Genomic DNA, 222,584 nt, shown 5'->3' with positions numbered 1-222,584 from the left:
TTTGTCACTAACATATTACTCCAATATTTATTCTTATTTTAATGTCTGGTAGTCTCTGTAGGATCACATTTAAGATGTGATCCTCCTTTTCTGGGCCCTTCATCTGTATAATGCACTTCTACAAAAAGGGCTGAAATTAGGGACAGGTGTATTGGTGCACGACGGATGTTTTGACTGCTTGTTCAGTCATATTGCAAACATACATTGTTTTGTTATCTAACAAGAGCACCAGAGCACCCGGCACAAAAAGGGCACAGCCTCTTTTATCACCACCTATAGCTTATCATCTGTGGCAATCAGTTTTTGTTTTCCTGAAAAGGCCATTTGAAGAAGGCTTTTTTTTCACTTCTCACCAGGAAAGACTGTTGCAGCTTGAATACTCTTTCTTGTACATATTGACTCTTGTACAACATACATTATTTTAACTAGTCCTTCTTCTACAGGTCTCTACAAGTGTTTGTATTCACCCTGGTTCAAATACTTATTACATTCCCAACATTCCAGGGTTGTTGAGGATGTAGGATCCTTTTGATCCACATTCCTATGGATCCCCTGATGTTCCTCATAAAAAGAGCCAAGAGTTTCCATCCTAAAAACACTCTGAAAACATGATAATGTAACAGTCATGTTTAATGTTGTTAGTTTGATTGCTTTCAGGCTCCTAAACATGTTTGAATCTAGAAACCACAACATCAGACATTGAAGCTGAAACAGACCTTTCCAGCCGCTTCTGCAGTAAATTATAAGCCATTTCAAATCTAAAGAGATTATATAAATATGTGCTGTGAAGAGCATAAATTATGCTAATGATTACTAATAATCATTCTGTAAATCTGTTAGCTATACATAATCCTGAAAATAATTGGAATAATAGGTCGGACTGTTTTATTCTCACAATCAAAATAACATGAGATAATTTAGTATGTCTTGATATTGATGAGCTCAATATACAGCATGTACTGTAAGATGGGCCTAAATCCACCTGCAGCAACCCAAAAATGAACTCAAATTGATGTTTTGACACTGCACATCCTTATGATCACCTGACATCATTGAGTCATGCTGTTAAAATAAAAGTTAAAATTATCCTCATTGTCTGCTGCTTTCTGGGGCGTAATTATACTTTATTCCTACATCCATCAGTGTCAGAAAGCAGAGTCAGGAAGACAAGAAAAATGTCACGGCTAAGGAATGCTGGGAGGTCATATCTTTCTTTAGCAATTATAAAAATTAGTCTGTGTGATCATGATCACTTCTCTTCCTTGACCTCAGAGAGGGAAATTTATTTATTATAGTTTTTTAATTTAAAAAAACAAATTTTAGAAAAAAAAACAGCGAAAATCTGTTTAAATGTTTCCATAATAATAAAGAAAGAAACTTGCAGGGAATGAACATGAAGCATAGCAGATTACTGTATAGCTCTCCATACTCACCTGTGCCTGAACATGTTATACGGTGGGAACAGTTTTGCCCAACATAGATAATAGAAAGAAAGACTAAGTGATAGCAAAATTTAGAAAAAATAGCTCTCTCGAGTAAAGTGGACCTCAGTATTAGTGGTGTGATTCGGTTGCTAAGCTGCTACTAAATGGTTCATGTTTCCAGGCCTCTTGACATTATCAGATCTGGACTCTGTTTTTAAAATGTCACTCAGTCAATTAAGAGGCTTAATGTGACTCCAGTTTGCAACGTCCACACCCAGAGAGGCTATTCAAACCAATTCAAGCACATTTACAACAATATAATTTTCGCAGAGTCCACCTGCTATTCCTCATCTTACGTAACCTAAAATATAGCATGAGGGGAAACGTGCTGCACAAAGGTGAATTTGAGCCAATTTTACACAGCAGAGAAAAATAAAACAAATGAACATTTGTTTGATTGTACAGACACATGAAATGCTACTGCTATTGAGAAAGAGGAACCGAGAGCTGTGCCCATGACATGGAGAACAATGGAAAAATCCTGCTGTTCCTGCTACTTTGATAATGAATGAATCAGTATCTGAAAGTTTTCCTAATGATGTCATTGTGAGGGTGAACTTTGTTTCTGAGGTCTCTTTATTCTCTTTAGGGTCAGGCAACACTGAGTATGACTTTAAGGGAGTGTGGTAATTCTCAATCACTCTGAACACAGTTTATTGTGATAGTTACAGTGACTGGAACCATTTTATATTCACATATGACCTTTAATTTATCTCTGGTAATTTTGCAGATTTACATGTAATTTTATAATGTGTTTAGTATGTGTTTCTATGGTTCACTTCTTTTTTTCCTTTCAGCTGTTCCCTTTCAGGGGTCACCACAGCGAATCATGTGCCTCCATCTAACCCTGTCCTCTGCGTCCTCTTCTCTCACACCAACTAACTTCATGTCCCCTCTCACTACATTCATACATCTCCTCTTTAGTCTTCCTCTAGACCTCCTGCCTGGCAGCTCCAACCTCAGCATCCTTTTACCGATATATTCACAGTCTTTCCTCTGAACATGTCCAAACCACCTCAATCTGGCCTCTTTGACTTTATCTCCGAAACATCTAACATGAGCTGTCCCTCTGATGTATTCATTCTACATCCTGTCCATCCTCTTCACTCCCAAAGAGAACCTCAACATCTTAAGCTCTGGTACCTCCAGCTCTGCCTCCTAAGCTTCATTCTCTGTTTTCCAGAGCAGACCTCCACCTCTCTTGATTTTCCTCCACCTGCTCCCTGCTATCACTACAAATCACAATGTCATCCGCAAACATCATGCTCCATGGAGATTCCTGTCTAACCTCATCTGTCAGCCTGTCCATCACCAGAGCAAACAAGAAGGGGCTCAGAGATGATCCTTGATGCAGACCCACCTCCATTTTGAACTCCTCTGTAACACCTACAGCACACCTCACCACTGTCTTACAGCTCTCATACATGACTTGTATGCCTCTAACATACTTATCGGCTACTCCAGACGTACTCATACACTACAACAGCTCCTCTCTCGCCACCCTGTCATATGCTTTCTAAATCTACAAAGACACAATGCAACTCCCTATGACCTTCTATGTACTTCTCCATCAGCATCCTCAAAGCAAATACTGCATCAGTTGTACTCTCTCTAGGTATGAAACCATATTGCTGCTCACAAATTCTCACCTCTGCCCTTAGCTTAGCTTCCATTACTCTTTACCACAACTTCATTGTGTGGCTCATCAGCTTTATTCCTCTGTAGTTGCCACAGCTCTGCACATCTCCCTTGTTCTTAAAAATTGGTACCAGTACACTTCTCCTCCAGTCCTCTGGCATCCTCTCACTCTCCAAGATCTTGTTAAACAAACTAGCCAGAAACTCTACTGCCACCTCTCCTAGACACTTCCATACCTCCACAGGTATGTCATCGGGATCAACTGCCTTTCCACTCTTCATCCTTTTCAACGCCCTCCTCACTTCACTCTTACTAATCTGTGCTACTTCCTTTTACACACCAATCACCTCTTCTGCTCTTTGTTCTCTTTCATTTTCCTCATCCATCAACTTCTTCCACCTTCCCATCACACTCCTGGCACCTGTTACCTGTTTCCATCCGTATCTTTAATCACCTTAACCTGCTGCACATCCTTCCCATCTCTACCTCTTTGTCTGGCCAACCTGTACAAATCCACCTATCACTCTTTAGTGTCCAACCAAACATACAAGTCCTCATATGCGCTTTGTTTGGCCTTTGCCCCCTCCACCTTCACCACGCTGCATCTCTCTGTACTCCTGTCTACCCTCTGTGTCCCACTTCTTCTTAGCTAACCTCTTTCTCTGTACACACTCCTGAACTTCCTCGTTCCACCACCAAGTCTCCTTGTCCACTTTCCTCTTTCCAGATGACACACCGAGTACCATCCTACCCGTCTCCCGGATCACATTAGCTGTAGTTGTCCAGTCATCTGGGAGCACCACCCAGAGCCTGTCTCAGCTCCTCCCTGGAAACTACACGACATTCTTCCTTTTTCAACTTCCGTCCTCTTCTCTGCCTTTGTCCTCATAATCTTCCTCATCACCAGAGTAATTTTACACACCACCATCCCGTGTTGTCTGGCTACACTCTCCCCTACCAATACTTTACAGTCACTGGTCTCTTTCAGATTGCGTCTACACAAGATGTAGTCCACCTGGGTGCTTCTACCTCCGCTCTTATATGTCACCCTGTCTTCCTGCCTCTTCTGGAAGAAAGTGTTCACTCCAGCCATTTCCATCTTCTTTGCAAAGTCTACCACCATCTGACCTTCTGCATTCCTGTCCTGAAGACCAAACCTGCCCATCACATTCTCGTCACCTCTGTTCCCTTCACCTACATGTCCATTGAAATCTTCACAAATCACCACTCTCTCACCTCTGGGGATGCTCTGCATCACTTCATCTAACTCACTTCAGAATTTCTCCTTCTCTTCTAACTCACATCCTACCTGTGGGGCATAACCACTAACAACATTGAACATCACGCCTTCAATTTCCAGCTTCAGACTCATCAACCTGTCTGATACTCTTTTTACCTCTAGAACATTCCTTACAAACTCCTCTTTCAGGATAACTCCTACTCCATTTCTCTTCCTATCTGACCCATGGTAGAACAACTTAAACCCTGCTCCCTAGCCTTGCTACCTTTCCACCTGGTCTCCTGGACACACAGTATATCCACCTTCCTTCTCTGCATCATGTCGATCAACTCCCTAGCCTTCCCTGTCATAGTACCAACATTCAAAGTCCCTACTTTCAGTCCTACATTCTTAGCTTTCCTCTTCTCTCTCTGCCTACGAACACACCTTCCTCCTCTCCTTCTTCGACCAACAGTAGTCCAATTTCCACCGGTACCCTGTAGGTCAACAGGGAGGTTGTTGTTAACCCGGGCCCCGACTGATCCGGTATGGAAGTCATTGTCACGATTAGCATTTTGAATTTGGCATGTGTTTTGCGTCGGATGCCCTTCCTGACATAACCCCTCTGGATTTATCCAGACTTGGGACTGGCACAAGAAGACACTGCTTGTGCCCCCTTGCGGTTGCATTGTTTCTATGTATTACTTACTGCTACAAAAAGTTTTACAGAACATCAGATATGCAAATTATATAAATATAATTATATAAATACACCAACTAATATTGTTCAACATGTTATTTTACCTTATTTTATCTGGAGAATTTTGAGTAATGAAGAGAAGTATGCAATATATGAGAGAAAAATAATATTTGTCTTGATGATATCTTGTCATCTCATCATCCCTCAAATTTGTTGTGTGACTTGCAGGGTGCCAACCACTGTGTGAATTGAAAGAAGGGAGACACTTCGATATACAACATAATAAATTACATAAACAACCCCCCCCCCCCAAAAAAGAAATGACATAGGGTCAATCTGTAAAATCATCAGTGTACTGGATGAGTGAAAGTCTCCTGTATGTATGCCGTTGTGTGTGATGGAAAATCAAGTATTATTAAATGATCAGAATGATCAGAATGATGAGAAGAATGTTTAAAAGATTGTATGTTGTTCAAACTTTGTCTCATATATATGTTTTGTCTTGAAGTGTTTGCAGAACTGCTGCAAGGTCAGTTATTGTCTAACAGCAGACCATCCCACACTGACTCTGACCCAGAGTCACTCCATCCTCACAGGTGCTTCTCAAAGTGCTGGAAAGGGAAATGGTTTTCATAAAAGGAGAAATGGCTGGGGGCAGTGTCCTGAGGGTGGAGGGTGGTCTGCCCAGCAACAGAAGGTTATAAAACTATGTATGAATGTATGATGTTTAGAACTGCATAGGATAGAGAATTGAAACTCTGTCGATGTACTTCTCTCTTGCAAGATATTAAAACCCTAAAAGACATCTTGGGTCTTGAAGCTTCTTTACTGATTACATGTGAGGTATCTAGGACAAGATATTGTCATTTTTTTGCCATGACATGCGTAAGGACAATAAAACCATAGCATGTAAGCAGTCAGAGGGTGAAGCAGAAGGGGAGTTAGTGTAAAAGTGGAAGCCCAGAATAGCTGCTGGTTATGAGGCACAGTGGGCCTAGGTGTATCCCATACTGCTGATTACTCTCACACGTCTGCAGCATGAGGAGAGAATGCAGAAAGAGAAAGCAAAAAAAAAAACAACCAAACACAGAGGAACCATCACAGGAGGAACAGGAATCAGATAAAATGCTGTTTTTGGAACATACCGTTCTCTTTTGTAACTTCAAGCTTCAAGGACCTATATTATGACTTGATCGAAATGGGAGCAAAAGAAAGCAGAAGACAATTTGTTTTGACTTTCTCTAGACAATCTTTCCTTCTATTTTCCCTTGTTTACCAATTTCCACCTATACTGCATGATAGTGTATCTAAGACATTCTAGGAATACAAAAGAAGCCTGTCAGGGACATAGCATCAAGAAGGAACCTAGAGGAAGAGCAGATGAGACAAGAGGCGTAGAGATAGAGGTGAAATGAGAAGGTTAGAAAGATAAAATAACTTTCTAAAGATATCCCTCGCTGATGTGGCCATTCCTGATTGTGGCAACATACTGTACCTCTTTAACTGATGCTATCAGCAACTTAATGTAAAACATATTGATGTGTAACAGGCGCTGTCATCAGATAGCTTTGGTCATAGTGTTGATGTTCTTACAGTAGTAGTTTAGTTTAAAATACAAGGAGCTGTACAGTACAAGAATCAGAGGTCAGAGCCATTGTGTGTTGTGACTGATGCAGCTTAAAATAATAGTTTTAATTATTTGTCTATACAGTTAAAGACCCAGTTCACACCACATAATAAAACACAAATGCATATTATACTTTGTGGGTGCACTTCAGGAAAAAAAAACAACAACAACGTGCAGGGATATTATTTCTGCATCTCCAAACAGAAGGCACCATGAACAGAATGATCTGTGCAAATTACAAAGTATTTCAGATGGATACAATAGGTAGCAAACAAAATTCTTTGTTTCCTTTTATGTGAATATGCAATATTTCTCTAACCAAAACTTAAACTCAAATAAATGGATAATATTTCTGAAATATTCAAGTAATACAGGGGTAATATATAGGTAATAGCCCAGTAGCCTCAGGGGAGCTGTCATGTCCTCCATCTGTATTACTACAGATACTACTGAAATAAAGTAGAAACAAGAAGTTATGAATTTTACAGCTCTCTGTCATGGTTATCAATGAAAGTACCACGAGCAGTGCAGATAATTACTGCAGCTCTTGGTGTTTCTACATTATTACCCAGTTGTTTTTAAACTGCTTTTACCTAGATAACCACAAACTATTACCTGGTTGTTAGTTTGATATTAATTTCAAATTTTATATATGAACATAACCCTTTACATCATTATTACAGAAACACTATTACCCCTTTACATTGCCATTATTGCTACTACAATTATTACGTACAGATTAATCTTATCTTATCTAGTTATTTCTGAAATATTACTTATTATTAAATTTTTTTTTTCTGCTCTATGTTGCTGCTACTATTTAAAACATTCACAGTAAAGTGTATTTATTTACTTTAGTGACCTTCAGTCACCTTGTCCATATGCCAAGGGGTCAAAACACTGAACTGCAAATTGTTCCAGATGCTGAACACTTTAAACACGTGAATGATTTGGAAAATAATATCAGTCATTTTGGACAAACACTGTTTTAAGTAAATGCATTATGGCTTGTCCCTCAAGTGCAAGGAAGCAGAAATAGATGATAGAGTAATCGAGTTTGTTAACATAAGACTGCCAAAAATATGTGGCACAAGTGAATTTCACATTTAGTGTATTTCCTATTAACAACGTTTTCCATTTATATTCTTTTGGCTCTAAAGTAGTGACTCTGTTGCCATCTTGACATTTGGGAGACAACCCAAACCCTCTTTTATGGCACTTCTTCACACTCACTTCTGTTTGGACTGTTTATGTCCCTGTCTCCTTGGTAACCATCCCTACACAGATATCCGACATGGAAAATAATGCTGGCTGTTCTGGAGGCATCCACGAATGTAATCCAATGTCTTTGCCAGCTTGTTGTAGCCTCGAACTGAGACAGTCTTGCTGCTGTGACACTGACTGATATCAAAAACCTCGTACTGTCCCTGTCAACCCTGCATAAGCCCATGCAACCTTATATATTCATGTTTGCTTATTTTATGCTTGAGATATGCTCTATGTAGCCATTGAGATTTAATCATTGAGGCCAATCAGTGGATGGTAAACAAACTGCTGAACTTGAGAGGAGTGAGAGAAGGTAGAGGAGGGAGAAAAGGGAAATCAAATTACCAGAGAATAACACTGAAATAAGCCCTTTAAAAATTGTAATTTCATCAGCATAAACAAATAAACCAAGATGTTTTAAACACCAGGATGTTGCACCAGTCTTGAATCCCTTTGGATAAGTGGGCTGCTTGTGTAACGGATGATAAACGTAGAGGTGAATAGGGCTGATGGTGCTGGAGCCCCTCAGGCCTCACCACTGGCCCTCTGAGGCACTTCTGCTCCAAATAAAACATAACTCTTCCTAAGAACCAAATTTACCTCCACTTTATTTGTGGAAAGTACTCTTGAAGCAATCAAGCTGTATTCAGGTCATGCTGTCATGCACCTTAGAAAAATCTTTTCAAGCTTAATAAAAGTGTGTAAGTGACTAACAGGACAATGGCGACACAGATTAACTCTTGCATCCTTACTGTATATTAGTGCAAAAGTACAGCCAGACAGATGAGACCTTAGCCCAGGGTAATTGTTGAACCGCATGGCTGTCAAACTTACGTCTAAAGTTTTTCATTTTGTATTTTCTCAATAACAGTTACTGAATAAAGAAATAAAGTCAGCTTGTGTGTGTGTTAGCCAATAGAACAAAAACTACTTCTAATTACCATATTCATCAATCAGCCCCAACATTAATAGCAAATAGTGGTAGTTTTGATATGTGTTTTTTAATATAAAAATATCATGTTTTTATAAAACTGGTATGATCTAATACATGCACATAACGTGGATCAAAATCAGCTCCATCTTCATCAAACAGTGACGTTTGACCCACTATTGTTATATTAATTACTATACCTGAAATTATCATAATCATTTATTTTAAATAATAATTTAAATAATTTAAATAATAACTTTTTTTTACTTTTCAACTTTAAGTGAAATTTTGATAATCTGTTTAGTATTTTTACTTGAGTAAAAGATTTAAATCATCATTGAATACGTACTACACACAGGGTTTTGCATTTTGCTGTGTATGGGGCTGTGTAGCCACACACTGCTCCGAGTGACCATGCTGACCCTTGTCCTCCATAATATTATTAAGACCACCAGGGTTATTTTGTTACTGATTGGTGTCGTCCTACGTGAACAAAACCATGTACTGCACAGTGATATTTCTGTCAACCATGCCATAATTCTACCCACAAAAATCAGTGGTCTTGTAAAACTAATACACACTTCAGTAATAGTCCATCTTTCCATTATCTTTAAGCACTTATCATGTTCATGGTCACAGGGAGCTGGAGCCCATCCCAGCTGTCATTTAGTGAGAGGGTGAGGGTCACAGGTCACCAGTCCTTTTCGCAAGCATGGGGAGAACTTACAAACTCCACTCAAAAAGGCAGGAGACTTTTAGCTGTTTAATGCTTTATTAGGAGTGATGAGGACCCTCATTGAATGGATGGATGGATGAATAAATGGATGGATGACAGGTATTGAGTGAGGGTGTTAAGATCACCACAATTGTGTCAGTCTCCGTGGGAATGGAAAGCTGGGTGGATAAAGGGTCTGAGTGGCTTGAGAGTAGAGGCAGGGTTCCAAACACCACCTGAGGCCTCCTCTTGTTTTTGTGTTTTTAAAGGAAAGACATGACATCGTCATTAAGGGACAGGGGGTGTATAGAGAGAGAATCCAGGAGGTGTTTTTCTTTTATTCTCCCAGTGGACACATGCATCTCCAGTCTGTCTGCAGTGTTTCCTTTTCCAGTCCAGCTTTACACATTTTCTCCCTTTTACACAGATGAGTCTTTCACTTAAGTTTTGTTGTGATAACATAATACGCGTGGGGATTAAAACACAGATTTCAGAGAAACACCTCGCATGCCCAAGAGATGTGTAGCTGAGAAATGCAAAAGAAAACATCAACAAGCCTGTGCATATCAAGTAAAAATGTAGAAGGTTTTTACTTTATCAGACAACGCTCCTCCCGGCACTGACTTTTTTCATAATATGTCATCTTTGGCACTCAACATACAATGTAGTTTATCTAAATTAATATGTTTTTTTTTAAAGCTTAGCATAGATGCAGTGCAAGGGGGGTTTTGTAAAGTTTTTATTGTTATTGAATGACACAAAAGAATGTACTGCATGTACTGTCTTGTCAATGAAGTTCCAAATAAATCCTTCCATGATATAATTGCTTTACAACATCTAATGATGAATCTGCTGAAACATTACTTTTCAATTTTGCTAACATGAAAGAAAAAAACATTTTTGTGGTTCAATTTTCTTTATGACTGCATGATTCAGAATCTGTCACTTCTCCATCCATCCATCCATCCATTATCTTCTGCTTATCCCGAGTTGGATCATGTGGCAGATGATTCAGAACCTGTCACTTCTCAGTCAGCAATAATCAATATGCAAGTCAGTGGTTTCAGTCTGACTGGAACAGACAAGTCGGGGTGGCAGAATTTACATCCTGCAATTTACATCCTACAATGCAGTAGTATAATTTTTGATAATGTACAGATGCTGTTTATGTTTGTATTTCATGTACATGTATTTCACATTTTTAGGTATTGGCCATAAATCGTATTTTTAAAATAATTTTCACATCAATGCTGTCAGTTTTTCAAATACAGTTCCCTCCAAAGGTTATGCAAAGATACAGCTAATTGTCACTTTGGGTTTAAGTTTCAAAAGATGATTATCAGATGAAAGTTCACAGTTTCAGCTTGATTTGATGATATTTACACCTTAAACAACATTGCACATTTTGTATCCGATTACTCACATTTGTTTCTCTTCCAAGGGTACTGTATGACTGAGAAGTATTTCTTGTTACAGAGGGGAGCCCTGTGGAATTGATTTCCTCATAATAAACGAGTACTCTTGGATTTCAGCTTGCTTTTATCTGAAGAAAAACCCAAAACAACAGTTGTGACATCTACAACAACCTCCACAGAGTAAGGGTGATGGTAGACAACCCATCACATAAAGAAAACCTCATGAGTGTTACTCCAGTACTGCTCTTAGGGTGAAGTATTTTTTTGTAGCTAGTTACTTTTTAGAGTGTTAATATTTTATTTTGTAGTATATTATAATAGATACATTTTTTTATATTTGCCCCAAGATTACCAGCTGAAGAATTTTATTTCAATATAGGACTTCAAATAGAAGATATAAGTACCTCCTCCACAAACAAAACAAAAAATTGCATTAATAAAATGGTTTCTCTACCTGTCACTTGATGGCTGCTGTTTTTGTTCCACACCAAGTTGGTAAAGGTGACAAAGATCTTTTAACTTGATTTTATGAATAATTTCAATTAATAATTTCCTGATGTGTTGAATTCTTAGAAGCAAGGTTTTGAAGTTGTTCGTTCATCTAAAGTAAACTTTGATTAAACTTAACCAGATCTAAACACGAATTTAGTTTATTCATGATGATCAACATTATTGATGAAGTATGAAATGTGGACTGGACTTGCACATTCATATTATCAACAGCATTAAGTCTCATACTTTTTAAAATATTTAGTTTTTATGTCAGTAAATTAGTCTTATTAATTCTTTTCACACTAGGGTACTTGTACCTTTGCATCTAAAGTCAATTGTAAAACTTTATGTACCTACTTATTAAATTTGCACTATTACTTGCCTATTGAGTACTGAAGTTCTGTACTTCTGCTACCTCCACCTGCACTTATATAAAAACAGATCTTCCTGTTGCCATTCTCATCCCTGCTCCACTAAGAGACTGTGGCTCAGGTGTTTTGTCTTGTAGATACGCAGAACAAAAAACACGATCTGGAGGGGTTTTACTCAATGTGAGAAGGAACGTGAGCCTGAAACTGTCCTGAATGAGAGGACTATAAAGAGAAATGGGCGTATGTATCTCATATTCCACTCTGTGAAGCTGTTTGTGCGACCTGTATATTGTGAGACGAGCCACTAAGCAAAAGCACATTCACTGCTTTCCAAAACAAAGTTGCCGACGTCACAACTGTAGCTGCAGAACAAACAGTACAGTCATAAAACTCTCACAAGTCTGTGCTTCTCATCAACACCAACATAAGTGTTTTTTCAACACACCCACTAATGTTACTACATGCAAAAATGTAGAAGTTACTTTTATGCACTTTGTCCATGTGTGTCCTCAGCACGCTCCTTCCTGTTTACCATCAGCTGTACTAGTCCTGCATGTTCCTAGAACAGGAGGTCTCCAGAGACATTGGCGATGGATAAGTGTCCACTCCTCCATGGAAAAAGGGGAGCAGCCCTCCACACCATAACAGTGCAGCTGGGATCCCTGGTTCTGCTGCATACGATTATAGGAGGACTGTGATGCAATAAAAAAGAAAGAGAGGGATTGTTCCTCAGGATCTGCCCACGCCATTTGCCTGTCATGTCCAGCCTCAAAGCCAAGATCCTTTATCCCGATTTTTCCTCAGTGAACACATTTTGAGCCAGTGAAGGAAGTACCCACAGTGTACACACAGTGAGGGCATGTTAGTATGTGTATTGTGCATTTCCCTGACGTGCACACCCTGAGAGTTTATTGTGTATGTGTAGGCTGTATTGTTACCGTGTGTGTACTCAGCTTTGTCTTTTTTTGTCCTTTTGGCTTATCCCGTGAGTTCAGGGTCGCCACAGCGGGTCATTGTCCCCATGTTGATTTGGCACAGTTTCTATGTTGAATGCCCTTCCTGACACAACCCTCCCCAATTATTACCGGGCTTGGACCGGCACTGCACAGCTGGGGAGGGGAATGGGCTGTTAGGGGTTCAGTGTCTTGCCCAGAGACACTTTGACATGTTCCCGGGATTGAACCACTGACCTTGTGGTCTGTGGACGACTGCCTTTCCAACTGAGCTACAGTCTATTTTTGGTAAATTACCTCACACACAGAAACACTTTTAATTTGATACATTTCCCTTTTTTTCTGCTGCTGCCTTGAAAAAATAAAGGTCAAATTTGAAGATCTCTTAAAGCCTGAGTCAATGCAGTCTATGTCAGACCCTTGTCTGTACGTAGAAAATGTACAGCAGTGCACTGGGGTTACAACACACCGCCTACAGATCTTGTGAAACGTATTTCTAATGGCCATTCAACATGATTCACTCTCCTTTTCTCCACTGAGTAATTGAGAATGAATCACACACACTCCATCCTCTGTTGACTTCTGCTTCTGATTCAAGGGGCTTAAAGGTTGTCACTCACCGTCTTCAACAAATGGCCCACAATAAAGCTGTTTTGCATTTTCCATCCACAAAGCATCACCACTGTACTCTCATGCTACATGTGACTTATTTGCTGCCAGTGACTGGCAGTTCTTTATATTTTAGTATGACTGAAGTCTTCAGTGGAAGGTGAACAACATTTACAGTAAATGGTGTAATACCGACTGAGTAGGTGGTAACAATAACGTACTGTTAACATAGCCTGTTAACATAGCCTAGAGTAGTAGATATGAGGTTGTGTAACAGGTGTTGAACCTATAATTATTGTGCTATGCAAAAAAGGCTGAACTATTTCAACATTACTGACAGAAACTGTTAGTTTCATTTCTGTCACGTTAGTCAGAGACAATAGTTTGAACTTTTGTACATACGGTAACTTTCATATACATTCAACTGTAACTCATGTTTTTTTTTCTATGAAGTGAGTCACGTTGTAATTTTGTTATTTAATATTTTTTTATGCTCATGTTTACCCATCCCATATATTGCCCAAATGACAAATGTCTGTTCAGCTCACCTTAAAAAATGATGATAAGCAAAAAATAATGTATGTGCTTGAGCATTTAAACACATTTTAGATTTTTGGTCAAATATCTGAGTCATTCTGATACTTTCAAACAAAATTGCTAAGTGTATTATGATACTATATTTGCTAAAATCCGTGCAAGTCTGCAGTGTGTAGGTAGCAAGTAGGATTTGCTGATGTGTTAACACTGACTAAGTGTCTTCAAATATTATTTTTATGATTAATTAACCACTTTCCTACTTCCTCAAAGAAAACTACTCAAACGTTCTTGCTGTGACCATTAGTGCAAAACCCAAAAATAATCATAAAACACTAGAAAAAATTGTTATTGTTATGTTATTTTAAAATTGATGCATTTGGCAGGATTTCATTTAACAGTTCATCTCAGCAACACCTAACAGGGTCTCGTTTTCTTTATATGTTCTACAAATGCTATTTATACTCAACAAATGCATTACATTTGTGTTGTCAGTGCTCTCATTTGTTCAGACAGCATTTTTTCAAAAGGCCCTGCCCTGCTCCTTAATCTAACCTGTCTGACACTCTGCGGTATCACAGTTATTGATTCAGCCTTTAGTTTATTGATTAACTCAGCAAGGGTGCAATTTGGGCGTGGGGTAGAGGAGGCCATAGAACAGCTGCGACCTTTGGGACCACCATGTCTGTCTCCTAAATGCCTATTCAGCATTTTTGCTAGAAGTATACAGGACAACTGAAACAAATTGGGAGTTAAATAATCTGTAAAGACACAATATGGAATGATCTGCATGAATTTCACTGATTGTGTAATCAAATTTCAAAATATCACTTATGGATTCCTTGAATGTTTTTAATTTAAAAAAGAGATGCTATTAAAAAGAATAGCAAAATGTGACACTTGGTGGACATATGCAAAAATAAATAAATTGTATATTATGTATGTGTTATGTATTTGACCATCCTAAACTGCCTAATAAAACTCCACTCCAGAGGGTGTTTGTAGGTTTCTTGAAGCTGGAAGGCCTTCCAGAAATTTCCTGAATGAATTGAAGTTATGCAACCCTGTGACACTAGATGGCAGGCAGTGGTAGTAGTACTGTGTCTGCCACAAGTTGATTTGACCCTGCAGTAGGGAAACACCACTGATAGCACAGTGGAAACCAAACTGCTGGTGCTGTTGGTGAAAGTGACAGGAGAAGAGAAATCCAACTAGAAGCATGGAGTGAATAAAGAGGGACTTCGTGAAAACCTTTTCACTTGCTTCTTTCCTGATAAGAAGAGGAAAGGCATGAAGAGATAACCAGCCAGTGGGAGTCACAAAGAAGTGTATGAGCGAAAGAGGGAGGGAGAGAGAGTGAGCAGGGGACAGGGCAGAGAGTGAAGGGGGGTCAGGGGAGTGGTTAGTCCTCACTCACTGCCTTTATATAAGGACGACAAAGTCTGACAGAGCAGGTCTTATGAGAGAAAAAGGACTTTTCTTACCATTTTTTCTCTACCTGTGAAGTACTTAGTCAGAAACAAAGTTTCTATCGGATAAAAAAAACCTGGATTTTACTCTCAGCTTAAGGTAAACTATCATTTTGTATCTTCACTTTTCTTCATCAGTGGTGTTTTCTGTCAAACTCAAGGCAGGTGTAAGCTGAATGTCACAGCATGGTTTTCACTGCTCACATGTTACTTAACGTGTTATACTGAAATGGGGAAAACTTTTAGGATATTCAGCTTCAGGTGTTTGTCTCATTCATTCTCTTCCTCTCGGTTATTATTTATCTGTATTGAGTCAAAGGTGCAGAACTGAAGTTGGCCAAGTCTTAGTTGGTGCAACATATTTACCTTCTGGGCGTTGGATTGTAGGAAACAATATTCAAAATGTTATAAATAGGTCCAAGCATATGTGTGAGGGTTTTATTTTTATTTCAAAAGGTTGTGGAATCCATTGGGTGTGTGGCCGCTCTCCTTGTGTTATTCATAGTAAAACTGATAATACACCAGCAAATCCTATCACTCACCTGCGGTGGTGCAGGCTTTATTAGACACCCATACAGCAGTGTGAATGTTCTCCACTGCATAAAAGTAGACCTGGACTGATAATAGTCAATGGGTGTGTGATATCCGGTGGAATTGAGCTAAGAGGGCTTGTATACCAATATACTGAGCCAAGATCCTTAACTAATCTGCAGGGTGGTGTAGTAATATGTTAAAGTTCAAGTGTGGTTAAAAAAGTCAAGGATCAGAGAACAAGTGCAAGAGAGATATAAGCCAGGACACTGAAGGGTTTAGTATATTTAAATCTCTTATCCATACTGATTGTTATTTGGTCTAGTTTTTTAGATGTTTTAGATGAGGTCTAGTTTAGATCAGATGTCACTGATGTTTCTGCTTTCAGGGCACTGAAATCACAAACTGAATTACCACATTGAAAATGTAGATTTAAAAACCTTCAGTAAGATGATTCTTCAATAGAAAGTAGTTTCAAAGGTTCCATTCCAGTGTCTGAGACAGAGTACAAAACCTGGGCAAGTAAAAACAAAAACAATCTGATGGCTAGGTAACAGTGAAGGTGAGAGGCAAAACATAGTTTTAGTGAATTTACACTTTAGTAAAGAACAAACAACATTTATTGTGTTATTAGAGAGCATGGTTTAATAGCTGTCAAAAAGCTGTGTGTGTGTGTGTGTGTGTGTGTGTGTGTGTGTGTGTGTGTAGGTGTGTGTGTGTGTGTGTCTGTGTGTGAATGTGTATGAGTGAGAGAGAGATAGAGTGAGACAGAGACAGAGACAGAGAAGGAGAGAGACAGAGATGCTGTATTAAGGCTTCATTTGTCTGTGTGGGATCAGTATCTTGGTTACAGCTCTTTGCAGCACTAAAGGGCCATATGGCATCTTCAGTGACACCCTGTATGACACTTGTTTTTTATACAACTGAGACAACATAAGGGACATGAGTTTATATATATTGGAAGCTTTAGTCTTTTGCTCAGCATCAGATGTTGCTCCTCATTTACTTGGTATGTTTGATGTGTGAGGTATACAGTTTTTATTTTAAATTTATAGTTTGACTTAGAATATGGAGTTATTCTTAGATCATCTGTGCTCATCTCTTGTGTTTTTTTATACCAACACTTTTTCCTAAAGTTTTTTGAAGCTACTTGTGGGTGTTTTATTGCACCACTGTTCAGAGTCTTAACACAAAACCCTTGTGTTAAGGAAGAGACCTGCCTATTCCATGCTGCCATATGCTTTAATGTGTTTGTGTGTGTGTGTGTGTGTATGTGCATGCGAGTGCCTGCGTGCGTCCACGCGTGTGAGACAGCGGGAGTGTATGGGGTATTTGTATGAGTGCGTTTCAACTAAAGGCGCAGTCATGCAGAAAACAGCACAGCAAAGATCCTTTCCGGGGTCTCGCTTTCTGTTCAGAGTGCCTATTGTATTCTGAGATCTGATTGGATAATTAATGATGCTAACCCAGTCAGCAACCTGAAATAAATAGGAGTGATAGCTGTGAGTGCTACTTTGTACCATCTAACATCATGCACTGCACTGTTTCCCTCTGTCTGTCTTGTTTCCATGGCCCAACATGTTGCATAGATAAAATTTATTGTTTCTGAGGTCCAATAATGCTGTGTGAGGACAGTAAAGGTTCATCCAAACTGTTTCCTAGTGAGATTACATTGACTTGGATAATGAGACATTATTTCTGTGACTATGATAGGGACTTATCTCAGATGGTAAAGTCTCCTCCCTCAGATTAGTAGCTGCATTGGAAGGTCTCTCTGTTTAAAAACTTAAATATTTGATAGAGACATTTTATAGTTCAGGTTGGTTTATATGTCACTATAAGGCAGCAGAAAAAAAAAAGGCTAAACACAAGCATATGCAGTAAAAATGTTTCCACTGGAAATACGGGAACGGGGAACACAAAGGTTAACTGTAGAACTGGTCTTTCCATCATGCAACACATTTAAAGTGTGCTGGTTGTATACAGTTCTTGTTTTCCATCACTTTCTTGCTGAGTGTATTTTTATATCTAGTTATTGTTTGCCTTGGCAATTTAAAAGGAACACTAGAAAAAGTAATTAAGTGACCTCCACGGATCATGTGGATTTCCCTCTGGGCTATTTGCTGCCAGCTTTGTTATTCATAGTTGTGTATGTGAAATACACATCAGGATATCGATAGTGTATTGGCAGTGATTCTACCCTATTTATGCTGCGTGCAACTCTCTTCCTGTCAAGTGTGTATTCTTGGGAAAAATAGACAAACTTTTACAAACCCCTGACCATATAACTGTTATTGTAATTTAACAGCCATTGTTCATAGCATCGCTCAAACAGTATCTTATTCAATTTCCTAAACTACTTATTCAATTTCATGTCCCCTTTATTTCACAGACTTATCATGAAACTCATCCTGTTGACTGTGGCAGCGCTGCTCCTAGTGGTGGAAGACGGCACTGCGGACAGAATCCTGTCCAGAAGAACCAAGAGGGAGCTTGCCAGCCCGCTACATGTTGGTGGCATCAGGGACCCATTTGGCTCGTATTGCCAGAGGAGAGGAGGATGCTGCCCCGGCAGAGACGACCTGTGCACAGTGCCCTACCTGGACACCATCTGCTACTGCGACCTGTTCTGCAACCGCACTGTCTCTGACTGCTGCCCTGACTTCTGGAATCACTGTTTAGACATAGATCCACCTTTCATTGGTAAGTAACAGTGTCCAAGTCTTGGTGTGATTCAGTCAGTGCTCAAGCAAAAATATTTATTTGTGTATGTGTGTGTGTGTGTGTGTGTGTGTGTGTGTGTGCCTGTGTGTTTGTGTGTGTGCATGCACCTGTCAGAGAAGCTCAGTCATAAAATAATGGAAGTGGGGAGGGGACAGAGTCCCATTTTTACTTCTATGAAAACTCAAGAGCAATTTAAATACAGTTCTTAGGTAAGAGTTCAAATTTAGCTCTTTTTCTCTGTGTAATAATTAATCTCCCTACACAGTCATAGTACCAATCTCTGAGAGCCAGAGGCAGCAGAGGCCTACCTGAGAACAGAGAGGGAAACAGTAGGCTTCTTATTAACTCAGACAGAAGGAGGGAGGATGGGTGGATGGAGGTCAGGACAAAGAATGTGGGCTATGTAGAGGGAGGGACAAACACATAGGCACAGTACAGAAGGTTGAAGGGTCGACGCAGGTACCTGTTCCCTGGGCGACAAGGTAGAAAGTATCATGAGGAGCGACGCACACAGACTTACATATTCAAGAGCGTGCTTACAGTGATTTTGGACACAGTCACAGAGCCTGTCACACACTGTCAGGTCAACAGAGATTCTGCTATATCAAATCCCACTGTGTCAAAGTGTAACAGCAGTTCTGCAGTAACAAAGTCCTGATGGACTGCGTGAGACAGCTGTAAGGGAGAAGATGGCTATCTGAGGACCTCAGTCATAATTCACTCAGAGGACAGCTGGCCTACTCTCACACCATAAATTTTCATTCAGCCCAAGCCTTAAATTTTGTAACAAATTCACCCTGACAGCACCTTCCACTGTAACTCACCTTGTAGATAGACCTCAGTGTGGGCCTGTCACTAAGTCAATATAGTTTTCAGATCTCCCAGTGAGCATTGTTTAATCTTCAAGTGAAAATTAAAAGCAATGCTAGCAATTTGTCACTGCTAAATCATTTTAGCAAAGTGGCAGCTCATAAATACTACTATAAGTTTTTGGTGCCCAAAAATGGATGTAATGTAATGAGGCCTCTTCCTCAGTCTCACTAGAGTTAGCGAAGTTAAGCATAAGTTGGTGAAACCATGACAGGGCCTGGGAAGCCTGGGAAGGCAGGAAAGTAGCTAACACCACATTCCTACACTGGATTACTGCAGCTCAGAGCTCCTTAGACCTCAGAAATTCAGTGTGTTTGCTCACACACACCTGCACACACACACACACACACACAAATGGCCACTATACATAATGTCAAGTCTGAGTAGCAGAGACTGGGTTTCTGTGTCTCTATATGCTTGATCTTTATGTCCTGTGAGATTAGAGCATGAATCTTATTGTTTAGCCCCTTTACAGCTGTGTGGTATCAAGTTGTTCGTTTGTCTCTTTTCAGGCTCTTGTGAAAGGAATGGAAACAAGTTTTTTACAGGGCAGACATACAAAGACAACTGCAATTTATGGTATGTAAACCACTCTTTCTTCCTCAGTTTCTCTTTTTGCTTTTAAAATTTTGGTTCTCTTAAGTACCTTAGGGTTTGAAAAAAGAATGTTTCAACATTTGACAGGTTTGTACCTGTTGATCTACTTGCTCTAACACTTCACCTGAATCATTAAATGTTTATACTGAGTGAAATATTCAAGCCAAAGATGACACGTTTTTATGGTTGCACCATTACAGCAAATAAAAGCCTGTGGTGTTGCATCACATTTCTCCCAGTTTCATACTGACATGCAATGCTTGCTGTTCTTAAAACCTCGGGGATCTGTGCTGGAATTTAAATCAAGTGTGGGTTTACAAAATATTTGTTTACACAACATGTGCTTGTAATAAGAAAAAGTACTGGTGGCTTTATGGCGTAATATTCAGTTTCATATGTATGTTTTAAGGGGAAATCTCTCACTGATTACATAATTGGCCTTTATTTATACAATTGTAATGATATCGAAGAGAGTTTTTCCTTCTGCACTATGGAACAACCCATGCTGGAAACATGGCTAGGCCAAGACTAACTCTAATCATTAGGCCTAAATGTCTAATGCCTAAAGTAATGGCTGCTTTCTAACTTACTACTCCTAAACATCTATTGCTGATAAATAAAAACCATTAATTTACAATATTCATTTTTAAATCAAGTAACAAAAAGCTCTGACCCTGACCTAAGGTTAAGAGTTTCTTGAACATTTTAGATTATTCCTTAATGCCAGTAAAGTATCTTTTATCTCTGTGGCCTTTTATAGCCCCAGTGGAAGAGAGTTAATGTGGCTGTTTTTAATTTATGTGAATGATGGACAACAGTCAAGGAGAAGAAAAACAGTTCTCAAAAGACTTGAGGGAGGATTTTAAAGTTGTGAGAGTAAGAAGTAACTGAATTCTGCTCTTATCCTTCAGTGTGATTTCTCACACCTGCATGGTTTGATGTTCATCAGACTTCTTGTTTGTCTGTGTACATGTGTGAACATGACCTCTTGCACAAAATGTTGATTTTACATGCACTCGTATGTCTGTTGTATGTTTATTATCATGCAGTAACACACTGTTGATGTTTGTCTAAATCAAACCATGCTCAACCCACTGGTCTCTGATCTGAAATATGAGTCTAGGAGAGTGCTCAGTTAAGATTGACTTAAAGGTTCTGATTGCTGTGTGAAGAGGCGAAGATGTAAGTTGATAAATGGCAGGGCCAATGTTTCTTCTTGAGAGAAGACTAGTTGAGGTGGAGTAAACAGAAGCTACTTGGTAAAAGTAACAGGTCAACAAAAAACAACATTTATGTGCTAACTCTCCACCACCAAACAATAGAGCCCTGTGCACATATGCACGTGCCTGCTGGGGAGACACAAATGAACGCTTGAAAAATGCACAACAACTTAGGCACAGAGGGACACACACACTCCCTTTTTCTATACTCCCACACTCTGCACTTATTAATTTCCCAAATTTACGTCCTCCTAGGTCTTTTAGAATTAGGGCTGCAGGGTGGAGGGCTTCTGCTTTGACGTTCAGCTCTCTCTCTTTGCCCTCCAAAGTCTCTCATTAGCAGCGATTGATCCCACACATGGTCTTAGCTGTACCTCCTACACGTCTTCTGTGACTTGTTAGTGTCAGAAATATCATAACTTTACTAAATAAGTAGAAAAATTTTTACATCAGTGTCAAAATGAATATGAAAATTATCTATCTCCTCAGTATTTTATAGCTTAAAATTACTCCTGGGCAGGTTGTCAGCAGTCTACAGCAAAGAAACACAGCACACTGACTGAGCATGAAGCATGAAAGCAGTACTTCTTTTTGCAGTAGCGTGTGCATGTGTGAAGATGTGGCATAGAAATTGTGGATGTCTTGGTAGCTCAAGCGAGTCCTTTTCTAGCCTCAGCCGTTGCCATCCTGGTAACTCTTTATCTGCACCCAATGAACCGAAACGTGACGCATCCTGCTCTCACGCAACCTGAAGAAGCACGTCTCCTCAGCTTTGATTTGGCAGCACCTAAGACTGGTCTGCTTCCCTTTGCAGAATGGACAACAGCTAGTAGAGTTATAAGGGTTTTGCACATTTTCTCAGATGACGTGGATGAGTGAGCAAACATAAAAAGGGAAACATGCCTCTGTTCCAGTTGTTTGGGCTGAATCATGAAGAAACGTCATATCACATAGGTGTGAACATTGCCTTTTAGATAAAGGTGTCTGCCTCAAACAGAAAATAAGAGCAGGAATGTCACACGCTGCCCTCCTGTCCCTAGTATGTCTGTCCTTGTGTTGTCTAGTGCCATTACCATGTGAATTTATTTTTGTTTTTGACCGACCGGCACATTGCTAAAAGCCTGTGATCCTGCTGCACTCAGGTCATTGTTTCTTTCCTCTGATCACAAGCCATCAGAAACTGGGCAGACAATCACAGATCTAAACATTGGCAATGTGTGTGTGTGTGTATTTGTATAGATAGGTGTGTGCTTGGACACTGTGTCTGCATGTGTCTCAGAGACTTGGCACCAGGGAGTTCAGTTGGAAAAGTGATACACACTCTGCAGGCTTCAGTGTGACTAAAGCGGAATTTGTTTAATGGCTCTCAAAGGCAGGTACCCTTCTCTGTAAACATGATCATGTCTAATGTACAGTAGATTTTATGGTTGGCAGTCGTCTATACAGTACATTCCTCTATGGAAACATGCCTCGTTCTTTGTCTCTTGCTAAAGTGCAGATTTTATGATATTCAACAGCTGACGGCTATGTTATTACTATAGAAAGTGATGTGTAGTTTCTTTATAGCCACTTTGTTGTTTTAGTAATTTTGTTTAACCAAGTTTTGTTGCAGTTTAGTTTTATTTTTTAAGTATGATCAATCAAGAAACCTTTGATAAAGCCTTAAAATATCCAAGGTGGCTTGAGAGTTTTTTGCAACTCCGTCATTCATTTATAGTTTTTGTGGCATCATTAGTATTATGTTTTATGAAGTTTGTGTGTAGCAGGCTTTTGTTTTAAAATGATAATAGGATAGGGAATGTCTAAATGATCACAGTGTGAACTAACAAAGTAAGGTAAGGAGATTTTTTTTTCTGAAACTGTCAATTTTGTGCAAAATATTTGTAACAATTTGCTTTGAGGTATCAGATGAAGGTGAGCTGAAGGAAAGCACCGTGTTTCTTAATTCTGGAAGTGACTCATTTGTGTGAGTCAGCTTTCTGTCTGGTCAAGTTTTCTTTAGACGAATTAGTGTAGTACGTCTACTTTACTGAGGCATTTCCATTAAAGCATACAATACTACTGCTTCACCACATTTTACATTTGTATTTGCAGTAGTTGACAAAAATGCTTATCAAGTACCTCAACTTTCAATATTGTTTTATTATGTTTATGTTTTATTGTGTATATGTTTTGCTGATAATACTACTTGAGTTTTAAAAGTAAGTAGTTTTAAAAAAATAAAATGTTTATTTATAAAGCTCTATTTATAATATTGTTGTAATGGTACTTTTACCCAGTAGCCACTTGTCTGGTACTAACACTGTTGGCCATGCACAATGACACACTCCTTCAATGAGTCATCAGTCCAAATTTTCAATGTCTGAGCATGTAACATCTGCACATCATCATTAATATCCTGTTCTCTTATCTCCTGTCATCTTCCTGACTACTTCATTCCTCCTTCTTTTTTCTGACTAAAACTGGGTCTGTGTTCTGCAGCCATAAAAGGCTGAATGTACTCTTTAACCTCTCCCTCCTTTTCTCACTCCCTCCCTTTATTTTGAAGTCTTTTCCAGATACCAGTAATGAATTTCTTGTTTGGCAATTCCACTGAGACATATTTTTCTAAGATGACATTACTGACTTTAGCAAAAATATGGAAATTGACACACAGTTAAAGCTGCTTGTCCCTGTTAATAGTTGCGATACTCTTTGTCTGTCTGTACTGTAGTACATGTGGGACCTCAGGGCGATGGGAGTGTGAACAGAATGCCTGCCTGATAGAGCCTGACATGATTCATGCAGTCAACAGAGGAAACTATGGGTAAATCTTAAACACACCTACACATATATTTGATGGCACATAAGAGACAAACATGGATTCAAACATTTTTTTGTGTTTTCAGGTGGAAAGCATCTAATTACAGTCAGCTGTATGGCATGACTCTGGACGAGGGCATCCGGTACCGACTGGGTACCCAGCGACCGTCCCGAACTATAATGAGCATGAACGAAATCCAGGTACAAAACAAAAGTGTGTTTGGTAGTGAGGAATGCAGGGCAAATTTAAGTGACAGGTGAGAATGGTAAAAAAAAATTGTTGTGGCTTCTCACTTCCTCTGGATGTATGATTTATGATATGGTTGGAAATTTGCTACAAGTGAGTGCTGATCAAAACGTTTTAAACTTAATTATGGTGGCTTGATGGTATGTGATGTGTCTCCGTCTGGGACCTCGGCCTACTCTGATCCGCTCAGTCTTTGTTTACATTTTACCCAGACAGATTACATAAGACGGAACCAAAACAACGGGCAGAGAAGGTGGAGGGGGAGGGTGGGTCCCTCCTCCTCAGTCTGCACCTCCCCACCTTTACTATACATTCCTCCATTCCTTCATCCATCCTCACTCCCCCCACTATACCTCTCCACGCATTCCTTGACTTCTTCTGTCTGAAACCCCTCACAACTCCCCCTTTTCCTCTGCCATCAGCATGTCCCTACCTGTGCCAGAAACCAGATCAGAGCCTTGTAGCCCATTCATAAATCCCCCTCTCCCTCTTTTCCTTTCTGTCTGCAGACTCCTCTTCTGGAAAACTGAGAATTTGTCAAATAATTTATATTATATAATTCATATTATATAGTATATTATACCACATACTTCCTGCATTTCCTTTTTTTGATCCCACCTTTAGGTCAGGTGCTTCTGTTGTCTGAGGTTATGGACTTTGATCTCTAACCAGCAGCACATTCCTTCATTATGTATGAGGTGGCTGTCTGTGCCCAGAGCGCCTCACTGTTAACCAGGAATGCAGCACAGATAGCCAGACTTTCTGTGTGAGAGAGGGGAAGGCACTTGTCCAGAAGCATGTGCTTACACATAGCTGGCAGATTAGTAGGTCAACCAATCTCGGGTGAGAAAAATCGATCAAGCGTGTTTGGCATCTGAGAAGTACTTGAGAGTGGATGTGCACTTGCAAGAGAATGATTGCAGTCTACAAGTTACGACCCATCTTCATAGTAACATCATACTCCACAGTATTAGAGATGGATGCCTCCTTCAACTCAGCAGGTCCAAATGATGCATTTGGTTTTACACTGATCTAAACAAACAGCCTTGTGGTTTAATGGAGAGGAACAGGATCAATGATTCCTGTCTGCCTCACACCACATTCAAAAAGGGTTTATGGATTTCACTTCTGTATTTTCTTGGTAAATCAATGAGATATTGCCCTGTCAGTCATGACAATGACATAAATATAATAATGAAATATGTATGTATCATCAATGAGAGTCTAACATTGTTTCTGACATTGCCTTACTCCACTCTGCTGTCAGATGAACATGGATCCTCAGAGTGATCGTCTGCCACTCTACTTCAACTCAGCAGAGAAGTGGCCAGGAAAGATTCATGAACCACTGGATCAGGGCAATTGTGCTGCTTCATGGGCTTTCTCAACTGCAGGTAGTTATATGAAGGCCATTCTGCACATAGGAGAAATGCATTATAAGACGCACAGTAAAAAAGGAACGTTTGGAGCAAAAAATCATGCCAAATTATTTTTTCATAAAAAGCGGGTAGTATAAATAAAGAAAAGACTAAACAAAAACTAAACCTTTTGCCAGTGTTTACACGGACATGAGAACTTGTTTGTTTGAATAAATTGCCCCTATTTGTCCTTATGTGCAGATATTTGTACTTGCAACAGATCACTGACATTGGTGGTCACATAATTTATCTCCCTAAAGGAATTTAGGGGATAAAATTAAAAACTCTTCTGATTGCAATTTAGATTACAGCCCACAGTTTACAAGGAAATACACTGAACTTACTGTGTACTTATTAGTAACAACGATGTACCTCGACAGTACCTATGAATACATATTTGTTGTTACTTGATAACAATAAGCAAACTCTCGGGAATAACAGGGTAACAAAATGAGAATAAGAAAAAGTATTTTGTAGTTAAGGGGTACAAGAAGAGGGTAAGAGGCTCCACTTCAAATTACATCCCTCATTTATTGTACCTACTGTATAACTGTATAATTTTTGTCTAAATGAAAAGCAATTATGCTTAATTTTTATTGCCTCAAAGCCTGGAACACCAACTTACATAAGTTGAACTTATAAAAAACTTATTAATATATAATTAAATATTACATCATAGGTGCCATAAGTTTAGAGTTGAGCCTCTTAGCCTCTTATCCGTAGTCACACTGTAGTTACACTGTAAGAATTTGCTCGCATTATGTAATATTTAATAAGTACCCCATAACTAAAACAATACTTACACTGTAGGTATTTTTCTTATTCTCATCTTGTTAGCCCATTATTCCTCAAAGTTTGCTTACTGTTTTCAAGTAACAAAAAATATGTATCTATAGGTATTGTGGAGGTACACCATTGTTACTTATAAGTACACAGTAAGTTTCCTATACTTACTATGTAAGCCAAGCGCTCTAATTGAAAGCATTACATAACGTTTTTAGGGGGGAATATGTTAATATTTTCTATGGTTATATTGTCTGTCTACATTTTTCTCCAGCTGTGGCATCAGACAGAATCTCCATCCAATCGATGGGTCACATGACTCCTCAGCTGTCCCCCCAAAATCTTATTTCATGTGACACACGGAACCAGGGAGGCTGTGCTGGGGGACGCATAGATGGAGCCTGGTGGTATCTCCGGCGTAGGGGGTAAAGACTTCCTTTTTGAATGAACTACAAGGAAAAATACTGTAATTGCACTGAACGAAGCTATAAGCACAACCTGATTGCAACGTTCTTAACACTTGATCTATTTTATATATACCCCATTCCATTACAGAGTAGTGACAGAAAACTGTTACCCCTACCAACCCCAAGAGCAAACACCAGTGGAAGTGGGCCGTTGTATGATGCAGAGTCGCATGATTGGCCGGGGAAAAAGACAGGCCACACAGCGCTGCCCCAACACACACAACGACCACAATGACATCTACCAGTCTACGCCACCCTACAGGCTCTCATCCAATGTATGGACAAACAACACATGCAAAGACAGATGCACAGATAGCAAATACATACACACAGCTTTAAGAAACTCGTTGTATCACTTCCTCGTGGAACAGTAGACTTTAATCTCTCTTTAATGTTTTGTTTGCTTTTGGACACTTTCTCATCCATACTTCACTCATTTGTGAATGAACAGCAATGTACAGAGTTATATGCTCGAAAGCAATCATCACAAGGGCAATAGTTAACTTTCAGGAAGCTGGAGTAAGCTGATTGAAACATACGACATAATCAGTCTATTCTCGTTAGTGAGGTAGTTTAACCTGAAATATATTCGATAATGGTGGCAGTCAGAGAATTGTATCAATTTACAGGCTGCACTTAGGATACCATCGTCCATAATCTAATACAAGACTTAAACGTGTATGTAGGCTTAAATGTCTAAAATCAAATAGCTGAAATTTACTTATTTTAGTCAATAATCAAATGAGAAAATATTCATTCTACTAAGTTCACAATAAAGACACAGCCAAAAAAAAAATCCACTTCATGTGCAGAGCATATCTGCCCTTTCCTATCAACGTAAGGTATCAAGTAACGTTCATTATAAGCGCATCCAGAGGCCGTCTCTGTATGCAGCTACTCTCTCCGCCAATTCAAATTCAATCACTGAGCTGCAGCCAACTTGGGGTTTATCAGCCGACATCCATCAGTGCTAAATGACGGCTAATGCCTCTAAAAATCATTACAGCCTGTTGTTTCTGTCTCCCAATGATCTGTAAAGTCAATAAGCCAGTCATTAAGGCCAGGGGGCCCTGCTGGACTCGATCTTGTTATCTGACTTTTAACATTTAGGGAGGTTGTTTTCATCCTCTCACTGACATGTAAAGATCTTTGTAATCTCCCTCTTTCTCTCTCCTCTTTGCCTATAAATCATTCTTTCTATGTTCTCTTTTAGGAAAAGGAGATTATGAAAGAGATTATGGATAATGGCCCTGTACAAGGTAAAGCGATGTCTTTTTGTGCATGCGTTCTTGGTAAACATATTTGTCATAAATATTTGGTTGTCAGCACTTGCTCCCAAGGGGGTTTTAGTTTTTAAACTCCACACAACACTAAGCCCTGAGGAGACAAACAAATTCAAACATGTGCACCTTGAGGCCTCTTGTTTGGTCTTAAATGGTGCCATGTTTAACCTTAGGATTGTAATAGTTTTGTCCTGGGTTTCAACCTTGGCCCCAGTCACCTGGTCAGAAACTATGGGGCTTCATGTCGGTGTGATTGAACTGACCTTTCTTTACAAGCCCGCCTTATTGTCTGGTTCTCATCTGGAATATTGTCAAATACACTTGAATAGGAGTCACATGTCTGTGTGTGTTTTCTCTGGTGCTCTATGAGCCTGTGCCAGCTTCATGTTTTATTGTTTATCATTCCAGGAGCATTTATTGGCTGCATGACAAGATTTCTTTTTGCTTATAGGTTTGTGCAGTATGTACATTGCGTGTCATGGTGACATTTTCATTAGAGTAGCAGTTAACACATTTTTCATCCTGCATTTAGTGCAGGTAGACATTGTCTTAGCTGTGTATCTGGAAAGTTGTTCCCATTGTGCTGAAATAGGAAATTCGGCCCCCACCCTCACCCACCCATACACACACACGTACTTGCCTGATGTGTGGGTGGATGTGAGTCAGGGGAAAATTAGAATTTGTTTGGTGACATTAGATAATTACTTTTATATTAATCAGTGTCTGAATAAGATTGTTATCCCCTCTCTGCTATATTTCATCCAGCAGCCAAAAGTGTAGACATTTTGGGTGTGTGTGTGTGTGCGAATGGGTGTGTGTGTGTGTGTGTGTGTGTATATGTTAGCATTATACCAGCATACTAATTCCCAGCCTGTTTGTTCTTGCAGCTATTATGGAGGTCCATGAGGACTTCTTTGTCTATAAAAGTGGGATCTACAAACACACTGACGTCAGCTTCACCAAACCTTCCCAATACCGCAAACATGGCACACACTCAATCAGGATCACTGGGTAAGTACCTGGTACACAGTGACAGTTCAAAACAATTGTTAACCCCCTTTTTGCCTCGTTTTGTTAATAAATGGTGTATTAGTCATAAAAGATATAAAGGCTTTGCTCTAACTAGTTTGACTCTAGACAAACACTTTTAGAGACAAACACTTTTAATATTGTGTTTGTGCCTGTGGGCCTGTGTTTGATGATGAAAGCTCTAATCTAACTTTTGAACAGGAAAGCCAAATCACACTCTGGTCAAAAACATTTGGCTCTTGTCCAAATCTTCCTGTGTCTCATTTTACTGTTGCTATGCTCTCACCAGATGCCATTTTAGCAGAAAAGTTTTTATTTTGCATGAATCTAGTTTTAATTAAGTAGCTGCTGGTATTGGGTTTCTCTAAATGATTCACCTGTATGTGTGTTTGCATGCAGCCCAGACTGCAATACGTGTGAATACGCTTCCCACCCAGTCTAATGCTCTGGAGACACACCTTGGCTCCACTCCTCTGTCTGCCCTAGACAATATCCCCCTCCTCCATCCTTTTCTGTCTACTAACTACACCGACCACAAATATGCAGCCAGACGGCTCCTACACCTGGATTACCTGCCCCCACCCTCATATTTCCTCCATCTTCATTGCTTTCCTGCCACATCCCTTTTCCCTCTGTTTGTTGTTCCACATCACATCTCACTTGACTCCTTGTCTGAGTCAGTGACCATCCAACTTTTCGTTTTTGTCACCTTTCCCACTTCTTTTTAAATATTTAACAGGGATTTTCTGTGTGTGTCATCGATTTGACCATTCATCTAAAGTGTTTACGTTTGTCAACACGACAAGACGTTTCTACTCGCACCTCACTTTCCTAATTATAAAAACTGTAGTACTGTATCTCCTAATGGGTCAATAATTGAATGGGAATAAATGGGTACTTGTGAGCATTTGACTGTAGCTCACCAGCTGACTTTGTCTCACATTTGAAAAATATCCTTTGTGAGAAATAAAAACTCCAGAGACGGAAGTTATATAAAGCTCTCTCTGCTTTTATCTGATTGGCCCATGTTGAAGCCAAATTAGACGTTTACGAGGGTTTCTCACATTTGTTCCTTTTCATGTGCATTGCTTCCATGTGTATTTTACGACATTTCATCTATTGACTTCATGTTGCATGTATAGACAAGTCATGTGTATGATAAACATACAAACCCTCTCCCACAACCCTGTGTTTAGCTTGTTTAACACACATACTCGAGAAGCCCGTGCTTTCCCAAAATGTTTTCTGTGGATGCAAGTGTTTGTTCACTATGTTCATGTCAAGATCACACTCTGTGGACTGTAATTACATTTCTGCACACTTGGTTTTTCAATAAACTGTGTGATTATGCTGGATGAGGCTGAGGATTCCCATCTTTCATGAATGCTTTATTCTCTTTGACTCCTTATGTCAAAGCTGTAATTCCTCACACTCACTGGTGGTGAGGAATTACGGGTGGATGTGAATGTACCAGCGATGCAAGGTTTGGGACCGATAGAGTGGATAGAGGAGTCGATATTTTGGGCTCCAACCTGCCAGCCATAGACATCATTGTGTTTTTGTAGGCCAAATCCCATAGCAGTGTGTTCCTCTAAGCCCATGGCCTGGGAAAGTTTGTGGAAAGAGCATTGAGATCCACTGTGGTGGAAAGTGCATTGTGTAGGTTGCTGATCCTGACTGCACTGGACAGAGAGCGGGGGATCAATAACCCAGACAAGGGGTCAGGGCGGGCCGACGAGCTTTGGAGAAGGGCGGGGCACATGGGCACAGATGTATGCTCATCATTGTCCCAAGATGAGCAAGTGAGCTGATTGGAGGCCAGATAGGAGAAAAACAGTGGTCTGATTCTGTCTGGCTCTCTCCATACCATTAAGGAGGGCAGGCAGGCATGCCTGCAACCCATTTTATCTGCTCAGTTTTAAATTGTAGCTGCATCTGTGGATCACACAGCTGTTTCTAATGTATCTGCTCCTGGTCAAGCTGATGGGTTGGGAGAATGTTGGGCTAATAAAAGTCATTCCTTGATAGAAGATTTGCATCAATGTTCAGGCTCCTGAGTTGGCAGAGTCTAAAACCAGTCACTCTATTTCCCAGCATTCCTTTCCCTCATAAAAGACAACAAGCAATTGCGCACCGGGAGTCTCCTGGGAAATGAAAGGTCTGGAGTGCAAAAACAGGATGAGAATTGGCTTTGGGAGAATGTTTTGATCATGATGAGCAGAGACAGCAGGCATCTAAAAGTTGGCAGAAGGCAAGCTGAGAGTGCAAGGCATGATGGAAATTAAAGGCTTTTTCAAGTTGTCACGCTGGTAATGGAGAAGTGTAAAATTAAGTTCAGATTCACACATGTACACTATGGTTACACATTTTTTATTGTAATTGTTGTTTTTTGCTGTCTGAGATGATATTTATTTCCTCATAAATAACAATTTGCTGTTTATTATGAACAATATGGAAATGACATAAGTATATGGGAGTTCTATGTTGTTTTTAAAGGAATATAAGAGTGGTACCTAGGTGGTGTCTGGATGGTGTCCAGTACTCAATTTTCCGGGTGTTGTTTAAAACACGCTAATGCTAATGCTGCTTCCTTCTTTTCTATATCAGTAATGCCAAGTATGTCCAAATGAATATATTCCATGCATCCTTCTATATTTTTAAATTTGCTGTGCACCTCTGACACAGCTATGTTGAGGATGTTTGGCTTTTACTTTCATGTATGTTGAGTAACCATTCTCTCTGCCTTGTGAACCAGTTGGGGAGAGGAGAGAAACTTTGATGGCACTTCAAAGAAATACTGGGTGAGTCTTATTTTTTTTTCCTGTTGTGTAGCTGGCTCAAAATCCTATCTTGCATGTTCATTTTTATTTACACCAAAGTGTACAACAATATATATGCATTTCTTATTGACAACATGTCAAACCTGTAGTTGTTTTGACTTTATCCTTTAACCTGTGTATTACATTCCTTTTGCAGATTGCTGCCAACTCCTGGGGAAAGAACTGGGGGGAAGACGGCTACTTCCGTATTGCTCGCGGAGACAATGAGTGTGAGATTGAAACGTTTGTCATTGGAGTTTGGGGCAGGATCACAATGGAGGATATGCACAGCCATCATCATCATCACCATCGTCGCCGACATATTTAGAAATAAAGCAGATGTTAAAAGCCCATTGAGACAAAGCCAAGTGACTTCATCACTTTTGTGTCCACCAAGTTGGTTGGGACAGCAACAAAATTAAGCCCAGAGCCCCTGAACTGTCTCATTTACTACTTACTTTACTCTGGGGATCCCATCCTGAGTTATCTTCTCATGTATCATTATCCTGTTAAAAGAACAACCATTGATAATTTCTCCAGTAACTCAAGGTTTATGGCACCAAAAAACAACAACTAAGATAAAGTTGCTTTATGTTGCCGTGTGTTAAGGCACCTCAGGTACACATTGTTCCAAAGACCACACTTTCCATAATAGTCATTAAAACATCTGCTGAAACATGTCCACTTCAAGGTGGTGGATTACAGAAGAAGAAACTTAAGCTGATAGTATTTTTGTGCTCTTATGTGTCAAATCTTTAGTCTCTTCAAGCTTATTAATCAATAAGCCAGATGAAACAATTTTAGAGGGACATCTTGGAAAAGTGGAAATCTGACCGACACATATCAAGCCTAACTTTGTAGCTTGATAATATACCTTAGTCATACAGTATGTACTTGTCAGCTATACACACAAAGACTTTGGCTCATTTCCTTAGTGTTAGAGAGGATGTGTGTAAAGACTTAGTAGCCATTAGTAGTGACAGTAGAGTTCTCACACATTCCAGGAAAAAGCAGAATCCAACACTGGAAACAAAGAGATATGTTTAGAGTACAAGATTACAAAACCTGGTCATTTTTTTTTGGAAGATTTGCCATGCCAGTGAAGCCGAGCAACAAACATAAAGGTTAGAGTTTTCTGAATCAATATAATTTAATGATGAAACAGGCTTATCTAGGCTACAATATGTTATGATATTGCTTCACCAATTAAACATGTATCATTTGTTCTTGGCTGCAAGTGACGTAAATGACTTTAAATCATGGTAGGTGAAAATGATGAACAATGACAGGGATTATTTGAAAAGCCATGCTACCATTATGACCCCACCATCTCATTTAAAAAGTATATCATTGATGCATTAAGAAGTTGAAAAGATTGTAATGCCTTAAAGAAACATTCTTGTTTTTTGTGTATAAGAATCCAAATGTGCTGTGTTCTGTGTACACTGTTACAATTTGAGCTACATGTTATTTTGTGTTGCAGTTACAGTATAAATGTCTATATTGCTAGTTTTTTCAAATTGTACTGTATGTAGTAACTTTCATAACACATTCATCACTCCGTTGATTTTCTGCTTGTGCTTCTGCATAGTTGTGACAGTGTGAACACAGCAAGGAAGATAAAGGGAGACGTACGGCTACTAAAGTCCAGTCTGGGCTACAATATCTTCCTTGCAATAAATGTATAAAACCACTTCTAACTGAAGATAAAGCACCATTTCAAGTCACAAAAGTTGCAGATGAGCTGTATGGCTTGCTAATGTTTTCAGTTTTATTTTTCTATGTTTACTGTGTTCTGCTGGAAATTTAATGTTCCAGCTCATCATCTGTGTGCCTATCGTTGCTGTAGTGTCACAAAGCTATTTGACCTCTTTATTTCAATTGTAGGCTGATTGAGGGATATTCATATATTTTTTATGCACAGCCTCCCTTGAAAAGGAAAGAATAGTGCATTATTGCTACTTAGTGTTGTGCTACAAATTTAACATTTTTATTTTAATATCATCATGTCATGTGATCTTTAAGGTCCTTCTGTCTACCCCTTCAGGTGTGGATGGTCTGGTTGGACGGTTAATGTGCAATTTGGTGGAAGGGCTATGGATGGATTAGCAGTTATTGCATGTTGGTCATGCAATTAATCTTCACCTATATTTTTTAGTAATGAGTAAAAAAGGTAAGATTGAGGTGTATTAACATGAGATGCACAACATTTAATATACAGTGAGAACAATGTGAAACTGAGCTTTTTGGTCTGAAGACTATAATTATATAAGTCTTTATTTTTTCACCTTTCTTGAAAAAGCTACTAAAGCTCATTGACAAGAGAGAGCCAAAGAATAATGAGCAAAACTAGAAAGGTTTATGTTACTGTGTTACAGACATTAAGCAGAACTGTATTTGCTTCATTGCATTTTGGGCACAGAGTTGGAAAGTGTTTACAATAATACAAAATATTTCATGACCTCTATGCTCAAAAGCAGCATCCATGTGAAATGTCAGAGTTCTGTACTGTAGAGACATGATAGGCCAAATGTTCCCTAAATGCATCTAAAAGCTAAGATGACCCTTGACTGATTTTAAAATGTTGGGTAAAATCATTTTAGCACTAAAATGCTTCTGACAAAGGTAATATGGTTTGCACCAGGGCCAGAGCAAAACTGACAAGTGAAAAAATAATTTCATTTCCCCTGAGTACAGACATCTTATAGTCCATTTCTTTTCCTTATGCACATTGTTAGTTTTGAGTTAAACCCTACACACTGTAGACACTGGATATATAAATTAGTGTGTGATGTGAAAGTTAACTCACAGCCTTCTTATAGAAATGTTTATGAACAACATAGGGTATATCTCACGTTACATACTATCATTACATAAAGCTCTCTGCAAAACCTAGTTTTACACACGCTCTCCCCTCTAAAATCTCCAGGAGCTGCAGCAGACATCCACTCTGAAGTTGTGAATTTAATGTAAAATGAACCACTTCATATTCACTGACTTGTAGACTTTATTTATGAAAAGATGTGTAAATTATATACTTTTATTATTCTTTTTTCCTGTGCAATGTTTTGTTATCTCGTGTCTTTTGTATTGTGTGCATGAAATACAATTCCACGTTACTGTTCACTTGTGCAACGCAATAAAGTCTTTCCAAAACCACACTGTCTCATTGAAAGATTCTATCTTGGTGAGATAAATTAGAAGATGTGTGATTTTTAGGAACTTTTCAGGATCAGTGAGTTAGAATGAAAAGAACTGGTTGCATGGTGTTCAGAGAAAAGCTGCATGATGGACGAGACAGATTTTAGAAAGTCCTGCTGTGTCAGCGTACTCTTTCACCTCTGAAAGTTCATCTCAGTCACTCCAAGCAAATGTTTACTTTGTATATATATATATATATATATATATATATATATAATCCAATTAGTGTGCATATTGTTGTGCTATGTATTTGTCCTTTCGGCCTATCCCGTGGGGTCAGAGTTGCCATAGCGGATCATTGTCCGCATGTTGATTTGGCACAGTTTTTACGCCAGATGCCTTTCCTGATGCAACCCTCCCTAATTTCTACTGGGCTTGGACCGGCACTGCACAGCTGGAGATGGTTCACTATCTTGTCTTGTCCAGTGTCTTGCCTTGTCTGTCTTGCCCAGAAACACTTCGACATACAGCTGGGACTGGGAATGGAACCACTGAGCCTGTGGTCTGTGGACGACTGCCTTACCAACTGAGCTACAGCCACCCCCTACTTTTTTTTGTTAGTGATCTGCTTATGAACAGTGCTCAAACTGTTTTTGACTAAAACCTTTTAAGATTATGCATATACATAGACTTATACAGTCTGCAAGATGATATGATGAGTGAAAATAAAACATTTATTTGTTCATAGTGACCGTTACACATATGGCCTGTGGTATGCTGGTGTTTAAAGTGAAAGAAAATGTCTTTACCAGTCATACTGGTCAAATATATTGATGACTAGTAAATGCAGATTTGGACGTGTTTGATCCTCAGTTGTTCCAGTCCACATCAATTTGTGCAAGCCACTTAATTCTAAGTCCTCTCTTGATGTCTGTGTCCCTCACTTATAAATTACTTTGAATTAAAGCGTCTGCCAAATGACTTAATGCAAGATTAAACTATCAATTTAATAACAAAGTAGGGTTAATATTGCACAAATAGAGCACAGTGACAAAGAATGCTACTGCTTTAAAACCAACAATTAACCACCAATAATTTAATCAAATTTGTTTTCTGATGCGTAAGTTAGATTTTGTTGTGATTAAAATCATATTGACTTTGTTGTGGCAACAATTAACACCTGCCAAGATAGAAATCACTCTAAAAGTTGTGGTTATTGCTCACCTATCATAATTGCTTACTCGTGATGTGAAGGAGGAATTCATGTTTCATTACGATGTAGTGCTTGAATTGAACTTTTCCTTACACGTACTGGTACTTGTCAAACTTTTTATTGACTTTGAAACATTTTCCGACCTTAAAATCCACATTATCAATATTTGCTTCTGTCTCCATGCACACAGACAGTAAAAGGTGACATAAAGCAGTGCAAGGTCAGCTATTAATGTGACTGCACTGAGAGCCTTGGCAGAGTGGTCCCTGCTTGATACAGTCATATGATTGATTGAGATGATTTTTTTGTCAATAGTTGCTTTACACTACAAGGTTTCTCCAGCTGAAGGCTGCAGGGCACATGCACTTCTGCACAGTGGGACTTTGTGTGACCATCCACTGTGTTTACCTGGAATAAACCTGGTGCAAATAATAAGAAGATAACCACATACCTTTACACCCATGTTTTCTCCTTGTTATAGGAATTATGTGGCTTAATACGTTTGTGTGTCGTGACCTTATTTTCAGTTTACTTCATGATTCAAAAATGATTCATGTTTTATTCTTGAAAGCCTCGGTAAAAAAACTGTTGCAGTATGTTAGTCGTGGTGGATGTTAAAACATGAGTAGTGTAGAAATAAAACTGAAAAGGCATATGAAATACATTCAAAATATAATTTATGTCTATTACAAAGAAATAAATTATCATTACATGTCATTATGTTAGACTACTATAAAAATCCCATAGTAGTTGTACATCAAGTAGATAGGATTTCTAATTATAGACCTATTTCTAATCATTTAGTGAAATTTCAAATCTGATTGAATAATTGGCTATTAAGACCAGGCCAAGTTATGAACACAATGTTAGAGCGCTTATCTCTCCACAGCAGCCACAGCAGCCAAGTAAGGAAACTTGGATCAAGGGATCTGTCCACTGACTGTTTACATTTCTCTCATTGTTTCTGCGTCATCAAGAAGCTAAAACAGTCCTTACTTCAACAGCTACTTTTCTTTTCCTCCCAGCCAATGGTGAAAAATGGACAATTAGCATGAAAAAGGGTAAGCTGTTAATAAAGACACGCGCGCGGGCGCACACACACACACACACACACACACACACACGCACACACACACACACACACAGCCTCCCACAACTTTTCCATGTGTCATCCTTGAGTGTACTCAGGGAATGTCAACAAACATGTTGTGAAAGATAGAGGGAATGCCCTTTCCCACCATCAACAACCAATAATAACACGTGCAGCAATCCTTGTCACAAGTACTGAATCGCAGCTGAAACACACTGCCATGGCCACATCGCATAAAAAGTGCTGTGCTGCAGTACTTTGTTGCAGTGTTATAGCACTGCCATCTTCTGGTGGCCTGCGAGTACAGCTGCAAAAATCACACATTTTTAGAGTCATGTGTTTTATTTTTTGTTCCAAATTACACAGAGTTTTCTAATCTAATCTAATGAAGACATTTAATTTACAATAATATCGCCTTAGAATAACAAGGTACAGAAATTGTTTTATTAGTTTGTTTGTTTTGTCAATTTTATTATAATAATAATAACACCTAAAAAAATCCATATTGAAATAATAAAACTTGTAAAAAACATATTAGGCAGACTGTCAGAGGTCTCCGGGAGCAACATCAGACATCAGTTCATCAGGTTGTTGATCACTATTAAGGCAAAACTTTCCCAAATAATTTTTGGCTGTTAGTATGTTTGAAGTTCTGTTGTCCATTTTTATTTCAAACAAGCCATCTGTCCCTCTAACGTGGAGCAGTTCCTCTCCTGCATTCACACATTCTGTAGGCACATATGTAGAAAACACCTGCAACAGACAGAATTTGTGTTTGAATTTGTGCATATTACAAAAAAACTATGTGCATATTACAAAAATGTCTTTAGGACTTTATTTAAATCTATTTACAATACTTAAAGAGACTGAATATAAAGAGCCTTATTTTTAACACCAGATTTGTTTTAGAATCAGTTTTGTCATCGTTTTCATTTACTTTATGTCAACTTTGTCCTGCTGTATTAACCTGGCGACAGATTTTCTTAAAATATCCTAGATAATGACATTTTTGTTTGATAGTAACTTCTGTAATTTTTTCAGCCTACCTGCAAAGAAGGTCATGAGCATGGCCACCCAGCCCAGTATGTAGGACCAAGAGAACCGCCAATCACCAAAGCGCTTTCCTAGAAAGTTGATTGTCACCCCTGTATAAATGGCCATACCCAGCAGAACAAAGAAAGCTGAGAGGGGAAAAGGGACATACAAGTTAGTTATATGTAATAGTGTAATTAGTGTAGGTGTAATTATATCAAGTCTAGAGAAAGTACACCCACTGGAGACAAGAAACATGATTCCTGCAGCAAAGGAGCGGTTGAACCTTTCAAAGGAGGAGAACTGTGCAAAGGACATGATGCCAGCAATGATGCCTGCAAAGCATGACATCCCTGAGAGGATCATGAAGGCCCGGGCTGCGTTCCAATACGCTGTAAAGAAAACATGTAGAAATCATCAGGTTTAATCATCAACTCATTAAAATAATCTTTAAAGATGGGGTCTGGGGTGCTGGTCCAGTGATGGACGTAATAAAGTGATCTTTGCCACGGAAAACTTCAGTTTAAATCCATTAATTATTTTTTAAATTTTGTCCTATCGGCTTATCCTGTGAGTTCAGGGTCACCACAGCGGATCATTGTCCGCATGTTGATTTGGCACAGTTTTTATGCCGGATGCACTTCCTGACGCAAGCCTCCTATATTTCTATAGGGCTTGGACCGGCACTGCACAGCTGGGGAGGGGAATGGGCTGTTAGAGGTTCAGTGTCTTGCCCAGAGACACCTCAACATATAGCCAGGACCGGGGATCAAATCACTGACCCTGGGGTCTCTGGACGACTGCCGACTCCCCGTTATTTTTTATTATTATTATTGTTTATTATTATATCTCCATTTTATTCTCCATATTATTTTTATTTTAAGTTTTTATTGAGGAATAGTAATCAAAACCTTATTTTGCCATAAACCATCAAGTCAATGGTCTGTTCCTTTGAAAATTTTAAGAAGCTAAATGTTAATTCTAGATAAAACAAACTACAAAATGAGGCCACAGAACCAAAGAGAAGCTCTTATGATTTAAGAAGGGCTTGTCAGAAAAATACAGGGACTTACTGTACAGTTGAATGGCAGGCAGGGAATTAAAGTATCACAGCCATCTGACTGTCGAACATGACTCTCTGCAGCCATACAACAATATCATGATGTAAAGATAAAAATCAAGCTTGTCCACTGATAGAAATCCAACTCTATGTGTGTGTTTGACTTAACTCTGGTGATATCTTGGCTGTCCCATCTTGCGTGCCTTACCTATGCTGTCAGTCTGCATGTAGCACTTGTTGGACATGCAGTATCTCCACAGACCTTGGTGAGCATAGTTTCCAGAGAGACGGTACTGCATCCAGTAGTCAGTTGCAGTGGAGACCACCAGCAAGATATTACCCACGATAGCACAGAACAGGCCCCCTCCCATGAAGCTGTACATCTTGAGTTGAGATAGCGGGGACACTGAAGAGCAACTATAGTATAGCAAGGCAAAAATGTTACAAGGTACTACAAGTACTATCAATTAAAATATGTTCATGCTGTGCCACTATGCATCCACTGTTAAAAAATCTAAAAATCATAGAAAATACATTTTTCCCAAAACTTCACCAGAAAATTGAGAAAGGGCTTCGTGTAGTAAAATCCAATCAACAAATAAAATACTCGACTGTCCATTTAGAACTCTCATGAAAAGCTGCCAATCCTAAATAAGGTAAACATACATCAAACCTCCAAACATCCAAACTGAAATTATCACTAGTACAACATTTATAGCTGCTTTACTCCTTGAATGGTAAGTAACATACTTTTTCTACCAACTTCTTGTTAGGCAAATTTACCTCTTCTTTAGCGGAAACATCACTATTTGTCGAACAATAAATAAAGCAAAGCCACAGTAAAAGCTATTCCATATGATGATGCCCTTGGTTGTTGTTCCCCTTTCCAATGTGCTTTTCCAACAGGAATTGTGGTTTATCTTTAGCCTCAATGCGCAATCACAGTCAGGATAAATGTATTGCCCTCTGACGCATACACAAGCCACCCTGAAATTTTATCCCTTACCTTATTTCTGGAAAAGCCCACCTTGCAGAGGTAAAGCTAGAGATAGTTGGAGGGGAAGAGAGAGAGGTGTTACTCTCTTGGAGGGGAAGAGAGAAAGTCACAGACAATACTAAAACCAAAAAGTTGCCCTCTCATTTTTCTGTTGATGAAAGCAAAATCCTTTGCAGCCATCACTCTCTCTGTGTGAGATGTGCTTGAATGAGACACTACAGGGGCCACGGTGCATGTGACCCTGTACATTTGAGTGTGTGCATAGGAATGTGTTGTGTGTTTGGGGCCGAAGAGTTTGTTAGGTTTTTGTTTGTTTGTAAATGGTGCGCTCTAGAACTGGGGATATGCATAGGTATGCAGGACAGTCTGTGCCAATGCAACATGCTGAAACCAGCACTTTTTTTGCAATAGTGTCACACTGTGGCAGCATAGAGGGACACATATAGAGGGAAGACTCGATGTAAGCTGTATCTCGTGCTTTTTAAGACAGCACTAAAATCAAGTTTGCTTATATATCTTGAGCTCACCCTTAACGAATACTTTTTGTTACACATAAAAAGGCATAAACTACGTAAGCAAGCTTGCTCTCTCCTAAACATGGAGATATATTATTTCTACAAATATATTTTAAGTGATATTTTTTCATCATATCTATTCAGTAGAAAACATAGAAATAACATGTAAAACATAACCCGGTGTGTGCATTTCATGTTTAAAAAAATTCAGAGCAATGGCCATATGCATTTGATATACTTTTGTAAATGAAATTATCAGGTGTTGTTTTATTTTGTTTGCCTGCGTCTGTTTAGATGAAAGAATGACTATAATTAGGGGCATTTTTTCAACGACAAAACAAACGAATGAGAAAGGCCAAATACTGTAGGCACAGGACAACTATTTCTGCCAGTGAAGCTGCTTAATGGTGAAGATTAGAATGTGGTTGTAATGGAAAAGTGGGTAATAACAGCAAGGTCTTGGTGTATAATTAAAAGACAGCACAGTGTAAAAGACGTCTGTAAGGATGCCAGAGCTTCAGGCCCAAGCCAAAGGCAACCAAGGAGCACAGATTCTTTTGGATGGTTTCTGAATTTATTGGTCAGACTTGCTGCATTAACATTATTAGTTTAAGCTCTTACTGCGTAATGGTGCTTCACTTTAGGTCTGCAACTAATTGTATTTTTATTATTATCTATGTTTTCTTAAGTTAATGAATAATTTATTAAATGTATGTAAGTACTGAAAATATTTATGTTAAGTTCTCAAAGCCCAATGCAAAGTCCTGAAATGTCTTCTTTTGCAAAATAAACAGACTAAATTCTGATTATATTAAATGTACAACTATGTTAAAACAGGATAAGCAGCTAATTTACTTTGTAAAGAGCTTAATTTAAAATAATAATGTCTAAAATGAGTTTCAAACTTGTTGCTGAAAAATGTCTGAGACCACTGTAATGAGTCACTAAGTCAAAATATTAAGATACTATCTACCCTATTTTCTCATCTCAAGGCACTTTACAGAATGAAGTTAAGACTATAAAGATGTATAAAGAAAACCCAACAAATCCCCCTTGAGCAAGGTATAGGCAAGGTGGAGAAGAAAAACTCCCTTTAAGGGAAGAAACCTCCAGCAGAACCTGGCTCGGGGTGGGCGGCCATCTGCCTAGACCAGTTGGGGTGAGTGGAAAGTGTAGAGAGAAAAGAAAACAGCAACAAAAAGCAACAACAAAACGTTGGGCAGGTTGGTAGGACCATAAGCTGTGCACTGGAAAACACGCAGCTCCCAAGCTGGGGTCACCTACAGAAAGGGACAGAGAGAGGGAGACAGAGAGAGAAAAAGACAACTACGGGAGAAAAAGACACAAAGTTAATGTCATACAGTGGTGACAATTGTGGAGTGAGAGAGAGGAGAGAGGGACAAGAGGAGGAAAGGATGAGTTACTAAGTCAAAATAATAAGATAATATCTCAAAATAATTACTTACTAAGTCAAAAATAATGATATACTATCTCAAAATGATGACAAATGATGCAAAATAATATAAAAATAGAATAAAACATTTGCAAACTCAGTCCCAGTGACAGCATATGTTTTTTCCTTTTTTGTCAACAACATAAATGGAAATGGTGCTATGGGCAGTGAATACTTTGTACTAGTATTTGGTAACAATGGACCTTACAGAAGCAGAATGTGCGAACAAGACAACATACAACTATAATGAAGCACTAAAATCTTATCCAAAGTCTCTGATAGTTTTCATTTAAATTTGTACACATTTGGACTTCCTTGCGTCAAAGGCATCTATGGTATAATCAAATGATAGAAAGTAGAATATACAATGCATATGCAAAAGCATTTATAAACAATCACATAGATAAGAGAATTTACAGTATTCATGAGCAGAAATATTCAGCTGAACTGTTGAGATTTACAGTCCTACAGATGTGGGAATGAAAGACCTGTTACGCTCCTTCCTGCATGGAGGATGTATCAGTCTGCCACTGAAGGAGCTGCACAGGGTCTCCACTGTCTGATCCAGCGGATGACTGGTATTGTCCACCCATCCACAGGTATTGTCAGCTTGACAAACATCCTCCTCTCGCCCAGCTCCTTCACAGTCGCCACAGTCCAGCGGGCAGCCCGGGACAAAGCTGGCCCTCCTTACCAGCTTTTTTTGAGGGCTTGCAGTAGTGGCCCATCCAGCAGGTGGAGCCCTAGGCTGCTGCCTATACGGCCAATGGCAAGAGCAGGATCTGACCAATTCAAAATATTGAGAAAGTAATTAATTATTTTAACTTATTAACTAATAATATTGACAAAGTATCTCATTATTTTGACTTAGTAAGTCATTATTTTGAGAAAGTCTCAAAATCTCATTATTTTTAGATACAGTATCATGATTTTTAGATATTTATTTCAATAGGTAACATCTTCATGAAAAGAATAAAACATTTAGCAATACTACACATATCATATATTCTTAGTCTTTACTAAAGATTCTGGAAAGATGTTTGACCTCTTTTGACCCGGAAGCTGACGCTAGACCCGAGCTGTTCCATCGGCGGAGCAAAGATGGCTGACCAAGGCGCCGCAGATCCTGGTAATAACAACAATAATACACCTGAGGCTTCGGAGGGAACTATTATTAAGGTCACAGTAAAAACTCCTAAAGACAAAGAAGAAATCGCCATCGCAGAAGATGCCTCTGTCACTCAGGTTTGTTGATTTTGGATGGTGAGGTTCAGCGCCGTGCTGTAACGTCATGCCCCTGCCCACAACTTCAGCTAGGAAGCTAGTTAGCAAGCTTAGCGTTGACGTTAATTTTGCCGGCTAATAGAGCGTTCGTGTGATTAAAGAGGTTGTGTGTAGTGAACGAAATGGTACTTAAAGTAACAACTTTTTAGTGTTATTGACGTTACTGACACCCAAAGGAGAACATAATGATGCTTATGTTTGAAATGACTAACCGGCTAGCCAGCTAACGGTAACGGTTAGCTAGTTAGCGTTGTCCGCTTGCTAGTAGAGCTAACGTTGGCCAACTATGTAGCCAAACAAGTGTCAGCTGACGGTTTGCGCTTACTGTGCCGAAGTTACAATGGTCTGATAGAACCATGGAAGTGAGTTTTGGATGGGTGACTTGTCGAATCACTTTCATTCCCATATCAGATCAGCGGCTTTACAATGCTGACGTTAAATCTATCGCTCTAGAATATTCTCACTGCTACCACTGAGTCATTCAGCTTTCTGGGGAATACACACAGTAAGTAGTCTCAGCGGTGCTGTCGGCTTAGCGACATGTTAACGTTACTCCTAAGTGACACCATAATGCTGTCATGTAGCCAGAATGAAACCACAGTTTCATTTGCAGCTATATGTTCCTTTATTTCATAGACATAAAGAGAAACTCTTGGAACTATGGGAATTACAGCATTGTGTGATGCTCTTCAATTTGATCGTAGTTAGTTTCCCCGAAGTAGTTGCTAGTCTTCCTTTAAGGAAGATAGCAACCTTTAAGGAAAGTGTTTTGTGGAGACAAAACAATAATACATTTCTATTTATAATCACACAGTATTAAAGTGTTAAAATAAGTGTAACAGTTTGTATGTGTAAGGGAAAGATAAAACAGCGTAGTAAGTAGAGTTTAAAAATTGCCAGTGTCTCATATGAAACAAAAAAACAAGTCTAAATAAGATTAATCGCTATTAGTAATGTATATTTAAATTTTTATTTGATGAACTAAAGATATTATGTGCTATACAGATTGTCCCCTACAGAGAGCATTTCTAAGCACAACCAGATACTATTATACTATCATTTTCATGTAGTAAGTTATGCATATAATTTATATTGACCTGTCTCACATATTTAAGTGAAACTCACAGTCTTCATGATTATTAATTTGAAGGTTCCTGCATATCCATATTAGGACTACAGGTGGTTTATTTGAGCTCAGGGTTGTGCTGTATGTATTATTTTAAGAAATACAAACTTATCTACAGTACTGTTAAACAGTACAGGAATTAGACTACAGGATGAGACCATTTACTTTGTTAATAATGCCGTAAGATTGTCAAACAGTGACTTTGAAAAGAGTCCCAGTCCCACTTTTCTCAGGATAAGTGCACAAGACTTTATTGGGAGTTGGAGCTTTCAAATCTGAAGGTTGCAACTGAATAAAAACAGATTAGAGCAGCACTTCTTAGGTAACCATCTCATTATTTTTCTCTTTCCCAGTTCGTTTCCCTTTCTGTCTCCTTAACTTCTATCTCATTGCTAATTTTCATACATTCTTGCTGTCTTGCAGTTCAAAGAAGAGATCTCAAGGAGGTTCAAAGCCAAACAGGACCAGTTGGTTCTGATTTTTGCAGGAAAAATCTTGAAGGACGGTGACACCCTTAGCCAACATGGTATCAAAGATGGCCTGACAGTTCATCTAGTCATAAAGACAGCACACAAGTAAGGTGGCATTACTATACAAAGCATGATTAATCTGATTCAACAGAACTTTTCACCAATAAGAGTGATTAATTAGACATGCAATACAATCTTGGCGTAAAATTTGGTTAACTGAATTTGTGGACTGTTTAAGCAATCTTATCATCTTACATAAATAATGTATTTGTCATGTACCTACAAACAGGGCAGGAGATGGTGGAAGCACCTCAGCATCTAGCTCAACCTCCACTCAAGCAAGCAGTACAACCACCTCTAGTTCAGGCACAACCCCGTCCTCTACAGCAAGCGCTACTGGCTCTGCCCCACCACCCACACAGACACCAAATATACTGAGTGAGTCCACATTTGTTTAACAATTTAAATGCAGACATCCTATACAGCGCCCCAAACATTAAATGTTTAATCATCATCCAATGATCTCGCCTCCTTCAGCTGGCTTTGGTGACCTGGCTAGCCTGGCGGGACTGGGCATGGGCTCGGCTAACTTCATGGAACTGCAGCAGCAAATGCAGAGGCAGCTCATGTCCAACCCAGAGATGTTGTCTCAGATTATGGAGAACCCACTGGTGCAGAATATGATGTCCAACCCAGATCTGATGAGACAGATGATCATGGCCAACCCGCAGATGCAACAGCTGATGGAACGTAACCCTGAGATCTCCCACATGCTTAACAACCCTGAGCTCATGAGACAGGTAAAGGAATTGGGATTGATTGGCAGTTATACAGTTTGCACATGCATCACTACACTATATTCCCTGTAGATATAGATTTCTTTATTTGGGATTTACTAAGTTTGTTTTGAAATTAACTTTATTTGACTTGCCTTTATTATTCCTCTCAGACCATGGAGCTAGCTAGGAATCCAGCCATGATGCAGGAAATGATGCGGAACCAAGACCGGGCTTTAAGTAACTTGGAGAGCATCCCAGGAGGCTACAATGCCTTGCGGAGGATGTACACAGACATCCAGGAACCCATGTTCAGCGCTGCCAGGGAACAGGTACCTGGGACTCATGTTTACTGATCAAATCTGTGTTTGTTTGTACGGTGTTGATCTTTGATGGGAATTGTTGTTTGATTTTATTAACGTTGTTATGATTTTAAATGATAGTTGGCTATACTTTGACTATTTTTCAGTTTTATTTATGTGATCACATTCCCTGTAGTTTGGTAGCAACCCATTCTCAGCTCTAGGCGGCAGCTCTGAGTCTGGTGCCCAGCCATCACGGACGGAGAACCGGGAGCCACTTCCAAATCCATGGGGGCCACCAAATGCATCCAACACCACTGAGAGTGGAGGTGGAACCACAGGAAGCACTAGCACACCTGGGGGCACCAACCCCAGTGTGTCCAACCCTTTGGGCATCAATCCTGGTAGTCTGGGCAATGGTAAGCAATGGGGGAGTAACGGTAAAAAAAATCACAGTTCAGTATGCAACATGAAATAATCTAAGTCAATCATTATGGACACATGTAGATATGAACAGTTTATAAATGTTTAAACAATGTTAAAATAAACCTAAAATATATATACATAGAATTGATGTGATGTCAAGTCACTGTTAAGTAGCTCTCATTAGCTTTAGGTGTCTGCCCATCAGTCATGAATGCTTCCCCGCATTCTTTGAACCAGTGGTGAACAACAGAGGCTTTTACATGTGTGTGAATGAGAGGAACCCAAGTGGAACAGGGAGGTTACAGGGAGCAGAGGTGAAGAAGGTGCAGGACTTTAAGTACTTAGAGCTATGGAGAGTTATGAAAAGAGGTAAAGAGGGGAGTGCAAGCAAGTTGGAACGGGTGGAGAAAAGTGTCAGGTTTGTTGTGTGATAAAAGAGTATCGGCGAGAATGAAAGGAAGGGTGTTCAAGACGGTGGTGAGACCAGCAATGTTGTTTGGCTTAGAGACAGTGGCACTGAAAAAAAGACAGGAGGCAGAGCTGGAGGTAGCAGAGCTTAAGATGTTGAGGTTCTCTTTGGGAGTGACAAGGATTGACAGGATCAGGAATGAGGGACAGCTCATGTTAGATGTTTTGGAGATAAAGTCAGAGAGGCCAGATTGAGGTAGTTTGGACACGTTCAGAAGAGAGACTGTGAAAATATCGGTAGAAGGATGCTGAGGTCAGAGCTGCCAGACAGGAAGTCTAGAGGAAGACCAAAGAGGAGATTTATGGATGTAGTGAGAGAGGACATGAAGTTAGTTGGGGTGAGAGAAGAGGATGCAGAGAACAGGGTTAGATGGAGGGACATAATTTGCTGTGGCGACCCCTGAAAGGGAACAGCCGAAAGGAAAAGAAGAATTAGTACATTGCATTGTAAACCAGGGCTCACTCACCTTCAGCAGCCCTTTAAATCTTGTATTATTAACAGCTGAATATAGCTGGAGATTTGCTTCCATATCGATTATTTGATTGTATCTGGATTATTAGGGAAAGGCTGTTTAAATGACCAGAAACAGCTTCTTATTTGCATTTGCCATGACATTTGCTGGCCGGAGGGTTGGCTAAGTTTAGCTTGCTGCTCCAGGCTCTAATTTAAAATATTCATCATTTAATGCGTGTGAGTTGTAAAAAGAAATGTTCTGCACACAAAGCAAACCGGTTGTTAACTACTGTTAAAGACTGCATTGGATACATATCTCCACTGAACCAAAAGTCCTGTACTGAAACGGGTCAGTTCAAGTCAGTGTACCTTGACACCCTTAGTAAAATGTCACAATACAGTGGAGCCTTTTGTTGCGTAGTGAATTACTGTAGAATTTACCTGTTGGTATGTTAACTACTGATGCAAATGTGTTTTGCAGGCATGTTCAGCAGCCCAGGCATGCAGAGTCTACTGCAGCAGATCTCAGAAAACCCCCAGCTGATGCAGAACATGCTGTCTGCTCCCTACATGCGCAGTATGATGCAGTCACTCGCTCAAAATCCAGAGTTGGCTTCCCAGGTAATGAGTGGAAAGACGGATGCATACATGTTCCTAACACCAACATATATAAAACCTTCAACAGTCAAATTATATTACAGAACCTGAAATTCTATTCTCATATGTGCCACAAATTGCATAACACATATAAAATTACTTGTAAATAGTGGCATTTGGCTAGGCCTGCTTTGGTCCATAAATGTATTTATTTAATGTATGCTAACAGTAGAGGGGGAACTGTTAAAATCACTTGCTTTTGAAACAAATACTAAGAAAGAACAAACAGCACAGCTTTGAATTATTTTCCTTTAAATAAATAAAGTTAACTGTGTGTCAAACCCTGCGAGGTCTGTTAACAAATGACAAAATACTTTGATTGTCTTTCTCTTTCTCTTTCTTTACCAGGTTTTGATGAATAATCCTTTGTTTGCTGGAAACCCACAGCTCCAGGAACAGTTCAGAGCTCAGCTGCCTATCTTTCTGCAACAGGTACTGCACGTTTCAGTTTAGAGATGCAAGGATGGATAGTCCCAGTAAAATAACAAATAATTGTACTGATTGGCCCATAGAGGGCAGGATACTGTAAAAGCATTTTGGATGTTAACCGGCTTAGTTTTTCCATTCAGTTATTCAGTTGCTCTCAGGTTTTATTTTTTTTTTTTTCCTTTTTACTTCATTGCCATTCGTTCTGTTTGGGTGCAGATGCAGAACCCAGAAGCCCTGTCAGTGATGACCAACCCCAGGGCCATGCAGGCTCTAATGCAGATACAACAGGGCCTTCAGACTCTGCAGACAGAAGCACCAGGCCTCATGCCTAGGTATGTTCTTGCAGACAGGTATACTCATTGACGTTTATTTATAGATAACTTTTTTTCAAACCTATCGTTTTACCTTTGGATCTAGTTTGATGTCAGGTGGAATTCCTGGCATACCCACAGCAGGGAGTGTGCCCACAGAGAACCCAACATCCTCGCCCAGCAGTGCGGGTACAAACACCGCCCAGCAGCAGCTGATGCAACAGATGCTCCAGATGTTTGCTGGAGCAGGCGGAGGAGGAAGTTCAATGGTATACACACACACACACAAATTACATCTGTAACTTCTGCACTGGGTTTTATTAAAGTTCCATTAATGTTCCTCCCTGTAGTCCCAAACCCCAGAGGTTCGCTTCCAGTCCCAGCTGGACCAGCTGAATGCCATGGGCTTCATCAACCGCGAGGCCAACCTGCAGGCCCTGATCGCTACTGGAGGAGACATCAATGCCGCTATTGAGAGACTGCTGGGCTCACAGCCCTCGTAAAGGCATACAGTACAATACTGACACACAGACAAGTGCATACTGCATACCTAACTCATACACACACCATCTACAGAGACCACACACAGACCAAGAGAAATTTAAGTGTATTGTCCCAAACGTTGCAGAAAAAACTTGGGCAGGATCTGTAAGACCCTCATTCTCTATTTGCTCTCAGATCATTCCCTAGTCCCCATACATTTTCTTTTTGGCATCACTTACCCAGATCTCTGTTCCAGAGTTCCACTGTAGAGCTGAACTGAACCAGGGTGCTCTGGTGCACAGAAATGGAGCAAAAACTCTCCTGTAAAGGGATTTCCAACTGTTTCTTCATTTATTGTTTTCTTCTCATAAAACTGGAGTCCAGTGATGCAGACAGATATTTACAAAATATAGTTTATACCCATATGATGTGACTGACTGCTGGCTCTGTTTCGTAAATGGCCATTGTGAGGCAGTTTGTTGGCATTTAAGTAGCAAATCAATAAATGAAGACTTTTCCTGTATACAGACAGAACATGGTCAGGCAGATGTCTTGTCCATATATTCTTTCAGTTTTATTCTTCCCTTTTTCCCATTCTTGAGATTCAACATCAACATCAATAGCTACTTTCACTATTTATTGCAAGCGCTTTAGAAAATGATGCCCTACACTGATCTCTAAACTGGCACTAATTTGTCATTCCAGAAGAAAGTGCCCACTCATGGGTGCACAGTGTCTTTTCCCTCTAAGGCACCACAGCTGTGCCTTCTGTCCTATCCTGCCCTGTAAGAGCGTTGTCAGCTGATTACACCCTCACTCAGTGGGTTTATTACAAAACCCTGAATAACTTCCACACAGCATCAACCAGACCTGTAAACATAATCAAATATTACATCGCAGAGGATGCTGTTAGAATGAATATGAATGAAACAAACAAGCTTTTCTTTTAATCTGATTCTTTGTTTTATTTTCTTTTTCTTTCTTTCGGTGCAGTTAGTACCTAGACATGATTTTGACTTGTGTCACATAAAATAAACATGGAAATCAAATAAATAAATAAAAACAGGCTTTCCAACAATTCTGGTATGATGGTACCATACATTTCTGAAATCAATCTCGGTTGACTTCTTCTTTTTTTTTTTTTTTCTTTTAAAAATCTCAGCATTGTAGTTGTGGTAACCTTGGCAACTGCTTCTATAGCTTTGCTTTGTCTGTTGACCTCAGCTGAAAAAAAAATCCATTTCCCAATTGAACATGTTGGAACTAACTTTTAACAGTACTGTACTAAAAAATAAAACATGGTCAAAACTGTTTATTTCTGTGTCGGTTGATTATAGTCTTGTGATAGAACAATATGATGTCTGCGCTTTTCCTTTAATCAAACCTTATTAGCTTTTATCGTAAAATATGTATTTTCTGCTTTTGTTTGTAATTTAATATTAAAACACTGCACTTTGAAATGCAATAATTTATTATTTAAATAGACCTTGTTATTTTTAGGGAGTGTGGAGTAAGGAGCACCTCTCTGGAAATGAATATTGAAAATAGTTTTCAGTAATCCGCAGGTCATGCATTTTTCCCCAAGTTTTAAACTAGAAATAACAATGACAATTTCTGCTTTAGATCACGTGGTTCTTTTATGCAAATTCCTATTCAAACCAAGCAGCTAAACTCAACTATCTTGGAATATTATTTATGTCTTTTCTGGAGCTTTTGATCTACATTGTTCTGGCAATCGTTAAGCTGAAAATATATCCTTACCCAGTGATGGATAATATAACGCTGTATTATGTCTTAAATTGTCACAGACTTAAAGTGTAAGAATAAACACAATACAGTACTGTAAAATTCTGACCTGTGAATACACTGTTTATAACTTTTTACATACATATAAATCTGTATTTTGGAAAAGTACAACTGAAATCTTACAAAAGTAATACATCAGGTCAAATCACAGTCTACGTGCACATCCTTGTAGAGATGAGACAAGTGGCAAAATTACAACATGCTCTGGCACACAGTTCCACCTGTTAGGTGAGGTCTATTTCTATACAAATGAACAGCCGCTTGAATGGAAGGAGAGCATAGGAGAGGGTGGAGTCTGTTCCTTTGAGTGGTTGTACCTGTTTCACCTGCTCCCAACCCCACCAGCCCTCCCATGGGTGTCAGCTGACGAGGGATCGGCAGGCCACAGGACTCACGTCTTTTCTCAATCAGGAGCTAACTTTATCCCCACGTCAAGAAGGAAGCAGCTTGGTGGAACTCAATTTTTTTACTCCATTTTTCTTTTTATTCCTCTCCACACTGGGAGGGACAAAGAGGAGTGACTCTGTGTCTTTTATGTGTTTTGTCTAACTCTTTTTACTTTGGAAGCTAACATTTAAAGTGGCTTCAGGATATTTACTGAGTGAGACAAGAACCCCTTCACCACTGGATGCAGCATGGGAACTGATGAGTCATACAATTTTGTCTTTAAAGGTGAGCCAGGTTTATTTAAGCTGTGATTGTGGAGGAAGAGAAAAAAAACTTTGTGTATATTACTGTATTTTTGTAGAACTCTAAGCTGTCTGGTGTAGCTCTGTGTGTAACTGCCTGCTCCAGTTTTTGAGGAGGAGTGTCAGAGGGAAATGAGGAAGTAATGGCTCTCTCTTCATTTGGTTGTAAACTCTTTGACCTTTGACCTGTTAGAAAAAAATGGTCTTACATTTCCTGATTTCTTATTTCTCTTAATAACAAATACCAAAAGTGAATATTCATTCCATTCATTCCAAAGTGAAGTCAACTACAAGTGAGCTCTGCCACGTTAAAGTGATGTCATAATGTCTAGGTCTCGTGTATGTGACAGTCTACACTTGTTAAAATCAGATTAAACATATCTCATTTATTACAAAAACATATCCTGTTGAATTTATGCTTTTCTCACTGTTACTTTGACATACTTTGTCCTTGTGTAGTTGTTTTGATAGGAGAGTCTGGTGTGGGAAAAAGCAACCTTCTGTCTCGCTTCACCAAGAATGAGTTCAATCATGAAAGTCGTACAACCATTGGTGTCGAGTTCAGCACGCGGACTGTTCAGGTGGACAACTTCACCATAAAAGCTCAAATCTGGGACACAGCAGGGCTGGAACGCTACAGGGCTATCACCTCAGCGTAGGTTTACACACACACACACACACACACACACACACCCCTATATATAAATGAGTAATAGACACAATCAAAACGTAAGAATTATTTACTGAATTCAGTGTATGTTACAGAGATCCAACCTATGTACTGTATGTTTGGTCTCTTTCACCTGGTGAACTCAGATATTACAGGGGAGCAGTTGGAGCCCTGTTGGTTTACGACATTAGCAAGCACCTGACATATGAAAGTGCAGAGCGATGGCTGAAAGAGTTGTACGACCACGCAGACCCTCACATGGTGGTCATGCTGGTGGGAAACAAGAAAGACCTGAACAGAGTCAGGACGGTGCCCACAGAGGAGGCCAGGGACTTCGCAGGTAAGTTAGGACAGGACAACGGCACCCGTGTCCAAGTTCTTCCTATGGTCCTAGTTTGGGGACTGCATGTATATGAAAGGTAATAAACTAGCCTCTGCTGTCCCTATATCAAATGCAACTAGAAGGCTACTGATTACGTCATCTGGAGTTTTTATCTTTTTTCATCTTATCATGTCACAGAGACTGTAGACTTGACATGCTCCTCCAGATCCCCCGCTGATAACGTAATCTGAACTGAAAACCTTCAGATGAAGTGTTTTTCATGATTGAGCAACAAGTTGTAAGCGACTGAGCTTTGATGGTGGACTTTGTATGTATGTCTTTTCATGATGTCTGTGATCCATAGAAATATTCTCTTCTTTTCATGTTGCTCCCAAAATATGACCCGGTTTGTTGACTGTGGCTTATTTGCTCTTAACACCTACATCAATCCAGAGAAGAGAGGACTTCTGTATATGGAGACATCAGCGCTGGACTCCACCAATGTTGAAGCCGCTTTTAATGAAGTCCTCACAGGTAGGGCTTTAGTTCCTTTGTCAAAACACTGTTCTTCCATTTTCTTTGAAACATCTACTGACGTATCTCCGTCATTTCCAGCCATCCATAAGAAGGTATCCAGCAGAGAGGTGACCCGTGGCTCTATCAGCGCTGTGACCCTATCCAGCCCAATGGGACCAACAAGTGAGGCACAAGAGGAGCGTAGAAGCTGCTGCAAGAGCTCCTAACAGACTGCTCTCCCCATTAATACCTGCTCTGTCCGTGTTGAATCAACGTCACGCTTGATTTTTTTCAAGCTCAATCGTGACAACCTACCTAAGATGTACCTGCTTCACATTTGAGCAATCAAACCTCCTTAAATGGAGAAGTGCATCTAACTCTAAAACATCCATATTTTATACACTTTAGTTCTTGTGGTGGTTAAGGGGCATTTTTACTATAGATAGTAAATTGTTGTTTTATCTCGTGTTTGTATTTTTAAAGAGGAGTTGTAAAGTTGCCTTGCTTTTATAATGATATGCACTGGGATTAACGTGGAATAAATTATTTATGTTATGTTGTTATTTCTGTCTGCGTGTAATTACCACACAAAACACAAACATATTAACTACACAAGACAAATAATCTTAACAAGATAAAGACAAAATAGACAGGAGCAGGATGTGAAGTAGAGTCTGTTTCATAGCATCAGACAGTATATACAGTGATTCTCAACCTGCAGGGTTAAAATAATAAATCTTGGAGCTCTCAAGCAAATTACTAGAAATGGAAATTAGAAAAAGGGCTGTAGTACTTAAATCATTAGCTTCCAATAACAAAGCCTATTTTTGCTTATTTTTGGATGTTTGACTTCACTGTGCAAACTGATGTACACCTATGAAGAGTGTGCCGTGTTTGACACGAGCAGGCTGTTTTCATGTTCACTTACTGCAATGGTGAAAGTTGTTCACCTTAAATCGTATATGAGCATAAGATGTTTGTTTGCAAGTATGACTGTTTGACAAGTAGTTTGGAAGGAAACTGGTCCGAAATTCAGTGTGCAATAGTGTGATGTGTGTGACATATTTTTAATGCACATGCAGAAATTTGGTGCCCAGCTGTTAACATTGAAAATTAAAAATTATTTGCATTTTGTGCAATCTGGCTTTTTCATTTATGAGGAGAAATAGTAGATGTCATTTTAATGCTCAGAGGTTATAAAACCTTTTTGTGAAAATACAAAACAAAAACACATTAGTCAGAAACAAGAATTCAAAAACTATTCCCATATGTATATATACTGCCTGTATGGTGTCTGTAAGGGTGTCATGCTCAAACCATGTGGGGGACCACTAATAAACAGTCAGCTGTCTGCCTGTAGGTGGCAGTACTGATGTTCTAAGCTGAAATGAAGCTTCAGGACTCAGTAGTTCAATGCAATTGTTCCCACTTTCATTTCCCTAATAACTCCAGTACATATTATCCTACTACCATCTCACCCCTTACTGTTCAGTCCATTAATGATCATGACATTAAGCTCATGTGGTGTTGCAGTGTTGTTACCGTGGTAACAACATACGATGCCCTTTTGACAAGCTAATCAATGTAGGGAATTAATTTACGCTTTTCCCACAAATAGTAAATTCATTCACAGACTTTATGTTACTGTGTGTGCATGTGTGAGTGTGCGTGCGCGCGTGCGGATGATCCTCAGACTATGAACGTAAATGGATTGGCTCATGTTGCCTGACTGAGAGAATATAAATCTACAGCAGTGGTGGTTAATGACATCCTAGACAGATAGTACTCTATCTCTGGCTCACAGATGTGCATAAGGAGCTTTTACTGTGGTGTGAGTCTGTGTGGATGTGTGCACAATGTCCCCAAGCAAGATTTCTCTGCCACTGATCATTTTGCTACAGTGAAGTGACCACAAATGTTTTTATTAAATTTCTCCCATGAAAATGTGATAAAGAAGACTTTGCATCAGACATTACATTTTTAATTATTTCCTATGAATGAAAATATTTTCATGAGCTGAGTAAAAGCATCTGGTTTAATAATCCATGCAGGCTGCACAGGTTTGAAGCCTGGTCATTAAATCTGTACATCTCCGCTTTTCCTGAGCCTAGGAGTAAGGGTTATGTTTGCAAAAATCATGAAATTAAAAGAACTGACAAGCTCTTACAGAAGGACTGAATAACTAATAAAAACGTATCTTCTATTACTTTGCAGATTCTCACAAAATTTCACTTGGATCCGTGAACATTTTTGGACCTTTACTCTTTAACAGTAAGGTTTCTCAGAGGAGTTTGATTTAGCACATACATGTGGTGGCTATTAACCACATGCTACTACACATATGTAGTCTGTATAAAGCAGGTCTGAAGCAAAGACTCACATACTGTACAGTATGCTTAAGTCGTGAGTGGTATGGCACCTCTCACCCCAACACAGACCTGTTTACAATTCTCGTCCAGCATTTAGTCTCTCTGAGGAATCTTGTTCTCCAAGAATTTACAGATGCAGCATCACATTTAGTTATGAAATCCATCATCCCTTTTGTCTTTCTTTACTGCTGCCCTATTCCCACAAGTGAAGCAACTTCCCAACATCACATCTGAACTTTTTTCAATTGTGAGTTACACAGGGCTAACAAAACAGCCCACAAACAAAATATACTGTGGAACTTTTGCTCATCATTGTTGTCTTATGAAAACCACATATCTCCAAAACATCAACTCTTTATGAGCTAAGAAAATCAGCTGTGTTTACAGCTTTGTGGCAATGAATTCTTCAGCTGATCCAATGGTTATTAATTTAGCTTTAGGAGGCAGGGGGAAAGAAAACGTAACCCATTTATGAACACTTTATCCTCCTGCTTATTCAAAAAAAGGAAAATCCCCAAATTTGGAGTCGTCTTTTATTGGATTGGCTTTGGCTTAGGGAGTTACTAGGGAGCCCTACTGTCCACACATCCAAATGCCCTTGAGCAAGATATTCCACCCAGATTGGACAAAGACTGTCATCAGCATCTCTGGGTGTGTGTTACTGGTTAATTAGAGTCAAACTGTAAAGTTCTTTGAATAAAAGGAATTTGTTTGAGTGGACATTAGACATGAAAATGAACCTGTCACAAGGGTTGTTTGTTAGTCTTTCAAATTCGCTAAAATGTGAGTACCATATGAGAGCGCATGCTTGCATCTGGTCGTGTAAGACAGAAACAAAACCAAAGTCCAAATACAAAAGTGTGACAGCTTACATTCCTCCATCATCCTGCCTCAGATGTCACTGCATGTGTGTTGAGAACACAAATGAGAGATTTCCACGTGAGCTGACATCATCACATAAATAGAATCAAAATCAATGCTAGTTGATTACCATGGTGATGTTGTTATGGCGACCAATCAAAAGAAGAGGTGAGCTGATGGGTGGCTGTGTATTTAGACTCTCCACTCCCCCAAATATGAATTGAAGAAAAAACAAGCTGGGAGGTAGATGACTGCCTGGAGGTGACTGCAGAGAAAATTTTGAGTTTATCTAAAAATGTGAGCTGTTTAGTCTCAGTTCAGCTTATTATGAGATTAAAAGAAATGCTAAAAATCTGTTCCCATAAGCACGTGTTTGTACATGTGTGGTTGCATCACTTCCCTGTACATTTTACTCAATTAACTCCTTTAAAAGCCTCTAATTTCATTACAAATCTGTTGTGCTTGGCCGTCTGTATTCAAGGCCCAGCTGGGGTCACAAGATTCCTTTCCAGCATGTAATTAAACAGGTTGCCGGCAACAAACAGAGCTGAGAGAGCCTCAGCTTCAAATATTACATACCTCAGTTGCCATGACAGCCACAGTGTTTGAGCGTGTGATGCTAAACGGCTGCAGGTGTAAAGTGGCTGCACTGAGTGCTGCTTTCAGCTGAAACCTGAGACTCCTCGGAGTGAAAATAGGGTCTTCATTAACATATTAACTCCAGTGTGACAGGTGCTGCTGACCCTGCATTTGCACCTAAGTGATGACATCTGGTAAGTATGAGGCAGATCACATTTTAGTCAGTGAATGCAATGAAACTTTTTTAGTCACATTAGTGTAATATATATTTCTGTCCACAAACACGTTTGCCTAGTTTCATGAACCAGGCCTGACCAATAATCTACTGAACCGGAGGTGTTTAACCATTAGCCCAACATTTTAAGACAACAGAAGTTTCACACTAACACTTCAGTGTTGATTTCTTACCTTGGCACAATGTTTACACTTGAGAATGAAGACATCTGGCTAAAAAAATTAAACATCAACCTTCCAAATATTCAACTCTGGGAGAAACTTTTCAGCTGCTCCTTCCAATGAAGGGGTAAAAAAGGCAATAATACCACTCAGTGTTAAAGTGCTCTGCACTTTCTCAAATAAACACAAAATGTCTGGCAATACTCTAGGTGGCAAAAAAGGGCATAAATTGAGTTTATGAGTAGATCTTTCCATTTGTGTTTTTCTCCTCATCAGGTTTTGGTCCACTGAGCAAGTGGTTAAAGATACAGGCCAGATGCAATGATTCAGAAATGTCCCATGTGCAACAATACCTTATACATGATTTCAGATACTATTTTGTTTCACTAAAATCTTTGACCCTAAATGGGCCCTTTCTGCATTCTGTATTATTTGTCTGTACATTTTGTTGTAGTGAGATCTTCGCTCATTAATCAGAAAGATTTTCCGATTTCAATTCAAATGCCTGTTACTTCCAGAGTAAGAGCACACAGAAAATTTTTTTTTTGCATTTTAATTGACAGCCTGTGCTAAATCCCCTTAGAGTTTTGGATTGTGGGAAATCACATGTTGTTGTCCACATTCCTGATATGCGGGAAATATGATTGGGCTTGGAGACAAGTGAGTTGAACGAAGGTCACAAGAGATATAGTGCATCAAAACTCTCTGAGGATTTGTGTGTGTGGGGGGGGGAGAGAGAGATAGAGAGAGAGAATTGGACACAATATTTTTTTTAAGTATGACTGAGTGGATACAGTTGTTAAAGCATGCAAAAGTGTATGTATCTACATATATATGCATATGTGTGACAGTCTGCTCTGTTTGGACTGGACTGTTACCGTATGTTGCATGTGCACTTTCCTTTCTATGCAGCTAATGCTTCAGGATGCATCTAAAAATACCATGGGCCTGAGAGGAAAGGGAATCAGAATGGGAAAACATAAGATCAACAAGTGGTTCCTTGCAAACTGTAGCAACCCCTGGATGGAAGCCTGCAAACAAAAACTCACATGGGGGCCAGGACAAAAAGGATTTCCCTTCATTCTTTCGAACATACCGTTGCATTTTCAGTTGCTGTAAGCTAAGTTAATTACTTTGATATATATGAGACATATTTTGTTTCTGTGTTGTGTTCTTACACAATGTTGTATCAAACCCAAAATTTGCCTCTTGCTCTGTGTATGTTGGCACCAAGTGGTTGCCAACCAAGCTAGGGTGGTACACTCATTAGGGTAATTTCCGTCTATTTACTGAATTAAAAGCAGATTTCTGGGAGATGTAGATACAGGGGCAGACTTGTAGAAGGATCCTAAAAAGATGAGGAGGAGGAGGAGGAGGAGGAAGAGAAGAGGGCGGGTAGTTAGGAGGAGGAGGGAATCCAGATGGGAAGGAGCAGCAGCGGTGCTGCAGGAGAGAGATACCGAGAAGAGACAGACTGTGGAAAAGACGCGAAGCCTAATTTCTTCCTGGACATGAAAGAGACTTTTATCGAACAGTGAAAAGTCGGATTCCACTCGGTGCGGCCATGTATTTTGGTACGTAAACTATGCGTTATGCTTTTAATCTCCAAAGACTTTTTTGGGCAATAGTAATGCAGCGAAGTCACTTGTTGCTACGTTGCATATGATGAAAGCTTAGTGAAGTCGGTCACCTGTTAGACACAGGCAGCTTACTCAATGCATCTTTTAGAATTAAAAATCAAGTTCGTGCTCTTTACATCTGTTTTAGTTTATAGGTTAGTATTGTTGCGCATGACTCTCCAATAATCCTCCTGCTTTCTTCAGTCACAAGGGGAATTTCTACACAAATATATTAGCACAAAGCACACAAACGAGCAAAAATAAAGAAGAAAACACACTTATGAATTACGCTCACCCATTTTGCCTATATGTAGGATCTTTAACTACAGGGAAAACTCTAAATGGATAAACGAAAAAGAATACAAACTATCATTGCTTTTTATTACTATTTTTTATTTTTAAAAAGTGATCATTTGAGGTCGTGAATGCATACTCTGGCATCTCGTCCACGTGTTTCTTGACATTTCTTACAAATGTCAAAGCTCCAATACAGTCCTACGGTATTATGTACGCGGAAAGACGCAGAGACGTGACTTCAGCTAGTTAAAGGCAATCAGACCAGGGGCAGGGTGTGTTGTGATTTTGATTATAATAATCACACACGCGGGGCTGATCCTATAACAAACTATAATCAAGCTCAGAGAATATGTAAACGAGAAAACAAACTTCACTAATCAGGACTCAGCAGCACAAACCACACCATTATCACACATCACTTGTGTGGCCTCATTGAACCAGAACCATATGTGTGAACGTGCAAATGTGTGTGTGTGCGTGTGTGTGAGGCTGCAAGTGTGCGCGCGTTTTTGTGGACTTGTGTTAATATATTTGAGTGTTTGGGTCTAATTTTTTTTTCGTGTTGTGTTTGGTTGTTTGCCTGTGTGTTTGTCCGCGCGCGCGTGTATCTTCGCATGAGAGAGCACCTGAGTACACAATCTGAAGATCCTATATTTAAAGAAAGTTTAGTCTAATTGCATGTGATGTAACTTATGCACCTGTTTTCAGCTCCTGCTTGTGAGTGTTTTGCCTTCTGTTTTTCCTTTACCAAGGGGAATTCACGTTAAACTGGATTCGAGTCAGGTATTGCGGAAAACCCACTTATTTGGGTGAAAGAATGCAAGGGTGTGTTCAGGCACATCAAAAGGCCTGGACGACCACAGAAAACAAATGTGGTGAATGAAGAAGAATGTTTTGGATGCAAAAACCTTCCCCCACTGTTGATCATATGAAGAGCATCCTGCAAAAGGCAGATCAGTCAAAGTCAAGAGTAGACTTCTGTAAATACCAGGTTAAAAGTAGTCAGAAATGTGTTAAAAACAACAACAAACTTCTATTGACAAATGTGCCAAAGATCAGTTTGCACCAGAGGGATGTGAAGGAAAGGAGCTGTTCATAATCCCAAACATAACATCTCATCTGTGAAGCAGAGGTAGTGTCGGTGCGTGGGCATGTATGGCTGCCAACTGAGCTGCGTCTCTTATATTTATTGATGATGTGACTGCTGACAAAAGCAGCAGGATGAATTATTTAGGGCTATTTTACTGTATCTGGTCAGATTCAGCCAAATCCTTTAAAACTCAATGGAGGCACACAGTGATCTGAAGCATACTGTGAAAGCAACCTAAGACTTTTTTATGGTAAATAAGTGGAGTAGCCTACAATGGCCATGTCAGCCTGACCTGACTCCAGCAGAGCATGCATTTCATCTGCTAAAGGCGAAACAAGGAACTTCAGACAAGTTTGAACCTAAGACAGGTGCAGTTAAAGGCCTGGCAGAGCATTTCAGGGAAGAAACCTAGCATGGTGATTCAGACTTCTGGTGTTATTGACTGCAAAAGATTTATAAGCAAGTATCAAAACTATTTGATATATGACAGATTGTAAAAATATTTTTGACCCCAAACAATTACAGGTCTATAAATAAAAATGTCTTTAACAACACCTGCTTACAAAGATGTAAAGAAGATAGGGCTGGAATTGACCAAAGGAAAAGGATCTCAAAACTCTGTCCATCACAAACAAATAATACAAGCAGACATGCTTTTGGTGAATGCTAAAAAAAATAAAAAAAAAGTTTTTGTTCTCTCTGGTCTAATAGTGTTCATCATTATCATCATCATCATCTAAAAACAATCACACATTCTGTATTCAGTCACTGCTCCATATGTTTGTCTGTCTACCTGTCTCATCCCTGCTGTGCTGTCTCATAGGTAATGTGTGTCACAGCGTTCTGCAGCCGCTGGCCCGTCCCACGCTGGGCAGGTCCCAGCTCTCCCCTGATGCGAAGCCCGTCCTCCCCTTCCACCTGTTGCCTGGATTCGCTGATGTGAGTACTGTCAGTCATCGTAGTTGTCATGGCAACAACACTCTCACTTAACTGTACTCTGCAGCCCTTTTGAAAATATCAAAACCTCAATCCTTCTCATTATTGTGACAATTTCTTCTGCAAGTGGAGGTGTTTGTTTCATGGAATAGTGTGCCTGCGTGGAGGTATTTTTTTAATACACAGATGTATGAGTGCACTGCCTACACATTTCCAAATATATCACCTCTGAAGCAAAGAACTGTGACATTTCCACACAACATGGGGGGTGGAGCGGGTTCCTTGGTATTCCTCACACAGGGCTTTTCTTAGAGCTGTCTGCCACAGTGTTTGTGAAGGGTGAACGTGACGAGAACTAAAGATGGCCAAGTGGATGCCCCAAGGAGTGTTGATGTGTCAGGCAGGGCTGAGGGCTGATGTCTGGTTTACAGGGGAACCGTGCTGCATATCTTAATATACCCCTGGCTGTATTATATATGAGTAAACTCTATGGCCTCCATCAATGGTGTAAAAATAATATTATTTAATTACATTACTTTGGTAAATTCACTTACGATAACAAAAATTTTTTTGTGTGTATTTGGCTTAAAGACATGAAAGCTAAAAAAACATACCGTACCAAACAAACGTACCAAACCCAATTCGAAGCTAAACTTGAAATGAAGAGGCTGAAAGCCATTCACAAGCCCATCACTGAGTCTTATCGACGCTGAAACAAAAGTGACTATTTTCTTTTAGATCCTCTTCTCTTCTGTAAACCATCATGTGCTGTTAGATGTTTAGAAGTGAGATAGAGAGAGACAAACTGATGATTTAAAAAAAAAGAGAGAATTGCATGTTTGTGTGCTGAATTGTGGAATTTGCTGTTAGTAAATTTGTTCTGTGAGTGTTTCTATGTAGCCACTTTCTGTTCTGTCTGTTTCTATCAAAAAGCCATTCTGCCACCCGAGGAGAAATCAGACATCAGTCTGGGTCTCTGCTCCCTCCCCTTCCATCTCACCCTTCTTTCTTCTACTCTCCAGCCTTCATATCCATCCCTTCCACTTTAGTTCAGGTCAGCCCTCTCTTCGTGTGTATTTTCCACTTTGTCTACTCCATCGTCTTCCCCCATGCTTTATCCACTTTTCTTGCTTTTAGGGTTTTCAGCTCCTCATCACTTTGTCCACTGACCCACCATTCAACCTCCTCTTGATGTACTACAAATAATCCAAAATAGAATGAAAAAAGTTTTAAAAAATCAAAACATTACTTTTTTTCACATGTCCTAGATTAGCTGTGTCATTTATAGAGTAAGTTAGCAAATTATCTCACCTCCTCTTCCACCTGTTTATGACTGCTGTCTCTCTCATTTTCTTCATTTTATTTCTTCTGTAGTTAGAAAAATAATGAAGATTAGAAAGTAGTACAAAAATGTCCCTTTAATTTACCCAGAGCCAAATGTAACCCATTCAAATGTTTTCACGTTTTATATTACCAGTCCAAAAGCCAAAGATACTGATTTTATTATCATAAATGACAAGGAGAAGCAGTAAATCCCCCAAACTGCTGGAACCAGGCAATATTTGGAATTTTTGCTTAACAATGACTTAAATTCTCCTTTAGCAAAATAGTTTTTAATTTATTTGATTAAAGGGCAACTGTGTTCAGCTAATAGACGACACATTTGAGATCAATGTCACACATTCCTCTGTTGATTTATATGTATTTATAACATTAATTTTAACAGAAACCTAATATTAAAAAACAATATATAAATAAAAAAGAAAAACAGAAGGAAAGAAAAATCTGAATCAACTTGTTCCCTAACTATAACTTGTCTGCAAACTAACTAGCAAATGAAATCTTTGCCCTTCTCTGATTTGAAATGTAAACTTGTGGGCAGCTAAACTCAGCTAAACTCTTGCTGCCAGTGTTGTAGCCTGGAATGTGTGGGTTTTTTTTGCGTGTGTGTGTTTATAAGTCTGTATTCTCCTGTGAATGCAGATACAGTGTGTGTTTTGGCCTCTGTAAAATACTGCACAGGAGTTTGTTTGGTGCCCACATGTAGGTTGTCATGGTTACGCGGTTGAGCGCACGTGTGTGTGGATGTTTGTCGTGAGCCAGGGATTCAGTGCTGCAAAACGTGCCTTCGCCAGCCAGTGTGACTTGTAGTTTGACAGTGTTTTTCATAAAATGAGAATCAAAAAATTTGTTTTTGTTTCAGAGAAAATAATAATTTAAATGACAACTAAAAGCTGCAGCACATTCATCACAACCCAACCTTTTTTTTAGGAGCTTGACATTTTGCATTCACACATAGCTGTTGGACTGTTACACAGTGTAAATCCAGGAACATTCATCATTATAAATGTTGAGGCTCCTGCCTTGGCTCCAGGTAAAAGTCTGCTTTTCTTCACTTGGCCATATGTTTCAGCCATAACTTACTGCCTGCAGCTGAGCATGTCTGACACTCTGTGTGTGAGGAGGTTTCCAGAGAGAATGTGCTGATTATAAGTGGTATTGTGTGGTAGATGTCAAACCTTTATTTACTGTATCAGCCACTGAATTTGTTGCTTTTAATGTCACAATAAGCAGAGAGTGCATGGGCAGAATTTGGTTTGTTTCAGGAGGTGATTTAGTGTTTGTGTGTGTGCTTGTGTGTGTGTGTGAGAGAGAGAGAGAGAAATACAGAAGAGCCAATGAGTAAGAAGGTCAAACTGACTTTGCCACAGGTGCTAGTTCATCCGAGAGTTAGGAGCGGATGGGAAGGGTAAGAGAGAGCATCTATGGGGAGGCAGGAAGGTGACTTTGATCAGACAGAGACAAAGTGAGAGGCAGAGGGTTGTGAGAGGAACAGATGGAGGGGTGAGGTGAGGAATGTGTGATAGCAGGTCAGATGGTGATACAGAAGCCTTGGGGCTGAGAAGTGAGGATGGAGCCGAGACAAGTTTTTTTACTGATGTTAAGCCCCATTCAGAGAAACAAAAACCAGGGCTGCATTATGCTAAACATTTAAAGTTTTACCATATTGTGGCTGTGTGTATTGTTACACATCGTGCTGAAAAGAACTATGTTTGCGTTTACATTTGTTTGAGTTAAACAGCTGTAGGGAAACAGAGAGTGATAAGAGCCCGGTGACTACAGAGATGCATTCCAGGGTAGCTGCCAAGAGTGATGATCAAAGAAAATTAGCAAGAACACACACACACACACACACACACACACACACACACACACACACACACACACACACACACACACACACACACACACACACACAGATTCTGTTGTGAGTTTGACATCTTAAATCCAAAGAGTTCATTTTTGACACTAAAGAAACAAGACCAATTTCCAGTGAAGTGCTGTATGTTCCCAGAGCTTACATAACTTGTTGGCTGACCCATAATAACACATACATTTTTATGTCACCTCCAGCCACATTTCCATAAAGCCTCCCTCGTTGTAGCTGATTATATGGCTCTATACATTTCATCACAGGAAATAGTTCTGTTTTGCTCCACGAAAAAAGGCCAGTTGGGGTTTATTGTTGCTGAACATATACTTGCTCATTAAAACCTCCTGTAGGTAACTTCCAGCGGTGCACTGTGCTGTGTGGTCAGATACCAGGACACAGACATATGCAAAGATATCTAGGGTTACTGGATGCTACTTTTACTTGTAAAGAAATTGTCTTGATATGAAATGTCTGTAATTTTATTATTAAGTAATGGCTTATCAGCATGGAGAAAGTCAAACCCAACACGATGTGTGATTACAACAGATAACGGTAGTTACTCAGACCTTGCAAGGAATTTTTCAAAACCCCACCTTTGTTTTGGACTGGAAAGTCCATCTGCTGGGTCAGTGTCATGGAGTCTTCCTGGAAGACATTTGGGTGAGGAAACACAAACACCACCTGTAGGCTTTAAAGGTGTCTGTAAAAAGTTTGTAGTTTGTCCATTATGGTGGCTTCACGGTGGTCCAAATGGATGGAATGTTTTACACAGCAAAAAGTCACATGCTATGTTACTTTTTAGGATGTAATGCATCATCGGGAAATGCAACTGTAGAACTTAAATAAAAGCATACATTTATAACAAGGGCACAAATCAATGCTTTTGAACTTGACATAAATTGTGATAGAAGTTTTGCAAATATTTTGTTATTATTATGGTTTTATAGAATGTACATTGTGTGTGTGTGTGTGTGCGTGTGTGTGTGTGTGTGCGTGCATGTGTTTATGTGTATGCTCATGTGCTTATACACTACTCACAAAAAGTTAAGGATTTTCGACTTTCTGGTGAAATTTCAGAATGTACCTAAAATGCACTGTAACCTTTACAGGTGAACTTACTTTGACCTTCTCTAATTTTGCGAATGTCCAACTGTTCAATGTTTCATTGATAACATGCTTTTCTCTAACAAGGTGATTAACTGCAAAAATTATGTGATCCATAAATCGACCACTAATGTTCTCGCTCAGTGACACTTTGCACAGTCCTCTCTCATCATGCTGTTCACATTTTGACATCATAAGACCAAGACAACACCTAACAATTGACAAATTATTGAGACCTCCAGATTTTTTGTTGCGGTATAGCCACCACTGTTGTTAGCTTTTGTTTCAATAAAAATAGTCTTAGATGAAGAAATAATAATTGCATGCTTCTACTTAAATGCCCTACTTTCGTGATAATAATATCACTGTATCATGAACTTCATGAATTTCCATAAATTTAACCTGAAAGTTGAATATCCCTAATGTTTTGTGAGTAGTGTATGTAAGTGTCACACACACTTCATCTGTGTGTTTGCTATTGTGCTCCTGTATGACTTGGCATCACCCTACTACTCCTCTATTCAGCTGTTTCTTACAACACGTCTAAGCTAAGATAGTGTGCCTTTTTGAAAGAAAGGTATTTGCTTGCAGACAGCATGTCATCCCCACCTTAGATGATCATTTTCTCTGCCTACTCTTTTGTTGCACAATCCTAAACCAGTCATGACCTTAACTTTACGCTCCTCTTTTGTTGCAGATGGATCACATCCATAAAGCTCTGATCGGCCCAAGCTTCGGGCTAACCTCACCGCTGAAGAGAAAGCATAGTTCCTGTGGCGTCTGTCGAGTGAGGTTCAACTCTGAGGTGAGTGGTGTCATGTGAGAAACACACACTTTAAATTGTTTTTCTTTCAGGGTGCTTTTATTTCTCACACACACCCTTACATGACAGTTGAACAACTAAGGAGACCTGCCCTTATGTTTGGCTGTTTTACTGGTTCTGTGGTGTGCTGCCTGATGTATTATATTTTCAAAATGATCACACCTCTAATATTTCAGACAATACATTTGTGTACCTATTAAAATGATTAAGAAATAAGTACATGTACGTGCTAGTCAAGGATTGTAAGATGGAGTATGTAAACATCAAATTACTTTCTGTTCTACTCCAATGTCTAAAAATTGCCACTGATGCAAGCAAGCATGTAAATCAGAAAAAAAATTACAAACTTGTTACTTGTTGCCCAGTGTAAGTCTGTTTAATAAGCCATCTGTCAATTACTGTGAGAGTAGCAAGCTCTAAAACTTTGAGGTGATTCTACATTTTTCACATTCACGTCATGTGTTGTGGCTTAAAATAAAAACAATGGCAGGTCTGCATAACTAAATAATAATAAGCAGTTGGTTCATGCCTCCTTGTTTGCTGTTTGCACACAGGCACAGGCTTCTTCCCATTATAGTGGCACCAAACACGCAAAAAGGTTTAAATCTCTGGACACCCCAGATTCAAAGATCAGGACCTCTGAACCAGTCACCAAGGAAACCACATCGCCAAGCCTCATGTCACCCTGCTCACAGCCCTCCAGCTCTGACACAGCATCAGGAGGTGTGTGCCTCTGCAGGCATGCATGATTCTTCTGTGTGTGTCTGTGTGTGCATGTATGTGTGTGCAGACATCCAATGTCTGACAGCGTTAGATATATGAATGTTAAGCTTCAACCTTCTTTTCCCAGTCATGACTTTACTCTTTGAGGTCATGTACCTACTGCTGCTTTTGTGTTTCACAGTGAAGAGATTAAGTTGGAGCATTATTCTCTGCTCCTTCTTTAAGTCTACATTTACTGTCATTGTTCAGTGGCCTCCTCAGATCAAAAACACGCCGCAAATGCTTAGAATATGATATGTGTGTAGCTGCTTTGTGTGTGTCTGTGTGTGCACAAGCACTTAAATAATGTGTGTCGACTCTATTCCAACATGTGTGTGTGTGTGTGTGTGTGTAAATATGTGTTCCACTGCTGATGAGCTACATTTGCATGTGTGGGCATAGTAATGAAGATATTTCATTGCTTAGAGAATACATTGTCCTACAACATAAAAAGCAAAACGATGATAGTTTGTACTCGACACTACCAAGTTTTTTAATATGAGTGAATGAGTGTATATAAGTGAATGAATGCTCATTTCCAAAGTTAAGATGATACAGCAGAAGAGCTCTCTGCAGATTACTTGAGCAAACAGTTTTTTTGGTCTCTAAGAGTCGTAAATCAATAGTAAAAAACAGACACCCACTCGAGAATGCAGAGCCAATCACTGTTATTAGCAAAGAGTAAATCCGTAATACAGATCACACTCTTACAGGAAACATCGACAAGTCTGCCTCATAAAAGATAATGATCCAAATCTTCGCTATAAGTAACTGTTCATTTTGGTGCTGGGAGGCAAATCCTATGGGAAATCAGTGATTATTAGTGCAGTTAGGGAGGTTGACAGAGCTCACAGTCGCCTGTAGTCTGGTAAGAGTTTACTTATTTTAAGGTGTAACCTGTAAGAGTTCGGAAATTTCAGTGTAAGAATATTTAAGAATGTTTCCTGGTCTTTCTCACCATCACTTCTTCTGCTTACATTGTCTTCATGTCTTTCTGTTCTATCTTGGGTTCATTGCAGAGTGCCCAGTCCCAAACCCTACCTCAGACTTTGTACTGTCGAGCGATGTCACTACTGAAAGTGTGAAACCATCCTCTGACCCCTCTCTGTCATCCTGCGAACGGGCAACAGAGAAAGAAGTACACAGACACGGTGATGTGGAAGTGGCTCCAGAGGAAGAGACAGAAGAAGAGAAAGCTATACGTCTTCTCTACTGCTCCCTCTGCAAAGTGGCTGTGAATTCTGCCTCGCAGCTGCAGGCCCACAACAGTGGTAAGAAATTTGACTGAATTACTGAAGCCTAGCTGTACTGTACAATACTCTGCTCATGTGACATTATATCTGCCCAGGCACAAAACACAAGACAATGCTGGAGGCTAGAAGTGGCGATGGAGCCATCAAGTCCTTCCCAAGGACAGGGGCCAAGTCCAAGTTGGCTGCACCATCTGAGTTGTCAACTGGACTCCAGAACAAAACTTTCCACTGTGAGATTTGCAATGTGCATGTCAACTCTGAGACTCAGCTTAAACAGGTTAGCTGCCAACATGCTATGTGAAGAACAAAGCTTAGGTCTAATATTTTTGTGCTGATTCCCTCTAAGATGAATTTGACACAATATGGTTGTAATGCAGTACATTGTGGATATAGTAAGTTTACATGAGATCATGTAAACAACTAAGCGTTGGACTTAAATGAGAAAAAAAACTGGTTAAGTGGTTCCTGTGAAGTGAAAATCTTTTATTTTGGGTCATTCTTGCAAATTCATTTTTCTAAACACATGCACAAGGTTTCTCATGTAGATACAAACCCAAATTAAAAAACAAATGTACAAAGAAGTACATTCCTACTGAACAGGCAGGTTTATTAATCTCATTCAACAGAAAAAGCTTTTTGTCAAATAATCTAGTGTGACTGAAGACAAAGTGCGTTTTAGTTTGTATTGATCATTATGCAACGATTTAAGGGATGCACTTCTTAGAAAAGTGTCCTTCAATTCTATTGTTTTTGCATGTTAGAGACTTTCATTTGGTGTCAATTTTATTTGGGGATCTTGAGACAGAAGATAAAATTCTGTGTTTGTGAGTTATAATCTTGTCTGACTAGTGTTTTACCATGGCAACAGTATTTTTTTGTGTGTATCCTTTAGATTTGTGTGGGCCAGGAACTTGTATGTGCATGACACAATAAAAAACATTAAAAACTCACTAATTAACTATAGTGTCAACACTGCTCAAGACGAACAAACAATGGACGAGATGACACAAGAGTCCGGCTCGTCACACTTCTTGCTCGTTAGTTCTTCTTGCCTATGTAAAGTTATAAAAAGGTTAGTTGTCACAAACATTTGCCAATCACACCACTGAGCCAGCATAAATCATCTACAGAGGCATCATCACTTTATCTGTAGCACATTACAGCAAGGCAAGTCAGGCCCATGCTTTTTTTATTCCAAATCACAGTGTTAACATGCCACATCTGTCGCTGCTGGTGAGTTAAAAATCACAGATCCCTCAAGATAATGAGCTCCAAGCCGGTAAGCTTAGTCTGTTTTAGCGAGCATTTGAATATGATGTTAGCATCTCTGTCCGTGATATGAATGCATAGTGTTGGTCTTCATATCTCACTATTGTTTAAAAGTTAACTTTGGCCAGGTGCTCATGAATATTTAGCAGTTCACTGATGATTGTAGGCTGCGTGGGCCGAAGCCATCTGTTTGTGCTTGTCAATCAAATCATAAAAGATTTCTAAACCTGCCCCTCATGAATATTTTGAACCTTAAAGTCAGAGCCAACAAAATATCAACAGTCTGCCTGAATCGTCAAACAGGAACTTTGATTAGGCTTCCTTTAATTTCCTTTTCACTAATTATTCAAATTTCCAAGCAACGGCCACTGTCACATTCTTGCTTTCTCTGTTGCATCGTTATACTGCTGCCTGTGTCTGGGTTTATTTATCTGTGTGTTTAACTGTCTTTCTCTCCACTCCAGCACATCAGCAGTAGAAGACACAAGGATAGAGCAGCAGGTAAACCAGCCAAGCCTAAATTCAGTCCCTACACTCCCACCCAGCGTCATCAGAGTTTCCAGACAGTGAGTACTCTGCTGTTTTCTAATTTATTTTCACCACTCATCATTGTGTTTGTGTACATGAGATGATTCTCCAGAGCCTCTTCCAGGAAGCTCCACTCCCCACTGCCAACCAGAGAAATTGTCAGTCATATGGGTTGAAGAATCGCATGTCTAAAACTTCTATGATTTCTAGAAGAACAAAAGGGCAGATTATGTTAGAAAGAAGAGCAGATTCTTGATAAGAATGTTTGGCAGTAACAGAAAGAGCTTTTATCCCTACTGGCAACCTACTATGAGCTTATCTCTTTCTTTTCTGGTTTAAAACTTAAAGTGCTCAATTCCCTTTTTAGAGAGAAAAAAAGTCTTGATTGCAGTTTTTTTGTCTGTGTTTCCTCCTCAGATCCAGCTGGCTCTACAGAACAACCAAGATCTGACCAAACCTCTGGCCTCGTGTCTCCTACAACGTCAACTCTCTGTTGCTGCTGCTGCCACAATGGCAACACTGCCTGCCTTCCCTCTGCAGCCTGCCTCACATTCAAGCCCAGCAATGTTTCAGAGTCAGCCACTCCCCCAGGCACTTCTGCATCCAGCCCCTGGACCCATCTGTTCCACACACACACCGGTTCTGTTTTCCCCGTACTGACCCCGTCGACATCTCAATCAGCTCTGAACTACAGCCTAAAGAAGACTTGAACAAGATGTGGTATAAGACAGTGCTTGCTGTGCTCCACATACCAACAGATACTGTGAGCATCACGGATCATGCCAAACCCATAAGACGGGTTGAGATGGAAGAAGTACAAAGCAGCAAACAAGCAAAGACAGTATTATCTGATGTGAGTGCGTGTGTATAAATGTGTGTGAATGCATGCGCAGAAGTAGTCATCATAGAACGTGTTACAGCATTTCTGCTCTGTAGATGCTGATAATCCCTATCATTCAAGAGCATCCAGTTAAACTTAGTAATGATCTAAGAAAGATGCAGGATGGTGACCTTCTGTGATGACTACAACTGTGTGTGTTTGCGCGTGCTCATAAGCATATAAGCATGAAAGCCAATAAGACCATGCTCGACTAAAGATGTTTATTATTTTCGAATAAACAATAGCTGTGGATACCAATATGTGATTGCCCACAAACTCTTCATTACCTTTCAGAGTGTGAAAGCAGGTTCATGGATTCATTGCTGAAAATGAGGACGAACATTATTTTAATACTTCAAAACGTGTGCCATTGTGCCAATACAATATTCATCAGTTCTTCAGACGGATCTTTGTTCCCAAAGACTTATTAAATCAGATGCTAGCCAGGAACAAACATCTATCTTAGTCTTTTCACCTCCTTGCGTACGTGTTCACCCAGACGCGTCGAGGCGCAGTCAGACATCACCTCTTTCCAAACCCATAACTCTGACCTGAGCCTATTTCATCCTTCTTTGCGAGCAGTGCGCAAAACAAATATTCCTTGGTCTGGATTCAGCTATTTGCCTAAACACTAAATGAAAAAAACACATCTACAGTATAGCCTTTATTTGGCTTTAGGAGAGGTTAGGTCTTTTTCCAACTATTTATTACTTAAAGGTAGAGATAAACCTGTGTCTAACCCCCACCCCCAACTCAAAACCCTCCAGCTTCCTTCTCTGAGATAAATCAAAGCAGGAATGTTCTGTCAGACTTTATTGTCTTTTTGACGAGGCCTACTACAATGCAGCCCCAAGCAGCATGTAGCCCATTTTGGTAAATTTATGTTTTTTGAGCAATGTAATTTTAAAAGCCTAGAGATATAGAGAGAAAGTGTTCTGCTGCTTCAGTGCAAGCACTGATCCGAGGATCTGTGGAGCAAATTTATGGTTTAAATATATGACAAGCAGGCTTTTAGATTTGATCTGAGTTGTTTTTTCCATGCTGTCTCTCCATAAGGCTGACTCATGTGATAAAACCTTTAACTACTGATTACGTTTGCGCGATCTCTCATGAGACCCCATGCTGATGTTATGTGATTTATTGTCTTTTTATCTTTTCTCAGAGGCCAAACTCACCTCAACAGGTCAGAGGCTGTGTGGCTGCTGCCTTTTCAACTTTCTGCGACCTCTCAAACTATCTTCTCGTTTTGCTCCTAAGTCAGCCAACTGACATCAAACTAGATTAATTACTGAGATGTTTTCTGCCTCCCCGCAGCCACGCCAAAGTAAATAATTCTATCATCCAACTCACAGAATTGTCATCCCATCGACCACTGGCTCCCAATCCTCCCAATTGTCACAGAAGTCATTATTATTATGATTATTAATTGTCTGGGATTGTGAACATCTGTGTGTGGGATGCTCGGTTCTCCACAGGCTGTCGGAATTCAGCCTCCTCTGGCCCCTTAACTCCCTGGCTCATTCCCTTGCCAGCCTTCACTGCTTTTTCCCTTTCACTTTTTGTCATCTTTCTTTGGTTATCTTGCTACTTTGTTCACTCCACTGGTTTTCTGTGTCTCATCCCTATATTGAAGTTGTGGCATGCATGCGCACATGCACACGTAAACACATGTCAGCACAAGTCAGAAACGTCTTGGCATGTAGGGATTTCTTTAATTTACCGTTACGCTGTGTAGGCCATGTGAGTGCAGCTTTTCTAGTTGTTCACATAGAAAACTCTATAATAAGGTTCTGGCATAAGGATGCAACAGTTTTATTTCTACACATTGCACTTTAATTCAAATATTCAAACAAAGGTGGTCTTGGGTATTTACAATTAGACCACAACCTTTTTTATGAAACTCAAATGGAAACTAAACCTTTTGAAAACAATTGCAATCTGTACTTGCTTTCAAAATAGTGTATAATAAATGTAAGTTAACATATATTGAGATAAATACTGAATCTATTCCCCAGTAAAGTCAAAATATTACTGAAATACTACTGGTACTTCTAAGACTGGACACACAGTTTTTGCACAATATAATCTATTTTTTTGATGAGTTTTAGATGCAAAGATACCTCTTTTATTTTTGTATAGGGTCTTCTGCCAGCAGCTTGGTTTATCATAGAAACGGATAAAAAACTAGAGTGGGTCTTTGTAAAGGTAAAAAGAAAACTGGCTATCACCAGTGCCACAGTTTGAGCTGTGACAAGGATAATTAAATACCTTTTTTTTTTTAATCCTGTGAGTTCAGGGTCGCCATAGTTGAGAATGTTTTTATGCTGAATGCCCTTCCTGATGCAACCCTCCTCACTTTCTACCGGGCTTGGACCGGCACTGCACCTCTGGGGATGGAAATGGGCTGTTAGGGGTTCAGTGCCTTGCCCAGAGACACTCTACCAACTGAGCCATCACCGCCCCATAATTGAATATCTTCTGCTGTGGGTAGATTGGTGAGCACTAACGTTCTCCATTATTATCTTAATAGGGTATTTAAAAAAACAGTGCTTAAAATATGTATCTCCTTAGTATTATTATCGTAACTCACCAACTAGTGACCTTTCTGTCTGGAATCATGTGGGCAACAGCAATCCCTAAACCTGTTCAAACTAAGTCCAGTTCGACACTTATGTACCACAAGTTGTGTGCAACCTGCCTAGTGGGAGCTGTGTTTACCCAGCTCTAGTGGGCAAAAAAATTATGTGTGGGAGAGGGGGGAGTGGTGGCACAGGCACCATCTGTCTGGGTCAACAAGATTCCATAGCAGTCCTGGGAGCAAAAGTTTAAAGTTCCGACACAGTCGTGAAGACCAGTTCTCTCCTAAGAATAGCAATTGTTTCTTTTGCTGCAGCAGGCAGGATTTGTTTAGTGCCAGTGAGACCTTGGCTGCCAAGTAAATGGCTCAGCTGGGTGTAAGGCATACTGTCCAAACTGCAACTCATAGTGAGCCGACTGAGTGTCAGAGCCCGTGCTGCTGTCGTCTCTGTTCAAAGCGAAGTAAAGAAGATGGTAAAGAAGAGTTCCTTCAGCTTGATCCGTTAGCAGTGAAGTCAGACGTTGGCCTTTACAAGCATCTGTCATGGTAAAATCCTTAAATAACATTAAAATACTAAAGTTTTTCCAGTTATAGTAACCCCTGTATCTGTCATCTTCTATAAATGGTCCATTTCTTAATATTTATTGTGTTTTAGCAACAGTTACAGACTAAAAAAATACATACTGTACAATTTGTTGGCTTGCGAATAGTATACTAGAATTGCTATTTTTACGCCAAAAAAACATGGAAAAAGTGCGTTGCCTATGACATTTGTCACGTATTGTCAGATCAACTGAACTTTAAAATAATCATGATAAAGCTCTATATGCCTATCTGGTCATTTTCTACACATATTTAAAACAAGTTATAATTGGATTTCTGTCTCTTGAGTTTGCTTTCAGGATTGACTAAACAGCATGTGCTATGATTTCATTATATATTGTGAGCATGACAATATGCACACATTTTCCGTATTAAAAGGCAGGGCTGTGTATTTTTTAATTAGATTGGAGGTAAAACTTATCTTTTAGTAGAAAAGAAGATGATCTTTTCATTGGCCAGTCAGACTGTCTGGCCAAAGGTGAGTATGACTTAATGATTTAGTAATGATATCAATGCATCACATCAGTACATAAATAGATTCTTATATTGTTTGCATTAAAAAAAGGCCACGTCTTCATCTGTGTTGAGGTTCATAGTCGTCTGTTCTTTATATCTTTTGTTATATCTTAATTTCTCTGGTTGCCACAATGCTGCATTTTTATTTTAATTAGTCCCCAATGTTCTGTCATTTTCCTGTACCTGCGATAATACGTTTTCTCTCCAGGAATCTGACACATTCATAGTCAGAGGTAGCATGAAATAACTGTGTGATGGATCTGTCCATTAAAGCAAGCTGAGTTAAAATCTGTGGAGTCCCTCTGGCTGTCTTTTAGTGTGACTTTAGATGTTGCTTTCCCTACTTCTCTCTAGCTCTTTTCTTTTTAATACAGACACACACACAAGCACTCACACAAAACACACAACTCACCATCTCCCTGCTGTGAGGGAACTGATTTAACATTTACTTGCTTTTAGCAAGAATAATACACCTTTGAGGTAAACAGACGTGATCTTATTATTCAAACAGTGAGTCATTACAGATCTGTATGGCTCACTTAGTAACAGAGCACTTAACAGTGCATGCACTGTATGATGTTAGCAGTGTAGGTAGGATTGTTGGAAGCTCTAATGATTTTCTTCCTTTATTTTGTTTGTAATAACACTTAACTGCTACATATCATTAAAAATATGGAAACATTCCTATTAAAGCATACAAAGAACTAAATCAAGGATTATCTGTAAGCTTTACATGAGAGTCTCATCTGCACAGGCCTGTTTCCCAGCTGAAGCACACTGCTGAAGTCATTTGTTTTCAGTGAGCGACACTCACAACACCCAAGCTTCATTAAACCCTGTCTGTAGCCTCAAAATGCCATTTTGCTGACTGTCGTGGACACTTTTTGGATGATTTCTGGACAGAAGGTCCAAATGGATGTTATATTAGCTGCAGTGCCATGTAGAAAAGGTGAAAGTTTCTTCGCTTCACCCTGCCAAGTAAGACATGGCTGACTTGGAAAAGTAAATGAGATCCTGACTGGGTGCTCAATGTAATCCAATATTTACGGAAAAATGATTAAGCAAAACCCGAGAAGGATAGGAATGGCTTGAAGAATTCTTTGAGAAAGACAGCGGTGTGTATGCACAGGAGACATTTGTGTGTGTGTGCGCGTGTGCAGGCAAGACAAGAAAATAGGAGAATAGACACTGGGGCATAAAGTCATAAGACTTAGCAGCTCAAACTAAATTTTTCCTTTATCTAGTAATTACTTGCTTTCTGAGCTACTGTGTAATCTAAGTTTTAAAGAGCGCAGGGTTTCTGAGAAACCTCAAGGAGTATAACTCAAACACTGCCTGTCAGTGGGCTTTTAGATTTACACAATTATCAGCTCCATCCACATGCAGCCGAGTGCTTTACACAGCACTACTCAGGCTCTTATCGCGAGCAGTCAATTATAAATGCTCAATTAGACATTTTGGAAGGACTGAATTAGCCTGACCCTAGATGAATATTAAACTAATTTGCATTTTTAAAGAAATGTACTCCAATAACGTTTAACAGCGGTACATGTTCTCCACTTAGCTTTGTTTGTTTCCTATAAACAGGAGGCTGGTCAGAGAGCTGCTAATGAGATATTTGGTTCCGTGACGTAGCCTTTTGTTGAATATCAAAGAAAGAGAATTTGCAGACTGACTACTAATGCAAATCAGTGTAATATGCTTACAAATTTTATGATGTACATTAGCGCCGTCTAGCGACCCGGAATCTCAAGCACAGGAAGTGGCGTATCTCAAACTCCTACCAATCAGCGGGCGCGTCTCCAAAATTCGAAAGTCAAGTGTGTCAGAGTCGGATATGCTGTAAGAAAAATCATTATTTTGTTACCCAATTTGAGTTACTTTGGCATTTTGTTTAGTGATTATTTAAATAATAAATAGCTATTTGATAAACGCATACTGCTAAGTTATATTGCTAACGTTATTGAAGCTTAACGATAGCTGCTTGGATTGACTGCGTTAACGCTAACTTAGCTAGCACGTTAGCATCGTCGTTTGTTTTGAAAAGGTTTATCATCATGCTGCGCTGTTGATCAGTTGAGTAAGATACAAACGTTGAACTGATCAAAGATCGTGAGCCATGGTGAAAGAACGGGCCCAGAAGAAATCTTTCCAGCAGAGTCTGGAGGATATCAAGGAAAGGATGAAGGAAAAGAGGAACAAACGCCTGGCTAGTGCCTCAGCTCCCAGCAGAGCACGGTCCAGAATGAAAAACAACAGCAGTGGTAAGCAGAGAAGAGTTTTATCTACAGTAAGAAACTCTTGTTTGATTTACATACATGGTTTTGTTTCTACGCTCATAGTCTGTTTAACCAGGATATATCGGTAATGTAGGTTCAAGAGATGGAACTTATTCTTCCCAAGAGGGTGCTGACCTGTGACATGTTTTGCTGCTTTAAACAAACTTGTGGAACCTTCTGTTGTTTTATACCAGGGGCTAACTCCACACACACTATCTTGAAGGGAGTCCAGCTGAACAATAAGACATTGGCTGTAGCCCTGCAAACTGAGAAGGAGAAAGTGAGACAAGCCAATGCAGTTATCTTGCAGCTGAAAAGAGAGCAACAGGCCCTATTCCTTCATCTGCTTCTGCTTAAGAGGAAGCTCAAAGAGCAGGAAGCTCTAGCTGCAAGAGCTACAGAGGTACAGGAGACCTGTGTTCTGCGCATTTGCATATCCAGTCCATGTTTCAGGGCTATCCAGATAACTCAGTAAACCATGTAAATGATTTTAAAGTACCATATGTCACCATAAAAGGAAAAAAAAAATCACTTCTTTATGTGCTGATTTAGACTATGCCTGCAGAAGTCCTCATTGAACGTCAAGATCTTGTGGAATCATCCAGGTGATTTTTATTTGTTGCATCAAGTTCCTCCCCAAAATGTTCATCAAATGCTTTATCTCGAGTTGCATGTTTTGTAACTTCTCATTACAGGACCTGCCAAGACATTGATGGAGCCACTGTGTGCAAAGCCTCAATGATTTGTGCAGGTACACACACACACTTAATATTCAGTATTAAGGATTATCAATATTTTTTTGTATTTGTTTGTAGTTCTAGGAATGTTAATAAAACCAGTTAAACACCTAATAAAAATACAGTTCTCGTAATCATATAATCAATGTATTATACTGCCTTGTCTTTTACTTTGCAGACTCTCAGCACTCCAAAATGAATGCACAAGCTGAATGTGAGAAACAAGTTACCTTGCCATCTACAGTTGGTGTGCGTCGTCGTCAGGCCGAGAGAAGAAGTAAGAGGAGGTCTGAACACGTGTGGGAACAGAGGTCATTAAGTGAGGGAGATCAGGTTGCAGGCTTGGAGGCTTTAGTAGCAAGTCCTATTCACAGTGACAGTAGAAATCAGAATCAGCCACAGAAAGAGCCAAAGCCAGTTTTGGCAGAGCCTATTCAGACTGAGGATTTTCAGCACTCTACTCCAGAATCCATTCTACCTAAAAGGGCCACCCAGCAGCAGCCAAACAGGAAACAAGCCCAGCAGTCACGCACAAAAGCAGAACCTGCTGAACGTAAACCTGAGAGAGGCCGCAAAGCGGAGCGTGCCCCTTTAAAGAAACCTTGGGAGAATCCAAAACCTAGAGCCCGCTCTAAGAGTCGGGACCATTCAGCCACGCGTGCCAAAACAGCACCTCCGCCACAGGGCAATAAGCTTAACAACTCACTGGGATTTAATGATACGTTTGACTTTGACTGTGAAGAAGCAGTTCACATCACGCCGTTTAAGGCCAAGGCAGAGGACAACGAGCCAGCCCAAACCAAAGCTTCCCCTGTCGTCACCAAACAGAATGACTCTAGCTCATCATCACCATCCTCTGAATCAGAAGACAGTCTTTATGTTCCTCAGAAGACCAAGAGGAGACAGGCTTCATTAGACGCAAACATTGCAATCACTACTCGTAGAGGACGCCTCTCAAGACGGAAAGAAAACATCCCTCCAAGACAGGAGATCTCTGGTAAGTCCAGCTGCTAATATTTTAACTTCATGTTCCATTTTAAAGCTATATAAGAGAGGTTTGAGTTATAGTAATTAAATATTAGTTTTAGTCTTCAAAGATGATGTGCCAAGTCCAAAAGCTGCAGAGCCGGAAAAGGAAGAACATCTCCATCACTCCCCTGTCTCTAGTTTCTCTAACAGTCCTGATGCTACAAAGTTGCAACAAGAAAACCCCCCTCGTGAGTAACTGTTCAGATACATGTCTCTTCTGTTTCTGTTACTTAAAGTACTGTTTACTTCTCACATTCTAATGATACAAGTAAGACTGAAAAAGAAACGTGCTATTAGTTGCATTGGATCAGAATTTATACAGTAGTAATAAGCAAGTTCTTAACATCAACACATTTTCTTTATTTCCTATCGTCCTTCCCTTAAACTTCACTTCTATATTTTTGAGCTAGGCCTGCCCTTCTAGCCAAACTGAGAATATCAAATATTTTCTTTTTGGCATATTTACCTTTTATTAAACAGGTAGAAGTGAGGAACAGGCAAGAAACATGAGGGGTGTTTTGTAGTATCATAATTAATGTATTTTATTCTCATTTGCTCTGGAAGTAAAGCAGTTGTCCAATAATCTCAAGGTCAGTGGTTTGATTCCTAGCCCCACCCCAAGTTACTTTCTCCCAGTGGTTCAGGCCAGCAGTATGTGTGATTTAAGAGTAAATGGGTGAATGAGAAGCAGTGCACGGTGCTTTGGGTACCAATAAGGTAGACAAGTGCACAAGAAAAATTTCTGGGTTAATTGTTATAATTGTTTTATATATATAAAATATTTATATGGCCAACCTTTTGGAATTATGTATGTTGTTTTTCTTTTTTTCTTTTTCTTCTTTAGATCCGCTCAGGCAAGAAATGGGGGAGTGTTTGCTCCCTGTGAGCCCACTGGTTGAAGCTGAGATGAAGAGAATAGACAGTGTCCTGTCAAATTTTGGTGATTCCTCCTGTGACGGTCCACCTCCTTTACCCCACCAAACACCTTGGAGAGTCAAGACATGCATCAAACGTAAGTGTGTTTTTTCTCCTCTGAACCTTCTTGACAAAATGAAATCTCTGTGTGACAACTTGAAGACAAGAGCTTTGCCACAACACTTATGAGCACTTGGTCAGTTCACATTTTCACTGTATTGTCACATTTCTATGCGTTTGCTTCATTGCATGCTGTTGAAGCTTTTCATTGGTCTGTGCACCTGAAAACAGGCAACTTGTGTTTCTTTTTCCTTCTTTGTGGATCACATCTTGCTTCACATTTCTACAGGTGGGCTTGGTTTAAGGACAGCTGGGCGGGGCTTGAGTCTATGTGATGTGACCAATCTGTCCCCTGCAGCCTATTGCAAGTTCCCCTCTGATGCCCGATGCTCTACTCCCGTTCCTGCTCGCAAGCGACGCTGCACCATGGTAGTGGACTACAAGGAGCCCTCACTGAATGCGTAAGTTCACATATTAAAGAATCATTTTGGCCATTTTCTAAATAAAATGTATTGTCTGCAGCCACAATACAGACACTAAAATAACCATAGAACCTTCTCTTCTAATGTTTGGTCACTTGCCAGTCTAGAATCTAAATAACCACAAACTAATAAAAACACATCCGGCAGAAGCATCACTCCACTCGATGGCATATTTCTTCATTTCAAAACATTTGGTGATATATTTATTATAAATGTTGCTCCAAATTGACAGTTCCTTGTATTGCTGCCGGTTAGCAGTGAATGTATAAAATCTCAGTCAGAGTTATGGCAAATCACGTGAGTTGGGACAATATGTATGTGTCTGGCTAATATGTTTTTAATTATTTTTGGACAACACTGGAGGTCTGTGGAACAGTTGAACAAGCTAATTCAGGCTGTGGCTTGAACCCTGACTGAACCTGAGTAGAGAAGATTTAATGGTGGCTTTATTGTCTTTATGTAAACTGGACAACTGGATTAATTTAAACAACTTATAAAAAGTATTTGCAAAGTTTCTGTTACTGTTAGGTTTTGCTATATTGCACTATACAAATGCTCAACAATCATATTTTCATCATGACAGGAAACTTCGGCGTGGAGATAAGTTCACAGACTTGCAGTTCCTCCGCTCTCCCATTTTCAAACAGAAGTCTGACAGGAGGTCTGTGCAGAAATCAAGGAATTCTGTGAGTGAGAAATACAATGAGTCATTTGTTGGATGTCGCTGAGGGCAGCTACCTTGTTTGTCCTTGCTGAACTTTGACTGTAGGCGGGCATTGCCAAAAGTATTGTTTTTTTTTGTTTGTTTTTTTTTTTGTAGTAGATGTGACAAGTGGTTGAGTTTTACACTCTTAAACTTGTATTCCTTTGTGAGGAAGAGTGCCTGACCTCCGGATCTGTTTGTGATATATATTTTTTCCCCAGGGCATTTTGCAAATTCCTCTCTACATTCTCTGTCGTTGTAGTAATAGCTATTTTTGGAGCATTTTTCATTGATCTCAGCTTACTTAGATTATATACCTTTTTACTGTAGGATCCTTAATATAAGCACAAATTGTTATCCTGTCAGTGTAAACTGGTGTTTTGGTAAATTTTATCTTCTAAAGTATCACGTAACAATAAACTTATTTCTTCTTTTCTCTGCTGCTTCAGAAAAGCTTGTTTGTTAGAATGACAAAACAATGAATGATAATGATCTATGTTGGAGGAACTTTATTCTTGGTTTTAGTCTAACATGTGAACACATACAAAATGGGGAACCAACTCAATTTGTGTCATGTTATTAAAAACATTCCTAAATAGCTGATTAATAAAAAATATTTTTTGTAACTTTGACTAATGCAGATCAACTTCCATGATCGTGCCATGATTTAAATTATTGTAGTTGCGAAACAATTTCCATCATTGTACATGATTCACCTTGAAGAGGCACAAGGGCAGTGTCCTGACGTCTTTGTAAGTGAAAACTCATGGCTGAAGCGTTGGAAAACCTTTTAATGACCTACAGCTGAATAATTACAGACACCAAATTAGCCTCACTTGTGTTTTATTCAGTCTATAAAATAGGCTAATGGTATGTCATTAAAACCAATTGTACAAAGAGAAGGAAATATTTTTCCAGACATTTTACAAAATGTATCTTTCCTATAATTTGAAAACTACAAGCCCCCCCCCCCCTTTTTTTTTAAATTTAATTTAATTTTTTTTTTTTTTTTTACAAAACAGCAAAACTACATAGTATTGCACAATCTTTTCATTTATCTCCAAAGTATAAAGTTTTCAATCTCCATCTGCGGGACAAAAATAAGAGAATAAATTAAGCCTTGTCTTAAGCATAATTTTTAAATTACAGCACATAAATAAGAATAAACTCTGGATAATTAAATTAGTCCTTAATCAACAGTGATAATTTATATGCAGAACAAATTCTGGAGAAAAGAAGACACTCTTATTTATGTTTACTAATTCTTGGAAAAATAAAAGTGCATTTTGATAGTCAAACTGCCCTAGGTTGCTTTATGAAAAAACAATTTAGTTCTGAAACAGAAAATATATGTTATATAAACATTTACAATATACAGTTGGTATAAGTGCTTTGAAATAATTACAATCTGTACAAATTAAAGTATGTATTCCTCGTTTGGCAGAATGAACTTATCACAGACAAACTTTGACCTCATTATTAGTGCGCACGCTCACAGGAATAGAGTTGTATACTAGATGGGGAAATCTGATCTCTCAGTCACATTCCTTACAGGTCACTTAAAGGACTCAATGCACAGAAGATGTGGCTCTTGACATCTGTACCTGAGTCGACTGAGAGTAGCCATTGTTAGAGGAGAGATGGAGAAAGACAAAGTAAGGTGTGGTGAATCAGGTGCCATCTTGTGTTGCCTTTCAATGTCTAACACAAAAATAATAACAGAATCCTCTTGTCCTCTTTAATATGTAATAAACCTTTCACTCTCCTTTTTCTTATGGGCTACATGATGAAATTTGAAGACTATTAATTACTTTTATATCAGAAACAGTCTCACAGGTCTTTAATGAGACCTGCTTCTTTGATCTTGGTGTAGAAAAATTTCTCCAACAAGTTAGCACACTTGTAGTACTCGCTCTCTGGAGGGTTGTATTCACGACAGTTGGTGAAGATGCGCTGCATGTCGGCCATGAATAACTTGCGTGTTGTGTAGTACCTGCTCTTCAGACGCTCACTCATCGTCTTGAGGTCTGTGAGGAAAAAAAATCTTAACTTGTGAATGTGAAGTGTAAAGTCTCTAACATTCAATGCTTCAATAAATACAGTACTAAACAATGAGCTCTCGTCCCATTATGTGCAAAAGTGCTATTAAAACATTTTTGTTTAGGACAGTATATAACTGAAATGCACTGGTATATGTGCTGAATGTAGGGTTTTGGAGAGAGGTTTTTATTTATCATTTAAATAGTCCATGTTGGTACTGCTAGAAAACACAAGTGTAATTGAATGGACTGTGAAATACAGAACATGTGCGACATAGATTGCAACACATCATTTTACAGTGCCCAGGTTTTACCCAGAAGTGACCGTATCCATCTCATGTGCCTTTGAAGCTCATGTACAATGTCTTACTACATACTTTTAATTGTCCATGTCTGTTTTATAATTTTTCATTTGGGCTGAATTCTGGCAGTGTGCTTCACTTTGTCTGCTCCCTGTCCCTGGAACAGTGTTAATGTAAATACATACCCATCGGGAAGCGAATGACCTGGTAGTATCCAGGTGCCTCTGTTTTCTTGACTGGCTCCATGAAGGGCCAGGCGTTCGGGTGACTCTACCACATAAAGACCAGTCTTGTTAGAAAAAGGTGTGTGAGTTTGGAAAAGGTATTCCTCACATACTGTGTGTGTGTGTGTGTGTGTCCCTCACCTTCACATGTTGCAGGATGGTCTTCAGAGTGCTGTGCAGTTGATCGGGGTCTCTCATCTCCTTTCTAGAGCAAAAGCAAATACGAGAACAGAAAAACATTAGTTGTAGTACTGACAAACACTGAATTTATAGTAGAGATAACTTGACTAAAATAGCTGAAGAACTTTTATCTACAGTAAACTGTCATCTGGGATGTTAACATGAGCTATTTTCCTTTCCTGAAAATCGTTCTCATGCTTTGGTCATGACAAAGAAAAAGAACGAACAATTTCGGGGTCAAAGTCGGTATCTTTGCTGACTTAAGAGATCAAATTTAATAGTTTCTGTCTTCAAAAATGATATTGGTGAAGCAATACAGGGCTAGCTAAGTTCAAATCAAATGTTACAGCAGGGTAACACTTACCCTTTACCTACAGGTTTCCAGCCAGTTTCACCTGTTAATGTAATGAAGCCAACATTAGTTATTGTTATATATATATATACCCATATATGTACTGTGTATGTTTATGAATTGTGAAAACAAGTTAAATCTAAATGTGAGATACAGTGGGATGCAGCCATGCGACTTATTGTAAAATAAGTAGTGGAAGTAACATACGTATGCCAGGAATGCTTTCAATGGGAATCTGCCGGACTCCTTCCTTAAAACAAGAAAGTCCTGGATAGACTTTTCTGATCTGAGCCTGCTTCCTCTCAATCAGCTTCTTGATGATCTGAGAAAGAGGGAATGTGTTAAAATATACCAAGTGCAGATTTAAATTTAAATTCAAACATACACACCTCTTTCTGCTTCTTGATGATAACGGAGAACTCTGTGTAGGGGATGCTGGGGTTGAGCTCACAGCCCATTAGTGTGGCTCCCTCGTAGTCCTTGATGTAGCCCACATACTTTGCCTTGGGAACTTTGATGTCCTTTGAGAAACCCTGAGATGCAGGAGGAGATGTTTTCTTGCAGGAGTATACACAGCATTGCAATCACTGCAAAATTAAACCCACTTACAAAACACACCGATCTCATTTCTTAGTTATTTTCGTTCTGAAACATTTAAAATTGAAAAGACCCGTGTAAATTCTTGTAATTAGCAGTAAACCATGTTTGAAGAACAATATAGCAATGAGTCTCAGTATTGTAAAAGTTATTTGAGTTCTTATAAATGAATGATTTTGTTTTGGAATGTGAAGGACATGATACCTGTTTTTTGAAGTAGCCAATAGCGTACTCATCAGCATATGTGAGAAAGTTGAGGATTTCATGCTTGATGTGGTATTCCTTTAGGTGGTTCATCAAATGGGTCCCGTAGCCCTACAATCATGCAACCCACAAAATAAATGAGTAAATAAAATACCTCATTAAATTAAGTATTTAATGATACAACAAACTGATGCGCAGGGAGTGCTCTCACCTTGACCTGCTCGTTGGAGGTGACAGCACAGAAGACGATTTCTGTAAAGCCCTGTGAGGGAAACATTCGGAAGCAGATGCCTCCTATTACACGACCGTCTTTGATCAGTGACAGTGTCTTGTGCTTCCTGACCAAACAAACAAATAAAAACAAAAAGGAGTTATTAGTCGCCTCCTCTACATCTCTGCATATAATAAGTGATGATAAGGTACAGTTATACTCACGGATCAAAGACCAGCCGTGTGATGTACTCTTTGGGCATGCGGGGAAGCTGGTGGGAAAAGACATTCTGAAGACCAACAAGCCACATCAGTATTCTCTTGTTGGGTTTCTGGTTTAGGGAGTTACCAATGACGTGGAATTCAATCACCCCCCTGCGCTCCTCTAGACGAGCAGCTTCATCACGTGCAGAATGTGCTGATAGCAGACTGGTCTACAGAGGAATTCATAACACAAAAGTAAGTGGAAAATGGAGAGAGACAAGACAAGAGCAACAAACTGGAACTGCAAACTGGAAAACACACAGCTCCAAAGTCGAGGACACCTGCAGAAAGGGACAGAGAGAGGGAGACAGACAACTACGGGAGAAAGAAGACACAAAGTTAATGTCATACAGTGGTGACAAAGACATGTGGGGTGAAAGTGAAGAAAGGAGGAAAGGGAGGAGGATCTGCTGAATTCTTGCTCACTACAACTGTATTAATAAAGAAAGTCATGAAGTCATTGCTGCTCTGAGTTAAGGGAATATTAGGCTCAACAGATATATGGCTCTTAGTCAGCTTAGCTACAGAGCTGAAAATATTGTCCTATTAGTGATGAATAATATGCTGTTCTGGCATTACAGAGGACTTTTGTGTATATTTTTAAACAGTTTTTCCAGTCTGAAAGGGATTCTTCCAATATTGTAAATTCAAATGTTATTAGAAAAGGGTCAGACAAAGCAGAATCATGAGGAAATACTTTTAAATTATCACTTTCAATGCCGCATGTGAGGACAAGGTCTAGGGTGTGACTAAAACAGTGAATGGGTTTATTTACATCATGGAAAAAAACAATTGAATAATAACAATGAATTAAATGCAGTTTTGAGGCAGGTACTGTCAACATCTACATGAATGTTAAAGTCACCCACTATGATGACTTTATCTGTACTAAATCAGATAGAACATCTGAAGGTTCAGTCAAAAGCTCTGAATAAGGGACACAATAACAAATAGAAGTGGTTTTTGAGTTTTCCAGTTTGGTTGTGAAGGGCTAAGAGTAAGGCTTTCAAATGACTTATAACTATGTTTAGGTCTAAGGGTTTATTGGAAGGCTTATTTTTCAAATGCAGCAGTCTCAGTGTAGATTTCATTCAAACTACTCTATTTCATTATTCCTTTAATAACTTCCATTTATTTGCTAAATAAAAAAAATATTTTCTTTATTAGCTCAAAATGTAGGAAAAAGTCTGTCAAGTCTGAAACTATCACAAATGTGTTCAAAAATATATAACCATAGGTATTTCTATTACTAGTTACCTCAGGAATGGCAGCAGGGTCAGTGATGGTTGCCATGACTTCATTGATGAGGTCCATAGGGATGTCACCCACCACCCTGGGTCTTTTGTTTTCCTCATAAGGAAGGGGCTCTGAGGGCTTACGCTTCTCTCCAACTATGAGATTACATAGACAGAGAGGAGAAGAAGATTTTCTTCATCATCACGTCTCTTGTCAACCTCCCCATCCACTGAATAGTGTATCTAACTGCAAACACACACATTTAAGGCCATCTTCCTATGGGTTTGTCTCCATTCGCTGCCAAGTCATGATTTGCAAAACTGAACTACTTTCAGTACATTAGGAGCACTCCCATTCCATATTTCACTTCTGTTTTCTGATGCGGCTCTAAGGGCCACATTCTTAAGGAAATGTGTTAGTTGCCCTTCTTGAAATTCAAAACAAGATTTCATTATGGTAAAGAAATCAAAGTTATGTTAACCCTAACGCTCACTTAATTTATTTTTTTATAAGTGTGAGTTGTTATGTAGTCACATGGGATTAATAACAGGTTTGACTGTAATACCTGGGTTTGGTTCCAGTACAGAAGCTGTTTTCCTGGCAGGACTGGCACTGCCACCTGTGGATAGGTCCATCGACACAGGACTGGTGCTGTAGTACAATGGTCTGGCCACGGGGGGTGCATTGACAACTACGAAGCAAGAGAAGGGGGACATAAAACCATCTGTGGTTTTTTTCATGTTTTTATTCCATCATTATTTTTAGTAACATTTTCACAAGGTCTAAAAAGAGCAACCAAAAATCTAGTAGTCAGCTTTAAGTCAGCATGTGTGTTACCTGTGTGGATAGGAATCTGACCTCCCGATGCTCCTAACAAGAAGTCTTGGCTCCAGATTGGAGAATTGTGGCTATACACCTCCTCTTCCAGCATAGATAAGAACCTAAGCCAAAGACAACACAAGAATCACAACTTTACTAAATCACAAAAAGTTATTCAATATCATATGTGACTGCTTGATACTGACAATGTGCATGCACATGCACATTTGTTTGCATATGCATTTATGTTTGTTGCACATTTCTTCTGGATAAATGTAGGTTTTTTTTCTTACTTAGGAAAGTGTGTGAGAATGAGTGTGCGCTTTTCAGGTGGCAGTTTGTCCTTTTCTTGTCTGGCCTGTTCAAGTAGTTGTTTCCTCATCACAGTGAACACCGAACGCAACAGTGTCCGGCCAAAGATCTGAGCGGTCTCATACCGGGGTAGGCTGTCGCAGAACTGAGGCACATTGCAGTAGCATAGCCATCTACAATGAGCACATCAAAGAAATAACTTACACAGAAATGACTCTACATAGGTGTTCTGCATGTTACCAGGATGACTGATAGGGCTCCTACCTCGTGTAGTTGGCTTTGTATCCAGCCACATCATCATTGGGCACCCCCTGGCGTCTCTGAGAGGGTGTCTCCAGCTGCCAGTAGTTGATCTGGTTGAGAAACATTTTAGCAAGCTCCATGATTGTTTGACGTTCCTTGGAAGGTAGGTGGCTGAATTTGTACTGAACAAAATTGTTCACTCCCTATTTAAGAAACACAGGGAAAGGCAGAAATAAGGACACATAAAAACACATTTATGTGGATGTGTTGTTTCAGATACACATGTAGACATGTAATTACCTGCTCGATGCTGGGTTTTTCAAATGGGGGGCTGTCCTGTGCTTCTAACATTGGTTTACCCATCTGTAGGATGGATTTCCTCAGCAGCTATAAGAAAAGCAGAATCGGAGTATGCATGTTTACTTGTTCACAATCCACATGTTAAAAGCACGTAGTTTATTTCAAATAGCAGAGGCTTACTTTGAAAAGGGAAAAGTAGACCTGTTTAGTATCAGCATCTTCCTCTTTGTGCACACATGTGTAGAGATACTCCACATCCAGGACAATACCTAAAAGTCTGTTCATTTCATCTTCAGAAACATTTTCTAGATGGGTAACATGATCACCTGTCAGAGAGAGCGAGAAATGTGTAGCACAGAATGAAATCTCACAACACTGTAATACAAGAGTTCTTCAGTCACCAGCAGTTTTCTTCTGTACATAACATACAGACATACCCAAAGTGTGAGAGCAGCTGCGACAGGGTTCCTGCAAGTTGACTGCGTTAGACTGCTGGTCAGTTCGAGGGGGTGTTGGAGGGGGGTTCTGACTTTTCCAGCCATTACACTTACAAGCTCCCTCAGCCTAGGGAAAGCACTTTAAATTAGTACAACTCAAGCACATACCCACTATTACCCACTATTACCCACTATCCTCCTTTTTAATTTGCACAACATAGACTCATACCCATCTATCATAGAATTCATGCATAACACACACACACACATATAATTAAGTTAATATAATTAGACCATATCAGCAGGCACACTTTTATAAAGTTGACAAGAGTGCTCAGGTTAATAGAGATTTGTTATGATTAACTTGATACAGCATCAGGAGGTGGGCTAAGCAGGCCAGTCACCATCAGCTGGCGGTGCTGCACTGAGCATGCGCATTGAAACAACAACATACTCCGCCCCCCTCCCCAGCAGCTGTCACCCTGTCAAAACAAAGACCCCGTCCCTCTCTGTGGATCATACTCCGCATACACCCAAAAAAATCCTCTATTTGCCTTCGTGAGTTTAAAGGCGGCACCCAGACACCATGCAGTCTCCTGTTAAAGGAATAGACTGCGCACCAAAACACACTCCGGGATGCAGCGTCTACACACAGCCAGCTACTCCCCAATGCCAGCGCCAAGCCAATGTTTACGTTCACCAACCCCCCCACCACCACCTTGACAGAAGGAGGGTAACATCATAAAAACAGCTGGAAAAGCCCAAACCCGAAAGCCCAGCAGTAAAAACAACGAGGTGTGTGTTTTAATATGTTTTTTTTAACTGGTGCAGGCATGTAAAATGAAAAAAAAAAATGAAGTGCAGCAATGGCTTCCTTTGCTGCGCTTGCATTTTGTAAACTATTAGAAGCAAGCCCAGGAAATACATTTAATTAACCTTAAGCCCACAAATCAGCGTCTTCTTAAAGTCAGCTGTCTACACACATTGCATACTTTGCAGGACGAATAGACTCCGAGTTTTTCCAGTTTCTTCGGCCGAGGTGAGGAGCGGAGTTGCGCCTTCTTCACTGCGATACGTGCGGATCCTCCAGCGGCGCCAGAGCCCTCTGTCCCCCCGGCTCCAGGAGCGGCCGGAACCAGGCCCGCTGCACCGATGGCCGGCGAACCTTGCTGAATTCCAGCAGTGTCGGTCATGATTCGCACCGAACCACGACCGGACCCCCGGCCCGGGAAATAATTGCTTTGTTGTCCGCTCTATTCCACAAGCGGAGGATCAGACATGGCGCTCATCCTTATTTTCAGTTTCTCACTGTAGGCCCATTTTCCTCCGCTAGGGGACACGAACGGGATAGGCCAATTCAACCACAATTCAGAGGAGAGGTCACAAAATGCAACCATTTGAAGAAAAATGTTCAAGGTCAAACATAATTAAAAACAAAAGTGGCTGATAATGATGGGATGGATGGGAACAGATAATCTGGTGCTTCATGTCTATCTCCTGCAACAAATGATAATTTATAGACTTTATACTAATATTTGTCTGTATCAAAATAAGGAAAAATCAAGTCAGATGATAACAGAACGTCTAATATGAAAATAAACAGGTCTGTGTCATCAAGGTCATGGGTGAGCGAAGTCAAAATCAATCAAAGAAAAGCCAAATAATAATAAACCTCAAAAAAAAACAAAAAAAACAATGGAAAGTCCTTGAGAACATGTACACACACATATAACCATTTCAATACAATAATAAATGATCAAATTTATTTCATTATTTATTTGGTCATTACATAACTGTAAAATGCTTGCATGTAATTGTTTTGGACTGCAATTAAGTGTTCAAGGCAAAAACATACAATTTACATCCCTATGTGTTAAGTCATTTATTCATGGATCCATAGTGGCAGCTGATAGTAGTCACACTATTCCTACAATATTGTCACAGTTAAACTGACATGTTATGAAGGGCCAGACAGTTGGTTAATCAAACTGTTTTGTTTTTGTAGGACTAGTCCTGAGCATTTACAACCAGTGTCTGTGGAAGTTCATTTCTACTCATGTGAGGAGCACAGGACAAGGCATGGTAGCCTGATACAACTAAAAAAATAAAAGAATTAGTGAAATGCAGGAAAGAGAATGTTAAAAAAATAGAAACCAGAATGTTTGGATATTATTTCTTTTTTGAGAAAAAGGTACAAGACAGACGACTAAATAATTGCAATTTCATTTTTTGTTAATAACAATACATACATTTATAAAGACCACCACTTTGTGTGAAAAGGGAACAGCAAAACAACTCCAAATCAGAGTTGTAGCCGTTTGTTATGTTAACTGTACAGTCTTTATGATTATCTCAACAACTCCCGAGCAAGCATTAGTCCCGTCACTAATAAATGGAAAAAAGGTAGACTACACTGCAACACGCTATTTACAGTATATTATTTATATATTTATATATATATTTATATATTTATATCACACTTGTTGTAAATATGACAAGATATATTCATAAGCATTATTAGTGCAAGGCATGAGTAAAAGACAGACCTGTAGAGAAAGTTATGGACCAGATGTACTGTATGAATATGTGCATGTGTGTCAAAATGTACAGTGTAGGGTGTGGAGAAGAGGGGAAAAAAAAGTGTGTGCTCAACGCAGGTGACAGAGGGATGTGACAGATCATGTGCTTGTGTAAAATAATGCTTAGGGTTGACAGCGTTTAGAGAGAAGAAGTCACCGTCGTGTGTGTTCATGTGCAAATGTGTGTTCAAACATATACACAAGATAAATGATCGTGAGTCACTGAGTTTATGGTTGAAATCTATCAGCAGCCAGTCAGCCCAGTCCAGTCCCAGTTTGTACACACTGAAACACAACTGTGTCTAAAGCAATTCCTAATCAAGAGATGAAAAATAATTATGATTCAAAGGTGATTATGAAGCAAAGTTGCATATTGCTACTTCTCACTATCAACATCTTCGATTAACCCTTCAGCAGTCCAGCAATGTTAATACAATGGAAGGTGAATCTCCATGAACAAAATCCATTAAAGATAGAAACCAAAGAGACCCCAGTATAACCACAAAAAGATGGTCTACGCCAGACTGGACACTGGATACGGAGATGGCAAGGTGGTGATACCGATGGCTACCTCAAAGACCCTTGCACATTGATGTGGAAAAGGTTGGGTGGAGCAGAGAGGAGGGGGATTGCTGTGCTGCACTGGTCCTTGCAGACAATTAAGTCACAGAGTAAATATTGTGAAACATTGCACAATGCCACTTGGGACAGCAAGAAGCAGGCATGGCCCCTGAATGAAGCATTGGGGTGGTAGAAAAGAATTTACACTAGTGCTACTTTGGGTTAAGGAGAGGGAATATGAGAAAGGAAGTCTAAAAGGACTACAATCCACAAAGGTTTTTAAACTTTTAAATGAAAAGGCCCCTGTGAAGAGAGAGACATTAAGCTAATGGTTCCCCTCTCTCTCCCTTTACCCTCCGCCTTTCCTCGGTCTCAGATTCATAGTAATACACTACTCTTCTCTCATAGACTATTTTCTGTGCCACTAAAACAGCTTGTTTGTTTTTCTTTTTTAGGCCATATAAGTACAAGTGTGCATCCATTAGTTTGAAAAACGTTTTGCAAACAAAAACACATTTATCAGAGGAAATATACAAAAACTGGGGACTATTATTCAAAATGCAGCAGTAAAGTCTTAAGTTATGCCAGAAAAGGGAAGCGACTACTTCCTTAAAATAAAACCTAGTCTATATGATGGAAGAAAGATGATGGAAGGCAGGGTGCGCTAATGTCTTAATGTCTCCATCATTAATCTATAGACGCAAAATGCTGGATGGCAAAAAGCCTAAAAAAAAAAAAAAAAATGACCAGCAGCACATAGCAGTAGAACCATGATGGTGGAAAAAAGGCAGAATCACATGGACAGATCAGCATAATGGCATTGACTTTGCTACTGCAAAAAAGGGGAAGCAAAGGGTGTATTTTCTTGTTTTGCAGATTGGAGAATTGGACATATGGGTACAACACATTGCATTACTAACTGCAGTGGCATTCGGGGCATTGGCCACATTAGTTCCCACTGTACAGGTTGGTTGGAGGGAAGGCTTCCTTCACGTTAGGTACTGCAGCATGGAGCCTTGGCTGGCTGGGCGGCTTCTGTCAGGTCTACTCCCCGGTTCCTTCCACTGTTGGCTCCTGTAGCCTGAGGCTCGCTCTTCGGCAATCTCTTTGCTGAGGGTTACAATTCAAATCAAACAAAGGATACTAAAACAAACTAAAATTTTTCCATTTGAGCAGAAAGTTACAAATAAAAAAAACAAACAAAAAACAAAACTAATTAAAAATCATAGCTCAAACCTTACCTCAATGATCCACTTAATCAAAACATATTTTCAAATAACGTAAGTAAGAATATCTACCTATGCACATTCAGTATTATAGAATAAAGTGTCAATTGTTACCCACCAATAGCCATAAATATCTCATTCACATTCATAGATGTCTTGGCCGATGTCTCCATGAAAAGTAAGCTGTTGTCATCTGCGTAAGATTGAGCATCCTGTCAACACATAAACACTATGAAATTTCATCCTCAAACTCACATGCATTCAGACACAGGAGAATGACAGTTGGAAATGAATTTAAAAATTAAAGCCTTAGCAGTACAAATTAATGTTATAGCCTTGATATGTTAGAAATGAGAGATGCATATATTTTGATCTCACCTGGAAGTCGACAGCTCGCTTGTTGGCTAGGTCAGCTTTGTTGCCTGAGAGAGCAATGACTATATTTGGACTAGCTTGTCTTTGCAACTCCTTCACCCAGTTCTTGGCCCGTGCAAAGGATTCCTACAAATAGAATTTGTACCATCTGTCAAAACTTTTATGCCATAGGTTCTGCCATTTATGCAACACTGTCTGTAATATTAGTTACTGCACTGTTAACTAAATTCCTGTACAAGTCCTCTGGCTGCATTTATTGTATAACTAGTCTGAAGTGAGGGCTGGTATCATCACTACAACTTAAATTGAAAACAAGGTTAGAAAAACTGCATTGAGGGTGGATTAACGTGCCTCGTTCGTGATGTCGTAGACCACAATGGCAGCCTGTGCTCCTCTGTAATACATGGGTGCCAAACTGTGGTAACGCTCTTGACCTGCAGTGTCCCAGATTTCAAACTTCACTGTTGTGTCATCTAAACACACTGTCTGGGTGAGGAAGGCCGCTGAAAGGAGATAAGGTGAGGAGTGAGTCAGCACTAGATTACCAAATACATTTTACAGTGCAGCGTAAATAAAACTGATTATTATATTGTTGTCCACACAAAAGGTTCTTATTTTAACATGCTGTTCCGAAAACAGCAAGGCATCATGCTATAGTCAAATACACCTTTTCTGAAGCTCAAATAATTAGCCACCTTATGAATAAAGAAAATCACTAACAATCCAGAAACACTCCACCCCTTTTATCATTTTGTAAAAAGTGTTGATATAAAGCTCACCTCCTATTGTGCTCTCTTGGAATTCATGGAACTGGCCCTTGACAAAGCGGAGGACTAAGCTGGACTTCCCCACAGCTGACTCCCCCAACAGCACCAACTTAAACTGACAAATCTTGTTCCCTGCATTGGGTCCATTGGGTCTTGTAGCACCTCCCCGATTGGCCATGACCTAGTCAGATCCTCCGCTGTCCTGTGTGCCAAACCTCACTATCAGGACTTCTGCTGCAAGACAGAAGATGTAAATAATGCATACAAATGTTTGCAGAGTCAAAAAATATATATAAATAAATAAAAAATTAAATGTATTAAACAACTCAGAAAACATATTTAAAAATTCCATTAGTTTTAAATGTAATTTGAAAATACAAAAAGCTTCAGAAACCTTTTTACTTACTTACTTTTTACTCTCATTAGTTACACAATAGGTTGAGTAATGAGATACGGATTTACAGAACTTCTAAAAAACACTGTCAGAACTGGATGCAAACGTTAGCACAAGTGCACCAAGACAAACAAGTATTAAAAGTTACAAGAAAACTGCCATGCACAGAGAAAACATATTCATAACCCATTTAGACAAAAAGCATGCAAAACATGCAAGTCATAAAAACTAGGACTAGATTGTTTAAATCTGCTTGTGTTGGCTAAAACACATTTTAAAACTTGGGGGATCTTTCTTTTCAGTCACTGGCTCCCAGACTGTGGAATGCCCTGCCCCTGTCTCTGTGTTTGGATGATTCTGCTAATTCTTTTAAAAAGCAACTGAAGAAACTCTTCTTCAGACGAGCTTTTAGCTGTCTGGGCTCTTATAGTTGCATATGGTTGTGTTCGTGTATTACTTTAGATTTGAAGTTTTATTCTCTGTATTATTTTCTCTTTTTTACATTTTGTAAAGCACTTTGTGATTTTATCTGTGATGGGTGCTATAGCAATAAATTGTAATTATTAACTTACTAATAAGCTCATAATAATTAAAGTATGCTAATGAAATACAGGGGCTGTATTCTATGCACCATTTTATACATTATTTACTGCATTGTTGAATTACCATAAGCCATTGCTGTCACTGTACAGACACATACTATATTCTACTTAATGGTCTTTTCTGGTCCCAGCTGACCTGATTAAACAACTACATCAGCAAATGCAAAAGTGGACCCAAAAATGATAAATTGCACATCAGTACATTCACATATCAAGCTTAAGCTTAAAGCCAGTAGCATTACACCATTTTGCAGACAAAATAAACAGGTGTAACTTCACTGATAATGCTGGCATTGTTGTAACATCCTTATAGTTACTTTCTGATACTAAATAGTTAGGAAATTAATCTATGAAAGAAATAAATCAATGTTTGAGTTTTAATACACCGTACTTTCAATAAAGCTTTCACTTTTTATTCACTTTAATTAGTTTTTAAGACAATAAAGCATAAATTATTTTATTCGTATTAAAATACAGCTGGTTTGTGCAAAGTTAAATAGGCCTCAAACATGCACTTACTTCATTTGAATAAATAACATTATTTTATCACTGGCAATTTTTGACCATTAACAAACACAAGTAAGCAGATCCCTACAACAGTGTTTTTGTGAATTATATTATCAAAGAGACGTAGTGCCTACCACAATCACAAACAGTAACAACATGCCACTTCACTCTGCGATTTACAACTTAAAGAACCTCTACATACATACCATGGATTGCTTACTAACTTGTTCAGGAATGAATTGCTGACTAACTTGTATACAACAAATGGCTGTTGTATTCGTCTATTTACCTCTGATTTTGCAGGGAGAATTTGTCCCGAGCATGATGGATGGAATCTTTTCCCTCACCATAAACACTTAACTAAATAACTTTAACTGTGCACCCTCCAACAAAATGTCTTCATTAAGGAGTCAGATATTATACCTACTCACTAATGCAAAAAGTACAATGGCTGTTCAAAAACATAATAAAAATAAAAATCACATTTGGCTACATGCCTAGATGCAGGCATGTTTATATTTGAATTAAGAAGGCAAAGACAGACCTAATAACCTGTATTTAGTCTGTCAGGTGATGGCCTGCTAAAGTCATGTCAGTTATTAATAAATCATAACATCCACTTATATTCTTTATCACATACTAAGAGAATGATCTGTGTACAGCTTTAGTATAGAAAGCCATCAAGTGGGACAAATTAAACCAATGTCTTCCGCACTGCAAAACCATGTGTATCTAGATCTTATCTCTGTAAATGGTCCTGTTTATTTTTAACAAGCTTACACGAGAATTCATACCCCTGTCAAATAATTTAAAGCGTTCAAAAGTGAAACTGAGTAGTGTACTGGTTATATCAGGCATTATGCTATATGTCAATCCATCGATTATCTTAAACCGCTTGTGCAGCCCCCCGTAGGTGTTTTCGGGGGGCTGGAGCCCATCCCAGCAGTCCCTGGGCGAGAGGCAGGGTACACCTTATTAAACCTGAAATATTGAATATTGGCATGTAGGGGATCCTACGTTAGAGAACAAGTACGAAGGAAACACGCATAAGCAACTGGAACCAGAAAACTGTAACTGCGTTTAACATGTCAGGGACTGTCAAAAAACGCTGCAGACTGCGTGACTGAAAACCCACAAATATTTGGATTTGACTGTAGTCAGTCGAGAGTAAACACACTTGCTCACGTTAAATGTTACCATAGACCTATTCTGATTTTAGAGGGGGGCGCCATTTTCCAAATTGTTTTTGTTGTCTAACTAGTTAGCCTACCTGCTATTAGCCAGTCTTAGCCTGGGCAGTAACGTTAGCCTCCCAACCACTTTTTGAAAAGCACATAAAACAACAGGCTCGACTAAAGAAAGCAAAAGAAATGAGATTGCTTAACAAAGCAGGCGTTATATGGCTAGATTTGTTAACAAACTCAAGTATTATACAGGGTAGCAAACGTTATTTAATAAGGAATTGCCAGCCCCTTAATTATGTAGTTAGCACTAAGGTTAGCTTGTTAGCATTCCACCCACAGAACTGATTCCACCCATCTAGTAGCTGATAGCAGTCGCAAAGTCTGATATGCTGCTTGCAATAACGTTACCATACGTTACAAGCCACCTGCTAATGAAAAAACAACGACACAGAAGAGGAACCACTCGATTCGACAAGACGTGACAAAGGCCTATATTTCGGCATTCTCATGGCTATCAAACATCATCGACATTAGCTGGAGTCAGCTAACCACAGCGTTAGCTACCGCTAGTCCCTGATGACAACTGAGCAAATGTTAGCTTTAGCAAGTCATACAGCTGGAAACCACAAGTTGTCGATTCATGTCAAATACGCTACCTGAGAGCCAGACGATGTTTTGAACTTTAAATACTGCCGCCGCAATATCTACTCACAACAGCCGAGACACTGTGGTAAGGTGGTGAAGGAAAACCCAAAAAATAATTTCAACAATCCTGTCACGTCGCCTCCTTTCTTTCTTCTCGCAACTTCCCCTTAGAACCAAAACACAAACAAGCTCTTCCGCCCCCCCGTGCCACGTCACACGTCGCCTGCCGTCCAAAATAAGTGTCCCACCTGCCGTGTCCTTACCTCTTTACACCCAATACTTAATTAACTCGCAGCAAACTCTAAATAGATTTTAATGGCACTTGTTTATGTAAGAGAATCATCTTATATTTTTTCACACCTTTTACACAGTTTATGCGTCTGCTTTGTCTGCAATCATACATTTGTGTCTATATTTAGACAACATTGCAGCTATCATTCTGTGTAACGTGTCTACAACGGAGATCAATATTAATTATATTATCTTATTTTTCTTCTTATTATTTTCTTTATCTGATTATTATTATTATTAGATTTGATGATGTAGAATATCTAGTAGACATCTGATAGACCCCACCCTGTTGCTTCTCTCTTCTAAAAGGTACTCAGTGTTGAAATATAGTTTTAAGTTGCTATATACTCTGTATTATGGCAATTTTTTTTATCATAAAGGTCTCTTGAAACGAATTGCTTTCCTTTTATGTCTTTCAAATAACTGAAAAATTAAGAATATATAGAGACTGCAAGCAACAATTATTTTCAACCTGAGTTATTTTATTCAGTAATTGAGTTAGTCATTGTGCAGTACAATATGTTGGAAAATAGTAGAAACATGGGCACCAAGCTCTCGAGCCACAGTATAAAGTCAATCGACAAATCTATTCTCTGTGTGCCTCAAAAACAATGAAACTGACATGTAAAGTGAGGTCTATACAAATAAGGGTTTAGAAAAAACATTACCGTTAATGTTGTAGCTGATCGACGTCACTGTAACAAGACAGAACTGCAGTACAGTAAGAAGCCGATGGGCGGCGAAAAAGCGTAATCAGTCTCGGAGTTTAGCCAGAAGAAGAAGAGAAGAAGAAGAAGAAGAAGAAGAGCGCCCGGCCCTGCGCTCGTCTCTTCCGGAAAAGGCCATATCAGCCCATGATATCAGCACGTTTTGTTTGTGGCGAAGTGTATGTTTTTATCTCGTGATGATAATGCGCCATATTTTTTAAGTTTATGACAAAATATTTTTCCAGTTTCATGTATATGGCAAAGACTCACATTAAAAAAACTAGTGAGCTGTAGCATCCTGTCATGGAGGAGGGGGCAGTGGAGACACCCGAGGAGCTGTTGGCAAAACAGCACCGCAAGGAAAAGAAGGATCTGCAAGGTATTTAGCGTCATCTGGTTTCTTCAATATAACTTTTTATTCAAACCATTGTTGGCAATTCTCGTGCGATTTAAACTATTGGAATTTATCACACTGTACCAAAAAGCAATAATAGTAGCAACAGGAGTAATAGAGCAAGTTATAGAACCCAGTACTATTATAATAGTGTAGGTACCAGGTATTTACTAGTCCATTTGTCTTTTGTGTGTTTTAAAGTTAACACAAAGAATCAGAGAAGGCAGAACACTGCTACCACACAGATCTCTGTGAATAGTAATTTTAATACTTAGCTGATGTAGACATATTCAACATCAACCAGTAGTAAATGTCATATGTGACAACACAGACTAGGGTTACACTTTGTTATTATGCTATCAGACGGTTAGCACTTGTGCTTTATTTTCAGCTAAAATACAGAGCATGAAAAATGCTGTCCCAAAAAATGATAAGAAAAGAAGGAAACAGTTGACCGAGGAGATTACCAAACTGGAGGCTGACCTCAACCAGAAACATGAGGAGGAATCCAGAAAACTCACAACTAACACGGAGGTAAAAGCCTGCAGCTAGGTGATTGAAGGATCATAGCCTTGAACCGGTTCCTGACAGAATGCCGTTGTCCAACTTTGGTGTCAATATATGTTGTACACAGAGTGTGATTATTAGATAAAGTTGAATTAGCAACATATGCAAAGCCTTTGTCACTGTATTTTCCAAGGTGGAAGAGGTGATAAAAGGAGTTGAGACCTTACAGGTGGAGGGTGGAGAACTAGAAGAAGTCAAACAGCGAGTAACCAAGGCCCAGAAGAGACGAGTGAGATACAGTTCCTTCTTAAATATAATGCAGTTTCCCTGCACACTATGACTACACACGTGACCATGTCAATACATGACAATCACACTTCATACTCATAAACTTATATACCTACTTACTCGAACTCTCATCATATCCGTAACTCATTTATAATTTGTTGCTCCATCCATCAACTGTGTTTGCTTTGCTTGTGCTTTTTATGTCTTATTTACTGTAGAAATAAATGACATTTAAATGATCTTTCTCCAGGACAAGAAAGCTGCCCAGGAGAGGGAGAGGGAGAGCAGGATAGCTGAGGCAGAGGTGCAGAATCTACAGGGCATGAGGCACCAGGAGGGTTTGAAGCTAGCTCAGAAACTTTCCCAGCAACAGCTTCAGATCAAGGAGATCTCTTCTGATGGCCACTGTATGTACCGTGCCATAGAAGATCAGCTGGCACAACGCTCAAAGGTACCAATTATTCAATGTATTTGAATACTTAACTAGATATGTGATAAGCAAATGTATTGTATCTACACTCCATGCTACTGCACTATGTAGAATTGCTGTAGTTGTGCTGCGACAAACTTGCAACATGGTTTGTATACGAAGAGTACATGTATCGTTCTGCTTTATTCTAGCCCGGAATAACCATGAGTGTAAAAGAACTAAGGTTTAGCACTGCTGACCATATGCGAAATCACACTGATGATTTCCTGCCTTTCCTCACCAATCCCCAAACTGGGGACATGTACACAACAGGTAACACTGTTTTGTTTGTTTTTAGTTTTCAGAAACAATTCGTGAACAATTTGTTTCTGGTATATATTGGATACCAGAAATGGTAATTTTGTCAATGCACAGTTTTCATAGAAGTTTTTGTGTGTGTATTGGTTTCCAGATGAGTTTGAGAAATACTGCAGTGATGTGGAGCACACAGCAGCTTGGGGTGGGCAACTGGAGGTGAGTTGTTTACGTTTTGTCACAGCTACATTATGTAGTTGCTTCTTGTATATTACAGTAAATACTTTTGTCTTTTAACAGCTCAGAGCCCTTACCAAAGTTCTCCATTTGCCAATAGAAGTGATCCAGGCCGACTCTCCAACTATAAAAATTGGGGACGAATTTGATGGTGACCCTATCACCCTAGTGTATGTTGTGTATATTTTCTTGGATATAGGTATACAGCAAATTAGTAAAACATGTGTATTAATAAAATTGGGTAGATTAACAATAGTTGATACAAACATATATTGTACTTTGTCATGAGGGACATATTGTAAGCGGTTTAGGGCTATTACATAGCAAACCATAGTTTTATACCATTGCCCTTGACTATGATTTTATTTTCTAATTGTTTACAGCTATATGCATCATGCCTATGGACTAGGAGAACACTACAATTCTGTGGAGCGGCTGAAAGACCCTTGCAATGTAGAGGACAGCTGAGAAATATCTCACTGTTGGTGTGACTTTAACTAGTTTGTTTATGCGGAGAGTGAACCACTCACACCAATGGCCCCTTAATCCACATGTATTTGTAGGATGGTTAATGCTAACGAAGAAATAGACTAATAAGGGAATTAATGTGTTAATGATTTTATATTGGACACTCTTGGTCTAACCCGGTGACTCCCAGTGGTACTTCTACAGCCCATGTTGAGGAGCAGTGGTGTAACGCGTAATTTTCCCACATAGTTTTAAAGCAGGTCTACCTGGCCTGGAGTGGATGTAAGAGCTGTTCATCATAGATGTCATTGAACCAAATGTCAACAGAGTACTGAGTGTGTGGAATGGACTCATTTGCTGAAACTGTAAATCACATTAATGTTACACGCTCAATACTGATGAGTTATGTCAGTGCTCAATTTGAGTATTAATTGTATTCGTTTTATTCCAGTGATGTGTTTTGCTCTATGTGATGATCATTAGAAGGTGCACACATCCATACATTCTCAAATTAAAATTGGTTTACAAATATCCATATACCGAAAGAAAGTTGGGAAAAAAAACTAGTGCTGCTGTCTCCTTTCATTTCTCAGGTTCAAATGAAGATGCCATACTGTTGTACAGTTTATTCATCTGTGTCATGTCTGTCTTTGTTAAAGTGTACACATGTACTGAGAAGCTGATCACACATTTATTACCTTGCATTTTTAGTCATATTTTTAATTTTGATGGAAATGTTTCAGTAGTCAACATTTCCATCAAACTGAATGTAAATAGAACCGTCTTGCATTACTTAGCTGTTACCACAAGGAGTCACCAATGCCTAAAAGGAAATTTTCATTCACAGAAAGCATCTCATCCCCATGGAAACTTGAAGGCAACTAGGTTTAGCAAATGGCAGAGTCCGTGGTTAGAGCTTTATATGGTGGGTCAACTTCTTTAAATTTAAGCTCAAAGAAAGTAAGAGATATTCCTAAGTGTGTTTCCAGATTAACAAACCTCTCGGTTCTCCTGTTAAACAACAATTCCATCACCTCTCTGCCGGTCGAGCTGCTTTCTCTACAGCACGTGAGTTTTCCAGCTTGTGCTAATTAGAAAAAAAACTAAGCGTTTTGCTCACATTAAATCCTTTTTCTTTTGCTATGGCTGGAAGCTGGCAGAGCTGAATTTGGGAAATAATGCCCTAAAGGAGGTTCCTGCTGTTTTGGGCCATCTGGAGTCATTGAAAAAACTATATCTGTTCAGCAACCAAATTACAGTAATGCCACCTGAGGTGATAGGTAGGTTCTCACTCTTCTGCCTATAATTAACACCTAATTTGTTAAAAATCAAAAAGGTAAATGTACTATATTGCTTACAGGTGGCTTACAAAATCTTGTTTTGCTCAATTTGAACCACAACCAGATTCAAATACTTCCACCAGAGATTAGAAGGTACATTTATCCCAGATGCCTCTTCATGCCTGTAATAATTGGTACTCAAGAAACATGTTTGTACTTGTAAGGCTAATAAGCATCTCTTTTACCTGACAAAATGATGAAGGAATTAATAATGAATTTCTGCAATAAAAACATTTCAGCTTGAAGAAACTTGTATACCTCAGTGTGCTGGACAATAAACTGGAGAAAGTCCCTGCAGAGTTGGGTCATCTCACAAAATTGTCTGAGATAAACATGACGTCCAACAGGCTGTCTTTTCTGCCCAAGCAGATGTACCAGTGTAAGGACTTAACCAAGCTCCATGTAGCCAGAAACAAGCTGACCAGCCTACCAGAGGTGGGTAAGGCTTGGCTTCTCAAGAAATGCACCTGTTCTCAGGTGATCTTGAAAAACAAAGCTGTTGTCTTTGGTGTTGCTGTGGATTTCTCAGTTCACTGCAGAATTTGAATAATATTTGAATTGGAAAACATCGAAGAAAGTCATCAAGTTTCATATATCAAGTCATGACACTTATCTGAAACAAACAGAAATAGCATTCATAATTAATTGAGATATTGTAGTAAACAATGTTTGGATATGTTATTATAGCCAGCTTGATCTGGACCCTTTCATTATATGATACAGTAGCATGACTTCATAACTAACACTTGCTCTACATTTCATCAAGGGAATTAGGGCACTGGCAAAACTCCAGGTTGTGGATGTGGCTGGGAACGAGTTGTCAATGTTCCCTGTGGAGGTACAGTATGATCTGATTTGAGCCTGCCATGGTGCAGAGAATCCTAACAACTGTGGAAATAAACCTCACTTTCTGCTTTGTCTGATGCTCTAGTTTCATCTGCTGCCCCTGAAGGAGCTCTACTGTGAAGGCAACAGATTTGTGCGCTGTGAGCCGATACAACCGGTGCAGAATGTGGAGGTGCTCTCATTAAAGGTAACAGTATTTGAAGTGGAGGAGACTGAACCACACTTATCATGATAATTATCCACTATGTACGATACTTCACTTCAAGTGTTTGGGTTTGTTTAGTACCATTGTTTTTGTGTGTTTCCTAGGAACTGGTTGCCAGATTTGTGTTGTGGGAGGACAGGAACAGTTCCTCTCTAGTCCACAAAATGCTTTCACACTACCCGTACCTTTCTGCCCTGTTGGCCAGTGGGAGCTGTTGTGCACTGTGCTCGAGCCCCTTCCTCACCACCTGGCTGGAGTGTGTGCATTTTGTCAGTCTCAGGAAGGTTGTGTAAATGTTTTTGTCTTTCTCTCATTGCATTATGGTACTGTGTTAAGTGATTGTCTTGCATGTTGAGGCATATGATTGCATAAGTAAAAGTTCACTACACCTGAATGAATATATGTTTATATAATCACAAGTCCTTTATCATGTTTATATTTGTTACAGGACATGAAAATGAGGAGTTCAGGAAGAATCCCAGTGCGTGCCCTTCTTTGTTCACACAAGTGCTTCAGTACGCACGGACATTCTTACTATGGTGTGGCTACAAGATAAATATGAGTCCATTAAAAAGGTACATCCACACTTTCAATCAATACAGTATTTTGTTCTTTTAAAATCTCAGAGATGATAGCTGACACTAGGTGGCAGCAAATGAACACTGTATTTTGTCCATTCAGCGTGGCCTTTTCATTGTGACACTGATACATGCACAAACATTATTTACAGGAAATATTGTGTGTGCAAACCCACATTTTTCACATCTGCTTTTTTATTTAAACAGGATTTTTCAATGCAAGTATATAACCAATAAAGCCTAAATCAATCCTCAACATTATATTAATACAGCACAGACTATTTACTAAAGCATTTCATCTTCACATTTTTTGGCTGGGTAAATCTAGTGGGATCCTGCTCCCTTGTCAGTGCTGATGAAGCTGCACTAGACTCCATCGCTTCCCAATCTCTATCTCCATCTCCACTCAGTGGCATCTGTTCCAACCTGCCAGACAAGAGATTAGATACAGAGAGAGAGAGAGGTGGGGAGAAAGAGAGAACTTCATTTCTAGCAAATTAATTTCCCATCCACACCTCCAGAGCTTGCTAGCTCATTCGCTAGCTGCTGCGGCCGCTGCTGCGTGTGTCTACTGAGTCGGAGCCTCATGCATAATGCATCAGGTTTAATTGCAAACCCAGAAACTAATGACTTTGGACTGGTTAACAGCAGGGGAGCCATACATCTCGAGCAAACTGAATGAAAAATCAGCTCAGAGGAGAGAAAAAAAGGAGCCTAGCCCCTAATTGATGAATAATTGAAGCGGCGAGCTACAGGGCATAATTGTGACATTTTGTTTCAATCAATTTCCAAGTGGTGTGGGCGAAAGTGCACTTAAAGGGAAAAAGCAATGACAACGAATGAGAAAGAAAGAGAGAGATAGAGAGAGCAGTCAGTGATGGAAATGGACATTGGGTCTTCAGTCATTGCACTGACATTTGCTGAAGCTCCTTGTTCAAACAAAAAAATGACTTTTCTGTCTTTCTCCATTCACTTTTCTAGGTTTTCTGTCAAACCCCCGTTTTGCCTTTGTTGGGTCACTTTTTCACGCCTGGCTAATGGATCCATATTCTTTAAAAAATGTTTTTTGTTTATGTTCACGTATTCTTTAAAAGTTAAATAATTATTTACAGCACAAAAAAGTGAATAGGCGGTATTTGTATTTCTGATTTACTTTTGCTTAGGTAGTATTAGGGCATTTGGCCACATCAGCTAATATGTGGGAGTGTAACACCACACCAGTCTCTCTTTGGATATAGGATCACTTGACTTTTATGCATTTGTCCTCTATAATATAGGTTATGTTGGACTGAATTCAATTAATGTTGATTAAAGAAAAAACTGAAATCACATAATGTGTCCAGCTTCTGTAACATATCTGAACATTTAGTCTATCAACACCTCCACCAGATTCTGGGTCCTGAAGCAGCAGCGCCACCAGCATAGTGACCTCGGGACCTGTCTGTTAGTCAGTCTGGTGTCTGTTGTCTGTTGTCGAGCTTTCTACATGTATTCACACACATGCTTTTTTAACACACTGCGGAAATAGCAAACACCCTCCCTCCACTCACCCTGCATTGAAAGCACATCATCAGGATAATTTTGCCCCCACCGCTTTGTTTTCATCATGTCATTTCACAAAACACATAGTCACACCCCCACATGTGTGCAGACACACTTTTTCCATATCACTGAGTTGTCCCTTATGATTGCTATATTCAGTGAGCGCTGTGTTTTTGAGTGTTTCTAAAAAACCCCGCACAGCTTGATTGACGTCTATGGAAATGAGGAAGTTGCATCCTCAAAGGAGACACCTTACGGATGGGAGCAGCATAGTGACGAGAGGCATTTACAAAAGGCGCTTGTAAATTCCTGACATGCCTAGCATATGTTAATGAGCCATTCTCTCGCTCTGATATAATTATTGCAGGGGGATATTGCCTTTGGTGTAAAATTTCTGTCTCACATGGCATGGCTACCTCATGGGGAGGGATAAAGATAAAGAATGATAAAGTAGTGGGCGCATAAATTCTCATTTACTATGCTTCAAGGTAAAGAAAGACATGTTGGCAAATTCACTCAGGTTGATATATTGGGAGAAGGCACATGGGGTTCATTACATACCTCCTTTATTTAAACGCTTTTTGGAGTCTTGTGTCGTTTGTTAGGGTGTTTTTAGCCAGTCTCATCATTTAGAGCACTTTTACTGGGGATGTCTTTGGAGAAGCCCATGGCTCCTGTAGTTCATATTGTTTCTTAGGGCTAAAAAAGCCAAGTGATATGTTGTCTAACAAGAGAGTGTAGGTTGCAGGTTGCAAGTTTTTATTGTAATGGATATGACAAAATATGAGCATTTGCAACTTAAGATCAAATACATCATTGGCTCTGTACTTTTTGATATCTTTTAATCTGTCTAGGTGTCTGTATTTTACTTTATGTGCATCATCTGGGGTTGTAATTGAACCCACAGTTTTAAGGTTTACTGTATAATATGCTTAAACAGGTATTTGCAAGTGGTTTCCGTAACAAACACTTCCAGCATGATATCGCTACTGCAACACTGTACCGTGATTAGATCTATCAAAGCCATGATTGCAGTCTTCACCTCAAAACAATGATTTGACACTGCTTCACCCAGATTTCTCCTCGTCTCTCCTCGGGCCAACGACAGAGGTGCTATTAAAATGAGTAGCATTGATTGCTGAATTAGGGGCCTTGTGACTGGAGAGAGAAAAAAACAGCCATTCAATAATGAGCGGTAGGCCAATGTCATAGCCAGGAGTGTGCACCACTCCAATCAGTGGAATCTATTGTCGTGCATCGCTGCCCATGACAGATCTTGGTATCGAGCCACTGGCAGAGTATCAGGGTATTGTCTGCTTGATGGCCGCACAATCAATTCTGTTGTGTTAATAAAGATTGTCGGCAGTAGGGGGCAGTATGATTCTCCGCTGGCTCTTGAACAGATGTGGAAAGAGATGCACTGATGTACAGCACACTAGGATATGCTTGATGAACCTAAGAGATAGAGCAGCTAGTAAAAGCAAGCACAATGAGCTATTATTGAAATTTAAAGCCTAGTTGAAATCTAAGCATCAGATTAGAGCATTGTGTGACTATTAAATGTAATAAGTCCAGCCAGGTATTGGAAAAGATGAATATTTTCTTGAACTCATTTATGCATTTCAATTGAAAAGGGATCGGAAAGACACCTGATGTACAGGACAATAGCAGCGCTGTCTCTTTATCAAATTCAGCACAAATTCAACAAAAGAGCTTCCTTGATATAGATTAGAAGCCGAGAAGAAATAATAAAGACAAGCTTGACTTGTAGTGCAGTAGACGATAAAAAGATGCTACAAAACAAAGCCACCCAGATGTACCAGTGTAATAACCCAGCTTCCTCCTAATCTTTCCTGTTTTTTTACATCACAATATATAAATAACACTCTGGATACAGGCAAGTAAACTGTGTGTCCTTTGAGAATACAAGGAAGAGATGCCATTACTGAGACATTCCTCATTAGGGGTTCTGAGACAAGAGCCTAGCCATCAGGCCAGCAACCCTCTCTCTGGCAGTTCTAGGTCAGCACCAACCACAATGCAAAAACACCATTATCACGCTGCATTTGTTGAAGAAATAAGGCGAAACACCGCTGGAACTTCAAAAGAAAAAAATAAATCTTTAATCTTGAGTGTCTTAGAATCTCTTCGAAAGTTTCCTCCATTTTAGTAATAACAGCGGCGAGGAGAGAGACATAAAAATGTGTGTTTCTGTTTGTTTGGAGGAGAGTGACTATTTATTTGGGGAACAAAACTGGAGGGAAAATGATTCTGAAAGAGATGTAGCGTCTGCATTAGATCTTTTGATGTTACTTCAGATACTTGACTCAGTAGGATGCCATGTGGTATTTTAATGTGTTTTGCTGCTGGTGTTTTCCAAAAATAGTTGTGTAATGTATAATATTCCTTTCTTGTTTCATTGTTTTGATATATTATATTTGATTCATTATTCAGAATAATCTGACATATGAATTCAGTCTGTCAGACACACAGTGGCGAACTGCTGAGTTGACCCTACGAAATCTTTCAGTGCCAGCTCCACTCTACTCTATCATCAATATGATTGACGGCACACAATCTGAAAACCCAGTTTGAGGTCATGTGATGGCCATTGGAGCATGCCCAGTATACTGGTGCAGCAGGCGGGTGGGACACCAGGTAGCAGCATCTGGTCCGCGCATTTTTCTAGAACACACAGTGCCTGTGGCACTGCAGGCTTGGCTGGCTGAACATCTGTCTGTGATGTGCAGGCCGGCTGGATGAGCAGACCCACAACCCAAGCAACCAGTCAAAGGAACGTCCTGCACACACAAATGTCCTTCAGGAATATGTGGGTTAATGTCTTTGTTACTTCAGTCTGACTATTCAGTCCTTTATGTAATATTTTCCAATGCTGCTTTTGTTCTGTAGTCTTTATTCTCCAGCAGTTTTTCTAAATAGAAACACATTCCCTGAAGTCCCATGTTTATTAATGCTTCATTTTATGCAAAGCACATATTTTCTTCAAACACCCAACAATTTAGCAGTGACATAACTGAAAATAGAATGATAATTTATTTTATATTTACCTTTGTTGTAGATGCAGTGCACAGAATACGCTTTAGTTATGAGATTCTGTCATTTCTGCTGGAAAAAATGGTACATTTGTTGCCTCCAGTAAATTTGAACCACCAAGCTAATGCCATTTCAAGCACACCTGGTTTTGCAAAGAGACATGACGAATTAATTTCCTCAACACAACAATGTGGACACAGCTGCTCTGCATGCATACCTACATATTTAAGAGTGTATATGTATAAATATGCATGTCTATACTTTTCTTTGGATGTACATTTGAACATCTACAGCTAAATGGTTATATCAGCTAAAGAAAATCTTCACAATGACAATAAACTGATTTTTAGAAGATAATACTGCCATGTTCATTGATAACAAAGTTTGATCACATTCAGTGTTGTTGTTGTTTGGTCTACCATGGTTGAGCTACTAAAAATGAAACTGAGGGTAGCAAGGTCATTTTTACTGGTTCTAACGCCCTTCTATGTGCAATCTCAGCAGGTTTTAAATACATAGGTTACAGCAAGTAGGAGAAGAGAGTTTAGTATTTCTGTGTTCTGCATGACAAGGACCTGCTGGGAATCAAGAGTCAGCAGTCGTAACCTTGCCAGGATAATTGAAGAAACTTTGCAACCACTGTCATGTCAATCAAACGCTGTTTTGCTGTGATGGCTGGAAAACATTTCAAGATAATTAGGAGAGTTCAATTTGAGAAAAAGCACGTGTTTGCATGTAGTTTTGGATTTGTTGAATTTCTTACCCTCAAGAAAACCTACAATTGCTTTTAACATCATAGTTGTAGTAATAACTTCTCAATTGAGATTGTAGGTTACCAAATTCAAAAGTTTCTCCCGTTGCTGTATTATTTTCAGCCTATAGCACTGAAAACAACAAAAACAGCACCATAACACTTCACACAGCTCCAACCAACAGAAAAGAGCAGCATGATGCACCGCGCCCGCTTGCCCCCTTCCAATCCAACCTTGCCGACAACAGATGGCCGTCTCTCCCACAATGCTGTGCGGTCACAGATGCCAACAGACGAGGTGACAAACACTCTGCAGGTGCCTGTCCCTCTGCGACCACAGTTTGTGCACCCATTTGTGTTTGTGTGTGAGGCAGGGGACAAAGAGCATCTTTCTTGCCGGGAGAGGAGAGTGTAATTGATAGCAGAGGACAACTACAACCTGCAGGAAGGAAGTGCCATCGCATGCTAAATGAATGAGTTGGCACAGACTGGCACAAACTGTTGGGACAGATGCAGTAGAAGGCAACCTTATTCATTGTGGAATCTTTTGTGAGTAATTTGAGAATCTCTTTATGAAGTATTGTGGTTACTAGTATCTGAAAATTAACACCTTCTATGGTGAAGTACTAAAATAAAATCACATCCACCTTTTGTATATTATATCTTATCTATTTTGTAATTCTATACATTAAACAGTAGATCTATCCTGTATCACATGATTGTGTCATGCTTCAGTGACTTTTTTTTTGAGAGCTCTGTGCAAGCTGTTCCCCTTCCCTGTCTGCTAGCCAGCCCAGGTGTGGTGGTTGGCAGGGGCTAAAAGAGCCAGGTGAGCAAGCTGCTGGCCAGGTGCCCTCCAGAGGCTCACTATACTGACCAGATACCAGATGGCTGTGGAGCACCAGCAGACAGGCTAGTACATCAACACATACAAGAACACACAGTTACTCATGCAAGTGGACTTTCTCACACATACGTCATGTGCACTCGCACGCACACAGAGCGACTCATGCAGTAAAAAGTAGAGGATTAGGAAACATTGCAGCCATACAGTGAGTTCTGAAGTTAAATGCTAAAAGCGTTTTTACTGTACTTGCCTCCCAGCCGCCGAGGTATAACTCATGCACACATTAGTTTAGCTCAGAGCTGGCAGAAATGTTACCTATAAAGCTGGACGCCAGATACTTTCCATACATCCGTCCATCAATTATCTGTAACCCATATCCTGTTTAGGGGGACTGGGTCCTATCCCAGCTGTCATGGGGGGGGTGAGAGGTGGGATACACACTGGATATGTCACCAGTCTACATCACACCTATGGGCAATTTAGAGTTACCAGTTAGCCTAACATGTACGTCTTTAGAATGTGAGAGGAAATTGGAGTGCCCGATTTAAAATGCTGGTCTATTACCATTAATGGTCTAACCATCATATGCTGTATAAAGCATGAATTCGAAATTCCTTTTGGCTTTAATTAGGTCATGTTTAATATTATTGTCTAACTCCCCCCCAATATTGGTGCACTACTCGTTTGTTTCTTTGATGCTTCATTTAATAGAATTGTATTTTGAATGTAACCCCATTTTTAATCTGACCTGATGTAATTTACAGGCAACTCTTGCCTGTAATAAGCCTATTGAGCAACAGTCCAGAATATACAGTTAAAAAAACGACTCTTATTTCACTAACAAACTCACATCATTTTAAAAAAATAGTCACAATAGTAATAGATTAAAAGGGTTAAAAAAAGAATTTAAACCAGGTCTTATTTTAAAGCGGAGTTTAAAAACTTTAATATATTCCAATTACAATTTTCCCCGTAGCAGAATCCCAATATCTGAAAAGACCTAATGGCTTTTGAAGTTAACTCCACTGCAGTAACTTTACTGGTCAATACAACCTCAAGAACCAATTTAAATTAGAACAAATTCCATCAAGAGTCAAAGTCAGAAGTTACCTATAGCTACAGTGTCTAAGACCTCTCAGACTCATTATAATGCATGGATGTATAATATCCCGACCCTATACAGTAACAATGACAGCCATTATTTTCTGCTTCCACTGATGCTTTATAAATCACATTTGTGGCCCTGGCTGAAAGAAGAGTGATCAGCCATCTGTAAATATTTATTCAGCATCTCTATAATTAAACAGAGTCAATGCATCATGTGAGGCATACATGTCTGACGATGGCACACACACACCACTGAATAATACAGTGTGGAACAGCTTGGTCAAACATTAATTGTAGATCTGAGAGAGAGAGACAGAAAGGCATCAATGAAGCGGTCCAAGATGTTAGAATAGTAAAGGACGGATTGATAAATGGAATGGATGTCATTTGAATGAGGGTGATGCCAGAAAAGAAATAAATCAAAGTAAACATGAAATGATAAATACAAGATGTTACAGGGGAGGATGATGAAACTGAAGCACAGAATTGGAAGATCTGATGGAGGAAATAGTTTTATGATGGTCTGACATTAGCTACTGTACTGTATGAGGGCTCAGCACAGATGGAGCCCTACCTTGCTGTAAAAAATTGACGTCAGAATTTAATGGGATCTTTTTGATTTTCTAGTTTTTACCACTTGAAGTAGAGATACAGATGTACACTGATTATTAGATTATGATATAATTGAGAGAGAAAGAAAGTTATTTGAAATGGCAGGGAATTTTAAGTCCCATTAAAAGGAGGTTGAAATGCAGTCTAACAACTTTTAGCAATTTATAGCTGCATGAGCAGAGATAGAGAGTAGCAGAAGAAATCTGACAAATCCGACTTTTATGACCCCCTCATCTAATTTTAACAGAATATTATATATGGCATGCCTTTGTCTTTGGTTGCTAATAATAAAGACGTTCTTTAACTCTAATTTGTTTCCTTGCAATTGAAGTTAGATTCAACGCTTTAAATATTTGTTTTGTATAAACTGGGAAAACTCCATCAGCTTCTGTCATTTGTCCAGAGAAGCTGCCTCATGCAACACAACAAAACCTAAAACAAAACATTATGGACTTATTAGCTCTACAGTAAAAAGTCATCGTGAGCTTTCAAATTTCTAAAGCAATTCACATTTATCTTTGATGTGCTGTAACTAAATACAGTTAGACTTAGATTTTCTTGGAAATGCTAACAACACTTCATGTAGCTTAGTGAGAAGTTGTGCTGAACATATTTACTAGACTTAAAATTTAATTGATCCATGGATTTATTAGTCACCAAAGAGAATGTGTCCTGCATCTTCACAGAGCTTTTAGCCTCTTCCCTACTATAAGACAAATATCCTACTCTATTGCTTGCAGTGGATTATAGTCATTATATTATTACATTACATTACATTATATTTTCACATAAGTTTATGGAAATAATGGGAGGTGCTAAAGTGGTATAAAATTTTATTTATTCATATAATTTAATTTAAAAATACTGGAATTATTAATTTATTCATAACTAGAATGTAGTTATACTTTAACAGTACATATTAATAATCAAATATAGGATTTAATATTGTTAATGCATACACATTGCAAGCTATTTCAGTCTGTATATATATTTTTTCAGTTGGCTTGTAAAATTGGTCAAATGGGCACATGACACTGACTTACTTACTTCATTCTACATGTGCCTATATGTTTGTGTCTGCAGTTTGTTGATTAGCATGTTGTTTGTGTCTGGATTTGAATCCATATGGGATTCGCCATTTTCTGATCATTTCTGATTTCACGCAGATATAGAACAGTGTTGCTACCTCTCATGGTCCCCTGACAACGGATTCTGCACAATCTTCATCCATCTTCTGTCCCTCTCACGCCAATCAAATTAGAATGCCATGGGACAGCAAATTAAGTCCCATGTATATTTTAACAAAACATCTCGGGACAATCTGCATTGCAAAACCCAGAGAAATGTGCCATTTAGAATGTAAAATTTATTTCACAAATAATCAGTTCCCCAATAAATAGCTTTTAATCAAGATGATGGCTTGGCAGCCATCATCAGCCATGTTTCTGTCGTTGCATCCACCATTGCATATATTCATACTGTCCACAGGGACGACCTCACAAAGTGGTCCACCATAAATATTACATTGGATCTCTCATCCTTTCTTCAATTTTCTTCAACAGATTAATATGACAAGTTGTTTTTAATGAAAATTGGGGCAAACATAGAAAGCAACATAGTAGGCTGGAGAAATTTTTATAACAAAGTAACGTGCTTGAAGATAAAGCAGAAATCCACCAATCCCACGGTTGGTAGTTTAGCTTGAGTGTATTTAGTATAAAGTGTAATTTCTGGTCTATACAGGCAATTACGTGCATGGAAGCAGCACCAACCTAAAGCACCTGCAACCCCCAGTCCCCCCCCAACACAAACATATCATACACACACAAACAGAGATGGAAGGCATGCATTCACATCCTTTTTCCTAGGCCAACAGCCAGGTGCACAACAGCTGGGGAAACCATGGGGAGGGTGCTGGGTAAGGAGTGATGGGGGAGATAGAGGACCAGAAGTGGTAGGATGGAAGTCGGACCAGAGGGTGTGAAAGATGCTCTGGGATGAACCATAAATTTCCTCTGGGGCACTCTGAGTCCTTGTGTTTCTAAATAGCAGTGTAAATCTATGGTGATGCTGTTGTGGTCAGTTAAGTTTCATCAAGCACTTTGTCACTGTTAATTAAAAAAAATATTCTCTGCACTTATTTGTAGTTGGTGAGTAGTAGATTTAACTGAGTTTGAAAGGATGGTATTTCTTAACAGAAAAAAATAATATAAAAGACCCAGGTAGAAAAAAAGGTTTTTGCTTATTGAAGACTTTTTGTGAAAGATAAATTGCAGGCATTTAGCAGTCATTTACTTTAATATATGAAATAATAATAATAATATATAAAATATGTAATTAATATTTTTTTTTGTGCCCTTAGGGGAAATTGCATTATAAAAAATGGATTGATCCATACTTTGTCAGGGAAACACACTATCCTTTATGTATCACATTAAAATACACATTAAGAGAGGTCACAAACTGAAAAATAAAACATATGCTGGTTATTAATTATTTTCTAGATGCTACTGACAATAGTTTATTTATATTTTAAAGGTGGCAGCATTAGAACAAATTTCCTCCAGTTTGTGTTATCCCTTGACAAAATAATCTCATAATGTTAAACATGTGTAGAAGATATACACAGGGGTGACTGTGGCTCAGGAGGCAAAGCAGTCCTTCACTAATCCCAGGGTTGTTGATTCCAAGCTTCTCCTGTCACATGTCAAAGTGTCCTTGAGCAAGACACTGAACCCCAACTTAGCTACTCCGGGTGAGTGTAGGCCAGCTGCATAGCAGCTCCCCCCTCAGTATGTGGTACCAAGTGTGTGTGACTGTGAGTGCAAATTAGCGAATGAGAAGCGGTGTCAAGCACTTTGGGTTCCAGTAAGGTAAAAAAGTAATACATAAGTGCAAGACCATTACCATAAATACATTATTCATGAGCACACTACATTTTTAATTATTTATATGTTCCAGGTTTTAATCCTTTTCGTGTAGAGTTTGCATGTTCTGTCCATGCTTGTGTGGGTTTTCTCCCACAATCCAATGACATGGATGTTAGGTTGATTGGTGTTTCTTAATTACTGTACCTGTAGGTGTGAATGGTTGTCTTTCTGTGTTTGTCTCCCTGTGTTGGCCGCTGAGATAGACTGGCGAGCTGTCCAGGGTGTACCCCACCTCTCCCTGAATGGCAGCTGGGATAGTCTCGAGCCCCCTACAACTCTGAATGAGCCTTATGGTGCCACGTTTATAGGAGGCTTCATGTGGTGTCCATAGGAGAAGTCTATGTGGTATTATAAATGATATGGGAGGGCTGCACTGAGTAGGAAACAGTTGGGTTCAGGATGACTGATTGAGTGTAATGCCCCACTGTGTGTCATGGTAAACTGTTTTTGGATGTGATTTGGCTCACTGGGATTTGAGTGAAACAGGATGGCTTGTGAGAGAAAAGACAACACGAGAGTGCTCCAAAGTTACCATGCAAGTGGTTGGACAGTCACAGTTAAATGTACAACCAGGTAAATATTAGAGACACACTGATTCACATACAACCCCAATTGCAAAAAAGTGTGGAAGATGTGAAAACGTAAATAAAAACAAAATGCAATGATTGCAATGCAATGAACAACTCTCGAATGTAAAGATATGCAGAGGGTCACCAATCTGTAACAAACTGCTCCAAAAATTGTGGAACAATTTCAGAAAAATATTCCTCAATATAAAATTGTGAAGACTTCAAAGATCCCACCATTTATAATACTATCAAAAGATTCAGAGAATCAGGAGGAAACTCTGTGTTCAAGTGACAAGGCCAAAGGTCAAAACTGGATGCATGTGATCTTTGGACCCTCAGGCAGCACTGGATTAAAAACAGGCATGATTTTCTACTTGACATCACCGTATGGGCTCAGGAACACAGAAATCACTGTCTGTGAACACAGTTCACCGTGAAATCCACAAATGTAAGTTAAAGCTGTATCATGCAAAGAAGAAGCCACATGCGAACGCGATCCAGAAATGCCACCGTGTTCTCTGGCACAAATCTCATTTAAAATAGTCTGAGGCAAAATGGGAAAACTGTTCTGTGGTCAGCTGAATAAAAATTTGAATTTCTTTTTGGAAACCATGGACGCTGTGTCCTGTGGACTAAAGAAGAGAAGGACCATCCAGCTTGTTATCAGCAGATAGTTCAATGACAGACATCTCTGATATTACTGGGGTGCATTAGTGCCAATAGTGTGGGCGGCTTACACATCTGGAAAGACACTGTCAATGCTGAAAAATACATAGAGGTTTTAGAGCAACCTATGCAGCCTTGCCTTCAGGGAAGGCCTTGCTTATTTCCACAAGACAATTTTAAAACACATACTGCATCCATCGCAACTCTTCTCCTGGCTTCCCAAGAGAAGTCCAGTTGCTGATCTGGCCCGCCCGCAGTCTGGCGCATCATAAAACAAAAATTCCAACCACAAAGGCCCAAGATGGTTGAGCAGTTAGAATCTTGCATTAGACAAGAATAGGACAACAATACTCTGCTAAAACTCCAGCAACTGGTCTCCTCACTTCCCAGACGTTTACAGACAGTTGTTAAAAGAAGAGGAGATGCTACACAATGATAAACATCAACCTCTTCCAACTTTTTTGAGATGTGTTGCTGCCATCAAATTCAAAATGAGCTATTTTCCATGAAATGGTAAAATTTCTCAGTTTCAACAACTGATATATTGCTTTTGTTCTTTTTTTCTTTTTCTTTTTTTGTCCTTTCGGCTTATCCCGTGAGATCAGGGTCATCACAGTGGATTATTGTCCGAATGTTGATTTGACAGTTTTTACGCTTGATGCCCTTCCTGACTCAACCCTCCCAAATTTCTATTGAGCTTGGACCGGCACTGCTTTATTGTGAATAAAATATGTGTTGCTGACATTTGCAAATCATTGCATTTTGTTTTTATTTACATTTTACACATCTTCCCAACCTTTTTGGAATTGGGGTTTTATAAAAAATGACAGTAATACCAAAACTCTTAATAAACTTTTCCATATCAATATACATGTCTTTTGTCTTGTATAGACACCACACAATATTGTGTATTGCACAGTATTGTGTGTGTGACTACCTGTGTGTGAGTACTGTTTCTGAGGGTGTCATCCATCATGTGGTAAATCCACAGTACGCAGTGTGTACAGTGTGTTTGGCCCCGACTCCTCATTCAGCCCTCATTAGCCATCAATCACCCACTCTCTACTGGCTGCCTGCATACAGAAAGACCTCCTGAGTTCCTATAGCAAGATGTTCATTTTGGCACATAAACACACACACACACACACACACACACACACACACACACACACACTCACACACACACACACACACACACACACACACACACACACACACACACACACACACACACATACACAAATACACTCAGGAGTGAAAACTTCATGAGGTCAATGTCAGAGTAATATTTACTTACCGAGAGGTTAGTCACTGTGAAAATGCAGTGCTGGTTATTTATGATTTGATGGTCTGTCAGTCCTTGAAGGCAAATAGCTTGTTTATCCTGTACAGTTAGAAAAGGCTTTGAAATGTCAATAGTCCTTGGTTACTTCTGTATAGTATGTACAGACTGATCATTTTAGGCAAGAATGGAAGTGTAAGGTTTATGTTTGCAGTGTCTGCAAATGTTTCTTTTGTTATTTGCAGTTTCACTGTCACAGAGAATGATTTTCATTGACATCAGTAAAAAGTAGTATGTTCTAAATCCTGTGTGAGAAAGGGCAAACAACAGTAACTTGCTTGCATGTGTAACATCCAAATATGAATATATATATATGAATTCACTGCTATATTCAAAGTCTTGTTTATCAACACTGAAAAACCATGCATGTATGAGATCGTTTATTGAATGAGCATTTCTGTTTGTGTAAAACAACTGTGATTGTTTTAGCCAGAGCTACTGCTTGGTGCATTACAGGCTGCTTCCATGGCGTTGGGTGAGATCGGATGAATGGGAGGGAGAAAGAGAGGGATGAAGGAAGTGGACAGTAAAGAAAAAGAGAGAGTTTTCTTTTGCTTTCTTTTGCTTCTAGGTGAGTTTACATTATCCCCCAGGGGCATAAATTGGTGTTGTGTATTTTTTTTAACACTCACCTGCTGGGCAGTGTATGGAGGCCATTACTTGACACTGATGGGCTTTTGTCCTTGGCCTGTATATGCTACAGCCGAATACACAAGTGACATGGAGGTTTGAAGTTAGGGTGTCCTCTAACCTCAAACCTCACAAATCACAGTTGCATTTGTTGTGTAATTGCAAGTTTGTTTCTGCGAGCTGCTTCTGGTTTTTATCAATTACTGCATGATATTGTTGGGCCAACTAACTAACTACACATAATTCAACATGACCTTCCTTAGATCAAAGTGGTTCAGTGGGTCATAATTCTCTACATACCAGTGTTTTGTCATTTGCTTTCACTGAGTCATAAATCATTTTGAACTTTGATATTTGCAGGGCATTTTAACAAATGCCACTTTTAAAAAGAGAACATTTCAGACTCATATCCTTTACCCCTGTCTTCCTAACTCTTCTTCTCCTACTCTGTCCCTGTCTCTTTTGCTATTTTCCTTTTCCTCTCTTCACTCCGTGTGTGTGTGTGTGTGTGTGAGAGAGAGAGAGAGAGAGAGAGAGAGAGAGAGAGAGACAGACAGAAGCCTGACACATGGGCCCAGTTCCTTAATAATGTCATTCGGTGTGAACGCTATTAGCAGATTACCCTTGGCTCAGGGCAGCCTTGCCATGTGCAGGAACTAGATAACCTTGTGTTTGGTAATTTAATATCAACACTTCCCCTCTTTTCTTACTATGCTTTACAACACACAAATACCCTTCTTGTCCCCTCTGGTACTATTTCTTGAAGAGAGAGTGAGAGAGAGAGAGAGAGAGAGAGAGAGAGAGAGAGAGAGAGAGAGAGAGAGGATTACAAGATAGCGACTTCTTGAAGATGCCTTTCCTCCACTGAGTAGTGTGGCAAATTGCCCCTTGTCCATGGATGTGAGAAAATACATAAACAGGCTTATAGTGAAAATTCCATCAGATTTAATGCAGTGAATTTAGCTCAGTGCAACATCAAAGGAGACGCCCATCTTTTAAAAAGCCCTGGATGGGGTAATGTCATTTCCCCCCTCCTCCTAGTTTTTCTCCTCACGGGCTATCATAGGCCCAACATTTACCACATATCAGGGCAATATGAAAAGAGGAGGAAATTTCTTGTCACACAGTTTGATTTTTTAAGAGAGTGTGAGAAGAGAGGGAACGACTGAAAAGGAGAGAGAGAGAGAGAGAGAGAGAGAGAGAGAGAGAGAGAGAGAGAGAGAGAGAGAGAGAGAGAGAGAGAGAGAGAGAGAGAGAAAGAGAGAGATACTACTTAAAGGAACAAGCCGTCATGGAATCAAATCCCACGCTCTATCCCCCACAAGCTGAATCACAATCCTGCATTAGCTGCTATATCACACTTCGTCCTGCTGCTGCTCTATTTTCCTGCTGCCTGTGAGCCAAGCAGGAGCAGGAGGGCCAGACGCCACGACCCTATCGCTCACCAGCACTCTCTCACACCGGCATTACCACGCCTTTATCTCATCTCCTGCAGCCCCGCACGGCCGGTTGCCACTCCGTCCTCCAGGCTACTTTACTAATAACCTATTCCTTATCAGCCACTGTGCACCTCTGCCTATGATCAAAGAGCCAATTAATGGAGTGGGGAAAGGTGAAGCATTCAAATAATGGAGACAGCTGTTTTTCTCTGTTTGAGAAAATCCATTTTGTATTGTTATCGGCTCCAAGCAGCTCCCCCCCGACCAGCGCTTAATTCAAGTCGCTGTCTGCTTCTGTCTGGTTGATAAGAGAGAGTGAGAAAAGACAGGGGAAGAGAGAGAGGGAATTGAGGGGAGAAGAAAAGAGCCATGGTCACAATGAACTTTATGTAGAAGAATGTGGCAGGAATATCACCGCTTTCCAACTCATCCCTGAGCTTTATCAACTCCACAGGGGTTCAGCTAAGAGATAAAGATGGAAGAGGATAGGGTCACAAAAAGGCAGAGCTTCCAGAGCTGCCGAGCTGCTTCATGGCTTCACTGTCATTTGTTGTAAAAGGGAGAAGATGATCCCAGCTCTTTGAGGTCCAACACAATCTCGTCAGGCAAAAACCCGAGGTTGGTTGAGAGGTTAATGCTTCTGGTGTCAGAGAAGCATATAAATAACACCATCAAAGGCACTTATCTTACCAGCTCCATTGTAATATATAAAACTTTTATTTTAACAGTTCGTTAAGTCCTGTCACCATTCTAAGTAACATTTTAAGGCATAAGGTTTATGCATTTTTAACTATTTATGGCGTAGGTAATGATTAGGATGGTTCATTAGTAATTATTAAGTTACTAATGACATAATCATACACATCCAGGTAACATATTTATGGAAGGATAATTGATTTTAGCTCGTTCCTATTTTCATGCTGTCCTTTTTAAAACATGACTGAAAGCCCCAACGCTTGTCCTGAGATTGTCATGCACACTCAAATTCAGTCAATCAATAGTTTTCCTAGCTGCCTACTCATTGGAGTCCACTTGCAGATGGTGATGATATTTTAAGATCAATTCATGCTGTATAAATCAAAGTAGTTTACATGCACTCAGAAAGCGTTATGAAATTTGAAGACATCCTAACACATATAAGTTTACTGGCTCCTTTCTGACCACTTAATAATACAGAAATGCCTAAAAACTAAACAAATATGAATTCCTATGTAAGCCAAGGTGCATTGCTCAAGGTAAATACACCTAGATTAACTGGATATAAACTCATTCAACTTTACAACAATTTAAATTGTCTATCTCACATGATGTCAACACAGCACTGTCCCAACTTAATGTACCTACAAGTAGGAAATAAATACTGTGCAACAATAACTGCAAGTGATTCCCTTTATCATTTAGTTTTAAATATTTTTGCCATGTTAGCATGTTTCAAAAAACAGCAAATCTTTCAAATAAAGTGTAAAAGTTGTTTGTATAATGTTTTTTGTGTGGGCTTCAGTTCAAGCTGTACACTGCCAATAAAAAGTATAAAGCAACTCTGCAATAAGGTTTCTGAAAAGCATAAATCAGCGGATAGACAAAATTCAATGAATTGCCTTTTGGAGAACAGTTAAATCCATTATTAAATAAGAATAGGCCTACAGCCCAGAACAGGCTCTCCACAAAAACTGAGTCACTGTGCAAAAAGAGGACTAGTGAGCGAGGCCACCAAGACATCTTTGACTCCCCTGAATTAGATACAAGCTTAACAGCTGAGGTACAAGAGATGTATGTACAACAAATGCTGCCAGGTTCTTCGCTAGAGTGACAAATCAAAAAGAGTTCATATTAAAATGTTGCTTTTGGCCATCTGACTAGACACATCACAAGTACAGCATTTACACTGTGAAGCATGGTGATGGCAGCATCATGCTGTGGGGATGCTTCTCTGCTGCAGAGCATCGAAGGCTTGTGAAGATAGAGTTAAAATGAATCCAGCAAACTGTAGAGAAATCCTTATGGAAAACCAGATGCATTCTGCTAGAGAACTGTGACTTGGAAGACAATGACCTCAAGCAAGCAACAAAGTGTTGATGTTTTGGAGCGCCCGAGTCAGATCACAGACCTCTATCCAATTTAGCATTTGTGGCTGGACTTGAAAAGGGCTGGTAACTTACAATCTCCACGCAATCAGAAAGAGTTGGAGCAGTCTTACAAAGAAGAATGGTGAAAATTGTAGGTGAAAACTTCAAAGGGGTATGAGTACTTTTTATAGACCCTGCATATGTTGCAGCAGATGCTGTGGGCAATGCATTGGAGAGAAGATGAGAGAAACAGGTAGTCAGTGGCAGAAAATTAAAGGAGATATAAAACAGAGGTAAGGAGTAATTTTCAAGTCCACAATTATTTTCACAATATCACTGATTACTGCAAAGGCTTAGCCTGATTTATAGCCAAAGGCTTAGCCTGAATAACTTAAGAATAACCTGTGTATAAAGCGTGGAATTATGTTTCTGAGGCATACTTTTTTTATGTCAGTAGACACAATTCTCATATTTCCCATCTATATATTCCACATCTTTGATTGCCATTTAACATTTGTGTTGAAGGGTGAACAAGCCATTACAATATTCTAAAAACACTACAATATAAGATGAACGTCCTGTAACAGTGAAGGCTAAAGAATGAAAACAGGAAGCATATCGGAGAAGTAATACCTCAGGTTCAAGTGATTTTTCACTTCTAATTGTATTCAACACACACACATCAGGAAGTGTAGTGAAGAACTATAATAACAATATTTTGTATTCAGTCTATTTTTTTTTTAAAGAAACAACATTATTCTTTATTTACCACACTTCATCCTACCTTTGAAGACACTGGGTCCAAAACTTGTAGTTTCTGTAGTGGATAATGCCTCTAGGCCATAAGGACATACATGAGCTTTAGTTAAACTCCACAAATTGACTTTGTACTGCAAATCTTTCAGTCCAAGTACTTTTTTGCTGGTGTTTATCTGAATAGTGTTGCTACTGGTGCTGTGATGGAAGAACATGAGTGTCAAGTCTCTGAAGCAGGTATTAACATATTTATTACACCGTAAAGAGAACAACAATACCAGAATTATACTGCAAAGTTTCACAGACTGACAGACCATAGTTTACAGCCCAAAAAGAATAAAGAAAGAAACAAAAAAGAAATAAAATCAACAAGAAACCACAGTTCTGACATAGTAGACTGGAAAGCTCTCTAGAGGACACTGACCCTAAGCGATAGAAGGACCGCTCAGTGTCAGCCTACCACTAACCTGTGGTTTTCATGTCTCAGTTAAGTATTGCACAACAACTTGAAATCATTTGAGCTTTTTTTTCACAATAAATGTTTATCAAGTGAACGCCCACCCACCCCCCACCCCCCACCCCTGAAGTTCAACTTACTCCCTTGGACTGATGCTACAGCCTTTGCTGTTAACTGTTGGCCCCAACATTTTCCCAATCTTTCTTGATAAATAGGAAATTTAAATAACATTTCCCTCTATTGTGAAAAACAGGCATGCCTAAATTCATAGCCTTAATCTTTTTTGTTTGATTTTTACAAGCTTTACCTCTTGCATATCCCCTCTTTTTGAATTTAGCCCAGCTGACAAGTCGACAAGCACTTTAGCATGTCTTCACAAAAGAGAAGAGAAAAAGGTGAATGGGGAAACAGGAGAAAAAAGAGCGAGAGAGAAACGTTTATTATCTGTGACCTTAGCTTGTATTGTTGAAATAGGAATCGACAACACTTTTCTTTAAAATTAGCACATTTTTTAAAATCTGTTCAAACAATTCAAACTCTTGATGCACTCTAAAAATGCCACAGGCATAAAGGAACATAACAAAAGTTTTTTCATTTTTTTTTCTCATTTGTATTCATTTATGTGTCATTTATTTATGAGGTCTGCATTGTTACCAAGTAGTGATATGGTTTTGCAGCTGTATGAGCTTCGACTTTGGGTTTTTTTATTTTCCTGTTCTCTTGTGCCCATTTGGTTTCGACTAGACCAGTATCAGCGCCGCGACTGATGCTCTTATCGTGCTGTAAGAGGTAGAGTGAGACTTGTTTGCCACGGAGGAATTTGTAGCAAAACGCACATAGGAGAGGGAAGAAGGAAAAAAATAGAGCTTCTCAAAGAACCCTTGAGCAATTACGTTTGCTTCCTTATTTTTTCAAACATTTTTACACCCAGGTTTTGCCCTGATTATAATGAACACACAAGTCATTTGATGTATACTTTCAAATACACTAGTGTTAAAACAGCTTGGCTGTTCCTTCACAGCTTCTGAGGAGTTGCGAGTAGGGTGTCAGACACCTTTTTGGATTGGTTAACCCTTTAGAGGTGTACTTTAGACGACAAGGGATAGATGAGGAAGTACAGAGGGAGCAAACCGGGCCTCCACTTGTTCCTTGAGGTCAGAATTTGTAACGCGCTTCTGTGTAGCACCAGGTTGTTTGGGCTGAAGAGTTTCTGTGTGCGTTAGGGTAAGTGCTCTTTTACTGTGAATGAGAGGTTTGTTTCATTAATGCTGAAGGTTTACAACAACACTGCTACTGATTATCTATCCCAAAAATGACATACTCTGGTACAAATAAATAAAACAACTATAAATGGCATCGGTGTGAAAGCGCAGTCTCACATTCACCTCTTTAGGAATAAAGAACTTAACTTTTTAAAGCTGAAATGAGCACTTAATCTGACATTTGTGTAATGAGAAAATGTCCAAACTAGACCAGAAAACATCTCATAAATTACTCCCAAAGTAGTCACAGAAATTATGAGTCACATTAGTGATTATTGCTCCAGTTAAAATGTAACACTGCCGCAAAATGTTCATTATGTTTAGGTCACACCTTCTCATTTCACAATGAAAGATGAGTGCCATTGGTTTCCACGAGGAATTAAAATAAATGACTTTCATGACACTGAAGTTGGTTTTGTCACATGAATGTGTGAACAAAACCTGCAAAAATAGCTAACTAAATGTTTGTGAGAAGAAACCTTTTTTGAAATTTTTTTAAATCAGAATTTTGGTCCTTGGTGTCAGTCTTTGGCTGTTTTTGTTGTGTATTTCTAGTGTTAATACTGTGTGTTACCTGGCGCCTTGCAGTGTTAAAGCTGTCAATCGGAGTCTACACCTCTGCATTTGGAAAGTTAGTTCGTTAGAATATTTTATTTTTTGTTTTTTCTTTTGTAATTTTTTTGGTTGTTTTTCAATTTTCTAAAAAATAACTAATATTTAACAAACGTTCAATAATGTGCATGCACTGTCTGTAACTATCCAAAAAACATTATGGCCGCATTTGTTGGCTTGTTATAAGCCAAGTAAAACATAAGTGGGTTTGGTGATTTTACATTTTTCCAACTCCCCCCATTCCCATAAATGCAAAAACAGATAATGCTATCACTACATACAAAATGGTTGATGAGTTATGGCTCTAACGACAACACAAGTATGCTGAAAAGAAGCATGCCAAAATAACCTCTGTGACAGTGCAAATACGTTTAAGTATGTCCCTTGTATAAAACATTTACGTTAGCATTCCACGCAACATGCTAGTTCTCAGAAAAGATCTGGTTCGGACTCAAGTAGCAGCTCTGAGATATAGCTCTTGTCTTTTCTTGAAGACAAAGGGAAGTAAAACTTATAGAACTACCAGGGATCTACGACTTACACAAAATAGAAAAGCAGCTTGGGAAAAAAGATAACACTTTTTTTTTTATCTCTTTTTGCACCAGCAAGAGAGAGAAAGAGAGAATTATAAAAGGTTTAGATTTGTGATTGGTTGAAGTACTATGCATTGTCACAATTGTCCAACACATATACAATAAATAACCATTGATGACACCACAGGACAGAAGTCTTAAACACCATGACATCTACAGAAAATGAATAAGAACATGAAGAAAGATGAAACTGCTTTTCAGAGTTAAGACAGGAGGGGAGCATCTGGGGTGAGTCTACACTGTAGGTTGTCAGCTCTGAGTGGCCCAGCGGCTGCTGTCCAGGTGATTTGACAGTCTCACCTGTGGGAATGATGACTTCACTTCCTGTTTGAGAGCTTCTGTGATCCACTGAGCATGCACATGTAAATTGTACTCAGTACATCCTCCACATGTGCAGTGGGCAAAGTAGTTTTGTATCTTGTCCAAGAATTCTTCCTTTTACATCCTTCAGGGAGACGGATTTGTATTTCCCAGCCCACTGACCTGGATATTATTACAAGTGAGAGGGAAATAACATTGGTTGAACAGCTGGCTCTGCTTGCAATCTGCTGCACATCTGCCCATTTCATAGAGGTCTGTGGACCAGAGATTCAGCCCCTCCCTTTCCAGCAGCAAACTTGTCTATCTATCCATCCTTCTGTGCATCTTTTAGGGTTTTTAAACCTAGTTTCTTTCTTTACAAAGAATGTTAGTAACTTCTGTCATTCTGCTTTCTAGTTTGTTTGTCTCTTGGTATGCTGTCAGGTAAAATGTCTTGAGGTTTTCTAGTCTCATGTCCCAGGTACAGGAAGGAAATCTGTTTTTATTCAAGGATGGAAAATAAAAACATTTAATAAAGGGGAGGTCAAATAAACTGCTCAGTCTCTTTATATTTACAGGAGGAAATAATAAGCTACAATGAAAGCAACATTAACAACAACAAGCACAATGACAAACGAACAACAAGAATAGCAAGTGTAATGATAAGAGGATGTCAATATTTAAATTCATTCATTCAAAACAAAGAATATCCTTGTGTTTCTTTAAAGTCATGGCAAGTCAATATGACCTGATTATGGACCTCCTCCTCCTCCTATGACTACGCTCTAAGATAGACAGAAGCATTGCCATCTCTTTCTGTTAGCCATGTTAGCTTAGCATCTTTGCAAGGCAATGTAGACAGTCATGCTGTTTGTGGGGCTGAGGGCTGGCTGTTAGGACCTGGAGGTCTTCGCCTACACTGTCTGTTTGTATGTCTCTTAGCGCTGTGTGCCATCCAGGGCAGATGAGGACGGGGTGCTGGGGGTGGATGAACGAGGGGTAGCAGCAGGCGGAGTAGCAGCCGGGCTCCCAGTGCCGCTGCTTGGGGTGCAGGCGGAGGAGCTGATGGGAGCAGGGGTCTCTGACCCCGTAACGCCTCCCTGCTGCTGGATGGTCTGCTGCTGTTGGGCCTGAAGGGTCTGACCACAGACATGGTGGTGCTTCTCCCAGTCCTTATGCTGGCAGAAGGAGCCACAATAGCGTGCTGTGTTGCACCCACTGCATGTCTCACTGGCTTTGCGACCACAGTTCCAGCAGCTCTGACAAACAGACAGAAACTCAGTTAACCAACACAAAAAATATATAGCAGCAGGATTCACAATCAGAAAGTCAAAAATATAATCAAGCCCCCCTTTATTTTATGACTCTATTGACACAAAATGATACTAATATTGTATGTTTAATGAATGACAGCAAACAGTCACATCAAACTGAGAACTAGTGAACAGGATACAAAGATTAGCAACAGATATCAGTGAAGCAGTCTGCATATCATTAGTCTCTGCTTTCTTTAAGCCACAGACAGAAAAAAACATCTCTTATTACACTTAGTGCCTCATATATATCCTGCTCCTGTGGGGAGAGCATGTCAGGTTGGTTGCATATACACAGGAAACATGAGAACAGGGTTACAACTCTCTCTGAAAGCTCCTCTGGGATGTTTCTCTCTCATCGCCATCACTTCTGCAGTTGTCAGATATGAGCCATATTACCCACGCACTTAATTGATTAAACTTCAATGGTGTTTAGTAAATGAAAGCTAATTCCTTTTTACAGCTCGGTCAGAAACTAAACAAGAGGATCATCTAAAGACAGGGTAAGTGTTGCTTGATTTCTACCTCACTGGAGTCCTCCTGTTGGTTGATAATGGAGAGCGCGTCCTCAGCAGCCTGGCGCTTTGCTTCGGCCACTGTGTGCTCCATCTTGGCCCGCTCGCTGCTGATCATCTCGTGAGCCTTGCGCTCAGCCTCTGACACAGCCTTCTGCAGCTCTGACATGGCCTGCCGCTTCACTTCATTCACTGCCTCTTCTGGAAAGAGTGTGGAGATAGTAGTCAAGCCTCCAGTACCTGAAATGTAGTTCGCATTACATCATCCTGTCGCCTTCATTTTCAATGAGTAGACTGCAAAATGTTAAAGGTCACTAGTGTCTAACTTTGTTTGGGACATCACTCTCTTTGAATATCAACAGTTCTCACAATGGCAAATTTTAATTTCAACGTAGAGCGGTGTTTTTTGTTTGCAATTACACGAAAATACACATTTTAGATAAAGTAAAATTATTTAAAACTCATTTAAAACTATTGTTTCATTTAAAATTTTTTACATAGTTGCATAATAACACATATCTGCCAAAAGATTAATAAAATTATTAGAAGTTTTCCATCTGATGAATCTATAAGACATCTGGAAGATAGAGCTGCAAGATAGTAACCATAAAACTGACAATGTCACTTAGTTTTCGATTAGGAAATAATCCGAGACATACTCTGTAGCTGTGGGCTCTGGAGATGATCACAAACAAAACTACATTAAGTATAGTTTGTAGGTTTTTAAATCCCATAAGAGATCATCTTTAGGAATCGAGTACTTCTGACTGTAATACAGAGAATTTAAGCAATATAAACACAATATAGCCATAAGACTCATGAGTTTCTTTTGTTAAATAAATCAGACACTTATATTTGTGTGGATTTATATATGCACACCCGCCCCTAATTAGTATATTATTATGAGAGCAACCGTTAAATGAGTAGAACCTTTAACAGACCAGTGTGTGAATTTTTTATTGGAAAAGTTGTCTTCCTAACTATCTATCTAGCCATCTATACACATTTGAAAACCATCCCTAATACAAGAGCCTAAACCAATTAGTCCTTGGTAATCAGTCAGAAAATTTGCTTCTGAGCTGTGTGTTATTTTATACTTGTTTTGTGTGAATAACCTCGCCATGCGGGTGTTAAGCGGTGGAATTCAAACTGAACGTCAAAGCAAAAGGAGGGCTTTTTGTTTGCTCCCATCAAGCCTGTAACTTGACTAATTGTGTATGCAAATCAGGCAATTTATATTTAAATTATGCATTTCCATTGTGATCCCAGAGGCCCATGTGGTGCGGGAAGTGGGAAACTGGTAGGACACCGTGCAAGGTGCTTGAATATTTATCACCAACTGTAAACATTTTGCCCATTTCAAACAGATATATTCACCACCACTCTCCATTGTGTTAAAAATCCTGTTTTGCAATCCTCCCTGGGTCACATTTAAATTAGTCTCTCCTCAGTCAGAATATATGCAACTGAAAGGGTTAGCAGAAATACTGAGAGGAATGCAGGGAGAATGAAAAATAGCAGGCACTATTTTAGCCTACAGACAAAAGATAAATACAGCTTTATGTCTGACAAGTATGCTCCACTTTACTTAATTTCTTTAGTACAAATTACACTTGTACTACAAATGTTAAATCTGTTGTCAATACCAGACAGAATGTGCACTTTTCTGAAGACAGGAACATTTTTTCTCCATTGTGATTGAGCTCCATTTTTAAACTAGGGTGGTTTTGTCTTTAACCTACTGTGCTGCCTGAAGTCATGGAAATTGCCCTGGTGTTGTGTGATATACGCCTTGTGCATGGAATTGTGATTACACACCAAATGCCTTAGATGGAAGATCAATCAAAGCTGGTGAGAAGAGGAGAGTAGTGGAGAGCAGGCAGAACCCCGATGGTGAACTCAATTCAATTTAAATGCATATTACTTGTTCTGAGTATCTCACACATCATGCTTGGTCAAGCAAGGGGACAATTTCTTTTCTCCAAGGGGTTTAAAAAGCAGATATACTGTATCACCGAAGGATGAATATAAAGTGAATTCCTCAAGCACGGAGCCCAGAAAATTCTCGTAGTTTTTCGGGACAGTCATAATGGGCATTGCAGCTGCATCAGCAGGTTTATAGATGCTTTTTGTGTAAGCTACCTTAATAGCAATTAATGAAAGATGTTATAAAACAGATTAGCTTCAATAGTTGATAATAGTTGGCTCTGCACATTTTACATCACTTTTTGTTAAATAGAAGACCTGCAGTGTCTATCGATAATGTGATTATTATAAAACACAGATACTATCTGCTACTGTACTTTCAACACCGAAACCACTTGACCAGCTGTAAAAGCTACTAATGTTTTTTATTTGACTGGTCCAATAAAATAATTTTATGACTTGACATCATATTTGGAGCAACAGTGAAACTCTCACAATATAAAATCCTACTGTATCAAAAATAGATGATTTTCTAAGAGCAGGCTGACACATTAATTCCAGTCTACAAAGAGAAGAGGTTGCAGACTGCACACTACACTGGGATGAGATGGGAGAATGAGGTTTGAAGAAGCGCCTCTCATCCACTCCCAGCCGTGAGTCATATGGGTAAAAAAAGATAGCCTTGATTTCTACAAAGTAAAATTCCTCCAAACTACAGAGGTGAAAAAGAAAGTGCTGCTTACCAGCTTTCTTCCAAATTTCTTCAGGGACGTAGCCAGACACAGGCCGGTGCAGCAGCTCTCTGTGAATTTCTGGGGAAACACAAGCACACAGGCATAATAGTTGTAGATCAACCCATGTTTTGCATCACATAATACAAAATACAGTCAAGAAATTCGACATGATTTAGAACAGATGTTACAGTGGTGTTTGTACCAAAAGGTTTAGGGATTAAGATAAAACATCCAATTTTTTTTCAGTGAAGCGGTGTATGTATATAGTGAAGCGAAATAGTTGAGGTTACTAAGGAACAGAACTTAACCCATAAAAAACCTATAAAGAATGGTAAGAATTGTTCAAATAGACAAAAAGTCTTCAACAGACTAATCCAGTAAGTATGTGAAACTCAGTTTTATATTAGATTCACCATAAGTCGACGAGTAAAAGCTCCTGGACCGTGGCTAAAAGCAGCATCATAAACATATAGATACTTATTTATTTGCCATTATGTCCTTTAATCCCCCTAATGCTGTACTTGTTCAGTATGGGTAATTGCCTACCTGCTGTTGCGTTTTCTTGTGCTGCGGGGTTCTGCTGCCTTGACTGGCCACTTGCAGCACCCTTCTTCAGTTCTTCAGTGTCGCTGTATCGTCGAATCCAGTAGTTCAGCTCTTCGCGGTCAGCCTCCTGACATCGCCGCAGCACTGTCAGTGAGCGCCGTGTTTTCTCCACCATGTCCATGATACAGTTCAGCAGCTGGGGGTAAAAGGAAACGGACATAGCGCTGAGTTTACACATAGACAATGCTATATTGATTGTAACTCAGTAATGGTGATGGGTGGCACAGTTAATTATGCCCCTCTAAATCTGTCATGTTATTTTATCATTATTAAATTAAACTGTAATTTAATAATAATAATATGGATAATCCAGCCATTATTACATGACAGCCGCTTACAGGCTGACATACTTACATGCACAGGTGCACATACATGACTGCACTTTGTAAAACATCATGACTGTTAGACTTCCACAAAACATATAAAAGTATTTTTATTTTATATAAAACAATTTTTATATATTTTCACACACAACATGCATTTTCTTTTCACATTAGATAAAAAAGTGCACCAGAAACACACAGTACACTGTCAGAAGCATGTTTCAACTTCAGTGTAAAACTGAAATGAGACCTCATATAACCTGTGTTTCTTACAGAGACAAAACGTTAAAGTATAGTAATAAAAATTTTATTACTTTTCTTACATGGTCAAGGTGCTTCCACTCCTCAGCCCACTCTCTGTCTGTCAGTCTGTGGTCAATCACTTCCTCCTGCCTAGTGCCTGCATGAATACCTGGAAGACAGAAAGACACATAAACAACGTTCAAATGTATGGTACAGAGGAGCAACGTAACATTAGTCCACCCTTCAGTTTCATCTACCCTTTATTCGTCCTTGGTTGGCACTTTCTCTCCATCTATTTCTTTATATTTCCTTCCCTTCTCTGTTCGTTGCTGTCTCAATATCTTTCTTCTACCCCGAAGGCAGAACTCAAACGACTGAGCTTCTAGTCCAATAAACATCCATCACAAGGCGAGACATGGTAAATGTCTCTCCTATTTTTAGAGACATAGTCATCATTACAGCTTCATCAAGGCTCAGTCTATGCAGAAAAATGTCTCTAATACAACAGTACTGTGTCTATATGTACTTCTACAACTTTCTCTGCACTAATAAGTGAAACTATTAAAAGTATATTTTCCTATCCTTCCTATCACGCACTTGAATCCCATGAAACCAAAGCTTTTAATCTCGTCACACCACAATGTAAATCTTTTCGCTGACTTATATTTTTGTTTTTGTTTTACACCCCACTTTGAATAAAATCATCTGCCAAATGTCCAGTTTTACACTCCTACATCTCACTTGAGATTACTTCAGTCAGCCATCAGGTTGCCACTGAGTTGATTCGTGCTCTGTGAGGCCTTGTGGCCAGAGAGACCGTCTGTCAAACTTGCTGTACTAACAAGCAAGCTGAGGTGCAGCCAAACCAATTATCAATATTAGTAAAATTACTCATTACTGACTATGAAAATGACTGTTATGTTGTGGGATTGCTTATTGTTTAAAAAACTAAAGGTACAGAAATAGAAACATGCTCACAAACACTTTTAAACCCTTTCCATATTCCCTCATGTCCTTACCAATGGGCCTGGCTCGTTCCCGGATCTCCCGATGATTGGAGGCAGGGTGTCTGTAAGTGTCTCTGTAGTGGTGGGCAATCGCCATGTCGTCCAGTCTGTAGTGCTGTGGAGGGAGGGGGCCTGGGTGAGGGAGGCCGTTGGGTTGGTAAGAGAGCCCATTGGATGGGCTGAAGCGCTGGGCAGGGCTCATGGTGCAGGGTCGCTTACTGGGATGAACATCTGGATGCAGGGCACCCTCTCGCTCAAAGCCATTCTCTTTGGTTCTGGGTGGAGAGAGTTTTAAATTTGTATTTTATTGTCACTGCTTCTATCACTATATGTTGAGGCTTTTTTTTAAAAATGAAGGGAGATCATTTTTTTTATAAAAATCCTAAAACAAATGCACAGTATTAAGTATGTGCAGAATAATTTCACCCTACTGTTGCTGTTTACTTGTTCCAAATAAGATTTCAAGACTGAATATGAGAGCACATATGGCTGCATCGTTGCCAGATCTGAACACATTTTTGTTACAATGACAACCTGGTCCTGGCAAATAACAAAACACCCCTTGCTGCAAAATAGATCATAAGAAAAGTAAAAGGAAGGGAGTGGAGAGGACAGAGGCATAAATAGCTTTCGTTGGTCTGTTACAGTTATTATATAGAAGAGCCAAATGTGAAGCATATCATCAGAACAACTGTTTAGCCCCTTTGTGCTGCAATAAAGGTGTGTCAACAGAAACTCACACACACACACATTCACACACGACAAAAGCTCGAACATGTGTGCTCACACAAGTAGCTTCAAGGGGATCAGGTGGATTTTTGTTAGCCTGCTTCTCAAGATTAATGTGGCCAGGTGTGTTTGTGTGTGTGTGCATGCTTGCACATGTGTGTCGGTGTGAGTTCTCAGTTTTGTCAGTTCACAGTTAAATCTTGCCAACCCCCCCCCCCACTATCTGCAATCCTCCAGTTTCCTTTCTCTCCCTCTTCTCTTCCTCCCCATCTCTCTCTCCAATGAACAGATTGAACTTCTTAATGAGCTGTTTTTATGGGCTCCTAATGCTCATCCACAGCTCTCCATATGCTCTTTCACTCCATCCGTCCGTCTATCCCTGCCTCCCTCGACTCATCCATCCATTCTTCCCTTCCTCTAAACACACTCTTGTCTCTACCACCTTCCTGCTACAACAATATTTTCATCTACAGGCACTGGAGTACACACATGTTCACAATTCAAGATTCAAGATTCAAAAAAACTTTATTGATCCCATAGGGAAATTGTGTTGCCTTGTTACAGCTGCTCTCATTGTGAAAAGTAGAAAAGTAAGAACACTATTGATCAATAAGCCAGCCAGAGGAGTAATCATAAATTAAACAAAAATAATAAATGAAATTAAAAAACACTACTACTGGTCCATTATGACCATTAAGTCCCCTCTTTCATACAGAAAGGGTATGAGTTGAACAGTTTAATGGCCACTGGGAGAAAGGATCTCCTGTGGCGTTCTATGGAGCACTTGACGGGATCAGTCTCTGGCTGAAAGTGCTCCTCTGTGGAGCCAGCACACAGTGGAGTGGGAGGGAGCTATTGTCCAGGATTGAGATGAGTTCGGACAACATTCTCCTCTCAGCCACAACATGCACAGGGTCCAGCTTCTTCCCCAGAGCAGAACCAGTCCTCCTTATTAGTTTGTCCAGCCTGTTACTGTCTACCACCTTTATATTTCTGCCCCAGCAAACCACAGCATAGAAGATGGAGCTGCTACTATGGACTCATAAAACATGGTGCTGCAGATGTTGAAGGACCTTAGCCTCCTTAGAAAATACATTCTGCTCTGTGTTTTCCTGTATGTTGATGCTGCAAAAGTGTCGGAAGGGCGACGTTCATAGGTTGCCTAACATTCACATTCAGTGTATTTTAAATTGATAAATATCTATCTGGTAACATCATTAGACGTGGCCTTTACCTGTAAAATCCCTACTTCAAATAAATAAATTTCATCATATGTTAGTACAATGCCTCCTGGTTTCTCATGTTCTGCAATATATGTAGTTATAGAAACAGAACGTTCCTCTTATGTCATATAAACATTCTGTGTGAAAGGTAAATTAATATGATAATAATTTATAAATCAGTGAATGAAAACAGCTTCATTGTAAAAAAAAAAATAGATTGGTGTGATTAAATATGCTGTGTACCACTGAGGAAATGAATGCAGTGACATTATGCCAAATTATAATAAATTTATGTTGCAAACCCCAGCACAGGTACTGTAGTTGTCATGTTGCACCTTCGCCTACACTTTTTTATCGTACATGAATATTGCATTGCATTTTTCCTGGTCTATTTTCTGCGGACACTAGTTTTAATCAGGATGCACTGATAGCGTATTGTTTTCCGTAATTAAGGATTCCCATTCAAATTCCAATATTTCGACACTGTAAGCGGGAATGCAGCGCAATGGTAAGCAGAAAAGCAGAGGTGCTTAGCTAGCTGTATTGGTGCTGGAGACTCATCTGTATGTGTTATCAAACCATCTCCCTGGGCACACACACACACTCAAACACAAAAGTGCACATACCGTACATGAGGCATTCTTAAACTTTCACACTGGATAAAGACTCATGCACATACACATCCACAATAACAAAGACTACTTTTCTCACTGAATGCATTTGCCTACTTACCTTTTTCATATATATTGTCTATGTGTCTCGCATTTACACACACACACAAACACAGACAAACACACACACACACACACACACACACACACACACACACACACACACACACACACACACACACACACACACACACACACACCTTTTCCCCTAAGCTCACTCCCCAATGCACCAGACGGCCTGCAAATATGCACGTATTACAGAAAAAAGTCTGCCTATCTGACTGTTGGGGGAAAAGAGAGGTGAGAATTATTAATATCATGTTTGACATTTTTGTCCCTCAGCAAATCTAAAAAGTACATTCTCATCTCCCATACCCATATTAAAAATTTTGGGCTCCCAGGATTTACACTTTATTTCAAGACCACGCACACATTGTACTCGCAGCAAAGGCACAAGCTCACAACTTCCTTCCAAAAGTTATAAACGCGTAACTAATTTCATTTAATAAAAGCTTTTTGTCAGTTACTATTGTGCTTATTAAAATCCCTTTGTAAAGCGATTTTTGAAGAGAATGCAAATGGAGATATACACATTCAGATGTTATGTTTTAGTTGTATTGCTGCTCTCCCTCATTCAATTTGCTTTGTGGGGCTGGGATTTGGATCCAGTTTTAACTGCTGTATGTCGTGCTTATTACTCTGTTTGCTGCTTTGGGAAGGACTGTTGGAAAGCGGACTATGGCACGTCTCACTGCTTGTCCATTAGAGCAGAGAACACTAAGTCGTTACTAAAGTCCGTGACAACAAATGGATGTAATGATTTGATTTAGGGTGGGGTGTTGAACCAAACCAGGGAGATCCACTTTCTCTGTACTTACACACCCAATCGAGCATGGAAGCAAATTATAACTTAGGTATCAAAAACACACAGAGCGGAAGTATTCATACACATCCACATTTTTCATTACAGTGCAGCTGTCTTCGCTGTTTTCCTTCTTTTTTCCTTCTCTGAGATGTGTGTGTATGTGCTTTTGTGTTTGTGTCTAGATTCATTCAGGTCTGTTTTTCTCATCTGTTCTTCTCCTCAGTTCTGGCCCATTAAGAGCAGGAGCCAGGAGCTGAGATGTCCAATAGAGCAAGTCATGAGGCCCTGTGGCGCACTGACAGACACTTCCCATACATACATTAACACATCACACTGTTGCCTTGTGTTGCCTCAGCTTGTATCTGTGGAGTAATATATGGGCGCATGGGGGTGTTGGCAGACTCAAAGGGATTTATACATGAAATCAAATAATAGAGGAGTAAAAAGCTTCAGCTGCCTTTATGTTTGGAGCTGATAAATGTATGAACTCTACATCCTGTTCCTTCTCGCTATGCAACTTTTCTAAACCAAATTAAAGCCTGCTAAATGCTAAAATCACACAATATTCTGAACTTTTAATTCAGAATATTATATATGCTATATATATATATGCTTAAATTATACTTCAATACTCACCTATCAGGCGTCCTTCTCTTGCCATTCTCATTGACGTCCAGCAGGAGTTCGGAAGAGTCCACTGGGGAGGTGGTGCTGGTGTCCAGGAGCAGCTGTTCATGCTGGGCCAGATACTGAGCAGGGTTCTGCTTGGCCAGCCTGGCACAGTGCAGCAGCTCTCTCTGGAGAAGTGGCAGGTTGGCCTACAGATGGGAACAACCCCAAACTATTAGAGGGAATTTACACTGCTACACTACAGTGTGATGGGAATGAAAGCAACAATATATGGGTTCCCTTTTTGCATTTCAAAAAAAAGGAACAAAGTAAATTACAGGTTTAGTCACTCACTCCTCTTTCTAAGACATTTTTTCAACTTTGACTAATTTGCAAAACAGCAACAGTTATGTGTTGAGATCCTCAGCTGAGGTGTCTAAAATATCTTAAACAAGCACACCTTGTAGAAATAATAATGCAATGTAAGAAATTTTTAAAATCAAATACGATTTCTTATACGATTGTTTCTGCATTGACACATTAGTAACTGAAACGTCCTTAAAAGTGCAAATACGCTATAGGAGAATCTCATGTAGTGATGTTTTTAAGGTAGGGAAAAAGTAATATTTTGAGAAATACATCCCATAAGACAGAATACTTCCTTTACTTTTCCTTAATATTCAAAAACAACACAAAGCCCTAACTCACACATAAGAATTTTGAAATCAATATAAGCTTTTTTTCACATTCTTTTCATTTCAAAAACATCAATTTGAGGTAACAAGACATCCATTTCTTCTATGTCATCTAACCCGTGTTTGCTCATTACCACTGAACCACCACCACTTCCAGTGACCCAGAGTCCATTACCACTTTCTCTATGGTATATATAAATATACGTTTTTCCGAGAAACAACACCTATTTCAATCTCTTCGACATAACAAGGGGGCCTGCTTTCTTGTGCAGAGTAACAAGATCATGCAGGTATGTGAGCTTAGACTTCAAAGACATCTGATGGGGTACATTTTGAAGCAAGAAGATGAAAGTGTTGCGTCAGGCAGGTTCAGAATGAAAGTGGGGGCTATTTTGGTGAGGTACATCACAAAAACCTTTGGAGAGGCCGAGATTTTGGTCTGTTAATCTTTGTTTTGTTCTCAGTAACATAATTCTTCTGAGCCTTGTTTTTCTTTTTCCTTATGTTTCCCATTTTTTCACTTCCATTTCTTTGACTAGTCAACCATGTCGTTGCCACCTGTGTACAGAAATAATACACACAAACACAACCATGATTTGTGTAGTGGTATTTATGTTTCATAATCATACAGGCTGTGGTAAAAGTAATGCCAAGCACTGGCCTCTGCTTTACCTGCCCAAGTTAATGGCCCATTAATAGTTTATGATCATAATTACCCTCTGAAGAAAGATTGCTTTGACCCAGGTGAACTCATCTTTCATTAATTAGAGGTCATCCTAATTGCCAGAGAGGTGGGAAGCATTAACAAAAAGACTGAGTCAAGAAATGCAAACCACTGAAGAGAGTGGCTCATTTTTCATTAGATAAATGATGAGGGTTTGCTTCTATGTACTGTACTTACAGTAACCAACATCTGCACTTGCATAAAAGCTAAAATTTCAAGTAGTGCTCAGCAGCCGTGGCTAAAATCTGCTCGGGATGATTTATTGTGAAAATACTGGATCTGTCATTTTGTCAAACGGTGCCAACAAACTAGTCAGAATCTGCCACGTTCAGGATATGATGCACTTCATCAACTTTGTGTTTCTGTGTAATTGGCTGTTGAAGAAGATGGTAGGTGACTGCAGCTTTGCACGTCTGTACAGTCCTATGTCAATTATTTCCTATCCCAACACTCACTCTTCAACATGTTTATTCCTCTCTTGCATAGGAGTCCTCACACTTCAGCATGACACAAGAAAAACAAAGCACTTGACAGCTGAAACAAGAGCAAACTTCATCTTAAAAACAAAGAAACATTGTTACTTTGTAACCCTGTTGTCTTGTGTGGCGGGCGTCCCGCCAACACATAACGTCAGTGGTGCTGTGTGGTTTATGATTGCATCCTTCCTGTAAAGAGTCCTAACCAATTTGTGGTTTAGTATTAAGAGAAGGGAGTGGGGGATGGAGGGGTCGACTTGGTCTAACATTAGTGTAATGAAAAACACTGAGCCCTGATGCGCATTGTTGCAGCTGTGCTTCAACGCACCTATAAAGCTCCCACACACCTCCAACTGCTTTCTGCTACCATATGGTAGCTGGCATTAAAGGCCCCGCAGTGGGAAGACACTAAAATTAGACTGGGGAGAGAGAGAGGCAGAAAAGGAGCAATGGAGGGAAAAAAAGAGTTGCATCTTTGATTCCGCAGCCATCCCAGTGATACACTAACCATCTGGCAAGATTAGGAGAAGGGAAGCAGGGACACGAGAATAGATGATAGAGAACAGTAGATAAACAGAGACAGGAAAGAAATAAAAAGGTGAATTAAAAAAAAAGAAAAAACTTAAGGATAGTGAGTTATGTGCGGAAGGAGAAAGTGAGAGCACAAAGCCCCCATTTGTATCATTAGCAGCCAGTAACGATGGTTCTAATGGGACCATTTCTATGCAGGACCTCAGTGAGTAATATAAGCTTGTGAATGTCAGCTCACATGTGCACATAGTTGCAAATACCCACTTGCATGCACACATATGCAAAAAGTGAGAAGATATTGTGCTCATTGAGAACCAAGTGTCGTGTTTTTTATAAGAGAGCAGAGCAGGGCGAGATAGATAGGGCAGAAAACAGATAAAAAGGAGGAGGTAGAATAGTCAAGAGAAAATTTGAGCAGAAACAGAAATAAATAATAGAAGGTAGGTGAGAAAGTCAAAGAGGACCTTCCTAGAGTAATGTAATACAAACAAGTGAGCTCTGTGTAAAACATCACTCAGTGCAGTGCTGATATTGATCTCCGCTTCATTTAAACCCAATAACATGATCTGAACCACAGTCCCATTTGTCATCTTTGACTTCCAAAACAAATAATGCCACTACAGCAATCTCACTCTTCACATCTTTAGCTTCTCAAATCCTACAGACATCCAGAATATGCACCTATTTGATGCAAACTGTCAACAAATGGCCAGTACCTCCACTGTTGACACAGAAAGGACAGCATCCCTGACTCAAATATGGAGATTTGAGAATCTGTGTCAAAAACTAAAAACAAGGCACAGCATGAAAAATGGGCTGAAGACTGGGCATGTCCACATACTAAAGGGAATGCCCCTTCCACTGGTAATAAACCACGCTAATGGCTTAAAATGGGAAATACTTTCTGAAATTGTGGTTTAGCAGGATGAAGAACTGATGGCAGAACAAGCTCGAGAGAAAGCGGAGAAGAAGACTGGAAACAAACACATGAAAGAGGATATCGTCCTTGTGCCAAAACCACATTCATCATACTCTGTTCCAGCTTGTTAAGTAAGTTTCTTAAAAAAACATTTTTCATTTTGAATATTGTACAGCAAAACTAGTAAAGCACAAAGAGAAAGAAAATATCTGGCCACAGGATGGACAAAAAGAGTTACAAGGAAATGACAGACACAAACATGGGGAAAAATAAAGATAGATGTCATGAACATAAGAATGAGCATCTGGATTTAGGCTTGCTAAATGTTTTCTAGATTTGGTTAATCAGCAAAGCAAACCTGTAGTAACTGTATATTTAAACATCTACCTTCAGAAATGGTATGACAAAGGGTCGCAGAGGGAAGTTGGTGGCTTCTTGGAGCTTGGAGTGAAATTCTTCGATGGTTAGTGTGGAATTCTGGAGGAGAGACAGAAACAAAAAACACATGAATCCATTTGGAAAGCATTAAGTGATAATATTACTTATTGGAAGCTACGCTATATCCTGGCCTAGAGCGAGTGTTTCAGATTTTTGTAATAGGAAGCATATGGGTAAGCCACAGCGATGAGAGCCACAGAAAACAAAGAAACACATCTCCTTTAATTAACAAAACAAATACACATGCAAGAGTCACATCATCAAAAAATATGATGTCAAAACACATGCATTTTCCCCCCAGTAAGCTCATTTTGAACATGGACTAGAAAATGGCTGTTTCTGGGCTTTTGAGTTTCTTCTGTACGTTTCCTAATGTCTGTCCAATTTTGCAAAAGATGTTGGTACATTGAGTTTCTTGGTTCTTAGCTTAGTAACATTACAAGTGACAGGATTTGTTTCTTGTTCTTTTCTTTTCTACTTGGACATTCATTCTTATGTTTTTAAGTTTTTTGTTGCGTCCATATTATGACAGTATGCCAAAAGGTGGCCAAAATACAGTATACACTACAGCAGATTGACTGAGAATTTGTACTTTCTGTATGGCTGCAAACTGGAAACATGTATGCGTGTGTGCATTTGGGATTGTCAACCTCAACACCCATGCAATGTCTAGTTTCTGTCTCTTCTTTGGGTGACAGCAGTGATGCTATTTCTAATTTTCAACATGAAGTATTCCCAGGGTATAGAGAAAGAGTATAAAGAGTAAGAAAGTGGAGAGCATGCACATGGGAGACAAATCTGCTATATAACAGACAAAAATACAAACAAAGAAAAAAAAATCAAGCGCGACAGACAACATAAAAAAACCTGCAGTTATTATTTTTGTTCCCCACACCCAGCGTTATTTCCCAGACCTGAATTTTGTTTCATTCAGCCTTACATCTGTTCGCCCAGATTGCGTAGGGGCTGTTTTTGACAGCTAGTGAAACCTCCTGAGTCTCCCTCTCTCCTTCTCCCCAGCACACAACTAGCTAATTAACGGTGTCACTCTTTTCAATAAGGCAGGGGGAGGGACAGAGAGAGACACTGAGCGAGAGAGGAAGCGAGAAAGAGAGCGATGTGGAGAGGGAGGTAGGCAAGCCAAAAGGACACAGGAGAGGCATGTGCATATGCAGACGGTGAGAAAAATAAACATAGGGAAGCCAAAAGGAGGCTATGCTCTGTGTGGCTAATTAAAAAAAATCCTCCCTCCATCTTCTCTGCCTCCTCCTTTCTGCACAACATTGAATCACTATTTTTGTATTCCCTGCTTGTTATGCTCACATTTTCTCAGATCACACAGACATGTGGTAAATCTTTATACTTGCAAATGTGTTTTATATGAAATGCTCCCGGTGATATAGCCTTGATATAACCGTGTCAGCTAAGCTGCAGAAATACATCTGTCTCATCAAATGTTTTAGGAGACATCTATTTAAATTTTTGCAGGCTTGATTTGTATTTGCTCTTTTGCTAATGACTTATCTCCGGTGAAGAAACACTTGTTGTATGCTGTAATTTAACATATTCAAAGCTTCAGCTCTGTTATTACTTGCATACATGTTGTTTTTATACTGACTAATTGGTGAATTTAGAGTGTGATCAAGTGTAATTATCAATAATGCTGATACCAGTATTAGTTAAATAAATAAACAAATAAAATAGACTTTAATACTCATGAGTCATGAAAATGACCCCTGCACAGCCTTAATCATTTTGATAACATTAGTTTAACGTTTAAATAAAATGTGTGAATAGTCTCGTCAGTGTCTTGTGGCAGTTAAAGCCAAACTGTATCAGATGCATAAAAATGGTAGTTTGATGCTTTAAATTCATTTGTTAAAGGAAACACCACACTAGTTGTTTGGCCAGGTATTGTTTTAAAAAGAAGAAAAGGATATCAATCCAGAAGTCAAACATTTTCATTTATTTCACATTTCCTATATCTGATGGACCAGGCGGTTGCAGTTTCTAACATAAGAAAAAAGATAATCCCTAAAATACGGCTATGTACAGTGTTGCCCATAGAGTTGGAATAAACAATTTTTTACCTCTTCTCATGAAAATATTATGACAATGTTATTTACTTTTGATAGATAAGGGCTATGTTTTCTCAAAGCTTTATCGATCAATCTCTTCCAAACATATCAGGGTGAAAATTAAGTCTCACTTAATGGGCAAGAGTGTACATTATTATTGTATCCCTGACTGAGACAGCAAACTGACACCAGTTGAATCTTTTGGACCCTGTAAACACCTTCCATCTGAAGGTGCTGCACAAATGCTAAGGATTATTGTCAAATAGCTTACTTACTGATTCACTTGTTCTTGGTGTCAATTTTCACTCTAAAGCCCTCTGAAATAAAGCTTACATACACAGTAACAACTCACCACTAAACCCAGCACTAGTGTGCGGACCCGCTCGCCAATTTCAGGCGAGATGTCGTTTCCAAACTGCTGCAGAGTTGTGAGGAAGCGCTTGAGCTTGCTGAGCTGCCGGGCACCACAGGCCGGCGGCAGCTGCTGGTTGGCCAGCGAAGATGAGGAAGAGGAGCTGGGACCGTTGCTGTAGCCGTTTGGAGGAGATGGAGCGCCATTCAGGGCTGTAGGAGAGTGGCTACTTCCATTGGTTACTGTGTACGACAAGAACAAGAATAGTGTTAGGAGACTACAGAACAAGAGAAACACACTGTTGTGCAAAAGAAACGCTGTTCTTTCTTGATTTGATCACTTAAAATAATCTAAGACCCTGAGTGCCCCTTTTAAAAAACACCAACAATGGAAACAACATAGGTCAATTTCATGGGGACCTGACCACTGATTTGAAATTATATACGTTAGCCTGAAAACATTCACAGACCTTAAAATTTGTTTACAATCATGGCTTGTTTGATCCTTAGTGGCATCCTGTCTTCAAAAAAACATATTTCTGCATTTGAAGACATGTCGCTTCGCTCTCCCTTTCTCCTGCAATCTAAACAAGCAGGGGCAGTGTGACCCCCTGTTGTGCCAGAGCACAGGAGCAGTGTGTGTGTGTGTCTCTATGGGGGAGTTGGTGCACAAAGAAATACAAGGAGGCATAAAGCTTTTTCTCTAATGAGATTAGGTTTTGACTAGCGATTTGCTCACTCCCCCTCTGGCCAGCGTCCAAAGCTGCCACTGTAAAGAGAAGAGAGAGACGAGATACTCAAACTGCATCTGGTAACAATTACGTTGGGTGGAAATCAAAGCATACTCCTTTGTTAAAACCGTCGGCATGCGTAATGAGAGAGCTGGGCCTTTCCTCCCTCATGGCATGGAAGCCCCGATGTTAATTGCAGACTGTGAGCATTTGCAACAGAGACAGAAAGAGACAGAAAGAGAAAGTACATACCAGAAACTAAGAAAGGGAAAGTGGTTGAAAGAGAACAAAATATTGCCTCTGTTGCAGAGAAACAGCACTAGTAAAGCGGACTTGAGTGCTGTGAGCATTTTGATATGATTCTTTGATTCTAGTGCTCTTCATGCAAGTGGTTGAGTGTGCACTTCTAAGTGAATACTGGGGTGTAATTTGCTCGTCACAGGCTATGTGAAACGTCATGGCATACCTCCAACTGGTTGTAAGCATGGGTGTTAATGAATTTGTCTTAAGAGTTGTTGGGAATGACTTGGATTTGGAAAAGCTCAATGCAAATTGTTAAGACAGTTTTGGGGATATTGCAAGTGCATGCATGTGTGAGCATGTGTGTAACAACTGTTTTGTTGCTGCCTATATTTTTCTTGTGTGGAATTCCACTGCACTGTCTGATGTGCAGCAGATTCGCTGTCACCTTAAAACTGATTTACAGTTGGAAGTATTTGACTGATCTGGTGTATAAAGTAAATGCACCTCCACTGTGGTAAATGACCAGCTCGTTAAGTACTTGTTGTCTCAAACTTTCATATTCATTTGTTCAGTTTGTGATATAGAGCACTGATCGTAATGTTCGTCTCCTTTTCTACTCAATAATAGACTACTGTCAGCAACTATTAAATCAGCAATCATTTAAAGAGGATGTACTCATGTTAACATACTTTTTTAATGGTATACACCACAAAGACCTATAACTATCATTGTACTCACAAGTTGTGGGGGTGTAGGAGCTGTTGCGTGGTGCACCTTGTGTGCTAGGTGGGGGAGGCATGGTGGGTGGGGTCAACCTGGACTGTGTCTTGACGTCTGCAGGTGAGTCGGGCATGGTGGAGCGCTTCCCAGTGCGATCTGAAGGAAGAAAAAGAAGACAAGGTAGAAATTATAATAACATACCAAGCCTCAAAGCCTGTAGCCTAACACAGGAAATAAACAGTGGTTTAGCCAACACATTCCACATCTGTGTGCCTAGGAAGGGCTATATAATCATTTGCACTTACAGAGCAGCAGGATTTAATTAGATAACAAAGGTTGTCTGTGAGGTTGTACCAGACAGACTAGTTCTGAAAATAGATGGCTCATAACGTCATATGTGTGCGTGTCTTGCAACAATGAGACTGATGCATATGCGCAGACTGTCAAATGAGAAAAATAGGGGGGGCGGGAGAAAGAGCAGACTCACAGACAGACACCCAAGAGAGGAATGTAAATCTGCAGAGTACAGGTCTCATTCCATTACCATCTGTGCCATCCTGCATGCCCACTATATAGAACAACAACCCCCAACTTCACCCCTCCCCTGCAAACAACTGCAGTTCACGTTACACACACACACACATGGCGACTGTGGCGCAGGAGGTACAGCGAACTTCCCCCAATCCCACAGTTGTTGGTTCGATCCCTGAGTCCTCTTGTCACTCTTGTCCCTGAGCAAGACACTGAACCCCAACTTAGTTGCTCCCCCATTGGAAAGTGTGTGTGATTGTTAATGGGTGAATGAGAAGTAGTGTAACGTGCATTCAGTACCAATAGGTAGAAAAGCAATGTAAATGTAAGTACACATGCAATGCTTGCATCTCTGGGAACAATTTACGTATATATCACTTATAAAACAATTCCAAAACAAACAAAAAGTTCTCTATAGAGACATGCTTATTTCACTTAATTCAGCTGCTTTGTGACATATCAAATGTACGAGAACAACAAGAAGACATTATCACAGTCTTGGATTGATAAGAGGACTGAGCCTGTTTCGGGCAGAGTACGATACTCAACTTCTTTCAGCAATATAGTAACAAGGCTTCAAGCCTATCGCAAAGTCAACAGACTGTTATCAACTGTCTTTGTGGCACATTGTGAAGGGAGATTAAAAAAAAGGAAAAGAGAGAAGAAGGGTGAAAAGAAAGAGAGGGACAGGAGGGAAAGGAGGAGCTGCAAGACAAACAAAGTATTGTCTGTGACACTGGGAACATAGCTGTAATCACAGAAAGAATGCATGTGCCACACACACACACACATACACACATGCAGACACTCTGTAATCAGTGCATGTTTCAGAAAAAAACATTATATTAGTCCCACGATCTTCTTCTGCCAGTAATAGCAAAGACTCTATGTGTGTGATTCTGCAAGATAACTATGCATGCTCTTACTTAATGGTAATACTTTACATGTAACTTTGTTTATTTGCATAACTTCAATGCGTTTTTATGTTTGCAAATGTCTAGAGTATAGAGTGCCCAGACTACATGAATGTTGGTGCGTCTCCCTGCTGACTGTTTAGAATCATAGTGTAAACTTCAGATAAACAGTCTTAAGTTTAAACAGAACGAGAAATACTGATGGGAGAGAAGCAGGATGGCCTAAGCGTGTTAGCTAAGCTGAGCCGTGTTGGCGCTGAGGTGCACTGTGACTATTAGTAATTTAGTCACACTAGCTCGGCTTTAGCAGCGTGGCGATTGAGAGATGGAGATGTCACTGAAATTCTAAATAGAGAGACTCCGTTGCTGCATTTCTGCATTGAACATTTGAATCAGTGTTTAATCTACATGCTGAGCAAAGGGAGTGTAATGTAAATCGATGAAACATAAATACAATGCCGTTATTTCACAAAGCATCAGGACCTGTTTAGGAACACTGATTAGCTTTTTTAATCGTTACAGATTTACTGAGTAGGATTGTAAAATTAGAGAAGTAGTAGTAGTAGATGGAATTCTTGACATTTTCCTAGAAACAAAAGCCTAAATACAGAGGAGCTGCTCCTATAGAAGCTTCTTATGACCACACACACCGAAATGGTTTGAACTAACTGAGCCGACTGTCAACGTCATTCTGCTTTGCACTGCTCCTTGCTGATACACACTGTTATTAAGATATTCCTTTGTTGTTAGTTGAGGACAAATTGACTCTCCAGGATCTTCTAAAGATTACAAAAGTCACACAATCCACACAGCCAGTGGAAAGATCACAGCCCTCGTCCCAGACAGAGGTCACGCTCCTCCCTCTGAAAATGCTCACCCTCTGGTGCCACGCTAGGAGGTGTCGGCTGATAAAATCACTGGGAAGGTTGGCTGTTTGTTGCTCCCACCACACTGGTACAGAGACAGGGTGACGGTTAGATTTAACTGGGAAATGTAGATGAAGAAGCATGAGAAACAGTTGGGTAATTGGGTTTAATCTCAAATTATTTGAGTTGGTTTTGAATTAAAAAGTTATTCAATCTCAGTGTTAAAATGAGTTTATTCATTATTGGTGACTCACCCAATATATGATATTTAGCTCAAAAATAAAGGATTGGAATAAAGTATGAAGGCAAAGGAGATTAACTGCAGGAGAGCGGCATGAATGGATACAGAGTAAAGATTAGTGGGAAAAAGGGAAAAACTGCGTGATTAGGAAAGCAGAGCAGAAAAGAATGGAGGTGAAAGAGAAGTCGACATGAAGAGAAGATAGCAGGAACAGAGCCTCTCCGAACTGTCTGCTGCACATTCGGTAACTTGTCTCTTTTTCTCTCTCTCTACAGTATCTCTTTCCACACACTCTTTCATTCTCCATCCACCCAAACTGGCCAGACAGAGAAAGGTTTACCACACTAATCTCCCCACAGTAAAAAAGTCTGAATCTGATTATTTTATAAACTTAGTGTACCGAATAATAGTCAATGGAAACATATAATCTTACCCCTGGCTCCCAGCTATCACATCCTGTATGTCTGCCTAAAATATTATCTATAAAAATACAAGGTCATTAAAGACGATGGGTGGGTGATGGGACCCAAGGTAATTCATCACTTTCCAGTCAAGCATAAAATATATTTAAAATATAAAATATAAAATACATACACATATTTAACAAGCCAAATTCAAACACAGAGAAGTCACCATATGGTTGCATTTATCCCAATTCAATAGATGTTTCAGCTCAAGGTTTCCACACTTTTATTTGTTGTCTTTTCTAATTATTTGGCCCGGTTCACGTGATGTTTTGTTAGATAGTAGGACATTAAATTAGGATATAAATGATGTCATAATTACCTTAATCTTTGAGACAAGCTAGAGAAAGGGATAGAGTAAATGACTCGCATCCCCATGATGCAATTTGCAATCAGATACTGACCTCTAGTAGTCCCCAAGATGCAAATAATACAATTTCATTCTTTTTTGGTGTTTTGACAGATGGGTGGAGCATTATCACTTTAATTATTGATGCTGCTTTTAAATTGAATACATCTGGCAAAAAATCTATTTGTTAATTTTCACAATCAAATCTTTGAGGCAGCATGTGAAACACATTCATGTGGGAAAAAAAACCCTCCACTAAAGTCTAAACTCAAGATCCACCTGAGCACCTGCATGGCACCATGGACCCTGCGGCGGTATGAAAAGATGAGTTTGGTTACAGGCTTGTAATTGGGGATTAACACCTGGGTCAGTGTTATGATTGGATGGCAGTTGTCGGGGAGAGATGAGAGAAACATAAACCCTGAAAGCATTTGAAATGTATCCACTGTCCCTCAAGATGACAGATAAGGAATGAATTAGTGTGAAATCCGTGCACACAGCAAACACATACACATACATCCAGGCAATAACAAATCCTGCCTCTCTCTTGGATACACACACAAAGACACACACACCTTGTGATTTCTAAACGACATCTTCTCTGTTTCTGATTTGATTGAGAGCACTGCAAAGTGTATAAGTAGAATAAAATCAATGGCTTCACACTAACCGACAAGGACTGCACCCACCCATTCACACTTGCTATGGAATCAATAGCAAAACTATCTCCACAAGGTAATTTACCCAGTGTTGAGGAAAATCCAAATACATCTTATGAGCAACACATATTACTGTAAACAGTATGTGTTTGAATGTGTGTTATATATTTTTAGGAGTAAATATGACATGTAGAATATTTTAAATTAAAATCTACTACATATAACAGTCAGGCTGATCTTGATTTTATTGCAGCATGGTACCTCATGCATATTTCAATTCAAAAAGAACAAGCAATATTAAACAACCTTGAAAACAAAGTCAGACATCTGATCCAGTCTAATACATCTGTTAAATGTTAATGGCTGAACTTAATGCACATCTATGTCCATTTATTAGCCAAATTACTGCCCCATCAGTTGCATGTTGTAGGTAAAGCAGGAGATCTGTGGCCAGCCGATGGATGGTATTCCAGCACTGGACAGGTATCGATGTGTGGAGCTTTAATGGAAAGGCGTGAGTGCTTTGACTTTGCCTTACTCACTTTACGACTTCTCAGAAGTGCTGTTGTCCAGGAATTAATGGATTGAGGAGGATGAGGACGATTGTTGGAGAGGCAGCAATTAGCTATAAAGGCACAAAAGAGCCTCTCAAATGTGTGTTGATTCACTTGTGCACTCAATGCAGGCTGAGGTGCCAAACCTATTGATGATCATGCCAACAGATGACAGTGATTAATGTCTCACAACCGCCACTCAGTGCATGGTTGTATTCCAAGCATCATAAAGGAGCTCTTAGTGCAAATATTTATAATACAATTGGCCAAAATGAGACTCAAACTGAGGGCTGTAGTGCTACTTCATTAAATGCATTTTGTATATAATTAGTGAGCATCATACCATAGCATGTGCCAAAGGTAATTACACAGACATCTGACTAAAATATGCACTCTCGAGTGCTAATGGGGTTATATTGCTAAGTCTACATAATGTAAGGATTAACTAACTCAGCACAAGTAATGTTAGTATCACATGCAATGAAAAAGATCTGGGTATAGATCAATCCTGATCACAACCCCTTATCACGGGTTGCATGTCTTCAAGCTGTGAGGAGTGATGTCCCCCTGTTTTATTGGATTAAAGAGTTAAAAGTGTTCTAAAAAAGTTTTTTCTTCTTTACTTTTTTATTAATCTCCTTGGCCCTTCTGACTCTGAACTAACTGGCTCTTCCCAACTTCCGCTGGGATAACCCAGCACACTTTAGGCTTTGGGCTTATCATACTCTTTGTTGTGATTGGAAAATAAATCACAAGAATTACAGATGCTATCCTCCCTCACATCTCTCTAAATACACTTTCAAAGGCATCCTATAAAAAAAAAATAAGAAAAAGTTGCTCTTGTTTGTAACTTCTTTAATATCGTTACAATTTATCCTTCTGACTCACAGAGTGATCCTAGAAATAAGGCAGAACCCTGGACAACTACCTGCCACTCACAAGGATGTCTTCATATTTACATCACCCATTTGCATCGTCCATGGTTACGTGATCCTCAATGTTTGCGATATCTTTTTTTCTTTCCTTATTCGCTTTTTTCTCCCTCTCGCTCATACCGTCTTTCAGTTGAGCTCAAAGAAAGGAGATTTTTATCCCCCCGTTGACTTGTGATACACGCCTTTTCTAAGGTTACATGCAAGTTACATCACTCGCCTAAAACAAGGTTGTTGCAATGAATGATATCTCGAAGGAACGCAGTCCCTGAGAAGTTCAATATATTACAGAAAGGACTGTGCTAACCCACAACTCAAGGCAAAAACACAACATTATATCAAAACCTTTTTGCATTTCATCATGCCTTACAAAGCTAGGTCATTTCATATTCAAATCACCTTTTGAAATGGGGGCAGCATTGCCTAACCTCGGTGTTTTAGATTATTCATAGAGGTTACAATGACTTCAAAGTCTGTCATCAAGAGATGGAGTCAAACAATCTCCATTACACACTTCATAAGCTAAAATTGCCTCTGTGTGTATGTGGGTTTGTGTGAGTGTATGTGTGCACTGTAATCGTGCAGTTGGAGACCCAGAAAATGATGTGATAACAGTGGCAGTAATATGCCACTCGAGAGTACTTCACACAGGCAAATCCCATTCTTCAAAGCAACAATGGATTTCAATCACGCTGGGTGAATTTTTGAGTGTTGGTGACTGTGACATAAACAACAAGATTGCATTAGTCAGACATAAGATATCATCATTATGTAGTTAAATGGAAAAATGCATATAAATTGACCCACTTATGCCTTGCACTCACAGGGAAACATATGATCCAGACGTGCATAATACCTTGAGAACACACATTGATAAGTAGGTGTCAAAGTGAAAACTGTGAGGCACTGAAGCCTCGGGAGGCCTGTGGTTTGAGTACTAATGTCCACAACATGCTAATGTCAGTGCAAAATGGTGCCTCCAGGTGCGTTATAACCCCTACACAGACACACATGCACACACACTACACAATCATGTGTGAAGAGAGGGAGCGGGGCAGATAGGTAATGGAATAGATGAAGCGATACAGCGATGGCGTGATTGTTGCTTTTGGTGATCGCTCTGTGTGCTAGGTACAGATGTGGAGCGAGGGAACTGGGTAAGAGAGAGAAAGAGAGAGAGATAAGAATAGAGAGAATGGTTGTGTTAAAGAACACAGATGAGGGACAGGTGGGACGATTGAGATTCAGACAGAGTACACAGAGAAACAGAGGAATGGTATGCAAGTGCAGTAACCCCTCTTCTCTTTCCATCATTCCTCGTCTTTTAGAGCACGCATGCACACACACACAAACAGACACACACACACACACACACACACACACAAACACACACACACACACACAGATTCATCCGCAGCCAGATGGAGCAGTATGCAGAGCATGTCCCATCAAACCACACCCGCTTGTCAAGAAGATGTATGGATGCAACGCCCTATGGCAAACCCATAAAGACACAAATACATAGACAAACACACAGCTGCAAAGATACATACACACACACACACTGAAAGCAAAAGAACACAACTCTCACTTCTTTCGCCCTCTCTCTAGCACAAACACATAGATCTGATTTCCATCATCTTATTTATTTCCCTCTGCAGCAGATGCAGAGGAGAGCAGTACCACCATCAGTGTGTCCCACTGGACTTTTTTTTCTCTCTTCCCATTTGCTTTCTAAAAGGCTTTGTTTGATGATGTGCCATTCATGAGAATGTTGAGGTGATGAAGTTAAGAAATCAGCATATAGTGTTGGCATTCACTTGTGACGCCTTTAATACTAATCCCATTACTTTACATGATTTTCCATGGGGTCTGTTCATCTATCTAACGGTACATCTTTTCCTTTTCTTTTAATTTTGCATTTTCATGTGGCTTGAAATCCACAGCCAAGAAACAAATATTATTTTATCATTTTTTTCGAGAACTAATCAGACATGGAGCTGAGACTCATGCAAGGATTCAATAATTTAAATTTGTCGATTGATGCTGAAGTAATTTGTGACAGGAAAAGCATAATTTCTATGACCATTACCCCCTAAGGTTTTTCTGGTGAAACAGTTTAATGGATAGTTACTTAATTTTAATTAAGTTTTTCGTTTCCATCTACCAATCATATTGTAGAAAAATGCTAGCTATGGATTTTCAGTAGCTATGTGTGAGTTTCTCGTTCAGATCCACAAATGCTGGAGAAATGTTTAAGTTAATTTAAAGGTGATTCTTTATCACAAGAAAATGACATTTAACAATGCTTTATAATATTCAATACTATAAAACGCCCCAAAATTAAACACATGAAATTTAATTGGAAATAAATTATGACCCTTCCTGATCCCAATGTAATGAATACACAGACAGTTTTTATAGTATTTATAATAATTATAATAGTAAAAGAGTGATGGTACAATGCAGCAGTAGACCATTAAGAAGAGATCTGCTCCTGATCAGTGTTGTCAGTCCTTTGCATCTCCAGCCATATCTGTATTTTTCTCTCAGTGTAACATTATGTGTTCACACTTGTCAACCCAGAAAAGATATAAAGAGATTTCTCAATTGCACACAAAGGTCTGAACACCATCTGTTCGATCACATAAACATTAACATGCACTCGCCTATGCATACACACACAAACACAAAAATACATAAACTAAAGACACAAATCCAGCACAGCACCTCAAACTACACACATGTACGTATGCATGCACTGGACAATAAAACATGCCCGTATAACATCAGATGCCTCCTTTTTTCAAAAGACATATTCATAGTAATGCATCTTTTACCCATCTGTTTGAATAAAGTCTGTCTTGCAGCGAAAGAGGAAGTAAGTGTTAAGGAACAATAAAAATGATTCACAGTGCCCGTTACGCATCCTCTCAAATCGTACTGATTCCTGCCACATCTTGTTTCCAGGCAAGATTGAACTACAGGGGCTAGTAAAAAATGCTATAGGAATAAGTGGTGAGTGAATGGTGGAAAAAATATAGAGAGAGGGTGGAGAGGGGAAATAAGAGGATCAGTGAGAGGTAAAGGTAAAGTAAATATGAGCAAGACGGCAGAAGGGAGAATATAGCTGCATTAGAAAAACATTTCCGTCAGACATTTTTCCACAGTAAGGCCAAACAGACGAAAACTCTATCAAAAGCATTGTTTTTCTTATAGCTAGCCTGTCACTGCCAACATGATGTAAACGTTGCATTTTGGGGACAATAGATGGATACAGTATAAATCAGATGTAAGCCTCGGTGAGCTCTTTTAGGCCATTTGATGGAAGCCAGCCTATGGAAATGGGCTTTCTGCATACAGTTTGGCTCATTTCTGGTGCCATGTTGTCAAACAGCCAAGTGAACTTGAATGGATCTGGGTGTTTTCCCAGGCAAGACTCTACGCCAACAGGGAAGGGGTCACACAAAACACAGAAGAAGGCGACACATTGCGTAGTACACAGTGAGTAAGTTACCTTTTTCTTTTGTGATATAGTAAATAAATGTGTTGTTTGGCTGAGGAATCATATTGTTGCTGCTTACAGTCTATAAGATAGCACACTGTATAGTTCATAAAGCCTTACTATGGGGATCCCATTGTGCTGTCTATAAACACAAATCCACTCCATCTATAAACACAAACACATTGATAAATACTGATATGCACACACTCAAGTGGCAATTTGTATCTTTTCACCCACCATGTCCACTTACGCTAGATGGAAACCGTTCTCTGCAGCCTGGGTGTGATCATGCTGAAAGGAATCACATCCCTCTTCAGGAGTAAAATCAATTTTTAACAGACAATAAAGGGCCTCGCGTTTTACATGACAGTTATCTTATGGAGACAGAGGTGCAGAGGGGGAAGAAGGATGGAGAGTGTGTGGATGGAGTGATATACAATGTTGGCTAAGCGAAAGAGCAGGGATTTTGTGTAATGGGTAGAAGAGCAGAGAGGGCTGAAAGATGCAAAAAACTGAGTTGTAGAAAGAAGGAAGAAATAGGAAAAGGGAGAAGAAGACCCTGAATAAAGAGAGTGAAAATGAGCGATAACATTAAGCTCCTATGAGAGACAGATGGGGAAATCAAACGTGAGAGGCAGAGGACAAGCACAGAAAAAACGAGGGCAGAGGCTAGCAGTAAGACAGGAGGGTTCCTGGGGGGGTGGGGGGATGGTGGCTAAGAACCCGTCGGCCCGGTGTTTTCAAAATATCACATGACGGCTGCCATGTGTTGGAAATTACTGCCGGTTAACTATCTTCCCCAAAGCCGCTACGATAAAATATGTCTGCAATTTATGAAATGTGTTCCAGGGCTCTGCTAAGTAGAACCAGATTTGCAAAACCGAAAAAACCTCTGAAAACTGCTACCTTTTTTCTTTTAATGCTCGCTCTCCTCCAGACCTCCCTCTTCTCTCAGGCAGTAGAAGACATTTAAAAATGGGTTCTTAGTCTCATCTGGTAACCAGGGAGCCAGAGAGTGGTGGTTGGTTTGACCTCGCATCAGGGCATTTCCAGGCTTCTACACTGCGTGTACCTGTGTTTGTGTGCGATACGGTGACCATGGTTTGCTAATGGCTATGAGTGGCTGAGAGTAGAGTACAGCTGAAGGCAAACACAGCAGAGGGATGGCCTCTGGTCTCTCTCTTTGTCTGTGATGGACAAACACACACACATGCAGACGCAATACCACTGTGACCATTCCGGGTCAGCGATGTGTCTTTGTCTTCTTTCATCTCACCATTACACACCTTCTCTTCAGCTCTTTTCCCTAATCGTTTCACTTTTGACTGTTTCAACACCCTGTCACCCAACAGCAATCTGAGTCCACTAACAAACAAGAAGAGAGCATCTCAACATGGGCAGGAATACCAGTTCACAGGATGGCTGACCTTTAAAAGACCAGGGACAGAGACAAACTGCTTTCTAGAGTCAGAAGTTCAATGTATGTGGTACTAATTATTAACTTGGTTTGGCTTTTTATATATTATGACACATGCTGTGTATTCAATACATAAGCATAAATGGAAATAATCATCAAATTCAACTCAATTTGATTTCACCTGAAATGTATTAAAAATTTTGTTTAGTTAAGTTTATTCAGTCTTTAGATGAAACGTACGGATATCACTTGTTACGTAACCAGAATCATCAATATCAGAACAGTCAAAACTTTGCTCAAACTTGATGAAAGTTAAATCTGCACTGTGAGACACATGTTGCAGACTTTGTTCTGCAGGAGGCGCTTCAGATCACTGTCCCTCCCACATCCACCTCCCACTGTCCATCAAACAACAACATCTTTTTAACCAACTCTGAACTCTGTGCCCACACCCACCACTGATACTACTAATAGCATCATCACAGCAAACCCATTGTTTTTTCTGCAGCATAATCACAATCACAAACACACACACAGACTCAGGGACACAGCCTAACCGCTTTCCAGTGCTACAGATGGATGCCACCACTCTCTCTGGAGCGTTGCCAGCACAAGCTAGTGAACAGCTTGCCTGGCACAGTGCTAGGTCTGTGTGTGCGTGACTGTGTGTGTGTGTGTGTGTGTGTGTGTGTGCCTACAGAAACAGTAGCAAAATAGCCTAGTGCAGATGGGTGGCCAAAATATCCCCCCAGTTACATGTACACACTCACACACATGCTTTAGAATACAGAAACACATGCACACACAAACACACACGCAGTGTCTTGGTTCTGCTTAAGTGTTCCCGACCTGACACATGGCGCCGCTTACACAGCTGCTTCCTCAGAGGCGCACACACTTACAGATGCACTCTCACACACAACGCATACACAGCAGAAGACTGCCGTTAAACACAGGAATGCGTGTGCTTAATGTAGTTTACACTTCCTGTTAAAAGCATGGGAAGAATAATGTCCACACACACACACGCACACACTCACACCCACATACACACACACACTGCCTACACGGAGGCAGACATTCCTGTGCATTTGCCATCAGCACATACACACACAAACACTTAAATTAATACAGCCCTTTATCCTCAGTAGCTATTCATCCTTATATGAACGGCTTGTTTTCTTGACACACAGAGAGAAAACATCAAGGCGTTCAGCTGGAAAGCCTCCAGTGCTGGCAACCTTCCAGCAAAGGCCTATAGATCAGGGCAATCGTATGTTAAGAGACATCACTGTTTAATGGCGATGATTTGTCAACAAAATTAAGACATGAAACCTTTGCTGGAATTACAAAATCAACAATATAATCACAATGCAGCTCTTACGATCTAAACTATTGAATTCTTGTGATGTTGCTTCAAGCTACAGTAACAGATTCACGAAATGACTGCATCTGGACAGTAAAATCTTAAAAATAAAACAGACTTTTATTTTAGATTTGAAGGACTCTCTCTGAAGGATCAAGACAGACAGAGAAACTTTAGCAACTGCAGTGACTTGGTAGACAGCTTGCCAGTCAGTCAATGAGCTTAGGTGGCTGGCAGCAGGTACCCTCACCCCAGTACATAGGGGAGAGCATGGTGGCTGGCAGTGCCAACTGTGTGCTGGGTAGCCGTGCCAACTCTGCCAGCCTTTGCAGTGTCTGTCTGCCAGTGCCATCTGGGAGGAACAGTTCTGCGCACATGCAGTACCTCTCCTCAGCTCAGAGGGCACAGACACACACACATGCATGGATGCACACGTAAAGCAAGGGCAGACATGCACTCCACATACATGCACCGTCCACAAATATGCATAATATGAACACTGTGCACACACATAAAGATGAGCACATGTGCATATGCACAGCCGGCCGCTGTCAGCTCACCATCTGTGCACTGCTTCTGACTTCTCCCTCTGCTTCACTCTCTGCCCTTGTTTTTGCTTTCATAAACTCTCAGTCGTTCTCCGTCTTTCCTCGAGTTCTCTCATCACGTCTCAGCTTATCCGATAAATTTCCAAGCCACAAATCCCTTAGTTATCCAATGACTACCTGTGTGTTGACACTTGACATGCATTTTTCAACTCAACATTTGAGTGATTACATGGAATCAAATGAGACATACAGTCCACAGAGGCTCTTTTCTAAATGTATTTTCCTGTTTTTCCTCATCCTCTCCCCAGTAGACCTACAGATGAGATGAGGGAGCACAAGAGGTGTCCCAAAGTGATATTACTGAAAGAAATGTGTATGCAGTAAATATATTTTAGACTTAAGCATATAATAGGTTGCTTAGTGGTAGAGGATTGGGCTGGGATGCAGAAGGCTGCAGGTTTCGAAGCCCACCACGTTAGGTGTGGCTCCGCCCAGGACCCGGATAAAATGGTAGGGTTGGGGCAGGGAAGGGCATCCAGCGTAAAAACTCATGCAAAATCAACACGTGGAATACGCTCCGCTGTGGTGATCCCTGAAGGGACAAGACGAAAGCCTGGATCTGGATCTAGACTTGAGCGTATAAATACGAGCGTGAAAAACCAGATAGATTAAAAATTATGGAACAGAAGGAGTAAATGAAAGGTAAGTCATATAACACAATGTTTCTCTATTGAAAGAGTCAAAATGAAACAAAATAGCAAAAAACAATGTAGAGAATGAAATACAGTGACAACAGCAGTTTAATTAGATGTTTTCAGAGAATAAAGAGAGAAAATAACAAGAAAGATGAACGGGGAAGTGGAAGGTAATATGAGTTTGCAGCCATGGAATTCACATCAAAGTAAAGCTACTGTAAAAAAGGTCACAGTGTCTACCAGAGTTTTGCCCTTGGTGAAACACTCTTTCATATGTTTCTTATTTAACCTCTGAACCACTGTTTGAAAAAGAAGGCCAAGGACAGGCGCCAGTACTCCACACATCGACCTTTATATTGCTCTGCTGGAATATGTTCCCATGTGATTTGGGTAATTAGCTCATTATCTGACTAGTGTTGACAGAACTCAATATACATGTCCAGATGGTGTTACATTTATCCTAATACACAGTTTAATACCATAAATCTTTGAATACCACCAAGCTAATACTTTTTTTACTTTACAACAAATCTCCTCCCTCTACTTATTCGTTGGTCCATTTATTTCCTTCCCCTTCACTGGCCACCACTACCTGAAATGACTGATTGTTTCTCCCACCATCTATTCTTTCCTCTTCCCTTCCTGCCCAATTCTCGCTCATTCCCCAACCCCCCTGTCCTCTGGCAACTGCACCATCAGAAAGATCTACGACTGAACACTACTCCACTTCTATTCTTCCTACACTTCACAGCCTCTTTCTCATTCAGTCGCCTATAGTTTGTCCCAGGGCTCCCTTCTTCCTGTTCTAGCTTTGCCACTTCCACCCATTTTCACCACTCATCCTCCTCTATTTCTGTTTGCCTCTCTCTGTCCTCCCCATCCAACCCCCCAAAAACACCACATGGTCTGGCAGCGGCAGAAGAAGTAGCCTCATTACAAACAAGGAAAATCCATTTGGAGCAGCCGTCTGCTGCTTCTCTGGCCCCCTGTGAACTCTCTTGAGTAGAAATCCCCCACAACTCTCCTGTTTCCAGCTCTCCTCTTCTCTTGGATTTCTAAGTATTCCTCTCCATTTCTCATTTTCTCTGATAAGCCACTCACCTCCCCACCTTTGTAGTGCCTTCATGTTTGCTGTTTTCACGTTTGTGTATGAATACAGAGAGCAAAATATCTGTCAAGTACCAAATTCATTATTTTGAAAATATATGCAAAATAACCTAATGTCATCCTGTAAAATAATCAACTAAGTAATACTTTTACTAACACTATTAATAATAATTTCAGAAATAATTAAACTAAACAAAGGTTAACTTAGGTTTTTGAATAAATCTTAACTATTTATTCTCTAACCTTCAAATAATTGATCTTAACAGAATGTAACACAATTTAGTCCCATCATTGTCATATCACCACAAAACAATTAAGGCATAACAATGTCGGCTAATATTAAAAAAACCTGCACTCAGTATAGTGAATGTATATCCAGCACCAAGAGAAAAAATGTAGTGTAGGTCCATTCAGTTAAACTAATGGATTGAATCGATTCTCAGCTGTGGTTTTTGCAGATAGAAAATGAACTACTGCACCACTTCTGGTCATTTTCTGCTCATTTCTTCTCCTTACATCCCTGTCCCCTTCTTTCTATATATCTCTATTCTTCTCTCACTCTCTCCTTTAAAAGCTCGGCATTTCTTTTTACTTCTCATTTCTCCCTCCAGCTCTCTCTCTCTGTCTCCCTCTCTTCCTATCTCGCTCTCTCCTTCTGTGCTGCCATCATCACAGCATCTGATTAACATATGTCTGGGCTTTCACTCCCTGTCAGCTTGCAGGCATCCGCACACATGCGCACCCACACAAGCACACACATTCACACAATCTCAAGCACCATGTCTCAGGTTCAGAAGGGTTGAAGTAGATTTAAAAAAAAATAACACCAAACGTCCCTTGTTCACCCTTTCAGCTGCATTTACCTCCCTCTCAATGTGAATGTGTGTCTGGCCACAATAGTAGAGATGAGAGATGACACATTTTAACATTATTGCAAACCAACAAGCCTCATGTTCCCAAGTGAGCTGCTTAAAATGCTATTAATGGAGGAAAGAGGGAAAGGGCTAAAAGAATATAATAACACAGCAAGAGAGGAGATAGAGACAGATGAGAGACACAGTATTTGTGTGTGTGCTGAAAAACAATAGCAATAGCTCCACCAGCTCCCCTGAGATGTGTGGCCCATAAAATTACTCACATTCAAATACTCGTAGCCTCTCTCTTTAAGTTCAAATTTCCTTTCATTAGCAGACATTTATAAAATAGATTTAGTTCATTCAGTAAACAAAAGTTATGAGCTTTACTTACAATCCCACTTTCCAGTTATTGTAGTCAGATATCTTTTATTAACCAGTGCTAACCTATGCCAGTAAAACTACGTGAACAGCCATTACAATAGAAGCTTTTTCTTATCTGGTATAGAGAGTTACTGGCTCACAGCACCAATGGAATTGTCTCATATTTTTGCAAGTTCAGTACTGCAGGATGCTGGATTCTCCTTTTAAGTAATTTGTTCTCACTCCTCTGTCCCAGATTGCCTGGACGCAGTCCCACTTTCACCATCTCATCCACAACAAAAACATGTAATAACAGCAACACACGTAGGCAAGCAAACAAACACTTTGGTGAGAGGCTTACCAAAACACATAATCCAACTGACAGCAACAAAGGCTTTGCGAAACCCCATGGCCAAATAGTGATGATTGTTTGCATTGGTCTAGATTTTGTAATACCTATAATTTCACCTGTTTGTTATAATGGCATTGCCTGCCATTTGAACACTTTTGTTAAAAAGGGACAAATACATTTGAGGCGCTCGCATTGCAAATACCACATTTACAATTGCATGGGATATGAGTCGTGCTGTGTTAAATTACTCTCTCTCTGTGTGAGTGTCTCCATGAATAAGCATCAAAGCCTTTACTTTATGCAGGTATTAAACAAGTCAACTTGTCAAGAAGCTTTAAGTAAGCTAGCTACATCCCAAACGTAGATCTTCTACTTCTCGTCTCCTCTCCTGCCACCCAACACCTTCCCCCCTTTAGCACCTATTCAGGCTATTAAAGAGTCAATCTCAGTGTATGGGTTAATATATGTGCTTAAATTCACAACAGGCAAATAAAAGGCTTCCTTCATACAGCCACATTAACAAACTGAATAGTCACACAATACTGATGATGAGAAAACGTTTTGCTAAGGAGAATTAAATGGTGCGTCAAGCCTGTTTTGTGTGGGATGGAGCCAACTAATGAATATGTGTGTGTGTGTGTTGGGAGAATGGGAGTAACTTTTTTGTGCAAGACTTGATAAACTCAATAGAGCTTTGGAGGGCTCACTCAATGATGAGTCAATGAGGTAGATTTGAATAGCAGGGGTGATGGAGTGAGACACACACCCACAAAATGCTCTCTTTCTCTCTCTCTGTCTCTCTCTCTCTGTCAGTCACCCACCCAAACACACACACACACACACACACACACACACACACACACACACACACACACACACACACACACACACACACACACACACACACACACAGAAACACACACTGAAGTCGCCACTGGCACTTTGAAATTTGTAGGTTTAATGGCACAGAGCAATGAATGAGAAACAAGGGAAGCAAGGAGAGAAGGAGATACATGCAAAAAGACCAAAGAAGTGATATGGCTTGAAACTACAGGGTTGTGCTTTGACTGACATGACAGTACACAACATCACCACCACCCAAACATGTCTGCCTCTTTCCTTCTATTCCCTTTCTTCTGCTTTGCCCACTAACCCCTGCCTGTGCACTAAAACTTGTGTGTGTGTGTGTGTGTGTGTGTGTGTGTGTGTGTGTGTGTGCGTGTGTGTGTGCGTCCAGTGTACAGAATACATGGAACCTCACACAGTTTACACCCCAGTAGAGACCATTAGTGATTCTCTACCAGGCACACAGAGAAGACACTCTGAGAGGGAGATACAGGAAAAAAGAGAAAAGTGTAGAGGAGAGGGGAGGGATGGATGGGGAGACAAAATAAGAGAAGAAGGATGGGAGAATGAAAGAGTTAGTGACAGACAAGGAGAGTGATGTACAGACACACACAGATGGGAAGATAAATAAACAGATATTCTGGCAGAGCTACACATTGTTGAGAGAAAAGGAAAGGGAACATCAGGGCAAGCATCAGTAGTCTTCCTTTCTGTGACTTTCTCTCCCTCTCTTCTCTTTCTCTGTCAAAGGATCAACCAAAGATGGCCTCAGCTTTAGTGCAATCTGATGTAACTCACCAGAAACAGAGTCTCAATACCGCATATCAAACACAGTCATAGCATAGACAGCACACTGAAGAAGGAGGCTAAGTGAAATCTGTCTAAAGTGTGTAGACCTCAAGGTGGACAGTGGTGTAGCTCTAATCAGTCAATGTAAACCTTTAATTAAGGAAAGAGGAGAGAAGAAAGGAGTAGATGGGAAAAGTGGAGGTGATTAAAATAAATATGAAGGGTTTGGTAAGAAAATAATGGAAACAATTTGTGTGTATTATATCATACATCCATACTACAGACATCTGTGTGTATGTGTATGTGTCCGTGCATTTGAAATGTATGATGGCTGCAAGGGAACAGCAATTCTGGAGGAAGGGCCTGGCTGTGTGTGTGTGTGTGTGTCTGATGGAAGTGAGAAAAGAGAGAGCTGCAGAAAGGGAGCAAGTGAAAGTGAGTGTAGTAGTAGAAGAGGTGCAATCAACAGAGAAAAAAAAAGGGAGTGAGAGACTCCCTGTGTGCGCGGCAGGTCCCCAGCCATCTGGACACTCTCCTCCGTCCCCCTGCTCTTCTCCCCCCTCCCTTCCTTCTCCTGTCCTCTGCTGACTGGTGTGCTATTCATGGAGGACCCATTTCACCTTTCAGTGTGTTACGCCCGCTCGCCACAATACATGCTAATGAGGTAGAACAAATCACTTTTTTGCTATGGGTGCATGCATGTGTGCGGGCCAGTGTGTGTGTGTGTGTAAGTGGGTGGATGGTGTGCTGGATTCTTTCAATCTCAGCTGCTTGCCATCAAACTACTTGCTTAACCACCGTAAGGTTTGTTAATGGTTATGCAGAAACAATTTTTGTTTTCTTACCTGAAGGCACAAACTGCAGCAGATTACTGACACAATGTCTCTGCACACAGATGCTTGATTTCTACAGTAAACTTTCCAATATATCCACACTCTTCTTACAGAGTGTAAGGAACTGTAATTTAAATGCACTTCCCACTGTGCCTCAAGGATCTAGAGCAAATAAACCATCTGATCACAATAGGGCACTGCCCCATTTCTTTCCATCTTGGGCAACCTCAACCAGTCCTATAAATCCTCACTCATGGCCACTTTCCATTTATCCAACACTCAGTGACTTGGCCCACTTCCAGTCTAATCTGCTTGCCAATGATAAAGTGGAGAGGTGGCTGTCAGTGGAGACAGGAGGAGAGAGCGCACATTTCCAGTTCTCTGAAACACAGATGACACGAGATGAATGGGGTGCCTGATTTGTCGCAACAGAGCAGGAGACAGCACAACTGACATTGGCAATAGAAGTGGCAACAGGCAGAAAAAAAAAACAAACAAGCGAGCAAGAAAGGGGAGGGCCAGGGTGTTGAAAGATTGAGGTGCGAAACAGAAGCCAGAGAGAAGGGAGCAAAGCCAATGGAGACAGTTGAGCAGAATAGATGAAAGAAAAAAACAAGAGGAAAGAAAAATGTGCAGCAATACAGAGAATTGACAGAGTTTATCAGAATCAACTCTTTTTCAAGTCTGTCTGGACTAGGAACTGCTATTAGCTTCTAACTGCATCACTAGGTGGCGCTAATGATACATCTGTATACCTGCCAACTCTCTTATTCCATAGTGAATCACTGTGAAAGCCTGGCTTGACAGTCATAATTAACCAGTGCACAAGCTAGTGTAGCGCAACATGCAGCACAAGGCAGTGAGCCAGGAGCCTCAATGAGGAAAACCTCATCGAGGGCACACGACAAAATGAAGTCAAAGTCAGGCTGCTACAAGTTGGCTACTGATTATGTCATTGTTGGGTTATGGGTTAGCAAATGATGCCAAACATACTGTTGTTCAATGTTAGTGTTAATTTTAAATGGATCAATAAAAATAAAAAATAAAATATAAAGGAATGAGCCTGGTGTTCAAAGTTCAAAAGCATAATTTCAACATTATTTTTAATAGTGACATTCTGTATCATTATTTTGTTGACAAAATGCTAAACGTGTATGTTAATTGTCTCCCTATTCCTCTCCCCACCACAAAGACAACCATAGAGTTTTGGACTGTGTTGCATTTTACATGTAAAACACTGATTTTTCAACAGCTGTGGAACAAATTGTGTTGTTAAACTATTTTAACACCCAAGGCATCCAATTAAACTATCCAATTCTCTATATCAAAGCCAAAATTCTCCCAAAAGGAGAGAAGGGACTTAGATGGTTGTAACTGTTTTAACAGAAAGAGCCTTAAAAATCAGTTTTACAGCAGTTACAATGGTCTATTGGAAATGGTGCCACAGTTCCTTTTACTAGTAAAGAAACAGGAACCAGGCCATTCCTGGCTCCCCTCCCGGCCCCCGGGGCCCAGGGCCCAGCCCAACTCACCACACAATGGCCTAGCAGAATAAGAGGAACCGCTGGCCATCCAGAGATAGCCTTTCTGGTCAGGAACCAGAAAGGGAACCAGAAGGAACCTGGGAGGGGTGAGAGGATGGAAGCCCAAAGGATGGGAACCCGGGGAGCAAGGGAGGGGATGGCAGGCTGGTCGGGGTCAGGATGTGTGTGAAGAGGACAGTTTTTGCCTGTGTGTGTGTGTGTGTGTAAGAAAATATGCAGTGTTCAGATAAATGTCTTGTTCCCATGTAAAAAACTAACTTGCCCACATAAGAGCTTGCACATACATTATAAACTTAGTTACTCAGTTCTCTCTCTCTAGCGCCACGATGTTTTCACGTAATTAAAGCGGGAGCAGCTACTGTGGGACAGAAAGCAGATAATGGATAGTTGATGGAGGAGGGAAGGAGGTTTGGAGGGGCGTGCTGGAACTGGTGGCCCCGGAACTGACCCCACTGTCATGCTTACACTAATCGGAGTATCCTATGTGGTTTAAACAGTGAGTCAAGCCAGAGTAGCCGTGGTCTCTGAACTCAGATATTATCCGTGAAGAAAAACACTAAAAACTATGTTAACTAGGCAAAAGCAAGATGTGCAAGAAGTGAAAAAGATGTCTAAATGTGCTCCTCCTGACAAGACCTGATCCTGCTCTGTAGTGGGGGTCTCCATTGAAACAGAAATAAATATACACAGGGGCCGCTGTTTCCATGACGACAAGTGCTGCAGATAAGCTCTTACAATTGTCAAAGGATACACATATGCACATGCAAATATGAACATCTGGTGCAAAGACTACTGCTGAACTGGCTTTATTGTCTAATGACAGTGACCAAAACCTCTACATACCTTTATTACAAGAGCACTGACAATGACATAAAAAAGTATGGCATCTTTTTGGTTCTTCACCTGTCACTCCAACGGCTGGACTCACAGTGTATATGGCTGGTAAAATAAAACACTGACTCGTTGCCTTTTCCTCTGCAAAAGTGCACCATTACTGCAGCTCTCAGACACTAGAGAGCCCAACAGAGACGGACCCTATGATCTTTTCTAAATCAAAACCATTCAGTAGTATCAAAATTGATGGTTCCCTGGGATGGAGGGATGTCACATGTGTATGTGTATGTGTGCCTGTTCTGGGGCCATTACTTGTTTATTATGTGGAGACGTCATTTCTGCTGCTATTATTTCTGAACAATTACGATGTTCAGTTCTGCATTAAAGCATATACTGGAAATTATTCTTCCTGTAAATTAACTAGTATTGGATCTGTAAATTCATAAATTTCATTTTCTGACACTGGCACATTTATATTGCAATTCAGATTTAATTTGCAGGGTGTGAATGACAAGTCAAGGCAAAACAAAATTTCTACCTTTGCAGCACACATGTAGAAGGTGTTTTGTCTTTTCTCTCTTATTCAAAAGAAGAAAAAACAACAACTGTATGCCATTCAATCCATCTTCATGAAATAAGGCAGCCTAACACTGGCAATCACTTGAAAAGCAGGAAGTTCCTTTAGCTTTAGGCTATGCCACATTTTACAAGGTTTCTTGCACATACCTTGAATACAGCATTTTCCCCAACCTCTTAATCTCCAGTTGCACTATAATTTTCTATTACAGTACAGTAGCTATATATAGGGCATATTGTGGCTCACATGTAGCAGTGGTTAAGACTTACTGTGTGAACTCCCTGACATGAACTAGTTAAATATAGGTTGACTGATTTCACATCTTATTTTTCCCCAAATGCTGAAATGCTGAAACGCTTCCAGCACAGACACAGTTTAGCATCATTGGCTGTCTCAAAAACATACTGGAGGTCCAAAAGCTTGTATCCAAGCTCAGAAACTCATAAATGTTATTTAAAATCTTCTATGGAGTATTTTGTCCTCTCTTTCTGTTGTACTACCTCCGTCTCTGGTCCATCCCCTTTGTGGCCTCTGGCATTGCTCTCCAGTGGTTTAAAGTCACTCAAAAATGTGTCCCACTTGTTTTTTTTACTGTTTCCCACTTTCGAGATTTTTAGAGTCTTGTTCTCCAACTGGCACAGAGAAACAGGCTTACATCAGAGCCACAGACACTCAACCTCACTCAGCCTGCTTGCACACAACCTGGCTTTAATTCTGAAACACAAGAATCCCATTTTGGATAGTAGAGCAGTAAGGACTGTGTTTAGTCCACAAAAATAATGTCAAATTAAAAGCACATGCAAATTGTAGAAACTAAACTAACCTCCTGACCATAACTTGAAATTCTTTGCTCAAAAATGTTCTTTTTTATTTAAAAACAAAATTAGATGAGTGTATTGTGTCACTTGATATATATCTTATTTTGCAACAAATCTTCATTTCTTTCTTATCTTGTCTCCTCGTTTAACCTTCCTACATCTCTGTCCTTGTGGCAGTTCACCTTTCTCTTTCTCCAGTCTCTGGTCTTGTCCCCTTGCCTGCTTTTGTAATCACAATCTAATCCTTTGCAATCAATTCCCCATGACAATACCACCAACCCCCAACACACACGTTTAAACACACATTCAATACAATGAGCAAACAGTGGTCTAATAAACACAAACCAACACCAGGCCCTGAAATTAATGGTCTATCCAAACACTACAGGTTTAATATAAAGTTGTATAAAAAAGGGCAGCGTAACAGGTAAATGTGTCCTTTTTAGGAACTGCTGAATTATTCAAACAAACTGAATTGCACAGCTACAAGTGTAATGCTTTTCATATGGTTATAGTAAACAAATATGGGCTAAGGATAAACACACAAATATGCTTGGTCATCTGGTGTCTTATTATTGTTCTACTAGGCAAAAGTCGAGAACAGTGCACGACTAATGCATTGGTGTACTTGGCAGTTAGGGACATCTGCCATGTATGAGTGCATGGTTTAGTTTGATTATGTCTTGTAGCCTCGGGCAAAGAGGCAAAAGTACAGACTGCGTGTGTAGTATACCTAAGCAGTTGTTTGCTACTTAAACATAAGCCTTTTATCAATCTGTGTTCTTCTCTCTACTTGTGTTCTTGCTACTTGTGAAAACTCATTAGTCAAAGCCCAATGACTGTGACAATTTAGCAAAGTAGTGGCTCAGTTGGTAGAGTGGTCATGTCCTGGAGGTTCACGGCCCGCTCTTCCCGACCACATGCCTACGTGTCCCTGGGCAAGACACTGAATCCCCAACAGATCCTCCCCATCCCTGGCCGTACAGTGCCGGTCCTAAGCCCAGTAGAAATTAGGGAGGGTTGCGTCACAAACCCAAAAGGACTTGCGGTAACCAGATATCCCACTGCACTGTGTGAAAACCAGAGGTCTTGGTGATGAGTTTGAGGTACACTTTTTATACCTCTTTATTAAGTTTTTGAGACTTTTTAATGCCAGAAATCACCGTTTAGATTCAAAATATCCAGATTAAGTATTTTTTTAATTGGATATTTGGGGCATTGTAAGAACTGTTTTGCCAGACAAGATTGTGGTCATGTCTACAGCCCAGCTTCTGAGAGGATCTGACCAGATAAAGTCCACCATCATCCTGGGAGAGATGACGCCTGTGTGGTAGTTTTACCACTACCTCTGTCGTCTGTAGCATTTTTATGTATGTATTTAATCACTTTGGAAGACACGCTGTCATAGAATTGAAATATGTTGCTGCCAGTTTCTCTGAAAGGAAAATGTAAATTTTTTCGTGGATATTAGAAATACCCATAGACTCACACATACCAATTTACATTAATACATGAATGCATATATAGACTATACAAAAATTAACAGAACTAATGCTGTGTAAAATTGATTTTGTTGTCTTTTTAAATATAGGCCTACATCAATAGAGCCTTCAAGTTTTATTTACCATACCTCATTTACCATAACCTCAGTCAGTTTGTTTTGTGTTTCCTTAAAAAGTCTTTGTTTGTTTAAAAGTTGTCATTTTTCGTCACTGTACTACAACTAATGTACTGTTATGTTTAAGTGTAATCATTAGTGCTGAGCTAAGCTGCTGCTGTCATCAAGAACCACAATGCTGTAATTGCCAATAGTCCTCCAAACCTCTGAGTTTCCAAGTTTAGATTTTCCAAGTCCAAACTGCCTGGTATGGGTGTCCAATCTTGGCATAGTCTGCATTGAGAAAAACTTTCAAATGAGTTGTTTGGTCTGGATTTTGTTACATCTAACTGACCTTAACCAAAGCGTTTAAAGTTCATGTTTAGAGAAACCCTTCACTCTGATGAACTGGTAAAAATGGTACATGCTGTGGCCTTAAAATGTATTTGACACTGCATTTTAGTTTTCATTTTCATGTCAGAAAATTCTGCGAGACTGTGTTGTGTTACGGGAACAACACTGATTTAATAGAACATAATTGGCAGTAACAATGAGCTCAGCATGCTTTTGTTAAGCAGCTAAATGACAAAAAAATAGGACAAGGGCATGTGGTGGAATAAGAGTGAGTGTGTTTTGTGTTCATGCAAGAAGGAAACAGAAGCAGAAATTAACAATTTTTGTGATTATGTGTCTGTTACTGTAATATGATGTTATATAATGCTGAAATGCTGTTTAGCCTATCAAACACAAAACAGGAACATTGTACACCACCTTACATGACACACTCAAAGCCCACACACAGATTGACAATCATGCCATATGGTGCTGAGCTGTGTGTTTTTTGTTTGCATATTCAACTTCTTACGAAGTGGAGTATGTGAGAGAGCGATGTGGTGAGCGCACACACCTTTGTGTCTGTTTGTAGACGTGGGTGTGAATATAATGTTTAGTTCAGTCTTTTGTTAAATTTGCAAACATAAAGATGCATCTGCACCACAATGCTTGATCCCTGCACAGCTGTGAACTATGTGTACAGTTTAATATAGCCAAAATGAAAATAGCAAATTAAGATCTTGTTGCTATACCCGTAAAGTGGAAAGAAAACATGTTTGCATGCATTAATTTCCAAATAAACATATTTTCCTTCTGACAAATGAATTAAGATGATGCACCCTCGATATATATCACCCTGAGTAGCAGCTTTATGCTCTTCAATCCTAAATGGGTAGCTAGAGACCCAAGGGTCCTACTCAAATGCTTAAGGGGAAGGGGCTTTCCTCTCACTAAAGCATCCTCAAAATAATATCTAGGCAGTTAGTTGTCTACTCACAGGGGAGGCATAAAAACCAGAACCCCAAATTCTTTCCAGTTATGGAAAAAGTGAAGAAAGAACAAAGCAGCCAAAATACTTTATCTCCCCCTCTAACGTAAGTTATTACATTTTCTGAATGGTATGACTTTCTAATGGTTAACATATGTGAATATGTGCGCACAGAGAGAGAGTGGCGGTTGAAGCTAAGTTAATAGCGCAAGCAGAGGGGGAACTGGTAACCCTTGGCTTATAAAGGATACTTGTTTCCCTGTTGCACCGAAACCAGATGTTGATAAAGAGACATAGGGGGAGGAGAGAAGACAGATGGGTAAAAAATTACTGTCACTTGGGCCAAGCATCTTGAAAGATCTGCAAAAAAATTTCGGCCCTTACAAGGGCAGATGGATTTATGCTCTCTCTTGGATTTTTATTGCTCCATGAGAGCCTGTCTCCCTCCTCTGCTCTGCGCCTACACTCAGTGTAACCAGGGCTGAACAGTTTTGCTGCAATCTGGACCTGTTTAAATCCTGGATAAAAGTACAGATTCTTCTAGAAATGGCTTTATCGTGTAGAGAAAACAGACACATCCATACACTGTAGAAGCTATAAAACTTCAGAGAGTGCTAGAGGTATCAAGTCCACACAAGTCCACCATCACACTGACTAACAGTGTATGAAACAATATAAATGTCAAGGAACATGGTGTGTTGCAAGATGTCTGCATACACTATACACAAGTCTGTGTAGATATCCTGCACATGTAGAACAAAAAACATAATTCATAACATATTTCTAAAAGAGGAGTTTGGTTACCATGGAGACACATCATCTACGCTACTATGAAACGCGCAGCTGAGGATGACATGTCCATATGGTGAGAGTATGACAGAGGGAAAGAACAGATGTTTTGATGAAAGGGCTGTCAATCGCAAATCCATAGGAGCAGCTGGTGTCATGTATGTATATCAGGTGACACTACACTAATATATATATATATATATATATCTATATTACTTCTTACAAAAGTCTGTCTCACTCAGTTCTAAGGTTTTCCAACTCCAACTCACACATACACGTCTAAGGAGAAGCAGCTCTTGAGATCTCTATCTATTCATCGATACACAGCTGCAGCCTCACTCCTAATCCTCTTGTCCAGCTGAATTGCAACAGCTTTCTTTACTTAACCACCATCTTCAGACAGAAAACTAGAACTTTTTTATCCCTTTTGAGAAAAACCCAGTAAGTGTGATTATTGTGAGCATAATCCTGCCTTTTTTTTGATGTGGAAATGCCATCAAATGTAATTTTTGTTGAGATAAAATGGAGTGTAATTTTGTTCCTGGTGAAGACTATATTGACTGTGAGCATACAAACACTTAGCGGGGTGGCTACCAACAATTCAGTCTATTGAAGGTTGGATGGGATTGACGGGGACATGTAGGGAGGGAAATACTGGGGACAGAATGCACTACAAGTTAAACAAAATTGGGCTTTTACTTGGTCTCATTTTAGGAAAATGGACCAGCTCCTTCCATTTCTTCATGTAACCCTCACTCTCTCCTCTGTCACTCTCTGTCTGTTTGAACCAATTTTTAAAATGGTCCTTCCTCAAAATAATTGACACTTTGCGTTTATCATTTAAGGCACCTGCTGTCGGTTTGACAACAAAACAATCAGATGAAGCGAGCGGCCATTGTCCCATTGTCCCATCTCCCTGTCTGTCTGTGACACTAACTGACAACAGCTGGAAGCCCTCTTACCCTACAATACCCATCATGCAAGTCAAATATCAACCACAAAAGAGGCTTCATTATTTGGCGTTTAACTGCGCGTTTCAGTGGTGTGATTTTAACCACCAAAAAAGGAAACAATGATTCCATTGTGTCTGTTGATGGTAGATGAACAATTGGAGCAACTGGAAGTCTTAAAATAGCAGTGGACATGTCTGCTCTGCAGGTGTCGACTGCATTTTATTATGACATTTTACTATTATACCACATCTTCAACACAGATGTTTTCACCTTCTCACACATACACATATGGATGACATTCACAATATGTGAACACATGCATGCAGACACAAACACATACTTATTTGAACACACGCTCTCCTACATCCCCATCTCTTCTCCTCTCTCCAGCTGTAATTGACTGAACACATCAATACTCTGAGGTAAAAAACAGAGGGGCTGCTGTCTGCATCTATTGATCCGTGCTCCCCCTTTCTCTCTCCCTGTCTGCTGATCTTAATTACACTTCTTTTTACCAGTCGAGCAAGGGCTCCACTCCAGCGGCTGCCCTTTTCATAAAGTGTACCATCTAAATCCATACATCAAAATTAATGAGAGAGAACTGAGCTGTAAATCAAATATTGGGGTATCCAAAGTGATAAGCCCGATGGGAATAAGAATTTTTTTAAAAAGACACAAGGATATAGAGAGAATTCATTTCTCTTGCTTGTGTAGGTCAACATTAACAACATAGAATTTTTACGGGAGAAGCAACGTCGGTTTTGGTGATTAAAGCTGCTAAAGCGTGACAGGGCTGAGGTGAGGGTTCTCCCCACCGTCACCCTCCATCTTTCTCATCTACTTCCTCTTTTCTTTGTGTCTCTCTTTGTCAATTTGTCTGATTTTCTGCCTGCCTGTTTGTTTGTTTTAAGAGCTGTCTTTTTGTGCTCTGCCCAGACAGATAGCTCTCTCACAGGCACGCACACAAACACACAAGAACAAAGATGACTTTTATGGTCAGATTTTATAGACTGGTAGCAAAGCAAGCTGGTCCATTCTTTAACAATTGTCCTCTCATGAACGAAGCAGGAAAAAGGCTCCTAATCGCACGGTTTCACTGCTCACACTTCATCAATCAAAGCTGCCCGTGTCCCTGGCATTTGTGTGCGCGTGTGTGAGTGTGTGTCCACACCCCAGACACTTCCAACATAGCAGTAATGGTTTTCTACAAATACCCACACTTGTACATACTTTTCTATTTTCATATAAACCTACAGAAAGACATGTAAACATACACATAATTATATACAACCACACACACGTTGACTAACACAGCTGAATTACTTACCCTTCCACTTTCTAATCTCTAAATGTAAATTGGGTGACAGGTGAATATTGAGGAGGTGAGCGATAACAGGTAACATCTTCACTCAGCCACATTATCGCTGCTTCACATCACTAAGAAGGGCCTATTCAATATTGTTACCTTCGGCAGAGTGCAGGGAAAAACACACTTTGTGCGTGTCCTTTTGTATTCATTACATGTATTGTATAGACACCTGCATGTGCACGTATACTCGTACACACAGCCACAGAATCACATCCAGTGGCTTATCTTTTGGAAAAAGAAAGGGGAGCTTGTCAGGATGGCACATTGTATGTATGTGTATTTGTGTGTGTGTGTGTGTGTGTGTGTGTGTGTGTGTGTGTGTGTGTGTGTGTGTGTGTGAGGCAATGTGCATTAGGGCGATTACAATATCGGCCGTCTCCAGATGGAGGCAGGAAAATAAACAGTGGGAAAGCGAGAGAGAGCAAGTAAGGGGACAGACATCATGAGCAGGAGCCTAAGAAAGAGATTCTGCATGTGTCTTTGTGTGTGTATTTGTGTCTGTGTATGTTTGCGTGCGTGGCAGTCTGTCTGTGTGTGATACACTTTGAAATTGAAGTTAATTAGCAACTCAATCCCAGTCTCTATACAAAGCACTGAGAGAGAAATATGTGTGTGTGTGTTTGTGCACATGTTCATGTTGTCCTGGACATACCACTCAGGATGTTTCAGCCTAAGAACCCTGAGCTGTGGTAGATAGAGTCTGGTTCTACCTAAGCAATTGAAGAACTATATTTCCCAGCATAATCACACCGCTTGTATAGTTGATATTGTTTCCAACATAAGGGAAGATCCATCTGGATTTGTTCATACTCAGCAACTGAACTATGATCAGTGTTATTTCCTGCTTGCTTCCAAAATGTGTTGAAGTGTAAAAAGATGTGAAGAATTTACTGTGTCCATGAAACGTGACAAACTGTCAGACTCTGCCTCATTGCCTTCTTCTTCCCTTGCCCTATAAGTGTCGTTATCTGGAGTAAAAACACGAACAAGGCCAATAAAATCAGCCATAGTGCTCACTGTTGACTTTGACATTAAATACACTCCTGTAAAGGCTGACTCACAAGTACAATAAAACTTGCTTTTGTGAACATGGGAGGGCTCACAACACACAAATCCATAGACAGAAACACACACATACCTGCAAGTCCTTTTACACCACTGCTCTTTCATGGGTGATGAAATTCAATAAGCAGTGAAGAGAACTGCCCTCTCGCTGATAACCATCAATGGGCCTATCGATCTACTATCGCATTTGTGTGCTATGTGTGCCCACGTGCACGCACACACACACACACAGATTCCATCTATAATTCACTCTGGGACTTTGTAGCAGATGGCTCAGAATAATCAGTACAGATCTATACAACTTGAAGGAGTGCATGGAACAGTGGTTTTTCTACCCAATTTTACAGCTGAAATTTGTCATCTGATTGTGCAGCTTCAAATGCAACCTGTTCCTACTTTAACACCCAACCATCTCTTTATATAGTCAGGAACAAACCTTATATGGTAAGTTGTGACATTTCCATATGAAGACTAACACCAAGAAAGCTCACTTCTATATCTAAGTGCTAAAATATACAAGTAGCACTGCACAACAGTAACGAGCATACAGCACTTACACAATGTCACCAGTTTGGCTAAGCTACAATTCTTTTTATTGTCAATTATTCTGCTGATGAATTCCCCAACTATACAAGTAGTGTACAGAATAATAAGAATTGAAACAAGCAAATCGAAAGAAATCTTTCGATTTGCTTGTTTGTCTGATTTACCATTCACAAATGAAATAGCTTCAAGATTCTGCATTTAAAAGGTTTAAAGTAGAAGACCCTATTTTCAGGCGAAAGGTATTTCTAGCTGATCATTTCAGGTCCTCTTTAACTGCCTCAAATAAAACAAAACGAGCAAGCTGAAATACTACAAAGGATGTACTTTTTCAGGGTAATATGTTGCATCCTCCAATAGAAAGCCATATGAATAAACAAGCTTCTGATGGAGGAACAGTTCCTATTTACTTGAAGGTAAGAAAAAAGTATTACCTTGCAGCCAGTACTGATATACACAAGGGAGCCACATGTTTTAGCGGGCGCATTAACTCTGTTGAGTCATCATCACTTATTCAGTGTATAGAAAACCTGGACTGCATCCAAACGACTGTGTGTCATACTTAAAAGAAGTGCTTTGTAATTACATCACAGTATTAAGCCCACAGCGTGACTCTGTGCTAAAGGAAAACTCAATATTTTTTTCCTCCTAAATTAACAGACATTCATTTTTTGAGGCTGTGATAAAAAAAAAACAAAAACAACCTTTGTTTGGATGTTGTATAAACTGCTAGAAAGCTATAAGCTGTGGTTTACATCACAAGCTCTAAGAAAAGAAATGCAAACAATAAAACCACAGTGGCTCTGAGAATGAGAGCGAGCAGCACGCTGCACAGTGTCAAAATGGGAAATGTAAGAAGTGTTTGTGTGTTCCTGTGTGTGTATAAAGGCAAAAATAAAATGGCTGCCATCATTTTTGCAAGGCCACGTCTCTGTCTGAGCAGCGATCTGATGCATTTGACCCTATAGCCTCAGAGCTTGAAGGAGGGAGGGGGGAAAACAGGTGTGAGGCCGGCTGGTGGCTGGGCAGATGGCCCCTGGAAGTGCTGGCTGATGCTGCAAAGCCTGGACCACTGAAAGTTAGCAGCTAACGTTTATACAAGCGTGTTTAAACAGTGTGCACAAGCGTGCATGTGAGGGCACCAACGCACACAAACAGTGATAGGCTAACCTGTAAACAGCACTTATCATGGACTCTCCCCTCATCATCAGTTTTGTTTACCTTTCATTTACTCCTTCTCTTTCTCTCTCTTTATCTCTGTAAACACACACACACTCCAGGTAATGGTGTTTTCAGTCAAGTCAGTACTTTAATGGAAGTCCCTGTGGTTTAAGAATAGAAAAACAACAAATGACACAGTGAACGATGGCCAGGGTATCAGATCTGAAAATGTCCATTGCAGTAATGATAAATGACACCACCAATTTAAAAAAAAAAGCATGCTAATCACGAGTCCTTATTTGGACCACCTAACCACTGATTCATGCATCCCCACAGACAGATAAGACTTTCTCGGTTTAAATGTTGATATACTTTCTTTTCTTGTCTCCCAAACTCGTGAATAATTCAATTTCTTTTAACCCGTGTTTAACCCAGCAAATACTAATGTAAGGTACGCGGCTCTGAGTTTTGTTAACGTTCACCTCCTCCGTTGCCTCCAAAGCTTTGCAGGGGGCTGTTTGACACGCGTTAAATTTGTCAAACGTGAGTTTCAAGGAGATATTTCCTCCCTGTCTAATCTGAGCCGTGGGAACAGTCGGGCATCGACAGCAGCCTCCCTGCTGACCCCGCATGTCTGTTCTTTTCCCAGTCGGGGGGGAAAAAACTCCCACTGGAGTAAAATATAGCCCGAGCCCTTTAATTTCAACCCTGCGCCACGACATTAAGAAAAGAATCCGTTTTCTGCTTTTTTCCGCTCTTTCGTTTATATGGTGACAACAAAGTCGCAGCGGGTAGAGATGGAAACTTCACACGGATTTGAGGAGATGCGTTTGACAGTCGCGACAGAGCCCAGGAGGACGTTTTTAAATGCAAACTCATAAAAATGTCTCTAAATTCTCTGCAGGACGCCCGAGCGCAAAGGAGAGACGAGAGGAGATGCTGAGGCGGCGCGCACAAATATATCCACACATTTCTATATGTTAATACATTTTACCAGAAGCAAAATCCACAAATGTTTATTCGTTGCAGAACATGGCGAACATTTATTATGGGCTACACATTAACGTTGATTTAAGGTTTCATTTAAAGCGCTGGCCTCTCCAGCACTCAGCAGCACATCCCGTGCTGAGGAGCGCCGACGCACATCTCGCTATAAAACTGTTTAAAGAAGTCCAAGGCTTTCTAGAGATTTCTGGAGTGACACTACTTGACTTTTAGAAGAGACAGTTGACAGACTGACAAGGTGTCACCAAACTTTAAACAGCGTAATGTTGATGGCTGTGATAATCATAAGATGTCATAATGAAAATATATCTACCAATAGAAAGAAATGTGTTAGTGAAGCCGCATTGTTCGTGCTCCTGTAATGAATTTGTCGAACAGTAAAATAATAGAAGAATATTTCTATAAATATCTGAAGAAAGCACATATTGAGACCAACCTTTGGGCACCAGACGTTACATTAGAACCGAAACAAAACATAAAGCAAAAATGTCAAATCCTAAAGAGGATCAGCAGCTATTCATGTTTTCTTTTTATTTTACTTATGTCTCCAGATGAGGAGACGGGGACAATGCAATCAGTATAAGAGGAGAAACGCCACTTACACTGAAAAGAGGTAGAAATTCCCACCATGCGGTTTGTTGGTATAAGAGGGCAAAATTATTTCCAGTCTTGTGGACTCCGCGCAAGGTCCCCCTCGATGGTTCGCTTGTATCGGTAAGACGAAAGCTACAGAGTCCGGCCAGCTCTCAGAGGTCTGGCAGTATACTTCCAGTAGTTCAGAAATGGGGTTCAAACTCCGACAAAACAGGAAAGGGAGCTCACGGCTTGCAGAAAGTGATCAGTCACTGGAGATATTCTGGATGGGAGAGCCGGGAGTCCTGTAAAAGCATAGAAGATAAGAATGAGGAGAGACGAGGAGGAGATAGAGGATGCAGCAGTGCGCGGGCGCCCGTCTGATTTTTATTTTAACCGTCTCCTCACGTCCTCCAAGATCCTTTAAACGTCGAGTTGGACTAGATAGTGGATGTTGTTTTTTCTTTTTAATATGAGGGCAGAGAGTCATGCGTACACCCTCGTTCTCGTAGGTCTTGAGTTTCTCCGTTAGCGTGGTGGTGAAGAGGAGTAGCAGCAGTCTGCCTCCAGTCGGCGGTGCGCAGCGGAGCCAGGTGGCGGTGGGCGGGACTGAGGCGCTGCTGAGGAGCAGGGGGAGGCGACTGGGCAGCAGCCAGCATCTGTGTGTGTCCTAAAACAGGTTGGAAAAAGGCAGGGTCAGGTCAGAAAGTGTTTTCTACTGTACCCAGTGGCTGCTGAAGCTTTTTCACGTCAATGTCCCAGGGTGACTGCCCAGTAGTATAGTCAAGAATGACACGATACGTTCACATTTTTTTTTGTCCCATGTATAAAAGTGAAACACATAATTAGTTGCTTCCTCCAAAGGCAGTATTGGAGGACAATACATTTACAGTCAGCTTTGTGTCAAACATGGAGGACTAACTGTCTGGATTAGACAAACTAAGTGAGTATTCTCCAAATTTACAATGTTGTTGTTGGTATCTAATTCACTGTAATTCGCATCTGCTGAAGACATGTAAATATCAGCTCTGTGCGAACAAATGAGGAGAGTGTAACCTTCCACACACAAAGACATAAATTATAAATACAATTTAACCTTATATAAGCTTTGACACAATTTCCACTTTAAGTTTGACTTGCACTGTTTTAACTGTATCATCATCCTTTTTTTGCAGTGGTTTAATGTCATCTACTGGAGAATTTGTGTCACCAACTGTTTTTCTTTATGCACCCAACTGCAGACATAAACATAACAGTTGTGGATCAAAGCATTTATTAATTTGAATTTGTTTCGCAATGGCATATCTGTCTATGCTTAAAATTGCTGTTTGCCTCATGTTAGGAGTAATTAACCTTTTTTGTTTCTTGGGACCCCAGTGAGCGTCCCCAAAGACCCTTTTAGTGGTCCTTGGACCTTACCTTGAGAACCACTTTCAGTTGAGTGTCTTGGACGATAACCAGCCAGCTGTGTGGTTGGAGAGCTGGTTGGCTGTTTTGAGGGTGGGTTTGCACATAGACTGCACACACACACACACACACACACACACACACACACACACACACACACACACACAGACACTGTATCTCTATCTTTCTCTCAACTGACAAAGGCACTGGCAGACTGGCCTGGACTAACCTAAGGCAAACACTTTCTCCAGACCATCTGGAAGTCATCCTGCCTGCAGAGCCTGTGAAAGTGCAAAGCAGAAGATACATTTACAACTCGGTGATAACAACTGGTCCACTTGAGCTGGGTGGTTGAACATGTCATGCACCATAGCTCATTCATAACATCTCATAAAACATTCAATTCTGTTCTTTTCTACTGTGTTCAACGTTAGGTTTAACAATATGGCTTATTTAGCAACAGTTCTTTAACTTCACTTCACTGCACGACATGTCCTGTGTTTCATTTGAAGACACATCTTTGTGAAAGTAACATCTACTTTTCATTGAGAATAATTACAAAAGTAATTCTTTCTAAATCTTTCTCTGTCCTGTTTACAAAGACCCCTGCTCTGCTTGTTTTCCAACTATCCCTTCCTTACCGACTGCTGCTCACCTCCATAAGGTGTGTTCAGTCAATCTAAAGCTGAAAGATACCATGGATGAAGGTGTAGAGGCGAAGACAAAGATAATTGGTATCTTCCAGCTTCTGATTTACTGAACATACCTGATCAAGGTAATTAGCAGAACAGGGATGGTTGGAAAGCAAGCAGAGTAAGGATCCTTAAGGACCAGAACTAAGTAACGCAGTTTTTTTCGCTAGTGTGGCATCAACAGCTCATTGTTCCTTCAGTGCAATCTCTGCTGAGAAAAGATGATGCCATTAATGGCAATTGCCTGCAGAGTACTATTGTGCAATCCTCACTTTTACTTCACCTTTCTCCCTCACATCTATCCCTTGTCGTCTGAAGTGCTTCAGCACAGTTTTGCATTGTGTTCTTGAAGGCAATATGGGCAGATACCTATTCTGACACTCTCACAAGCACAGAGCAAGGACTTTGAGCTTTAGTTCAATCTTTCCCTTTTGTCAATCTCCGACCAAGGCACAAAATGTGTGAATAGATAGAGATAGAAATGGTGAGGGGTGGAAAGGGAGGGAAAAATATCAAATAATAAAAAGAGAGGAAAAGAAAACAACACATGACTCATGATGAAACTAAAGAAAAAGGGAAGTCTGTGGTAAACCAAAAGGTCTGACAAAAAGGGGCCACTGAATCAGACGTGAGAAAGGCCAGGACATGTATTAATGTCCCCACTCAAATTGAACAACCAAATGTGGTCAGAAAAATTAGGATACCGTCACTCCTCGCCTATTTGCGTCCTCTGGTTTGTTCCCGGAGAGCAAGTTTCTCTCATGACAATCACAGAGAAACATCTTGACGGCCGGAGGCACAAGGATAGGCATTGAGGAAACCTGCAAGGGAAAAGAGAATAGGGCAATGATCTGTGTGTGTGTGTGTTCGTGTGTGTCCTGTGATAACGGTGCATGAGAGCAGGAAACACACAGTGCCTGTTTTTGCTGCAGGGGTTCCTGGAAGTTAGCCACCCAGTGTGATCGGCGATATACAAACACACACACATGCGAGGACGCACACACGTGCACACACACACACAGGATACCTCGCCTCTGAAAGGGAAAAACATGCTGCGTCTGATACATGTGCACACAGACAAGCAGACTTCCTGCATTTTCCCACCTACTGGGCGGCCACCTGTAACACAGTCACACACACACACACACCCACAAGCACACTCATATTATATTCATGGAGACAAAGACACGATGAGGCAAACATAAGTTGAAAGCTGACAGTAAACAAGTGCCATTCAAGCCCCTGTAATTATCTGCCATTGGACCAACATTGCCTGAGGCCAAGCAGCCTATGGTCAACATTATCAACAGCACTGGTGGCAAAGGCAACAGAATAATGAAAGAGACAACCAAGTAAAGTAACCCTTTTAGAACTTATTTTCTGTTTGTGATGGAGAAACACTGAAGATATGAGGGTTGTGTTTCTCTCAAAGGCACTTGCATATACAATTCTATGAATCAAATAAATTATTTAATTCTACTAAGTTTAGAAATAATAAAAGAGGTGCTCACAGTGAATTCAAACAGAAATGAGAATTATGCCAATAAAAATATGTGAACATATTTAAGCAAATTCAAACATACGACATACATACAGGGTGTTGGGGTAGTGTAACCAGCAAAGTAACAGGAATAAGTGCTGTGGTGTGCAGCTTAATGAGTGTGTTTACATGAACTGAAGTAACCAGGTTACAGTCAGCTTTCTCAGGACAGCTGATTTCTTAACTGTCATGTAAATGGAAAAAACGAGAAAGCTTGTTTTTCGAAATCGGGGCAGGGAAAGCTGGTTTACGCAGGTAGATTTCTGTCGGAGAACGCTGATTTCTCTAACATAAATACGCATAACCAAGTTCCTACAACTGTGCTTGTCAGTAACAAAAGGCTACAGACAGAAATATGCAGATGGGTGAAAGAATGAATGAAAGTCAAAGTCTAAAGTCAAAGTCTAAAATACAACAGGAAATATAACTAACACTAAGTCTAAATAAGTCATTTTCCCCCAGGGATTTTTAAAATTCAGGCGGTTGTGGATCAGCTGCGTGTATCTTTTCGTTCTGTCACCTTGCGCTGTCACAGATGTCATTAAAAAAGCAATGATGATTCTTTACTTCACTTCATAGTAAACCTTTGAAGTTGCTGTGCAGCATGTGTGTTGGGTAATCAGTGTTTACGTAGATATACTGCAATACAAAAAGTCTATGTTTGAATATTTCTACATGAAAATAGTTTTTGTATTATAACAAAGGAGGTAAATTGCAAGGCCGGACCTAGGACCAAACATGTGCCTCAACTTTTCTGTTACATAATTTTTTTATATGGTTCAATGTGCCTGTGTGATGACTTTTTATTAACAATGGCCATGACTTTTCCATAAATGCAATTAAGTGTTTTTGTCAGCCAACCCCAGCTATACCAAAGTCATATGCCAAAACGTATGTGGCCCCCATAAGACTGGATGAAGTATTTTCTCAGCAATTAGCTGGCATTGAGTGAATTTCATATTTAGAGGACATTCCTTTCAGTTCAATTCTGAATGCCAAAATTCCTCTGCACATTAAATTAAGGTGGATACCTCATTAACAAAACACGGGGAGCACCAATTCTTTTTGTACCGAATAATGTCCAAGGTAACTAACGTTTGGAGCTGTCCTCAGGTGATTTGGCACAGATTGAATACCTGATGAATCTGTGATAGGAAAACAGAAGAAAAGTAGCACTGATGGAGGTATAGAGTTTCAGTGTGTCATGGGAAAACATGGCTTTTATTAAATGCCTTTGCAAGGTTAATTGGCTGAAATGTTCACATTGAAAGAGTCAGGGATGCTGTTAACTGCATCAAATCTAGTATCTGCTCCTTGATTCCATCATCAACATGCCATTTGGTTTTGTCATTATCACGTATTTAAATACAACATACCACACACATTATTCTGCAAGTGATTGAGTCTGAAAGGGGAATAAACGGAATTTAACAAATCAAACTCAATCTCTAACCCTCCTGTGATAGAGGTAAAAAGTAATTGTTGGCGAGAGGAGAAGAGACAGAGCTGCTTGATGGGATAGCAGCTGCAGTGCAGCATCTTATGCAGCAGGTATAGGGTCTAGTGAGAGATCTCTCTTGCTCACTGGGGTATTATGGAATTCAACTCACCGTCTGGCTTGTGGCAAAGGGGAAGAACTAAATGGGCAAAACTGACATTCTCGTCTTCCTCTGTGTGAATATAAATCAGTTTCTCCAACTTCTAGACAAGACTGGCTAAATATCCTGACAGCATAAAAACATGTATGAAACAACAACTTTCACCTCACACTGCAGATAGAAATGTCTTATGAGGTAATTGTGCATAGCAGGACATATTCTGTTTCTAATAAGTCATCAGTCATCATCAGTCATCATCAGTCATCAGTCCTTTGTCCTTTGTGTACATACATAACCCACTGCTGGGGCCGGAAGCAAACCCTTTGAGGTGTTTAGTTTCCATGTGCATTTGATCTGAACATGTGAAAAACACATCTCCCCACTTGCTTGCCAGTGACAGCAACTCTCTCTTCCTATCCCTCTCCTACTCTTGTCATCACATCAGTGTTCCCTGTAGTTGTAGCAAGAAAAAATAAAAGAAGATGCAAGACATTTTCTGTTGCTTTCCTCATCACTTGGTCTGACAGAAAGTCTGCTTTTCAAAGTGAGCAAGATCTGAAAATTGAGTCCTGATTTTACACTGGAGATGATGGAGTGAATTATTTTGCCAAGACAGGAACGTGTTCAACTGGAAATGTACTCAGTCAATGAGATCTTTGCAACACATTTTGGGAGAGTTTTCCATTTGCACATGCAAATTAAGCAGCTAGCCATGATTTATATATCCTTGCACACTACAGCTTACAAAGACATAAAATATTAACAAATTAACTAATTAATTAGTAAACATATAATAATAATGATAATACATTGTACAGAAGCTTCCACTATACACACTTATCATCCAGGAGAGAGTAACTCTTTCATACTAATGCAATATATGTATTTCCTGTTTTGTGAACATTTGGCACTATGTAATTCCAACCCTAATATTCAGCTTCGCTAATCCCTTTGTGGTAATGTCAGTCACTTGATGAACCGTTTTTTTGGCCTTTTGGTTTTACCAAAGCAAATGTACAGTGAAATTCAATTGATGAAACTACTCATCAGCTCAGAAAGTAATTAACCACCCAACATTACTCCTTTGTCTAGGGAAACAGAAGTGTGTTTGTTGACTCACTGCTAACTTAAGAAGACACATTCAGTGTTTATTCATGTTCACGAGGACATATTAAATGTCTTTGGATGTATGAGGACTATAATGGGAAACAGTGCATTTTATAGGACTGTAATAACATTAGTAACAAAATGGTGCTTTCTTACCCCAGGTTGTTTTGATACATAATATAAATATTATTTTGCATTGATCTCTTTTACTTAAACACCGTACACCAATTGACAAACCAGTTGATTTGAGTGTTATCATGCCCTTGATGTCAGTCACTCAGGGTTTGGTTCCTTACCCATATAGGTTATGAGCGAGACATGGGAAGCTGGTATCATCTAGCAGTTATACTAAATATGATGAGGTGCCAGAGTTACTTTTAGTGATGTTATTCATGGCTGACAAAGTCTCTGTAGAGAGGAGGTCAGGGCGACACAGTGGTGGACAAAAACAAAACAGGACTTTGAGATGAGAGACACCAGATGGTGTCGCGGTGCTGTTTCTTTACTTTAAGTAGTGACGAAGGTCAACAAGATATGTAAGAAGACACCACAAAAAAATAAGACAACTTATGATTATCATAGGTTTATCACTTATGTTGCCATCTCCACACTGTCAAACCAAATATGACTTCTTCTGAGGGAGGCCGTCACAGTGCATTCATTTAGGTTCTGGATTTGCCACATTGGTGCTGCCTGTTAGTTTGAGAATTTAGATTTAGATTAAATTTTTTTGTAAAGGAAAATGTGACAGCAAAGATAAAGGTAAATATAGGACAGAAAGAGTAATAATTATTATGAGGATCAAACAAAAACAGTTGACTAAGTCAGAAAAGGGTGAAGTTTGCGATTGTTTTACAAACAGCTATTGTCTAACCCTGCTTACATATTATTATTATAAGATTATTAAACATTTCTCAATGCATGTATGTAGTGTATAATAGCTGCCAAAGTTGCTGTGATTGGTGATGATATTCCTAATCCCATCCATCATCATCACCCACCTTGCCGTACCTTGCTTGCACACCCTACTTCTCAACTTCCCCCAAATCATCGGCCAGATGGCCTTCTCCAATGCTTGCCCGCTTTACACACCTGATATGAAGCTATCCGTCATCTGATAACGACCGAGCTTTGGCGGTCCCCCAGCTGGGGCCTCTGCTGCAGCACTGGGCACTGGCGGGTATCGGAGATGGGTGGTGGAGGGACGGTGCACAGCCTGACTGCCCCTCTGATGGATTAGTGCCAGGTAGTGTGCCTGGGGTGGGGGTGCTGGGGTGCTGAGGGGTGTCCCCTAATAGGATTCACAGTCAACCAGTGGAGCATGGAACAGGTGGAAGCAGAGAGAGGACAATAGCGAGAAAGGGATGTGTGTGCAGAGGAATGGAGCACAAAGACATGGAGGGTAAATTAGAGAGATGGCAGACATGTAAGGAAAAAGGCAAGGGAGGAACAATTACTGAAATGCACCAAAAGCTGAGAAAGGAGCAGAGTAAACAAGACAAGAGCAGAGGAGTCCATCCAAAGAAAGATTACAGCATATGTCGTTTTGACATTTAGCAGTTTGGATGAAAAGGGGTTTACATTCAAGTAACACAGCCCAGGGGAGAGATGATTGAGCATCTGGATCATAGGAGGAAATAGTCTAACATTGTTATACAGACACAAAGTCTGCAAAGGGAGGAGGAAGTAAGTGGTTTGAATGTGGTCACAAAACAACAGTCAACAGACAAAGTCATTGCACTGATAGGGTATCAGTGCAGAATCATTCTTTCATAAGGGAAACGGCTGCTTTGCCCCACTTCCTACTAAGCCAGTCAGTGCTGGTTAATCTTTCACTGTCCAGAATTTTTACAAATTGACGGTGTGTACATATTAAAAAGTACAAGGCTAAAATATGTACTTGGGTTGACTTTAACCAGTAGCATGTGAGTTGGTGGTTTCGACCCAGTGCTTGTGCTTTTTACACTACATTTTACTTTTGAGTTGCTGGATGAAAACAAGGCATGGTTAAATTTTAATCCATTGATTTTAAGTGTTTTTTGGTTTAGGAGTGCACTTACAAACAGTTATCTGGTAGGAGCATCAGCTCACAAAATGCTTTTGGGGTATGTTAATGTCTGGAGGGAAATTACAATTTAGGTATAATATCCGTGAATGTTGGGGGGAAAAAATGTACATTATATATAGTATGTTTGTGCCACCGAAAGAAAGTGAATATGAATGCAGACAATGTAAGGACAGACAAGAATGGTGGTTAGGGAGAGACTAGTATGACAGATGTTTTAGTAGGTTTTTAATGACAACCATGTTAAAGTTGATGCAGTAAAATATTTTTTCCAAGAGTGTAAATGAGAGAAAAATGTCATTTACACATTACATTGGACTGAATGTGTTCGACTGCAAATAATGACTTTTTAAGCAGTTATATACAATACTTTACTTGTTAACAGTATCTCGGTGTTAGTGTGATTGACAAGAGAAAAATGCCTTAATGGCTTATGTTGAGCCTAATGTAGCAGTATTTCCGACTTTACACATGCCAGTTCACAGCGAGGGAAGCTGGCAGCACAAAAACAGTGTACACAAAAGTACACATGTACACTCTTGTCCATTCACAGACATACATTTATACTGGTGCTTTCACACACGCAGATGCACACACACTCACAGATCGGCAGTTCTCATTAGTGAAGTCCGTGTGCTCTAGGCAGGCAAGGCCCCTGCAGCAGTCTTCAGGACTCAGAGGAGCCATTTGTCAGTGGAAAACAATTAGCAGGGAATGATCCGTTCCATTGGTTTTAATGAGTACAGCCAGGTCACTCTACTCACAGCAGCAACGCAAAGGTCATCAAAGGCTGAGAGCAATGCATAACCAAATCACACTCATACATAGTCACAGAAAGACACAAATGGCCCACATGACCCTCTGCTCATTTTAAAACACGTTGCTACTTCTACTGCACAAAATCACACACTTATACACAAATGTGTCCACACACTGATGTAATCAAGCAGTGACAAATGGACATACTATGTCAGACATTCCATCTCCCTCCATCATTACAGGAAGTTAAAGGGCACTATAGTAAGTGAGGACTTGCATTATATTAGTACATCGTAGTATTAGTAGGGAGTGTGTGTGTGTGTGTGTGTGTATATATATATATATATATATATATATATATATATATATATATATATATATATATATATATATATATATATATATATATATATATATATATATGAATATATGGATATATACAAGATCTGTACTAAATAACTTTACTAAATCTATAGATAGATAGATAGATAGATAGGTAGATAGAGAGAGAGAGCGAGAGACAGAGACAGAGACAGAGACAGAGAGAGTATGTGACTTAGGACCGTACAGCATTATATGTAATGCATAAAGAGTGTCAGTGTGGATGTTTAGCTGTGATATGGTTGCTATAGTAACACATGGAAGAGCCAAATACCTTTGCTGTTTATTTAAAAAGCATAACATCATATGGGAATGCATACCTGTCGAATGTCAAACTGCTGACAACATAGGATGTACTGTGATCTATATGTAAAGGTTATTTTGTATATATCCACTTCACAGGATTTGTTTCCCCAAGGTATCTTGTCCTTTTTATGTGGCACAGGTGTCATAGACTAAATACAGTAGAGCAATGGACAATCGAGACTTTATTTAAAATGACTTTGAACTATTAAATGGGCTAAAGCAGACCAGAGATTCTAATTTACTTAATTAATTAGTTAATCTGTCTATCTTCAGGTCAAGCACGACTGACCAAAAAAGTAGGACGGACTCCATATTTAGGTTAATTATACTTGACCCGAGGCACATTCATCAAAACAGATGATCTATTTCCCTGAACGTATTATGAATAAATATACAGGCAGTCCTGATAGTCCTGATACTGAACAGCCCTACATAACCTGGATAAATGTGTAACAGTATAGTTCCAATATTATACTTTTAGCCCAAATGTTTCATGAAACTATAAAATTACCATGATGCTAAACTGTTTTGCCTGCCAAGTAGCCCGGAAATTTATGAGGCAGATGCAATCTGAAAAAATATTTCTAATTTGTTTATGCAACAAAGTAAGAATTTTCTAAAACATTTTTTTAAATGCAGGGCTCATAACACAGACTAACATTTTGTCAGCATCTGTATTCTGTCTGCATAGTTGTTACAGTAGATGCACAGAAGAGTCAGAAGACTCACAGAAGTACATACACGTTTTGCTTAATGCAGCCACGTATTAATTTTACATGAGTTGCATTATTTAGCTTTTAGCTTACATATTGAATTGAGACTCTAACTTCTCTGAGGCACTCACCTTCAAATCATACAATTACATTATTTCTATCCACTCACTGTGCCTCTTTTGAGTTTGTGCTCAATACAAAACTCTCAAACTCCTTTCTATTATTTTTTTGTAGGTACATGAACATATATCACATACTCTCCACTGAAATTTTAAAAACTTTTACAAAGACTTTGGTTTCATACAATAGACTACTTTAAATGTCTCTTCTGCCCTCCACAATGTAAATCAAACTCTGTTTGCACTGTAATGGCACTCCAGACACACTTGGGAAATGCAATGCAGTGAAAGGTATGTACCACATAACAGGACCCCCCCTGTCAGTGTGTAATAGCTTTGGTTTGAAGAGAGAGAGTGACTGACAGAGAGCAGTAGTGTAAGAGAAATGGAGAACACCAATGGAAACACACCAGGGTTCACACAGGAAACGGTTGTCCAACAATATCACCACTTCACTGCTTTTAATGGGCACATTAAGTGAGCAACAGCCATTTAGCAACCCCCATCGCACACTGAAACCAGCAGAAAAGACCTCATAATGGCTTGTGAACACTGTGACAAGCAAAAGTGGGGTGCTGGTGGGAGTTAAGATGTCTAAAGGGTTGAGAGCTGTTTTTGGTCAAAATGGTATCAGTTCAAATGTCCAAACTAAACAATAATATATTAGCTCCACTTACAGTAGCCCAAAACTAACGTGGTCTAATACAACAGTCCTCATAAAGGTCATAATGTTTAGTTTTTATTGAGATAATTAAGTGTTCACTCAAGGCAATGGTATTTTTTGAGGCTGCAGGCTGCATGTTATTGAATTATATTGTGTTTTACTGACAGGTGTTTCTATTTTTGTGTTCATCCCATTTTACAATGTTAATGGTATCAAATATCATCCAGTTCAACATCATTAAAAAAATAAAACCATCACTTGGTTTTATGGGTTCTGCTATGACTGCTGTTTGGGCACATGTAGGGGAAAAAGGGTTACAGGCAACATTTTCCAGTGGTCCCACAGAGGCTCCGTCCTACTTCTCCTGTTGAATTCTAATGTAGTGTAGTGAAAAACGAACCAAAATGCCAAATAACCATGTCCGTATATGATGAGATGCATTTCTACCTTCCTTTCTGTAGTTTAAAATGAGTAATTTATCTTCAATGTGCATCATGCATTCTACTTCAATCATGCTAGTATTAAAAATATATATATTTACACATATATATTTACATATATATATTCACAGCTGTCAGAGCTTCAAGCACAAATATAGACATGATTTGGAGAATTTCTTTAATGAAGACATGTTGCTTGCATGACATTGAGGGGGTTTAATGGTGCTGTATCTCCTGCTTTCTCTCTTAGGTCTTTCTCTCTTTCTTTGGCGCTCACACACACATATGCCTGTAAAGTGCATCAGCGAATTAAAAAAAAGACGTGTCCCAGAAATAGGAACAATGTAATTAGAAGTGTGAGAGAGGTGGAAAGTGCTTTATGGTGATAACGTGGCACAGTAATTAAGGGGAAATATCATGACCCTAGTGCCCACAGCATTTTTAAAATGAGTCATTTAAGCCGAAGATTACACAGTGATTGTCAAATCAGTGGAAAAGAAGGAAGGAAAGGAATGTGGAAAAAAGATGAACCTTTCCTGATGGAGGTGCATTTGTGATGAGAGTGACAGGTTGAGTATGCATGGACATGTTTGCATGTGTGTGGATTTATTTTCCAACAATGGTAGAGCATCAGATTTTACGTCATGTCTGCTGAAATTTTGTTTTAGCAAAAAAAGGATACGCTGGATGGTTTAAAATGTCCTGCAGCACATACAACTTATTTTTAAACACAAATTTGGTATAGTGTAAGTGTTGTGTTATGGCACTCGCTAATATTTTGACTGTCAAGCTGCAGTTGCAGAACAACCGCAACTAAAGGAGTCAGACAAAGGGAACAAGAGAAAATAGAAGGGGAGAAATCTTGGTAATGACAAGTACTTCACAGTCAGATCCGACCTCCCTCCACCCACACACCCCGATGAGATAATTCCTTCTCTAAATTGCAATCAAAGCTCAGAAAAACACTTGAGGAGCAGGAGCCCTTACAGCCATTAACTCACCAGGTCCTGGGGTGCTGCTTTTTAAATATTACATTTCTTTCAATGTGTTTTCTGCATGTTGTTTTTTCTGTTTAGTTATTATTCCTACTTCTCTTTGTCTTCAGCTCTCCATTAGCCCCATTTACTTATTATTAATATTCAAGCTGTGTCACACTGAGAAAGGAATATTAAAAAGTTTATGCACATAATTACCATTTTTTCCCTTTGCATATCCTTGCATGACCTTGTTGAGTGTATTAGGCAAAAAGCGACAATCAAGACACGGCTGCTAGTTTGGTCGTTTTCTTCTAGTTACTGTCTCACACTGAGAAAAATACCTACAATAACAACAAATGGTGTGTGCTTATTAGAGTTTAAAGAATACAAGTTCAAACAGCACAAAGAGTCAGCGTTATTAAGGACACTCATTAAATGTATCATCATTGTTATATGCAACAACAGGAAATCATATTGCATGCAATCAAAGAAAAAGCTTCTGATCCATCATCCATATTATTTCAAAATTCTTTGTTTCAATTTAGAAGCTTAGCAAGACTCAACATCATATGACCAATATCCATAAACCAGTGTGGTCACCTATCTCTCTAGATCATGTGGATGTGCTGATGAGGAACATCATGAAATATAACAAGCGCAATCTGTCCAGAGGATGAAGAATGGAATTAGGGTGTTTCACTGAAAAGTGCTGTGCATGGGTGGAAGAAATTATTTTGATATTGTCATGAATGGTTAGGTAAAAGGTGAACAAAAGGTCAGTGGTTGTACTTATTCATAGAAATAAACAATATTCGATCAAAATAATGTGAAGACTCATTTTAAAGTACCTCTGACCTGCCTGTAGATCCCCATGCAGGACTCAAAAGACCCTGAATGGCAAAGAAAAGAAAGTCCTCTGCTGTAGATTTGGTGTCAAGTGGCTCTATTTGTCATAATTATGTGGTTGTAAAGGGAAAGTCTAGAAAAGGTCTAATCAATCTGATTTAATTAAGTGCAGTCAGTCATTTGAAATGAGCAGAATAGAATTAATAAGCACATTGTAAATTTGCATTTAAACCCATGTAATTATGCCAATTCAGTGGCCTCACAAGCACACTAATTTTTTTTCTCAAAAGAGCAGAAGGAGACAGAAACAATTTTTCTTTTTTCTTTATTTGATTCCAAATCAATGTGCAGTGTGAAGAGGTGGGTTAAATCATACAGCTCCCATGTGAAGTCTATTGTATAAAAAACATGAACATGTCTGCTGTTACACTAATGCTGATGGGCAGTGAACATTTTAAACCATTAAGCTCTCCTTTAAATATGGATGCGTTGATGCTTCAGTAGTACAAATTATTCATCAAAACACTGACATTACTATGAATATGCCAATGTCAGTTGTAGATTAATAATGCCCCGAAAGACTCAACCTGGTAAATTAAGAGTATGAGCGTCCTTGTCCAGGTTAACTGATCTCAAATCAAACTCAATCAGCCTTTACAATACTCAACACATCGTAAATTATTTTCCTAATCTTTTAACGTTTACAATTTTATATTGTAGTATATCATAAAACATACCCAAGATAATAATATGTACCCATAGAGATAATATTTAAATTTTTGGAGAATTGCAACACATAATTTTCTATGTAATAACTGAAAAGTAAGGGGGAAAAAACATGAAAACCTCATATACAATGAAGCGCACCATGTGTGGAGAATTAAGCCTGGGGAGAGGTCCTGACTCCACCAAGCATTAGCAAGTGAAAGAGACACAGGATCATGCACATCTATGAAACTCAGTAGTTGTTGGGGATTCTAGACAGCAGAGAGTGGATGGATGAAAAGCAAAGAGAGTGATTAGACACTGGACAAGAGGTTTACTGAAGGACCGGCTGACCGATTGACAAGGTGACTGAAAAGATAACTGTTTATGTATTGGTCCTGCATGGATGATGCCCTGAGATGCAGTGAAGACACCAAATGAAAATGTTCTCTTTCTCCTGTTTTCATTGAAATGTGCTTTGCAGAAACTATCTAGAAGAACATTAGTTATGAAGCTTTACAAAATTTTCAGTGCTGATGATTTTCAAATAACTCCCCCTGTTTAAACAGTTGCATTGAAATGTATTAGTGATAATATAATTTTCTCACAGTACAACTTTGCCTTGATTGCTGATTTTTTAAAACCCTTTTTTCATGCATATTTTGTAACTGAGCAAAGCGTGTCAAACACAATTTTACATGCTGTGCAGACAAATAATGGCACACAAATAAACATCACAGCCATTGCAAAGTGAGCTTACCTGCCACTAAAACAGCTAAAAATGAACCACCTCCCACAATTCTTTGTTCTATTTATGCTTGAAATTCTGCTTGATGAACCTCACCTCTCCCAAGGGAAACAAAGATACATATAGGCATGATGCCCTAAATAGATATTTTACTTTTCATCATAAGCAGCACTTACATCTGTCCTTTAACCAGGAACAGCTGAAGGTGGTCTAGTTTTGAACAGAAAGCGAGTGTTTGTGTATCCACGTGTAATGTAAACATGAGAGATAAAGAGAATTATTACTGAAAGAGAGTATGTTTAGCTGAAAAGATGCCTATTAGGATTTACTGTATCTTACACATCTATGTTTTTTTTCTTTCTCTTTGATATCAGAATGACGCCTTACACAAGATTTCCCAAGTGGCATCAAATTGTTTCCAAGCGGCTTCCTCCACCTTGCTGCTAATCAACAAAGTTAATTTCTTTCCCCGTTTATTTTTATGAATCCTCAAGCTACCACACTTGGGTTTCCACCCTTCCAAAATATATTTCTCCAGCTAACTGGCAAAAGCTCTCTTCATTTATCAGATCCACACAGCCGGTTTATTACAAGAGTCCTCTTATCTGTCATATTTCCTTGCAGTAGCGCTGCAGTGGTTACAAATGGGACTTAGTCTATCTGGCTTGGAGCTGATGAGGGGGGAAATGAAATTATTTCGATTAGATCTGACCCATATGCTGCACTGCTTAGTGTGTGTGTGTGTGTGTGTGTGTGTGTGTGTGTGTGTGTGTATGCGTGTGTGTGTTTGTGTGAGTGTGTGATGTTGGCAGAGATAGTGCTACTTTACTGTGTTTGTGTGTCTCACACTGTGGTGGGTAGCAGTGGCTAGAAGCTTGATTAAGGTATTAGGCAGCGCTTGCACCACTGAAGTTGGGTGATAATAAGAAGTGGATCTTTCTCAATTGGTAATATTACTTGATATTCAGCATTTTAACTTCTTTCATCGTGCTTTTATTCTCTTTCTGTGGCTCTTTTATCTATTTCACTCTTTCTCCCCCTCACTCACACAAACAAACACACACTCCCCCTTTCTTTTTTCTCTCTGTTTTGCTCCTTCTGTGAATAATTGAACAGCTAGCCTGGGCCAAGGTTTAGCGCTATCATCTAGCGTGCCGTCTGACTGCCAATCAGTTGACTCATCTCCTCTTGTGGAGAAAACAAACAGGAGGGCACTGGTGCAAGCCAACAGGCGGCACTCCAAATCCTGAACTAACAGAATGAATAGCAGGCTGTTATCTGTAGCAATCCAACCACAATGAGAGAAATAAAGGAATTCAATAGATGTAATAAATAGATTCAGCTTTTTCATAGACATAAACAATTCGATGGAAATCTGGCTTATAACAATTCAAGCAGTTAGGATTAAGTTAAAAAAAAAATTCCCTATATGGGTAAAAATAAATAGAATTGCAGGATGAATTATGATTCAGGTTACTAAGAGTAGTGTTAAAGGGCAACTTCTCCAATTTCCAACTTGATCCCCATGGCTTTAGTTTAAGCTATAAATATAAAATAATGCTTTTAACTTCTCTCTGGCTTCAAAAATTGCCTCCAGATGACATAATCCAGAGGAGTTTTACATCATTAGGAGTTCAGATAATATTGTCTGCGGGAGCTCTGGAAAAAAGCTCTGGCAGGTTGACCACGATCACAACCTCCTTAGTGTGAGCAACGACATGAAATAATCGGAACTGAAGGTTCATTCAAGTGATGTCACCTGGAGGCATCAGCCAGGAGAAGAGACATATTTTAAGGAAGTCAGAGAGAAGTTTAAAAGCATTATTGTATATTTACACCTTAAACTAAACTCATGGGGAGCAAGTTGAAAATAGATGAAGTTGCCCTTTAAACATGGTGCTTTTACACTGAACATCTGGTTTCACTTTCCACCATATATCAAACCATCTTACTTTTTATGATACACTGTAATGTCATAAAACCTTGTTGAAACTATTTCACAGTTTGCAGTATTGTTATGAACGATGTACAGTAACATTTAGAATGAACGCTTTACCCAACAAGCACAGCCCCATGCTGATTTGCAAACTGTTCAGTCAGTCATTATCCAACACTATTGGTCAATGAACAAGCAACAAACTGATTCCAGTCATACGACAATTGAAATAATTTATTACAGTATAATATATATTTATGGTTGACCGACTTTCTGATTCGGCAGGTTTCATTTTATCTGAAACACTTTTTGTAAAGCTCATTCAAACAACAAAGAATACATTAATGAAGACTTGATTCAGTTCTGGCAGAGCACTGATGTCATTGTTCACCATCAGCTGATCAGCCAGTGACAGGCCACTAATCCCACTTGATGAAAATAGGCAGACGCTATAACATTACAAGTGCTCCTTCATTATGCTGTTGCCTCTGGTTGTACTTTGTTCATCCCCACTGCTGCTACCACTGTATTAGCCATGTCAGTTGATTTCTCCCTGCATGACCTTGACTCTTTCTTTTCTAGTTTCTCATTATTATACTTAGCAATGGACCATCTTGCAATGTGCATTGTGTCTGTTCTATATAGAGGGAGCACTGTCAGGGTTCTCTTTGACCAAAGAAAGTTACCTGTGTCGTCTGATGTGTCTGACAAACAAAACGTCACAAATGCACACACATGCAAAGCAGTAAAACTGTCTAACAGCTTAAGATCTCTGATCATACCCTCCCCATGGACTGATTGTTCTTTGCAACTCAAAGTAAAAACATCTTCCCCCCGTTCACTCCCTTCAGAAAATATAAAGGCCCAGCGGCACCAGTCAAGCTGTCACCATGAGGTACCCTTTCCATACTTAACACCATGTGATCAATAATCATTGACGAGGAGGACACAGGAATGAATAATGAGCAGCAGGACAGAGAACACACTCACGTGCACAAGTGGTTTTTCTTTCTCTCTGATGTCAGTGTGTTGTTCGTAAATGTTCCAAAGTTATTATACACTGTGCCTCCATCATTCACCCCTACATGCACATACAACAATCAGGCACAACATTGGACCAATACAGTTCCTCTGCCATGAATTCGACTTTTAAAAGGTTATAATTTACAAGCTTTCTGAAACTGGTTTTATCTGATTTTTATTAATTATTATTATTAATCCGATTATTTATTAATCAGAAAAACAAGAGACAGATTAACCAATAACAGAAATTGTAAAATTTAATTCTCCCTTTCTAAAAGAATATAACATACCAGTAGGAGTTTAAATATTGCATGGTTTTAAAATGTGGATGTGGTGCCTTAAGATAAAGCCTGTTTTAACTCTAGCATTTATTGCTGTCCATACCAAAACTGTCATCTTCATAAGGACAAATCAATTGCTTGTTATAGTGACAATAGTTCAAAGAACATAAGTGGGAATTGGATTCCCGTGTCAGGTTGTTCCCATGATTTATTCCTCTGTAATGGCCGCAATGTAAGTGGTTCAATCTTGCCATTCCCCACTCATTTCATTAGCATGAAGTCCTTGGACAAGAGAAGCCAAGGTCTCTTGAGCACAGCTTGTTTTTACAATAGTGTGCTACGAGGCATAAAGTAGCGAAAAGAGGAAACATTAATATTTGAAATTTTTTGAAAAACCATTAAGCTTGTTTTGTGTGTGTGCATGTGTGTGCGTGTCCGGATTTGTGTGTGTTATCCTGGCCACTAAGTAGTAAAAGGTTAGTGACTGTTAAGTAAATAAAATGCAGCAGGGAGGTTTTGTACCAAAATGCCTTAAAGCAGAGGGAAGGCAGTATCATTAAGTCTTTCTTTAGGTCTTTTAGTTTGCTTGTATTTCTGGAGTTTTAAGTTGGTGTGATAGATTTATTTTGTTCTTCGTGTATATGTTTTTCTTTCAATGAATATGAGTTTAAGTCAATGCGTGTGCTCACTTTTATACCTATAAGTGTGTGCGTGCGTGTATGTGTGTGTGTGTGTGTGTGTGTGTGTATGTGTGAATTCACATGGCAAAGCAGATTAGCATTTCTTGGGCTATAAGTGATCACATCTGGAGAAGAGGCTGAACATCTGGATCTCACATTCTCCCACCACCACATCTCCCAGTGAAAATGAGTGAAAATAAGACAGAAATCGAGACACGGAGGACTGCTACTTAAGCTGAGGAATAACAAAAATATCTTTTATAATCCCTTTTTACACCTAAAACCATTTTTTTTCTGTCCTTTCATACACACTTTGTTGATAATAATCAGATTTTTATTCACGTATGTAAGTTACTATTAATATACATGTCCTCTGATATAACCTAAGGATGTGCATGACACAACTGTAGTAAGCGACTTTCCAAATCAGATTTTGGCACCAATGCACCAATGTACCTTAACATACATGTTTGTATTGGTATTTTCTTGTTTCTCCAAACAATGAAAATGGCCCAAGTTCCTCAAAAATAACTGGTGAATGTAAAAACTATTTTATATATATCTATACCTACAGTAAACCCTTATGGTAAAGCAACCCTACCTGAACCGTTAACCTAAATCTAAACCTAAACTTCTTTGGTAAAGGACAAAATGTTTCCTTCAAATAGGAGCTAAATAATTCACTAATGATCATTTGAACAGACTTTTGTCCCCACAAATACCTAGAATCCAAACAAACACACACACACACGCAGCGTTCAGCTTAGATGGCAGCTTTTCAGCTGGGCTGATTTAGCGGTCACAGAGTCAAGCTCTCTGCGCTCTGGGACAGATAGAACCCATCCAAGACCCATTTAGCCCTCTCACCCAAAACAGATGTCACAACAGGCCATAGACATGTACACACAAACACACACACACACACACACACACACATGCACACACCCGCACACACACCTCACATGGACATGAGAAAGCTACATTCTTGAATGATGTTTGATGTACAGAAAAAAGTGCTGACAATAACATAACAATAACGCATATGCAGTACAGAGATATCAGTCTGCGTATTTAAAAAACACTTCAAATTTCAAAGTTTAGTTTAGTGTTAAGGTATAAAGTTCAACTTAACTTTCACTTAAGTCTGAAGGGCATAAGATTTCTCTTTTTTTCCCCCCTCCCCTCTTTCTCTATTCACATTTCTTTGATCGTGATACAAGTATATTCACTTCAAAGACCCTTTGGGCATTCTCAGCTTTTCCCCTCTCCATCTATTTGGCTCCCTCCACCATCCCTCTCTATTTCTCTCTTGCCACCATCTATTAGATGACAAGGGACCAGTTCAGAGTCCATATCAAAGCCCATATGGGTCTTTCTCTGCCTTCCAGTCATCCTCTGGAGACGGTGCACAGTCATCCATGACTGCTCCGGCGCATGCTGCTCCCAGTCCCCCTGACTTAGAAGGGTTTCTGGGACTGCCAAGGCCTCAAGGTGGGTGATTAGATAGAGCATGCTCTGAGTCCATGCTGGTGAGCTTCATTATAAAGTTGCTAATGGCAAAAAATAGGTAGTGATGTGGAAAAGAAAACTGCTTATGATGCTTGAACTGATGGTCATATAATGGCAAATAATACATGTGCTATCTAAGACCAAACCACTAAGATGCGTAATGGCATTTTACAGAGCATTTCACTTATCCAAGTGACTCTGATCATAGGTGTGTGCTTACATGCACAAGTACAATGTTAACCTTATTCATATGACCTTTTTTGAGTGTGGCTCAACATTAAAATTAATTAGATTGTGTATTGGTTTTAACAAATCTCCTCAAATGGGGGAGGAATGGCTGATCTATCTATCTATCTATCTATCTATCTATCTATCTATCTATCTATCTATCTATCTATCTATCTATCTATCTATCTATCTATCTATCTATCTATCTATCTATCTATCTATCTATCTATCTATCTATCTATATGTACATATACATATATATATATGTGTGTGTGTCTATATATATCTATATATATGTATGTATATGTATGTATGAAAAGTGTGGTTGGATGGTAACAAGGAGAGGAAAGGTAGTCAGAACTGAGGGAATTGTACTACCAGAGGGCAAGATAGTAGATGTTGAGGATAGCTACAAGTAGCTTGGGATCCCATAGGCAAATGGTAACCATGAAGAGGCCACAAGGAAAGCAGCCACTGGGCTGGTACCTGCAAAGGGTAAGGCAAGTCCTGAGAAGACAGCTAAATGGGAAGAGTGAAGTCCAGGCGATTAACACCTACACCCTCCCGGTCATCAGGTACCCCACTGGCATAATCAGCTGAACAAAAGAGGAGATAGAGGTCACTGATATCAAGACAAGGAAGCTCCTTACAATGCATGGAATGTCAAAATGTCAAAATTGTTTTCACACACCATAGTCTGATAGCTTGAAGTTGTCATGAAGGGAGCAGAGAGATGAGTACCACCGTGCTGTCTGGTTTTTGCCTCTTCAACAAACAAAACTTCTGTCATATATTCTTAGTTACACTAAAAACCCTTTGTTTGAGTTTGACATTTTTTCTTTGCTTTCCCTCAGCAACCCATACAATATATGAATTTTGGGATGAAGTCCTAGTCTGTTCTGTTCCATGCACACACATTTTTCATAACTGCCAACTACATTTTACTGTTTGATGTACTGTTTGACACCATCAATACCCCTTGTCTTTCTCCCCTAAGCTCACACAGAAACATCACACACATAAAATATTAACTAGATGCATCTTTCAGTCTGACCAGACCTGTTAAAATATGGCTGATGGATTTACAGTTTCCACAACTCCTCCAGTGAAAGGACCTGCCACGCCCCCGCCTGTCTTCGGTCCTTTTTCTTTCTCAGTAGCCCCACTATGAACCTCCTCCAGCTGTTTAAAGTACAGCTTCATAAGGAGTGGGGGAGGGAGGCATGGAAACACACTCTTTCACCCGTTTCAATTCCCCTGCCACAGACATTCACTTAACCCCACTCCCATGTGCCAGATGTCTTTACCAGCAGCTAATATGCTAATAGCTGATGAGCAGTTGACGCTTGATCACAAATGTAGTGAAGGTAGTGGATAGGTTAGGCTTTTTTTATATATAGAGCATGGTCTTTGTGAGGTACAATAAACTGCTTTCTGTGGTCAATGTGCCTCACAATTTAATGATTTCTCCTATGTTGTTATTTCTATGTGCTCTTTGCTTTTTGTGTCACAGTCACACCATTCGAATGAGTTTGACTTTTCACTCATTCTTATAGAACATGAACTCATGGCCTCTGTCAGTCAACATGGGGAGACATGTCATTTAAAGACAGATGTCCTTTTTGCTTATAATGACACAGAACAGCTACTTTCTCCTCATACCTATTCCCTTTTAAGGCTATGAGTAGCTCAGCTACAATAAAATTCTGTTGGCTCCACCTCAGCTCTTGGTCCTGAGGTTCCTGGCAACGTCCTTATTGATGACAAGACCATTCCTACTTGGCTTGCAACTGGTGGATGGAGTGAGAGTAATTGATCTTCGGCATTTGGAGCAAGAACACATGCCAGACAAGCTGTAAAAGAAGCAAAAAACTGCGAGTGGAGACTTACCTACACATAAATCCTCACTGTCATTCTTCTACAAACCCCAACTCTAGATGTAAGTAAGCAGTTTCACCACTGAATCAATGCGCTCTTTAAAAAAGACTGTTTTAGTCAGTCTTAATATGATGGATAGTTTTAGCAACCTTAACATGAACTCCTGGTAGAAATTGCTGCACAGTAAAGGCATACAGTAAAGTGAGAATAAGTCCAGCTACTTCAAGTAGAGAATTCACAGAGGAACCATGCACAAACATAACCACACATTACCTCATTCAAACACTGTAAGAGATCATAGATAAGCATGCAGCCAACATAATGTCTTGACATCATTACTAAATCAAAACACTGAGACCTTTGAGTTGCCTGAGTGATCAAAGTGGCTCTGAGATGTGGGAGTTACTTGTCAAATCAGACGGGTAGATAGGACGCTGACAGGCAGCAAGGTAAAGACACAGGAGACTGTAGACCAGCAATTAGTGCAGATTGATTTAGGTTGAGGAGCCACCCACGTCTGTCTTGGCAGGAGCAAAGTCGGGGCCAGCAGCTGTGAGAAGCACCAGGTTAATTAGTGGTGTGTAGATCTGTTCAAGTTTGTGCACTGTGTGCTAATAAAACTCCCCTTTCTCTTGTGGGGTAGATATCGCCAGATGTGTACTAAACCACAGACATTACTAATGCCATCCCCCTGTAGACCCAACCCCCTATGGGTTAATATAAATGAAAACATGCACAGATATACAGAGTGGGTACCATCATTGGCAAACAGCTGGCTCTTTAATGCTCCACTACTGGTAGACTAGAATGACTCCACCGTGGTGTCAGAAATGGCCTGTATGTGCAGAGCCAGAGATAAGACACAAACTCCGTAATAGCATGTGTGCAAAAGTGTGTGATTGTTCACCCTTGTGACTTACTTTCTCTCTGAAATGCCTGACTTGTCATCCTTGGAAATTAAAAGGTACCAATTGTGCTTGTCATTAATCAGCATGTCTGCATGGCAGTTTCCAATTCATATCTGTCAAATGCACTGGGCAGAAAGTAATAGGTCACCAATTATACACACGGAGCCTTGTAAGGCTTTGGAAGACGGTGCCTTTAAACAGAGCACACACTGAGTCTCATGGAGACACATGCGCATACATGACTACATAGACAAGAATATACACACACACATGCACAGAGATGCATGTACAAATGTAGAAAGAAAAAACACACCTCACTGAGGAGCCACACACCTTCTATTTCTCCCCTGGTGAGAGGTCTGACAGGACCTAAGGTGAAGAGAAGGGGAGAGAGGGGAGGAGGCAGGAGGAGGGTGCGTGAACAGGGAGAAGATGAGAGAGAGAGAGTGTGTTCCAAGTCCTTTAACAACAGAGTGGCTAAAATGAAACAAGATGTTTTCCCTCGATGGCCAAGCTCTGTTTTAGGGAAGGTGGGAGGCAGCTGTTGAACCGGAGTCCCATACAAAAAGAAGTCACAATAGAAACCTAATCCTCATTCAGGTTAGTGTTTATAGCTAATGGAAAAATCATTGACCCATATGAGAACAGATATTGACATAATCAGTCAAACCAATATCATAGGTTAAAGTCTACCAGGAACAGAAATACAGTGTGTTAAACCTGATCTTTCAGATTTGAAATCTCTTGTAAACACATAGCTAACTGTGGCATCTTTGGACTGGTGAACTGAACTGATTTTGTTTTCAGATCATAAATAAAAATATGTATTAGGGCATGTTAAACACAAAAGCTCACACACTTACAGTACAACACTCTGATCTGATGCAACTCCTACATATGTGTTGAATTCAGCATGTGGGACAGAGCTGAATGATATAATTGCCGCCAGATGTAATGGCCTGTCGAGGAGCAAGTTCTGGTTTCTAAATAAACAGGCTTCTTTGAGTCATAGCCTCATAGTGGTGATGGAGCTCCAGTTTCCTCTTCTGAAACACAAATAAATAATCAAACACACACCCCCAATGTTCCACCGTTACCATTTTGTTCTTGGCTAGCTGTTGAGCCGGAGCGCATGGTTCATATTAGTCTGAATGGAAAAAATGAAATGCAGTATAAACTTTTTTTATAAAAAGATCCATGTTAAGAGGAAAGTATTTTTTAGATCTGTATATTGTTTTCTTTTTTGGCATAATCTTGCAGACATGCAAACACATTGAACGCACACACCACGCACTCCTGCACACTTCAGTGAGCTGCACATCAAACTTAACAATTTAAGGCTTCTTCAGTTTTCTAATTTGTCCACAAACATTTTCTATAACTTGTACCTTCTGTTTGCCATTCCTCTGTAAAAAGTGTTGAATTTGAAATCGGATTTTGGAAAGGAATGCACACGTTTTTTACAGTAATAAGCACTGACTCAGTCACTTGTATAAACATACACTTACAGTATAAAATATACAGAAAGTCACAGAAAACTAAAGGAATTGCACTGTAAAACTTGTTTGGGAAAAATCTTTAAGGGGCATGTTTTCCAAACCGTCTCTCTCTGTAAGTCATCGTTAAGAAATATTTGTATGACATCCAAATTACCTAAGGGCTTCTTACCTAATCACAATTTCATGAAGGACCAGTTGAGTCTTTATTAGACTAGATCCCTATTTGTTGACCGCTAAGAAAGGAAAGTTGACAGCTTTTTAAAGTTGAACATATGGATGTGTCTGCTGTTAGTAAGTAATAGCTGCTTATTATCTTTCTTTTCTATTTCATTTTAGGTGACTTTTCTTGTCCTTGGATGGATCACCTTGGACTGAGAAAATCAGCTCTGCTAGTGACGGAGCCTGGTTTTGTTTCTTATATTGTAAATCAAAAGCCATAAAGACTCTGTTACTGTAGTATTATACTGATAGTGGAAAACATAAAATTGCTGTCTTCTGCCTATTACAGTTACACAACTGCTTGCCAATTTATTAGCTTACCGTTGTAACATTCATACTGTTAAGCAAACGCTGGCCCTTCCTTTTCACCAACCCCTCTCATCGCATATACAATTATCCACTCAGTGTGCTGGGCCCAGTGTCAAACCTGCCATACCCAGGACGTCATTTCATTTATGGTCCAGAATAAATGCTGGGGACCTTTTCTCTCTCCACGTGCCAGCAGGTAGAATTTTAATAATTGACAGCCAAATTATAGAGATTCTGCTGAAAGCAGACAGGTTAATAGCCTGCGTAGAAGACAGGAGGAGTGTGTGCGAGTGTGTGTATTGGAAAAGTAAATGTGCATACAAAAGCATGTCTGTGAAAAAGTGAAGAAATGTACAATGGATCTACTATAAATGCAAAAAAACAAACTGCATTTGAAACTATATAACATTCTTCATTTTTTTATGCAATGAACTCTGCTCATTCTCTCCATTTAAAGAGGGCTGTGTTGATGTAGGTAATTGTGAGCGGTTAGCCATGCATTACATTGATGAGCTGTTACCATTAGTGCCTCTATGCATCTTAATGAGGAGATAAATTCTAATATAGCAATGACACAAATACAGAAAAATGAAAAGTGAAGTTGTATTTTCTATAGAGAGAGAACTTAGTACCAATGGGAATTGAATTTTCTGGTCTGTATGTGCACTTATGTGTGCATGAGTGATCATGTGTATACTGCATATGATCAATTTTGCAGAGGTTTGTATACTAAAAAATGTGATCAATCATCAATCATTTTGCCCCTTTTCACTCTGCACAAACAACACAACACCAACTTTCATCCTACTTCTTTTAAAATCCTCCAGTTGACCACTCAGCATTTCCATAGGCAAATATCCATCTACCTGCTTTGCTTGAGAGGTGTGTTAAAAATATCCAATTTTCTTTCTTGCATTAGAGTAAGTTAAAAGCAAATATGTCCTCCATTTTGGCAGTTTTATTTTTCTCTATATATTAGTGAATACACAAAATTATAGAAAAAACTAATATCGGTATGCTACAGATTTGAAAGAAATTCAAACAAAATGATTTTGACATTTTTCTCAAAAAGACACATACGCATCGTAGTACACACACACTCACACACACACACACACACACACGTACATGCAAATGCCTTTTCTCTGGCTGCGAAAAACTGCCATCATTATCGGTATTGACACATTCCAAAACATGTCCACAAATAATAATAGTCATATCTACTTTCTATGCATTGGGTGCATTGAGGCAGCATTTTCTATGCATGGGTAACAGCCAGGAAGCAATCTTTACTGGTGCTGTACTCACAGAAAAGAAAAATGTTCAGAGCGAGTTGAGATTGAAAAACAAGGTTGTCCATTGAAAATAAGTTCAAGAAACTTTAGGAGTTGGAAACAATACTTTAAGTAGAGCAACAGACATTGGCTTACTGATTACTTAATTTTCGTGATTTCTTTAATGCCTACTCACAAAATTGTAATGCAAATAAAAACATAGAAATACTCGGTGAAACTCTCAGAATAGTGAGTATATTTTATTTCCCTTTGTGCTTATTGGGAAGATGTGTCCTTGCAATAGCTACACTGTCCCTGTTTTTTTTTTTTCAAGTCTACTCAGCTTGTAAATTGCTTCATTTTAGCCTTTTGACAGTAAAATGAAACATCTCCAATGAATTGCCTCTTCATGAAAAAAGCTTGGTTTTGATTCTGACACACGCAATCACATTAAGAGTGCACTACTTTCCACCTGTTCAGTGCCTATTCAAGCCTGTCAATTTGGCAAATTTCAGAAGCCTGTTAATTTCAGCATAGGCAACATTTTCACCCCAAAACTGCCACTTATGTATCAAGCAGATGTAGAAAGTGGTAAAAATAAAGATTCACATTCACATGGAGAAACCACAAATCATTCTTTATATAGAAGAACAAGCCACGACAGTAGGAACTAAATCAACAAGGACGTGATATAAAATGACAGCCAGAAATGGAACTTTTTGTATAAACAAAATATTTCTCAAACCTATCAAAGCCAATTATTTGTTAAATATCATTTTTAATCTTAAAGTTAAGCCAGTTTTTTTCACTTTCACTTATCCTGTATGCCTTGTGAACAAAAAAATATTTTCAGAGTTTTTGTGAAGGATGAAAGAATGTGAATGACTATTGGCTTAAATGGTGCAGTTGTGAAGGACAAATTGCTCTGAAAATAAATAGACAAACAGTGCATTTCAAAAATGGCAAATAACAAAACTGAAGAAAAGAAAGTTTGTTTTATAAACATTAATTTGTTTGTCACTACACAAAAACAGACTGAAAATTGAGAATTTGCTGGAACTGTTCCGCAGTACATTGCCATTAACTCATGCAAATTCATGCATAACATCAATTCACTAAAGCTCCTCTTAACTCTGCAATATTGTGCTTTATTGAAATCATGTTTTTCTTTTGTTACGCTCTTGGTGATATTTTGAATGTCAGCATTAATTTTAACCAACTTCCTGTCTGTGTGGAGTCAGCAATGCGATGGACTGGTGACCCGCACAGGACCTATTACGAAAGGCATGCTGGGATTGGCTCTGGCTTTAAACCCCAGGACAAGATAAGTGAGTTTACATAGTAAACGTATTATTAAAGTTTTGGCTAGATATTTTAGAGAATATTAGAAAATATAATTGCAAAGAAGCTTTTGTACAAGTGAGATCAAGCTTGGGATTCATAATGTAAATAAATGTATGATGAAGCAAGATGTGTTTAAAGTTCAAGGTAACTTGCTACTTCCCCACCTTCTCTAGTTTTTTACCTTCCCATCTTCCCTGCCCCCCCTACTGTCCTCTTTCTGAAACACAAAAAGTACAACAGCTGGAAGTAGATGGCTGCATTCAGGCTTGGCTAGCAACCAACTTTCATCCTCTGCTATTTTAGGCTCATACCTCCTTTTCTCTCTGTTTCCCTCTCAATTTAGCAGAAAGCACAACAGACACTGACAGATGTTGAATCCCCTCTTTACTCCTTACCTCTCTCTCTCTATTTGACTCTCTCCTTTCCTGTTGCTCTCTGTTTTATTGGTGGAGATTTGCGCAACAGCCATTAACACAGATGTTGAATGTTTGCAGGACCCAATTCTCTCTCCTCCTTTCACTCTCTCTCTCAGTCTGCACCTGTGCATAGTCGGTGCCAAGCTCCTGTTGAGTCTAAATGGGAGGTCCAAACATTCCTGGATCAGAGCTCATGAAAGCAAATCTCCCATTATTATACACAGCATTATGTGCTGTCGCTGGGGCAGTCCTGTTTGGAGAGTCACCAGCAACTAAATGGCACGAGAGGTCATGTGAATGCAAAAGCATGTAAATATCCAAACATGCATGTGTTCCTATACACAGATGCACATGGCAGACTGTATAGCTCTGACTAGTATGTATGACAGACATTTATTTGTATGCATTAATGTTCCTATTCGCCATACCTGTACACTTCATGCACACACATACACATGCGCACACACACCCACACATTCACACACCCACCCACCCACACACACACACACACTCGTATTAGTCTTCAATCTTTAGTCATGTGAGAACAAGTTCTTGTGGGAACAAATTCGATTGTATAATGTGGGAAATTGTCGTTTGGTGGGAATGTGTTTGCTGAGTAAACTTAGCTTTTCTCCAATAAATCAGTTAATCTGCCTTATCAGGACAGAGCTGACAGTGACTAAACAACCTCACAACTGTCATCACCTCAGAAAACTGTTACGTAAAATAAGCTTTACTTTAGCAGACATTCAGCCATCCTACCTTCACATTACACATTGAAATGGCCAAAATCTGGTCCTTTTGCCATCAAGTAATTCATATCAAATTTAATCATAGCGGTGTTAGCAAACAAAATCATTGTTTAAAATCAGATCTGGTCCTCTTTCATATTTGGTCCTGATTTCGTTGGTCAGTGCCAGCAACTCACAGTTCGATAAGAATAAAAACAGAGAATATTACAACAGACACAGAGGTAAATAGAGTGATGAGGAAGTTTCAGATTTGTTTCTGTTCTAAACAAACTGAAATGAGCATCTGGTAACTGAGCAGTTTTTGAGGAAGCTGCGCAATATGACTGTTGCACATATGATGTTGTAATTGTACACACATGCCTCACAACCCAGTTAAATGTGTGCATACATGTCATTTTAGGAAGACAACTGTGTCCTCACCAGAGCTGGAGAGACTTCACTTACTGACATAACTGTGACCCACCAACACATAAAGATCACATAAGAAAAGCAAAAAAACTGGAATTCATTATTAAGGCCTTATTTGCAGATCATTACAGTTTGATCCGTTCAGAATATTTGTGGTTGTGTTGTTACTACATTTAGATGAAAATTTTTCTATCAACCGTATTGTTTCCTTCCATACACAAGACCTACACCAAAGCAAACTCAAAGGTCTGTTTGCTTTAAACCAGTGAATGAAAAATGATATTTATACATTTAGATATCCATGCTGATTATAACAAATTTTCAAGGAATTGTGATAGTTTATATTAGATGGTCGTCATTGTCTTTTGCAAATAGTAACTGATTCCTATGTCAAATTCAAAAATAAATAACAGATGGAAGTTAAGAGGAAAAGTAACCAGGGGAAACATAGGATAGGTGGGAGGGATGTACAAGTAAGGATGAAAATTAGCTTTATAGTGTGTGTGCATGTGTGTGAGTGTCTGTGTGTACCGGGAAAGACACAATCTGGGTGGAAGAGAGAGGGAGAAAAGAATGGAAAAGAGATAGCTGAAAATGAGTGTGAAACAGATCGGAGGCTGTGTGCAGAAGCAGCAGATGGAGTGGGGAGCAGCAGAGCGAGGCAGAGGAACGCAGCCCGTTGTTCTTCTGTCTGCCTGTCTGTGTGTCTGTCTGTGTGTCTGTGTGTCTGTCTGTCTGCCTCTGCCTGTCTGCCTACCAGACTTTTCTTGTTAGTTTTACTTTGAATTTGTTTTTTCCATTTCAAATTATTATTTTTTTAGCCTACTTTGGTTAGTTAGTTAGATGTTTTTGGTGACGTGGCAGGTGCATAGCTTTTGCCACATGTTCTTCAGATAAAACCATTGTGTATCCACTCTAGGAAGGCTGACACCAAAAAAACATAAGAACACCAACATGGGCATCTGTTTATTTTTTGAGAAGAGAAATGGTAAACATATAACATGTAAGTAAGTGCAACTCATAGCCATGTGTCAACCAAAAAACAAAGAAAATGAGATACTAGTGTTTATGATGACCACCAAACCAGCGGATGTTTGCCACTGAATTGCTTTGTCTTGTTAAATCTTGTTAAATTAATATGGATTCATTTTTGTTTTGTTTTTGTTTCTCATGTTTACCTTATTTTTAATTGTTGACCTTCAGAAACGCTTGTTAAAATGCCGTGATGGCTCTGATAATAACAGCCCACACACGGAAAATATTAATTCTACAAATGCTCGGTAAGCAGGGGCACACACACCACAGCAGGTGGCCATACACAACACTGTAACTTTGTAGAATTAGCCTCTGTTGCCTCTGTTGCAGAAATTGACTTATGGCTCTACTTTTTGCTTTTCCAGATATTTTTGCTCCATATAATGTTACTTTTTAAAAATGTGCATAGTTTCAGTTAGTTTAGAAACAAAACATTTGCATCACTTTTGACTTGTCTTTAAAACAGGTTTAACTTCATTTTAAATTCAGTTTATACACCTTTCCACTCCCTGTTAGTTTGACCTCCAAATATTATTTTTCAACTTTTTTACATCCCAACCATCACACTATCATCTATCCTCTTACCTTCACAACAGTTGTAGTCCCTGAAGGCCTTGTAGACAAACTATTGCCCTCTGTTTTCCTCTGTTTCTCCTACTCTTAGCATTTCCCCCTCTCTCTCTCTGTCTCCCTTTTCTTTCTGTGCATATGCCAGATGTTATGGCACATGCCATTACACCTACATGCCATTAGTCCTAATGGCCTACACACCATTACTGCATGTGGCAGAGCTCATCTGTGACATTTCTTGACAAACTGTATCATCACACATACTCACACTTGTGCATGGTCAGGTAGATTAGCCGGACAGAGGTACCACAAACACCAGAGTATACACAATCACAAACACAGTAGTTAACATACAAGGCTGCGTCAACAGGCATCACAATGATAAGGACAGCTTCAAGTGAAAATTTCTTGATTGTTGCATGCACCCTTCAGATAAACAGTAGTGTATGTGTGTTTGTGTGTGTCTGTTTGTGTGTGCGTGCACTGTCCAAAGATCATATCAGCTCTATTCACAGCAGGGGAGTGCAGTCCCATGCCATGAACAAAGGATTAGGAGGAGATTGTGTGTGTACAGTGTGTGTGTGTGTGTGTATGCATGTGACTACACACATAACCCTATATCCTCAGGGCTGACTGCTGCCTAGCCTCTATTCTCTCACCATCCATCTCTTGCTGTGTGCGCATGTAAGTGTGTGTACACGCGTGCGCACTGATGCTATCATCATATTAACATAGATGACAATCTGGCGCAAAGGTGCTGATCAAAGATAAATTTCCCTCCCTGGCTCGCCTCCCGTTAATTACGCCATCTGTGTAGGAACATAGCATCCCGAGTGTGGGGGAGGCCGATCCGTCAAACGTTCCTGCTCTCGGGTGCCGACAGGAATTCACCAGAGACTGATCGCCTCCAACTATCAGATAGGTTACGCACACATGGCCGTGAGGGCACACACATTTGATATTCAGTAACACACACACACACACAAACAAGCTGTTTTTGTGCTGTAAAACATCAAACCATTCTCATGCCTACACAAACACTGATACATCAAATCTACACAACCCTATGTTAACCTCTCACCAACCTTTAAACATACAGTACTTCAACACTTTTCATACTGCATTAAATTCAAAACTTTATGACAAGTGTCACACAGCTTTCAGAGAGTTTAAATCTTTAACTTGCACTGGGTTTAACAGGAAGCCACAAGAGTGGCAACAGTAGTTCCAGTTGTGTATATGAATTAAGAAAAGTGTTTGCACATTTATAAGATTGACAATTAACAAAAATGACTTTAGGCACAATGTCATTCAAGCCCAACATTTCATGATGATGCTTGGGCAACTAAATCCATGTTAATACTAACTAATACTAAATTATGATAATCCAACATGATCTGAAGGATTAAAAGTTAGCATTAGCTTTTTAATATTTAAACACTATTGAAACAATATTTAACCAACAATAAAACTGATCAAGTGTTACAAAATACAGTTTATGTAAATCTGATGTGTGTTCCCTAAGTGCATTCTTTACCTTGAATTAATTTTTACCACTTTTGTTCAAGGAAATAGAATGTAACTTTTTCAGAACTGGTAATGTTTAGTTTTAAATTTTAAATTGGAGTTAATTCAGTCAAAATTGGTTGAAACATGCATCGCTACTATACTCTTAGTCGAAGAAGGACCATTCTATTTTTGCTCTTCCTGAGATTTCTTTTGTTTTTCGCATTATTTTTCTGGTGGAGAGAAATAATGGACAAAGTCACAGAATAAAACAGAAAACAACTCATTCAAATGTAAATTAAAAACTGACTTAGGCAAAATAATAGAAAATAATAAATAAACATAGGCCATTATTTTAAGAAGGTGATCATATTTAAGTTGTGGGTTGTGGACAGAGGGTTTTGTTGTGGTACAGATTGCCTCCAGCTGAAGCAAAGTTCAACTTTGACATCATTGACATTATTTTCAGTATATATAAGGCTATTGATAGGGGGCCTGGTGACTCAGTGAATCCCAACCCAGTGGTCTACCCCACCATCTGTGGCCCCGCCCAGCCAACAAGGGCCACCTTGGTGGCAGTCCTGAGTCCTGATATAATGGGAGGGCTGCTGCAGGAAGGGCACCCAGCGTAAAAACTCATACCTATTCAGCGTGCAGAACACGTTCCGCTGTTGCGACCCATGAATATAAACCACAATGAACTTTCAGTCAGAATATGACAAATTATTTATCAGTTATCAGTTTGTCTGAGTGCCGTAAAAACACAAGAGGAACATCCTTGAATTTCCTTTCCTGAAACAATAAGCCAGAGAGATTGGTGCCCCATGCCCCACACGTGTGCCAGATGTGTGTGGGGGTGCTTTATGAGGGGGCGCTTGGCACAAAGTGCCACTGTGACGGAGAGGCAGTCATTAATCTCCTTCCTCTGGGACGCCTGGATGCCGCAATGGTTTAAGAGTGCTCCATCCCCCATTCCTATACTGCCTCTCCTCATCACCTCCACTCTCCCATCATTCCATCAATCCTCCCATCTGTTATGGTGTAAACCAGACACTTTTCTATTCTTCAACACTTTTCTAAATGACATCTTAGACTTCCATGCAATTAATTTCCTCACTCCATCACCTACCCATCCATTCATGCATTCATCCATTCATCCATTCATCCATTACTTAATCTAATTTGGCTACCCCCCCACCCCAACATCCCTTAAATGTCTCATGCTTTCTTTTTCTCATCCTCCAGCTCTTCCACTAGTTAAATGAAGCAGTCACAGCTGTGCAGCCATTTCATGGTGGGTTGCGCTGATCATACCGTTATGATTATTGACTACATTAATGAAGGACAAAAGAAGATGAAAGAGTAAATAGTAAATAGCTACATTTATGTGGCTTTTTCTACATTGCCAGAGAAAGCACTTTACAATTTGCCTCTCATTCACCCATTCACACACACACACACACACACACACACACACACACACACACACACACACACACCTACACACACACACACACACAGCTACAATGCTAGCCTGGAAAAATGGGAACAATTTTGGGTTTAGTGTTTAACCCAGAACACCTTAACAGAACAAAGACAACAACAAACATATGAGCATCTTATTCTAAATATATATATATATATAATTTGTATTTCCTTTGAATTCAGAGGTCACGGAAGCCAAATCAGCTTTAACTATCAAGGCAGAACAAACACAACCTACCATTTGGCTTAAAACATGACTTCTAAAAGAATGTTTATGTCTTCAATGCGTAATTAATTACCACCACCCACTGGTGTCCTTGGAGACATTATTGGACAACCAAACTAGTCGTTAATGTGCAGGGGCCTTTAAACATGCGGGAGAAACATGGATGTGCACGACTTCCATTGAAGCATTCGATTCACACACAAATCAAGGTCATCATTAAATTTCAAAGACTTCAAAGCAATACAGTCTTAAGTTCTGCTTAAATTGACCATTAGAGAGAAAAATAAGTTTGACATTTTAGAAATTCCCTTTCATCTCTTAAATCATTTGATAACCCTATTTAGAGAAGATTTTATGCGGAAAAGCTGTGAAGCACACGGAGTGTATGGTTTGTTCACTGAAGTTTGTGAGAGTGAATGAACCGTAATAGTTCTTTCATCAGTTTCTCAAAGAATATTTGAAAGATTTCTCACTTGTTTTATTGAATAGTTAACTCATGGCAATATGAAATCAATCAATGCTTCAAAATGTGTTGAGGTAATGTCATTACACCAGTACACCAGTTATTATCATATGCTCAGAAGAAACTTGAGTTTACATGTCATTTAGTTTTATTTTATTTGTTTTTTGCTCATTTCCCTTTAGGGGACACATTCATGTGCATGTGCTTACTTCTTCTTGTTGCATATGTGTTGATAATTATCGTGCACTCTCAGGTCCTAGGCCTCACTGATGAGTGCCAGGCTCTCTTAGGATCCTCCTGGAGCTTTCCCAGATGGCCTGCAGAACTCCTACCCATCTCTGGACTGGCATCTCTGCCAGGCCAGTGCTCACTTGCAGGGCACACAGACTGGGGATTTGGCACATAATTTCCCCCCAGAACAAAGGAGCAACTTTTGGAGGTCATCTGAACATTCCTAGACCAGCTGAACCCAGGGATTTACATTTGCAACTTTTAAAGATCTGGCAGGATGTAGCAAAATCTGGGAATTTACAGTTTTACTATAAGCAAGTTACTGTACATTGTGTTTCAGTACAATATGCATATTGTTGTATCAATTCATCCCTTTAAATGAAGCCATAGTACAATAATGTACTTGCAATGAGGAAGTTCCTGCAGTTTTTTTACTTGTATTTTTATGTGCTTATAGACTATAAGGTCAGTGGAAATGTAAACAGTAGAAAGACAAAGAAAATACATTTCATCTTGGAAAAGTTAATAGCAAGTACCAATATTGTTTTATGGACCATGTTCACTCATTTTGTCCTAATCAAAATGAGATATTTCAAGTGCTATATTCAAGTCAAGTCAAGTCAAGTGGCTTTTATTGTCATTTCTACTATACACAGTGGTACACAGTACACAGTAGAAAGTATTGTGATTGTTAGGATTGTTACGAGAAGGAAAAAACAAAACAAAAAGCAAAAAACTTCCATATGTAACTGCAATTCAAGAAACCTTTGGATTTGTTAAATAAATTGGCTATCAGCTAGTTACTGTATGTGATAGAATATGGAGCAAATCTGCAGAAAAGAAACTTACAGTATAAAACCAAGGTGATACTCAGCAATCTATCGTGTCATCTGAGTTTGTATCCACCCATTCTTTCTTCATACAAACCAGTGTTTTTGACAACTTCTTCATGCAAGTTCTCTTTTTAATCAGAACCCCAGATGTGGTGTCAGGAGAAAAGAGAGGGAGATGAAGATAGGGAGCAGAATTAAATGATACGGAAATTAGAGCCAGCCTTCGGGAGGGTGAAGGACGGAATAAATTGGATTGGACTGTTTGGTAGCCAGCAGATAACATCCAGCAGGGATAAAAGCCGACCTGCTATGGTGTTACATCGAACAAGATGTGTACGTGTGTGTTTACTATATACTGTACATGACCACGTGTGCATATAATTAAGCTTGCACACACAACCAATAATCATTCATTACAATTATTGAAGCACACACACATGCAAACACACACACACACACACAGACAGCCATACAAGTATATTTCATAATATTTTCTGAAGTTATTGGACATTGTTGGAGTGGAGATTTAAAAACTGGTCATGCCTTGGTGTGGAGTGTGTGTTTGTGTGTACCTGACTAGTGGTAGTGGTTGTCAGGTTTACTGGGGATGTTGCAGGATGTGTTGTTGTGATGAAAGACATTCTTTCACAGTGAGCATCTCTGGAAACCTGGCTCCACTAGCGTTTTCTAAGGCTGGAGAGCTTGTAGTCTTAGGCCAGGTCTTGTGAAGTCACCATCCACAATTGGCCTTTGCCTGTGTGTGTGTGTGTGTGTCCCACTTTAGTAGTGTAGTAGTGTAGTAAGTAGTATTTATCCCCAAGGCATAACATGCCCAAAGAGGAAAAAGAAAGGGTTTAGACAGGAAAAACTGAGTGAGTGAATGATAGGTGGGACCAAAAGGAAAAGAAACTGTAAAGAAAGTAAGCACAAGAAAAAAGAGAATGCGATAGAGCCACATACGGGTCCAGATCAAGGAGGCTACTGGAAGAGCATCCAGGGACACACTCAAAGGCAAGCCCTGAGGGGAGTTGAGAGAAAGGAAAAGAGGGAGTGTGTGAGAGGGGTAAAGAATCCCTCTTCCCACAGAACCTATAGAACTCCTGACAACAGACAAAGAAAATGACTTCTGCTCCTGCAAACCAAAAAGGCTGTTCAATCAACTGTTGATAGGAGCAGAAGAAAAAGAAACAGAACTCTAGTTGGTGCGGGCAGTGAGAGCAGTGCAGGTGAATTGTGAGGAATAGGGGAGTGTGAGAGAGGCAGAGGCCCAAAACAGCTGTGACCTGCTGAAGTATTAGTACAAAACAGCCTTTAAAGGAAGACTTTAAATCATGTTTTATAATGCAGCTTAAGTCACCCTCTGACCTCCCTGTAGAGAGGAGACAACTGTAGCACAGATAAAGTTTCACACTCTAGTAACAGACACCTAGGTCTAGGTCCGTGTGTCAATATGCCTAATACCTGGGTGGATCCGCATGGTGTGTCAGAATCACTGCAGGAGAAAATGTTTCTTTGGGAAAGCGAGACAGAGTGTGTGAAATGTGAAAATGACTTGTATTGCTTCTTGTCAGTTGGTGGCACATCATGCTGCAGCAAGCGTTGCTGTTTTGTTAAAGTGAACCGCATTTCCGATTAGTTCTCATTACCCCCAGGTCTGTGCAGTCCCAGTCATTTCTACTTTTAGAATTTTTTTTATGTATTTCTGCAGGTCAGTTTCAGGTTCAATAGTCCATTTTTGAAAAAATCCATACATTTTCAGCCTCAAGTCTGCATTGCATTGCACATGTAATATTCCAATATTTCCATGCATCATAACAACAATTTATTTCCTATATTTTATACACCCCTGAGTCATTATGTTAAATCCTCCGTATATAGTGTAGTTTGTCCATAACCTAGTATTTGATATGATTGCGAATAATGGAACAACTGTTAATCGTGATGCACATGGATGAACCTTAGAATAAAGCCCTGTTGAAAAGTTGTAATGAAGTCAAAGTCAGATGACCTCTATGACTCCTGTTAAAAGCTACATGATCTTTAACGGAGTTCTATGTGGCTCCAGAACGAAGTGAGAGCAGAGCCTGGTGAGCTGCTTTAATTACTCTCTCCCTCCCTCGCTTCTAACACCTTTATTTTTTTCGGTCTGATCCGATTCATATGCTTTAGTGCAGACATAATTTTGATTTGAAATTTGCTCTTATCTGCAGTGGCTGGGACTACCCCTGCATGACTGCATCCAAAATCAATTACCTTGCTTGGTCCCCTGGTGAGCTTTTGGTGAGGAACAGTGGCACAGTGCGCAGGCCCAATCACAAACTTTTAACTTTAAGGACACTGTTGTTTTTCACTTTGAAGGACATCTCTGATACTGGAGTGATGGAGTGTTTTATGGATGAGGAGATTGTAGTATCACTTCAGAACATTCCCTCACTCTAATCGCTCACTGTGAAAGCTGGTTAGAAGGAACGATCGCCATGTTAGTCAGGTTAGCACAGAGACAAAAGGTGCATGCAAAACTGCATTTTTAATTCCACAAGTTGTCATCCTTTTTCACTGAACAGTGCAGACAGACTGCTTTTCACACAAAATCCCAACCTCTGTTTGGTGGTTCTACATTGTCATACAGCATCTCGCCATCATATGTATATAGGGGTAACACCTGTGTTAAACAAACATCCCCAAAGACGTTGGGCTATTCATTTGCAGCAAGTTCTCGTTATGGATTCATTATGGAAAGCGCCCAATGCACCAGGGTGTAATGACACAGGCAATGCTTGCTGTAAAACAGTGGCATATGGCTAAACTACACAACATTAAACATTTTGGAGACTGTGCCTCCCTGGTGCCTAAATAGCACAGCGCTTTGGCAAATAAACCATTAGGCAGTGTGAATGACTTATGGACTTACTGAGACAAACAAAGCAGCACACAAAAAACAGCAATCTGCATCATGGATACAGGCAAACATACACACAGCACATGTGAGTAAATGTAGCATAAAAACATCCAAACAAAATATCTAGTTTTCACTCCAGTCTTATAGATACCCAGATATCTACTTAACTCATTGCTGTACGTCAAAACATGGAAGTCTGAGCGCCACAAAGACAAGACTATGTCATCTGCAAACCATAGAAATGCAAAACATACATGTTTTAAAAATCAGTATTTCCAAAAATCGCAAAATTCATGTCAAGCTCATTGTCTAGTGAACTTTGTAGATATCTTAAACAGTAGCTTAAACACATGTAACATGAGCTTTGCTCACATAAATATTCACATCCACGTGTGCGATCAAACACAGGCCACAATCTGCAGGCAATCATCAACTAGCATCACAACTGTGTATTTTGCTGTAAGCTTAAGTGGCCTCACAGTCTGCCTCTGCATCTGCATCTACTTCTCTGTGCCAGGCATGTAAACCCCCTCAGTCATGCAGTTCCAGCCATTTCTGCGTGATTGATGTGAGTGCTTAGCTGGGCGACAGAGGTCACAGTGACTGGGAGATTGTTTTAGCCCTACCTGCTCCTTTTTTCATCTTCCACCTCTTTTCGTTTCTCTCTCTCTCTCTCTCTCCTTCTATCTCCCCCCACCTGGAGTGTCGTGAACCCTCTCCACACTCCACCACCTAATTATATCCTGGACGTGTAAATGTATTCATATTCATGAAGGCACAGATGCTAAATTAACTGTGGCAGGGACACGCCGCACTGTGCCGACTGCACAATCTGCTTCCTCCACTTAGAGAAAGGAGGGAGGGAAGAAAAGGGGCAGTGTAGCTGGAGGAAAGAACACTGTGGGGAGAGACAGAGTTAAACAAAGAAGGGAAGAAGATAAGGAAAAGGGAGTGGGATAAAAGCAAAGCAGAGAGAAGAGGAGAAGAGGAAATGTAGTATTAGGACAGGTGGTGCAGAGTATAGTGAAGGAAAATTAAGGAGAAAGGTTGGTTCAGTGGTGTCAGGAGGTCAAAGTCACTTATTAAATCTCAACAGTGATTGAGTCACCTGAGATGTCACCATCACTGAGCCCACCAAATGTCCCCACCAGGCCTGTGCCATCTTGATGAGTGACAAATCAAAAAGCCAGAGTGCATAAAAACGTGGAGCCGGTGGCGGCAGAATGGTGCACGGGGAACTGGGGCAGATGGAGGGAGGTGCAGCGGTGCGCAGCGAACAGATGGCCGTTCCGAACTTGATATATGAAATTAATAACATTTCTCAAATAGAATTCAGAAACAGGAATACATTACCTGAATTTTAATAACTGGCTTTCTCTTCTTTTGAGGAGTGGGGGCAGAGGGGAGCATTTACATGTCAATAGGAGACATGTGGGGGTAAACAAATATGCAATGTGTCCAATCTAAAGGTTGTTTTTCTTCTCCTCCTATAGAGATTCAGACAATAGAAGGTAAATGATGGCAGCTGAATTATTCAGAAAAGTCAGTCCAAATCATCCTTTCGTGGTGGCCGGAATTATATACACCTGCTTACTTATGGGGCTAAGAGCATGTTGCAAGTCAAGCATTTCATTAAATATGTTTTCCCAGTGAGTTAGTCAGAAAGTGATAAAATAAATATTAGAAGCTAAGTAGAATCTTAGAACTTGACAGCAACCTCCAAAGCCTGAATGATGGGGGGAATCGCTTGAACTTGAGGTTGCCAGGCTGACTTTCACCTTTCTGCTTGAGGTCCTTCAATCATGTAGAAAATGAATTTTTCTAAGAGGTTTGGCTTTTCCAACAAAGAGTTGTATTCACTGCTGCCTGGGTTTGCTTCCATTAAAAACAGAACCATGCATATTCACAGACCTATAGTGCTATAAAATACACTCTGACGCAGTGGTTATTCAGGGGTAAAGCTTAATCGGTTACATATAATGGTTTTTTAAAATGTTTTTTTCCTTCCTTTCCCTCCTTTTTAATGCTGAACTTAGTCATACTGAGACGACGGAAAAATGAGAGTGACATTATAATCAACACTAATGTCATTTTGTTGAATCAGTAAAAGCAAAACATTTCAATGCATCCATGGAACTGAAATTTTGCAGGCCGTGTGTGTTTCAAATTTTTAATTCTGCCATGTGGTCATAAAGCATTTCTGCTTCTTCTTTAATGTCATTTAACCACATTTTGTGTCTAAATACTAGGTGTCAGCTGTGGCTAAATCTTCATATATACATCTTTTTTTACACCTTTTTTTTAGAGAAAACTACATAGGACAAATCACAGAAGCCATCAGAGAGACACACACCTGACAAAATAGGTAGTTTGTCATGTTTCTTTGCTTTTAAAACATTTCTTTTTACACTCATTGATTGATGCTAAATTCCTTTTAGCATTGTGTGCATTATGCAATGTACGGTAAATCTGCACCTCTTCACTTTCCTATTTCTTTCCTGCATTTAAGTTTTAACATCACATTGTTTAGTTTAACGGATTTAAAGGTTTGACAGATTTGCTTTTATGCTTACAATTAAATGAGAAAATGGATTCATTCTGACAGGTTTTGATTTACATGTTAAAGTGCTGTAATGAAGAATGGATGCTTCTCTACTAAATGGTCAAAATGGACAAAGTATTGTTTTTATTTCATTTACGTTTCCTCCTCTAGCTGTGTTTTTTCTTATTTATTGATCATTACTTTGTACTTGTACTTGTCTATTGTCTTGGTTGGGTGTTTTTTTCCTTTCTTTTCTACTTTTCACGCGGAGAGCAGCTGTAACAAGGCAACACAATTTCCCCATGGGATCAATAAAGTTGTTTGAATCTTCAATTGAATTGAATCTTTATTGCTGTTTATTGCAGGTTATATATAGGTTATATATAGGTTATATATATGTTTAGAATAATTTCTGTTTGTAATTACATAAATTGTCACCTCCATAGAAAGTGGTACAGTGGAACTTAATTCCTAAGTAAGGAAGATAAACCACAATAATCTGCAGTACCCAAGAGATATGCAGTGCATTGAATTGCCAGTGTTTTGGCTGTGTAAAAATGGATCACTTGTTAGTGCAAATAATAGGCTTTCAAAATCTTTCATAGCAGAGGTTTACATTTTCATAACCTCAAAATGACGCTAGTGTATCCAGGGAATTGTGGAACCCACACGCAGTGTTTGTGTGAGACTATATGGGCTTAATGCCATGTTCATGACCGAAGCGAATCTCTTTTTCTCTCTGCTAAACAATCCCAGACTTCAAGCAGGAAACTATGGCTCAATGGTAAAAAAAATCAACATATGTTTGGAGTTACATTATTAGGCACTGCACAGTTAGGAAGTTTTGTCTTCACTCGTGATTTGAGAGATAATTAAAACAAACACAACACAAATGGTTGCTGGCATATATTAAATGATTTTATTTACACAGTGATGTATTGTTCCATCCTATACTGCACCTTTCAATAATTAATTATACCATATTGTAGGTTTTAGATTCTTGTCTGTCTCATTCACTACTCTGGATAATCAGCATATCATCTCAGGCATATTGGATGTTTTGGTATGCGACTGTGAATCACAGGAATATATTTTAGGTTCATTTGAGAGGAAGTCAGCAGAACTCTGACAAACTGCTGAAACTGATGAATATGCAGCATAAAGCTGGTGACAGTGATACTGTAACCCTGCAATATGTAGTGGGAGTGGTAGCATGGGAAACTTGGAACTGGTTCAGGCACACAGTCTGTTCACCTTCATGGGTAGAATGACAGATGGTCCGGGTAGCTTTCTGCAGTAGAGCATAGCAGAGTAAAGCTACCATGTCATGAAGAAGAAGTTTGCATGTGTGGGAGTTTTGACAAGCTCTGGTTACAGCAATCTGTGCATGCACAGACGTTTACACCTGTGCACACATTCACACTCAGACATTCACTAAAACCTCGATAAAAACAGTTTGTTTTCCCTCCCAAACCAATTGCTAACGGAAACTCCATTTTCATCACAGCGTCATTATCAGTGGCAGAGGGGCAAGTCAGGAGCTTCAAGGTACGTCTCAATCCACGGGGGTACACGTTCCCTCCAAAAACAGAAGGTAGAAGTTGGCGAGGCATTGTGCACATGGAGAGTGTTACTTACTGGTTATTGTGGTGGTCACACTGTGTCCCGTATGGCAGTGTATAAACGAACAGCATGCAAACACCTTCTGTCCAAACATCTGCGACAGGCACATTTTTAGGCTGCTTTCCAAAACTAAAAAAAGATGGAGGCAGAAGTAAAAAACACTCTAGTTGCTTGGCTCAGCTTGCTCACTCTCGTTCTGTTGGCTTATTACTTACTTTCTTTTTTTTTTTATTTGTCATTCATGTTTCCCTGCCATTCCTGAATGAGACACAATGCAACTTTTCATTTGAATTTTCAAGGATGTTTTGCAGACTTGAAACTGAAAAAGAACCACTGATAAAAATACCCATCCAGACAGTCTTGACTTTGCATTGTCTCACTGGAAAGGCTGAAAAACAAGCACTGAAGAACAAACCCTTGATTTCTGCATCAGTGAATATTAATTTATTTGCCCTTAAGAAAAAATATCTAAATCTTAAAACTTTGTTAGTTAGAATCTGCCATAGGCTGTATAAGCAGTGTAGAACATGCAGACCTTTGTCACACACAATGTGCATCAATATTTTCTAACTTTAGTGGTATTGATTTATGCTTCAATATAAGAAGGTATTTTGATATCATGTAATAGTTAAAATATGGAAAAATATAAAAAAATATTTGCTATATATCTCTGGTGCTCTGGTGCTTTGTGGCTCATATTATAGGACGCATGTGTCTTGGTTCTGTGCCAACATGCAGTATTTTGACTTCCATGATGTCATGCTCACAGTACTGTCAAATGTATGACAGGTATAAATTACTTAACAGTGGAGTTAAGGGCAGGGATTGTGACGTGTTTGGCATTTTATAGCGAAGCAGCTACCACAGAAGTGCTTACTTGAGGTTAAAACTGCTGGTTTATTAACTTTAGTGCAAACAGCTAAGTCACCTTTTAAACAGGAGACGTCTCGGATGATCCAGGGTCAGCAGTTACGGTTTGTGATTACACAGATGTGCAGGTCTTTTACATTAACACAGTCATTACTTCATTTGTCCATCTCTCTAATTTTCATTTAGTTTTTATTTGCTGTCAAAACTAACTTTGTCAGATCATGGGGGCAGCTGTTGCTCAGTTGGTAAGGTAGTTGTCTGTGGACCACAAGGTCAGTGATTTGATCCCCGTTCCCGGCTATATTTCGAAGTGTCTCTGAGCAAGACACTGAACCCCCAACAGCCCATTCCCATCCCCAGCTGTGCAGTGCTGGTCCAAGCCCGGTAGAAACTGGGGAGGGTTGAGTCAGAAGGGGCATCAGGCGTACCATATCAACATGCGGACAATGATCCGCTGTGGCGACCCTGAACTCACGGGATAGGCCGAAAGGACAAAAAATAAATAAATACATTTGTTTCCATCATGAAATATTTTGTAGGTCAGTGATTATTTTTTATTTAATAATGTGAGGTGGAAGCAGCACTATCTTACAGTAAACAAAATATAACATGTAGTTAGTAAGCTTCCACAGATTTGTCCCAAATATGCATCCTGCATCCCAATTATCCTTTAAAAGTTGCAATTAAAATTGGTGATTGCTTTCCACTGTAATAATTAACAATATAACCCCTCTGCAATTCTGTGTTATTTCTCTGGTCACTGAACCTACCTGCAAAGATGTTTTTCATCTACAAGTTACATGACCTGGCCAGCACTGTGTACACAAGTACTTGGCACGACTATACATGGCCAAGGAGGCGCCTGTTATAAAAATACACAAGTGTGTGCAAAGCTCAGCTGCAGAGACTCTGCTGCTCCTTCTCAAGGCATCACGTCATGCATTCCTTCTGTTTTCACTCGTTTTTCCAGCATTTTCTGCCGCCGAGGCTTTGCCCCCTGAACAAGACTTATAAAAGACATCCAGTGTCAGCCAATTATTTTGGACTCTGATGGTCATAAATCAAGGCTGACCAATAAAAATGAAGACAGCCAAGTATAATG

At 39.6% G+C, this 222,584-nt stretch overlaps 11 protein-coding genes across 25 annotated transcripts; 7 read left to right on the top strand and 4 right to left on the bottom strand.

Moving 5' to 3' along the window:
- The first annotated feature begins 15,362 nt into the window (after nt 1–15,362).
- On the top strand, nt 15,363–35,372 carry tinagl1 (tubulointerstitial nephritis antigen-like 1). 2 transcript variants are annotated; one of them, XM_067501524.1, is made up of 12 exons: nt 15,363–15,523; nt 18,347–18,657; nt 20,061–20,127; nt 24,079–24,171; nt 24,254–24,368; nt 25,682–25,808; nt 26,890–27,040; nt 27,171–27,357; nt 28,296–28,341; nt 29,253–29,376; nt 32,150–32,195; nt 32,371–35,372. In XM_067501524.1, exons 2-12 carry the CDS (start codon nt 18,354–18,356, stop codon nt 32,539–32,541), a joined length of 1,431 nt encoding a protein of 476 aa, XP_067357625.1. In that variant the 5' UTR covers nt 15,363–15,523; nt 18,347–18,353; the 3' UTR covers nt 32,542–35,372. The 2 variants fall into 2 exon arrangements, with proteins under 2 accessions (XP_067357625.1, XP_067357635.1); XM_067501534.1 differs by lacking the exons at nt 32,150–32,195; nt 32,371–35,372 and adding an exon at nt 29,794–32,133.
- A 2,702-nt stretch (nt 35,373–38,074) lies between these two features.
- LOC137102258 (lens fiber membrane intrinsic protein-like) lies at nt 38,075–40,159 on the bottom strand. The gene is made up of 4 exons (XM_067481568.1): nt 39,958–40,159; nt 38,932–39,081; nt 38,704–38,838; nt 38,075–38,410 (listed from the first exon to the last, which is right to left on the bottom strand). Exons 1-4 carry the CDS (start codon nt 40,130–40,132, stop codon nt 38,349–38,351), a joined length of 522 nt encoding a protein of 173 aa, XP_067337669.1. The 5' UTR covers nt 40,133–40,159; the 3' UTR covers nt 38,075–38,348.
- Nucleotides 40,160–43,778: 3,619 nt separating this feature from the next.
- On the top strand, nt 43,779–51,211 carry ubqln4 (ubiquilin 4). The gene is made up of 11 exons (XM_067501498.1): nt 43,779–43,959; nt 45,548–45,699; nt 45,884–46,032; nt 46,132–46,394; nt 46,544–46,702; nt 46,869–47,091; nt 48,502–48,641; nt 49,026–49,109; nt 49,323–49,438; nt 49,524–49,686; nt 49,768–51,211. Exons 1-11 carry the CDS (start codon nt 43,816–43,818, stop codon nt 49,918–49,920), a joined length of 1,746 nt encoding a protein of 581 aa, XP_067357599.1. The 5' UTR covers nt 43,779–43,815; the 3' UTR covers nt 49,921–51,211.
- Nucleotides 51,212–52,068: 857 nt separating this feature from the next.
- On the top strand, nt 52,069–54,466 carry LOC137125671 (ras-related protein Rab-25-like). Its single transcript, XM_067501512.1, has 5 exons — nt 52,069–52,378; nt 52,855–53,050; nt 53,212–53,405; nt 53,841–53,921; nt 54,003–54,466. The coding sequence occupies exons 1-5, from the start codon at nt 52,342–52,344 to the stop codon at nt 54,128–54,130; spliced, it is 636 nt and encodes a 211-aa protein (XP_067357613.1). The 5' UTR covers nt 52,069–52,341; the 3' UTR covers nt 54,131–54,466.
- A 5,060-nt stretch (nt 54,467–59,526) lies between these two features.
- LOC137125663 (zinc finger protein 385D-like) lies at nt 59,527–71,887 on the top strand. The gene is made up of 8 exons (XM_067501483.1): nt 59,527–59,682; nt 61,938–62,053; nt 67,066–67,173; nt 67,746–67,914; nt 68,973–69,224; nt 69,302–69,483; nt 70,940–71,041; nt 71,421–71,887. Exons 1-8 carry the CDS (start codon nt 59,673–59,675, stop codon nt 71,661–71,663), a joined length of 1,182 nt encoding a protein of 393 aa, XP_067357584.1. The 5' UTR covers nt 59,527–59,672; the 3' UTR covers nt 71,664–71,887.
- Nucleotides 71,888–77,351: 5,464 nt separating this feature from the next.
- On the top strand, nt 77,352–82,227 carry sgo1 (shugoshin 1). 3 transcript variants are annotated; one of them, XM_067501401.1, is made up of 10 exons: nt 77,352–77,422; nt 77,690–77,844; nt 78,054–78,262; nt 78,412–78,464; nt 78,555–78,610; nt 78,775–79,593; nt 79,679–79,813; nt 80,470–80,637; nt 80,890–81,061; nt 81,666–82,227. In XM_067501401.1, exons 2-10 carry the CDS (start codon nt 77,700–77,702, stop codon nt 81,808–81,810), a joined length of 1,902 nt encoding a protein of 633 aa, XP_067357502.1. In that variant the 5' UTR covers nt 77,352–77,422; nt 77,690–77,699; the 3' UTR covers nt 81,811–82,227. The 3 variants fall into 3 exon arrangements, with proteins under 3 accessions (XP_067357502.1, XP_067357511.1, XP_067357494.1); XM_067501410.1 differs by having other exon boundaries at nt 77,378–77,844; nt 79,685–79,813; XM_067501393.1 differs by having other exon boundaries at nt 77,378–77,844.
- Nucleotides 82,228–82,556: 329 nt separating this feature from the next.
- kat2b (K(lysine) acetyltransferase 2B) lies at nt 82,557–90,834 on the bottom strand. 2 transcript variants are annotated; one of them, XM_067501370.1, is made up of 18 exons: nt 90,488–90,834; nt 89,505–89,631; nt 89,248–89,393; nt 89,068–89,154; nt 88,789–88,970; nt 88,506–88,697; nt 88,231–88,334; nt 87,959–88,084; nt 87,415–87,548; nt 86,119–86,327; nt 85,895–86,021; nt 85,684–85,794; nt 85,272–85,415; nt 85,090–85,204; nt 84,895–84,925; nt 84,492–84,555; nt 84,312–84,396; nt 82,557–83,812 (listed from the first exon to the last, which is right to left on the bottom strand). In XM_067501370.1, exons 1-18 carry the CDS (start codon nt 90,695–90,697, stop codon nt 83,616–83,618), a joined length of 2,391 nt encoding a protein of 796 aa, XP_067357471.1. In that variant the 5' UTR covers nt 90,698–90,834; the 3' UTR covers nt 82,557–83,615. The 2 variants fall into 2 exon arrangements, with proteins under 2 accessions (XP_067357471.1, XP_067357481.1); XM_067501380.1 differs by having other exon boundaries at nt 90,497–90,832.
- Nucleotides 90,835–91,245: 411 nt separating this feature from the next.
- Nucleotides 91,246–98,559, bottom strand: LOC137125638 (ras-related protein Rab-5A). Of its 6 annotated transcripts, none has more exons than XM_067501444.1 (6): nt 98,412–98,559; nt 95,025–95,246; nt 94,597–94,748; nt 94,249–94,371; nt 93,989–94,082; nt 91,246–93,754 (listed from the first exon to the last, which is right to left on the bottom strand). In XM_067501444.1, the coding sequence occupies exons 2-6, from the start codon at nt 95,188–95,190 to the stop codon at nt 93,639–93,641; spliced, it is 651 nt and encodes a 216-aa protein (XP_067357545.1). In that variant the 5' UTR covers nt 95,191–95,246; nt 98,412–98,559; the 3' UTR covers nt 91,246–93,638. The 6 variants fall into 6 exon arrangements, with proteins under 6 accessions (XP_067357545.1, XP_067357535.1, XP_067357554.1 ...); XM_067501434.1 differs by having other exon boundaries at nt 95,025–95,243; nt 98,356–98,534; XM_067501453.1 differs by having other exon boundaries at nt 95,025–95,214; nt 98,356–98,534.
- An 857-nt stretch (nt 98,560–99,416) lies between these two features.
- Nucleotides 99,417–102,526, top strand: otud6b (OTU deubiquitinase 6B). The gene is made up of 8 exons (XM_067501356.1): nt 99,417–99,721; nt 100,128–100,270; nt 100,437–100,532; nt 100,782–100,982; nt 101,153–101,273; nt 101,413–101,474; nt 101,556–101,662; nt 101,876–102,526. The coding sequence occupies exons 1-8, from the start codon at nt 99,646–99,648 to the stop codon at nt 101,958–101,960; spliced, it is 891 nt and encodes a 296-aa protein (XP_067357457.1). The 5' UTR covers nt 99,417–99,645; the 3' UTR covers nt 101,961–102,526.
- Nucleotides 102,527–102,733: 207 nt separating this feature from the next.
- Nucleotides 102,734–106,254, top strand: lrrc69 (leucine rich repeat containing 69). Of its 2 annotated transcripts, none has more exons than XM_067501343.1 (9): nt 102,734–103,028; nt 103,114–103,240; nt 103,321–103,393; nt 103,540–103,735; nt 104,067–104,138; nt 104,232–104,333; nt 104,456–104,635; nt 104,800–104,926; nt 105,911–106,254. In XM_067501343.1, exons 1-8 carry the CDS (start codon nt 102,855–102,857, stop codon nt 104,905–104,907), a joined length of 1,032 nt encoding a protein of 343 aa, XP_067357444.1. In that variant the 5' UTR covers nt 102,734–102,854; the 3' UTR covers nt 104,908–104,926; nt 105,911–106,254. The 2 variants fall into 2 exon arrangements, with proteins under 2 accessions (XP_067357444.1, XP_067357434.1); XM_067501333.1 differs by having other exon boundaries at nt 105,258–106,254.
- Nucleotides 106,255–123,473: 17,219 nt separating this feature from the next.
- On the bottom strand, nt 123,474–178,056 carry runx1t1 (RUNX1 partner transcriptional co-repressor 1). 5 transcript variants are annotated; one of them, XM_067501290.1, is made up of 11 exons: nt 177,498–178,056; nt 145,153–145,290; nt 143,442–143,683; nt 140,961–141,050; nt 137,256–137,437; nt 133,144–133,406; nt 132,205–132,293; nt 131,499–131,694; nt 130,962–131,030; nt 128,303–128,532; nt 123,474–127,723 (listed from the first exon to the last, which is right to left on the bottom strand). In XM_067501290.1, the coding sequence occupies exons 1-11, from the start codon at nt 177,523–177,525 to the stop codon at nt 127,403–127,405; spliced, it is 1,848 nt and encodes a 615-aa protein (XP_067357391.1). In that variant the 5' UTR covers nt 177,526–178,056; the 3' UTR covers nt 123,474–127,402. The 5 variants fall into 5 exon arrangements, with proteins under 5 accessions (XP_067357391.1, XP_067357380.1, XP_067357421.1 ...); XM_067501279.1 differs by having other exon boundaries at nt 132,196–132,293; nt 177,498–178,055; XM_067501320.1 differs by having other exon boundaries at nt 128,303–128,493; nt 177,498–178,055.
- Nucleotides 178,057–222,584: the final 44,528 nt, after the last annotated feature.

This window comes from Channa argus, chromosome 1 (genome assembly GCF_033026475.1).
Source record: "Channa argus isolate prfri chromosome 1, Channa argus male v1.0, whole genome shotgun sequence".
Lineage (NCBI taxonomy): Eukaryota > Metazoa > Chordata > Actinopteri > Anabantiformes > Channidae > Channa > Channa argus.
Note: the sequence above shows the minus strand (reverse complement) of the source record. Positions and strands in the feature narration are given on the sequence as shown.

Bases quoted from the DNA above. Each gene is read 5' to 3' on its own strand.
- otud6b (XM_067501356.1), top strand. From the start codon at position 99,646: ATGGAGGAGGGGGCAGTGGAGACACCCGAGGAGCTGTTGGCAAAACAG. The intron at 99,722-100,127 runs GTATTTAGCGTC...CTTTATTTTCAG, and splicing joins GGAAAAGAAGGATCTGCAAG to CTAAAATACAGAGCATGAAA. The intron at 101,274-101,412 runs GTAACACTGTTT...ATTGGTTTCCAG, and splicing joins TGGGGACATGTACACAACAG to ATGAGTTTGAGAAATACTGC.
- LOC137125663 (XM_067501483.1), top strand. The intron at 67,174-67,745 runs GTGAGTGGTGTC...GTTTGCACACAG, and splicing joins GAGTGAGGTTCAACTCTGAG to GCACAGGCTTCTTCCCATTA. The intron at 67,915-68,972 runs GTGTGTGCCTCT...GGTTCATTGCAG, and splicing joins CTCTGACACAGCATCAGGAG to AGTGCCCAGTCCCAAACCCT.
- ubqln4 (XM_067501498.1), top strand. From the start codon at position 43,816: ATGGCTGACCAAGGCGCCGCAGATCCTGGTAATAACAACAATAATACA. The intron at 43,960-45,547 runs GTTTGTTGATTT...GCTGTCTTGCAG, and splicing joins AAGATGCCTCTGTCACTCAG to TTCAAAGAAGAGATCTCAAG. The intron at 47,092-48,501 runs GTAAGCAATGGG...TGTGTTTTGCAG, and splicing joins TCCTGGTAGTCTGGGCAATG to GCATGTTCAGCAGCCCAGGC.
- LOC137125671 (XM_067501512.1), top strand. From the start codon at position 52,342: ATGGGAACTGATGAGTCATACAATTTTGTCTTTAAAG. The intron at 52,379-52,854 runs GTGAGCCAGGTT...GTCCTTGTGTAG, and splicing joins ATACAATTTTGTCTTTAAAG to TTGTTTTGATAGGAGAGTCT. The intron at 53,051-53,211 runs GTAGGTTTACAC...TGGTGAACTCAG, and splicing joins TACAGGGCTATCACCTCAGC to ATATTACAGGGGAGCAGTTG.
- tinagl1 (XM_067501524.1), top strand. From the start codon at position 18,354: ATGAAACTCATCCTGTTGACTGTGGCAGCGCTGCTCCTAGTGGTGGAA. The intron at 20,128-24,078 runs GTATGTAAACCA...TCTGTACTGTAG, and splicing joins AAAGACAACTGCAATTTATG to TACATGTGGGACCTCAGGGC. The intron at 29,377-32,149 runs GTAAGTACCTGG...CTTGTGAACCAG, and splicing joins CACTCAATCAGGATCACTGG to TTGGGGAGAGGAGAGAAACT.
- kat2b (XM_067501370.1), bottom strand. From the start codon at position 90,697: ATGACCGACACTGCTGGAATTCAGCAAGGTTCGCCGGCCATCGGTGCA. The intron at 85,416-85,683 runs GTATCATGTCCT...CCTGCATCTCAG, and splicing joins TTGGCTACTTCAAAAAACAG to GGTTTCTCAAAGGACATCAA. The intron at 83,813-84,311 runs GTATGTATTTAC...TTTTCCTCACAG, and splicing joins GGTCATTCGCTTCCCGATGG to ACCTCAAGACGATGAGTGAG.
- LOC137102258 (XM_067481568.1), bottom strand. From the start codon at position 40,132: ATGTACAGCTTCATGGGAGGGGGCCTGTTCTGTGCTATCGTGGGTAAT. The intron at 38,839-38,931 runs GTGGGTGTACTT...TTCCCCTCTCAG, and splicing joins AATCATGTTTCTTGTCTCCA to CTTTCTTTGTTCTGCTGGGT. The intron at 38,411-38,703 runs GTAGGCTGAAAA...TGTCTGTTGCAG, and splicing joins GCTCATGACCTTCTTTGCAG to GTGTTTTCTACATATGTGCC.
- lrrc69 (XM_067501343.1), top strand. From the start codon at position 102,855: ATGGCAGAGTCCGTGGTTAGAGCTTTATATGGTGGGTCAACTTCTTTA. The intron at 104,139-104,231 runs GTACAGTATGAT...CTGATGCTCTAG, and splicing joins TGTCAATGTTCCCTGTGGAG to TTTCATCTGCTGCCCCTGAA. The intron at 104,636-104,799 runs GTTGTGTAAATG...TATTTGTTACAG, and splicing joins ATTTTGTCAGTCTCAGGAAG to GACATGAAAATGAGGAGTTC.
- LOC137125638 (XM_067501444.1), bottom strand. From the start codon at position 95,190: ATGGCCAATCGGGGAGGTGCTACAAGACCCAATGGACCCAATGCAGGG. The intron at 94,083-94,248 runs GTGAGATCAAAA...ATGTGTTGACAG, and splicing joins AGCGAGCTGTCGACTTCCAG to GATGCTCAATCTTACGCAGA. The intron at 93,755-93,988 runs GTGGGTAACAAT...TGTAACCCTCAG, and splicing joins TGAGATATTTATGGCTATTG to CAAAGAGATTGCCGAAGAGC.
- sgo1 (XM_067501401.1), top strand. From the start codon at position 77,700: ATGGTGAAAGAACGGGCCCAGAAGAAATCTTTCCAGCAGAGTCTGGAG. The intron at 78,465-78,554 runs GTGATTTTTATT...TTCTCATTACAG, and splicing joins GATCTTGTGGAATCATCCAG to GACCTGCCAAGACATTGATG. The intron at 79,594-79,678 runs GTAAGTCCAGCT...ATTAAATATTAG, and splicing joins TCCAAGACAGGAGATCTCTG to TTTTAGTCTTCAAAGATGAT.
- runx1t1 (XM_067501279.1), bottom strand. From the start codon at position 177,525: ATGGTGGGAATTTCTACCTCTTTTCAGT. The intron at 137,438-140,960 runs GTAGATGTTTAA...TCCCATCTGTAG, and splicing joins TTGTCATACCATTTCTGAAG to GCCAACCTGCCACTTCTCCA. The intron at 127,724-128,302 runs GTAGAAATCAAG...TCTGTTTGTCAG, and splicing joins AACAGGAGGACTCCAGTGAG to AGCTGCTGGAACTGTGGTCG.